Source organism: Argiope bruennichi, chromosome 10, assembly GCF_947563725.1.
Source record: "Argiope bruennichi chromosome 10, qqArgBrue1.1, whole genome shotgun sequence".
Lineage (NCBI taxonomy): Eukaryota > Metazoa > Arthropoda > Arachnida > Araneae > Araneidae > Argiope > Argiope bruennichi.
The window spans coordinates 66730940-66961293 of record NC_079160.1 but is presented as its reverse complement, the minus strand read 5'-3'; the positions used below and the strand labels follow the sequence as shown (position 1 = coordinate 66961293).

General features: G+C 28.5%; 1 protein-coding gene across 3 annotated transcripts; it reads right to left on the bottom strand.

Moving 5' to 3' along the window:
- Window positions 1–2413: 2413 nt before the first annotated feature.
- On the bottom strand, window positions 2414–211689 carry LOC129988203 (cadherin-23-like). 3 transcript variants are annotated; one of them, XM_056096361.1, is made up of 40 exons: window positions 211445–211689; window positions 39274–39377; window positions 36886–36969; window positions 35115–35266; window positions 32757–32819; window positions 30979–31068; window positions 29653–29736; window positions 29415–29540; window positions 29141–29272; window positions 28863–28941; window positions 28534–28646; window positions 28219–28416; window positions 27449–27601; window positions 26769–26933; window positions 26508–26584; window positions 25329–25581; window positions 24398–24643; window positions 23168–23548; window positions 21500–21797; window positions 20276–20485; window positions 18926–18961; window positions 17962–18080; window positions 17088–17282; window positions 16227–16352; window positions 15909–16095; window positions 14575–14798; window positions 13196–13384; window positions 12646–12759; window positions 12195–12315; window positions 11783–12075; window positions 10315–10548; window positions 9471–9559; window positions 9296–9382; window positions 8712–8780; window positions 8533–8599; window positions 7112–7239; window positions 6573–6613; window positions 6403–6466; window positions 5557–5619; window positions 2414–4372 (listed from the first exon to the last, which is right to left on the bottom strand). In XM_056096361.1, exons 2-40 carry the CDS (start codon window positions 39338–39340, stop codon window positions 3937–3939), a joined length of 5853 nt encoding a protein of 1950 aa, XP_055952336.1. In that variant the 5' UTR covers window positions 39341–39377; window positions 211445–211689; the 3' UTR covers window positions 2414–3936. The 3 variants fall into 3 exon arrangements, with proteins under 3 accessions (XP_055952336.1, XP_055952337.1, XP_055952338.1); XM_056096362.1 differs by lacking the exon at window positions 18926–18961; XM_056096363.1 differs by lacking the exons at window positions 32757–32819; window positions 35115–35266; window positions 36886–36969; window positions 39274–39377; window positions 211445–211689 and adding an exon at window positions 31230–31531.
- Window positions 211690–230354: the final 18665 nt, after the last annotated feature.

Genomic DNA, 230354 nt, shown 5'->3' with positions numbered 1-230354 from the left:
GATTACATTGTTGCCCCAAAATTCAAATCGTTTTCATTGTTTCATCAAATATTTTACAGCGTGATTTTCTATTATTGACAACTAATGAAGATGGATTCTTTTTAATACCTGTGTAATTTAATAAACAAATAAAAAAATGAATTTATAATACGAAGAAATTTAGAAAATAGACAAAACGGATATTTGCAACTTAATAGCGCTGTGATGTTAGGAGACTATATCCATTAGAAATGATTATGTACATAATAAACAGAATTTAAGTAGGACATTTAAAGTAACACTGCTTTAATGTCAGGCAATTTGATGGAATCATAGATATAAAGTTATTTATAAAACGATTTTTCAGAAATTAAATATAGCCTATATTCTGGCAAGCCAACTGGTCATCAGAGGCGACTAGAATATAATATTTATTTAACTTGTTTTTATCATCGCAACATGGTGCACAGAACAGATTATGCATTTTTCGGACTCTTCATTTCGACCGTATCGGCTCAAAATTTGATACTTGGTATAGAGTTTTCTAGTCTAGACCATATGCCAAAATTTGTTTATTTATCTCATCGCGTTCACATATAAGCGAATAGACAAATTGACAGTAAATTGTCGATCGATTTTTTCCAAAATCTTTCAAATCTATCATCCTGGTTCAATATTATACGATGTACAATAATTTATATCTTTGTCTTTTCGAATTAGTGCTGCAGGCGGAACAACAGACAAACTTCCTGTAGAGGATTTCGGATTAAGATCTGATACACAATTGATGCAAAGATCACATACCAAATTTGTCGCTAAGTCTATTCCGATTTTGAACTGTCGTGTTCTCTAAAGCCTAATTAGGCAGAGTAGGCAGCTGCTGGGGGCTGAAGAACATGGAGCAGCAACAGGTCAATTAAAGAATTAGTTACTAAATAAATAATTTTGTAAAAAATACAGCTTCTGTGAATGATAAAATATTAGGATAATATTAATATTTTATCAAATATAATTGGCCAGGTTCTCATATGTTTTATTAGGTCAAAATAATATTGATAAACATTAAGAACGTGGATGTCAGGTAGTCAAGAATCAAAATAAATTTATACAAATGTATTTTCTAAAAATTAATAATACAAAACTTAACCAAAAATAAAACATTAAGTTAAAAGTGCATTGACATATTAGGCTAAATTAACCAGTTTATTAAAGAAAGGACTCCAAAATATGCACAGCTTAGAGCTGGAAAATCCCTACTAGTGTTCATAGACAAACATACATAATTTAAAACTGAATTTTTTTCTGCATTCGGAACTAAATTAGGATTGAAAAAAACTTTCATTTTGTTATACCTTTTCTCTTCCTTTTCTTAATAAATAACTGTGGACTTTTGGTTAGGCCGTGAATGCAGTGAGTGCTCAGATTTTTATTTTTAGAGTTCCACTCATAAGCCTTTTGTGTTTCATAGTATAAAAAAAAAAAGTCTAAGTGGGCATTTTTATTTTTTTTTCTTCTATCGATTGAAATTAGAACTTCGCACATTTCAACAATTTTAGCAGCGAAATCACTTAATAAGTTTATTTATCTAAGTCATTGCTTTTTGAACTTTTGCGTTTACATATATGCAAAAGTACAAAACACCAAATGACCTTCAAACGGATTCGGTTTAAAATTTGATACGATTATCATCAATATTTTACATGATAAATTTGCATATTAAATTTTATCTTTATGTTATGTTATATAGTTCACTTGTGCTTGTATAGCCAGATAAGTAGATTTCCTCTGAAAGGATTTCTTTTAAAATTTGACAGAAATCTACCAATTTAGATTTTCATAAATGGTCTTGATTATTGAAATACTGATCAAAGTGATAAACAGTAAATTCATAAAGCAATTTAAAGCACTATCAACTCCAAATCATTACAGTGGTGTATAGAATTAGTTACTTTATTTACTAGATATTTAACAATATTATTTCTATTTATGGAGTCTTTTTTAAAGATTAAATTTATCAGAAGTTGAATGATTTTACTAGTCTCATTGATACCATGTTGAGACGTGTGTGTGTATATATATATATACATATAGATGTAATATAATATAAAAAATTAACCTTTAAATGTATATCTGTTGGTTTTTGAAAAAGTTGTGCTATTTATATTACATGTGATACTTTATTCATTAAATTCCCTTTTAATTTTTTTAATAAAATAAGTTTGTACTGTTATCTGTAAAGACTCAAATTAATCTATAATTTTTAACTTAACATTTAATAATTTCTTTGTAAATGTTATGTATTGTAAAAAAAACAAAACATTGACAATTATAAATGAAATATTTACTTCACAATATATTTACTACAAATTATTATGTAAAAACATCACATGATAAAAAGGCAGAGCTTATTATATATATATAATGATGAATGAAATTACAAGGAGTGTTTATTTCATTTATAAAACAGCAATTCGTAAAAAAAAAAATCGGCTTTTTTAGAACAATATTTAAAACAACCAGTATATTAAATAACTGCATTGATACTTATGAATATATGTATCATATAGATATAATAAAATATACACAGTACTTTTTTTTAAAGTTAAATACATTATATGAAATAGATTAATACAAAGAATGTTACAACTGCATTTATTAAAATGTTTATACCATAAGAAAGAGTAATAAAGATGAAAACCCCCTACAAGTCGCTGGAATGGCTTTATCAATAAATTTTCACAATGAACTCTGAAGCTGTTTTGCTAAAATATCCTTTTGTTCCATGGCATTGACAGATCAATTATCATTAAATGAAATTTAGCTATTATTTAAATTTTAATATTAATTTAAGAATTAAAATATGATAAGAAAACATCTTAATATTTATGTATTAATTTCTAATTCTTTAATTAATGTATAAATATATACATTAATTTCTATAAAAATGAAAAGATAAGGGGAATTTAGATTAAAAGAGTGAAAATATCAGCATTCAATAATAAAATTAAAAAAATAATAATAATTAAAATTTAACAAATTTTAAGTCAAAGCAAGATGACAGGAATTGAAATTTATAAATAGTGCATATTTATCATTCCTGATTCATTTATTTAAAATCTAATAGCAGTTAAAATTAATGTTAGAAATTGACCCAAAGAAAAATACTTGATATAATACTGATGTTTTCTTAATATAATACTATTCTTCATAAAAAGATAGATAAAAAGAGCAATTTCTTTCTAAAGAGTATGAAGTACAGGCATAAAAGTCATACAAAAAAATTCTGGAAATGAATACAATTAATTAATTTGGATTTGGCAATCAATAATGTATATTTATGAGATATATTTTTGCACTTCAGAATGCTAAATAAAATAATTTACTCTAATTTGACTTGAATTAGATTTTTAAATATATTTTATATTTACTCATATCAATCAACAAAACTGCATTTGCAAAAGAATTGAGCAGTATAGATTAATTTGATGTATAAATTCTGATTTAATATCAGATTTTCATTCCAAACTAATATAGAAAATTTTACAAAATTACAAGAGAGTTTTAAACTATTTCTACTAAAAATTACAGGAAAAGTAAAAACTTGCCAAATAAGTGTTTAACAAAAGTCATCTACATTAATTCTAATATTTGATACTACAAATAAAAGCTGAACTCATCAAAATATTTGCTGACATTAAATTACTGTACATGGAATAGAAAAAGTATGAAATGACAGATGACAGGATGATGCTTTAAAGAGGCACATAAAACATGTTCCATGCTTTCCAATACACAGGCACAGAACACATGATAAATAGAAAACACCAGTGGACTTTCATAATGCAAAAACTACTAATCCATCTAATCTTGAATGATATCCAAGACAATGTTCAGCTAAATGAATGATGCCAAAAAGTTTGTGACACAAACAGGATGAGTTTTGCACAAGAGACACACTCAAAGTTCTGATGTTTCCAAGTTTGTTATATGTGGCGGTGTGATCAGCTTTGGAATTTGCTCATAGCTGTACACTGCATTGCACTTGTTTAAGTCATTTTGTCGTTTGGTGTCAATAGAGTCATGAGACAAAAGTCCAGAGCTTGCATCGTCAGAATCCATGACATGGTTGCCATTTTTTAGTGGCTTATTGTTAGTATTCATTGGAGCAATTAGCTTGGCTGGTGGTATGTTGTTGCCACCATAATTTGGACGGCGTGGTGCTGGACCTCGCATGCCATTTTTGACATGCTGCACATAATTGTTTTCAGGGTGATGCCGTACCGGAGATAGTTGATCCTTACGAATTCCTGGTACAGATTTTGTATGTTCACTTGATGGGCTTATTTCTGAAATAGCATTCTCATCCAAGGAATTATTGTCAGCAGAATTATGGCTGAAAAGGAAGAAAAATGTATAAATTCCAGAAAAAAGGAATTCTTTTTTTTTTAAATATAATATATAACAGTTTTTATTGGCCATCCTAAAAAGAAGAGATGCGATATCTTTGAAGATTTGATAACATTAAACTTGTATAAGTAAATTTATTATTGACTGTCAGCATTAAAAAATCTTAAGAAATAAAAGAAAATGATTTTGTTGCTGTGTTAAAATAAATTTTATTTTATTCTACAAAAGAAAGTCTAAAATAATTATATAGAATAAATTATATGAATTATTTAAATTATGTAAATAATTATAGAAGAGAAATGCCCCCTACAAATTTTTAAAAATTTTGCTCGCTTTTTTTTTTTGCTCAAAAACTTTATGCCATATTGATACAAAGTTCTTTCTCATCATCAACATACCATTCTTTAGATAAAACAAAAATTAATACAACTATAGCATGATAAAAAATGATCAAATATCTTGTTAAATCTTTCTTGATTGAAAAAATTCTGAAGTACTAAACAGTTTTGTCATATTTTAAACTCTTTCCTTACAATGACGTGTCAGAAGCCGAGCTGAATAACTGAAGCTGAACTTCCGATAACTGAAATGCCGTTTATATTATTACAGGAATTAAAATAACAATAAAGACCCTAATAAGATATAATTAATTAGGAAATTAAGTAAATTCATAAGTCAAAGAATAAGATTCCTCCCCCTACTAATGTGAAGTAAAATATCCACTTCATGTTAAATAAAAGAAAAATGGAACAAATGAAAATTTTCCAATTCTTCTTTATATCTAACACAACAATCTCCCATTTAACATTTTGTACAAAAATCAATAGAATATGCATATATTCCTATCAATGCACTATAAATTAAATTTATAACTCAAGACGTAGTTTGACAATTTTTATGAGTATTTTGCTTACTTCAGTTTTATAGAAAATGATAAACAATTCCAAGCAAGTTCTATTGGGATGTTTCTAATAAGAGATGACTAATCTTAATAACATCAAGCATACTTTGTTTCACTTTAGCCAGAAATTTAAAAAAGTAACTTACTTGGATTATAATCCATTAGTTTATTTATTAAAAAAAAAAGAATAATTTGTTATAATTTTCTAACACTACACAAAGTTATTTTGCAAAAAGAATAATGTTTGTAATTTTTTCTTTTCAGCTTACCTTATTTGTTCATCTTCTTTGTACCATTCATTGTCATAAGAGTGCATCCATATTGGATTTGATCTATTTGGAAAGTAATTTCAAATGAGACTTGTTATAGATAATAACTCAGAGAAAATAATGATGCTTATTCTAATAGAAATTAGTGAATAAAAGAAGAAAAAAAATCCACACTATTTTATTAAAAAGTTATTTTAGCAATATACAAACAAATAATGTAAAACAATTTATTGCATTTTTTTTTCATTAATAGAGGATGTCCTTTAAATAATTTTATGCAAGCATGAATTAAAAATATGTTAAAAGAATTGCTTTGGAAAATTTATGAAAAAAAAAATTCCTGATGAATATAAAATGGTACAAAACATTGATATACTTGTAGAAAAAAAACTAAAAATATATAATTTTGATAATATAAAAAAAACCCACATTTGATATATCAAAAATGTAAATTTGCCTGACATAAAAATATTTTTCCATGCCTTTTTTTAAAATCTTATTTAATATTTAAAAACATTTAGTAGCATATATAACAATATTAAAGTATATTTTAAAGATTCTATTTGAGTATGGATGAATAATTTAGGAATTCTAGTAAAAGAACATTTTATATTTAAGATTTAAGTACAAACTGATTTAACAAAAATTGGCAAACGTGAAGAAATGGAAATTATATAAGACTAATGAAAACATTTATTAGTATAATAGTGATGGAATTATTAAAAAACTGGCAAGTTTTTAAAAGCTTGAATAGTATAAATATTAGAAATAAAAACCAAATTTTAATACATATCCAACTATTTAATAAAAATGTGATTAATTTTTAATCAAAGCATTTCAACTTACCCTTCAACAGAATGCTGATTAGTATTTGGTACATCCATTCTATTTAAAGCAGAGTCTTGAGAGCCTGTAAATATTTAGATTATTATTATTGTAGCTAAATATTTTGTGAATGAAATTAATAAACATAACTAAATACGAAATGGAGGTAAAAAACTTAAAATTTTTCTTACCAAAAGCTGTTGCTGTAGCAGCTTTTAATTTTCTTTCATATCTATAACAGAAATAAAATGTTGTATTAACATTTAAAATAGTCTTATTTTCACAATAAGTAGATGGATTTTACATTTAATTTGTTTGAAAAAATAAAATAAAAAAAATATCACCACATTGCTTTTTTCTATAGAATGAAATATTATTTAATATGTTTTGTTCAGTGATAAAATACATATTTGATAGCTTAGATTTGTATAAAGATTATTTAACATTCATATTAACAAAAATAAATTCAATAATGAAATTTCTTTAGGAGTCTTTATTTTCTTTTTTAAAAAGTAAAGGAAAAATAAAATCTAATGCCATAATTGCTTTTTATAATATCATAATTCTTGTATAAAATTTCTTGTTTGCGAGAGTATATTTCATATGAAAAACTAATCTACAAGTTTTTGCTTAAAGATGACAATCAATTAGATTAACAAAGAAAATAGGAAATTCTCTAAATATTGAATAGTTTTCATAATTTTGTCTTTGAATTTCTCGGGTAACTTACCTGCTTCTTTGGGTGAAACAGAGAGAGATGACTAAAACAAGCATGATGGCCAGGAAAATAGACAAGCCAATCAACCAAGCTCTCACTTGGGCTTCCATATTGGTATCAGCAATAGTTGTATCAGCAGGCTGAAAAAAGGTAAGAACTTTATAATGAATGTACATAAAGTTAATATTGACGCATAGTAAAATGAAAGCCTATTTTGGAAGTGCATCACATAAAAAAAAATATTCTTACATGATATGAAAATTCCATTTTTCTCCCCTTAAGCATATATTTTTACCAAAACATTCTTATTGTAAGTTTTCTTAAAATGAAAGGTTTAAATATCAGCAGTAGAATCTCTCTCTCTATATATATATGTAATGATAGTTTAATATTTAATTTAATCCTAGTTAATTTCTTAATTTTTTTAGTCTAATTCAGCCCATATCAAAGTCATTCTAAAATATTCTCTTATTCCCTGATCCCATTCCACTTCTTCTATTTAATTAATTCAACTGAAGCTTTGTAAAAATAATTGCGTTCAGCGGTTCCCACATGCCGAGTGAAGGGATAGAAAATCGCTGATGTAAACAGATTCTTCTAAAGGATCCCTCTGTTTCTCTTGTCAAGGTCAACACATGTATGAAATTCCAATCATAATCAACACGTATCAGAAATTTCATGTTATATAAGACCAGGTATAAAATGTTCAGTTGCCTTCATTTCTCCTTTCGCTCTGTGTTGTGTGTTTGTCTCTCCTGCTTGTAAGTAAAGCGTGCTTTTCCGAGATGAAATGAAATGACAAAAAAAATCAAAAGTCTCATCAACGTCTTCGAAACTACATTCTGATTAGAAAATTATATGCTTGCACATGCGCACACATACACATTTTAAAATCTAATTTAAATCTTAATTAATTTTCCAAAATTTTATCTTAAATTAGCCCAAGTTAATTTTATCCTAAAATAGTCTCTTATTTCCTAATCCCATTCCCACTTAATTAATTCTACATGCGCTCTATAAAACTGATGGTTTTAGCATTTTCTCACGCTCTGAATGAAGAGATAAAAATCCCTAATGCTTACAACATTCTTATCTCATAGCAAAATCACTGAAATGAATATTATATATATATATATATAAAATATTAAATACTGGGAAAAATGAATAAAATGTGATTATTTTAGTAAATATTAATCATAAATTGAACAGATTATTAAAATATCAAATTACTTAAAACTAGATGTAAATTATGACATAATATTAAAGTAAAATTTGTGCTGAATTTTAAATACACGTGGCATTAACAGCCAATTTCAATAACATTTGAGTTGATAAAACAAAAGGCAAATAAATGGATAATGTTAAAAGTAAACGGATATATCATTTATTTTTAACATGAAAATGCAGTACAAAATTGGAAAAGGCAGACTTACCTCACTATATAAGACATTAAATTCTTTAAATAACTCATCTAAGAATTCTATGTTTTTGTCGATCAACCTACAAATAAAATTTCCAAAAATTTAAATTAAAAAATCAAAACAAAACAAAAAGAAGCAGAACATTTTAGTTCCATCATTTTACTAAAATATATTTAATTATGAATACTTACGACAAAACTGTGGCAACCTCCATGATTGAGTTATCTTCTCTGTTTACAAAATGCAGATACAAGTCACTCCTGTACATTTGTAAAAATAGTTAATAAATATGAAGGTTAAAATTTAACAGAAAAATAAAATAAACAAACTAGTGTATTTCAAATAAAAGATAAAACTTTCTTACATTCATAATAATGTGCAAATAAAGGAAAACAAATAGTTTTATTGGCAATATACATAATATATGTATTTTTAAAACTAAAAATAATTGAATGTAAAATTATAAAGGGATTATTATACAAAAGATAATTATAAAAATTAGGTATCCACTTACAGAAAAATAAATCGTTGTTAATCAAACAATACTCTAATAATTGTAAAAAATAATGAATTTCGATAACAAATTATATCATTAAGTAATCAAAGTCATTTGAAGTGAAATTTTGAGAATAATTTGCTTTAATTTTAAATCATGATAAAATAGACTTCTAAAATTTTGTATTGAAATGTTACAAATACCCCACCTTTAAGATAGAAATTCTACTATAAAGAATTTTTGATACTTTGATTTTAATATAATTGTGAAAGAACTTACTTTTTCTTATCCACTGAGCCATCTCTGTTTTCATGATATTTTGTTTCATCAACATTAACAATTGCTCCAGTGATATTACTCAGAACTCTATACAAAATGATAAAAATTATACATATTTAAACAGGACTAAAAATTGTTTAAAAAATTGTGTGTGTATGTATTTCATTGAACTTACTCTCTGAACTTTTCCAATTTTTCTCTTATTTCTTCAGGTGTGAGCCTGAGCACAAAGCGAACTCTTTGATCCTCTCTCAGTAAATATATCTACAAAAAATAATTCAGATTTGAAAGAAAAAAAAAAACTTTTAATCAAAAATTCAACAAAAGTTCAAAGATTAAAAATGATTATTTTAATTATAGTAATCAAAATGAGTAAAAAAAAAAAAAAAACTTTTGTGCAGTTATATTTTTCTAATATGAAGGAAATAAATATTGTATTTATAATGCATGCTTTAATATTGTAAATGCAATTTTGATGAGTCAATATATATATAAAATTTAACACTTTATAAATACCCTGACTTCTGAAGATAAAATCTTAATTTAGTATTAATACAAATGTATAGTTTATAATGGATGAATAATGTGAATCTGATAGAAAATTTAGAGGAACTTTTCTGATAATACAAATGCATTACTAGGATAAATGTTCATATTGCCCTAAGTTCTTATAATTCAAAATTACGCTTTGGTTGAAATAAGACTATGACATACATTTGTCAGTTTTCATTGATATTACTTTTAGTAGATAGAATTATATTTAACAATATGTTTAAAGATATCAGCATTAAAAAAAAACTCATTTACAGTAAATGTACACAAGCAGTGTTCATAAATTTATAATAGTAATAATTGACAAAAAATTGTATTGATGAAATATACATTTTTTTTACTCATCATTTACAGAATTAAATAAAATAATAATGCAAAGTGTTATTTTTTTAAGATAAAGGAAATAACTCAGCATCAAAATATTAATATTTATAAATTCATAGCTAATGCATTTCCATTCAACTTACAAAAACTCTAGCAGTATCAAAAAGGCCATCTGTGTCATTAGCAATGACTTCAAAATCGAAATATCCTTTCATTCCTTTCTGTGGATCAAAGTTCAAACTGATGACACCAGTGTCTTTATTCACAATGAATGGTGCGGCTTTCAAAGATTCCAATCCTTCTGATAAAGTCATCTGTACACTGCCAGCAATGTAATATGACACAAGAGCGTTCTTCCCAGCATCACGGTCAATTGCCTAAAAGAAATAAAGTAAATGGGCAAAAAACATCTCAATTTAATAATTTTTTTTTATTTGATGGGTTATGATACTGAACAATGAAAATGAATCTATATATGTAAATATGATTTGAAGAAACAGTCATGGAGTTCTTTGTCCAAGCTGTGGCAAGCACGATACATAAACTGAATAAGAAGACCGAAAGCAGGAAAGAGAGAATATGAGAAAGTGTTTCAAACTTGTATAGTTTTTGAAAGGAATTTGCCAGCATGGTGTTTAGTAAAATAATAGCTCATACAACTCTGAAGTTAAAGTTATTAGTAAGCAGACTTTAATTGATTAGATAATACTTTTAGAATGTAGATTAATTAGAAATTATTACATATATGTAATAATTTCCTAATCTTTCAAACTCTGTCTTCACTGTAACTTTAACTTCATTGTGTGGACTATTAAATTTCGCACAAAATCAAAATGTTGAAATCTGCAGCATTGTTCTTTTAACCTTTCTGAAGAGATAGTGTTAAACTTTCCTTCACCTACTCAATTTGTTGCTCAGTAATCCCTATGGCTTGGTCAAAAGTTAAAAATTGGACTATATCCAAGAAATGTAAAGAATAAAAAGCATTATTAAAAACTCAATTATTACTTTTTCAAACTATGTTTTATATGTATATAACTAAATTAATATGAGTTGATAGCAGTAATGTATTTTAAGCTTGAAAATCATTAGATTAACTTCTTAAATGTAAAAAAAACAAAACAATGCTGATAAATTGAATTTTTATTTTTCAGAGATTGATTGCCTATCAAAGATAAAATGAAGCAATTTACTATAAGTTTTCAATTTAAATGAATGAAAATAAAATACAAATTTATATGTCCCATAATGTACATAGTATAACAAAAGAGGAATACATTTCTACATTTGCTATTCAAAAGATACAGAAATAATATCTTTCTTTACTCTCTAATAATTTCTGTATGATTTTTACATAAAATTGATTTCATTTACTTAAAATAATTATGAAAATATATATTTGCATTTTGAAACTTCTAAAAATAAAAATACAAAAACAAAATCTTTTATTTTAGCTTAAATTACATCACATCTTGCTAAAATAAATGACATATTATTAAATGGTATTAAAATTTCAATCCAGAAATAATAAATAATCAGGTAATTCCATCTTATCTTGCTTGGTTTTTAATAATTTTGCATTCAAGAATTAAAAAAAAAAAAAAAACATACCTTCACAATCATGAAAGCTGTTCCAAAATCTGTTTCAGATGTAATTCCACCAGTGAAAACTCTTTTGATAAATCGAGGAGGATTATCATTGATATCTCTGACTCCTATATGAACCTGCAGCAATGAATTGTCTCTTGGATCAAAATAATTGATTGGAGAAGGTTGATGAAAGCAATCATCAGAAGCTTGGACAATGAGAGTGTAATTTTGCTTCTCTTCTCTATCTAATACTTCAGTTGCATATAATTGGTGAGTAAATATATCCAATTTAAAACGGCCGAGATTATTCCCTCCTGTAAAAGCAAGTTACAATAAATTTTTAAAAGCAAAAAGTGCTTTTGTAAAGAAGTATTAATTTTTTTAATGTAAATCATTATAATCATGGAATTATTTCAAAAAATGTTTCACTTACCCACAATAAAGTAACAAGGTATGGGCTTTCTAGATCCAGTATCATCGTCTTTATCAACAGTTGCTATTAGTTTAAAACTCTCTTTTCCAGCCTCCAGATTTTCAGTAAAAATCACTTCATACTAGGAAATAACATATAGTATAAACATAACATACATAAACATGTTGACTAAAGTATGATATAGCAAAATAAATAAATAAAAATAATAAATAATATCTTTCAATTAAGAAAATACAAAAGTTCTAAAATTTTTTGACAGATTATTTAATGACTCAATAATCTGCCAATTTTGTATTAAAAATATGCACTTAAAATGACTTAAAAGGTAAATATTCAAAATTTAGACATAACGCCTAGGCAAAGAATTTGTTGAACTATATGTGAAAATGCAATTTTAAAGAAAAAAAATTAATACTTTGCCATTTAATGTAGATATGCATAAAGCACTTACATCATCTTCTGTAAATTCAGGGGCATTGTCATCAACATTTACTATGTATATAGTTAAATCTAAATCAGTAGATAGTGATGTAGGCTGTCCAAGATCGTAAGCTTCAACACGAACCTGTAATTTTAATTTTATTAATAAATAAAAAAAGATGTAAATGAATATCAAGACATTTAGTTTGAATATTATTATAGCAAATAAAAAGACGATTAAGTGCACATTATTCATCAACAATATTTTTGGTAAAATAATTTGGCTATAACAACAGAATTAACAATAGACAGAAATGCAACAATTTATTATGTAAAATTTTTTATTAGAAAGACTTAAGCTATAATTCATATGAGTAATTTAATTAATAATTTATTAAACATTTTTCATATGAAGATTTGGTTTTCCTTTGAAGAAAAGATTAACAAAAGGTCAAAGTTTCAATTATGCAATGCATATTAGAAAACATTTTAAACTTTACAAGGAAATAAAAATTTACTTGGATTTCATTAAAAAAAATACCAAAAAGAGTGATTAAATGAAATACAAACAAACATTCTACCTCATATACTTTTTGCCTTTCCCTATCTAAAGGTTCTCGAACAGTGATGACTCCTGTGATTTCATGGATATTGAAGGCCTTCCAGTGATTATTTGCAAGCTTCTTGAATCGGTATCTAACTTCACCATTTAAACCAATATCTGCATCTTGAGCATTCACTTCCACAACACTGCTACCAAGAGTAGCATTCTGAAAGGAATTTTAAACAAATATTCATATGGATATATAAATAGCTTGAAAAACAAACACTACTGTGGAAATAAAAATTAAATGCTCAAAAAATTGTAGTTTAACCATCAACCATATATGTGAAGACTAAGAAAATATTTTTTAAGATGCAATTCACATAAAGCCTTTTATTTCAACGATAACAGTACAAAATATCTACACTTTTCAAGAAATGACAATAGTGTTAAAGGAAAATGATTTATTTTTCATTCTAATTTTTAATAGATAAGAAAGTAACATTGTTAAACATGGAAAAATAAATAGACACTTAGATATAGTCATCTTATTCGATTCATACCATAACATTATAATTATTTTTATTTTATTAAATCCTTATTTTCAAATCACAAGAGCTATTTGAGGAAGGACTTTTCAATGTTGATGTCACCCAAAGTGGGTTGTATATTTTTCTCTCCAAACTTCCATACTACAACATAAGGACATATAAATCATAAAATTTTCAGATTCAAATATCATCTCAAAATGATGCCTTCAATTCCAAAGCCAAAGTTCAGCCTATAAATCACCCTAATTCATAGTGTTGAATTCATTTTTATGTATAAAATTTAACTTTACCCAAAGGACAAGTCTATAATACTCAAATTAAAATTAGTTCTATAAAAAATTTCTAGTCTTGAAATATATAATCACAAAATGCTTACAAACAGTACTATTTAAAATTAGCTCCCAAAAAGTAGTTATATAATAAATGTCAAAGTAGACATTAATTATTCAAACTCTAGTTATCCAGATAGCTTTAAGGGAAATAGAATGAGAAAAAACAGCCAAACAGGTGATTGACTAATATGTTTAAGCAGCAACATTTGAATACAGTATATAAGCATATAAAATGTAAACAATACTGCTTTTATAATCATTAAATTAATACATTATATTTCCTTTTCCCTGCCCTATAAAACAACTTTTTCTTGTTCAGTTATCTAGATGGGGTTTAGTTCCAATTAATTCCAATAATTAAAATTTTAATGCAAATCATATAAATAAATTCACATTTTATCTTTTTAACCCATTTACTGCCATTTACAAGATATCTCATAGGAAATTGATGCAAAATTAAGCATTTGTAAATTTCTCTGGCAGTGAATAGGTTAATATGAAATCATAGGTAATAAACATATAAAAGGAAATACCTCAAGAACTCTGATTGTATAATTTTGAGGTGGTTTCACAAAAACGGGGCTGTTATCATTTACATCTGTCACACACACTTGAAAACGAGAAGTTGTTTGCAAAGGAGGATTGCCCATGTCTTCAGCTTGCAAAACAAGGCTGTAATTTCCAAATCTTCCCCTTAGGGAGTATCTAGAAACAACTCTGGCTGTGTTTGAATCTTGATTTTCAATGCCAAATAATCCTGAAAAGGAATAAAAAAATGAGTTTAAAAAGTAATCTTACTCAGCCTATTAATGAAAATGCAAGCAAAGAATTGTATAACAATGGCTGGTAAGCATTCAATATTTTTATATTCAATTATTGTAAACAAAATGATTTTTTAAGTGTTACAAAAATCAAGAATTAGATAATGAAATAGATTGAAAAACTGGTACTTATCAGTTGTAATGGCAACCATAAAGGGCCAAGAAAAAATTTCTTGGCAACCATAAAGGGCCAATTTGGTGATTTCAAGTGGCAGCATGTGATTCACACATAATTTAATCTATATTTATACATATTTATTATATATATATATACACCCTTGAGTATAATTTTATAATCAGGCAAAAAATTTTCTTGGTGTTTTCTGATCTCCGTTAAAACCTACTAGTACTAAAAAACATTTTCATCAGAGCAACTATCTTTAAAACAGATCACTAAATTGGCAAATAATAAATGTCATGGAAAAGTATAAAATATTCATAGAATAGCAAGACAATCATCTTTTGTTCTTAAGTTGGAGAGAATAAAAGTTCTTATTAGTATTAAAACCTTTTTCAATCAAATTTACTTTTTGATGTGCCAATAAACAAAGAAAATTTACCAAATTCTTTAAATATAACAATGAAATTTAAAAGTATAACCTTTTTCAAAATATAAAGTTTAGGTTTTTATGAAATTTTTCATTCTTTTTAAAAAAGGTCCTTTTTATTATTTAATATCATTTAAATATTATTAGCTGTTTTAAAATAGCTAATAATAGGACAGTAATAAAAATTTCTCAACAATAATTTAAAATCATTCTTTTGCAAATGGTATTAATTAATATCATTTAAGATTGTGAATAGTTCATGTTTAACTTTCTTTTCCTAATAATCTTTCCCATGTTTTTTTCTAAAATAAGCAATTTGAAAAAAGTTCTAATTTTATTAAAATTACTTCACATGTTTTTAAAATGGTGAATGATATATTTAAAAAAAACATCAGAGTTATCTTAAATTCTCACCAACAAAAAGATAATAATAAAAATGACTATAAAAATTTTTCTATTTAACCATAACTATTTAAAAAGCAATAAAACCATTCAAACCTTCATCATTTCCACCAACAATTGAGAATTGGAGTTTTCCATTTGGTGTTAATGGATCATCAGCATCACTGGCAGATACCATGAATATAGTGTCTTTAATTCTATGGAATTCAGTTACAGTTGCACACACTTCTTGCTTAATAAAAATTGGAGCCTCGTCATTCACATCTGTGACTTTAACTGTTATCTGAAAATGAATGAGGTTTAATTAGAAATTACTTTTAGTAAAAATGAGCAAAACTAATAATAAGATTAGTTCTTAAATATATACAAGGGAAACAATTTAGAACAATTAATGATAATTAAAAAATTACTCACTTGTTTAAACGCTTTCCTGCTTTCACCAGTAGAAAATCCATAGTCATAATTATCCCAAGCTTGAACAACAAGTGTGTAAGAATCCTTTTCTTCACGATCTAAAGGAGAAGCTACAGTGATGGAACCCTGAAAGATGTGCAAATTATTTATATGTTATACTAAAAATAATAATTTTATTTTAAATTAAAACTTTTTGATGATAATTCAACTTAAAGAATATCTCAAATTCATGAATGATTGTATATTTAACGTGCATGTGATGAGACAAAAATGTGCTTGAAATTATAAATTCAGCAATGTTTATAAATTTACTGAAAATCATAATAGATTGTTGATAAATATCAATCCTTTCCACAAAATTTTCATTAACTTTAAAAATAATGGTAAAACCTTTAAAAAATGTTATTATTAAAGATTTTGCCTTAATATAATTTAAAATTAAATAATTATAAACTATTTTAAATAACCAAATTTAGTAAAATAAATTAGCTATAAATAAGAAATTAAATTATATTACTATTATTTTTAAAATTTTTAATATTCAGTATTATGTATGCAACAAATTATATGATGTCCTGAAAGCATTATCTGATATCCTCTTTTAGATGGATATAATACTATTTCAAAAGGAAAAACAGTGTATGAAAGATTCTTAAGTTAATAAATTCAAAATTCAAGAAAAAAATTACATGACAACAAAACTAGTACCACTAAAATAATTTTAAGACAGTGAAATATTAACAAAGATATGACTATTTATTACTTAAATATAATAATTACTCTAACAAATAGTAATTAAAGATAAATTATAAGTTGAAATGAATGAATATTTATTAGCAACAATAACAAAAATAGTCTCACTGTTTCTTTATTGATTCTGAATCGACCTTGAGTGGAAGAAGTATCTAATAGATATGTAATTTTGCCATATTCTCCAACATCTGCATCCGTAGCTTGAACTAATGCAACTTCAGTTCCAACAACAACATCTTCTGCTATTGAAAAATCTGAAGAACTGGTAATGAAAACTGGATTATTGTCATTCTCATCTAAAACCTAAAGAAAAACATTTCAATTAGGTAATATCTAAGGAAATTTATGTAATAAAGCAAGTTCATTTTGTCGGAAAAAAATATTGATACAAAATAATAATATACATTAATATTGTGGCTTATGTATTAGTATATACATAAAAAGAAAAGCTTTATATAAAAAAGGGTAATGTAAATTACTCTTTTTGAAAAGTCAGGTTACAGATACACTGTATATAATTATTATTATTTACATCTTATATTATTAGAATGTTGGTTTCATTTTTGAGATTTTTATTTTTATTTATATTACAATGATTCTCAAAAAACACAAAATGAGCATCTACTACTATTTCAACTTTATTAAAGATGATTATTTTTTGTTTGCAAATGCTTGGCATTCATTGAAAACAATTATGCAGCAGATTTTTATTACTTCGATTGGTCCACAATAATTTTTTGATAGATAAAATCCTTTAAGGTATTTCTGGAAAAAACATTCCAAAATTCAATTTTGTATATTGATAATCTAATTTTAATATCTATTAAATATAATTTTTAAATCAAATAATATAGTAATGGAGAATAAAAGGAACAAAATATTCAGAATCAAATTTTAAAAATAACAATTATACAAGATAAAAAATAAATTATTTTGCACATAAATATTAATAATTTTTTTTTTTTAAAAGAGTACAACATACTTGTATAAATATATCTGCAGCACCAGAAAGTGGGGGAATACCATTATCAGTGGCAATGACTGTAACATTTAACCATGAGAACATTTCTCTATCAATTTTGTTGCTGACACTCACTTCACCTAAACTCAGAATAATTTTTAAAAAAATTGAAAATAAAGTAATATACTTAATTTGAAAAAAAAAAGTCATTATAAAATAAATTTTAGCACACAAATATATTTAAAAATCTCTTTTAAGGGTAAATGATTGCATTCAAGAAGAGGTTATAAAAATTTTAATTCTTATTTGATAATTCAAAAAATAAAACAAAGTATCTGAGGAACTTTCAAGGATTTTCACCCAAAGAAGTAAAATAAAATAAATTCTTATTTTTAAATATCTTAATTTAAATCGATAAATATAAGAAAATAAATGAAACTATTTTACAATTTATTTTAATATCATTGTCAAGTATTTTTCATCTCCCAGATATCACTAATCCTATTTATGTCATAAAAACTTAATCTACTATAAATTAGTGATGAAACATTAAAGATAAAAAAAACAACTATATATCAAATTATCTCACAACAGAATAAAAATAAGAATAGGAAATTTCTATTTTGCAATATAATTAGTAAACTTTAATAGTAATACTATTAGTAGTAATTAGTAAACATTAGTAAAATTTTCATGGAATCAAATAATTGAGCTCCCACAAAAAGAAGGAACATAATAATTATAAAAACTCGCACATTAACTTATTTTAACCATATAAAATCTTATGCAATATGAGTACCAAAAAAAATTTTTTTATAAGAATTTCTACACATCAATCAATGAAATTTAAACCTTTGAATTGACAGCCTTATGCAAAATAATAACATTTTGAAGACATTTTTATTTAATAGTTACACATGAAATATAAAAGGAAAAAACGAATATCTGTTTGTTACATAATAAAGTTCCAAGTTTAAAAACCCACCTGTTACTGGATGAAGCCACAGCAAGCCAGTAGATTCTACATTGAGTGAGCATAGAATAATAGAAAAGCATTGTTAGCAAACAAGCCCTTTCACCAATTATAATTTTTTATTATTAGCATGTTAATAGCCACATTATAAAAATGCAAAGCTGCATTAGGATTTATTTTGCCACCAGTTGATGCATACTATATCATTTAAACATATTTAAAAAGAAAATTATCAGCAGTAAATTTCTAAACTAATGTGTTAATTAAGGTAAATGATTAATCTGATAGTGATGAGTTGTTTATTATATTAAATTTTAGTACAATCCTATTTAATCAATAAATAGGGGTTTTGAAATACAGGATTAACTTTTAATAAATAAATTTTGATACAAACATATAACTACAATGCTAAAATTTGTTACTATTGAACAACTATATATTAGTACTGATTAATACATTAAAATCTTAGATTTTATAATATAAAGATGTATACATATTTCCCAATATATATATTTCATAGCAATTATTGATATACTCTATCTAACATGAAAGCAGTAGCAAAGAATTCTGATGCAGATTTGCAATATTATTTTTTTAAAAATACAAAAAAAAAATTCACAAAATTTAATGACTGAAATTAATTGCATTAATGCAAAAAGCAAATTAGGGTAATTAGCAAGCATATTGTAATGAATGTTCTCAACTGTTGATAATAACAATAATCATATACTTTAAAAAAAGACTATATTCCAAATATATTTTAAGGAATTTTTTCTCTCTTTAACACAAATGAATTTTCTTTCACAGAATTGAATGATTGTATTTAAATAAAATTCTCTAACTTTTCTAAAAATATATGGTCCTTTTTTTAAAATTGTGCAAATTCAGTTTAAAAATAATTAAGTATTAAGTTTAAAGTATTTTTGTTCAATCCAAAAATTAAATTTTTCAAGTCAGTTTTTCTGTAATTTCCCAATTTTTTTTTCAATTTATTAAATCAAGATGAAAAAAAGATATGAAACAGTTTTTTAACAGGATGGAAAAGTTACCTCATTTACCATCCAAGAATGGTTTTATCAAAACATTTTTTTTTGTTACTAAACAAATCCTACTTTTAGAAGTTATATAAAAATCAAATTAGCATAATGAATAATTAATAGAACATAATTAAATTTTTATTGAAGAATTTGTCTTAGTGTTTAGTAATATAATTAATTATTCAACATTTGAAATTTCTATGCATAAAGCATATTTGGATATAAAGATATAGGGTTATAAATATGTAACAAAATTTTTGTACAGTTAATTGATTGCAATGATAACTGAAATAAATTGCATTGATTTTACCATGTTTAAAATTACCTGACTTTTTATCCATTCCTACAAGACCAATGATGTCAGAGTTTCCTTGAAGTGAATAAGTGAGTGATCTATTTTTGTCAGCATCTTCAGCTACTACTGTAACTATGGGAGAGCCAGGTTTTGTATTCTCAGTGACAGCCTGTCTATAGTATCGCTTCTGGAATCGTGGTCTGTTGTCATTCACATCTTCGATTTTAACAGTCAATGTTGCTTAAAAAAAAATTTTTTTTTTAAATGAGATTAAATAGCAGTTTTAGGAATTTTTTAAAACATGATTTCATGTTAGAAGATTAAATTAACAAATTACACTTCAAAAAATAAAGAGAGAAAAGTACATAGTTATATTCAATCACACAGAAATGCATTACTATATTGAAAGAATTTTTTTTTTTTGAATTTTGATTTTATCTAGATTTTGTAAATTTAAAAATGCCTTTTGTTTTACTAATTGGAAAAAAAAATACCAATACTGAATTCCGAAAAAAAAAAAAAAATCTGTTTATAAATAAATAATACATTTTCTTTCTTACTCAAATATACTTAATATTATTCATTCGTGTGACTTTTTAAATCTTCTGTTTAAGGTCAAAATCTAATGTATTTTTTTCATGGATTTACATAGTTCAATATCTCTTATACATGATTTTATTTGCAAGTAGTAAAAATTTTATATCGTAAAAAGTTGAAAATTTTTGTTTCATGATGAAAGTTATATCAAATCTTTTTCAAGGAAAAAAATACCCCAGGTAAAGCAGGAAAACATTTTAAAAATCCAATTTTTAATATTATTTATGAAACAGTGATTACAATTAAAATAATTATATAAATTTATAATAATATAATTATATAAATTTAAAATAATTTATATAAATTATCATGAAAGCAATCAGCATTATTTAGGATGATAGAAAGCATTTATCTAGATTTTTATCAGGGAAAACAATGACTAATTGAGTTTATTAATATTACAAAAAACTTTATCTAGCGACATAATAGAAAATTTAAAAGAATTAGATGCTGATTTTTCAAAATATTAAAAAATAAAAAAAGGATACAAAAGGAGAAAAAATCAACATGAAAAACTAACTAAAATTATCTTTAATTTGATATCTTACAATAAATTTCAAGAAAAAAAATTTTGAGTGAATTCAAAGCAAAGTACAAGAAAAGTTAATTAGTTCTAATTCTATACATTGTTTAAAATACAGAAACTTAAAAAAATACCTGTAGCTGTTTGGCCTTTTGTAGCAGCTGCTAAATCTTCCACTTTAATAACAAGGCGCATGATTTCCAATTTTTCACGGTCAAGAGCTTTACCAACAGCAATTGTACCATCCATGGCATTGATAGAAAAAATGTTATTATAATCATATTCTGTTGGTGAAACTAAAGCTCCCTCTTCTGTCCGTCCTTCACTGTTTCTGTAGTCAACAGAAAACCTCAAGACAGGTCGCTCATCAGCATCAGTGGCATACACTTTGGTGACAACTGTACCAACTGGTGCACTTTCAGATATTGTTGCCTGAGAAGACAATAAAGCAAATATGTTAGATATAGTAATTTAAGAGTTTAATTTATCATATGCTTAAAAATTCAGTCTCAATAAATAAAAATCATTAAAAAATCTAACAGTAACTAATCTTAATAATACATTTGTGCAGAAAAATAAAGCATTCATATGAATCAAAAATTAGTGCTTGATAAAAAATTAATACAGCATTATGATAAATTTCAAACCAAGCCTTAATGTAGAAAGTTCCAGAATTATCTTTTAATTAATAATTTTTCAAAATCAGATGAAAGCAGTTGTAAAATTCTAAAATGCATAATTTTTTATCAGTAATCTCAATGAAGAAGGTTTCATAATCATTTTTGATTAATAATCTTTCAAAACTGAAACACTTACTCAGAAATTATCCAAGACCACAAATTAATCTATTCAAAGCTATTTTGAAACACTCAACCTCATAGTTTAAAAAGTATTCAAATAAAAGAAATGACAACAAAATTTTTTCATAATCATTTTTGATTAATAATCTTTCAAAACTGAAAAACTTACTCAGAAATTATCCAAGACCACAAATTAATCTATTCAAAGCTATTTTGAAACACTCAACCTCATAGTTTAAAAAGTATTCAAATAAAAGAAATGACAACAAAATTTTTTCATAATCATTTTTGATTAATAATCTTTCAAAACTGAAAAACTTACTCAGAAATTATCCAAGACCACAAATTAATCTATTCAAAGCTATTTTGAAACACTCAACCTCATAGTTTAAAAAGTATTCAAATAAAAGAAATGACAACAAAATTTTTTCATAATCATTTTTGATTAATAATCTTTCAAAACTGAAAAACTTACTCAGAAATTATCCAAGACCACAAATTAATCTATTCAAAGCTATTTTGAAACACTCAACCTCATAGTTTAAAAAGTATTCAAATAAAAGAAATGACAACAAAATTTTTTCATAATCATTTTTGATTAATAATCTTTCAAAACTGAAAAACTTACTCAGAAATTATCCAAGACCACAAATTAATCTATTCAAAGCTATTTTGAAACACTCAACCTCATAGTTTAAAAAGTATTCAAATAAAAGAAATGACAACAAAATTTTTTCTTTAAATAATATCAATAATGCAACTGTTTAGAATATCTGCCTCATAACAAACAAGGGTAATGGAAATTATCTACAGCATTAAGAACAACTAAATTCAGAAATTATTCGTACAGAAATAAAGAAAACTAAATGCATGAAACAATAAAAATTCTTGAGATAAAATTTTTACAAAGGTTACTACAAAATATAGCAGTATATATATTTTAGAAATATAGAATAAAAATATCTAAATAAAGATGGATGAAAAAAGGAATTCATAACATACTGGTTTGGGATCCACAAATTTTGGTGCTTTGTTATTTACATCCATGATGGATATATTAACTGGAACTCTGTTTTGCTGCTGTTCAATGCCTATTCCTCCATCTAAAGCTACAACATCTAATAAGTAGTAGTTAGATTTAGGTATAGTTCTGTCTGGGTCTAAATTTGCTCCTCGGGCAACACTGATAACACCAGTATTGGCATCAATTACAAATTTATCTTGAGCACCAGATTGAATTCTATAAACAACTTGACTATTAGAAGATGAGTGATCACCATCTAATGCCTTTACTTGTACCACTGATGTACCAGGTTCGATATCTTCTGGAATAGATTTACTATAATATGGCTGCATAAATACTGGTGGAAAATCATTCACATCCTATAAATATATATAAAATAAAAAAAAATGATATCAATCAAATTGTGAAGTAATTTTTAGTACATAGATTAGAATTTTTTAAATGCCAAAATTCAATAAATATCAATAATTTTCTTTTGGTATAAATTAAATATTTTTAGTTAAAATAAATTTATTATTCTTAAATATGATGGGAATTTATCTCTTATTATCTATTTTAAGAATGTAGGAATTTTCTGTTTCAGGGAAATTTATCAAAACAATATTTTAAGCAAAGAATGACTTTTATTTTGTGACATTTTAAAAGGAAAAAATTTCAATTGAATTTAGATAACATTTTAAACAAATAATAGTAATAAATATTTCAAAGAATAAAATTCCACATGAAAATAATCTGCTTCCATTCAAGATTTTCATTGCAAGTTGAAAAGTTTTGGGGCTATACAAAGGTTGCCTTTGTACTTCTTTCACATATTTGGGCTGTGAACACATATCAAGAATGACATTTTAATAAGCAAGACTTTCACATACATGATGGGTATGTATTTAACCCTCCCCCCCCCCAATCTTAAATCTAAGACTCTTATCACCATGACTCTTATTTTAATCGCTAAATAAAACAGCTTATATACATATTAATTAATATATCTAATTTATTTTTCTCAGATTTTGGTCTTTGGATAGATTACATTGTAGTTAATTTGTTTATTCCAGGAGATATTAAATAAAAAAAAAAATTAATGGATTTGGTATGTTTCACAACATTTCATTCCATTCAATGTTTATTTATCTGACTTAAATTACAAGTAGAGAAATTACACAAAATTATTCAAAAGTTCATGAAATATCGAAAGAAACTTTATCACTTACCTGAACATAAATAATGACTGGAACATCACTGTAAAGGGATGGTGTTCCAAGGTCATAAGCTCTGACTTTAAGTCGGAATGTTCTAATATCACCTTTTTCATCAGACATTTTTTCAAAATCTACCACAGTTCTAGGCCTGATTTCCCCTGTTAGTTGATTAATGGTAAAATTTTTGTTTCGATCTCCATCAACTATTTGATATCTGACTTGACTATTGGACGATCCTCTCAAATCATCATCTTGAGCCTGCATAAAAATGAAATAAAAAATTATATAAAAATCCAAGCTATTTTTTAAAAATTAGTTATTTTCTTTTAACATACAAAGCAATCATAAATGTTTCTAGTAATATTTCCCACATTTATTTACGCTGCAAATTTATTATATGTTTAAATTCACTGTTTAAACAAAATATTATTTATATATATATGTGTATGAAATTATCTGAAAATTTATTTTAATGCACTTTAACTTAAACAATTTATATCTACTCTTAACTAAAGGCTTCCCATTATCAAATACAATTTTATACTATTTATGAAACTGTTTAGTATTTACTATAATGGGAATTTTATATATACAGGAATTCTTAAATAATTTTGATTCATAATCATTTTTCAGGTAAGAATTTTTTTTTCATAACCCCCATTTTTGCAAGCAGAACTTCAGCAGCAATCCCAAAGTTAGAAAATGAATATAAAATGAAGGTTAATAGCACCCCTTTCCCAGCTTTGCAATTTACACAGTTTTTTGTACTAATCCATGAAAATAAGCATTAAGAAATTTGTAGAAATGAAATAGGAAAATTTAGTTTCTTTTACACTAAAAACAAACTAGAAAGGCAAAATAGCAAAAATAATTAAAAACAATTTCCCTGATAGCAAATTAAATCGAAATATTAAGAATCTCTCTCTGTAACAGAAGAACTCACCTGCACAATAAGAGGGGTGAGAAAATTATCCTCATTTTCATTGAGTCTCGCTTCATACTTCTGTTGGAGGAATCGTGGTGTGTTGTCATTTACATCATCAACAGATATCACTAACTGCACAGTATTTCTATTACCCAGACCATTACTGTCTCTAGCTTCAACTGTTACAAAATATTGGGACGTAGTTTCCCGGTCCATACCATGATCAGCACTTTTAATTGAAATAACACCAGAAACCGGATCTAAATGAAGCCTAATTAAAATGATAATAACAAAAGGTTAGCAAAGCTAGCAAATATGAAACCTTAAATACTTGTCAAATTAAGAATTACTAATTAATTTTTTTAAATAAATGAAAATAAGAGCATATAGGTCTGCCAAATGGAAAATCTATTTTAGAATAAATACTTACACCAAAAATGAACTTGCATCATAATTTTATATTAAATACAATGCAATTAAAATGTAAAACTTTATATGCAAATAAAGCAATTTTTATTGATTGATTCATTAATAAATGAATATAATTTAAAGAAATTTAAAATTTGAAGTTTAATGATACATTTCAATAATTTAAAATGATGAAATATATACACAATAATAATATGAAGCACCAAATATTGAATTAAATTAATCTACTAATCATATTTGTATTAATATGGCATTCATAAATAATGAGCCCAGATATATTCAAAAACAACTCTAAAAGAAGAAACAATTTAATAGGTTTGAATCATTCCAGTTATTTAGTACAATATTTATGTTATATAAAACATATGATTACTGCAGGGTACAATACTGAAATATAATTAGTGTATACATGCAATTCTTGTCACATAATTAGGATTTAAAAATATGTATATTGAAATAAAATACTAATATGTAACTAATTTTTGGAAGTATTATATATATACTAATAATTATACTTTAAAATATGCACTAGCTATGTTGCCATTTAAATAGCATGTCATAGGTACATGTATAGATACAAAAATGTTTTAAATAATAGTTTTTATGTGATTATTATATATGCTCTTAAAAATATTTAAACTGGATTTTCAAATATTTTTATAACCTCAAGGTAGAAAACATATCCATGTTTTATAATATATTCTGCATTGCAATATAAAAATAGCTGACCATTTGAAAATTATTTTTTAAAAAAGTAAAGTTGCTTACTTATCAGCAATTTGACCTCTGAGATCTGTAAATCGAATTCCTTTTGTACCAAAATCACCAGAATCTCTATCATGTGCCTAAAAAGAATATTTATAATAATAATTAAGAATACTAAAGAATATTAAATGACAACATTAAAACAAAAATCTACATAACTTTTAAAGCATAATGAAAATAACATTTTTTTTCAATATAAGTACTTCACAAAGACACTAAAATCATAATTCACTGAATATTATATAAAATTGTCTTTTCATTTACCCTAATTGTTGTGAGAATAGTTCCAGCTGCAGCATTTTCTGGAACTGACACTCGATATACATCCTCAGAAAATTCAGGGAAATTGTCATTAACATCACGTACATATACAGTGACATCAGCTGTGCTAGATTTTGGCATAATTGGAACAGTTTCTTGAGCAACAATCTACAAATAAATTTAAAAAAATACCTCTGAATATATTTAATAATTAATTAAAAATATTTTTTTAAAAATCAAGCTTTTATCAATAAGTAATGATAAACCAGGAAAGAAATGGTTCATAATCAAGTGAGATTAGGAAATAATCATTAAAAAATATAGGATAAATTATATATTAACAGACAAGTATCCATACAGTACAAGACTGAAAATAATAATTTTAAATAAATAATGGTTTTATTAATTTATTTTTATGAAAATAATTAAATGCTCCAATGCTTATGCTTAAATGCTTTTCATTTTAAATAACAGGTCAGGTAGGTGCATCAGAGATAAAATGTAGTATAAGAACACCTTTAAATATTTGAATATTAATATAGAATATAACTAAGAATATTTTCTTTCTTATAATAAAAATTAAAAAAACAAAAAAAACACAGAACATAAATAAAACAGGAAACACAGAAACATATCATGAACAAAGATTTGATATAATTAATTAAGTACTAATTTATTCTTACTCTGAAATTAAATTCTTGTATCCTTTCATAATCTAAAGCCACAGAATTTTTCACACGAATGAGAAAAGAGGCTTCGTTTACACCCTCTGATGGAGTAACATCAAAAACTGAATCATCACCTTCCAAGAAGATCTTAAATGTTCCATTGTTTCCCTATAATCAAAGAATGAAAATGTGATGAATGCACCATATTGATAGTTACAAAAATATTCTACAAAATGATATAAATAAAGTGCATTACTCATATAAAAATAATAAAAAGAAAACAGGTATCTTAATCTCCTTTGATTGGCAATCTTATTTTTGTTTGAAAAATATATTTGTGATTCTGATATTAAATAAAAATAAGAGAGAAAAGCCTTAATTGCATTAAAATTATTTAAAAAAGATTTTTAAAAAGATTTTAAGATTTATTAAAAAATGGATTATGGTTATTTTTAATATTAAATAATTAATAGTTTTTATGATTATTTTTAATATTAAAAAATTCAATATCAAAAAAATTTAAGATCATCAAAATATTCTGAGTAAAATACACTTTAAGAAGTATTATATTAAAGGAATGCAATTAAAGGCATTATATTGTATTCATAATGGTACTGAATTCCATACATAGATCTTAATCTAAGGATATTAATGATACATAGATCTTAATTTAAGGATATATAAGAAATGCCACATTAGTAACACTTCAACATTATACTTGAATTGATAATTATAAAACAAAACAAAAAGACATTATCTTTTATTATAAAGATTACATAACGTACCTGATCATGATCAAACACTTCTGCAATACTTGAGCCCAACAAATTCACTGGGACATTCACTTCAGCATTTTCATTAATTTCTGCAATATACTGGCGGCTTAAAAATGTAGGTGTTTCATCATTAACATCTGTTACAATTATAGTGACTTCAGTAGTAACGCTAGGAGATGGGTACACTCCAAGAGCAACTTCTTGAGCCTAAACATAGATAAAAAGTAGTTGTTAATAATTTCTTTTTATGAAATTTTATATCAAATAAAAGTAATATTTAATATTTTTTTTCAAATGAAATATTTATTTATTTAATCATTTTACCTCTATTTCTAAGATGAATGCTCCATTTCTGTTGTCAGTGTTTTCCCGATCAAGTTTTCCACTAACTATGACTAAACCACTTGTGCGATCAATGGAAAATAAGCCTCTTGATCCTGTAAAGTGAAAAAACAACAGCTATAATTATATGCCTATTATAAGTATAACATCAGAAATAACTAAACAAATTAATGATAAGATAAATGACTTGATTAAAACTCCTATTTAAGGATGAAACCTATGGAATAGACCAATGTAACTCATAAATATTTTATAAAAAGTATCAGAAAATAGTATGCATATATATTAAAAAAATATGGGAAATCAAATACCTTTTGAGATGCGATAGGTAATAGCATTATTTACACCTCTATCACCATCCACTGCTTTGACTGAAAGTACTGCAGAATTCTGAAAAATTGAACACAATATGAAAACAACAAATAAAGAAATAAATGGTAATAAATATTTATTTTCAATAAAAATTCATCAGGTAAAAAAAGGAATATAATATATATACATTGATTTTTATTGATCTAACTTTCTACTTATATTGGCATATTTATAAAATTCTCTAGTGAACACAAAAGTGATATTTTTAAAAACTTACAATTGGCAAATCTTCAGGTATTCTGGTCACAGATGGAACTGAAATAAATACTGGAGGCTGATCTTCGACATCTTCCACTTTTATGACAATAGCTGCTGTTGCTGTATTACGCCGACCAGTATTTGCTCTGTCCTGTATATTTAATGGAATAATTAAAATTAAACAAAAGCAAATAAATGAATGAAAAAGTATTTTTTCTTTTAAATTTAATTGTCCTTTTAATCCATATGCTGAGTTAATTGATAGCTATAATTTTTTTTAATTGAATACTCACAATAGCCAGAACTCGAAGCTGGTAGAGGCTTTTCCTCTCATAATCAAGTGATCCAGTCAAACTTATGACTCCTTTACCTTGAGATGTTTGTACAGAAAATATTTCGGATGTGTCTTTATCAACATTCTGTTAAAATAGAGAATGCATACCATAATAAATATTAAAAGTGATGCAATGATTCAAATAAAGCAAAATAATTCATTTAAAAAATCTAGTTTATAAATATACAAATACTTACACCAAGTTGGTAGATGACTTGTCCAAAAGGTCCAGCATCACTATCTATTGCTTCAACTGTTTCTAAAATTTTAGGTGGAGAGTCCTTAGGGAGAAAAAAATTAGACATTGAAATTTTGTTAAAAATACAAATTTATTTATTTACATAACTGAAAGTATTTATATATAAAAATAAGGAAATAAACAAATGAAAAAACTTGATTATTAAAGCACCACATGAAATGTTCAGAAGTGGATTTAATCTATATTTAAGTTTTACTTTTTAATATTGTGCTTCAGTTTGATTGTGAGCAGAATGAAAAGATCAGATTTTACAGATCAAAGCATATATTTTATTTTTGTAATATGCTTTAGCAATGGTTTAGTCTAATATGATTTTAAATGAAAAGACTAGTTTTAAAAATGTAATTTTAATTTAAATACAAATGTATAAGTAAGTTATTTCAAGAAATAAATGATGAAACCAACTTCTATGTGTAATAAATATATAACTTCACACATTGACAAGTTATTTTGCAAATTAACTAATGAGAAACAGATTTTTAAATAAAGTATTTTAACTGGATAAACAAATATTTTTTTTTCTTTCATATCACATTTCCTAAGTACATTCCAACTTCTCTTCACATTTTTTTTTTGCTTACATTATTTTAAGAATTCAACATACAAGTCAATATTTTAAATGCTTTTAAATTAACATAAAATAAGGTACTTATATATTAATCATATGGCAAAGATATGCCATATTTATTGCAACCAATGATTAATTGTCAAAAATGACATGATAATTCATTGACTATATTCACCAAAGAGATGCAGTTAAGCCAAGTTTATTAATGGCATGCGATTAATACACAAGCATCTAAAATAATAACTAAAAATTAAAGTATCCACAAAACTTAATTAATACAAGGAATTGGTTTACTACTTCATCCAGTAAAGGTTGTTATAAATTGAAGTAACAAATGTTGTTTAGAATTTACATGTTTTTTTTATGTTGTAACAAATTTAATCTCTTATTTTTGAATGAAGTTAATAATCTTGCAAAATAATACATTTGTATAATTTGATGGTAATAAAGATATAATAATGATATTCATTTTTAAAAAGATAGTCTTATATAAGCACATTCAATAATACTCTAAGCAGTGTAATATAGATCTGTGAATTCTATTATATTGCTGTGAAGAATTCTACATTACCATACAAAAGCTGTGAGAATAAGTCAAATAACTTTAATAACACATGAAATTTATAATAATAAATATTTCACGACTAATTAAAACTAACGTGATTGAGTGAGTGTTCTGTAAAAGTTATAACTTACCTCTCTCACATTAATCGTTGATCTGAAAGACTTAAATACTGGCTCATTATCATTTACATCTTCAACTATAATAAGCATGGAATGTCTGATCTGTAACATCAGAAAAAAGTCATATTAATTAAGTGGTATGGCACAGTTAAGTTTCAACTATAGAATACCGCCTAATAATACAGTAATTATAAAATATAAAGAAAGCAATTTAAAATCTATTTATTAATTTCAACTTAACAAAAGTCGATTAATTCTTATACCTTTAATCGTGAACAATGAATCTCGAATCAAAAGTATATTCAACCATTTTATAAGTATCCAACCGCAAAGTAATCAGAAAAATCCTTGATTTTATTACATGTTCTTTCAATAAATTTTCTTCCTAAGATCTTAAGCTAAAAATATTCAGCAGTTGTAACGATCATTAATGAAATTTTTTTATATAAGTGTCCAGTATCGCTGAAAATTTTGAATTCATATTCTTTAAAAAACTTTAATTGTCGTTTTTCTTTTTTTACCCCATTACTGAATTTCATTATAATATGTGAATAAAGAAATAAACGAATTTCAAAAAAACCGCAAACCCAGTCTTCCGCTTGAATCGAAAACCGAAAACAAATATGAATAGCGGTCACAGTTAAATAATGACTTTTAAGATTTAAATTTAAATTTTTTTTTTCTCATTCAAGTGGCTAAGCGGTTAGAATACTGCATACTTGAGATAGTTCTGCTTGCCATGTTACGGAATATTTTATATGGAATAACTGTAAAGAGGTAATAACTGTAGCAGCTGTAATAAAGATTTAAATATAATTACATAGAAAATGAAATTGATTCTGTGTTTTCAAATGAGATAAGTATATGTAATAAATTCATTCAGTTTATAATTCAATAGTCTACTTTTATTCCTAATAATTTAAAGTCACATTTTCTAAAAAAATTTACGTTAACTCTTACATTGTGCGAAATTGTGGTTCTTCCTACACTTCTTAACATCCAATTACAGTAATTTTAACTGCGTAGAACTGAGAAGTCGTATCAAGTGAAAACCATTCTTTTATCTCTGTTTAGGGGAATATGTTTACCACCAAATTCATCAATCTTTGCATGATGTTATATAGATTGGGATAAGTTTTGACAAATTTTTCAGAAAGACAGAATCTTAAATGTTTCAGTTCCTTATCTCATACAAAATGGTGTGTCTTGAGTTGTTACATAGTTATGAATTAATCAAATTAATCAATCAATCAAAAATCAAATTAATTAATTAACCAAATTAATTAATTAATCAATGATTAATAGAATATGATTATCTATTAAAATGGATTGAAAAGAAAAATTTTTAGTCTAAAGGTAGAAATAAATAAGAATATTTTCAAAAGAAAATTATCTTCTATTTTTAGCAGCCATTTCTTGCATCCGAAAAATAGTTTTCTAAAGGTAGATAAAAAAAATCACAAATTTGTTGTTATATCTTCCATTATATTTTTAGAATTCATCCAAGGAATATATTGATGGACAACCTATCTTATTATTTTAATTGAACATTATTGATTCTCTTGTTTATTTATATTTGCGACATTATTGGTATTTTTCGCTGTAAAATTTCTTGACAATTTTGTTATTTTTCTTCATTTTTTTACTAGAAATAAATTTTTAGATAGATAGAGCATTAAAAGACACAATTTCAAAAGAAACCAATATGTAGGAATCAGGACCAATGTATTGATAATTTCCTATTATAAGGCATTCATCACACGTGGTAATTATTATAAATGAATTCTTACAAACTGTCCGTCTCCCAGTCTTCCATCTGTAAGTGTGAGCACCAAGGAATATGAATCAGCCATCTGAAATAAAATTCAAAATCAATAAGAAAACAAAGCGATTTCATAATTCGGTTACAAATTGTAAATATATTTCATTCATTTGAAATAATTTACTAACTAATTAATTTGGCAAGCGTATCTAATGAACGTTGGATGATTCTTTGTGCAGCCCTTAAAGCATATAAATTTCATGGGTCCCTTTCACCTTAATTTTCAAAACCAGGAGAAAAATTATTGATGTTGATGCTGTTATAATCTCTATATAAGCAGTTTTTAAATACTAATTGAACTAATAACTAATTGAAATTGAAAAACATTTAATTGAGGTCACTTTCAAGATACCCGGATTCAGTAACTCGTGAGAACACTATATGTGTGTGTGTGTTTATATAATATGAATTTTTTTGACATAATTCTAATACAAAGCTTTCCGGAGTTATTGATATGCGAATCAGTCAGCCAACTATGAAAAAGTAAGAACCACACTGATCAGTAGGCAAATTTTAAAAACATGAAAAATTTTTAAATTGTTATTTTGAAATTTAAACGATTTTTGACTGTAGTATAAAAAAATTCGAGTGATCCTTCTAAATCAAATAAAAGCACAAAATTTACCATGAAAGAAATTCCCCACCCCTCAGAATGACTAGAGGCTACATGTCTCTTCAAAGTCATAGAAGCCCTAGGCCATCGTCTATTTTTCCTATTTGATCATTGAGACATGTATTGAATATTTTAGGTACAAAAGGTAAAGCATTTAATTTTCAAATTATTGTCAAAAATCTTTCTTTAAAAAAACATTATCTATGAAAGAATATCTTCACAGCAAGATTCTGCCTTTTTCATAAACTACTGTAAAAAAAAATAATCTTTGTCATATGTTTTTTTTTTTGTACTCATATTGATTAAATAAAAGAAAACTACAAAAACAAATCCAATAAAAATGGGGGAAAAAAAATAAAAGCTGGAAATCTCGGAATTCAATTCTTGAAATATATTATTTTTATTTTTCAAATACTTCTAAATTCTTTTCATATGCTGTTTGAATTGACAGAATTTCACGTATTAGATCGATTTTATTAAAAACTTCATAATTTGCTTCGTTTTATAATTGCTTATTTTATTAAAAATAGTTGATATTAAAATTATATAATTTTTTTAACAGCTTATATTTTAATAAGCTGTCCCAAACAGCAAACAACGGAGTTTTTTTACAAGAAGATCTGATTGGCAATTCAACAATATTGTAAGCAAGTCTTTCAACGCATTTGATAATGATGGAATACAGAGAAACAATTTAAATACAGAAAGATGAATGGGAGAGAAATTTGAAGGAGAAAAATGCAACAAAATTTATTTTACGCATAAGTTTGCAATAACTATTGCAGTCAGCCCATTTTTGCTTCTTCTCGAATTACCGACCAGCCAGGAAAAATAAACTAAGATCGTTCTCGAGAAGAAGCAAAATGCAATGCTAATGCAGAAACTGAGAGTTTATTACAAATAAATTTAGCAACATTTTACACATTAGAACTTTTGATTCCGATGATTTAAACGCACCTAATGTATTAAAAGATAGATTTTTTTCCCTATTTTGTAAATAAAAAATAGAAGCATGAACGGAATTTGATTTGTCGTTTTGGGAAGGAATTATAAACTAGTAATAAAAGCGAGGATAATGAAGTAATTCAACCGTTTTAAGTATCCCACAAAAATCTACAAATCCCCTCCTAACCTTCTTATTAAATTACGTAATGATAATTCGAATTTCAACGATCTTTTGGTAAATTCTATTTTTTTGAGAAGGAGCTTTTAGAACAATTTTAGTAGAAGCTCATTTCTTTAAGCTCTAATACATGTTGAAATGTATACACATCAGATCCCACATCCCCATCTTTTTATAATGATACAGATCAGCGTATCTTTAGCTCAATATTAAAATCCTTCTGCTTTTCTCAATAAAACAATGAATTTTATTCTATGTACCGTATGAGACTGTTGGGTGAAGAATCCCCTTTTGAAAGACATTGTTACGAATAATCACTTGATTAATGCATCGTTATGATGTTTTTAAAACTCGTCACCGATTACCATCTTTTTTCTGTCCATCTCAGACAGGAAAACTATTGAATAGTTTCCTTGTTGTCTCATCTTCGTCATCAGATATATAGCAACAGCTTCGACAGGTGGAACAATGCATACCATCGCCCACCAAGTGTCCACCATTCCGATCCAGATTAGAGATATTATTCCTTTAATATATTATCTGTAAAGGAAGTGAGAATCCTTTTGTATGGGCAGCCATTATTTACTGACCTCTCTGTCCAGCTCTTTATTGAGATAGACATTGGCCTCGGTAGCTCCAAGCCGTTCGAAGCGCAGTATTTCCTGGCCCACGGGTCCGACGACACCAAAAGTGAGGCGATCGCCGTCAGCATCTTCGCCACGTAACCTGTACAAAAGCTTACCTAGAATAAAGATCAACAATAGTAAGTAAGAATAAGAATAAACTGATAGTTAGTGATATCTTAACCGTTAACGCTGATGATGACAGTATAGATTTATCTTATAGCTAAAATAAATGCCACCCCTAGACTAAAATAACTCAACCGTATTATCTAAATGAACGTATTTTATGATGTCATCTATAAGACAGTAACTATTATGAGTGAGCAAAGAATAGGCAATAGTTTCTTGATTAATAGGTATGGAAGAACCATAAAGCAGCCTTTAAATTTCGAATTTTAAAAGCAGAGGAAGCCGAAGTTTGGTAGACCACCAGTGGTTTTAGTGGTTTTGAAATTTAAGATAGCTATAAAAGTTATAAAATCACCGAGAAGGAGAAAAGCAGGGTGCAAAATTTGCAACTGTGTATATTTTGCTCTTTTTTTTTTTTTTTTTTTGACTAAGAATCGCGACTCATGGTGACTTAACGATAGTCTCGGTTTCGCAACCGATGGAACGAGTTTTTAAAGACAGATTTTCATAGAAGATTCGCAGTGTGTATTGGTTTACTGCCTGTTAAATAAGTCAAGGATCAGACGCCCGTCTGTTGGTGTGTTGGGAAATTTAAAGAAGGAGTGCCAGTTTAGAAGTATTCTTTGTCATATGACTATTGTTCAAGGCGGTAAAATCCACCACAATATAACCCTCGTAACCAAAAAGGGTTTTAGTTAATTAATCTAAAGAAAACAAATTAAAAAACACTCAGAACTTCTTATTTAATTCAGCCTTGACGAGAAGAAAAAAATTTATAATATGCTTAAAAGTGTTTGTAAAAAAATAAAGGTTATTAGTTGCCCATTTATTTTTTTCAAATAAAATGATTGACTTTTATGTTTCTTGACAGCCTCAAATAATTGTATTTATGCCCTCAAAGAAAAAATGGACCCGATACCGAAAATACCGAAAGGAAACCGAAATAAAAATACAAATTTGTCAAATCTTGTTTTAGAAAATTCACGATTTTAATAATCTATTCGAATTTATAAAAGAATTATATATTATAAATACACAGTTTAAAAAGGATATAAAAAGCATATTAATTAAGTAAATTCTGTCATTTTGTTAAAATGAAATTCAATAATAAAAAATACCATTCTCTTTAATGGACAATTTCAGAGTCAGCAAAAAGCAGAAATTCATGTCATAAAAAAACTTTTACCCGAGGTACCCAGAACTGCCCTGGGCATATTGACAAGAGTGATTATGGAGGATATTTATTGTCTTCCATACAATAATGGTAGACAGGCAGACATACCAATAATCAAACATTCAATAATCAAAACCAAATAAGACAAGATCGTTAAAAAATAACATCATGCTACTGATGATTAAGAGCGAAAATTTACATATGCTCAAACTACCAATTATCCACACTATTCCACTAAAAGTTTGCATAAAGTAAAAAACATACAAAAATATGAGTAATTAAAAGTTTATAAATTCGACGGATAAATTAATATGCTTAACTTAACTAGAATAAAAGAAATAAGTATGAAAAGCATAACTTTATTCTTAAATAAATTTAATTGAAAAACATTTATTTAATTAAGTTATTAGATTCATTTAAAGAAATGAATCTTACCTATGCTGTCCGGCCCCTCTCGGACTTTGACCACTATCTCGCCTGCCCCGTCTAGGGCAAACTTTGGTGGAGAATTGGCTTTCACTAGAAGATATAAGGACATTAAAAAAACAAGAAAGACAATATTAAAAAAGAGTAGCAATAGCAATAACAAATAATAATAAAAGCAATTGTGTGAAATTTTAAACATAGATCAATTAAGACATTTTTATCACAATTAAGTTCATGAAAATTTCATTTTTAAATTGATAATGCCAATATTTGAAATATGTAACTTTTTGAAATTAAATATCTGGATTTGCATAGATCGCAACATAGTTTAATCCTCAACCGTCATAAATTGTACAAGTGCTGAGTTACTGCATTTGTTAACCTAAAATTAATTAATTCATAGATGGATTTATAATGATATAAAATGTTATGGAATCCATCATTATCAGAAGCATTCCAGGGATTTTTGATCAATTCGATGTACGGCACATTCCACAAACTCCAACAAATTAACGATGACTAGATCCACAAATTTGATGGAGAAAACTAAACTGTTACGGAGTTAATAGTGAAGAAACTCTTATGCAAATGAGACTTTAGAAAAACTTGGATAGAACGTAACATTCCTCCGCAATCTTCCATATTGTTTTTCGTCTAGTTTAAGAAATATTTTAAAATGTCTTTATTAAATCAGTTTAGATTTATTATAACACAAGCAGCAACGTATTTAGAAAACAATATGTATTAATGAAATATGCTAAAAATATCAGTTAATTACTTTTGAATGTTTTCATTTCACACGTACCTTTAAATACATTTAAAGATAAGAGGGTAGCTTCATAGAGGAACAATAATTTAATTAGTCCTGAATATCATCCTAAATTATTTAAAAATAATCCAGTTGTTTGAAAAATTGTTGTTCTAAACATTTGTAATCGATATTTTAAATAATAAAACTATATTTAATTCACATTTTTTTACTATATCACGATCTTTTTTTATAATCTCAAGGAGAGAAACAAATACTGTGAGCAGTAACACAGTCACATATTTGGTCCAGTGACTCAGAATGTTTTTTCTCCAACTCTCTCATAAAATTTGTAATTGAAAAAAAGAAATCATACCAGCATTGTGTCTACTCAAAGCTGGTCCCCATTCCCTATTATTGATTATGTTATTCACACGTGGTACAGCTGCTTGAAACCTTCTCCATCTGTGACTATTTTTAGTCAGTGTTTCACAAAATCATTTACTATGGATTATAGATAGATAAATCAATGTAATGAACATAAAATTTCGATGCATAACATTAAATTCATTAATTAGAATTAACTTTAGAATGGAAACTTGGAATCACGGTGACTTCATTTTCTGTTATGGGATCTTGTCTCTTCAGGGTTAAGGTAAACCTTTCTCTTTTAGCAATTCTATTTGTTTGCCTTATAGAAGCTCCTTGCTTTGTTCAAATTCTAGAATCATCTATGTATAATCTACTTTCTTCATTTTAACAGGTAGTTTTCAAATTATTCGAGTTTAACTGATTCAATCTATCAAATTTAATCATAGAAAAAGATGCAGTATTTCAAGAGCCATCAGCAAAATCTTTTAGATAGGTTCTTATAGAAAAGCTACCTATTGCAATGGTTCTCATGAGAAGTCTTAAGGAAAATTTCTTCAGTTCATCTATCATGGTCCCTAGAAACCAAAACCACCCTTCGTTCAAAAGTTGAGGGGAGGGGGATTTTAATTTAATGAATGTAATGGGAAATGGTGGGGGTTGAAATTTTAATTTCGCTATAACTTTTTTAATATTAAAGATGGAAAAATAAATCTAATTAGTCAAATTAGCGCCTCATTAGGACGATCAACTTTTGCATTAAAAATTTTTCGGTAATAGCAATATCTTAGAAATCAAGGACTGAAAAGAGATTTTCACGGCCTAATTTTGAGCGTTTCTAACGTCAACAATTTATGTTGACAGATAATAATTCAAATGAAAAGGAATATACCTTTCTCTTCCAACTTGCCGTGAGGATTTTTTTTAACAATGTAAATGAAATAATAAAAGAATCAATCAGGATTGTTACATTTGACAATTGGTTCACGACATTCCCCCCGTGTCATAACTTCCGGATGATGGATTAACTATTAACATAATATTTTTTATAGAATCAAAAAATTCATATAAAAAGTAATTAAATGAAGATAAATTCTTTGGCTTCCGTATTCTCTAAATGTGTGAACATTTTCAAAATGATTTAATCTTAGGATAGAAATCAAACCTTACTCCATGATCTCAATGAAAGTCACAACAGCGATGTTGCCATTCCAAGATTAAAATGAATCGGTACTAAATTTATTTGAGAGATTCAAAGTAAAAGCAAAGCTCCTGTTTACCTGAAGGTATGCCGTAAAAGCAGAAGACCAGAAGAAGGGCCACCTTCATCACCCGTGCTCTCTGCATAGTACCATGGCAGGACCCAACTACAGGCCGCGCCTACCTGTTGAAGAAAAAATGAAAAGCATAAGTAGTTGATCAAAATAGTTAGGGAAATATTATGAGTTAGATGCTCTTTCTGCCATCAATCAGCCATGAATATAACAGGAATTTCAGCATAATTAAAATACAAGTAATAGTTAGCGTGACATCATAGTTAAGTTAGCGAAAATTATACAGGCAAGGTTGTTCACAGACAAGTTCATAGATACCATTACCTTTAAAAGGTACTAAATTAGCTCTTGAAGAGTATCCATTAATGTATATATAAAAATCATTAATTATTCTTATTAAAAGTCCGTCGCTCATTATTTGGAAAAAATAAAAATAAAAAATATATTTTAGTCAACGTCCTTGCAATAAAATATTTTTGCAACGTCTTTGCTTTTAAACTTTTGATAAGTTTCCAATTTCTTAAGATAAGCATAAATTTCGAATATTTTTTTAAGCCAATCCTTACTTAAAATAAACCTGTGTTTGTGTCGGTGCTGTACAAGCTAGAAAATTTGGCCTAGAGCTACCAAACTTGGCACATATGTGATTTTGAGAATGGGAATATGTATCTTGGAATAATTTAAAATTTAAAAAAAATTAATTTAAAGATAGGAGAAATTTTTGGCGTTATTCTGGCAAACTTCCGAAAATATTACAGCATAAAAATGATTTTTGCATTAGTTTAAACTTAAAAAAAAATCTTTTCCGTGATAATAACAATTTTGCGCATAATTTTTTTAAATCTTTAAAAAATATCTCTTTTATATCTCTTTGCTGAACCTGTTTTAATTTTCTTTCAGCAATAAAATCAGGAAAAAACTTCCACAACAAAATTCCATCTTATCACGAGTATAAGTAATCAGAGGTTCGACATGTACTAGTTATATGTTGCACGTGCCTATAAGATACGATTTTCTTTTTCAGCATTTCTTCGAATTATATGTGTTTTGTTCCCTTATAGTTTGTTATTTTTATAGCAAGTTTAAAAAAAGTACCAACATAATTCTCTACGACTAGCTCACATTCAACATTTCTTTTACAGTAGGTTACTTCATAAAACTGCATAGTTAGGACCGGTTTATAACGATTTTCACGTCGTCTTTAATCGAAGCAATCAATCATAATTTCATTTTCGTCATAGAAAGCTTATTATTTAGGACACACAGCACAAAATTCTCTTCGGTGCTTTCTAATTAAGGGCGGAAAATACATGGATTCAATCCTTTCTCTGTAATATGCGAAATACTTTATTTGCTTTAAGTTTGTATGCATTATAGGACCACCTCCATGAAAGGAGTCTGGTCTGACAGCTTATTAGTCAGTTTCTACTTTCTTGTATTCAAAGTATACAAAGGAAAAACATTTAATCGTTAAAGAATTCAGCCTCGATTGTTACATGAATCTCTACTTTAGAGGCAGCTTCAAGACAGAATTTTTAATAATAATTATGTTTATCAAAGCGTATAAATGAACACTGTAACTCAAACACATAATTAATACATTTTTTTAATTACAATGAATTATAGTTACTTTTCATTGTTAGTAAGAAAATCATTAACAGATAATTATGCTAAACTTTTCAAGAATTTTAATACTTTACTAATTTTTTTCTATGATTTGTATGTTAAAAAGTATATCATACACATTTTTATGAAATTAAATAAATACTTCATACCATGTTGGTTAAGTTAAAAATATGCTAAATGTATATTGTATGTATGTAATATGTAACAAAATAGACCAGTTATTAAAAAAGGGGCCCATATTGTGCACTGCTTTAAACTGCAAAATGCTTAAATCGGCCTCTGAGCTCATTTTCTTTGGTTTCCACTGCGGTTGAAGTTAATTCAATTCTTGCTTATCTTTCGAGTTTGACATGCTATTTTGAATAGTTTTTTGATTATAGCTAAAAAAATATGAGAAATTCCTTTTTACTTTTTCTTACAAGTAGAACAGAGAAAGTATAGTAATCGTAAAAAAATTCGAACCCGAGATTTTGACGAATCTCCTCGTTTTGGAACTCCCCGAATTCCAAAAACATATTTTTGGAAAATGTCCGTCTGTCTGTGACGAAGATAACTCAAAAACGCTTTGAGCTAGAGAAATAAAATTTGGTATATAGTCTGTGTACCAAATTTGAGGATTTCTGTCAAATTTTGAGTAAAACCTGTTTAAAGGAAATCTGTTTGTCCAGTTATTCGAATATAATTTAATTCGATAACTACAAAACGAAGAGAGCTAGATAGATAAAATTCGGCACACAGATTTAAAAATTATAGTGTGGACAACTGTCAAAACTTGTGAATCAAAACCAACTATGGGTTGAATTTCAATCGGTCTGTATTTTCAGAAACGTGACAAAGCGATAATTCAAAAACAATCATTTAAATATATCAAATGTGGTATGGGATTTCTGACTACAAGTGTAGTTTTCTGTCAGATTTTTATTTTAATCGATTGGGAAAAACGTGTCTAAAACACAGATTCGATTTTCGGATATTATTAGCTTTATGCCAGGATTAATCACCAAATAACTCGCCAAGGTTGACACGACAAATTCAATAAAAATGCTAAATTCTCGTCAAATGTTTGTGCATGTTTCAGGTTCGAACTCTCGACGTTAGGGTTCATAGCCGAGTAACATAGCCACTAGACAAAAGTGTACACTCCTGTCCGGAAGTTGTTATCTGGCTTATGATGTTACCACCACAATAGTCCCCCACCAGTGAGTCGGTAGAGTTTACCGCGCCAGTTATGGCGAGCGACGAACGTTGTTATCGCGCCAAGTGTTATGGCGGGCGACGGCGAGCGTGTGTGAGTGGTTGTTGCCGGTAGATGAAGCCACGACAGATGAATGAAGGATGCGGTTATTCAGAACCAGGGTCACCAATGTGCATGTTTCAGGTTCGAACTCGCAACGTTAGGGTTCATAGCCGAGTAACATAGCCACTAGACAAAAGTGTACACTCCTGTCCGGAAGTTGTTATCTGGCTTATGATGTTACCACCACAATAGTCCCCCACCAGTGAGTCGGTAGAGTTTATCGCGCCAGTTATGGCGAGCGACGAACGTTGTTATCGCGCCAAGTGTTATGGCGGGCGACGGCGAGCGTGTGTGAGTGGTTGTTGCCGGTAGATGAAGCCACGACAGCTGAATGAAGGATGCGGTTATTCAGAACCAGGGTCACCAATGTGCATGTTTCAGGTTCGAACTCGCAACGTTAGGGTTCATAGCCGAGTAACATAGCCACTAGACAAAAGTGTACACTCCTGTCCGGAAGTTGTTATCTGGCTTATGATGTTACCACCACATGTTAAAGTTTCGTAACTATTGTACACCATCGCCATATAAGATGTTCTCTGTCATGACAAATTTATTAGAGAGTATGCGAGAAAATTTCGGGGAGACCATTCCCGCTGGTCACCAAATAATCGCCAAGGTTGACACAACAAATTCAATAAAAATGTTAAATTCACGCCAAATGTTAAAGTTTCGTAACTATTGTACCCCATTGCCATGTAAGGTGTTCTCTGTCATGACAAATTAGAGAGTATGAGAGAAAGTTTTTTGGGAGACCACTTACGCTGGTTTTAATAGCAACAACAAAGTGTTTTCACAACATCAGGCTTTTATGCAATAGGAATTAAAACAGAGAGAACTGCAAGTACAAATTCCTGTCATATGTTCAAAAACATCACGACTGAATATCACAGACAAAAGAATCTTTCCATTTCAGTCAATAAACCTTGTGGTTTTGGAAGAAAATCTCACAGGCACTTGTAAGCATAGAAATAAATCTTTCTTTAGAACGTGCTCTGATTTTGTAAGCGTTCAAGTTCTTATGGTGAATTACGATTCGTAAGTTGAGAAGAAATCGTTAACGAATTGAATTAGTCAAAATCGTAAATATCCATAAGATCGAATTATTTTGTCACCGAGAATTTATTTATTTTCAAGTAAATGCGATGGATTTTTTTTTTAAAGTCGTCTTTCTTTCATTCTGAAATTTGATCGACTTATTGGACAGATACGAGGCAGTGAGAACAGATGTTTGCCTTGACTTCTGACCTTATCGTGATCTTTTCAGGAAAATCATAGCAATGTAAAAAGGGTAGTTTTGTTGTTATTGAATTCTTGTGGTTATTTTCTCAAGTATGAAGTATTAAGGCGCATAAAAAGAAAACGCATTACAATAAGGAAAACAACAACAAAAAGATCTTAAGGATAAGACGAATTTTCACATTTCACTCTTTCTTGAATCCGAAAAAACACATTGTTGAAATTATGTCAGTCTGTATGAGACCATAATTAAAAAAAATCTAGTATGTGGCGTTAATATTATTTATAAATTTGGTATTAGGTCTTTACACTTATAATTGAACGACTCTATCATATTCCAGACCAAATCTATCTAATGGAAGTTTTTCTGTCTATCTGTATAATGTGAAAGCAAAAATTCAAAAATGCAGTGACAAGATAATGAAATTTAGAATAATGGTATATTATTAGTATTTTAGATTTACTTCAAATTTTGGAAAATATCAATCAAAAGGGTGACTCTATAGATTTGATGAATATTATGCGAACATGGATTGATTATGTAAACAGAGGCAATTATAAGCTATTGAAACACATAGCTTAAAATCTAATGTATTGAAAGATGCAAAGAAAGAGAGTAAGAAATAAAGTAAAATATTTTTTTTACTTCATTAATTCGATCAATTTTCATTAATAATGTTAGGTTCTTTTTAGTTATTATATATGTACTCTCGCTTTCACAAGAATTTATTTTTAAAAATCGTTTCAAATTTACAATATATAGATATAGTTTTATTTGGTGTCTGATAATAGATTATTAAAAATATCACCAAAATATAATTATCACCAAAAAAGCACCACTTAACAGTTCAAAGACAATTTACTGTTAAATAAATATTAAAAAAAAACCAAACGAAAATTTTATAATTATAATCTTTTAGTAATTATTTTATTACTATATTTACAGAACTTATTAAAATACGAAATCAAAAGATTTGAATGCATTATAATTATAAAATTCCGTTGACAATGCTACGTTTTTTTAGTCATTATATCTGTCATCTTGCTTAAGCTAGAATTTATATTAAATTTACAAAAAATAGCGATGAAATAAATAGCCAGTTTTATTTGGTGTGTGATAATAGTAATAAATTTATAATTATCACCAAAGTAACCTCATTTAATTGTTCAAAGGCAATTTAAGGTTAAATAAATATTTATGAAAAAAACCAAGCGATTTTTTTAAAAATTATAATCTTTTGGTAATTATTTTATTATTAAAATTTAAAGAGATTATTATAATACGAAATCAAAAGATTTAAATGCTTTATAATTATAAATTCCGTTGATAATGCTACGTTCCTTTTAGTCATTATATCTGTAATCTTGCTTACGTTAGAATTTATTTAAAAAAAATAGTTACACATTTACAATAAATAACCATAAAATAAATAGCTATCTTTATTTGATGTTTGATATTAGTATTCAAATTTATAATTATCAAAAAAAAAAAAAAAAAAGCACCATTTAACAGTTCAAAGGCAATTTATTGTTAAATAAATATTTAAAAAAAAAAAAAACCAAACGAAAATTTTGTAACTTAATCTTTTGGTAATTATTTTATTACTATATTTACCAAGCTTATTATAATACGAAATCCAAAGATTTAAATGCATTATAAAATTCCGTTGATAATGTTATGTCTTTTTTAGTCATTATATCTGTAATTTTGCTTACGTTAGAATTTATTTTAAAAACATCATTACAAATGTACAATAAATAGCTATAAAATAAATTGCTAGCTTTATTTCGTATGTGATATTAGTTTTATATTAATAATTATTACCAAAGAAACATCATTTAATTATTCAAAGACAATTTAATGTTAAATAAGTATTAAAAAAAAAACCTAGCGAAAATTTTGTAATTATTGTCTTTTAGTATTATTTTTTTACCATAATTTAAAGAGCTTATTATACAAAAAATACAAAATCAAAAGATTTAAATGTATTATAATTATAAAATACCTTATCCACAATGATTGGGTTTGATTTGATTTTGTCAATGATATTACGGCACTTGAAACTAAAGAAAAATATAAAAGTCAACTACAATGAGATTTCTATCTTTCATCATTGATGGGCGTTGTACGCAGCCATAACGAACATCCTCAAATACTTACAATGACGTTCATCTAGCAGTTCTAAGCCATATAATGTCTATAATGGCCTGTCAATGAATGTTATTGAACCAGTGAGTTAGTAGTCAATCCATTTAACATTATAGGCAAACCCGATCATTGGCCATATTTTCCTTTCCATCAGCTGAGAAAATAGCTACTTTGGAGGTCTTTCTTGCATTTTAAAGAACTAAATGATGCAAGAAATAAGATATAAAAGTTTTTTTGAAGGAAAAGGAACTATCCAGACTTGCTGTAATAACGGAGTCAATTTATCATATTTTTAGTTGCATTTATATAACAGGTAATTTGAATACGAAAAACGTCTAGTAGTAACGCTTATCGTTTTCTAGTTATCTGATAATAAGGCATCTTTGGAATATTAATATGCTTTAAGGGATTTCAGTTATCTGCTCCATTGGAATTACACTTGTGTTATAGAAATATTGCCCAATGTCGTTAATGTAGTTATTTTCTAATTATGTTAGTTAATAAATCTCACTCGTTCTTAATAGGCTTATTATGTATATGATAGCTTATATTTAACTCTCCACAAAATTTGCAGTACAAAAAGAAAGGGGGGGGGCATTTGGATTCGACTGATTTATTTATCATAAATAAATTTCTCGGGATGGAGTTTGTTGATCTTTATTATTTATACAAAATTTAAAAAATGCATTTAAAAATTTAAGTATTTTGTTTTTGTTATCGAAATATCAAGCAAACAAACGATCTTTAAAAATTTTTTAGAAACTTTTGTCAATTTTTTTTTTTTTTTTGGAAAATTTGATTTTAGAAACATTTGAGTATTAGAAATGCGTTTTTCTTTCAACTAATCAAAATTTATTTTATGCAAAAGGTACTGATTCGACTATCTAATCAAAAATTTATTTGCTTTAATGTATACCATCAAGTATAAAAATAAGCATAAAATAATATTTACGTCCAACAACAAATCAACTTAATGAAAAATAGAGATAAAATAGTACAATTTAGTAGTTATAAGCGTTAAACAAATAATCTGTGAAAAACATAAATAATCAGTTATTAAGGCTATCTGTAATTACGACAGATATATAAAAAAAAGGAATAAATTGTCACATATATGTCAAAAAATGTGATTTGAGCAATACACAAATATATTAATGGCTTTTTTATTTGAATTTCAGCAATGCCTTTTCCTTTCCCAAATTTAATATACCATGCATATAAGAGATATCCATGGAATAACTGCATACCCCACTGATATCTTATTATAATTTAAGTACTACCGGATATCTTGTTATAATTTAAGTATCGAGTATTTTATTATCTTCATTTAAGAATTGGGTATTGCATATCCCCAAAGCGATTTTGAATCCTTATTACTCCTCTTGAGTAATCATGTTAATACCTACTAATTAATCAGCCTCTTTTACATCGTAATTTTAGCGTTATTGAAACAAAAACTATTTTGTTACGTATTTAGTGACTTAAATAGAATTTCCCATTTCGGATACCAACCTTCTCACTTCTTTAGCATGATTCTTACTCCATTTTTGATCTCATAGCACCTGTTTTCAATGTTACTTTGAAATCCTTGTAGTATTAGACCAAATAGCAATTATCATGATAAATTAATCCCTTTAAAACAGACGAAACTAATTGCAGAAGTGTAAACAGCAAATAGGAGGCCATGCCTATATGCCCCGAAGCACACACACAGTCAGTGACATCTCAGATGATTAAATGTAGCAATTTCGGCTTGAAGACTTCCGATGTTAATCTCGGCATGCCTTTTGTATGTGGTTGGCATTGGATCAAAGAGTGAGAAATCAGTTGGTGGGCTGAAGCTTCTTGGGCAACTTTTTTTCTGTGCCAATACATAATTACCAGCAGGTAGCTGACAGTAGTCCCTCCAGTGACATTATTTTCTGCTGAACAAGCTTTCGTCTTGAAATGGTAATTCACTTTTTTTTCTTCTCGTGATAAATAGTTTTCCCATAGAAGTTCAGCTCCCCTGGTAGAAGAATGTATTCATTCCCTGTGGGGCAGTTCAATTTATGCGCATATGAGGCTCTAGAAGGCCATGAAGAAGAAAGCACCTTTAATCAATGCCATTTTGTGTCTTTAATCAATGTCCTGGAGGTTGAGATATTAAGCTAAAAAGGAGTGGTTGCTAATTATAAAACATCTTATTTAAAAGACTGTCGAACACTAAAGAACAGATATTATTTCAAAAGACATAATAGATGTAATGGCATCATGTTTTTTAAAAGCTTTTCTTGATAAAGGGTTTCTATTTAAGTTAAATAGAGGAGTTTCAGTTATATGTTTTACTAAAAAATTAAAAGCTGAATGGAAAGTTGTAGCAATGTAAATTCGTTTTGTTTCTTTATCGTTCGATTTAAAATTGCAAAATAGATCTTTAACCTCAACATCAATGCATGCCTTGCACTTAGAATCGAGACAATTCCCAAACAGTGATGATGGACAAGCATACAAGCAAAAAGTAAGACGTATCTGTTTGAAAATATTAAAGGAAAAATAATTATAATAGAAGACTGAACCAAACATTAACAACAATATCAATAAAAAAATAGATGGCCGCATTGAAGTATAATAGTATATAAGGCATAAAAGCAAGTTTTATATCAATAATTTTTGAAAATTTTTCAGGAAATATTATTGACACCTCGTAAGTATTCAATTTATTTGAATGTACTATCAAATTTTATTAAATTATATTTTAAAGAAATCAAAGAAAACCATTGAAATGCTAATGTATTTCTATTAATTCAAATCGCTAATTTCAGTTAAGAAAAGTTTCAAGTGATATTTATATCGCAGATGAAAGATCTTGACTAATTTCTATGTTTTAGAAATTAATATGAGCTTATAAAAAACCCATAATTTTCAATCAAAACACGATAAACAGATGTCACAGTTTTTTATTTTCTAAAACAGTGTTTTTCAATCTGTGGTGCTTGAAATTGTCTCAAAGAGTACGTGGAAAAAAAAAGATGTAATGGCTAACCTTTATAGATAGAAAGAAAAGATAAACGGAGTTATAACAATTAATGTTTCCCATCCAAATTATATTTCATTATGAAATATCTAGAAAATTAAATTAAATCCGAAATAATTTTAATTTTAAAATATATGAAGTTTTAATAATAAATATAAGTATATTTTATCTGCAAGATCAGTATCTATCAAGAAGGAAATGACCACAGATCAAGACTTGACAATTATATTTCAATAATCTTTACACAAAGTGGCTAGATAATTCGCATTGTTTTCTGTAACAAAATTTTATTTCTGTGACTAGATTTTTTGATACAAGTTCGGTAAAGACTTTCTTGATCATCTTGCATTCGGATTTTAAGTTACTAAGTGGTTTGAGGATGCCAAACAACCCCAAAATTCCTATTAATTGTGCTTCTATAACGATTTCTAATTTAATTAATCAAATGTGCTTAATCCTCAATATGCCGAAATTTTGAATAAGTGGTAAAAATAAAAATACTTCTGTATTATAGTGTTATTATTGAACTTGAATGCAGACGTTAATAATTATTACTGATGTGGGTAGGGGGTGGGGTATGTGGAACACTGATGATAGACCAAGAGCTATACAAATAAAAAAGAAGTTGAGAAACGCTGCTGTAAAAGAAAATCTGCAAAACGAGATGATATTATAAAGTGTTAAAATACAATTAGTATTTTGATTTATGATTTATTTTGAATGAAGTAGAAAATGTAATTAATCAGTTTTTACACAGTCAAACGAATACATTTCCATTTCATACACGTTTTAATATCCACTTCAAAATAAACATGTTTTGGATGGCAGATACATAGAACAGTTCAAAGACACATGTTTCAAACACACGTATTTTGAAAAAATGAATCCAATTTCAAATGCAATTGTATTCGTGTAATATTTTTTTATCCCATAATAATAATAACAAAAAAAAAAAGCGATTTCCCACCACAAGTAAAAGGCATTTTTTTTATTGGCTTATTAAGGTAAAAAAGTGGGCGGGGAGTAAGAGATCAATTGTTAATATTGCCAAAAAAAAAAAAAAACCCTGAAGGGGGAAAAAAATGACGGCATTTCGCCTTTACAATTCATGGCATTTTTCGAAATCATAGTACTTGCCTTAGGATTATTTTCCTAAAGAATAGGGTAATAAACTGATTGATCTCAATTTTCTGAAAAATTATTGCTTGCAGCGTCCACGGAAATGTAAACATAGTATATCATGAAAAGAAGAGATATCTCGTAGAAAAAAAGGTGAAGAAAATTCCAGGTCAAGTTCTATTGGCGCGCTTGAAGGTCGCTGGGTCAATATCCAAAGCACACGACCGGTTGCCAGATTCTTAAAAAATTGTTCAGATTATTTTCTGATGATGAAAAAAAAGATAAGGGTAATAACAATTTCCTTTTCGTCAATAACACATAAATAAAAACGCTTCCAGTCGAGTGTCGCTGTCCTCAAGGCACTGTTGAGTTGTTTACTCTAATAGGATTCCAAATGCAAACGATAAATTTTTTCCTAGCTGATATTTAGTGATTGGTCAGCTGCGTGTGAAGTCGTTGAAAAGGAAGAGTGATTCATTTTCCAAGATAAAATCACTGAAAATAACATTTTGTTGCGGAAACCGTGACAAATTAATGCAAACGATTTGATTCTGGATTAGGTGTTGAATACAAAATTTATTTTATTGTGACATTAGAGTGAAAATTGTCATTGTAATTGCAAATGATGTTTTCCAGATATGCTTCTTTGATAATCTAAAAAAGCAGATGTAAATATCTTTCGGAAATGATGCTTTAGAAGGAAAAAAGTCATGCAAGGCTTAATCTTTATTAACTTCCTTTGAATAAAAAGGGCATAGATATTGTTTTTTAATTTATTATTTATTTAAATCCTAAATGTTCCAAAGATATCTATCTATCTAAAATAATCCTTTAAATTATTCTTAGAAAGTCCATTAAAAATTACAAAATAAAACAGCTGCATTATCTAGGACAATCATACGAAACGAGGCTTAACTAATTATAAACAATTCAAGTAATTGGTGATAAGTTAAATTGGACTATATACAAAACTGGAAAGAAAGAATTCAGAGAATATAGCTATCATAATAAGAAACGGAAGTTAATATCAAACAAATTTACTATGAATATAAATTAGCGAAACAGTTTATGCGGAGGCTAGTGAAAGTGAAAAAGAAAAGTTAAAAGATAAAAGTGTCAAATCATCCGAATATTGATGACTGGAATATAATTTTAAATGCAATAATATAAACAGAATATGATAATTAGACATTGAGAGATTATTGAGATTAAAACTGGTATTTAGATATCAAAGTAGTTCAGTTCTTGTTTGTTAATTCATTCCTGGTATGTAAAAATTAAACTGCATTTTTAAATGATAGGATGTGCTTGAATTTATTTATTTTAATGATGCATTGAAATTGAGAATATCGTTAAATCAAATATAAACCCTCAATCAAATCAAGAAATCAAGTATCTATTCTGTGACGGGATTCTTAAGTGTTAGACAATTAACTATTTATGCGATAATTGTACTTAAAAATGTTTCTTTATATATATGCAAATATAATTTGAAAGAAACACAGACAGTTTCGAAAAAAATGCATTAAAATAAACATAATTTGTGTTTTATATTCGAATTACTGCTCTATTTATAACTTTTTTTCTTGCAACAATTCGATTCTGATGAAGATTTAGTAACTGATACAATTAATTTTAACTATTCTCAGTATCTGGAACCGAAATTATAGAGATTCTCCCAAAATGTTGCGATTATTTTCTTTTATAAAAAAATTTATTAAGTCATACAATATCAATGCTTGTTCTAAACACAACTTTCTTTATTTTGTCACACGACATTTATAGATTGAAATTATTATAGCCGTAAAAGAATTTTACCTCGATCTTTTGAACTATGTTATTCCAATTTTTTTTTTTTTTAGATTTACATGTGCTTGTCTATCTATCTTTGTATATATAAAAGAGATTATGTTAAATTCAAAAGCAAGACAAAAGAAATTTGATATATGCGAGTTTTACACCAAAACTATACATTTTTAGAGCATAATAAAACTATAGAATAGATTTTTATGATTATCAAGAGTGTTCAGATAGCAAAAACGCTGTTTGAGCTTGATAAAGCAGCTCTAGTTTTTTTTCACATTTAAATTACATTCATAATAAGCTAAAAAATATCAAGAATGCAAAGAACTGATTTTTAAAATTAAAATGATCATTTTGTTGAGTACAATATGTAAGCGAAATATTCAGATTGAATGGTACATTAGCTTAAAAGGTTGGTTAAACGCAAATTGCAACTTACAATTCAGTCATTCGTGTATTATGTCTCTGCATTAACAATTACTTTCGAATATGAAAGCTTTTAAATTAATAAATATTTGTAATAGCCAGTGATGACTCATTTAATAGAGTTTCTGAGCTGCAATTCCCTCTTTATATTATTTTAACCCGCAACTGGAGACATGAATTTCCTCACGTGACCAGGAACAAGGAGTCAAAATGTCTCTATTGCTATTTTTCTTTTTTGTCTTTTGTAAGCAGCATTGGAATTTATTTTCGAAACGCAATAAATTCTGGAAATCATGTAGTTATAAAAAATATTAATATTAAAAATGTTAAATGTTATAATATTAAACGTTGCTAAGATGTTATAAGAAAAAGCTAAACAATTTTTTAATGAGTATTTACGTCGTTTAGATATTCCGGAATTACACTGATGTTAATAATAGTTAGAATTTAACAAACAAAAATGAAGAATACAATATTTTAAAATATTATTTTAAGAATACTTCTTTATTCTTTTTGCATTATTCAAATTAAAGGCAATTTCAAAGACGTGGAACCAATGACTCCATAAATAACAACAAAACTTTGAAAACGAATAACTCGGTTATATGCACATGTTCATATTTAGACTTTTGCCAACATGCTGCCGAAAGAACAACTTGAAGGTTTTGAGGTGACGATTCTATTCGACAAAATACCACGTGATAATCAGAGCTAATGAACAACGCGGAGTCATTTTGACTCCCGTCTCCAGTTCCGGTTTAAATTGTTCTCTTTCGTTTTGAATTTAATTTTAGTTATTTTTTCACACTGAAAGTTCGATGTATAAAGAAAATGATTAGAAAATAATAAATGATGTAGAAAGCACGCAGATAATGAAATCATATGAAAGAGATATATAGGCTGGGGCTGCACGACTATTTATTAACGAAAACAGTGAAAATTAGCGTTTTGTACATTGCTAAGGGACAGACTGGAAAGCACAAATTTTCTTTTTTCTCACGGAATTTAATAATGGCTTTGCAAGAATTTCTGGAGCACATGTTTGGTGCTCTGTCAGCGGTTTCTACAAATTCAAAATTAAATTCATTTTCTTGAGATTTTTTTTCGCTTTCTTTCTTCCACTATTTCGACTCATGTTTGATATTAATTCGAAGGACTCGCATCGGATAATATATACTGTCTTTTTTTTGTTCGAAGTTACTCATTGAAGAAAAAGATGCGCTTGTAAATTTCTTAAATAAAATGTTTATAATCAGAATTGAAATTTATGGATGACTCAGAGGTAAAGTTGTTTATTCTTTAAACTGCATTGCATTTGTATTCTATCGAGAAAACGGTTTTACAGTTTATTCATTTCTCAACTGATAAGCAGCCACTGATGATAATATCAGTAACTGTCAAATATATAATCTTATTACTATTAAAAAAGTAATTACTATTGCAATTATCATATGTATTCTTAATTTTGGTCTAGGATGATTTGGTTTTAATTATGCGTTTCAACTTAACTGAACTTATTAACAAATGTCTAAATATAATAAGAGGTACATTTATATAAATTAATCACGTAGTACTAAGTCATAAATCATCTTTGCATATAAATTAAATGAAAATTACGTCTCAATGCTTCAGTTAACTTATAATAAAGTAGAAGGGAATGAAATGTATCATATATTAGGTTAGATCAAAGTAAAAAAAAAAGATTCATTAAAGAATTTAATCATGTAATAACTGCATTTATAAATATTTCAATACAATTATTAATCTAGAATTAGCTTTTAATATGCGTTGAGTTCATAAAACCAAGCTTGTTAATTGAACATGACCTTTCTCTTTTTTCATGTCTTTGAATAACGTTTATTACATGACCGATGTGTTGAATCGAAAATATCAACATCTCACTCCAACAAAAACGATGAACACTAGCAACAGCACCGTCACAGATCAGTCCGAAACATTTCGAGATATTTATCCAATTAATAATACGTTGGATAAATCCAAACCTGTTTATCTTTGTACATGGTCTAAATTGGTAGAGTATCTATCTCGAACAAAATACCTCGAGATACGAGTTAGAAAACATTTAGCAAACCTCAATTCGATGACCAACCATTAACGAACGACATGCTGTCTGCTATTTAATAACAGTTCTTGGCTCGGATAATTTTTTTTAGCTTAATACTATGCTCTAATTAACTGTGACCGGATATTGATTACTTGGAGAAGAGTTGAGCGATCTTATTTCTGAGAATCATCGATTTGTTTTATTGGCCATTTTTTGAAGACGCGTGCCAGGAATGTTTGTAAGCTGTGATATGTAATTTAAGTAGTATTGCAAACTGTAATAATCACGATGGTTGCTCAAAGACAGCACCTTAGTGACACCCATGTGTCCGATCTGTCAAAATCTTTAGAAGTTTCTGTCAGTTGGTTTGATATTTTTATAATAAGGTTTAGATAACGTAAATGGGTTGCTGTAATTGAAGAAGTGAATCTGCAGATTCATAATTAAAGTGTTAAAAGGTTGAAAACCAGACCGACAAACCTTCAAATTATGATAAAGTTAATCGAGAAGACAGTTAAGATAAATCTTTCTTTTCTTTACTTTTAAGAGATGAAGGTATGAAAGGATAATTATACCTTAATGAAAGTTAAAGAAATACTAGTTATCCTTTTTTTGTTTTACTTTTTAGACTCAGAAATGCTAACAAAAATTAATTAGTTTCTGGACTTTTATTAGTCATGACAAGACTATGAAGAAATAAAGTGATAACAAGAGTTGTATAATAATTAGAATTTTTAAACGAGAGAGATATAATAAATAAATAAAAACTCTACCAGTTAAAATTAGTGAAGAATGTTTTTTATAAAAGAAATTAGAGAGATTTTAATTGTTAAAAAATTCTAAATATTAAAAAAATCATCTAATTAATTCCATAAAACGAAGTAACTTCAAATTTTAATTTTTTTATTTTGTATAAATGCCCTTACTTATCTTAATTTTGTATTTCTATCCAAAGAAAATTTTATTTCAAACTTTATAAACTTCATGTTATTATACATAAATGACTTGTATTGCAGGTACATTGAATTTCTATTCTAATAATAATTATTATTATATAAATAACATGATATACAATAAATTAAATTGTTATTAATAATATTAGATAACAAATTAAAATTCAAAAGTGGCCAAGCAACCGCTAGAATATGTATATATATATATATTCATAAAAAGAAACATTACTCCCAAAATGGAATTTTTATTTTATTCTTTTGAGAACATGCAATAGCTAGCTACATTTGACATTTTATATTCACAGAATTACTACGCTTTAGATGAGATTTATATGTTTATATGGCAGCTGCTTTCTAAGTCTTGACCACACGATTCTTCTGAAGTCATTTTACTAACTTTACATAATACTCCGAAAATTAAAGCCTGATTCAACATTAAAAAAAGAAATCGTGATATGCATTAAATGCAGTGCCGAGACTTTGTTATTTATTAAATTACCCAATGTAGAAAGGAACGGCAATGATTATACGTCATCCTCTCGTACCAATCATGAGAGTCCGATAAAACTGAACTCTACATTATAATCTTGTTACCACGAATCGGTTATCTACTCGGGATCTACATGTCAGTCAAACACAGGTTTGGAATCCTGTATGAAATGTTAGTTGGAATACCGTAATGTTTCAAATATTTGATAGTCTAAATTGTTGTAATCAATCATTCTTAAAAAATCTGAGCAATTGAGCCATGCAGTTAAGCCTTTTATTTTTATTAGTTGTTCGGAGATTCAAAAGTAGGCAGTTGTTATGAATAAAATTTTTTAGAGAGTGCGTTTAAAACAAATAAAAAAAAATCAAGCATAGCTTAAAGTAAAGTTTGTTTTTAGATGTGAAAATAATTCATGGTTTATTGCAGTTTAATTTTTTATATGAGTCATGATTAATATCGTGAACTTTTATAGGGAAAAAAAACCCCAAGTCACCTAATTTGTTAAATATGTGTCTCCTTTTGAAGATACCTGAGGCAATAGCGGTTCGTCGCTCAGAAAAGAATAATACAAATTAAATTTTCCCAATAGAATACGGATGAAGTAAAGTTAAAAAAATCTTTTTCTTTGAGTAATTAAATATTTTTAGTCGTGATCATCTAAAAAATATTTTTAAAAAATCACCACTGCATCTTTTTTTCAATGAATGGTTTCTAACAAAATAAAATGAGTATATATTCAATAAAGGTGATTTCAGCCAATGAAATGAAACCAGAACCGAAATTATAATAAAAGAAAGAGAAAGGGGAAAAAATGAAATCTGAAATTACAAAATAATCGTCTGAGAAAATTTTATTTTGAAATATAAATTGAGATTAACGAGAATTGGCTTTTTAAACCATAATTGGTCACATGAAATGCATTGATGAATTGCACCATCTGAAATATTTTGAAGAAAATATATTGGGTTTCCTGTAATAATTTCTCTGTAGAACTATTTTGAAAAACATTTTATTGTTCAGTTTATATAAATACATTACATACAATAAATGGTGGAATTTTCTCCAGTTATATTTTAAGCCTTCATTGATATTTCTATGAATATTTTTTATTTTATAAAGCATTTTTTGAATGGCGGAACATGAAATTTTTAAAGCATAATTGGTCATAACACAAACATCGAATAATTGGTCCGTCAGAAATATTTTGATCAAAATTAGATTGAACTTTATCCCATAATCTTTTTTTTTTTGAAAGAACTCATTAATTCTTTAAGACGTAGAAATTTAAGACTTTGCTTTAGAATCCAGACCTAAAAATTCCTGTATTTTTTTTAATTTTCTACGTTCCAGTTGTAAAGCCTGTTCATACTCATATTTGATTGGAAAACTTTATTTTCCGATCTTTTTTATTCTAATAATTTTTTGTTGCTTTTTCATTAACAGTCTCACTCAGTGGATTCAAATACCTGATGTTTTTTTAATATATTATAATATTTAAAAAAAATAAAAGGTATGAAAATTATTTTCAAATCAAATATTTTAGGTTCCTCATATCAAAATTTTTACTGTTTGATAAATATATACTTTGCATCTGAGGATCCAACATGCAACAAAGATTGGATAGATATTTAGTTCAATAACTGATATTCAAACGCTTAGTTCAAAATAAGAACCGGATTTCGCATTAACAACGCCGTGCGAAAACAAATGCTTCTGACAAAAGGATACAACACAGGAAAGTAACTTGACACTAGTAGGTCGCATTTACCTGTACTTACTAGTCAAATGAACACTCAACTATGTATACACACCTTTACATTGACAAAATAATCCAACCTCAAATTCATAACAAGGCAGTAATTGGACATCAGATGGAAACAGGATTATGATTTAGCAGTTTATCCTCATCAGGTGACAATTAATAGGCAGCAGAGGTCAAGGTCTGTGCAAAATGACCTTCCATTATCTTCAATGATTGTAATTAAAACATAATTAGATGTTACTTCAGGTCAAACTGATGAGTGTAACGCCGAAAACTTTGGCCAAACAATAGAGTGGCGATTTTTCCTGACCTAAAATAGTTTTGTAGTTGAACAGATAGATAGTCAAATATCCATTGTAATTAAAATCAGATCGATGCGTTATTTAAAATGATGAATTGTTGCAATCATTTAAAGAGGAAGCTTGTATCATGTTTATTAATGGATCCATTTGTTTGCGTTTAATTATCTTCTCGGCTGCTTTGAGATTGTGAGAAAATGCACTGCGGTTAAAGATAGTATGAAAGTTGTATTCTAAATAATCTGAACGAAATGTAACGAAGACCGTAACAAAGAGGTTCAATAAAATAAAATGTTAAAAAAAAATTGATGCTTGTTTAGTTAATTCTAATTGTTCATCTCGTATTTCTGGGGAAAATGTTTTAAGATGCATTTACATAAGTTCTATTGATACATGGAATTTTTACATCTAATTTTTTCATACAAATCAGTGCAGTGGTATTAATACTTTTGACGATGCAATGAGTTTAAGAACTTTAGGCTTTAACACTCTTTTTTCTGATTGCGAATTTGATAAATCTGATGCAAGAATCAAAGAAAATACACGGTTGCCTCCAAGAAAATGTCAAACGTTTTCTTTGTCTTAATTGGGATCCTAAATTAATATTTTTTTTTTTATTCATGTAAGCAATTTTTTTTATTTATAGTATTCTAATTTAGTAATATTTATTCATTATATTCTGATCCAATATTCAGATCGAAGCGTTATTTAAGATGATGGATTGTTGCGATTATTCGAAGAAGAAGTTTGTAATTTTTTTTGGATATGTTTGCTTGCCTTGTGATTGTGAGAAATAATTAATTACTTGGTTAAAGATTGTGCTAAAGATTATAAAAAAGTTGTAATTTAAAACAGTTATCAGAACTAAAATAAATGAAAATGTTTAGGCATAATGCAATAAAAACTTTCGAATTAGCTGGAAATTAGTATACTGGCAAGGAAAAAACAACAACTTATAAATGAATTAATGTTTATTAACTTTTTTAGTTAGTTCTAATTTTTCTTTTTTTGGGGGCAAAGTATATTAAAATGTATTTATTTGATTATAAATGTTTTCTCTATTTGAGCTTTTTTTTGGTTTTGATTTGTATTGAGATCGAATTTTCGCCTAGCGCTTCTTCCTTTGTAATTTTAATCAAAGCAAATTTCGGGTTCGCCTCCATGAAAAGCCCAAGTGTTTTTGTTTTGTTGCTTTAATTGTGATACTAAATTAATATTTTTAATTCGTGAAAGCAATATTCTTTATTTTTTTGATTCTATTTCTTAATAATATTTTTTCATTTATTTGAACCCAGTATTCTCTACGTGTTGATTATTATTCATTCTAGCACAATATTCTTTATTTATTGAAACTCTCAATTCTACTCCAGTATTTTTTATCCTCAGTGTGCTAATATTTTGATAAAAGCTATAAACTGCTCCCCACCCCCCACCCCAAACTCTCTTTCTTGCATGTTGTTCAGAGTAAAAAAATGGAATGGAATTTAAATTGAAATTTTCATTTGGAATAATTCAGCGGCATTAACTATAAATATAGACAATTATGGATGCAAACATCATTATTATTGGAGCTACGTCGGCAATAAAAAGTATAAAAATAATTTTTTTCTACCAGAATATTTTCTTTTATATCGATATTGGTGGGATATAAAAAAGTTTCGTTCATTATTTCCCTTGTGAATTTTTCATATAAAGTTAACGTGCCCTGTTATCTATAATAACATGCGATAAGTATATGACTTACATGTATAAGTATACGACATATCTTACATTCAATAAGTATATGACAGATGCACTGTTTCAGCTTAGGCAGCGAACGTGCTCAATTACTCTAAGTTTATTCTAGTTCAGTTCAGTTCAGTTATATTAACTTCCTGTTTTTAAAGCAACACTAGGGCTATTTTGGGACGGACTTAATTCTGATCCCCGGTCAGATGACGAGGACTATACTTGAGCTGGTACCCCCTTTCCAAACTTCCACACCAAACCAGCGGGGTGACGGTTCTTTGGCTTCTACTGGTTCCGAAGCCGAGATCTTACCACCAGACCACCGCGGCCTCTAAAGTTATACTAAATTCAATCATTAGTTATTGTTGGTGCATGCTCGGGACAAAGAATATTGAAATATGTAGAGGGCATCACATCTGTAACTAACTCTAAAGTGTTGTTTGTAGTTGATGAGTTGAGTGTGTAGCTTATGAACACTGAAGTGAAAATTAAAATGTGAAAAGAGAAATTGTGCATTTTTAAAAATGAGTTTTCATATTAAAACAGTTATTAAGAATAACTTATGGTTGTACTTCGGCAGGCTCGCCAATCCACCTTAAGCTATAAATGATTTACTAATAGTCATTCATTGATTAAAGGTTTTCAAAAAATATTTCAAGTATAAATTTTGTTTCTAAAAGAGCGTTAGAAACCTAGCGTAGTGGCAAATTTTACATCATACTATTTTTATTATTAAGATGAAAAGTGTGATCTTGATATAATGTTAAAAGCTTAAAATTAGGGGTTCTTCGTGAGAACGCCATCCTTAGTAATTATAAGCTTGAACATTAGATGCATTAAAGAAGCATCAAGTAGAACCTATTATTGAAATCAGTATATTGCGGACATATGAAAGGCAAAAATAACTGATAATCTAAAACAACAACAAAAAAAACACCTTTAGGTAGCAAGGAAGGTGTGAAATAAATCATATCGGAGGCTGTTTGAGTGATGAGTTTTAGTTTCTGAACATAATTGCTTAGAGTCTCCAGTCTTATGATGGATATCTCTATTAGAGATTCTACGTTTTACTTGAAATGATGATTTCAAAGATATTTATTAACTTTGATCGTAGTCATTATGAAATTGAATAATGAAAATATCGGGGAGAAAATTCCTTTTAAATTATCATCCTCGATGTATAATGTTAGAAATCAATACTTCATTAATGCAAATTATAAAATGAATGAATCATCATCTTGCTTTTATGGAATTCTTGCTTGTATAAAGCGATTGAAAACTGAAGAAAATAATTAATTCATATTGAAATATTTTGTGAATTAAACGTAGGATATTTTATGAATGAAACATAACATTTTTTTGAATGAATTGTGATGAATGAATATTACTCTATGCAAAGCATTCCATTCGATTCATTGAGAGAATTCTTAGTGAATTTTTGCTTAAATAGAATAAATTTCTCTGTAAAAATAATAAATGAAACGAGACGCATTTATTACTTTTGTCAAATTCATGCAACAGTTGAAAGTAATTTAAAATTGCAAAGAAAACGAAAAATGTTTTAGCAGTGCAAAAATGCCCAGTTTTTATATTGCCTTAATATTACAGACATTAAGGCAGGTAAAAGAAGCTGTTGATATGGTTTTGAAAACGATTACTGATCATTAACAATCATCATAACAAGAAATCATTTTTTAACAAATAAATCACGTTTCTGAATTGATTACATGATATTAATTTAGGAATTTTAAATTCGATTGCTAATAATAAATCAGACGGATTTTATATTTCTTGAATTGAAATTTTATTTACTACATGGATACAGTTGTAATAAGTATTTACTATAAGATATTTTCAAATAATTTTTTGAATCAAAGTAATATTAATAGCTGAGATGTTTTATCTGATTTTATGTTTGTTCTAGTATATTCCTTTTAATTAAATGTCAAATTCATAGCTTACTCTAACTTCATAGATTATTTAATAAATTCTACAATTAATACAATTATCATGCATAGAATGCATTAAAAATATTTTAAAATGTTAAGATTTGTTTAAACAAAATACACGAGAGAAATATTTGTCAAACGTGCTCTTATGACAGATGCTATTAATGTTTACTTTCACGAACTGCTAACGCCGACTAGATCTCACGGATATTTCGACAACAATGTCTTAGCAGCTGAATTCGTTTTGCTGTCTCTTTAGAACGAACTCGCACTTACAAAAAAGGAACATAGAAATGATGATTCGAATTGATTCCTTATGCTATGACAAACTTCTATGAATACAATTTCTGCAACGGCGAATTAAATGGGCTTGATTCTATATATAAATAATATCCAACATAAACTTTATATACATAACATTACTTTAAATTATCTCTTACATCTAAAACAACAACAACAACAACAACAAAAAAATACAAAAACCTACTCTGTTAATATTGAAAATATTCAAAGAATGAAAAATAATGATATTGGAAATACCATATTCAGTAAGTTTTCAGTATATCTACAAAAATTATTGAACGTAAATAAAATGTAGATTTCATCAATTTCTACAAATTTAAGCGTGCGTGTGTGTGTTTATCTAAGATGTTTTCACAAAATACTCTGTTATTCAACGTGACGCAGATGTTACATTTTAAACTCCAAAGAAAGCTCTTCTCTTTAAACCTTCCTATCTAAATCTTCCATCTAGATATTTTCCCGCAGGCTATAATTTATTTTGTGCTGGTTGATTAGTTACTGAGAACTCCCAGTAAACTAATTTTAATAAATGCATTTCGTAGAATGCAGATAAATCTATTCCGTGCACGGAAGAGGTCTTCGTAGAATATAAAGTGCTCTATTTGTGCATGCTAATTTAAATACTTCTCAAGAACATGAACTTAATGGTTTTTTTTAGAATTTTCAACGAGTTTGAAGGAAATGGAATTCAATTCCTTGACACTAAATAGTTAAAAGCAGATAACTAATTTCTAATTTTAGCTAGAGATGAAATATATTTCGTTTTTGCTCTTTCTTAATATCAGTAAAAGAAGACTTGGTACACATTTTAAAATTAAAGTACAATGTTTTTGTCGTGGTAATTTTACGAACATTCTAAGCTTTTCTGAATATAACTATATATGTAAAAGACGTATTTAAATTTATTTCTTACTTTGCTCATAATTAACTGAAACATTTAAAACTATATGAATTAAATATTTAAATCTATTATTAGTGTTTAGAGCTTTTTGAACGCTTTTAAAGTACAATGTTTTTGTCGTGGTAATTTTAGAAATATTCTAAGCTTTTCTGAATATAAATATACATGTAAAAGAAGTATTTAATTTATTTCTTATTTTGTTTATAATTAACTGAAACATTTTTAGTTAAACTATATGGATTAAAAATTTAAATCTATTATTAGTGCTTTTTAACATACAACATTGAAATTAATTATTTCATCTGCAAATGAAAGACTCTATACGTAAAGAAAATAACAGTTTGAATTAATATATAAATCTTCGGCAAAAATTATAAATTAATAAATTAAAAATAAATATAGGCAAACATTTTATTGGGTTTAAAAGTTTAAGTAAAATAAATCCAAACGATTTAACAATCCAATAACCTCCAAACGATTTAAATTCTACAGCATTTCATTTGATATTTTCATATAATCAATTTCGATGCTATTTTTCTTACTTGTTAGCATTAAAATGAGAAACAAAAATGAAACCGAAGAGGAAAATTAATTAATCACTATTTCTTAAGACGGTAAATTAAAAAATACAACATGAGTAACTCATTTTTTTGTCTTTATTCGTTATTCGTAAATTAATAAGTATATATATATATATTTACATTATAAATAATGAACAAAATTTGAATTAGTTTAAAATAGATAAAAATTATAAACACCATCTGTTTTTGATCTAAATCCAATAAATAGTTTTGGAATTTAAATTTTGTTTAGTTAATTTTAACAATTTTTCAAAAATTGATAATTGAATTTTAATTAATTATATCTAAAATAAATATTACTCCAAGTTAAAATTAATCAATTTTATTGTTAGAGCCATAATTAATCAATTCTAAACTATCAAAATTCACTTAAGTTAAAATACCATCATAATTATAGCTTTCAGTAGAAGAATTTTCTTTTTTTAATTTTCTTCTTAACTTTTAGATACATTAGCCATACATGAAAAATGTGTAGTCAGAACCTCTTTTAAGATGCATCGATTTATAAAGCGTTCATGACAAAACAAGTTTAAGGTATCACGAAGAAAAAAAACCTTTTTTAAAAGCGAACATAAATTATTAAGGATGCTTTAAACTTCTCATGAATAACAAAGCGAGGTCTTTGACTTTGATTTCCAAGATCTTTCTATAACAAAAAGTCAACTTGTGATATTGAGGAAGTCAGCTGAGATTTTATTCACCTGTAGTCAATCAACCGTCATTAAACAAGCGCATCCTTTGTTGATCGTATACTAATAATGATGCTTTAAAAATATTAAACAGGGAATGAAATTCGATGCGATGGCCCTTAAAACAAAGTAAGATCAAATGTCGAAAGGCGTGTTCCAAGTTAATCGATCAAATTTTTTTATCGCCATCAATCATTGAAGTATACTTCTTGGAGTAGTGGTCTGTAAAGCAACAGTAAGATTTTCCTTGCTTGTAACGCCTGATAGCTATCAAAAAGGCGCCAAATACTTTATAATTACAGGTTTTCTGCAATGGAATGACATTTGATGACATCTCCATTAATGCAACAAAAAAATAAAGATTGAGGTGAAGAAAATGGAATAAAAAGAATTCGGAACGTATCTAGTAGCGAGGCACGCGATAGTAGTTCATAATGGAGAATGGATTCTTCAAGTAATTCTTTATTTGTGCCGGCACCTGGGGTGTTATTATTTATCGTATCTATATATCAGCTGTAGGAAAGGGAGGTCAATGCATGAGGCACGCTTTTTGGCGATCATCGTTCTTTGTTGCCGAATATCAGCACGTTTCGACGTGTGCCATTGATCTGGAGATGGAATACAATAATTGTATTTACTACAATAGGTCGGTTGCCTAGGAGATGTATTTGTAAAGAAGCGTTAACCTTTGCAAAACTCTATGCTTGGATATGTTTTAAAATTCAGATGAGGTTTACAATGTTTTTAATTTTTAGCCTGAATTCTCGTGAAAAAAATTCTCATGAATAAAATGTAAATGAATTCAGAGTGATATTAGTCAGTTGAAACAGAACTGACACTCACTAGCTTTTTTAGTTTGTTGTAACACCTTAAAATCGATGACATTTGGTATTTCTTAAGAAGTTATTAAGTGGTATTGTTGCTATGCAAAGTAGTGGTTGTTTATTTGAATCTTGGAAATAGATTAAAATGCAGTTGACAGAAATTGATTAATCATAAGGTGAAAATGTTGAATAAATTACCGTAGAATATGCAAAATAAATGAATAAAAAAAAAAACCCCGCCCAGACGAACTGTTATTCCCTACCCCCTCCTATCACATTTAGTTTTAAAAAGTGAAATAAAACTATTACTACAAAAGATTTTAAGTAAGTTGGCAGATATCAAATCAGATAACTACCAGATTAGCGGAGAGTCGTGTGTAAAAAGCTTAATTTATTGTGCAAAATATGCAAAATTATAAAGAAAACAATCTTATTGATAATAAATATTACGAAATATAATATAAAATATGAGAAGATTTGTTGCTCATGTAACCCAAAAGAACGCAGTGATTTATTTTTCCAGGTGTCGTCCTCGTCATCTGACCTTGGTTCAAAATTACGAGGTCCGTCCCAAAATAGCCCTAGTGTTGCTTCAAACGGGACGTTAATATAACTAAAACTAAAACTAAAAACTAGATTTATTTTTCTTTTAATAACGTTTATTCGGTCTTCTGCAAACGACGAACTCTAAAAGGGGCCGAATTGCAGCAAATTATTGAGAGCAATGCATTTTGTCTTAGCAGCATTGGTAAGAATATCTATACATCCACCCCTACTCCTATCTCTACTCTATTGTTTATTGGTCAATAAGTTTAATATAAGGCAAAACATCAAAACTTTTTAAAATCAATTAATTTTATTAAATAATTTTTCTCCCATTACATATGAACCGTATAGTTTTAAATGTATAAATCACACAGAAAAATGTATAAATCTCTAATGTATAAATCTTAAATGTATAAATCTCTAAGAAGCATGTCATGCTAGAGAACGCCTTACAATGCTGTGAGAACGTTGCCGTATAATAGTTACGAAATATTAACTTTTGACGCGAATTTTGCATTTTTACTGAATCTATCGTGTCGTCCTTGGTGAGTTTTTTTGGCGATTATTCTCTGGCATGTGTTAATAATATGCAGAAAACGAATTTGTATTTCGGACATGTTTTTTCACAACTGATTGAAACAAAAATTCGATACAAAACTTGCCTTACAATCACAAAATCCTCTACCAAAATTAATATATTTACGTCATTACGTTTTTGAATTATCCCTTTTACTTGTTTGTGAAAGTACAAACCGACAGACCCTTCTTTGGATTTGGCTACAAATTTGATAGGTACTGTGTGTCCAGCACGATAACACTTCCAGACAAATGTCTATATTTACGGTGGTTGCTAAAGAAACAGGTTACTGTAAGAATTCATTTCGCATAGGTAGAAATTCATAGTTTCTACATCGGCACATTTAGCGCCAAATTGGCGATATTTGCTATTATAGCATTTAATTTTTTAAAAGAAATTCAAAAAATAATTTACTAAGCTGAAAATTATTTGAATATTCTGAATATTAAAAATATCTGATACTCCTGTCGTAGTAGGGGGGACTTCCTCTGAGCAGATTTTAGAATTTTTTGACAGATATCTGCAAATTTGGTGTAAAGACCGTATACCAAAATTCAACTGTCAACAAGAAAGTAAAAATTCATCAACCAATCAAAGATTTCGGCATGTCACAGGCACATCAAGAATAAATGATTCCAAACACTAAAGCATTTTCTTAGCCCTCTCTTGAAATTTATCTTACAAGAGTAAAATAAACTCATAAATATTTTGCCTTGATGGCACACTCCAAGGAGACATGGGACCTCTACACCGTTTTTCCTCTCTCCTGGATCAAAACACTATTAATCTGTTAATATCTCTTGTAGAATAGTCCATCGACCTTGGAATCAGTCTGAATTCAAGGTCTGAATACGGAAATTCTGCATTATTAAAGACCATTTCAACTTTCTAAAATGCTATATCATCTTTCAAAAATTGTTTTCTATTTCTTTTTTATACACCCCCCCCCCGAAAAAAAAGAAATTGTTTCTGAATTTATCTGGATAAAGATCATTTTGTGGCATCAGGAAGAATTTAGGCTAGTATGGTCAACGCCGTTTCAACTCCACAAAGGCTATGATCAGGGGGATGGAATAAAAAAAATAAGAAGTGTACCTGGCAACGAAAAAACACGATAGCAGCAGATGAATAATTAAGAATGGACTCTTCATTTTTTTCCCCTTCAGTTACGTCGTATCTGATTATTCATCATATCGACATACTAGCTGTGGAAATAAAAGGTCATTACATGCAGGCATGCTTTTTATCGATCATTGGCTTTGTTGCTGAATGCCAACACGTTTCAACGAGTGCCATTGATCTGGTATTGGAATTACAATTAGAATAAGTTGGCTGATAATGAAATGATAAACTCGCAAGGATATTTTTAGCTTTATAATCACTCTTCTTCGATGTATTTTAAAATTCAAATCAGCTTCACAAAATTAATTTTTTTTAAATGTCACTACTGATAGAGAAATCTATTAAAATGGATTTTAAAAAATATTGTACATAAAAACATAGCTGGTTAACATTTGATGAAATACTTTAAAACTATTGATTTTTGAACTTCTTCGTGGATTTATAATGATTGACAGATTGAAATAAAGAAATCCAATATTTCAATCATGAAAGCAGCAGAAATTTTGTTATTTAAATTGTTAAAGCGTCAAGGATATTTTACTAAATATGATTGATAAGATCGGTGGACTATATCAAAATACCGATTCAGAAAATTTTTCAATGATTAATTTATTGACTCAAAGTACACAGAATAATTATTCATATGTCATTTAAAATATTTTTTTTCAACTCACTAAAATGGGTGACAAATTATTAATATTCTCGTCAATATTAGCAATTTTTCTTGGTGGCTAACTTTATTATTAATGGGGGTAACGTTACTATTTTTTATTATATTTTTTAATATTTTTTACCATTCTTCATCAGGAAAGTATAAGATATCATTTATGGAAATTAAGATAAAAGTAATATAAGTATATATTCGTTTAAAGTGGAATAAAATAAAATCAGACTCATAGCCAATGTGGTTCAAGTATGTATTAAATGACATTGATTTGTCCGTTAAGATGTTAAGATAACGCAAACAAACGAATTTGAATTAAAGTTACATCTATTTTTATTAATACAGTTTGAAATGAAACAATTTTAGACAGTTTTAACCTTGAAAAAAAAAAGAAAGAAAAATTAGTGTAACCTTTTCTCTTAAAAAGTTTTTAAACATTAGGAACATAATTCTATTAACACAGTGACCAAATTATCATTCTTCGTAGACAATTTTTTATTTTAAAAATAAAAAAAATCTCAAAGAATATGAGATGCTTAGTTAAAGTCACGTCCATTTTGAAATGAAACAATTTTACACAGTTCTAACCTTATAAAAAAAAGAAAAAAAAAATCAGTGCAACCCTTTTCTTTAAATAATTTTTTTAACATTAGAAATATAATTCTATTAACGCAGTGAGTAAATTATCATTCTTAATAGACAATTTCTTATTTAAAAAATAAAATAAAAAAATCTTAAAGATTATCAGACGGTTGATTAAAGTCATATCTATTTTTATTAATAAAGTTTGAAATAATGCAATTTGACAGTTTTAACCTTGTAAAAAAATCAGTGTAACCCTTTTCTCTTCTCAATAATTTTTTTACACATTAGAAACATAATTCTATTAACACAGTGAGCAAATTATCATTTTTCGTAAACAATTTCTTATTTAATAAATTCTTAAAGAATATTCGATGTTTAATTAATTTTTTTTTTCATTTACTTTATTCGCTGAAAAAACAAATCACACTTGCATGAAACTGATATGCACATATCAAGTTAGCGAAGCATATAATTAATGACTCGATTGATTTAATGGTTAGTAACTTTCTCAGAATCGTTTTACTAAGCTGAAAAAATCGAGCATATCTAATTCCATTTTGATATTCTGATTAGCACAATATATGCCGGAAATTTATTTCGCAGTTTTCCTAGAAGGCCAGAAGCGATATAATTTCCTTTTTTTTTTCGTTCTTAAAGTGACATTAAACGGAGTGAAAGACTGTATGATTACTTTAGAGGTTGTATTTCACAGTTCATTGCCAGAACTAATCACAGAATTGATCTGAAAGATCGCTTGGTAGGTCAATGTCACGATGAAGGATTTCAATCATCAATTTTTTTCTTTCTTTATCGAAAGATTTGCAAAAGCAAGTGAATTATTTTAGACGGATATTCAGGCAATCAATGATGAAAAGATCATACATATTTTAAATTTTTTTTGTATGATTTAAAAAAATATATTAATTGTGGAACAAAAAAAAAGACTGAATAAATTTAAATTCCATCAAAGAGCAAACGATTTATTTTTGATCATTAATATTCTTTTTTTCCTTGATGGAGAAATTTTTTTATAAACTTGATTTAAAAGAAAAATGTCCATGTTTAAAAGGAACGCGGATGTATTTTTTTTCTAGAAATATCTGACTATCTAATTTTCCTTTTTTTTCTTTTCAAATTTAACACTCAATTTTTTTTTACTCAAACAAAGAAATTTTAGATTTGGACGAAAAAAAATTTTTTTTAATGAAATAAGTTTTAACTTTTTTTGAAACTTTATAACAGAGCATAAAAAATTTCAAATTTCAAATTAAAATTTATTTACTTCAAGGAACATGATGCATACATATTTTTTCATAAAATATTTATCTATCTAATTTTTTAAATTAAATACTCAGCTTTTTCAAACACCACAAAGACATTTTACATTTAACCTTAAAATTTGGATGAAAAAATTAATTTTTAATGGAATATGTTATACGTTTTTTGAAACATTATAACAGGGCATAAAAAACTTCAGATTTAGAATTAAAATTTATTTACTTCAAAAAACATGCTTCTCTTATTCAATTAACCAAAAAGACCAATCCGTTTAATTTTAGAAATGAATACTTTGATCGTGTAATCCGAGCAAATAAAAATCCAATTTCCCCTCAGACTAATTACTCAGAACAAAAGCTCTAGTAATTTAAAATGGCCACCAGATGTCTACAACTTACGGGGCAGAATTTTACGAGAAGTGAATATTTAATATTGCCATTTACAACCTACGATATTATCTCCGATCTATGCAAACATTCGTGACTGTGTGGTGCCTACTCATTTTGAATTATAGTTCATGATCTTAATGAATGGCTTGCTTCTTCCGATATACATCCGGTTATTTTGATAGGTATTCGAAAGGGTTAACCCGAGATTACATTATATGATCTAAATCTTTGCCAGAAGTTTTAGCAATAATTTGAAGACATTATGCACGAATTAGAAACATGATGTGGTTATTTTGATGATGAAAGTCATGTAGGTGTCGCCATGAGCTAAAAAGGTTGATGATCTTCTAATCAAAAATCAATAACAACTTTGTTTGTCTTATAAATATAGGCTGGTTAGACAAGAATTTTGTCGTAGATAATGGGTGTTAAATTTTAGGCTTATAATTTCACCAATTTCAATATATAATTAGGATAGTTCTATAAATGTCAGATTTTTGAAGTGCGTTTTGAATTCTGGTTTGGGTTTGAAATTCTACCCATCTTTTTGATGTCAAAAAAAATTTACAAGTTGATTTCTATGGTTAGCACACTTATGGCTTACATGAGTTCTTTAGTACAATAGTAAAATGAATTAAAATCAATGATTTTCAAACACTGAGATTTCTTCAGTATTTGAATTACCCAAGGGGAAAAAAGTCATGTGAATACAATGCTTCCAATCTTTTTTTTAATTAATTTTATTGTAAAAATATTACAAAACTTTTAAATATTATTTAAGTAAAAAAATATTTACCATGTTTTTGGACCAGAAAATTCTATTCGGTCCAGAAAAAAGGCATTCTGTTAATTCGACTTAACTGATAGCTGTGCTTTAATCTTCTTATACTTAGAGTTTGAACAAAATGTGTAGAAGAAAATTAGTTCGAATTCCAGGAATGGTTATGACCTAATATTTTATTTCCAAGATTTGAGCAAATTTAGATTCTATTTGCACATTTGACCTGGAATTTGAAAATTTAATTAGAGAAGAAAAAAAACTTTAAAAATTTTAAATATTGTGAGAAAGATTGTTTTCTTTCTTGATTACAGTCAAATTTCAAAAATTCCATCCATGTCGGTCGTTAAATCGATTGCGAGGAAGAAGCATCACTTTTATTTAATGCTATTTGTGTTAGAATCATGCTATCTATAGCAATTTAGTACAAGTAAACTTCTATTAAGTTTTGAAATGGTTTCCATAACAATGGTTCTATTTTATTAGTTATATAAAACTTTTATACCACTTTCAATTAACCAGTAATTCATGCTTTCGTACAATAGATGACAACATTCCCCAAATGCTTCTTTCTATAGACAATATATTCATCCATTTAATGATAAAGGCTTTGATAATATCACTGCACATGTAAAAAAAAAAAATCGATATTATCATATTCGATTGCTGATTCAAATTGATTTCTTTTGCAATGTTACCTAAACAAAATATTTGATTGTTCGATTAATGTTCTTGTCATTGATCGGATTTAAATCCTCACCAAGACAGTTCGATAGAGATAGGCATAGCGGGGAAACTACTTAATGGAGGTAAAGGAACGTAAAGATGATCATAGTTCTGAACTGCTACAATTCTTGCAAAATTATTTAGATTTTATCAATACTGACACGATTAGCCCAGGTAATATGTGCTACTATCCAAACAGGACAGTTTGATTTTACTCCAGATAAAATCTCTCAATGTATCATGTTTCCTATTATGACCGTTGGAAGAAATCATCAAGACAATACTTTCTAACAGCTGGCGGAGCAAAGTGTGAAAATTATGTAATGGAGTCACAGAGTTTCAGATAATATCAGATCTGTAACTGCCACGACTCACGTAAACTTATTTAAATAATATCAATGGAAGAACGGTTATTCAAAACAACAGCTCAATATACTGTTATTCAAACAGCAAAGTCTGATCTTATGCCAGATAGTATCATCTAATGGATATTGTACTCCTCCTATAACGGATAGAGGAAAGTGCTCTTATCGCAGAAAAATAGACGAATCTGATGATCCATAATCATCAGACCTGTAGCCATTGTCTTATTGCATCGTCATGAACATTCTGTTACGAAAAAAGGGGAAGTCAACATTTACTGAAATCCATGTAAGTTTAATGAGGGCCTCACCTTTTTGATCTTTGTCTTATCATGATAGGTGCAACAATTGGCACTTCTGGAAGGATGGGTTGAATGAGAGAGTAATAATCGAGGAACACTAGAGTGAATTTGTACCAATTGCTACGTGTGAAAATTGAGGGAATCACGATTGAGTTGTCAGGATTCTACTTATGATTGGCTACCGGATACAGCGAGTGAGTGTTGGAATTTTAATCAAAAGGCAGAGACTTACTATACAGTTCCAAAGCACGACTCAAGAACCGAGGTTCGTGGATTACTTTCCAGTGTATGATAGATTTATGCAGAAATGGATGTATCAATCAAGTGTTTGTATCTTTTGAATTGTAAATTAGAAGTTCCATAGGTGTAATAAATTGATATGAATGAAATATATAACAAAGAAAATAATATCAGTTATGACACATGTTCAAAAATTGTTACTTGGTATAGGATCTTGATTCGTTATTTACCACAAACAAATTTATTTCTTCAAGAAAGGTAGCTGCGTCATTTGAGGCTTCATTGGTAATTACATATTTAAAAAAAATTTCCAAGAAAGGCAGTTACAGCATTTGAGGTTTCATTGGTAATTAATCTCATTTTCATGATATTACATATTCTTAAATATCAGTGCTGATTCAATTTAATTAAAAAAATATTATAAAATGATTATTTGTTACATAATTATTCCGATTAGATTTGAAATGCTTATAAAGACAAGCAATCTTTTTACCTTTTTTGATAAGAATTATTTACATAGAATTTAAAAAAAAATTGAAAATATATAACCACCTACACTTACAAATTTAAAATTACAATCTATTACATAATTTTCAAGTGTCGGGGTAGTAAAAAGTATGTACTTTTTCTTCTAAGAGGCTACGTTTCAAAAAGTTATATAAAACAAAATGTTATATTATATTATATATCAGCAGCTATATTACAAAAGGATAAAAAGTAATCTAAATACATTAAAATTTTATATTTAAAATTACAACTAGAAATTTTTCAGACACTAATCTCACTTGAGAAATTGCATAGAAATATTGCAAAATAATTTCTGGCCAAACAAAATCAATTTGTTTTTCATAATACTAATTAATGATACAACACAATCACTCTAAAAAATCCATTTAATGCTCATTAAATCTTAATTATCCGCACCACCAATGAAAATTCTAATTAATTAAGGGATTAAAACTTCTGACAATGTGAGATATAAAAATAATTTATTGGATCAAAATTGGATTTTTAATGGAATAGTAGTAATCCTTTAAATGATTTTACAAAACGTTATAGACAGGAGATTAGAAGATTGGATCATTAAAAGTTCATCGAAAGTAATTAAAAAATCTGTTAAATGCATTAATGAAGAATATTACCTCACATACTTTATTATGTAGCAATATAGAAATCGCTAAAAGCTTAGTAGAATGACTTATTATAAAAATTTAATAGATACCCTCCTTGAAAAATATAATTCTACTTGTCCTTATTTTTCATTAATGCTGTTTATTATAGTACTTAAAATAGTCTAACATAAATTATATAAGTTCAATCCTATTACGTTTCGAGAAAAGACAGCAATAAATTTTATTGAATAATTATCATGCGTGACTACTAGAAAAAACAATACCAAAAACAATAACAACAAAGGTTTCTTCCAGTTACAGTTAAAGAAAAAGTGAAAGGCGAAAGATTATATATTGCCACAGATCTACAAAACCAAAAGCAAATTGATCATTACAAATTGCCCAATTTGTAACGTTCACTGAATATTAATCATGATTGAAAAATTGAAATGAATGTGAATCATAAGCTAAAAATGCAATATGAAAAGTAGAATCGCACAATATTAAAATCGTTTGCATCCGATGTTGTCCATATTTAAGATATAAATTTCATTCTTAATTTTATTCTTTTTATGTCTAATCTTTTTTAAATGCAGTTGAAAAATATAAACATATAATTACAACAATTTATATAAAAAGTCATGTAAATTAATTTATATATTTCGGATGGATGAAGTTGTTGAAAGTAATTTTTATCTTGCACCTGATAATAGTAAGGATTTCATTGCTGTATTTGAATTTGAAATTAATATCTTGAAAATGTTATTTGCAAAGATTATTAATTAAAAATAACCCCAATTATTAAAATTCAGCCAAAAACAATAATGCTGGACTGATTTTCCTTATTCAGAATTTTATATATTAAAAATATAATTATGAAAAAATTTGTATTCAGACAAAAAGACAAAATGTTTTTAATTTATAAAAATAAATATTTTTATTTTTGAATAAAACAAATGTCTGCAGATAAAATAAAAATAAATATTTTTATTTTTGAAGTATTAATTAGATTTAGCAATAACACAAAAATTCTAAAAATTAAAAAAAAAATCCTAAAGATATTTTATAGCATATATAGATTCGAAGTATAACCATTATGAATTAATGAAATAATATTTAAAATTTTAATCAATTTTATTAATTACATACAAGAGAATGTAGAAAATAAAATTTAAATGTAAAAACTGTTTAAGGAATTAGACAATTTCCCCATTTTCTAAGCTATACAATGAAAAACTAGTAATATCCACAGTTCATGCAATTTAATCAATTAATAAAATACAATATACAATAATCTGTAAGCACACGACAAGAATTTCTTAAAAATGTAGATCAATAAAAGTAATTAACCTTTTTCTTTGAATAAAATAAATTAAAGAACGTTTGCTTACTAAGTATAAAGGTAAAAATTCCTCTAAGCAAGTATAATAAACGACAAAACTTGATGACTATAAATACAGGGATTTGTAAAACATCTAAAATTACTAGGCATCGTTCAATGTCGGAATGTCTTCATTCAAGGAAGTGGTTTTTATGCCATCTAAAAAAAAGGAGCGAGTGATTTGACTCCTAACCTTGAAAATGCAAATAATTTCTTCTAGCTTTTTATAGACTCGATTTATTTCCTTTCTAATTTGCACTAAATTCGACGAGGTGATTTGCAACTAAAAAAATTACCAAGCAGAAAAACGAGAACTTCCCATAAAACAGATTGTTCGCGTTTGCAATGTGATCTGTGGTAATTTATTTTTTAAGAGCTTAAACATTAGTGTAAATGCTCCATTTATAAGTATTTCGAAAAAGTGAAGTTTATACTTGAGTAATTACGGTTCGACGACATGGTTTTCACGGTATTTTTTTTCTTATGCCTTTTTTTTGTTTTGTTTTTTTGTTGTCGCTTCCACTCTTATGCAAATGCAACTCATTGTCCTAGTCCATATAATGTTTCTTAACAGTCAGGACCTTTTCGTGCACTCTGCTATTAATGGGAGGAAGTTAATAATAGGTTTTTGTCTCGGGGGACAGCACAAGTTCATCAGGTATTCGAAGCCATAAAGCGGTCGATGGTTTGTAAAATCTCACACCATCGGAAGGAGGTTGAACTCTTTGATGATACTTCTTCCGTGCTTTGTCATGGTTGGAATAATTATATAATTTTAAACTTTACATTCTGCTTTATTTCCGAAGTTTTCTAATTAAAGATGCAATTCACTTGCTAAAAACAGTTTAAATATATCGTCTGCATTTGGCAAAATTGCCACAATTTAGGTTTGTTAAAAAATTGTTAAATTTTATTATTAGTAACATCACTTAATTATATTACTGGAGTCATAAATTTAATATTACTCATGTAACATTAACATTAGAATTGTTTTGACAAGATCGTCAAAATTAGAATTCTTTTACGTTAATAGGACTACTTAAAAAAATTAATGTTTATAGAATAACTAAGTGTTTCTATATCATTGAAAAATAGAATTCTATTGGTTTTTGTTTGTAATAGGTTTGTTAAATTTATCGTCTGCACATGGAAATTTCAACGAATTTTAGAAATGTTAAGTTAACATGTATATTTGACAAAGTTAGTGAATTTGTATTACTTTAGATTTCATTCAGACATGAAATTTAAAGTCATTGGCCAAGGTAAAAAGGATAGTTTTGAAATTTTACGGTAGGCGCAGAGTTTAATTCCAAAATGTGCTTGTTAAAAATAGAATATAACAAGATGGTCGCAATGCAGACGATAATTGCTTAATTATTTAAATAAATAATTGCCTAAATTCGGCAGACCAAAAGAATTATTTAAATTTTTCATTTCACATGGCAACATTTTGAAAGCGAAGGATTTCTGTTGTATCTACAATATCAATGAAATGAAATTTAGAATTATAATTTATTTTGTTAGGTTTACAAAATTTTCTCTCTTGCCCTTATTTGCTACAAATAAAATGATTTAGCACATAAAATATAATACAATATATTGAATATTTCTGTTAAAAATTTATATAGTTTTAATTAAATTTATTCTTCTGATTGTGTAGAATAGTGTGTAGTTATTCTGCTGATCTGTTTAAAATATTTTGAATACATCCATAAGTTTTAATTTTGTTTATTTTGCTGATCTGTTGATTGAGTAGACTGAAAATGCTGATTGTATAGAATATTATTTTGACGTTTTTTCTTTTTTTCATAAATTTATTGCATATATCTGCTGTTAAAGGAAAAAAGAAAGTGAAAATGAATAGAATATGTCATTCTCAACAGTTTTATAGTTTTGCAATTTTTTGAAGATTCGATCATTAATTTCTATAAAAACATAAGCCACTGAAAATAAAATAAAATCCCGTAGAAGAATAAAACTTATATATTCTTTTGGTTTATTTCTAATGAAAAATTTCAGTATCCACTTCGTTCTTTCTAATTATACAGGAAACTTATAAAGATAAAATATCTGTTTTATAAAAAAATTATCTCTTTTATTACTTGTGACAAATTCAACCACAGAAAGTTATTCAAAATATTCATACAGTAAAAAAAAAGAAAAAGAAAATGCTTTGCAATTTGGTTTATGAAACGAATTTAACATTTTTGTTCAGAAATATTTGGAAGTTAAGGCATTCATCTTAACAAGAGCGAAATGGCAAACTGAGATTAAAACATAAAATTAAAATCAAGACACTCCCAACAAGTCAAATGGTGATTGATTAATCGTGCTTGATAATTGATGAACGTTGGAGCGGAAACGTGTCAAAAATCAGAATTATTTATCGAGCCAATTTAGCTGTCAATAGTGAGTTTTCAAATGGCAAATTCGTCTCAATTTGCAAAGCATTGAAACTGAAACTCGCCTAAAATTAGAATTATTTATCGTGCCAATTGAGTTGTTAAAATTGGGCTTCAAATGGCAAATTCGTCTCAATTTATGCACTTTATTTATAACCAACACATTTTTTTAAAGATTACAAGAATTTTTTGAGTAAATTTTCATTTTAATCAGAGTGTTATTAACACCTACTATTAATAGAGAATTTTCGTTTAAACAGCTGCCTATGACTTTTGTATTCACGAGAACCGTGATTAAAATGATATTATTAGTCTTGTTGCCAAATAAATAAATTTTTAATACAAGACAAAGTTTCCCCAAATAATATTAAAATCTTAACAAGTATTATTGATTATATAATTTTTTTAATTTATCGTATGTGAAGCAAAAAAAAAAAAAAAGTATTATAATTGTCCAAAACTTCGAGCTCGAGATTTTAATGAATTTTCAAGAATTAGGTCTTCGAAAACATGTTTTTGGTTTTATGTCTTCTTGTCTGTCTGTATAAAAGATAATTAACAAAAAAGCATTGAGTTAGACGATTGAGGTTGGATACAAGGTCTTTACACCAAACTTATAAACTTTTATCCAATTATAAGCAAAATCCATTTAGAAGTATGTCCGGTTATTATAATATAAACTATAACAACATAAACGAACGTTAACAAAATAACTATAAAAGGAAGTGAACTTGATGGTACATAGATTCAACTGTACACCATTCGGTACACAGATTTAACATCTACAAAGTAAAAATCCATAAGCTTTTAATCCAAATCCAACAAGGGGTAAACTGTCACTGTAACACAATAACTTAAAATCACAGTGACTTAAATATATCAAATTTAGCATGTGATTCTGTGATTACAATTGTAGTTATGTGTCAAATTTTGGTTTTAATCAGTTGAAAAAAACGCGATTAAAAATGAAATTCGATTTTCGGATACTATTAATCGCATCCAGGGATTAATCACCAAAACACTCGCAAAGTATCACTCGATGCATTCAGTAAAAATTCTAAATTCACGCCAAAAGTTAACATTTTCTAACTATTGTACGTCAATACCATGTAAGGCGTTCTCTGCCTAACCCACAATTTGTTTGCGGGTGAGGAGGGGATAGCTCATTTATTAGAGAGTATGCGGGAAAGTTTTGGGGAAACCACTCGGACTGGTTATTACATTCATTTAGTAATTACTGTATTTATAAACACCGAACTTTTGCGTATACAAATGAGGATGCCACGAAATCATAAATCATTACAAATAAAAAATATATATACATACATTTTCACGAAGTAATTAAAATAAAAAATAACCTAAGATAAATCATTAATATGATATATTAAAGCATTGAAATATGAAACTAAATGTATCAGTATATTAAAGCTGGCCAGTTATTTTCCTAGTTACGCAACATATCAACATCTTATATCAACTTTAATATGAAATAAACATATTAAAAGTAGAAATAAATATTAGAAGAATTAAAAAAAATAAAAGACTATAAATAGAAGGTTGAAAAAAGAAAGACAAAAAGAAAAGAAAGTCTATAAATAGATTTTAATTTGTACAAAATGCAATCAAATTATAATTAGTTCTTTTCATGTAATACTGATAAAAAAGAATTCTAGTCTTGTATAATTTTTAAAAACCAACTTTATATTAGCTATATTAAGAAGCGGTAGCGTTTCTTCTCGTTAAATTTATATTCCCAATCAGTAAATGTGTCAAATGAAAGTTTTGTTTTCTACAAGAACCACACGAAAAAGTAATATCAACCTGATAATATGAATTCTATATAAGCAAGGACAATTTTGTTAATAAAATCTAAACAATCGCAAGAGAATAATTTATTTTAAGAGATAAAACATCAATTTTTCGTTACTATCTAATGATAAAAAATAAATTAGTCCTAGAATGTTACGAGTACCAGTTGATTGATCCAAACATAATTATAAATCTAAAATCTTCTAAAAACAAAATAAAATAAGTAGTTCCAAATTGTACGAAAGTAATTTTCTTTCTTACCATAAACAATTACATCCTGTAATCTACTCAAGTGAAATTCGATCAACACACGAAAACAAGATCAGTTTAATTACACGGTTTGGTGACGACTCCAAGTTCAATTTCTCTCCTAGTAAAGTATTTACCATCGCCACTTGGCCGACTTGGTGACTTAACAATTGCTCTCTGTTGATTTTTAAGAGCACGGGGTGAAGAAACCCTGTTTGATTTACAACCACCTGACCCCCTTGGACTGGTGCCCTTTCACAGGACCCCCGACTCTTAACAATGAAGCGAAAAGACTATGGAGTGCTGGATCGTCCGCGCATAAAAAACATGAAAGAAAAGCAATCCCACCGCGGTGTTAGTGGGTTAAAAACCTGATGGAGTCTTGATTATAAGTGGTGAAACGTGCCGGGATTTACTTTCTTTTATTAGTTGTTTCACTGCTGCTCTTCAGGTATTTCTAATGACGATGGCAATGAAGGTATCTGGAGCTTCTGTAGAGGAAAGTTTACATCGTTCGAATATTTCTTTTCATTTTCTTTTGCCGTGTCCTGCATTCCCATGCTGCTATTGGTTGGGACGTGGACGCGAACGATGGGTTATTAATGGAGAAAGTATCGTCGGAAAGATGTGCCCATGTTCGCAGATAGACAGGAATGAAAAATTAGCCATTCGTCTTTTCTAATATAGGAAAAATTTTCTTTCACAAGTATTCATTAGTGCTAAAAAAATTCCTGGATTTTTTTTTGTCTTAGAACTTTAAAGACAAATCTTTTATTGTGTTCCAAAATATAATTTATTAAACTGTTAGATAATATCTCAAATGTGATTCAATGTGATTCATAGAGCAATGTGATTCAATGTGATTCATAGCTCAAATGTGATTCATAGAGCAATACAATAATGTTTTCTTATAGACTCTAATATTTATAGTTTTTCAATTCTTATCGTTATTTTTTTAAGCACATTTTCAATTAACAATAAAATTTTTTTTTCCCAAAATGGAACCTGATTTGGGAAAGCGTAAAGAGCTTCATGTGAATATTTGTATACTCTATGCAACAGTGTTCAAACAAACCGAAATAAGGGAGCCAGATTTCATACCGATCGTCTATCATACCATAAAACGTGATGAGTTGACAAAAATAAATTTTGTTATAACATTATAGTTTGCATCCTCATGTTTTAAAGTAATTTCATTAGATTAAACTCAGATTTTTGAAGTTACAAGAGGGATATTTCTTTTGAATCACGGACGATGGACGACATATAAGTATTTTATTTCCAGACTGAACCATGATAGTCTCGATGCAGAATTTAGCCTTCATTGCCAGAATCTAAAAGATTCGAAACCAAATGTCTTGAAGATCCATCAGACGTATTGAACTCATGTAGGTCTTATCTTTTGAGGATCAAATATATGGTATTAGAAATGTGGCCAGATAACGAGGAAGATGTATAAGTGTGTTCTTTTTTTCTAAGCTTGGTCATAGTAATCTCACGGCAAAATCACAGCTTCAGGATTGGAGATTAAAGGATCCGGGACCAAATATACTGAAAATTCAGCATATGTACTAGATTAGCGTAGGTTTATTGATGGTCAAACATTCGATAGTCCAAGTGGATCATCTCAGGTATCGCCATCATCATTTGATTGCTGCACAAAATGCCCATATGGGACCAAAAATAGCACTCGCTTAATTTCAAAATGGTAGTTCGATTTAATTAAATGTAACTAAGCCCTCTCCAAACTTCCATACCGAAAAAAAGATGTTTCAAACGATTTTAAAATGCAAAAGTTCCTCATACAAGAAGGGATCCTTGGGTTCGAGACCATGATTCTTCGGTAACAATATCAAGCACATCATCTTTGTCATGATTAATGAGTTTTCATAAAAAGAAGAACAAATTACTAGGGACTTTTAATGATATTCCCAATGATGTGCCTATTTTTAATGATTAACATACGTTTTGAAAACAACAACAATATTTATTTAAATGACCCATGAAAATGGTTATTTAATTAGTTTTTAATTATTATTTGTATTTATTTATTTGAAAGTGATATCTTTTGAGCGTATGCAAGAATCAATGAATCTTAGAACTTGACAGAAAAGTGCCCTAAGCTCTAAAATCAGACTCTAATTAAAAACAATATCCAAGATGTAATAGAATAGGTAATAGAAAAAAATAACTTCTTTAATCCGAAACCTGGCCCCCGACATAAAAAGCAATGTTATCTTAATTGCAATTCGTGTAAACACTAACTTAATGATCCTCGCAGATTAGAAATGATTACCAAAGAGCACTTTCATCCCCACTTATTGATTCAGATTTTATCATTTACAGAAAGAAAGTAAGAGAAAAAAAAAAAAGGAAAGGCATTTACCATAGACAATTTAGCTAGTTTCCTGTGATATTATGTAAATTTTATGGCTGCACATTACCGAAATAGAGATTTGCTGATTTTTTTTTCTTTTAAAGGTGCCTTGAAATTATTGGGGAAATTCTGAATCATTGTATGCAGATTAGTACGAAAACACTGTTGAAAAGATCTAATGGTTCTCACTTCTAATCGCATTTGAATGTTTTAATAAAAATAAAATGTAACAACGAGCAGATGCACAAACAGGTTTTCAGTAAATTATTTTAGTTGGAAGTATATATATGTATTGTTCATTTTCGGATTCAGAAGTCCTCAGCGGTTTTGCACATAAGTTAGGAGGAGTTCATTTTGTCAAAAAGGGTGTGAGAGAAAAGATGAAAGGATGAGATGTTTATATTTAGCAACAGGATGAATTCAGATTATCCACGGAATTAGCTTGCTTAATTACCACTAATCTTTCTTTATACCACCCCGTAGTGAAATGGAAGCGTTGAAAAATGCTAGTATTGGGATCCTAAAACGAAAAATGCATGTATACATTTTAGAATTTTTCATTCGCGGCTATATCTTAACCGAAAACTGTTTTAAATCATTCTGTTTTTCAAACAAATAAATACACAAAAATCATTAAATATGATTTCAATAATAAACAAAATTATCTTCAGAAATAATAACAGATTTTAACATAAAAAGATGGAACTTATACGGATTGTTTCAAAGATATATATTAAAGAATTTTTGAAGCCAATGAACTAGAATAAATAATTAACCGATATAGTACAGTCACAACCGCATCGAAATTCTTTTAAGTTTTTAATTACCTGTGGTGTTACGACTCATAAGTAAAAAGGCCTGTAGGATTTTTTCTTTTGCATCACAGTGTAGCGTTTTTTAATACACATGTGCATTATCAAAAATCGAAGAATTCAAGAATACTCAGCAAGCAATATTTTTACATTTTAAAAAAAAATGTTGCGAATGTAATTATTAAATTTTAATTAACAATCTTTGAATGCTATCGCATAAAGCACTTACTTGGCAAGAGACTTAGCAATGAATTTGGCAGCAAAAATGAAAAACCTAGAATATCCGGGAATCTTGTCGATACTTCCATTAGGACTTGAGTTTCCCGTTTTTCACTAGATCATTAGTAGCCCTTTCAGAGAAACTATAAAAACGCGAGTAGTAGTGGTCTAAATACTAGTCGAGAGATATGAGTAGTTGAATTGAGCTCAAACAAGTAGTTGAGCGAAGTCTCTTTGGTGTAATGATCTTCTGTGAATTCTCTGTGGACGTTTTGTTTCTACAGTTTTTTTGTACAGAATTGCTGTTTGTGTACTGTTGTTTATAATGAAAATTGTATTGTGTCCGCTTCGCCTGTATTATGCAAATGTGTTTTCGTATTGAACAGGATGTTTTTGTCCAATATTGAGCCTGTTGGATGTTTTTCATCAAAACCCTCCTAACCAGAGTTCATTTCTTCAAAAAGATTTCTTTACTTAACAATATTTAATTTAATCTCAAAGCCCTTTCGAATTTCATTTCTTTCCATTCATTTTGTCAGTAACTGTATCAGAAGACTAGTGTTGGATTTAGGTGTAAGCTACGCAAGCTATAACTTAGCCCCCTTCCCTTAAAATAAGTCGCCCAAGAGTGTGAATATGATATAAATTAAAAAAAAAATACTTTAATATAGTTACAAAGAGCCCCATTATTTCTCATAGTTTAGGGTCTCATCAAGTCTGAATCAAGTCTACTTGAAAGTTCTTAATATGGGATTGAAGTTGAGGAAATCTGTTCACTTATCTATAAAATTAAAAGAAGTAAAGGAACAGTAATTCAATTCCTTTTCATTATTACAATGTAATACATTAAAGTAAATAATTTCAATCGCCTCCACATTATATTTTATACCCAAATTAAAACCGTCGTAAAGTTTTCAGTATATATTTAGAAGTAAAATTTTATGGTGACTTCACGGCCAAGAGCAACATTCGTTAAGTTTGACCTGTTGCGAATGCCAGATGTTTCTTCTTTTAACAGAAACCGTTTCTTCTTTATTTTTATTTGATGCTCTTGAAAAACAAAGGTCGAGACCATGAAGCGCAGCCACCGTGAAACAACGTTCTTTTAGACAGCGAATAATTTTTTTTTCTAGTTCGAAATATCTTTGAAAGGAATAAATAATAAAGACAACGGTGTGTCTCATCCTACGCCTTTAAAATAACAATGTAGGTTTGTGGGATGCACGAATTTTATTCATCTCTCTTTTCTTCTGTGCAATTTCTCACGGAGTCGTTCGAATCGGTGTTGTATGGATGAACATTTTCAATTATCTTTTCCTTTTCAACAGATAGCAACCATGGAATAAATAAATAAAATTAATTCATGCGGGATTCACAATCAGAGGTTTATTTTTACAGACATGCTTTTCAGACAATGTAAATGAATCCTATTCATACCATGGAAATTTTGTCGTAGTTTTGTAGTGATAGTGTTGCTGTAATTAACCTGGATTTAGTTGATTTAATTGATTTATTCTGCCATATCATCAACAATGCACGACTGAGCATGCGTGCCCCAGATGTATTTACAATATAAAACAGGATCTGATCGTGGGTTTTGTCTCTGTTTTTAACCTGATTTTGTAAAAATTATGCTTTTATTTTCAGATTTAGGGAAAATAACTTTGCACAAATGCAATTGTGATTGCTGTTATAATTAACCTGAATTTGTAATGACTCATTTGAATGAAAGTAACTGAAGAAACGTGATTTTCATTATACGAAATAACAGTTGAAACGATGGATTTATGTTTTCCTGCCAAATTTTATTAATGTGAAGGAAAATTAAATAAATAAATACTTGTTTTAAATGAATTATGTGTATTTAGCAATGTAAATTATACTTTTTAAATGAGAGAAAGCATTTTAACCTACTAAAATTAATGAAATAACGTAGCTAATAAAGAGATAAAATATAACAGATATATGGAAACATTTCGACATAAAAATTATAATTTCATGATTCATTTTTTAGATTGCAATATAGTTTTAATCCTGCTTCTGAATTCAATAAGTGTTATAAAATAAGAAAAGAAAACATGTTCTAAATCTATTTCAAAATATGTATGAACATGCTATTATCCATAATGTAATACCAATTAATAAAAATTATAAAAATAGGAAGTAAATATATTACTATTTTCTTATCAAAATGGAAAATATCTGATCGAAATTATAATTAAAAAACACACAGTTTTGAAAACAGTTTAAACAATAAGTTCTCATACAAAGAATCCCAAACAAAATTTTTTATTTTTCACTTTTGTTAAAAACTTGCACCACTGTTAAATGTAAAAAAGTAATAAAAATAGCATAATTAATAGAACATATTAACTATTGCATGACCCAGAAATATCGATATGTTTTAATTTTGTCTATAAACATACCATCAAAAATCGATTGATTAAAACTTACTTTACAAATTTTAATAACATAGTTAAAAAAAAAAAAACAAATTTTTGTATTGGATGTTTGTATTTATTTTATTTTTGTATTGAATCTCGTGGTGCAAGAACTAACATTGCACATATTGCATCAAGCATAAAATGTTCTGGTAAAATATTTAAAAGTAATGCCACTACTTTGAAGCTTAGAAATCTTATCAAATCAATCAAAGTTTATTTAAATCCACTTCTGGAATTTCTAACTAAATTGAGTTGACAGTGTTTTTTTGCATAATGCAGATTAAATGAATTAAAAAAATACATAAAAAAAGAATGTACATTAATGTTGCGGAATCCTAAGCTAAATTAAGAATTCTTTAAGAATCCAGAGGATCTAAGATTTAGAAATAAGCTTATTTGACAGATTTTATGGGCTGTCTTTTTTTCGAAGAAGATTGGCTCAACAGGTCGCCTAGCAGAAACGAAAAATCAACAGTACAGTTAAGGAAACATAACCACAGGAGGCTTTAATTTATTTCTCTGACTGCTGTAATTTATTTCAAGTGGTTGCTACGCATTAAAACCTTTACTTCAAAAGAAAAAAAATAGCTAAATAAAAGGAAGAATAGAAATATGTAAGTTTTTAAAATGTTTTTTTCAAAATGCGTTTTCTGATTATTTTATACATACTTAGAAAAGATGATAAAGACATCAGAATATCTAAAGAAGGTTAATAAAAGAAAGTATATTATTCTAATAATAAGAAATAAAGTTTACTGTATTTAGGTATTATTTCATTTAAGAAATTAAAAATATAAAATAAAAAATAAAAATTTTTTTATAAAATAAATAAATTTAAAAAAATAAATTCCATAAAATAAATTTAAAAAATTGAAAACTGTATCAATATGAAGAACATCTGATATGTGTTGCCAGTTGAAATTGTAGAAATATTATTGTTTGTTTTAAATGAAATTGTGGCGTTACAGAATTCCATCATTATTTTCTAAGTCATGCATTTATATATAAACAAACAAATAAACCAACAAAAAAACTGAAACACTCCTTGAGTTCATTTTTGGATTTTTTTTAGAAAACTGTAACGTTGCTTTAAATTTAATATTTCAATAAATAATATCGTCTGCTTATAAATTGCAGAAATCTCTTTTTTAATGTAATTTAGCTTCATTTCCTTTAACAATTAATTCTTATTACATTTTCCCTTTTGAAACCTCTAGCAAGTTTTAGAACAACAATTATTTTTTATTTATAGAAAAATAACAAAAATAACAATTTCACTAAAGCTCTTCATAATAGTTTCTGTTAGCTGTTCAACATAATGATTATTTTGGTGTTCAATTAAAGGATTTATATTCATTCAAGTTTTATTTTATTTGAATAGGGATAAAAAAAGAGAAAAAGAACTATTTTAAAAGGAGAGCATCTATATTTATATTTATAACAATCAAATAAATAAACTACTTCGAGTTGTAAATACTCAACAGAAGAAACAATTCACTTATTTAACATCCACGCAACTGTAAAGGTATTTCATGCTTTGTTGCATCCGAATCAAAATATATTCCATTTTTTTCAGCTCTACTTTTATCTTGGTTATCTAATATCCTATTTTATTCATGATAGAGTGTCCTTGTTTCCGGTGAGTTATGGAGTAAATAAAAAATCGCCCCTTAATTCTCTGTGTGCAGACTTTGAAAAAAAAAAAGAAAAAAAAGAACGAAATATCTATTATTCATTGTTTCGTGAGAATGTCAGCCTTTTGGAATTTAGTTTGTGGAAATTCTTTTTAAAAAAATGTAGTTATAACTGCTTAATATTAAATGCATGAAAATAATACGAAGAAAAACCGTGCATTGATTTATTTTTAATTTTTGCGCTTGATCTTTTTTAAAACAAATTAATATTAATGGCCAAATGCATAAAATCCTTTAAAGGTTATTGCTTTTGATTAAGATACACGGTTGCACTTTTGGTGTATAATTTACAGATAAATTTTCATCTTTCTTTTTATATTCACAGAGAATACATTGTAATCGCAAGAAGAATAACTTCAAGATTTTGAAAAATTTCTACATTTTATGTTTTATTGCAGTGGAAAAAAGGTGGAAGTATGTTTGTCCATGTAATACGATAAAAAAGTCGCACAAATTTAACTTATGGTTTCTATGTTTTAATCGTGAATAGTATTAAAGTTCGGAACGCTGGGAAAAAAAATTTAATTTCAATTTTTAATTACAGACAAACGAAATTTCAATGGGAACAGCCAAATTTTTAAATCTTCATTCTTTAAATATTTAATTATTTTTCATTGTGATATTCAGTTAAACAAAACAAAACACACACACACACACACACACACACACACACACACACACACACACACACACACACACACACACACACACACACACACACACACACACACACACACACACACACACACACACACACACACACACACACACACACACACACACACACACACACACACAATGTTCGGAAATTATTGTAACGCTAATTGTTATTTGCAACGGATGAATATAATAATTATTTATGTCTTTAGCCTTCCTTTGAGTGATGACATTAAAATTATTTAAGCGAAAATTATCATAGTGATAACTAAAAACAATTTTTTTTTTGAGATTTTACAAAAAATAAAATGGCAATAAAACTGAATCAATGAACAAATTTTTGAATTCTAAAGCACGGAAAAATTTAATTTCTTGACAATAGTTCCTAAAGTAATCGTTTCAAAAAAATCCAATTTGAAAAAAGTATGGTAAACCGTGGAAAGTCATTGCAAAGGAAATTTTGTAGGGTTTAGAATATTTTTATGCAAGAATACTTTAAAATTTTAGAATATTTTCCGTCGTTCGAGAACGTTTGGTTGCAAAATACAAAGCTACTATCATTTCTGATTTGGAAAAAAAAAGAAAGTATTACTCTTTCGTTTATTGATCAAAAGCTGAACGTTTGAATTTTTGCCTTTTTTTGCAACATATAAGAAAATAAACTCTTTTACTTTTTCGTCACATTTGCTTAAAACATTTTACCTTAGAAGCTATCATGTTATGAGCCAAAGTAATATTACACCATTCTGAAAGCGCAAGCACATAATATAGACCACTTTTTCATATCCGAAGCCATAGAAATTTGCAGATTCGAGGCTTCCGCCATCACAGATGACTGAATTACACCGAAGAACAAGCCCAGTAGACATCAATCCGAGCAATAACAGGCTATCGGGCTACTCAATGAAAATGGAAATTTGGCATGAATGCTAATGTTGTAAGATCAGCTGATGCAATTCGTGTGGCCTCTTTCACAAAAACAAGGAAAGAGAGCTTTAAGCATGGATCGAATGTCGAGCCGCGTTTGAATAGGCTTCGGCCTACAAAGTCTTGTTTCCGGAATTATAGGATTCTTTGCTGTGGACGTGATAGCATTTCTGCCATTTTTCAACAACGGTATCCAATTTTTTTTACCAATCCTTCCGCGGGCAAAGGACTCGCAGAGCGCCAAGGATATAGTACTATAATCCTCTAATAAGCAGGTCATAAGCTGATAAATATGCATTGGAAGTTATGAAACGTTGAACTGCGGAGGCTTCGATAAAAGACATGGAGATAGACAAATTTAGGGGAATTAACAATTTTTATATCTCGATAAATATTTAAATAAAGTTTAGTAAAAAGATAGCTCAAGTATCAGAAAAGATAAAAAAAAAGTGCAGTGCTAATTCATAGCGATATATGGTTAAAAATGCAATTAGCAGCTTTTAAATGAATCTCTAATTATTATTCAAGCTGTTCAAGTCGCATTATTTGTTCAAAAATAAAAATATAGGGCTATTCTAGTTTGAAACATCAGTATATGAATATGACTTGTTTCTTTTATTTTAAACAATGCTTTTTATCATATAATAATGACGATGTGCACACAAACAAGGCATGATATTATCAATTAAATATCGGTGCAATGCGCATGTTTATAAACGTCCGGAACTCTGTATATCAGGTTGTTTGAATGCAAATTAACATGGTTTTTATAGTTTTTAGTTTTAGTTATATTAACGTCCCGTTTTAAAGCAACACCAGGGCTATTTTGGGATGGAACTCGCAATTTTGAACCGCGGTCAGATGACGAGGATGACACCTGAGTTGGCACCCCCCTCTTCACACCACGCCACACCAGCGGGAGGACGTTTGGCCAGGATGTTTAACGTACACCAGAGCCACTTACACGCCGGTTTTTCAGTGGAATCTGGTCTTGAACCTTAAACCCTCCGGTTCCGAAACCGAGACCTTACCACCAGGCCTCCGCGGCCCCGCAAATTAACATGATAATTACAAAAAGAAAAGGGCTAGATACATAAAATTTGATACACAGATTTAATATTTATAGTATAGACATCTGTCAAATTTTGAGCCAAATCCAACAAAAGATTGAACGTCTGTCGGTCTGTGTGTTTTGACGCATGTAAACGCGATGGTGATTCTGAGACTGCAATTGTAGTGCAATGTCAAATTTTGGTTTTAATAGATTGGGAAAAAACGGATCTAATGCAGAAATTCACCTTTATTAAAGAATATGTGACAAATTTTGGTATACCACTCCTGATGAATCTACACGGCATGTTGTATCTGTAACCTTGTATTATTAGTATGAAACAATTAATATTTTTTTCAATACGATAAAAATAACAAATATAGCAGCAGCTGGTGGTTTCGTTCTTAACAACCAGATGGTTTTATGTCCAGAGAGCTTTACGCTTCGGTTCAGACAGTTGCGTGTGTTCTTCGTTCTTTTCGGAAGTTTTATTGCAAGTTACCAAACGAGCAAGGAAGGATTCCCCTCCGTTATTTAAATCTAGACACAAACCTTTTTTTTACGATTCAGCGTTGCTAAGGTGACGGTTATGTTTATTTCACTCGACTTGTGATGTCTATATAAAGCACGCTAAACACTCATTACGTAGTTTAAGGCTCTGATCAAAGCGGATTTTCTTTATGGTTTGGGAAGAGCTATTTATATAAATAATAATCTATGTTTCGAATGAATGGGTCATTATATTTTTTTAAAACATCCACATTGGTAGTAACATTGTTATGAGAAACAATGCACTTTCATGAGTAAGGCAGTTCACCAAGGCGAATTTGCATGTAATTGAAATCGCCTCAGTTGGTCGAGGTATATATTTAGAAAATGAAATTATGCATTTAATTATATGGCGGATGGATCGAAACAACAGCGTCTTGTAAAAAATAGATCAATCACCATTATGTTTTTCTAAGCATCGCTCTGAATAAGACATTATAGATTTCATGGGGGAAGAAGATTAACATAATTATTCCTAATTATTCTAACTAGCAGCATGTGCTGATATATATAATGCTACATGCATCGCATTTTTAAAAATAATTATTTGTCTGAATCGAATAAAAAAAATTCGAATGCGAAATTTAGATTATTTGTGAGGGCAATAATTACATGCATATTGAATAATAATAATAATAATAATAATAATAATAAAAACTTCTTAGCTATCAAATATTGGTTTTTAATTTTTTTTGCTTATTTGTAGAAAAAAAGCGAAAGTATTACAATCTCCATATAAATTTTCTTTTGTGGTTTTCATCTTAACGTTTTTGACCTTTCATAGAACAATTTTTTTTTGAATTATGATTTTCTGTCTATGAGCATGATAATTGTAAACTCAATGAGCGTGAACCACTGATATGCAAACTATGGCCCATTGTAGACTTTAAAATAATATTATAGAAATTTTGCAGATTTTAGAAATACTGTAATTAGGATAAAAACACATATTTACAAAAAAATATAACTTTAAGAAACACAGCCATAAAATCTTTCTTCGCGTTAGTATTAAAGAATTTTAAAAATAAAAAATTTTTAGTTTTTATTTAGTTTTATAAAATTTTTGTTGTTTTGCCAAAAATTTCCTTTTTTTTTTGCTTTACTTTCAATTTCGTTTCGTTTTATTACCTTTTAAAGGAAATTGCTTATTCCTGATACAGACGAGTGAAATTTGGTATTTGGTCTTTATACCAAGTTATATAGATTTCTGTTAAAGTTTAAACGATATCTATTAAAGGGAAAATCTATTTGAACATGTGAAGACGGTAAATCAAATCATTCCAAGTTGGCATTTGGCTCAACTAACAAAGTTATACCTCTGAGCAATGGTTAGATTAAATCTGTCCAAGGGTTAACTTCCTGTCTACTGGTGCGTCTGCGAAGACACTACTTAAAATGCCACAAATTAGATAAAGGAATTTGGTATGCGATTTTGACCCTTAAATAACAGATCTGCAAAGAATTTCGGACTGTATCGGTTAGTGGATATCGGTTCAATGTACATGCTAGTTTCGTTTCTCCATACCATGATGCATAAAATGCGCTGTATAAACAAGCGAAAATGGGGGGAAAAAACACTTCTGTTGACAGCTCAGCGAAGAAAAAAAAAAAAAAAAATCACCATTGAAAAACAAAGACACTTTTTACAAGTACTTTGATTGAAACTAATCTATTATTGACATGTAAGACATACAATGAACTTTTTAGCCACAATACATAACTAAATAATTTATACTTTGAATAGAGGGAAAAAAAACTAAATTCATAATGGACTATATGATGGAGAGAAAAGAGAGAAAAAAAACCCCATGGAGTAAAACTAAAATCATACTCTCTCTTTTTCTCAAAAAAAAAAAAAGAATGTCTGATTTGATTTATAAAAGATAATTTTTTTTAAATACAGAAATAATGAGATGTAACAATTTTTTAAATAAAGAAATAATTAGTCAACAATTATCTATTTAACTTATTAATGGTAATTTCCTTTCTCATGCTATATGAGAATAAAATTTTTTTCAAAAGCACAGCCAAGTGCTACTGTCTGCAGGTAAAAAAAATAAACCTTTTGTATTCAAAAATATAAAGGCAACTCTTCCTTTCACTCAGTAAATTAAGTCATTCCACCATGAATGACAGCCAATTTGCCTTTTCAGAAAACTTCTCACATTCAAAACTGAACCATAATCCTTTGTAATTGGGGATAAAGAAAACCAAGTGACACTTCACTTAAGGGTATCTTCCACCTTTCAAGAACTTTTCAAACTATAGGTGCCCGACAGACAAAGACCAAGATAGTTCTTTTTTCCACCTAGTAATCAAAGAGTTAGTGACCCACCACTTGAAACAGCCCCGAAAAAATAATTTAAAGACGGTGCAAATGTGACAGCAAATGCAAAGCGGTAATTGAATGGGCGAAATTGCTTTTTTAGGACATTGGTCTTCATGGAGTGTCATTGTGGTGGAACGCTGGCCATTGAAGTGAGTGGCTAGTTCTTTTGTGTGTTGGGGGAATCATCTGAGATCCGTTGCCAAACTTTTCTTTTAATGGAATAGAATCATTACCACGCTATTTTGGAAAGTAGATGCTGGTTATTATCTAACTGGCGAGTTCTGGTCATTAGAACGAACAAATCGTGAAATTCCACCCTCCCAGAACTTCCATGCCTTAATTTAGTGGTTTTCGTGGTCTATTAGAAATAGGTAGCTCTGGATTTTTTAAAGATTTTTGAACTCATATTTTCTTGCTAATGACCTTTAAAAGAAGGATTATAGTGTGCATAAAATGCACGATAAACTTTGTTACAAAGTAAAAAAATATTTCTACTTCACAACTTATGAAGAAAAATCAGCGATTTTTGTATTGTAAAATAGTAGAAATAATAAAACTGACATATATAAAATAGTTTTTATTTTAGAAAGAAACAATGAAAGTCAAAGGCATCATAGAAAGAAGAAATAAATAATATAATAAATTTAGAATAATGTATAATATTTCCATTAGTAGAATAATAAAAGCCAAACGATAACAAATCGAAGAGTTTGTTATTTAATTCAATTTGTTCACAAATAACTTACTATTAATTAAGAATTAGAGTTTATAAATGTAATAAAGATGTAATATTAAAATTCCAATTTGATTAGAATGTTTTTATTAACGCTTCACGCTTTTATGTATTTTTATCTTCAAAATTTTGATAAAAATTATTATTTTTAACATTTTTCTTGTACAAATTAAACTTTTTTAAAAACTCTTTTTTATTAATTATTATTTTTAGTTTTAAGAGATTTTTTCATGTTTAACAATTGTTATGAATTATTATAAAAGATATTTCAGACTTGATTTATACGAGTTGGGGAATTTTTCATTTAAATTTTAAAAAGAAAGTGAAATAAAGAATATATTTTAATGCGCTAGTTATAATAATATTTCATGCAAGTGAAGCAAATTATTTACTTACTTTATAGTCTTGAAAAATGTAATAATCCACAGTTTTAGATTGAAATTTTAATTCATCATATTGATTTTAACCATTATTTTGGCATAGTTCAAGACCAAATATAAACTTCAAAATAAGCTTAATAAATGGAACACAATTTTCGACCACCATTTACAATAAAAACTCTACCCAAAATAGTTGCACTATTGCTTTAGCTTAAAGGTGTGCGAAAGTCTGTTCTATTTTATAAACAAATGCTGTTTTGGCATGCGAACTTCATGTAGAAGTTACTGTTGTTTTCTTATTTTATTTATCTTCATTGCATGTTAGCTATTAGGATCACTGCCAGGCAAATTTGTGCACTTAACAAAGGTGACAGATTTTGGTCAAGGTTGAAGACAACTTGACAGATTTTTGTCCGTTGGAATTTCGAACGACATTGTTCAAAGAATATTTTCTTTTTATATGTATAAGGTAATGATGAGCTTAAGAGAAAAGTAAAACAAATAAAAGTTTTGATTTGTATGAAAAATGGAAGTACTTGCAAAATCGGAAATTTCTGATGGAATATGTCAGAAAACATAAAAGTCTAATGAAACACATTAAATTAAGAAGAATTTCAATGTTAACGAAAGGTTTTATTTTACATGTTTTTTAAGCCTAAAAGTAAAATATTTATATTTTTTGTTCTTTCTGCCAATAATATTCAATGCCAAAATATAATTATAACGGTCTAATGTAAAACAGATGTGTTAACGATAAACAATTAAAATTTCGTTTTGAAAAAAATTCAAAAATTGTTCAAAGAAATTAAAAGAACGGTATAAGAAAATCATGAAGAATAAATCTGATTTTATTGATTGGTATGATTGGTATTTTATTTTATTTTAATCTGTAAGTTGGTATGATTTTGCTTAATTTGATGACTAATAGAAGATGTTGCATTTATTAATAATGAGATTAGAGAAATTCATTATTTTGAAGTTTATTTTTAGTTCTAATTAAATTATTCTCTGCTTAATTCGTATGTTTTTATTATACTATAAATTCTCTTGTTAAAAACTGAAGTTGATCAAAGGAATAAAATATAATGAAATAAGAAAATTATGCAAAATAAATCTGTATTTTATTAGTTTTTTTGTCTGAAAATTTGTATGATTTTGCTTAGTTTGATGACTAACAGAAGATGTATTTACTGAGATTAGAGAAATCTGTGATTTTGGAGTTTATTTTTTGTTTTAATTAACTATTTCTCTATTTTAATTCGTATAGTTTTACCTGATAGTGTAAATTCTTTTATTAAAATTTTTTTTTATATGTTATTGATGGATACATTTTCTGATGGAACTAGCCCTTGAGATTTTTGAATTAAACATTCTGCTTAAGTAAGAATTTTTCTTATCGAATTCATTAAACTAAAAATATAATGTTTGTGTAGAATTTTAATTGAATTAATTCCTTTATCCTTAATCTTTCGAAGAATTAATTCCTTTATCCTTTAAATATCGTTTGCCACGAAAAATAAATAAATAATGATAAGCCAAACGATATTATATTTTTACATATTATACTTATTGAATTCTGAATTAATAGTCTTTCACAATTTTATTTGTTTTGAATTTTTAAACGCAACATCTTCGGGTTAGAAATGAATTGTTTTTGTCAATACAGCTCAGTTTTGATTTTTTAAAAGCTTTTATAAATCATCTTGTTTTCTTAGAAGAGAAATTTTGTGAGGTTGCTGCAGCTAAACAAATAGGTTTCGTCCTATTTGTTGAATTTGTGGAACCGTAAAAATGAAAGAGTGTGATTTGTAGGTCAATGGACGGTTAGTTGAACAATCAAATAAAGGTGAGAAATAGGTTCAGAGTTTTAGTGAATAAAAAAGAAAGAGAAAAAAAAATTCTCCATTTATATAGATAGAAGAGAGAATAAATGACGCAGAAAATCGTTTATTTGATGAACGCTCCGATGAAAACTTGTTGCAGTAGGTTATTAGTGATAAATGTTTTTTTTTTCGTTTACTTAAATAAAAGATGGATTTTTATTATTATGGGCTTCTTCTGTCAAGAAGAAAATGCATTTCGTTTGAATGTGGCGCATTAAAATAAAAAAAAAAACTTATTTTAAAGTATCAAGTAATTTGAATTTGAAATTTAATTTTAAAGAAATATCATTTAATAAATGGATATTACCAACTTTAAAAAATTTCCTCATAGAAACTTAGTTTCTTTATTTTGTCAGAACTATAAACAATTTGTAAAAAATTCAGCTTTGTAAAAGGATTATTTTTTAAAAATAAATTTTCAATAACTCAGTTGCAAAGTAATAAATATATTATTTAATACAAGTAGTTAACTTCCATGCTTGATAATTTATTAATAACAAACATTATTAATACCATTGCATTTGCTGAATTTTTATGGAATCACTACTTTTATCAAAATTTTATAAGGAAAAAAAAAGAATTAATCAGTCTTAAAACTTTTTAAAAGGTTTAATATTTTAAATAAATTAGAAAAATGTTGTCGTTTTATTTCACCCCAAATTTTGATGTAAAAAGCAATTAATTTTGAAATCTTGGAATTATTTTATGAAATTTTAAAAACTTGTTTCTTTTTAAAAATTAAAACGGTTACAGATTATGTTAATTAAAAATTAAAAGTGCTTTAAAACGTATGAAATATTTTCTGGAAGATCAATAAGAAAATATATTTTACTTTAAAAATATTTGTACACAAAAGATTCTTGAAACTTAGGAATATTTGGCATTTCTAAATAATTAATTTGGAGAAAGCGAAACGGTCTTTTTTTGTTAAAAATATTTAAAATTTTAAAAATGTATAGAAAAAAAGATGCTAAAACTGTTATTTTTTTCTTTAACATCATTTATTTAATTTAGTTTTCTGCTCAATTAAATGTCTCTACATAATATATGGATTTTTTTTATACATTTGGGAAATCTTTGTAATAAAGATTGACAAAGAAGCTATTTTTTAAAAGTTATTTGAGATTGTGTTATTTACAAATTGTAGGCAATCAATATATTTTTGAAGATATAATAAACAAAGCTAGATTATTGTTTTATAAAAACAACTAGTTTTTCAAATCCAGAAATAATAGCGACAAAGACTAACTTAAAAGTTATCAATAATACACGCTTATATTTAACAAAACGAACCACAAATTGTTATATTTACTGAATAAGTTTACTCAAAGGAACGTGTCAAATAAGATTATTATCTAAAATAATGCTTATTAATAAAATTAAATAATCTTTATTGCATTATTATTTCGCCATCCTTCATTGATAGGCAGCTGACTGAAATAAAAAATCATAATAAGCACGCATGCGCTGAAGAAAACGTGTCATAATGTCAGTGAAGCTATCTTTTAAATTCCAATTACTACGAAGAGGTAAGAGAATGCATTGCGACTATTGTCTTTCATTATTCAAGTACATTTACAACACTGGCTTTGAGTCTACTTGATTGATGGCTGACAAAGGCATAGGTAGTATTTTAAGTCGTATTCGTTTTACAGGTGTTGGATGTCCGCACGCTACGAACCGAAATGGGTTTTTTCGGTGCTGTGATTAGAGAGTCCTGGTGTGGAATTCCTTTCACCCTCCAACAAACAGGACACATTTCTTCTGTGATTATAAGGATAAGATTCGTTACTTCGAAATCATGACAAAACCTCACGCTGATTCATGTTGTTGCCATTTTGAAGATCTCATACCAGAGGAATATATCGTTTGAATTCGTGTTGAAGCACTTTTCATTTGTTGAGAAAATTTATGTTATTACGTGAAATAAAAGGTTGCAAGCATTGTTTTAGACTTATAAATACATCGGAATTTAATCTTCAATAAATACTTGAGTTATATTTATCAAGAAAATGCTACCATGTAGGTCTGTTTTATGATTTCACGAAAAGAGTTTGTTCAGAATTTTCACAAGACTTTACCCAAGAATAAAGATTTTTATTCTTTATCTTCTAGATAATTTCTTTTCTCTGTCAGAGGATCAGTGACTTTTTACATCTCCCTTGGAGAAATTTATTCCTTAAAAGTTTACTCTGACAATAAAAAATATTGCCATCAGAAGTATGGAAATTCAAAGGATAATGCGGTAAACCAAATATAGCGTGTTAGTAGAAAGAACGTTTTAGTTTCCTAAGGGTTCCAATTTCATTAAATTATATATTAAATTAGGAATAATTTATTCCTTTCAAGTCTATTCTAATAATAAAAAAATATTGACTTCAGAAGTGTGGGGATTCAAAGGATAATGCATTAAAGCCAAATACAAGATGACAGTAGAAGGAACGTTTTAATTCTTTATTAGTTTCAATTTAATTTAGTTATATTAACGGTTAGTTTTAAAACCACAAGAAAGTTATTTTGGTATGGAATTCATAATGTAATAGATAATCAGATGACGAAGATGGCACATACATAAAAAAAGTTTAAAAACAAATATCCAATGAAAAAGTTGAATTTGAGCTAAAATCAAAAACATATATAAAATAATAAATATATACATGCTTAATCCTTTATAAATCTATAGTAATGAATCTGTATTCTTAATATCATAAATGTAGCTCATTGTTCTTGCACATATAATAAAATACAATTTTGGTACATGACTAAATTTCCTTTTGGTTATTTTTTACTTATCTTGATCAGACATGTAAGCATTATCCCTGAAATGGTTTATTTGAACTCCGATATGTTTGAAACGATAAAGCTCTTCAAAATCACCAATTCAAATTGATTATAAATACTTAATATTATCAATGTAGCTCATTGCTTCTTGCACATACAACCGAATACAATTTTGGTACATGACTAAATTTCCTTTTGGTTTTTTTTTACTTATCTTGATCAGACATACAAGCATTATCCCAGAAACGGTTTATTTGAACTCAGATAGGTTTGAAACGATAAAGCTCTTCAAAATCACCAATTCAAATTGATTATAAATACTTAATATTATCAATGTAGCTCATTGCTTCTTGCACATACAACCGAATACAATTTTGGTACATGACAAAATTTCCTTTTGGTTATTTTTTACTTATCTTGATCAGACATACAAGCATTATCCCAGAAATGGTTTATTTGAACTCAGATAGGTTTGAAACGATAAAGCTCTTCAAAATCACCAATTCAAATTGATTATAAATGCTTAATATTATCAATATAGCTCATTGCTTCTTGCACATACAACCGAATACAATTTTGGTACATGACAAAATTTCCTTTTGGTTATTTTTTACTTATCTTGATCAGACATACAAGCATTATCCCAGAAATGGTTTATTTGAACTCAGATAGGTTTGAAACGATGAAGCTCTTCAAAATCACCAATTCAAATTGATTATAAATGCTTAATATTATCAATATAGCTCATTGCTTCTTGCACATACAACCGAATACAATTTTGGTACATGACAAAATTTCCTTTTGGTTATTTTTTACTTATCTTGATCAGACATACAAGCATTATCCCAGAAATGGTTTATTTGAACTCAGATAGGTTTGAAACGACAAAGCTCTTCAAAATCCCCAATTCAAATTTTTTAGAGATTACAATATTTTTTATATACTTTGAATACTAAAAAGTAAAAAAAAAAAAAAAAATGTTATAGTGATTCTTTAATGTTTTTATCGAATCTTAGTTTACATGAGTTTCCCATCATTCATGTTCTGCATCTCAGAGAGAACACTGGTACTTGAGATCAGATCTATTGGCTAAAAAGTCGATTTAAAATGCATACAACGTTTCTGCCTTCTATTTATGATCCGATCTTGCCATAAAACCTCGATTTGAAACTAGATTAGTGGGGAAATATTACATTATCATGATCCATTTCTGATAGTAAAAATTACTTAATTTACTGCCAGCAATTTTTTTATGACCATTTCCTTCAAGAGAAAAAAAAAGTGAAAGCAACTGATTCCTGCAGATGAGATTAAAATCATGGGTATAAAAACCACACTCTCTTCAAAAAGTATCAACTACAAGCCAGATGCGGATGTTTTCTATCAATAGGGTCGCTGCAGTCAGTGGCCTTAACACCATTTCCGCGAGAAACGACCGTGGAACTTTCCAAAAAATGCCAAAATCGTCTGCCGAAAAAAAGTAGAAGCAAAACAGTTCCAATTTGTCGTTTGGAGTGCAGTGAGAATATATATTCTAAGCAATAAAGATGTACACCAAATGATACGAGTTAGGTCGGAAATGGAACCAAATTGGTCAGTACTTTGACCGCCATTTTGAGATTCATTTGTAAGTCGACGAACGATTGAGAGGTTTGAGGTGTGAAAGAATTTTTTTTCCCGACACCTTTCAGTTCCGTCATCAGCGTTTGATCTTGGTGTGAAGCAATAAAAACACCATTAAGATGTGGCTTAACCCCTTGTTTATTTGGTGGTAAAATATTTCGATATTACATCCTACGCCCGTGGTGAACATCATTTATGATACACTAACCCTAATAAAATCACACGGAAGATATTTAGGAAAGTTTAGGACATAGTTTGTTGTGAAAAGATTGATTTTCAAGACAGGGATGATGGAAATAGAGTTGTTGAACTTCTTTTCGAATCGTTAAGGAATGTATAAAAAAGTGTTAAAGAAACAATGTATCATTCTGAATTAAGATATTATGCAGTATGTGCGAGCAATAAACTTGGAATCGAAAAACTTAAGATTAGGGATTCTAAAAATACTTTATTTGATATTTTTTGCTTTTCGAACTTTAACATTTTTAATTCTTAGTTAGATTTCTCTAAATCTAAATACGAAAATAAGTAAAGGAATAAAAAACTGTTATAAAAAGATGTATGGTCTTGTATGATACAATTAGAGAATTCGAATCATGCAAGATCATAAAAACAATCGCGCCGAAAAATTCTAATTAAAAATTGAATTTAAAAATGAATTCGTCCAGAGAAAATTTAAAAAGATTTAGTTTTTGATTTAAAAAATAATTTTTAAGATTTAAATCAAGTAGAAATTTATTATTATTATTTAACAGGAGTAATAAATAAACTAACAATAAGTGACTTTAATAAATATAATACAAATAATAATATGTTTAAAAAGTGTTAAAATAATAATTTAAATAAGTAATTAAGTATATGTCATAAATAAACAACTCATAACTCTTAGAATTCAAAGTTTGTGTCTTATAATTGTAAATAAAAAGTATAATTCATATTTAACGTGTTCAAAACTTGTCAAACAGTGAGAAATTTTTTAAAAATCATTTCGTTAGTTTAATGCATTATTATGTAACATAAAATAGAATCGTATTTAATTAAAAAGTAGTTATAAATACAATCGTTAGTTTTAAATCCATATTAATCAAAACAGAACTCGAATTACCGCAAATTTAAAAAAAAAATTAATATAAAACTTAAAAGACCAGGGAGAAATGTTAAATGCCGAATTCAACTAAATAGCTCAAATCAATTAAATGACTAATATTCAATTATTTATATTTTGATATTACAATGAATAATAATTTCTATTAGCATAAATATATAAAAGTTGAAACCTCTATATATTAAAAACTGAAAATCGTCTGAAAGATATTTGAATTGAATTTATCTTACAATATATTGTACAGAAATGTGAGATATTATCTTATATTCAATGAATCATAAAATAAATACAACGTAACATTGTACATTCTTATATAATATTGTACTTGTCATGATTGTTAATTGAGGAAATTTTTTATAATGTTCAGTGATATGACATTACCATTTTATACAATATCATGTCTTTATTTATGTGGTTTGAGCAATGAAAAAAAAAAGCCTATTAAAGTTGGCTTGATTCAAAGAAAAATATTTTAAAGTTAATTTTGATATGCAAATGTGTATTTGTAAAAGTTATCATAGGATAGAGCAAGAAATTAAGATAACAAAGAAAATTTTTTCCTTCTAATATATTGTATTAGTTGCATTGTATGCAAATAGAACATTGTATTCTTTGGTAATGATTCAATTTAATATTTTTATCTTTTGAATTTTTTTTTCTATTCTTATCGCTATTGCTTTTCGAAATTAAATGGCTCATGCCAAATAAAAGAACACTTTTAAAACAGGGTCTATGTAAACCTATCTATATCTGATCTGTAAGAAATAATGCATATATTCATCATTCCGTAAAAAATGTTCTCTGTTAATATTTGCTATAAATAATATTTTTATTCAAAATTTTCAATTTTGGAAGTTAAAATAGAAATCCTGTTTTAAAATAATTAACGAATATTTGAATTTCTAATCCAAAAAAAATAGTTGTATAATAACGATTTAGATTAGATTTGTCTATTTTATTTTTTAATTAATTATATAACAATAATAACGGGCACACAAAAATATACTAAATATTGTCGCAGATTATGTGAATATAAATCCAGCAATTTAAACAACGAGAAGCATTTTTGTAAAATATACTCAAAAACGTTAAAAAAATGTATTAATATTAAAAAAAACCGAAATAAAAGTGCTGTTACTGAAAATTTAATATTTCTAAATTTTAAAATGGTTTAAAAATGATTTTTGATTCGGTGATGTCCCCTCGAGGAAAAAAACAATGTAAAGTTCATTAGACTAACTCAATTGATTTTTAAAAATTAAAATTTTGAAATTTTAGCATTATTTTGAGCATTATCTATTTAAGAAGCAACTAAGTGCTAAATTTAGCAACTGTAGGTCTATTTTTCTACCCAGTAGAATGTTTGGAACTATTATTTCACCATATAAGTTGCATGTCGCAATATATAAATAATTTATCAGAAAATAAACATTATCATATGAAGAAACCCATTTTCTAAAAGTTATCTTCAATATTTTAATTTTAATTAAAATTTAAAAAACTTGCTTTTTTTTCATTTGAGACCCAAAGATTCGTCCGATAAATAATTCATCATTTTGAAAAAAGTCTGTGTTTTCATACATTGAAAGGATATTTATAATTTAAATTTTAATTTTAGTTTCTAAATGAATTAGAATAAGAACAATGTCGAATTTTTTAAGCATTGTGTCTCAATAATTAATAGCACACTTTTCCATACTGGGTTACTATTTCATTATCCACTACATAAAAGATACAGTAACAAATATCGGGATTTAAAAAATTCTTTGATATGAATTTGTTAGTTGATTAACAGCGCATTTTATCACAACAAAATTTCTAGTCTAATTTTTTGAAATATATAATTATTATCATTACTATTTTTTAATATATATTTACTAATATATAATGTTCACAATTTTTAATATATAATTGGTCTAATTTTTTAATGTATAATTGCTATCTCCAAACGACTCAAATAAATTTAAATAAACGTTCTAAAGTTCCAAAATTTTAATTTGATATTAATGAACAATATTAAATACTCCTGTCTATCCTATTTTAATTAAAGTAATTTAAAATATAATTACTTTTATAACTTATATATATTTTACTTTTTTTATAAATATAATTATTTAATTTCGCTGAAATTTGCGAAAATAATGGCGATGGATTAAATTCGATGAAGTCTGATAATAACAATGAAGTTGCATAAACATTTTATTTACAGATAATTTTCTACGTTCTTTACGTCATTAAATGACGTAACGAAGATAGATTTACTGAATGATTAATGCACTCTAACTATTATCGACGATTATGGAAGCAATCAGTTAAGAATATGCTATATAATCTAATTGCAGTAATCATCGTTCGAACCACAATAATTTGAGTTGAAAAATCCACCTTGGAAATATACCACGCCGCATATTTGATCTTATACGTGACACAGCAGAGAAATGACTCTTGAACGAATGGTAACTCTTGAACAGAGAGAAAGAGGACTGTCAAAAGCGAAGAAGAGTAAGCCATCGACATATTCATGAGTGCACAGACGACCTTGGACACAAAAACAAAGGTCCCGCCATAAATCGGACGACACCATATCAACCGAGGCACCGTCATTTCCCTTTCACTATTCTGCTGTTCTTTTGATTCTTTTTTTAATTCCTTATAATGCCGACCGCAGAATACTCGCGGTTCAATTATTGTGAGATTCAATTCGACAGATGTCAATGAATTCCTAAGCCTTTATGAAATTCAATTAGTGCGTGTGGTATGTTGTTCTCTATCTCAGCTAAGGTGTCTTGTTAAATTTGACCTTTGTTTTGAGGTTCAAGGATAAGTGATATTAATGTGAAGAAATAATGAGTTTTTCTAATTTCTGCTGATAAAAAAACACGACAAGAAAGAATTGCCAGTTTCTGGAGACTTAGAGATAAACGGATACACTTGCCAAAATGTAAATAATTGAATAGCTGTGTTTATAGGATTATAAATACTCCAAACCATGGTCTTCTTAAGATTAGGTGATTAGTATATACATGTTTTCCATTTTCCTTTTTTGTTTAAATACCAATGAAGCAGCTGCAAATTTTGATGACTCGTGAGTTAACCGGCACTGACACAATCCATTTAAATACAATGTTCACTATTCACATTGCTTGTTAAGCATTAAATGGAATTAATTTCATCTTTTATATTAAAACTTTTTTTTATTTATCTTCAGTTGCTTTCTGAATTTTATCTTGATATCTACAGGTATTTTGGGCTAACAAGGTTTAACAGGTATTTTGGTTAATCAAGGTAATGAGCAATTTTTTGCATCCTTTGACGTGGTTTAATTAATACCAAAATTTAAATTTTTATAACTGATAATTTTAATTACCAGAATTTAAATCATCAAAAATCTGCTGGAACATGAGCCCTACAGACATTAAATCTGTCTCGATCGGAAACGCATTTCGATTTGCATAGTTTGTAAGTTAATAGAGGAGATTTGATGGAGAGAATTGGATTTGTTTAAATTTTTTTTTGTGATGACAAATGATTTATCTTTATCTCAAATTTTTTCTTATGATAGGTATAGTACAGTGTAGGTTAATCAAAGTACATTGAATTTTTTTTATGTTAGATATTAATCTTTTGAAGTGGCACTAAAAACCCTTCGACCCTTCGAAAGATTTGGTTTAAAATCTGATTTATCTAGCTCTTTGTATTGTGGAATTTTTAAGTTTACTTATAATCGAAAAGTCAGACTGACAAACTACTTACTAATGAATTTCGTTCAAAATTTGGTTGATGTTCATGTATCAAATTTCATCCGTCCAGCTCAAAGTATTTTTAAATTATCGTCTTCACAGTCAGACAAATATAATTCGAATTTTTTTAATGGTTACTGTACTTCCTCTACACTTAGTTAAAAGGAAAGCAAACTGAATAAATAAATAAACTATTACCATAATATTAAGTTTAAAATATGTTGAAATTTGATACTAAATTGAACAGATTATTAAAATAGAGACCGCTTAATGTGCATACTGCCTGGGGCTACAAAATGCCAAAATCCTTCTGATAGCGCAACTACACTGAAATAAATTAAATGATTAGGTTGGCATATTTAACTTAATAAAACTATTATATTTACACTGACTGACTGAGATATTACAGCCAATGTCAGGTCGCATCTTCAAGGACATAGAAATTTTGACTATCTAATCAAAAAACGGTTATCTGCTTCAAAAGATTTTGATTGCTTAAGCTAGAACTGGTTCTGGACCAGTGATATTCAAACTCGAGAGTATTGCCCATTGACTCATAACTGTTCAACAGCTTTTTTCTTACGCATCACCAAGAAATGAGATAGCCCAAGTAAAAGTTTAATCGATATGATTGAGAACCTCTTCATGCGTAAGCAAGATATTACAGGTTGCTTGTGAAACAGTTAAGGTTGCCGAAACACTGGTCTCGCGAGAAAAATTCCAAGGAAGAGTGATTTGATTAGATCTTTTAACCACGGTAAAAACCATTCATGCCCATTTCTTACTGCTTTTTTTCAAAAAGAAGTGCTTATTTTGTATTCCATAATCAATTGAATCAGTAGAGGATGGCAATACGCCATTTCCTATTTTGATTTAAACATTTATTGAAGATGGTGAAATACTTATAAACAAGTTTTTAGATCATCGAAAAAGAATAAAAAACGAAAATTTATTTCGGCATGACTAGAAAGATGTGTGGTCAGTTATCTGAAGTATTAGTATTAAAAATATTCAGCACTTTTTTTTCTCTTTTTTGATGTATATGTTTGACACAAATGAAATCTATTCACAATTGCCAAGAATGCAAGGTTCAAGAAATACATATCTATATTTTATATTCGTATGTTACAGAATGCATTAAGTACCTTTTTAAAATAAAAGAAAAAAATAAAAGTATATCTTAAGATCAGTTCATAAAGACCAGAAAGGAGCTTCAATAACCGCACTATCTAGATCCATCCCAAATCAAGACTTGCATCTGAAATTCTAGACCATACATATGCCGACAGCTATACATTTTGATAAAAAAAGTTATAAAAAAGACTGTTATAAAAATAAAAATTGTTAAATAAATATTCTTGATGCTTTATTTTACATCTCCTAACGTGTGAAGAAAAAAAATATGAATATCCTGAAGAAATGTCTGTTATCACATTTGGGATTTTTTTCACAATCCATTTCCATCCCAAACGAGACCGATTTCTTAACTTTTAATCATGCATGTACCGGCAACTATACAGGTTACAATTTTGATTCGTTAGTTATGTTAAAAATTTTGTAAATTTATTAAAAAATATTCTTAAATAACATATTTTTAATTTAGATTAAAAATATTTTTCGAATTATATACCATCATATGTGAAGGAAAAAATATTAATATTGTTACGAAATTTCCGGGTTCGTTTGGATAGTGGAAGTTATATAGTGTGGAGAACACTCAATCAGCAGGCGGCAGTAGAAAATAAAACAACGACGTTTATTTACACGAACACACCCAGGACAGCACAAGGACGACAACTATATACAACATAGAGAAGAGAATTATCTTCAGCCGAGACGTGCACACAACAAGATTCTACTGCAGACAGTAGCGCACAGTTTAGTTCAGCACTAGCTTGACTCCGTCGCTGCTCTGCTAATCTCTGGAAGACTCGTTCTTCACCGTCGATTCCAATTACTACCGGCAGCTGCAGAATGCCTCCTTTTATAGGTCTCAGGAGGCGGGGCTAGAAGCCTCTCAACCAATCAGGAACGTTCGAGGCGTATTTCGGTTCCCAATGGACGGATCGGGAAAATTCTCGATGTTTCGGGTATAATCTATTTTGGCGCCAAAGTCGCCAAATTCCTTCGCCAAATCACCAAATGGTCGCCAAGCTCTGGGATCTCCGATGCGACACCCGAACTCCGTCCAATACAGATGACTGTAAAACAGTCTTTCTGATGATGGAACCAACTATGCTGGGGAGCAGCATCACAGATTCGTAACAATATATATACATTTATTTACCCTTTAAAAGATGTTTATTACATTCGCGTGTTTTTTATTTAAGAGTGAACAGAAGATAATTAGAACAATATTTTAACTATAAAAGATTCTTTATATTACACTGTTTCTTTACTTTCTCGTATACAATGTATAAATAAAGTATAAATATACAATGTATAAATATATATTCACACGAGAGAACGTGTGAATATGGACTATGACGTGAATCCAGCACGACTTTGGCTTGCTAAATTCACGCCAAATACCTATTACTTCATTACTATTATTCGCCAATACCATGCAAGGCGTTCGTGGTCTTATGCAAGGTCCACAATGCTATGCGAGGAGAAGGAGGGAGGGATAAGATCTTTATTAAAGAGTGTGCGGGAAAGTTTTGTGGAGACCACAACTACAGGCTTATTCATGAATTGAACCTAATTGTTATTTTTGAATATTTTCTGTTTAGATTTCTAAACATAAATTTAAAAATATACAAGCCCTAGCTTTTAATAATTAAGGCGAAACAGCATATATTGTACTAATAATTTTTAACCCTTTCGCCGTCCTCTCCTGTCAGTGAAAATTTCTATTTTTCCTCTGCTTTCCCCCGCATTGGAACAAACAAAAATAAAAGTTCAGACAAATAAATATTTAAAAATCGTTTTAAACTTTTAAAAGTTTTAAAATGTAGAAGAACCCTTGAAGCGCATTGCGACCGCCTTGAAGAAGTTTCACTTGAACGCGCTTGATGCGTTACGGACGACTAAGAGGTTAATGTGCTTAAATATTTATAAAAAATTAATTAGCTATAATTTCAATTAAAAATTGCTTCATGCTTCTGAACAAACTTTTAAAATTTCACATAAAATCTATGACAGAATCTAGTATGATAAAATACTCATTCCCCAAAGACCTACAAAGCTCTTCTAATAATCATAGGTAATCGGCCCATCAGAAAAAAAATAATAACAAAAATTTATATCACGATACATACGAGTGATGCATTAAAAACCATTTATCTTCGTAGTTCAGATTAACTTGTCTTAGAGCCTTGTAGCCATTCTGTGAGGTGATTTCACGCGTTTCACATCAGCTAGTATTAAAATTGTTCCACGTTCTGACAGTGTGCGGCTATTTTTTTTTCCTGAATATGTTCAGTTCCCTAACTGCACTGGCTACTACAGAAGCGTGTTAAATTGTTCGGTATTATTAATGGATTTCTGGACTGATCGAGGAGGGCAGCTTAAACAGTTTATTGGATCTGGATATTTAAATATCCATGATTGACATCAGGATATTAAATAGAAGATTCATCAATCTATCTTTTGCATAATTTTCGCTACAAACTGAACCATGGACGTGTAGAGAACCAGTATTCTTCGGGTTGTTAACTTTAGACACGGATTATTTTCCATACTCAAATTTATAGGGAAATGGAGAAGTAATTTTATAATGTCTCATTTAAGGATTAAACTGGAAGCGGTAGTTAATTTCAAGATAGAGTCACGCTTGGGATAGACGTTATAAATCACAGATTAACCCATCACCAGTTCAGAAACTGATGTCTAATTCTGGTTTGAGAAGTATATCGATTCTGAGTACTAAACATTTGTAAATAAAAGGGTTAACATGAATATGCTTTCATTTATACCAATACCGTAAAGAAAATAAAGAAAAAAATAAAGATTTTTCATAATTTGGGAAAAAAAATTGATTAGTGCAATTTTATTTAAGTTAAAAAATTTCATCTTCATTTCCGATCTAATGATTATTACTATTTCTTCCCAATTCAATTCAGCTTATATTGCTATTTCTTCCCAATTCAGATCAGCTTTTATTGCTATTTCTTCCCAATTCAGTTCAGCTTTTATTGCTATTTCTTCCCAATTCAGATCAGCTTTTATTGCTATTTCTTCCCAAATCAGTAGAGCTTTATTAACGCCAGTTTAAAATTAAATTAAGATTGTTGGGAGGTGCCTCTGTTATTTCAATTCGTAGTTATAAGATGAGAACGACAGCTGAGTTGTCTTCTCCATTTACACACTTCCATGCCATAACCATGGGAGTATCTTTTATCCTGGATGTCAGGCAGAACGATAGAACGAACAATTCCGCTAAAATGATAAATACTTTTGGAATCGAATTTCGTAGCTTGAGTTCACCGATTCCAAAATCATCATCCAATCATGGTCACAGATGCTTACACTTTACATGTTTTTGTCCTTGCCAGACAAGCAAGAAATATTCGTTAACTTGAAAACTTCCATTTTTTGATTTCGATATAAACGTAAGATAAGGAATGGAAGCTCGTTGGAAAATTTCCTCTGAAATATTTTTTTCCCTGTTGGTTTTAATTCTATAACAAATTTAACGCAATTTACTTTTTTATATCCTTTGTTACTATAACGCAACATTTTTCTGTTGAACACCAATTATAAAACATGGTTGTCCCATTATATGATATTGTAACTAATTCGCTTTGTATTCATGTATATTTCATGTATATTTTTCTCTTTTCATTAATATGTTACATAGCCATTTCTTTTCTTTTTTTTACTAATTAAAATCTACTTATATAATTAAATAAGGCGTATAAAAATTATCATTAAACATATTTTCAATAATTGAAAGCAAAATTTAATTAAAAAAATAAATATGCGTAGATAGTGAATAACCGGGTTAAGAATAAAAATAAAAGTCTACAGACAGCAAGAAATAAGTTTATGTTAGTATTAATTTGGAAGCACAGAAGTTGGTTTATGAATTGCCAAAAGTTTTATTATTCATTAAATTTATCTTTCGCTTCATTTTGGTGTACGAACGGAACAGTCTTTTGACAGAAAATATTTAAAAATACTAAATATGACCAGATTAAAAGTACTATTTAAACTCTATCGTGTATTAAAAAAAAATAGATTGTGTTAATAATAATGAAAAATAATTTCATTGCTGGAAACAAGTTATTTTATATATTTGTGTCAGCGCTGTTTTATATTTATTTACCTTAGAAAAAAATATCGTTTGGGATAATTTTTTTTTTAATGTATAAGCAAAATATTTTCATGCGGTTGAAATATCAAACGATAATTACATACCTCAATCAACAGGCAATTCTTAGTAAATAATCATGCAAGAATCAAAACCGTAGTATTAATACAATAGATGCATCCAAATTCATTTGTAAACTTGTCTTACCTACAAAGAAAGAATATGTTTTGTTAAGTATCAAAATTCATCAGAGGTCAATTTCTTAGAAAATATTCATATATATATTTAAAGACAAAGAAAATGATTGTTGTATTGAAAATTATCTATCAAATGCAATAAAATAAGACAAATGATCATTAGATTTTTATTTATAATTTATGTTAGCATTTTCAACTGATTATTGAAACAAATAAGTCAAATGTATATAAAGTATAGTGATTATTAAAATAAACTAATAATAAAATAATGGCCTTATTGATACTATATCAATTGTACTAAAGCAAAAGTTATTATGTTAATAAATATAATCATTTATAGTATAACTAATAATGTAATAATAACTTTAATTTCATTTATATATCTTTGAAGAAAAAAAAAACTCCAACAAGTATATTTCATGCTTCATTTCGATTAGAATATTTTTTTCCCAGAGTAATATTTTGCTAATTTGTCTTTCAATTGCAATTTGGATTTCTTTAAAATAGCAAAGTATTTAAAAACGCATTACTCGTATGAGAAACATAAAAAAGTTCAGTAAAAATATGTAGCATTGTACATCTTAAAAATGTCCATCGTTTCTTTTACGATCCACGAATTCGCTTTCTTTAAAGTTTATCAAAAAATAACATTACCATAAGAAAGAATTAAAGCGAAATTTTATGAGGTAGTGGCAATCTTATAAGGTAATAAACATGCTTTGCAGCACATAAAATCATCTTCTCTGATACTAAAAATCAAAGTGGTCTGAATTATTTCTTGTAGTCTTTTTGTCTAATAGACTTCTGGTTACATTAAAAACATATAATGCTTTTTTTTAAAAAATTCCTTTTAAAAAAATGTCCATTGATCCAGAGATATTTCGAATAAATACATCCAAACAAAGAAAATTCGTAAATAAAAATGTTTTTTGTCCTCTAAGAAACTGTTATCTCAGACTTTTGTCCATTTACAAACATAGATTGAAATTGGTTAGTCACGAAAAATCCTCCTGTCTAATGAAAATAGTGATGTTTACATGTCAGTTAAACAGAACAGCTGTACATTGACTTCTGATTGCAGATGTTTCTTTCAGAAAAGCAGAGATATAATTTTAGGCGGGAAAACTCGAAAAACAAAACAGTCACGATTATTACAAATCATTCTGCTAATTAAATAATGAGACACAAAAACTGAGTTTGTTTTTTGCGTATCGATGCAACAATACCAATGAAAGAGTAGGTTTTTAGGCTACTATAACTAATGTGCTTGTGTTACGCCTATAAATTACTACTGGGTGGTCGTTAAAAGTTTAAATATACCTTAAACGTAACAGGTTTACATATGTATGTTTCTAGGGATTATGTTTTGGATGATTAACAGTTTTTTTTATTAGGTGTTGAAACAAGAGGACACTAATACACTGTTGAAAATATATCAAAGCTCGGTTGCGGATAGGAATTATTACAATAAGATGTAAATGCCTGAAATATTATTGCTTAATTCAGCATATAAAGAAATAATTTTAATTTTACGAATTGTGCTTAATCTGCCAAACCCATTCGATATTATTAAATATGACATTAAATTTAACATCAGCACTGAAAAATCATAATAAAATCATGAAAATATTCATATAGATTGTTATATTACGATTATTTTTTCTAAAAGAATAATGTATAAAATAATCTGTGCAAAGAAACAATTTTTGTTAAGAAGAAAAGTTATAATTTTTCGATAATTTTATTAATTATTAATTATTATATGATTCTTTATTACTGATTTTTACTTTAGAGTAGAACTATCTTTTGGTAAGTATGATTTTATTTAAAATTCGAATTTATATTTTTTGGGGGAAATACTTAAGTGTTTTTTTTATTCTGAAATATTTTACAAATTTTTTTCGACAGATAGCTGTACATAGGTATGTGGTTTCTAGTAGTTGTTTTGTGTCATTAAGAGACTGCAATATTTAAAATCTCAGAGTGAATTATATTTGGGAAATATAAATATTATGATAGTTTTATTATAAAACTTAATGTTTATTTCATATATTACATTTATGTTTTTCTATAATTCCATTTCCGGTGATAAATATTTATTCAAAATGATGCCTTTGTTTTTTTTTATGCTGATGATATTGCCAAACTTATTTTTTCAACTTCGTATATTCACAATCACTTTTGATATATTTGGACAATAGCATGTGGCGTTGCACCAGAAATGATTAAAATTTTGAAATGAGGAAATGCTATCCAGCTTGGCGATCTTAAGAGCCGCTATGGAAAAATAACAACGTATTTTGCGTTACCTTTTGAACTCAAATGTGGTGAACGGACAAAAAGTAATATTTTGCTCCTTCCATTTGCTAGTGTACGAATGTCAGTTAGGGAGATGATGTGTCTTGTTATGCCTCTGTGTATCTCATTAAGCCATTGTATCACTCAAATGTCTATAATCTCACTGCTTAAAAGATGGAATTTATTATTTGATCAAATGCGAATTTACTTACCAGCAACATTTTTGAAGAGATTTATGATGAATGTAAAGTTAATAAACAAACAGTCCATAAGTTTTAGAAGATTACGAGGAGGGAATTTTATAAGAAAATAATTCTAGAAGAAAATCAAAATAACTTATACAATGTAGGAAAATTTATTTATTTTTAATCTTATCTCATCACACCTACATAAACTCTGGGATAATAAACACATAAGCAATAACAGCAGCAAAGGCAAAAAAAACGGTCCATTTCTTTTTTGACAACTGTAGCCAAGGAATTACTTATAGCATGACATATTTACTTGAGGATGTCATAGGTTGCATTCTACCATGCAGATATGACAAAACATAGAAGAACTTTTTCTAATCTTCTTCTCAACATAGCATGACAAGTTTTGTCAAGAGATGGGGAGATAGCGTTTGTCATTGAAGCAGCGATGGAAAAGATAATTTTTTTGGCATCTTAATATCACTTTTTCGATCTTACACGTGGACATTCCGGTTTATTGAAAATGTTTCGTTGCACAGAAATAGAAAGTGCTTGCTGAGATATATCAACTCATTAAAAATTTAATTACTATAAGTATTAAAACATCAATGACTTAATAAAAATGCATGCAAAAGAGAAATATAAGAGCTCAACTAATTAGAACACTGATAAAATGGAAATTTGATTGGCGTTATTATAAGCTTTGGCGATAAAGTCTTGGATTAGGGAGAAGAATGTCATTAGTTCTAGATTCCGTTCCAACGATGATCTGTCATATATATCGATTATTGCACTATAAATCTGCCATTATATCTGCCTCATGTTGATGTAATGTGCTTGAAGAATTTCGTATCGGTTCAGATGCTGCTTTTGCTGTCTCACCACAGTTCTGATTTACAAAATATGCTCCAAAATTGCCATAGTTTAGCTTCCAAGTGGAATTTTAATCCAACTATACAATCAAGCAAGAATTGAGAATCAATTCGAATGAAAAACTGCATTTATTACACAAATGATCATAAATCTTGATGCCCAACTTATATTACAAAAGAGAAGAAAAGACAAAATAAATATTTGAATTAACTGGATTTTAACTAATAGCATCGTTAAAACTACAGAAATTATTATGACAGAAAAATTAATATCTTTCCACATTTAACTCCACCGTCAACACTACGACCGCAAATGTAAAAAAATTCACAATTTGAACATTAAAAGCACGTTTTCGTTAATCAGGTACTGAATCTGTATAAAATCATATTTAGAAATATAAGTTCTCATTTTTCACTTATCAGGTACTAAATTGGTATAAAAAACGCATTTAGAATATAAAAGTTCAACCTTTCGTTTATCAGGTATTGGATTGGTATAACATTTCAATGGTTGGCTGCTGTTTTTCATTATATTTTGAGAAAATCTATTATCATATGATTTATATCTAGCTTTGAAGAAAATCGGAAGTCTTTTTGCTGGCCGTAGTATAAGGCATTTTTCTGTTATTAATAAAATTACATTTTCATTTAATTACCATTTCATCTAGTATGGAGAACTGTAAGATTATTATTTGTACCAAGCTTAGATTTTGAAAGTCATTTCATTGTAAAAGCATACAAGTTAACAATCATCAAATTAAAATAAATTGAGATATGGCGTTGAAAATCTAAATAAAACAATATTAAACAAAGGATATGGTATGTTTTGAAATTGACTGAAAATAATTGGATTTTCATTTCGAAAATGATACACTTTAAAGGGGTATATGATCATACAATGTACCAAAAACATTATTAGTACTTAGTTGCTTTTAATTATTTTGGCGATAAACTTTCATTGTAAAATAAAACAGGCTATAAAATATGAAAGCGCCTCCATGAAATTGTTGTTCTCACAACATAATAAAAAAGTGAACAAACCATGTAGGCGAGAATCATCGTTTTATACCACGCCAAGAATTTTTATGACTTAATCTTTGGAAGGTCACGTGAATGGAATATTAAATAAATTATTTTAAATTCAGTCGCACGTCAAAAGTAATTTTAATGCTTTTGACGTGCGACAATGGATAAGAAGTTAGCAGGATACATCTAAACTCTACATTACTTGATACTGATGCAACAGGATAGTTATGCCTGGATTTAAAAGCTATTTACAACTCCAAACACGTTCAGAATTTCATAAAACGAAAGTGACTTCCAAAAGTCTTTTTAAAAGTAACGAAATTTAAATTCATTTTCTTTTTATTGCCGCAAAAAGAAAGCTTAGATATGTATCATCATCACATACACATTTTTGAGATTAAAATTTATGGATGATATTTGAAAAAAGTATTTTTTGTACATACATGACAGATATTATTGAAGCATTTTTTAAAAACAAGAAAATCTTAAAAAAGCATTAAATTTTGTCTTTTTGAAAAAAGAAAAAAATTACTGTTCATTCAAATTCTGTCTTTTTACAAAAAAAACAAAAAAAAAAAAAAAACACCGGGTTTCAAGTTCTATTTTAAATTTTGCAAATTCAAATCGATGTCTTAACTTTAGTGAGTATTAATTATTTATTTCTTCAATAGAGTTTTAGTTTTTGATTTAAAAATCAATGCTAAATTCAATGCTTTATAAATGAAATAAATCCTGATAATGCTTGGATAATTTTAAGGAAAACACTTAAATGAAAACTGCCATGCACCAAACATTAAAAAAATTTTTTGTTAGGATATCTAGTCAAACATAAAGTTTATAATGTCTTATCATAATCATAACAATTTTTTTTTTTTGTAATTTCATTTATCCCACTTATCAAAAAATTGAAAATCAAGAAAGGGCATAAGCTGGTTTTTATCTCAAACATACGAACAACAAATTTTTCAAATTATCAAAAAATTACTTTTATTGTTTATTATTAGGAGACATCAATCAAAAATTGGAGACAAAAATGCAGAAAGGGCGTAAGCACGTTCTTATCTCAAGCATACCAAAAAGGGAAGTTTTCTTTTGTTGTAATTATATTTATCCCAATAAAAATAAAAAAGCATCTTCTTTGGTTATTATTAGGAGACATCAATCAAAAATTGGCGAGAAAACAACAGAAATGGTGTAAGTAGTATTCTTATCTCAAACATGCCAACATGAGAATTTTATGATATGAGATTTGAATTATATAGAATCAAAATACAAAAATAAAAATCGACAATAATAATTTGAATAACAAAGAACAGCGAAAGGAAAAGTCAGAACAGTAGCTTTTTTCAAAAATTCTTTATGTGCGCTGTTTTTCCTGAAGAAAATAGATAAAATTGATTTTAGCTATACTTTTTTTCAAGCAATCATTTCTTACAGAAAAAAAATACGAACGTAAACTATATTTTAATGCCAGAAGAATAAGATGATACCAAATATTTTGATTATATAACATATTTATATCATTAAATTAATGGTTGTTAAAAATATTCAGTTTAATAGCCGTCAGGAGAGAAAAATGTCGTTTACGTTATTTAACTAGGAAGATATGATTTGAATTTTAAACAAATTGTATTTTGTAAACTGATGTAGTATTTTCTAAATTTTCTTATCCTTTAAGTTATTTTTATTTGGACTTAGAATTTTTTGTTGCGTTTATATAAGATATCAATTCATTTCAGAATTATAAGCGATAATTTAAAATCATCAAATTGGATGAAGTTTATATTTGATTTCTTACTCTTTTTGTTAATTTATGATTTAAAATACAGAATAAATAACCTGAAGACATTATCAGTATTATAAATGACAGAAATTGCTTTAATAATTTAATATGTCTTCAAGCATATTGACATGTTGAAAAAATTGGATAGAATCGGAATACTTAGAATTACAAATCAATCAAAAATTAAAAACTTATAAATTCCTTTGTAAAAATTATGAATATTTTTCTTCTGTTGAATCACTTTTAGGATTGAGTATATATATATTGATTAGGATGTCAGACTGAGTATATTTACATCGTTGGACTTACAATAAAATAAAATTTCTGTCCGCGTTGTGTCAATGTGTTGGCTTTATTACAAATCAGGTTTTGGTTCCTAAAATAAAGTTGAAAGAAGGATAAAAAAAAGCTTTTAAGATTTCGTTAAGGAAATACAATTCTTGAAGGTTTTTATTGTCGTAAAACATAATCATAAACCAATATCATGTCTAATCAGAAATAAGAGAAAACCTTGAATTGCAAATATTAAAGACAGCTTAAGTAAGCAACTAAATAACATCTGAACAGCTAATTAATATTGCAAATGATTGATAAATATTAGACTTGGGCTGGTATAATTCCTTAACAATCCTTTCCATATGAATTTTAACTATTATACAACACACAATTTCCGATTCTAAAAATTTTAAATTCATTGATAGGGATTATGTAACTGACTTTTCACAATTCACTGATTTTCAAAATCAGTGATCGATTTTGGCATTTTATAGCCATAAGCAATGCACATTATTAATTTCCTCTTTTAAAACTGGTAAATTTAGTTTCAAATTTCTGTCCTTTTTTAATTAATGTAACTAATTTTTTTTACTTTTATTTTAGCAAATTTTTTATTTTAATGACTTTGCGAATGTATATATATTTTTAAATATGTGTACATAATGGAAAAAAGTAACTAAATTAATAACATTCTTTAAATGATTAATCATAATTATCAGTTAAGGATTTCTTGATTTCTTTTAAACACAAACATTAAATTGGCATGGAAATTTTTAAGAACAAAAGAATTTCAAACGAATGCAATGTAAAAATTATTTTACGGGATCTATTAACACATTGCCTATCATGTCGCGCTCTTGTACGTGAGAGTAACATTTCCCATAGGGTCGCACCACACGCATGTGTGCGGTAAGCAGTTTTTTTTTATCAACATAGGTACCTCACTTTATACTGAGAGGCCATTGCTTATCCACTATCCATTACAGAAAATTCATCATTATCAACATAAATAGAGGGCGGAAGAAACTTTCTTTGTTCTATTCATCAGCCAAAATAATGACAAATTTATATTAAAAAAACACAGATTAAAATGACCAGTAAGCACGAATTAAGGTTTCAAAGCCGATGATACCAATCCACTCTCTCTTTCTGTCAATGGGTGGTCACTTCCTCCAGGAACATCGATCTTGATGTAACCCATTTATCATTCTCGTTCATACCCAACTATCCGCGAGATGGCGGAACAAGACAAATTTCCATTCCCAGTGGGTTGTTGCTATCATTGTTCTTGTAGAGGATGGCGAACCGTCGATTATCCGAGTTATCAATTAATCAAGATAAGGGGGAAAGTGACGTCTTAGAAAAGGATGACCAGCATTTAACTGGTAGCCAGTCGACGTGCTTCGCTTTTATATCCTTTTTAAGTAGATGGTATCGAAATTTTATGAGGGCCTTCCTCTGCTCTGTCATCCTCTTGCGGTTTAGCTGCCTACGTCTTCATAATGTTTTCGGGATTCCTCTCGTTTCTGCGGAGTGAAATGTTTGATTTATGCACGTGTTTGGATAATGTCGATTTAATAGCATTGATAATGATGATGGTAATAACAAAAGGGTAGAGGTAGCATTTGTGTACTTTTCGTGGTATTTAATTAGAGTTAGGAAGGCAGTTCCGATATAAATCCTGGCGGCAAATTCCTTAAGACGCTGTCATTAAGTATTACTCAACTCTAATTAATGATCTTTTAGGGTGAACAGATATTAATAGTCTGAAAGTACTAGATTACAGGGAGAGTTTATTAGTCTTTTGATCATGAATATTTTATCTATTTAAAGTGTATTACTTTTTTTAAGGAATAGAAGCTTTTAGTCCTTTAAATAAGACTTTTTGTCAATCATTTTTTAATAAAATAAATGTTTTTTTGAACTTATATCCAATTTTCTTTACATGGAATCCAAAATAATTAATGGTAAATTGGAACTATTGTAGCCAGACTCTATGCATGGAAGTCAGTAGCATTATGAATAAAAATTGGAAAGATTTACTAAAGTAGGAGCAATATGCAAAATGAAATTTAGTTAAGAAAATTCTTTGAAAATTACAAATCAAATGTTTTTTCAAGACTTTTTTAATTAATAAAAATGCAAAATATTTCCAATTATTATAAGTATTTGAAAAGTTGCCCATTATTGTCCTGAAATGCTGATTACGGATGGAATATATATATTACTAAGTATAGTAGTTGGCGTTTGGATGGATTCTGTATTAATGCCTATTTTCAACTTATTGATTGAATCTGGTTTTAAGATATATCAGATGATACTCACACCTGGAAAACCAGCTGGAGTAGTTTCCCCAAAACTTTCTTGCATACTCTCTAATAAACTTGCCATGCCACAGAATTAACATTTTTACTGAATGTATAGTGTCATCCTTGGCGAGTTATTTGGCGATTAATCCCTATCATGCGTTAATAGAATCCAAAAATCGAATTTGTATTTTAGACATCTTTTCTTTCTCAATCGAATGAAATAAAAAATCGATGCAAAACTACACTTATAGTCAAAAAATCCCATACCAAATTTGAAGCATTTAAGTCATTGCGTTTTGGAATTGTTGAGTTGACATGTTTCTGAAAGTACAGACCAACAGACAGTCAACCCTTTGTTGCATTTGGCTCAAAGTTTGAAAGGCGTCTACACTATAAGTGTTAAATCCGTGTACCGAATTTTATCTACCGAGCTCTCTTCGTTTTGTAATTATCATGTAAACTTATATTCGAACATCCTGACAGACGGACTGAACAGATAATTGAATAGATTTTTCTCAAAATTCGATAGAAATCTGCAAATTTGTTGATATACCAAATTTCAACCGTCTAACTCAAAGAGTTTTTGAATTATCGGACATTTTCTAAAAAAAAAATATGTGTTTTTCGAACTCAGGGAGATTTGAACATACTCAGATTGTAAGAATTTCTTGAGAAATCTAATTTTCCAGGCGACAGAATTTAATATTGTGACAAATTCAATAAACTCACATCAGCAGCAAAAAACAGATGCCACCAGAAAAGCTGTCACCAACAATTTCACAATTAAACCAGATTTTTGCTTGTAGAAATTTGTTTCAACACATTATGATAGAAGATTGTATCTGTTTTCCAAGTAAAACATGATGATATACATTTTTTCCAGACGAACGGAAATTTCTCATCGTAATTTGAGTCACTCAAGCATAAAATGTCTAGTTCGGTTCGTTAAAGACTCAGGTCAAGGCAAGTCGAAATTGATTATCTTTCAAGGTTAAACAATCAATTTTTCAGCATAACAAAACCCTTATTCTTCTCTTTAACAAAGAACATATTTTTTTACTTATAATACCGGCAGCTTATCACTCAATCACAGCAAACAGATCCGTGCGAATCATGCAATGTTTTACTGCTCATTGACTTACGAATTGATGATCAACTTAGTGTTCTCTGAAGTTGGATGGCCTGTTTTTTATGGTTTGTTGTTAAAAATTCTCTTGTACATTTTACAAATTATTTATTCATGCGTTTAAACGTGAGGTTCATATTTTTAACAGCCCGAAGCTACACCAGAAAACATATCGAAAGGCATAAAATATTATTCAAAATGTAGATTCATTTTGGTCATTATCAATCATCTTGATGATCATCTGGTTCTTCAGGAATATTTATTGTGTATACCAGCCTTAAAAGTGGAGATCAGTTTTTTATGGAATTTTCCTAATGGAAACCAATTCATTACAACATTAAAAACCTTATTTTTCGTTTCATCTATCATCTAGTTTTCGCTGTACAGTAATTTCACTTTTTTTCGTCTTGTAAACTACGTTGATATTAAACTGTACTTCTCCATTAATTTTCAAAAATGGAAGGATTGCGCATTTAAATATTTGTTGAAAAAAGGAAAAATTTTTGAATTTCAGGGCAACAACATAATTTATTGCTGATAATTAAAAAAAATTAAATCACCAATATTTAGGGAAATTATAAGCAATTATTAAATTGAGATAATTTAAAAGACAATTTTTTAAATCTTGAAATGGCATAAAAATAAATTCCATGATGTTATATTTTAGGAGATTATCAGGTACAAACGCCATCAGGCACATGGTACTTGATTTTTAATTTTTAAAATTCTAACAAAATTTTTAAAAATAAAATTCGCTCTTAGGTGTATATTCCCATCTTTCAAGATATGTATGTGGCAACTTGAACACACACACACACACACACACACACACACACACACACACACACACACACACACACACACACACACACACACACACACACACACACATTTATATTATAATAGAAATTTTAAAATGTTTACTGATTTTTAAACCAGATTTGGAAATTGATTTTCTTTTTCCCAGGAATTAAGATTTATAAATCAGATCTTTAAGAAGACTTAAAATTTCATCCTGCGTTTGATCATTTGTGATGAATTATTGATAATTATTTTTAAATATTAGTTTGATTGATTATAAGAAGTTGTTATTTCAATCATTTAATAATGTGGATAAATCTTGATCATATAGTGCATGGATGCTTGATTTATTAATGCTCAAATAATGTATGTTGATAGGGAAAAATCAGATGTTCTTTGTATGTTATTCCTTATTTTCTGATTCATAAAAATCTATCTTTAGTGGCAGATTGACACTTTTTTGTTTCGACCAAAGGTAAATTTTATTTTCAATCATAGAGACCAATTTCATTTTCAATTGAAGAAAGAACTATACTTTAGCTTTTTTCCTTTTGTTAAGATAATTATCAAATATCAGGTCAGATAATGTCTGGCCATGATTGTCAGTATCTTAAGAGGCAAAGAGTGGAATTTTTTAAAAATTTTCTACTTAACAACTATACATGACGTTAGTATAACATGTATTTATTTCTTCGCAATAAATACGTTACAAGTATATAAGTAGTTTTATAGAATAACAACAATAAAAAAGGTGATTACACTCAAGCTAAAACTATACAGAATTGCTTGCTTACTTTTCGCAACAATACAATAAACAATACAAAAAAATTCTGAATATTTTTAGTGAAATCATAGCGATCGCGTAATTCATTAATTTTGAACAGAAGGGTGAAGCAAAAAATTGTAAATAATTTATAATAAAAATATTTCATTTTAAGCAGAATGAATAGAGTAAGAATTGATATTTCTGAAGTTCGAAGAAATAAGGAAGACACGACACCAATTTCAACAAAACATTTTGCAATCTTTTATAAAGTTATATAACAGTTATTAACTTTTGTCGTTTCTCAATTAAATTCGAAATTTAATCTTTTAATTTAATTTAATTCGTTAACTACCAGACATACAAGGTTTTTGAAAATACGATTCTTCAAGATAATAATATTCGGGTATTTCCCAATAGAGAAAAGCAAGAGAGGCATATATTACGCAAAATAAAATAAAAAAAACATTGGTTAAACCATCTCTCAGTATGTGAGTGACCTTGTTTAGTAATTATATTACCAGTTCTCCATATGTTTCCAAATAAAAATTCACTTCGAGTTTGTATTTTATTAGACATGCAAAATAGCCCATTTACGCCAGTAAATATCCAGACATATTCAAGACAACTAAGATTTTCTCGGAAATAATTGGTACGTACACCTGTTGCGAACTAAATATAAACAAATTTACACACTAGGCAGTCTTCCTAAACATTATAATAATATGATATATCAAATAAGTTTGCGCCAGCACTATCAATTCGATGCATAATTACGATCCGAGAATAGATAAAGGCCAATTAAAATTTGAAGTCTCATCAACAGAATTTTTACTTCGTATTGCTGTTTCTACCTCTGAATCATCTCGCATTAGCAAAGAATGTGGCGGTAATAAACTCTGACAGATAACTGAACCCGATGTCAAACGGATGTGATAATTACACACAACCCTGCCATTCCGAGAACTCAAGTTGATGGGCAAGCCAGCATCGAGGTTGGTTGGCTTTCATGTCCATCGGTCCGCCATTTTTGGTTGCCGGCAATCATTATTAAAATCATATTTCGATCGTGCCCTCGGGCTATTCCAATCACAGAAGCAGGTGCGTCGACTGCCTAATTACACTTTATGCGGCACGCGTGTTATTAGCAGGGCACGAGTCGACAAGATGGAACGCTTTAGTTTGTCCGACACAATCCATTCTCTTGCAGCAGTTCTTGCCCTTTTTCGTGTGGCGCGTGTGGATTGGATGGATTTGCCGGAGGTGGAGAATTGGAGTATCGCAAAAATGCTGTGCCTCCAGACATTTTGATTCCTAATGCCTTCAATTGCCGATCAAAATGAACCTTTTGTGGCGAGCAAATGTTGCGGAAAATACCGATGATGCCCTTGGCAAAAGGTTATGAGTGGCACAAAAGTAGTGGTGTTAACCACAGAACAGATGTCGGTTAAGAGGGAAGGTTTGGCGGTTACATCTCATTCGCATAAATTTCTTCATATGTAATTTTAATATACGTGCTGAGTATTAGAATATCCATCAATTCATGATAAAACCGTTACAGGAATCTAGAAAAAATATTTCATATATAAAAATACATTATTTAGTCAGAATTTTTATTGCTTTTTGTGAATTTCAAATATAAAAGCTCTGTTTTTACTAATAAAAATATCTTATAAGGTGCTCAACATTTCTCAAACAAAGCAGAGACGGAAATCTTCGATATTATTAATGAAAAATACTTAATTTCATTTGTTGATTTTTATAGAATTCAATATAAATGATGTTACAAAACTTTAATGATACTGTATATGATTTGTATATCTAGATGAAGCATTTCTGGCATTTTCTTATTGAAATTTATATGTGACAGACGGGATCCTGGCCTAAGGGTAGCGTGTCTTCCCAGTGATCTGGGAGTCCCGAGTTTGAGTCCTGGTTCGGACATGATTTTTCTTTACCCTGTTTTCTAACTGTGAAGTGTGTGAAAGAGCTCTCCTGTAAAAAAGGGGTTGTGCAAGCAAGTGTGTGAGTGCCATCTTCATATGAGCTAGAAGTCAGACTTCTGCCATCGGGTACTCAGGGGCGTTTACCCTTAGAAGCTACTGCACAAAATCGGCTTCAAATTGTTGACTTCGTTAGCGGGCTTGTCTATGACAAGTGCCCTAAGTAACAACAACAACAACATATGTGACATATTAAATATTCATTTGCCATATATAGCTATTCGGCAGCTTAGAGATTTAGTAATTGCAAAAGGATGAAGGTAATGTTCGAAATTCATTAAGATAGAAAAGTCAGCTAAATTTTATCAGGTTATAAGTTTTCATTCATCGATTCATTTACGTGATATTCACCTGATATTTTCAAACGGAAGTTGTCGGTTCGTGATCATTTTTTTCGCTCCAATTTGATTCTCAATACACGTTCAAACTAAAACTGCTGGTGTCTTCGTATGATTACAAACACAGATGTGACAAAAGAAGAATGGCAACAATTCATGACCTGCAAACGATTTCACCAATGCCATTCAGCCCTCCCATTTGTAGCACGTGATAGAGAAACTTTCATCGTGGTCGTGAGTGTTAATGGTTCCAGAACGAAATGCAACAGCGGACAATCTCCTAGAACACTTTGTAAAAATAATTTCCAAATCACGTACTTGTAGTAATTGCATTACAGCACACGAACGTCTTAGAAGTAGATCATTTAAAATAATTTTTAACTGATAACAAAGAGATAATTGTTTCGTTTCATCCCCTAGTAGATGATCCCTACTATTAAAGGATTCCGACAGGTGCAAATTTAAAGGTGTAAAAAAATTTGCAAAGGGTTTGTAGGAATGCCCCTGGTCTAATTATTTTTCGGTATGATCAAAGAAGATTTTTTTTGTGGCCGAAGCAATTCATGATGATATAAAATACTTAGGATTTCAGTATTGTATTTGAGACTTTGTAACTATTATTTAAGATTTGGAATAAATTGATTTTCAAGGATGTTAATGATAATCCTTTAGAATAATGTTGAAGCTATGCTTTTAATAGTCATAATAAAATGACTAAAAGATTGTGATAATGACTTTCAGTGTCTATTACTTAGGAGTTTATTTCCAGATAAAAAAATGTGCAAAATAAATGTCATCCAGCTTTTTTTAATTCTGTAGAGTATTTTATTAGCCATTTATTTAGTGATAGCATCGAAACTTTGAGCTTAAAGAACCAAAAAAGAATTCCATTTTAAGGAGGGGCAAAAATTAGTCAAAAAATAATAAGTAATCACATATTTTTTAATTAAATTTTTTTTATTTAATAAAAAATATTGGAAAGAAAGCAATTAATTAGATTGATTTGGAATTGTGATTCACTTGGTTGTAATACTGGTTAGTTGGAATTAAATGGAACTGACTATTTTTTAGTTGCATTATAAATAAACATTATATAAAATATATAGACGATTTGAGGCATTTGTATTAGAAAAAGTGCCATGCTGTTATTGCTTCTTAAAATAGAAAAGAATTGAACAGATGAGATTTTTTTTAAAGGACTCAGGCTAAATAATAAAATTGTTTTATTATGCTATTATTAAAATGCTAATGGTTATTTCTAATGTTATTGTTAAAATGCAAATGAACATTAGAGGACCAATAATTATGTACGAATGTAGAACAGCAAGAAATAGTCTTGGGCCTCTTAAAAAAAGGTAGGAGTTGAGGATGTGAGAGTGTGTTTAAAGAAGTGCAACTAAATTGATTGAAATATTATTAAATTGGTGCAGTCATTGAGGCTGAAATTCAGAATATTCTACAAGAATGTGCTTAACAACTTTAAAGCCCTTGCACTCATTTTAAACAGATGCTACAAATATGTGCTACAAATATACAACTTCTGCCCATAAAATGCAACTTTTCTATCAAATTGAATGTAATGTATGCGGTCAAACTTCATCGAATTTGTTACTGGTGAGATTCATTCATTTTTTTTTAGTATGAAGGATTGATAACATAATTTATTTATAATACAAAAAAAAAATGATGACAGATTAATGATTTTACAGGATAAATAATAAAGATATCCATCGTAACATGAATAAGAAATTTTCTTTTAATGTTAGCTATTGTACTTATCAGTTTTTTTTAAAGTTATGGTGTAAAAATATTGAATAAGCCATTCATTAACTGTTAGCCATCTTTGGAAATCTGATGGTTTGCGAGTACAGTTAGTTGCGTTAAATTTCAATTTAATATCTAACGCATAGATTGATGTTTATGATCTCACTAACAAAGTGTTTGTATTGAAATTCTAATAAATATTAAAGCCGTAATCTTTTAATAGCCTTATATTGTATTAACCCTTTCTAGAGCCGTGGGAAGTATGCTTCCCACCAAATTTATCAATCTTTGTATGAAATTATGTAGGTTGGCATCAGTTCTGACAAATTTTTTTAGTAAGTCAGAAGCTTAGATGCTTCAGTTCTTTATCTCAGACAAAATGATGTGTCTTGATTTGTTACTTAATTATTAATTAACCAAATTAATTAGTTAATCAAATTAAATTTATCTAATAAGCTAAAGGAATTTCTTTTCTTATTCTAATTTCAAGTCTAAAAATATTTTAACATAATATGACTAGAAAAAAATGGCCCTTTAAAGGGTTAAACGAATCTTTCTGTTTAATGATATCATAGTACCATTAGAAAGGTAATTCCTAGGGTAATTTACCAAATAACTGCAAAAAAAAAATGAAAATACTAACTAATATATAAATTTAATTTCTTGTTCTTCATGTAATCTGCGTGGATAATAAACAGCAATCTTTTTCTTAGCTTTCACCAATGAAATATAAATTATCTAATTAAAAATGGAAGGGTATTCATTTCTTATGTGGACAATAATTGAAAATTAAGCAAAATTTTTTTGTGAAAGTTATAAAAATTTAGAAAAAAATTTGAACGGCAACTAAATTTCTAGGATTTTAAATTTTTTGACGGTTTAAAATAATGTTATATTTGCGAAAGCCATTAAGAAAAATTGACTAAATCCTCAATTTTTATTTAATTTAAATTTTAATTCAGATAAAAAAACAGATTCGAGGTGCACATTTCCACCTGCAAAGTATATAGTACCGGATTTGGTAATTCTAAGTCGAATTATCGGTATAGCTCCAAAACGCTTAAACACGCACATACACTCCTTTATTATTTGTAAAGATAAAGATTGACATCATATGTTTTAGTTTAATGCAGAATTGCACAATAATCAAAAGAAATACATTTTTATCATATGTTACATAAAATCCGCATTTAAGATTCTCTTTCTTTTTTGAATAATCCTTCCAAAAACGTAAAAAAAAATTCATAGAAATTATTTCACATCTAAAGAGAAGAAATTGCTTTTCCAAGAAATAGCATTTCATACAATTCTTATGTAAATTAACTCCCAAGTCTCCCTTTTCCTTTTTGAAATTTATTGTCTAACAATGATTCTAATCTAGAATCTCCCTCCTGAATGGGCTTTAATCTGCTGGAGATCTTTTGCCTTGCCGACAGGAAATCTGTCCCCACCCTCATTTTTCTTGTGTCTCCGTGAGAAAATAAAAACAGAAAAAAAGTATACAATTGTGCCTTGCCGGAAGAGACGCTTCACAGAGGCAGCGTACCTTGACAAAGACCAATCTCTGCGTTGCAAAGAATAGAAACTACCCACATCGCGCAGGTCAGGATACGTAATCTTTTAGCAAGGTCATGCTACCAGTAGTTTTTTATAGCATTTTGGGAATCAAGACGTTAAAAAAGAGTTCAGACAAGAGAATTTTTTTTCTGATTGCGACGAAGCAAATTATTTGTAACCAATTAAAAAAATTAACTTTAGTAATAATATATTTTGATGCTACAGGAGTATGTGTTAAGAAGAATACGTTCTTTCAAAATGAGATCAAATTACAAGCACCGCATTTTCCTTAGCACCTACCTTCTGGATCGTCACATCCATATGAGCCTATTTGATACTTGATATCAAATTTAACATATGCCAATATATATAAACTGTTGTTATTTTGTCTAATTGAGTTTCAAATTCGGAAACCAAGACTTTACCACCAAGCCATCGCGACACATGTAACATGCTGTTATTTTCCTTAAGATGAAAAGAATCTTTCTTCAGTTTGGTACATTTCCTTATATCGAGTTCCGCTATATATATCTAAAATAGCTTAATGATTTCACAAATCAATTTCTTAGTTTTTGATTAGAAAGTTCAATCAGATCATCGCGTGCAAAATCATCAGATCAGGTCATCAGAAGCAAGAAATTTCCCATCAGATCATCGCGACCTCTTGATGCCGTTGGATCACGGCAAGTTGATGAGAAAGACATCTAATATTACAATAAGCTCTCACATTAATATAAAAATGTTTTGACTAACTCCTATCTCATTTCCTGCTGCGTAGCGCGGAATTTTTCAAGTATCGTCCTCTTCTAAAGCTGAATTAAAAGTAAGAAACTCTTTTCTTGAGCTAGCGCCCACATCGCTAGAAAACGGGACGTTAATATGACCAAACTTGGCTTTCTACAAGTCAGATTATTTGTGGAATCAGGTTTCAAAGTCACAAACACTGCTATTTGGTTACCTATTCCTATTCATTTAAATAGGAAATTTCAAAAATCAAAACTTTTTTGGTACTTCTGTATGTAATTTTTACTGAAAAAGTTTTTTTTTATGAGTTTATATTTTATGCCTATTTAAATCAAAATTACATGCAAAAATATCATTTAGTTTTCCTTAAATAAAAATTCCTTGTAATTAGAAAACTACCAAAAAATCTGAATGTTTTTTTATTATATATATATAGCAAAACACAGCAAAAATGAAGGAAAAAAATGAATATAAATTGAATTCATGAAAAAGAGCTTACCAAAAACAATTCAGTTATTTTTAATTTTTTGATTAAAATTATTAATTTTTATTAATATCAAAATGATTAATTTTTAACTTTTGTTACAAAATTACAAATTAAAAAATTTATATACAAATTTTTATACAATTTTTTTTAAATCTTATTTATCTACTTTTTATACAAATATTTCATAAAATTTTTTAGACAAAATTATTCTTAAGAAAGTGGGTAGAATTGTTTTTATAACCATAAAATGATTTATAGAATGGTTGTAAATTACTTATAAATTATGAAGAAATCTAAGAGAAGAATGCTTGCACTGAATTAATTTTTATTAATCAATTCTAAATCATTTGTCATTTAATTTTGAAATAGCTAATAAGATATAATGTAAGAATAACGCGTCAAATATATTAACATTTCAACCATAAATAATATTCAAAAAATAAAAAAAAAAAAATCTTCAAGTTTATTTTCATTATCGAATGAAAACTAAAGAAGAAAATAAAAATTTGAATTCGATACGTAAATAAAAACATAATTCAATGCCTTATAAAACTAAAAAAATTATTTAAAAAAATCTTAATATTATTTTATTTATAAATTAATAAACTGTTGAGCGGAACGATATTTCTAAATAAACACTCTACGAAAATGTGTTTTATTTATTAATCGTTTGCATGTTTAAGGCTATCGTTTGCGAATCGTCGTTTTAAAGAAGAAGTAACCCACAGCCACTTCCTTTCTCAAGGGAATTGGTGCATATTTATTCTCAGAATGATCGCCATGATTGAGATAAAGGTTTCGATAAAAATAGGATGCCCTCAAGCATTGAGTCGGAAATTTAAACTCTCGTATTTACTTTGAAATCTATGCCAAATGTCTGTAGTATTTTCATATCCGGGCGCTCAAATCACGTGAAGAATTCTTTTCTTTTTCTGACTTCGCAACTATTTTATCTTCTGTCTATCAGAGCATTAAATCAGCAGGAGTTGTCTCCCGAAACTTTCTCGCATATTCTCTTATATAGACGTTAGTCTTACATGGCATTTGTGTACAATAGTTAGGAAATATTAACCTTGGCGTGAATTTGCCATTTTTACTGTGATCCTTGGCGAGTGTTTTTTGGCGGTTAATCCTCGGCATGAGGTTAATAGACTCCGAGAATCGAATTTGTACTTTAGACTCGCCTTTCCTAATCCACAGAACACACAAATTTGATACACAACTAGAGTTGTAGTCACAAAATCACATACCAAATTGATATATTATATATATATATATATATATATATATATATATATATATATATGTGTGTGTGTGTGTGTGTGTGTGTGTGTGTGTGTGTTAGTACGTTTTGGAGTTATCGCGTTTTCATGCTTCTGATAGTGCAGATGGAAACATGGTTAATACTTTGTTGGATCTATAAAAAAATTTAATAGGTGTTCTGCACAATAAATGTTATATCTACGTAACGAATTTTATAGAGATATGTTTTTATTTTGTAGTTTTTAAACTTATATTCGAACAGCCTGACAGATAGACTTTTGCTGAACGGATTTTGCTCAAAACGTGGGCATTAAAATATTTTTTTACACAACATATGATCTGCAGAACCAAAAAGGTCGGAAACCGTTGATATATAATAACTGATTCCATCTCAGATTATCTGCAGTATGATAGAAAATTAAAGGAAAAATAACACAATATTTTAACTGTTGTTCTCCTAGGTAGTTGATAAATAGAATTACAAATGACCAGTATCAGCAATTAATTTATTTTGGATATTTACTTGAGCCAGGAACTGCTAGTAACAGCAAAATATCTTATGATATTAATAATATGCATTTTTTAAATGTTCACTTTTTTTCGCAGTTTTTCCTTTGAAAGTGGCAACCGCGGTTTACTTTCCCCCTTTTACATCACTTCTCTCAAGCCTCTTGAAAAGCATGTTAATATTATACATATGATTTCACCTTTACTGTTAATAATTCAAAATTTATATTTGTATATAATAGAATAAACAAACGTGACACTACAATTAAGTGACAAAATTAAGATACTTATATAAATGTATGAGAGCTAATGGCACAAACAGGAAATGAATGTTGCACACAGGATTTAAAAATTTAAAATGGAACAGCGAACTAAACATGTAGCATTTGAACATGAATCCACAAAACATTTTTCGAGTTTAAAATATATAGAATAAAAAGAAATTGTGGCTTGGAAAAACAAACAAACTTCAATTAAATGCATAAAAAATGAATTTAAGATCTTCAAAAATATAGAAAAAAACAACGAAACAGGAATAAAACTTTATTTGGGTTTTCTGAAGAGTGAAATGTTTGGATTTAAATCTAATACAAGGAAGCGAGCAATGTATTGTTCTTGTATGTAATGATTTTATTATTAATGTATATTATCTGAACATATATTGGTCGATAAATGCTTGAAGATATTTCTCCTCAAAGTGATTTAAAACTTTTAGTTATTTAATATCCGTTAAGATATCTTTTAAATAAAGAAGTTATTAGAAAAAAAGAGATTTTACTTGCAGTTCTATTCAAACTGCAGATATCAGATATTTATTTGCACAGGGAAGTATATTGGAATACATTACTTGATGAGGAATTATTTGCTAATAACATAAAAAGAAATGTAGTATAAAACGATTCGTAATTTGACACAGTGATGATTTCACTATTTTCTCAAATTTTGATGAAAATTATAAATATTCAATAACATACGATTAAGGTTATCTTTTTTAAAAAGTTCAAATATTCAGCTAAATGATATGTTTACATTCTTTTCAGATTCAAATAGGGTTAGATTTTCAACAATTCATTTCATTCAATTCCATGTTAATAGATGTAAAAAAGTTTGACACTGACTTTAATCAAATCACTAACCTTTCATTTTAATCCTCTTTGGTAACTTCAAACTTGATCTTTAGCCTTCAACTTTCACTATTTCCTTACGATTGAACAAAGTTTACACCATTCCAAAAAAGAATCAAAACATTTTCCAACAAGGATGGCAAGGGCACATATCTTGTAAGCACAACTCAAATCATATTCCTCGAACAGTATTCAGATCAGCTTTTGCGGAGGAAGACACCATCCAAAGAGAGAGAGAGAGAGCTGGTCGTCACACACGCATCAGGAAGCGTTTCTTTGCAGATTAATAAAAGCAACACAAGGACCTCTTCGAGTTCATTACCAAAGGGTATCAAAACGTGACGGCAGTCAATTTTTTCCCCTCAGCCAGAACCAGTGAACCAGAACCTGTCACGAAAGTCGAGAGACGCATCGGAAGAAGGAATTTTCCTTCATCGGAGATTTCGTGGGTGGTTGGGTTTCGCACGACCGACTGACTCTGCCGAATCATTCCCAAGTTGTTAGCTGCAGATACCAAGTTGTGGCCTCTAACGCGAGAGTCAAGATGGGACTCATTGCAGGCATTTGAATTAGATGGTCATTTTTGGGTATAATGGAGCAGGAAAGCATTTGTTGCAGAACGTTTTCAAAGCTGCGGTAATCAGTAGTCACATGAGAGCCTTTGCCATTGTCTTTTTTTACCATTTTGCAAAGCTTTCACGCTAGGGAAAAGGGCGGAGATGGAAGTTAAAAGTGTAAAATCTTTCACGTCTGGCGATTCATTTTTGCACGCATTCATGATAGGCAAGAAACAACAAAAACAACAAAAGGAATACTTGAAGAACTTCCTTCTAAGGATCATGAAACTTAATGTGTTCTATTATAAGCCACCCCTAGAACTTTCAGAAATTATTTTGAATGATATCAGCTAGATCTTTATGGTTGATTGACGGACCTGACTGATTAGTTAATGATCCTTTCTAAAACTTTTAGTTATAGATGTTGGAATTCACTTAAAAAACCTAAGCTTAAGAACCTAAGCTTGAAAAACTCGATTTTTAAGTAAAAATACCATAGTTTTTCTTTAGTTCCGGTTTTAACTATACCAGTTGACGCGCTATATGAGCAGTGGGGTTACAAGAATAAATAAGGATCTGGACATAATATTATTCTCTCTCTTCGTCAGGTATATCATAAGAAATAAAATAAATGCATTAATATTTTGTCTTCGCGGATTCATTCAAGACTGCAAATGGAATATCTTACCTCCTACACCATCATTATAAAATTCATTTCTTCTGTTCACCTATGACTCGTTGATTCAAAATGACTCTTTGATTTCTATTTTGAAAGCAGGTCTAACCTGAATCGGAAATGTCGTCAACTATTTCAAGAATAAGCATTCCTGTAGTTCTTGAATCTTACTTTTTTTTATTAATAATACCGTAAACCTCAATTTAAATTAAAAATTTTTTAAAACCATGCAATGTTTGAAGCCTCTGTTATACGGTCGACTTTGACCTGCCTACCCTTGAATGTAAGAAGATGTTGAAAGCAGGAGGTATTTCGAAATAATCACCCTCACAAGTATTGATTACATTGGATTCTAAACAGCAGCAATCAAAGCCTCAATTTTCACCATGATTTGACTTAACAGTTCTGTGAATTTTTACATATAATTTTTTTTTAACTTTATTTAAACAGTAAAACTTTTACCATAGTGCTTGTCCTAGGTTATGAAAATTTATTTTAGTACTCAAATATACATAGTTAATTCCTATACTGGTAGGAAATAAAGTCTCTATTGATAGTAAAAGGCCTCTTATTTATTAAGGGCCTCTTCCTATATGGAAGTGTAATCGATCAAGTCGAAGCGTTTTGTAACAATATTCATACTAAATTAAAAAAATTGCTATAAAACTTATGAACTAATCAACGTGACATTTAAAAAAAATCATATTTCCAAGAATTTGTATCAATGCGTAGTTGTCACGAAAGTATGAATTAAAAAAAATGTTTTCAGTCTTTGATTACTGATAATTCAAAAATATTTATTTAATTGTATAGTAAAAGTTTTCAAAGTTATTGAAAATATCGATGGAATTTTGACACATTTTAAATTTATTTTGTGATGATTCCAAAGAATATTGACTTAATTTAAACACGCACAAATAAATTTGTTCGTAATCTTGTCAATAAAATCGTACCCAAATATAGAAAGAAAAAAAAATTATTTATTTTTATGAAAGTAAAACACACGCAATAATTTAAGACTTGAAATCATTTCATATTATAAATCAGCATACTTAAAACCTAATAAATAAATAGTCAACATCTATGAATTAAATTTCTGAGAATAAAAAACATATTTTAATTTCCTAATATCACAAAGAAAATTATTTTACAGTAATTATTTTACGAAAAAAATACATTTAGAATGAGACGATGTCCGATGCCTCATTTTTTTTGAAATGACGACACTGTTGAGATAAAAAGCCTCAATTGTATTCCAAGTATAAACGAGAACGAATCACTATTAAGAATACAAGTTTCCATTCTGGGCTTAGTATCGCAAAGAATTGTCTTCCTGCTCTCCATTCCGATGAGGATCTGACTATATATCGAGAGGCCATTAAATAAAGTAGAAACTGTTACCTAATAAATAAATGTCAATAAAACTCAAATCCAATAAATAAAGTAGCACTGTTGAAATTCTAACATAAAAAAACCCAATTGTATTTCAATTGTAATGAGAATGGCTCACTGTTAAGATTTTCGTCTTCAGAGTACAAGTTTCCATTCTGGGCTTAGTATCGCAAAGAATTATCTTGCCTGCTCTCCATTCCGATGTGTATCTGACCACATATCGAGGACCCAATAAATAAAGTAGAAAAAACTGCATTAAAAAATCAGGTGTGAAAGAGCAGGAAGGAGCGTTGGTGTGGGTTGACCTTTGCAGTTGATAGGCCACGTGACCCAGACATTTGACGTGGACAATGGGATACACACACAGAGACCTAAATTCCCTTAACACAATACCCTCCGCCTTTCACCACTAAAGGTCACTTCGAACCCCAATGCTAAACACAACGACCTTCATACGGACTGTTTTATGGGGAAAAAATGAATTCCATATTTCAGAATTTCCTAGCCTGTCTTTCCTTATCATCGAAATCGTGCTATTCTGAGTTTAAAACGAATTAGGAGTTTTTTGAGTAAATATGAAAATGGTTTCTAGGAGTTTTCATTGCACTGATTATATCATTTATTATATCATCTTTATAATTTTAATTGTTATAAAAGTCTCATGATATGAAGTTTTATAGATTTTAATGGGTTGCATTCTACAGTTCTGATGACTTTTACTATTTAATTGGTCTGTACAATAAAAAAATTGCGTATAAAATAATTTTAACAATAAATTAATACCCCATCAGTGAACAATAACAATAACAGTAAAAATTAGCTTTTAGGTTCAAAAATAATTTAAAAAAATTCTGGTTGCAATATAATAATATTTTGAGGTGTCGAAAACAGCTTGAGGTTTGTAAAACAATTGAACTATTATAAACTTTGATAAAATATTTTTATGAATTTTCCGTTCATATCATGTTACAAAAGATGATTTTAAATACATTTATAAGCATTAATATCGGAAAAAATTATTAATTACAAAGAATAATAATAATAAAATATTTTTTTATGTTCAATTATGCGTTTCTTACTTCTATATCCTTAATGATTACAAATGTTACAGCAGCAAAATGTTTGTTTCTACTTCATCACCACATTAAACAACTTTTTTAATTAAATTTTGTCATATTCACACTTGAGTCAATTTTTGCTCTTATGTATTCTTCTCTTGAGATTGAACCACATATATTTTGAGCCGATTCGGCCACTAGTGTCACAGCTGTTTCCACTGCTTGCATGTGACAAGGAAGCCAGGGAAAGTCGATAACCGAGTCCCTTAAACTATTTGGGTTAGCTTCAGATGCTTTCTATATAAAGTTTTAACTTAATATTAAACCGCACAGGCACTTGGTAGTTTTATCGCTTCTTGTCTATTTAATGGATCTGGTTGGCTTGCTTCTTTTTGTAAAGAAAACTGTTGTTCTTTAGCGTTGTCATTGTCGCCAGTAATCGTTTCTGATGCACTAGTAGTTTTTGCCCGTTCTTGAATGAACTTAACTATTCGCTGTAATTCTTTACTCTTTCTTGCTTCTTTCTTCGTCAAAGCGCTTGTGGTAGCAATTTCGATATTACCTATAACCATTTTCCTGCTCTAGCATTGATTGTTTAGTACCTTTTATTCCATAACTGGCCCTTTTTTTATATGTAAGTCAGCAATATCAAATAAACGTCTGGCTTCTTCTCTAAACTCTATGAGATTGGAATTAAACATATCTGAACATTTCTGCTTTTAGACTTTAATAAATTTCTGTATTTAGCATGAAAAGCTTTTATCATTTGTGAAATTCTTTTTCTAGAAGCAACGGGAATATAAGCTCTTGACCATATTTGTTCTATTATGGGAACTAAAGTGTCACATATATCGCTTACAGAAGGACCCTTCTCTGAAACAATTTTGAGGTTATGTCTAATATAATATAGATTCGTCAGTAGTACGTCCAACTTGAAGCAAATCACTAAATTTCCCAAAAATAAAACACTCCGATATTTGTCTTGTCGTCACTAATTTAGACTGAGCCCTTTTTACTCACAGCAAATCATCCAAGCACAAACTAACAAATTAGTTACACCATAGGCAGAGGGGAGACACCAACTCAATTGAACTCGGCAAAGCTACTGATTTAAAACCAGCTCTGTCTTTGTCACTAGACGCAGACAAATCTCCACATTACCTCAATAACAACCGCTCCGGTGACGACTCAGTGCGATGCCAATGCAATAGTAAAACTGTTTTTATACTTTTATTCATATGAAAATGCCTAATGAAAATTTTATATTTCATAATCGAGGCACGCAAAAATCCTTAAAAAATTGGAAAAAATGTGTTTTTATGGAACTTTAACGTCCTTTCTCTCTAACGTTTTTTATAATTTTTATTTATCTTATCTATACCAAAAATCAATTTTTCCCTGCTATTACAAATTAAAAATCAAAATTTGATTATTTCGTAAAAAAACTTTAAAATGTAGCAAAAATTTCAATTTAATGAAGCTTGAACGTCCTTGCGGCACCTCAAGACCTATTCCAATATTTTTCATATTCATAATTTATTTTATCTACACTCAAAGGCAACTTATCCACGCTATTACAAATTAAAAATCAAAAGATTTTTTCGTTCCATCCTACTGTAGTCGCTTTAGCATGTGTTTCTCTAATTAAAATTGGAGTTAATTTAGGTTTCGGTTAGAGAACAATAAGGCTTCCAAAATGTATACACTTTTTTTTTCATTATACTTCCAAGCACAAAATACTCCTGTAAGTTTCTAATACTAAAGAAAATAAAAATAAAAAAATGTGCAAGGCATTCGCAACTTTGCTCAAGGATTCTAATAATAATGTGATAGTTTAAAAAAAGTATAAAAGAAAGTTTTGCAGGAACCATTCTCGCTAAATAGTCATGCATTTCAAAGTAAAACTATTGTAACTTTCACATAGAATCCTTTTTCATCGATTAATATCTCGAGTCTCTTTTAAACACTGAATCAGCAATCAATTTTTTAGTTTCATTTCTACCAACGATTAACCCCTTTCACAGTTATAAAAAATCTAGCCACTAATTTAAAGGCATTTTTTTTTGTATGTTTTGTATTTTAACGATGACATATCTTGCTTGTTCAATTCAGTATTTCAAAATGACTATGAACTGAAATTCACCAATTTTTCTTATTTTAAGGATGCCAGTCTAACATCAAATTAATCGTCTGTCTCTTACAACAGTTTTCAACTTTTAAAAATTATGCGATAAACTATAAAGGACTTTTGATGCTTTTTGGAATGATTGTTATATCTCTTAAAATATCGATAACCTTTTATTATATATACATATAAATAGTTTAAAAATATGAATATTTAAGTAAAAATGTCTTCATATTTTAAATACAAAACATTGTCATTTCCTACAATACAATACAAAACAATGTTGTTTCTTATTACTTGTCATATCTTGCTTAAATGTTTTCAAAGTTTGAAGTAGACTCTAATTTCACGATGTCAATTCACAACCCATATATCGAAAACTATTCTACCATGAGAACTAAATGTTTATAATTATAAAAAAAAAATGAACCATAAATTTTAGAACTCCAGTAATTTTTTAGAACTCATAAATTAAACGGGAAATTAATATGAAAGTGATAATTAAATTTAAGAAAAGTAATTTAATATCCTCTTATAAATCATCAATGGAACATTATTTCATTGCATTCGTATTTAATATTCAGACATGCCCAATTTTTAATGAAAGAGGGGCTAAATTCGATTTCTCTTTTAAGCATTAGTTCATTTAAATTAATTTCTGAGCAGGTGAAAATCGGAATTATTTTAATGAGTCAATTAGAATATTATTCAATTAAATAGGGCGTCTTCTTCAATTTGCACCGAAAGATTCCATTCTCGTTTGGAATAAAATCGATAAAACAAAAACCTGAGAAAAAAAAGTAACAAGATAAATGATGACATGAATCGTTGAAAAATGCGAACTCAGGAGCTGATTTCAGCATTCATCATGATTAAAATTCAGCATGACTAGATGTGACAGTGTCAACCGTCTATGTAGGCGATGATAAACGATGTTACCCATGAGAACATCATCCTTATAATTATTTTAATGGGAAGCCATTGACCATGGTGCATTAGTTATATATCTGCTATCACTTTCCAATGCTGGATGAATGGCCAGGCTAGTTTCTTTTTGTTTCATTCAATGAATGCTAATACATCATTTTAATGTTAACATTCAATAAGTACCTGCATAGATTCGTAGCTACTGGAATATGCTCTTAAAAGCAGAGATTCAATTAAGGATTGAAATAATGATACAGTTCGCATAAAATAAATGGTATTACTAGATAGTTGTAACAGATGAAATAAAAAAAAAATATCGGGTTTTCTCACTCTACTAAAAAGTTGTTCATGTCATTTATAAAATGCGGTAAAAAATAACATGCAAATTTCATAGATGAAACAATTTAAAAAAAGAAAGTTGCCTGGCGTCAACATAAATTTTCAGTGACTAATCAAATGAAGTTTCTCACTTAAGTGCTTTTTGAGTTTTTATTTTTTCGTTGTTATAATGTTTCTCAGTCATAACTTCAGAAATTATCACCTCAAGAAAAAGATTTTAAGCCAATTTTAATGCCAAATTGCACCATTAATTATCTCTTCAATGACACCTGTTTGGCTGGCAAGTTACTTTCTTTCTGATTTCTATAATTTTAAAATTGACATTTAAATATTAACTAAAATGTACTTTATTTCTTTCAAATATGCCCGAATTTCTAAGTACAGCAGTTTCGCATTTATATTAGTGCGGTCAAAAAATATGCTTAACTCATAGATGAAACAAATTTAAAAAAAATTTGACTGACATCAACATAACTTTTCAGTAACTAATCAAATTCTCACTTAAGAGTTTTTTCAGCCTTTATATTTTCTTTGTTTTGATGTTTCTCAGTCGTGGCTTCAGAAATTATCTTAAGAAAATGATTTTAATCCAGTTTTAACGCCAAATTACGCCAATTTAAAATAATTATCTGTTCAATGATACAAGTTTCGCTGGTAAGTTATCTTCTTTATATTTCTATAATTTTAAAATTGACTTTTAAATATAGCTAAAATGTTCTTTATTTTTTTCACATATACTCAAATTTCTAAGTACAGCAGTTTTGGATTCATATTAGTGCGGTCAAAAAGTACACCTAACTCATAGATGAAACAAATTTTAAAAAAAATTCGACTGGTGTCAACATAAATTTTCAGTAACTAATCAAATTCTCATTTAAGAGTTTTTTTAGTCTTTATATTTTCTTTGTTTTGATGTTTGTCTGTCGTAGCTTCAGAAATTGTTATCTTATGAAAACGATTTTTTAAGCCAATTTTTACGCCAATTTAAAATAATTATTTGTTCAATGATTCAATATCAATCTTCAATGACCAAACTGTTAAATAACTTGCCAGTTTTGTTGGCAAGTTATTTTCTTTCTAATTTATATAATTTTAAAATTCACTTTTAAGCATAGTTAAAAGATATTGTAATTGTTTCAAGTATTCCCGGATTTCTAAGTACAACAGTTTCACATTTATATTAGTGCAATTTTTAATAATATTTAGGCTTGAAGACTTTTATAACTGGTATTTCTAAAAATATATAAAGCAGTGGGAGGAATGACTCTATGTTTAAACGAAGGTGAATTAAGGCATTTTGCGATTCAAGGCATTAAACTTTTTGAGATCAATCTTTAAGTAACCTGATTAAGGAATTTTATGATCCTAGGCAGTGAACTTTTTGAGCCCTTTCTTTTTAATAAACTGATTAAGGCATTTTGCAATTCTAGGCAGTGAATATTTAGAGACCTATCTTTTAATAAACTGATTAAGGAATTTTGCAATCCTAGGCAGTGAACTTTTAGAGACTTATCGTTTAATAAATTTACTAAGACATTTTGCGATTCTATGCAGTAGACTTTTTGAGACCTATATTTAAATAAACTGATTAAGACATTTTGCAATTCTAGTCAGTGAATATGTAGAGACCTATCTTTTAATAAACAGGGCAATTAAATTTCACATTTCAATACATCTTTGACTTAATCGATATGATAATGATTTATTTTTGGTTAATTTTAGTTACTTTATGAATGTATGTTTTTATTTATTAATTTATAATGAACTTATTGCAATTATTTATCGTTGATGACTTCCAGTATTTATATTTGCACACAATTATATTTAAGTAGATTTAATTATAACATTATTAAATAAATATATGTAATAAATTAGTAGACGTAATGAAGCAGATATAAATCTAAACAATTATATCTGACAAAGTATTAAAATGATCTTAATATTTTATAATCCATAGAATTTGCATTTTTAAAAATCTATTTATTTGGCAATTAGGTTAATAATAGTTTTTTTAAAATCTATATTCCTGTACATTCATCAACCTAAAGGTCTTAATTGCATCTAAAATCAACTCACAAAATTTAACCACTTATATATATATATATATATACCAGATCAAGTTATTTCATGTTATATGGTCTAAGTTTGTATGATTAGAATGATTATGATTTTGATTTAATAACTATATGATTAACTATATGATTTTTGTCTTTAAAAATGCACTGAAGGAGCGAAAATAAATTAATGTAAATCTCAAAAAATTTTATAAGAATTATTGTAGTTTAATCTTTTTTTCATGTAATGCAGGTTAGTTATTCATGTAAGTTAATATGATCGAATTCGTGCATATTTCCGTAATACAGACCAAACAACCACGCCGATTTAACTTTGAATATCTCGTAAGAAAAAAATAAATAAATGAAGCCTCTCAGCTTATCTCGAGTTAAAATGCTTTAAAAAAAGCAAGCGATGTTACTATATAACTGTAATGGTACATAAATTCATTTCATTTCATATGCTTATGTTGATAAATTCTTAAAACATTTTGGTTGAAAAATTATACTGCAGATTCTTGATTCGAAACTGGAATTAAAATGTTACGAATGATATGCAATAAAACCTAGATAGCCAAAATGAGAGAAAAAGACGTATGTGTTAAAGAAGAGATCAGTTTCATACAGTGGAACTTCAGGAATTCAAGCTCACTGATAATTCGAAATTTTGTTCTGGTCCTTGGAAATTCGTAATAACGAAATACTAAAATATTATCCATAAATTTATGGAAGGTAACTCTTAGTTAAAACTAAAAACTTTTTTTTTCCTTTCTGGATTTTTTTTTAGTTAAATATATTTAATCTAGTGTCTTCAAAAACAAACCTTAAAGATCTGAGTCGCTGTATGAAACATTCAATCAAAAGAGAAATAAAAAAAAAAAGCGTGTATGCAAACATTTTGAAACACGTTCAATGTAATTTTATTGCTTATATTGAAATTTTGGAGCATAATTTCTGTTTTCAAAGTGCTCAGTATTATTTGTTTATTAAAATTCCTTGCTTTCGTATTGAAGTCCTTTTTACTTTCTCGTATACGTTGTATAGAGAAGATATAGTAATCTTCAGAAAATTCCAACTCGAGACTGACGAATCTCCACATTTTAGACCTCCCGAGTTCGATAAAAACATTTTTGGAAAATGTCTGTCTGTGACAGAGAAAACTCAAAAACGCTTTGAGCTAGATGGTTTAAATTTGGTATACGACATTTAAACTAAATTTACATTTTCTATCAGATTTTAAGTAAAATCTTTTCAGTGGAAGTCCATCAGTCTGGCTGTTCGAATACAACTTAACACGATAATTACAAAACGATAAGAGATAGATAGATAGATAAGATCTGTCACACATATTTAGCATCTATAGTGTAGACACCAGTTAAATTTTGAGATAAACCCAACTACGGATTGACTGTCTGTCGGTCTGTACTTTCAGAAACAAATAAACGTGATAATTCAAAAACGTCATTAATTAAATATATCAAATTTGGTATGAGATTTTGCGATTACAAGTGTAGTTTTGTGTCAAATTTTTCTTTCAATCGGTTGGGAAAAATATGTCTAAAACACGAATTCAATTTTTGAATGCTACTAATTACCAAATAACTCGCCAAGGATGGCACGATAATTTAGTACAAAGGCTAAATTCACGCCAAAAAGTAATATTTCGCAACTATTGTACGTCATTGCCCTGTAAGGCGTTCGTTTGCATGACAAGTTTATTAGAGAATATGTAAGAAAATTTTGGAGAAATCACTTCCATTCGTATAAAATTATGAATTCTATTGTTCTATTTTATTTATTGAAATTACTTAGTGGCTATTTATCAATAAAATATTAATAAAATTTTTTAAATATTAAACATGCATTTTTACACCCCTTTCTAGTTTTTTGTTTGAAAATTGGCGAGTCTTGTTTTATACTGATTTTTGTATCCATTTTGATTAAACTCAAATTTTTATTGTAGTCTCGTAAGAGTCAAATTAGCAAGGTTTTATGATGCTTAATAAATAAAACGTAAACGTCTTTGAAAAAAAAAATCTACAAAATCTGTGAACTGCGATGCATCAGACTTTTTATTACATCACTCGCCTAAACGTTTTTTAAGTAGAAAATCACCGAAAAATCAAGAGAAATTACTGGACAGAACTCCCCTTCAATTGCTACCCAACCGGAGCTACGCATGGACAAAAATGAGTAATCGAAGCTGTAGAACATGGCGTGTCGTCATCACATCCGTATCATTTGCATGGTGACAATAGGCGGAGCTTGTTTTTTTGCACCCACTGGTTCATCGTTTTACTCTTTTTAAGTTCCGATGCAAAAACCAGATTGTTTCCGCAAATTCATTCGCACGCTGTTCGATCTTTTTTGTGACGCCGAGACTGGATAGCAGCTGGTTTTCGTTGTTCCCACACACAAAGGGGTTCTATATTTAGCGCGCGATAGAACAAAAGATGTCGATGTTGTACATGGTCGGTTTTGTTTTTGGGTTAACTTTCCCTTTTTTGACTGTCCCTCTACCACCCATTGATATTTTGTAAAGTGTGTCACTTGATAAAATATTTGGTTTTTCTCTTCGGATCGGAAACTTTATTGTTTCGGAAATCTTGCGTAAAAAGTGGTTACCGCCGTGATATGGTTTGAACTTTTACAACACTTCATTGAATCATGCTGATCTTTTATGCATCTAATTTGGAATTCAGGTGACGAAAGAATTTAGTGGTAAATTGTGTAACGAAATTCATGCAAAACTTGCGCAATAGATTGTTTGCAGCCAGGACTTTCTAAGACTAGGAGAGCACGGGAAAAAAAGATAGTCAAGAAAAACTACTTTTATTTTTCCATGCAAAAATGAGTAATAATTTAAAATAATGATTTTAAAATAAAAAATAGTTATTTTGAAATATTTTTATAGTTAAAATTATATTTATAATTATTTTAACATTTAAAAATTAAATTATAGTTATAACTCAAGAATAAAATACATGAACATAATTATATATTTTTTTATAAAATAAGTTATAACTTATGCATTCAGAGCAAATACATTAATTTTTTTATACAAAAAAAATCAGTATTATGTTAATTGACACAATCTTTAAATTATTAATTTAATTTAAATAATTCTGAATATTTTTTTTAAAAATTAGAAATTTTATATTTATAATTATTTTTCTTTTAAAAATAAATTATAATCGAAGAATTAGTAGAGTAAATATTTATAATAATTAAAAAAAACAGTAAGTAAAACCTTTTCAGAGGTCCATCTGTCCGAATATAAGTTAACGAAGAGAGCTAGATAGATAAGATTCGGCACACAAATTTAATATCTATAATATATATACCTTTCAAATTCTTAGCAAATCCAATTGCAGGATGATTGGCAGTCGCTCTGTACTTTTAGAAACATGAAAACGTGATCTTTCAGAAACGCAAAGGCATCAAATTTGGTAGGGAATTTTATGTCAAATCTTTACTTCAATCGATTGAGAAAAAAGTGTATAAAGTGCAAATTCGATTATAGGATATTATAAACTTCATGCCAAGGATTAATCTGAAAAAACTCGTCAAAGATGATATGATAGATTACTAAAATTGCTAAAGTGACGCCAAAAGTTAAAATTTTGTAACTGTTGTACGCCAATGTCGTGCAAGGTGTTCTCTAGCATGACATGTTTATTAGGGAGTATGCGAGAAAGTTTTATGGAGACTACTCCCGCTGGTTATAGCAAAATATTTTCAGTATTAAAAAAGGGCAAAGAAAATCATTAAAGCTGCTGAGAATTATAAAACTGGTCATTTATCTGTTCTGTCATTTAATAATTAAACGTTTATATTCAGAAAGTAGACTAAACAATAAAAACAAACAAAAAAGTATTTCAGGTAGTAATTCTTAGTTCAGGAAACGCAGTTTGCTGGAATAGTCAAATAGGACACGCAATGTCATTTGAATAATATAATTTACTTGCGCTGTAAAAGTGAATTGTCATTTCTAGTGCTTACACAGCCGGTGAAATAGAGAGTTCTTCCTGGTAAATCCATGCTAATTCATATTTGCACAGCTTTGTGTAACCTGGATATACCGAATGCGCTGGCAAAAATGATACTTTCCTGCGTTGTCGGATGGCAGGTGTTCGTATGCCTATTGTATAGTTTAGAAATCACCTGCAAGGGACAATTTAAAAGATAGCAAAACAAGGATTGGTTGAAGAAATTGAAATATACGACTGATAAGAGATGAAATTTAAATAAAAGCGTATTGTTCGGTAACGGCAAAATAAAGACATTTCCTCCTTGACTTAACATTAAAGCGGGCAATTTCCAGGTAATCAAATGAATTCTTGGAGTGCCATAGGTAATTTGGGTAATTTACTCCTCTTGCAAAATTTGTCTGCGCACAATGCCATTCTTCTAATCGCAAGTACATCTAAGCAACATTGTCAAACCTTCTCGGTTCCATGCCCTTTCCACTAAGTGGTTTTGGGGAGACAATCGACAAGTGGTTGGGATTTCAAGGGGAAAGAAATTAAGAATTACTATCTGAGCAAATCAAATATTTCGTAAGGGACTTCGCAGTTCTTCTCTAGAATAAGAAAATCAGTATTTGCATCATGTAAACAATGGATTTGCAGTAAATTTGATTGGTTGTGACAAGATCATTGTTTGGGGAGTGTCTAGGAGAAAAACAATAAAGAAAAAAGTTTCACCAGCCCGGCATTTAACGAAGGTTTCAACTGAAATAACACAAAAGTACAATAAGAGGTAAACACAATTTCCTAGATAGATAGCCTGTTTGTTTACTTGGTTGAAACGCACGCAAGGAAGTAAAGAAGAACCTTTTCTTAGAAATATTTAAAAAAAGATATTCGGGCTTCTAGTCGGAAACATTATGGTATGATAATGTTTTAGGACTAATTTATCTGTTTCTATTTTATCCTTAAAATTTGCTCTTGAGTATATAGCAAAAATAACATGTACACACTAAAGAATGTATTTATTATTCTCGCATAGTGCATGAATATAAATCTAGTAACTAAAACAATAAAAAGTATTGTTGTAAAAATATATTTAAAAATATTTTTAAAACTTAATAAAATTAAAGAAAAAAATTGCTTTGAGACAAAATTAGTATAATAACGTATAATTATTATAATAATTAGTATAAATATATAAATTCTAATTTAACGAGGAAAAGCATTAAAATGTTCATTCATTTCTAACTAAAAATCTAGTAAAAGTTTTCAAGAATTCTTAGGGCATACACGAACATTTGCTACCCAAGAAGTAACTACGTGTCAAATTTGGCGATTCTGTATCTAAACGTTTGACCTGAAAAGCGTTTTAAATTATTTTTTCATAATATACGTTGTATCACGCAATTGATAAATAGTATATCAGTCCATGAATATTAACATGTTTCGTCTATATAAAATTTAACGAAAATTTCAATTCATATAATAGAAGAATACAATATGAGGTAAATGCAGTTTCTAATATTGTTTATTTGATTGAAATGCAGGAAAGAAAATAAACAATACTTTTTTTAGAAATATTTTTAAAAAGATAAATTTACACGAATCATGAAAAGTAGATTGTTTCATCTTTTACTTGGAAACTCGGATAAATAAGAGGTTCGTTCGTACCTTACTTGATGCTCCCATTCTACTTATTATAAGATAAGAACATTTAAATTTTCTGTATTCAGAGTAACAAATTCAACAAAACAGTATCAAGAATAAACATTTTTGATTATATGTTTTTGCTTGCATTCATTTTTATTTCCTTTAATAAGGAATGTATAAAACTCATATAAATTTAATTTTTTAGCTTGTTAATAATTAGGATTTTGATATCAATCATTTAATTGGCACGATTTTGATAGTCTTTTGAAGAGAAAACTCTGTTTGGAATCCTAAAAAAATTCTTTAATAGTTTTTTAAAATTTTATTTAACTTATTACCATTCTTCCAAGATGAGTTTGATTTCCTCTACATAAATATTAATATTTTAATAAAAGATGATATTTTTCAAAAATAAATCGCAAAGTTTATCAATTTTATTTGAATTTCTAAAATTTAAAAACAGACAAATCTATATATTTTGACGGAGAATTTCTGTTTTTAGAATTAAATAAAATAATCTAAAGTAACTGAAAGATTTATAATATATTATGTTTACAAAAAAAGGCAAAGGAAAATTTAACTCTTACGTAAATAGAACTTTCCAGAAAATATTTTCTTTCTTCATCCTTTAAAAAGGCATTTTTTTCCCCTAGTCATGGTATATCCTTTAAAAGGACATTTTTTTCTAGCCATGGTACATCCATTAAAAAGTCTTTTTTTTCCTAGCCGTGGTACATCCTTTAAAAGCATATTTTTTTCTAGACATGGTATATTAAAATATTTTTAGGATTGAGATTCGTTTAAGAAAAGTAATTCATTTAGCTTATTAAAAAAATTTAATTTGAATTATTAATTAATTTTATTAATTAATAACTAAATAACAAATCAAAATACATTATTTTGCGTAAGATAAGAAACTGAAATATTTTGTCTTATTGAAAAATTCGCGAGAATTTACTCCAACCTTCATAACTTTATTTAAAGATTGAGGAATTTCGTGGGAAGCCTACTTCTCATGGTCCTAGAAAGGGTTAAAAATTGCTACACACTTAGAAATATCATTTTAAATCAACGAAGAACAGGTGCTTTTGGGGGCTATCCCCAAAATATTGCATTATTTCACCATCAAAAAAATATCAAAACTGAAATAAAACTATTAAAGCATGACAGGCGAAATTGCAACGTGCATAAATTCAGAATAATTTCAACAATTTACGAGGATAGAGCTCAGTAGAAGCTTATAAGATATTCCACGACGTAAAAAGTGGAATAATGGCAAGAAAATTCACAAAATTATGCATTCTTATAATATCGCCATGATGAGGAAACTTATTCTACTGAAACCAGAACAAAAGACTTATTTTGCGCGGTACAGTTTCGTATTCATTTTCCTTGTCAAATAATGCGAGATGCGTGAAATGGTTCTAAGATTACGGGCATCGTAAGAGAAGATTACAATGGAAAAATGTTCGTTCTTTTGTTGTTCCATCTAACAATTAGAATGCTCATGTTTAGTAACTTTAAAATGAGGTGAAACAAAAATGAATGAACACATTTGACGTTAACTCTCATTTGAAACACACCTACGCATAGAATTATTAAAATATATTCAAAATATCATTTGATTTTGCACAAAAAAAGTGAAATAGATACATTTATGTTTCTTATTGCCACAGATTACAGTGACATTATATTATGTTTATGAGCTTTTCAAGTATAGAAACGATTATTCCGCAAACGATTTACTTGTTTATCCAGAATATGACTTTATTCGAATGTTATGTTTAATAAAAAAAATTCATTTTGAAAATACACTTTTTTTCTTGTATTAGAAAGTAGAGTTTCTTTATTTCAATTGTTTTTAATAGTCTTTGATTAAAAAAAAAATTTAGCATCTTGAGATCAGTTTTTTTTTTCTTTTATTAACTACCAGGTGGCATCATTCAGTAATAGTGTGGTTTTAACTATAGTAAATACCATTTATTTGCATCAGTTTTTACTTTTTTTCTTGTGAATATCGTAAAAGAAGATAACGCCGAGAAAAGTTTTTCTGCTGTTCTGAATTTGTTTCGTCAAGTAATTATAATTACGTTCAATAATTCTAAAATTATTTAAAGAGAAATCATTCAGATAATTCTAACTGAAATGAATTTTCGTAACAAAATTATTATTTTTTAAAAAGTTGTTAAGACTTTTTTCGTATTATTTTTTTGTGTTTGTGTATCTGGCAATTCAAAACATTGATGGATTTTTTTAGAAGTAAATAAGGTAAATAAGGATACTTGAAAAAAGAAAATTATTCGCGAAGATTGCGCTTTAATTTGCCAAAAATTATTAGTTAAATCGTTATATCCTTATGTTTCGTACGTTCAGAAATTTTTTCTTGATAATGATGCAGCTGCAACAACAGACGCAGAGTAATGATTTAATAAATGAGTTAGAATCTATCTAGATTTATATAAAAATTCTTAAGGGAAAGAAATGGATACAGATCTCCGTGTGTAACATCGACACAATTGTCACATTTTTAAAATTTTATTTGATAACTTGCATTTTTTTTTTTTTTTTTTGCAACGAAATTTTTTTTTCTACTTTATATTTTCTTGGCTGTTGCAAAAAATGCGATTCTCTGCAAAATGCTTTAATTAATTTTTTTTAAATATCACAAAGGCGCAATGAAAGAATGTGTTTATTGCTGGATTTTCATTTTAGTAAAATAATTTCACAATGACCAATTTTGAATTCGTTCATATAGTTTTTAAATTAAAAAGAAATATTTAATTATATATGTCATAAAATAAAAAAAAATGAGATTCGCTTTACGTTGTTTTCATTAAATCTGCGTTATATATTTTTAAAAATATAACAGTCGTGCATAACTGAGTTCTCATTTTAGCAAAAGAATTTTTTTGTTTAGAATTATTCCAGTTTAGAAGTATTTTTCCCATCTATTAAATTAAAAAAGAACGTTTAATTATATATGACATAAAATAAGGCATTGTTTGTCATGCTGCCTTCATGCAGTTTTTATTTCTTTAAATTTCCTTTCTAATTAGTTTTATCTGAGAAAAAAATAAACCATTTTAAATAAAATTCATCAAATTTAAATTGTTTTCACTCATTACTTGCAGAGTCATTTTCCACTTTTTGCCTTTTTCAAAACATTCGGAAATTGTTTTCCAAGAATCTATTCCCAGCTACCATTTCTTTTTTATTTTTTTTTTATTCACAATTTCTTTATTTTCAATTACTTCCTTATTTCATCAGGTACTAGAATTCTCCACAATTTTTTTTTTTGAACTCTGAATACTTTACACACATTCTTGAATCCATTGATAAGTTCAATCCTTCATTTTTTTACTACCTCTAGATAGAATTCCGGTTTGAACCTGCCATTTCTTTTATTTTTCAGTTTCTTTTTTTCTGTTTTTACCCGCTTTACCCGCTTAAGAATATTAAGTGATCGAAGATCATTTAATATTCTTAAACCTATCATTTTTGCTTAATATTTATATGTAATTGCCAGTTGGTTGTGCAGTTGTGTTTACAAAATTTATGTAGTTAATGATATTCCAATGATATATACCTTTTAGGTCAAAATTATATAAACTGAGAAGGAATGTAGTTATCAAAACAAGGGAGGATATGTGCATAGTTACTCTTCTTCAATAACTTGTACAGTTAAATGAAAGTCGAATTCGGAAATTTAATTAACCCTTTGTACTCGGAAACGTAATTCAGTGTATAATTATTCACCTAATTCAAAGATTTGTCTATTGCTCTGAAAAATAAATATACATAATTGTTTTAAATCGAATATCTTTGAAAAAGTAATCTACATCTTTTTACCATTCTGTAGGCATTTTTTAACAATCAAAATTGAAAAATAAATAAATAAAACGTCAAAATGATGCACCGTCTTGAATGGTGAAGGAGAGGCACCATTCGTTAGGTTAAAATCCAGTGCCATTTAACCCTTTAGATACATTTGACGTATCAGAACGTAATGCATGTTTTCAAATTATTTCAATTTTGTTTGTAATATTAAATACTCTAAGTTATCTCAATATCATGGATAATACGAAATAAATGAATTTTTGCATAAAATCTACATCTTTAAAATATCAAAAAAAAAAAAAAAAAAAAAAAAAATTGTGCTCCAAATGCAAAAGAAGAAAAATGTGTACCCAACGGGTTACTATTTGGAAACATATAATTTTCGTTTAATCTTTTGCAATCATATTAAATTTATATTTAGGTATACTTTACAATTATATTAAATTTATATTTAGGTATACTTTACAATTATATTAAATTTATATTTAGGTATACTTTACAATTATATCAAATTTATATTTAGGTACATATTGCAATCATAATAAGTATTTACTTAAAAAAATTATATGATCGGATTTTCATTATCATCATGTTTTTCTATTTCGCAATTGCAGGGAAGTTTTTTATTGTATATCTTGTCATTTCACCGGAACTACGTCATTACCAGAATCACTAGTATAAATATTTTCAATACAACTGTTATCACTTTCTGTATTAAAGAGTGAAAATCAAATTCGTCATCTCTATCTTCAATTTCAGGTAGATTATTTTTCGGTAACTTTATATGGCCTGTTTAGGGTATTATTTAAAAAAATATTTTGCAAGGCGAAGATTTTTAACTACACCTAAACCTAAACGCAAATTTCAAAATATTATTTCGAATTTTAAGTATCTTAGAAGTATCTTAAGTATCTTAGACTTAGCATAATATAAGATCAATATGGTTCTAAACTTGATAGTTGAGTTTAGATGTAGGGTCACAAAAAGTTAGTATTTAGATGCATTTAGCAGAGTGTGATAGATGTATGTTTATTTATGTATTCTAATGATATGCATAATTTAGTAAGGAATATAACTTGATTCTTTGCAGTATTCAAAATTACAGTCATTTATTGGATAATTGTTTTCGTAATAAAAAATCTTGATGTTAAAAAGTATCGACTGAAAAAAATATTATTTTTATTTAAACGTATAAAGTCAAATATTTTCATAACATTAAAATGCCAAACGATAATCACATACCTTAACCAATAGATTATTCTTAAATGACGTAAGAATCAACAAAATAGTGCTAGCAGAAGACGTATCAATATTCCTTTTTAAATAAATCTTACCTGGAAAGAAAGAATATGTTAGTTAAGTATCAAAATTCAACAGATATCATTTATATTTTTTAGAAAATCATATGCATATCAATAATGTAACAGATTTGAAATTATTCTTAGAAATTCAACATGTTTTTTATTATTATCATTTAATGAAAATAAAAATAAATTGACATTAAAGAACTAATCCTTAAAATAATTAAAAGCGATACTATCATACTATCCGAAACATCATAAGCATGATAATATTTTAGATTGTATTGGACTTTATTTTTCTGTGATTTATTTTTTTAAATTCACTCTTAGCTAATGTAGTTGTGAAAGCAAGAACACAGTGAAATGTTTTTAATATCATCGGAATACGCGTTTGAATAAAACTGGAACAATGGAATATTGTTCCAGGATACTTATATCTATATTTATATAGGAATATTTAAAAAAAATTATTTAAGAATATTGAAAAAAAAATATGGAACTGAAATCTCTGAAAAGCAAATTTCTGAATTTTAAAGAGGTGTAAAAATGAAATTTGTGTAATAATTTGTTTTGAAGTAATTAAAATAAAATTTTGATTAATTTTTAAATTAAAAATGTAATTAAAATAAAATAAATGGTTTCTTAGTAACCACCAAGAATCCAAAAAAAAAAAAAAAAAAAAAAAAAAGCCAAATTTATTAAATCCAACAATGTTCTAAAAACATTTTGGACTGTTTTTTCATTTATACATCGCTCAATTTACAAATGCTGGACTATATTATCATTCCAAATTTTATTTCTCTTAAAAAAATTAATTGCATCTTTTTTTACAGTTATAGTTAATATGATTTCAATAATTCATTAGTAAACAAAAGTATATTCTTTATTTGGCGTTGGTCCTAGCATTAAAAGCTTCATAAACCATCTTTACCTATATTTTGTTTAATTTTTAATGCAAATAATGTACATAAAAACTAATCTGCGTTTGTTTCATTGCTTTAGAAATTTACTTTCTGACTCTTATAAATCTTTTTTATAATGCAAATATCAACCAATAGCATAATTTAAATCATGTATAGCATGTAATCAAGTAAAAGATACATCAATCAATGGCGTAGTTTTTAGCCATTTTGTTCTAAAATCACAAAAAAATAAGGTTAAATAACAACTGAAATTTTTTTTTTCAGATAGGTTTCTGTAGTCATTATTATGATTTTTTTTAACAAATAAAATCTAAACCCAGAGTTTGAGGGTTTAATTATATTTTTCAAGAAACATTTTTCTACTAAAATGCTGTATTCGTTAATTAAACAAATTAAATTGAAAGAAAAATTAAAAGAGCATTGAACTTTTAATCATAAACGTAATATCATGATATTTTTTTTAAAGTTTGATGCCTTGTCTGTATATTGAAAAATTTATTTTTAATTATGGAAACGGTAACTTAAAGCTAGAAAACAAATTATTTGGAAATAAAAATTATATAATCGAAAAAGGTAATTTTTTAAATTTTGAAGAGGTGCAAAAACGATTGTTAATAATATGCTCTCAAAATATAAAGGAAAATTTTTTAATTTCAATAAATTTTAAAATCCAATTACAATTTTGAAAAACACACAAACCTTTTTTTAGCGATAACCAACTGAGAAATAACTACATCCAATTTTAGTAGCTTTTGTATCAAATTTTTATTTGGAAATAGTATTCATTTTCTAAACATTATCACATAGCACTGGGTAATGCAACATTATTAAGAATATATTACTCGTTAAAAAGAATTCGCTTTCCTATAAATTGAAACTCCTTTGGAAAATGCCATCAGAATTATTCATTGAAATATTTGCTCAAAAGCAAAACCGCAATTGTCTTTTAAAGTAATTTCTCCATTAAATTTCAAACTTACAATATTATTTCCAGTTTTCTATGCATTCTGTTTAATGCATCTTATTTGGATGTTCCTAATCGATCACACTATTAACAAAAACCCCATCGTTTACCCTATATTAACATCATTTATAATAAAAAAAAGTATCCTGTATCTTTGACCCAAGTTGCCAACCGAGCTATAAATTCAATCAAATAGAAAAAATAATAATCTGAAACGCATGAATTCTCAAGGACTATTATCAATTAAAATAAAACTTGTTTTTCATTAATCATAACATAAACACTATTATACAAAAAGTTGATGATTGCCACCTACAACCTGATTGCACTTCTTCTATATTCGCATTCCATGCAACCTCTGGACTATTCATCATATTAACTCGTTCACCATGCCTTGAAAAAGGGTAGGCCTACCTGACCTTTGACCATTCCGACCTAGTTTTGAGCATCTCGGAATATAATAAAATCTGGATAATTCACCCCGATAGTTAGAAATCTTATCCCTGAGCAAGTTTAATGAATAGACCGCGAGCCGGTAGGACAACTACACCTTGAATGTGACCCTTTTTCTCTCAATAATCATTTTCTGCAATAACAATGCCTAGCACCCCCATATGCAAAATAAGTCGTGGAGTTAACACCTGAATGAAGCTGGATGTTATTATCTCGAGTTTACATTATAAAGGAAACGATCTGGCAATACAAAAGAATATGTATCGTTATCGTTTGGCAATTTGAAATTCGTAATGGTTTTTTTTGGCCAAAAGATTAACTATTTTGATACATATACGCAGTTTTAAAGTTTAAACTTTTTTTCTTTTTCTTTTTTTTTACAGAAGGAAGAAACAAAAGTAAATAAGATTTTCGCTAATCGAATTTCCTGCTTAGAACTTAGAAGTCATACATTTCATAAATAAATAAGAAAATATGTCATAAATTATTCATGTTATAATGCGAAGATTTTCGGATTGCATTTTAAGAATAATTTGATGGCAGATTTGGAGCAACTGTTGCTGGATTTAATCTTTGTTTCAGATAATAAAAAGGAAATAAAGTTTGTACATACTTGTATAAGTAATCAAATAAGTGGATTCAAAATTTTCTTTAATGAGTTTTTTGGGAAATATAGTTTAAGTTCCTTTTAAATATAAAAACTGTTATTGTTTGTTTGATGTCGATAATCTGTGGTTGATCATAGGCTCCAAGAATTTGAGCCTTACTTTGCCATATTGTGATTAACTCTTCAGCTGTTTATCCCACGATTTCAGCGGGTTGGCAACCAATTCATTTTCTATTGCATCCTGCGTTTTTCGCAGTTTAAAGTATTTACTTTTATGACTACAGATTTTTATTATGTAATATATCATGTGACATATAGTATCAATTCATTTTGTTTGAAAAATATTTGAACTTATTTATAAACATCGCATCTAAATAGTGGCATCTAAATTGACAGTCAGAAGGTTAATTAAACTAATGAGTAAAAAATTTATAAATAATATAATTTTTCCTGAACATTTGATTTAGGATTAAAAGATTAAATAAAATGCGATTAGAAAAGAAATATCTATAAAATAAGATATTATTGGCAAAATTAGATTTATAGCATGAGAACGTATTTAATAATACTAAATACGTTCAAAACAAAAAAATATTGAAAAAAAAACTATCAATATTTTTTACTAATAAGCAGAAAAAAACAATGTATTCTTATTGTTGCTTATTCATAAAATAAATTGATTTCATCATTTTTATAATTAAAGTAGTCATTGTGTTTTGGATTGCATTAAATTTGAATTTGAACTATAACTTGGAACTATGAAAATTTTTAGCATTTTATAGAAGCATCGTTATTTTCATGAAAACCGTTAAAAAACGTCAAACATAAGAAAGAAAACTAATTCTTGATAATTTAGTAAAATTATTATTATTACTATTATTAGTATAAAGATTCTATGAATTGTGAAATATTGATATGTAAAGAAGATCCAAAAATCTTTAGAATTAGCCAATAAAATATTTGGTGCAATGAAGCTTTTTAATTCAAATCTGCGCCAAAAATCGCCAAAAGCAATATTCCCATTTCTGATTCAACGAAATATGAAAATACCCTTGTTAATAATATAACTCTACTAGTTAAGAGATTGAATTTAAAGTGGTTCTTATTTTCGCTTGAACGATGTTATTTTATGTACTCACATGTGCTTGTTAAAAGGATCTGAAGTATTTTGCCTATGGATAGTTCAAAGGATTTTAAATCCTTTCATTGAATATTTCAGAGCAGATTTATGCGCTAACTATCATAAAACGGTTAACAGTTATATACTCTTAAATTGGCTTTTAAAGTCTTAGTAAGAAAGAATAGTAATTTAAGATTTAAAGTAAATAGTGGATAACATTAAGAATTCGATGTTAAAACCTGCTCAATTGCCTTGCTAAATTCTTTGGCGATAAAAGTATTATAACTATGAGAGTTTTTAAAGGATAATTTTTGTTGATTCGTTTATCGTTTTACCTTTTATTGCCTCAATCTAATGCAACATAGAATACGTTGAATCAGCAAACGATAATTTTTTTTCGCGAGTTTTAAATGTTATATTCTATAGTACGAGTTTTATCAGTTATTATTTAATACACATCTTTAATTGTCTCAATAATTCAGAAGCGATTATAATATTAGAGAAAAAGTTTGAATTTTTCAATCATTAATCTTTGATTAGTCAATAACTAAATTTGTAATAAACTGTTTAATTTTCCATTGCTATATATTTTAGAAGCTTGTATTTGAAACCTTAATAAATTACTCTATCATTTGATGAATTCTTAATTAATTAGTTTCTCAAAATTTAGCGCCACTAATCATTAAATCAGAAAAGTAATAATATTCCGAGAGAAGTTTAATAGTATTTGTTTTGCAATTTTTTACATGTTCTATTATACTGTAAATTTACATGTTCTATTATACTGAGAATAATATAAACTTCGTCTTTCAACAAACTTCATATTGCCATTCATTTAAATGATAATGATATTAAAATATGTATTAAAATGATGAATGGTAGAAAATTTGCTCCACTTTTTTTAATCTAGATCAAACAAAGTGAAGAGAATAATTAGCTTCAATGTAAAACTTGTTCTGAAATCAAATTCAAAACCTTGTTAACAAGTAACAAAAGAAAGAACAAAAGCAAATTGTTCCGAAACTTCATTAAATTCAACAAACCCAGTTCTTGAAAGCTATAAATGAGAAAAAGATCATTGAGATAAAGAACTTTAATTATATGTGCTTATATTCTTTAATGTTTATCTTTATAATATGAAATTTGAAGAAAATAGTTTGAATTTAATGAAAATAATTTAATCAGCAAAACTATTTATGAACAAAATCGAATAATGTATCAACATGAATGCTTGAATTCTAATTTCAATATCCTGTCGAATTCGGAAGTTTTATTTTTTTCTACGTTGAATTTCTTTTGAAAATAATTTAAAATATTGTCTATAATTCAATTTCACTTTAATTTAATTTATTGGAAAACTATATTTAAAATTACAATTTAAAAAAAATATTGATTATTTGCATTAATTAATTAAATCCCTACCTTATGCCCTCAACTATCATATATGAATAATTTTACGGTCCTTTTTTTAAACATGATTGTACAATGTAATCAATTAAAAATGATTTAAAAATTCTTCATTAAAAAAAAACATGGATTACGTTAACATTAGATTGCAATGTTTTATTTTGCATTCAAAACATTATGTATTTTAATTACTTATTTATTATTTAAAAAATATTGTTTAATTAATATAAATTTTAATTTTGATTTATTTAACTGAAATGAAATTAATTATGTCTCATTTATTGAAACTATTAAACACTAAAAATGAATCAGTTCCCACACTTCCTAGTTAAAAATTTGTCATTTTTTTCGATGTAGATCTGTCGTAATTCGAAAATTTGGATAGAGGGAATTCTTAGGTCTGTCGCGCCATCTTCAAATTAACCAAATTATTTTCGAATTAACCATGCATATAATTTATTGTTAAAAACAATGGGAATTTTAATCATCTTTTCATTTATTGTATAAAAGCACTCAATTCGTTGCAAAAACTCACCCATTTCTGTCATTATTACAATTCTATTTGAAAAAATGGCCCTACTGTTCTCTGAAACAAATGGAAACGTTCCGCTTCTGTAATTACGATCAACCTTAAGCAGCTTGAGCACAATGTGACAGTAAATCCCAAGAGAACGTTTTGCTGTAGACAATAAATGTATCGTCTTAATATCAGTTATTTAACGAATGTGGAGCGATGCTGATGCAAATACAATACCAACCTTGATCACAAAGGTCATTATGTCAAGAATGCTTTCCCATAATTCCCAGTTAAAGCAAGGGTCATTAACTTTATAGGGCATAACAAACTGTATTTTGTCTATATCATAGTCGTGTCTTAAAAAATCGATTAAGATATTGGTTTGGGGACTTATTTGGTTTTAGAGGCAGCTCAAAGTACTATTTTGAGGTTAACCTTAAAATAGAGTTTGGGCTACTTTTAAATCTTTATGTTCTTGATGCAGATTAGGTTTGTTAGGCAGCCATTTGGGAGATGGTCAATGAAACAAATAAGGAGATTTATACCATTACTAGCTTGAATTTGGGTAGGATGAAATTAGAAGTAGAGATTCATAGTTCGAAAGGCTTTTAAATTTCTTATTGTTGGCCAGTATCTTGTGTTTGTTTTGCTTTCTATCAGAATTTTTATTATGTTTAAAGAATTTGATGCTTAATTTAGGAAATCAATGAGGGTGGTGTCACCAAAACTTTCTCGCATATTCTCAAATAAAGTTGGTGTAAAGACCATATACCAAATTTTATCTGCCTAGCTCAAAGCATTTTAGAATTATTGTGTTAACAGACAGATATATATTTCAAAAATGTTTTTTCGGACTTAGGCAGATTTAAAACTTGATGATTCCTCAAAATCTCAAGTTTGAGTATTTTAACGATTGAAATATTTTTTCTTTGTATATTTCGTACACAGAAAGTAAAAAAAAAAGTTTTATTTTTGTTACAATCCATTAGAAAAATGGAATAGTTCATTTAGTTTGAATTCATTAAAATAAGTTTAAAGAAAAATTCAAAAATTAAACATAGTAATTAAATAACATACATGAGAATGGAATTATTTAGCTAACTAATAAACTAAATTAATAAATTATTAAAATTATTTAGCTAACTAATAAACTAAATTAAAACTAATTACTAATAAACTAAAATTTTCAATAAATTGAAGAAATAATTAGTTTATTTTTAGCAAACGGATATTTTGATATGGATTTAAAAATCATACAAAGACTTTTCCTGTTTTTTGTGAGTAATGTGATTGTTTTTCATTTGTAAAACATTTAAAAATACAATAAAATGTGGAAATGAATTAGGTGTTCTTTTATTCAAAGCATTCTATTTTTAAAAAATATTTAATTCCTTCATTCTAAGTTGCTCTGAATTGGAACAATATCCATCATGCTACTTACTGTTATGTTATCACTCTTTAATCAAAAAAATTATTAGTTGTTTTAAAACAAAAAGATAAAATACTTATTAATAAGCAGCAGAGTACAGTCCATAATAACTTTCTAACTAACGTTAATGGTATGTGTTGTGATTTATGGCACTTTACAAGCTCGCTGACAGTTATCAGTTAGCGATTTAAGACGAGAGAGCGTCTCTTATTTTTCAGTAGCGCCATCTAGGACCAGGAGTACGTCTTAGCCACACAAGCGACACGCATTTCATTCACTCATCTACAGATCGTAATTTAGACCTGAATCAGAGAACGATCACCACCGAAACCAATACCCCCAGTGGTATTGGACTAGAGGACTTTGGACCACGACAGACTTATACGTACGCCAGCCACCACACACACGGAGTGTTTTCGGCCGGTGAGGTTCGAACTCACAGGCTATGATGGTATGACCAGGTTAATGATGCTAAATATATACAATTAAAACATAAAAACTTTTATACAATTAGATAAAGCTGTATTAAGTGTTCATTATTCTAATAAATAACACTTGCATTAATAAACTAATGCAAATTCTTATATTTATTTTTGGTATCTATTATTCTGAGTATATAAATATCAACTCTGAGATATCCGTCTTCCCATTAATTATATGATATTTAAATAATTATGTGAATACGTCAGACAATTGAAATATGTTTGTTGAGATACATGATAGAAAATAAATATCATCAGATATCCTAAATAATTTATGACAGCCATGACAGAAATTTTCATGAAGTTCAGTTTAGTTATATTAAAGTCCCGTTTCAAAGCAATATTAGGGCTATTTTGGGATAGGCATCGTAATTTTAAACTACGGTCAGATGACGAGTATGGCACCTGAACTGGCACCCCTCCTCTCCTCCAAACTTTCGCACTACGCCAGAGGAAGGAATTGAGGTCCCAACGGACTTAACGTGCACCAGACCCGCTTACACGACGATTCTTCGATGGAGCTGCGTCTCGAACAGAAATTTTCATGAAAACAATTTCAACATCTAACAGCAGAATTTTTAAATCAATATTTATACATAACATTTAGAAATAAGTTCAAAACTTGTTAAATGGAGCAAATATTTAGTAGTATATGCAATTCAACCCTATATCAGCAAACAGTTAAATCTACTAGACAGCCGAAATCTCTGGATGCAATAATAAATGTACTCCTAGCACGCATTAATCACTAAAAATACTACTGGAGGTTTAATAATTCTTTGAAGAGGGTTTAACTGGAACTGGCAGAAAATTAGAGAAAGAGATACATACCACAATGTACTGAATATCGTAAGATTTCCATAATAGTACGAACTATATGATTATCAAAATTTGAAGCTTAAAAATACTTTGCTGAAGAAGCTGTTAAGAGACACATATACATAAATATTTAATAGAAAATTTTAGAGAGCATTACTCCTGGCGAACCAGCTGGTCATCAAAAGCGACTGATCTCTGTAATAAATGAGTGAATGATCTTAGATTATCTAATATGTAAAAATGAATATTTGTTTGTTCGTACCTTATGCGATGCCATACTGTTCATCCGATGGCGATAAAAATTGGTCAACTTATTGCTTTGAACCTAGAAAGTCCACATGGCCACTTTCGTTTTTCGCATGGTCATTATTATGTTGGATGCTCACGGGTCGGACAGACAAGAAATTTGTTTTTACGGAAGACGAAAAATATTGTCTACCTTAACAATTTAAAGGGCCATTTTTTTCTAGTCATATTATGTTAAAATATTTTTAGGCTTGAAATTAGAATAAGAAAAGGGATTCATTTAGCTTATTAGATCAATTTAATTTGGTTAATTAATAATTAAGACACATCATTTTGTCTGAGATAAAGAATCGAAGCAACTAAGTTTCTGATTTACTAAAAAAATTTGTCAGAACTTATGCCAACCTACATAATTTCATACAAAGATTGACAAATTTGGTGGGAAGCATACTTCCCACTGCCCTAGAAAGGGTGAAAGTATACTTAAATAATAAAGTAAAAAAAAAGGAATAATTATTATTCGTAATTCTTTATATATCATTCAATTTCAGTGAATGTTTTCATTGTTGACAAGAAAATAAATATCATTTTTTTCTATCATTCCTAATTAAAGAAGAAAGCGATTTCAAATTTCAAACGATATTTCCAAAATTATTTCTTCTGCGGCAACGGGGTCCGGGTACGAGCCAGTATTGATATAAAATAAACGAAACCCTGGAATGCATGTATGATGGCAAATAAAAACAGATAGATTTTAAAACATAATATTTTACTGCCAATTTTATGTGGAAGAAATATCTTCATAGAACTGTCGCCAAGATCTCCAAAAATAGTTCTTCCATTGTTAGTAAAACTAACGTATTTATCAATATCATGGCTACTGAAACGCAGTAAATCTTTTCAGATTCAGAGACCGGAACCAATCATCTGCCTACTCGATCAGTCCTGCATTGTCTGAAACCTTGTTTGAGATACACAGAACAAAAATCAAGTTTTAAATTGAACAGGATATTCTTTTCTGTATTCAAATCTGCTTATCACTCGGAACAAAATTAGCCCGATTGGCATTTTTTTCACCCGATTTTACCCTGAACCACAACGACCCTCAAAACGATGTGGGCTCATTTGCCTGTCAGTATTGTTTTTCCGTATGGACCTTGAGGGATTCGAGATTATATGAAAAGATTAAGACTCTTTTTGCTTCTTGGAACTGGATCGGCTTGTTTCTGTGGCCAAAGAGATGGATTGGTTTCCAGCGTGCACAATTTTGGGCAATTAAGTAATACCGGATTTCAGACTTGAAGGAGAAAATCCCATAAGTAATAATAAAAAGCTGAAGTGAGTTTCTTTTATTCCCCAAATAAGCATGTTTGAGCTACTAAAGATGTAAGAACAGATTTTGTGGGAGATTAGTGTGTTCCTGCCAGTTTGTGGTACCATTTGGATTGTTTAGCATGATTTATTTTGAGCAGGTCTCCTTTGATCCTACCACTATTCAGAAAAACTGTTACGAATTATTATGAATGGAACATCAAAGAATGAGAAACATAAAAAAAATTGTGCGTGTTTAAGATATCAAAATTTTGTATTTAGCTCAAAACCTGTATTAAGAATTCCTTTTTTTTGGCTCTTATAACGATTTTATCATTGTCAATGTCGGATTTAGGTGTTTTGGGGTCTTAGAAAGTGCTTATTAATCTTTAAAAAAAAGGGTTTAATTTAGTTTTTGACATTTTAACACATTTTTAACATGTTAATGATTTTTTCAGATTAAAATTTTTATTTTATGAACTTCGTGAATAAGTATATAATTTTTATTTATATAATATGGTTCCAAACTGTCTGGCATCCATGTTTGCATGCAATATTATGAAAATATGTGCTTAGAAATATTCTAAGTGAATGTATTGAAACATACAGAAACCTCAGCAATTATACGTAACAAAGTATTTGCATTATCATAGTATTTCATCATTAATTTTTAAAAAATTGTTATTCAACCTGCTTGCGGCATTGTCTCAGTCTAGCGATTCTAGGCATTTACCTTATCTGCCTGTATGGAAAACGTTATTCATAAAAATTGATCTCAGCCTAGCTATTCTAGGCATTTACCTTATCTGCCTGTATGGAAATCTGTTACTGTATGGAAAACGTTATTCATAAAAATTGATCTCAGCCTAGCGATTCTAGGCATTTACCTTATCTGCCTGTATGGAAATCTGCTACTGTATGGAAAACGTTATTCATAAAAATTGATCTCAGCCTAGCGATTCTAGGCATTTACCTTATCTGCCTGTATGGAAATCTGTTACTGTATGGAAAACGTTATTCATAAAAATTGATCTCAGCCTAGCGATTCTAGGCATTTACCTTATCTGCCTGTATGGAAATCTGTTACTGTATGGAAAACGTTATTCATAAAAATTGATCTCAGGTACTTTGAAAGTACTTCCATTATAGCTCAATATTGTAACTATACATTTCATAAAAGTAAACATACGCATTCTATACTCTACACATTTCATAAATGTCCGTGTACTATATTTATATATTTCAGTGAACTATATATATGATAAAAGACATTTACGATCCTTTATATACATAAAGACGAATATTTGTATATTTTTAATACAAATTTACAATTCGATTTCAATGAAATTTGGAAAACGAAGGTTACTATTACCTTTACCAAATCCAAAGATTCATTAAAACATCAGTCAATTAAAAATTAAGGTAGTTTCTGGTGCTTTCCAATTTTATCTTCTAAAAATATTATCTCAAAATAATACATTTCAACCCACAAAAATATTTCATATGTATACTATCTTAAAATTTAAAAAGGTATCTTTTCAATGATAATAATTTCATTTCCGAACAATTTATTCTTTAAAGTTAATAATTTTAAATTGTGAAATTTAATTCGACACACAATTTATAATAATGTTTTTATTATTTTGGCAAAATTCAAACTAATTTCATTTTTTCATCGAAACATATGATTTCATCAAATCATATATGTTGCCAGTAATAAGGATAAAAAAATTGCTTTATTTAGACAATGAAATAAAATTTCCACTTCCGCTTTTATTAGCAGTATCCACATTTTTAATTAATTGGTGATAGACTGATTTTATTAAGTTCAATTTTCAATCATATAATAACGAAGTTAATTTTTTGCATAAATGCATTTCATATTAAATGTTTAACAGGCAAACAAGCCAATATTTTTTAGACAAGTGAGCTGATTATCAAAAAAGATATTTTTAAATAAAATACATTTTTTTTTTGCTTTTATGTTCTGTATTGTGGTAATGAAGAAGTCGTGCATCTTGCAATGGATCTCAGCCTATGTGGATATTCAGATAAGCGAACAGGCCGATACTCTTGCCAAGGAGGCTTGATCGGTGGACCACACCCCTCTATCTACTACTGCTCTGGTTGCTAATTCCGTGGCTCTGGATCATTCGAAAGAAATCCCCCCTGACAAATCTAAGTTATAAAAGGGACAACACCACCACAATTGCAGAACTCAGAACAGGAGACCTGAGGGACATGAGGATCATGCTTGATGGTTCCACATTCTATGAAGAATACAGACACTGTCCAGATGTGCAGCTGGATCCGGAGCATATTTTTTAGCTGCCGTTCTATTATTTCAGCCCTCTTCAAAATAGACATTGACTGCACCAGGGATGTTCTTTATTTCGATAAAGCTGAAGATGTGGCCAGGGGCTGTTCTGCATGCTTTCGGCCCAATCTAATTGTCACCCTCTCTCCCTTTTTTTTCTTATTTTTTACTGCACTTGTCACACGACAACAACAATATTAAAAGTTTTACTATCAAATTCGTAAAACCTGAGTTAAAATATCTTAGCAGCTTCCTGCCATTGTGTATGGAGACATCTTATTACAAAGATGCAATCTTATTTCGACTCCAAATACAGGTTCAAGGTTATTTCGGATATGCAAATGAATAAATAAAATCCTCATAACCATTTCAGTTACTGTTATTAGCGGTGGCTTCGTTTCAGTTGGGACGGTACATCCTTTGATGCATCGCTGCCCAAGCAAGTTACATGGTAGCCATGCGTAAAGGTCCGTCTTGAAATACTGCCTCATGCAAAATATTTGCAAAAACGGAAGATCTGAACCTATTTTAAGGATTTAGGTGATACATAAACCGTTCTTTTATATATAAAAAAAATAGGTAATCAATTACGATGCACATATAATTAGTGGACATTTCCCATGTTCAACTTAAAAAAAATACAGGAAATTTGTTGTTTACCAAGAGAATCCATTAACTAAATGTTGTTTATTGGTTATGTTAGGTTTGTTTGGCGTGATCTTTCTTCCCTTGCAGGTACATAGAAAAGTTTATCTAAACATTTGTGTGAAAAAGGCTTTTTCTTCAATTTGATTACAGGATAAACTCATTAGACTATTCACAACAAGATTCAGGTAATTAAGGTATTTGTTTACCTACGAAGACAAATTTTTGAAAAATCCCTCTAATGTGCCATTTCAGTTCATTTTCTGGAACAGTGTGATTGTAAATAACGAAAAATATTGATCAAAAAATTCTGCGCCAATTTAGATTCTGTAAAATGTGTCAATTTGGGTAAAAAAAATAGTGAAAATTGCAACAAAAAGCAAAACACTCCACAAAAAATTCTTTTGCACGTATTGCAATTATTTTTATACACAACATACTTACAAACTGTGGTGAAGGGAAGAAGTAGAATCTAAGAAATATATGCATTTTCAAAAAAAGTTATAGCTGGTGGATTTTTTCTGTTTTGAAATTTTCACAAAATTCGTTGTTGAAAATTACACTAGGCAGACAGCTCTAAAACAAAAACTACTCAGTACAAAGTTATATCCCTAGTTCATTGCCTTTGGAACACTTAAGGAAATATATATGCAAAATTTCAAGGAAATATATTAATAAGTTTTTAAGATATCATGTTTTGCGTATGAAATTTTTTACAAAATCCAAATTTTTCAAAAAATTTGTTTAAAGTTTTCATTTGTCTTGTACTAAAAATGCTTTGTAAACATAAACAATGTTCAAAATCAGATGTAACTGCCACTTTTTTACGCATAAAAACTATTCAAAATGTCTTCTAATACGCGGGACTTACTAATAAAACATATTATAAAATAAATTATAATTCAGAGAGGCGTGATGAAATGTTGAAAAACATTCAACCTCCTATTGGTACTTCCGGTTTCGTTTTCAGCTACAGTGATGTATAAAAAATCACATATCTCGGTTTCTATTTGTAGTAGAATTAAAACAAACACAGATTTGGAAACCCAAATAAATGGGTTTTAAAATAAAACAATAAAACATTAGTAAATTTTGACCACTTGTGATTAACGACATAATATTAAAATTAGCCTAATTAAGTAAAATTTTAAATAGCAAGGGGTTTGAGCAGCTAAACAGTTTTTTCATGATTTCAGTAATTTTTTTATTAAATTTATAACTAATTTTTAAAATTGTATGCTTCTTAAAAATTTTGTATAAATTGAAGTAGATTTTGGTTGAAATATTTCATATTTTAAAATTAAAATGAAAAATTAAACCAATTTCCGTTCCAATGGATTTTGTTGTATTTATCTATCAGTAAACGTTGTGTAAATCATGTGTTTCTAATTAAAAAGATCAAACATTATCAAAATAAGAATAAGCGAATATTTCTAATTCCAATTAATAAATTTTATAAGAACATTTTTGAAATTTTTATATATATATTCATTAAGAGTTACTGAAATTTCAATATAATGCAAGTCAATTATAATTCATCAAAACTATTTGAATAATAACTAAATAATTAACTATAAATTACTATTAACTAAATAATTAACTTTTTTTAAGAAATCATATTAGTTATAGTAATTATCACCAACCATGATCGTGCTCCCAAAGATCTTGAATGTGTCCCTTATTATTAACGATAACCAGGCGCTGTTATGCAATCCATAAACAAACTCTAAATTATACATTTGGATGTATAATAGTTTTTTAAAAGTTTAAAAGAAAACTAATAATGCTGCATGTTCAAAAAAAAAAATGATTATTGCTTTAAGTTGCTTGTTGTACAACATGAGCCCAAGAACAAGCAATTTGCAGTACAACGGTACAAAGTGAATCCGAAACCAGCGATTTGCTAATTGTTTCACAATTGTATAAATGTTACTACTTTTTTAGTATTTTGAAAACGTTAGCAATATCATATACATTTACCGAAATCAGTAACTAAAATGAACTTAAATACGATAACTTTCATTTTGACATCCTTTTTTTATATTTTAAATGAATAATAAATTTCTTTCCAGGACTCTCTTATAACTAAACGTACATTTGTAACACGCACACACACACACACACACACACACACACACACACACACACACACACACACACACACACACACACACACACACACACACACACTAAACACACACACACATAACATAACATAACACATCAGAGACACAATATGACTTTTTTTATTTTATTATTTTATAATCTAATTTGATTTTCATTAATGGTTAAGCGAGTTTAAATGGCTCACCCCCACTTTTTTTAAAATCAGAATTAATTTTAAAAAGTGACATATGCATATTAAGATATTTTCCCCATGGCGTTCCACAAGATTGACGTCTAGAGCATCTAAACACCATTTGTCTATCACCCATCACAGTATCATTGTCATATATATTCTACTCTTTAGATTAAAATTATGAAATCATCTTTCATTAGAAATAGATTTACGGCAATAATATTTCACTTTCATCTGATCAACTGCTTTTTAATTCAAAAAGCGATAAATATTTTGAAAGAGATTTAACAATAATTTATATTAAGTCTCTTCCATTAGTCTTCCATTAATTACTAGATACTATATTGCAAAACAAGGAAAAAAAATCAATACATATCTTTTTTTAAAAAAAAGGATTAAAAACTCGAAATAAATTTTTATATAAACACCATTTGATATTAATTATGAAATGACAAGAGAATTGGTTATTTCGCAATATAAAAAATACCGAATAATAAGTCTTGCCGTATAAGTGTCAAAGCAGATGCTGCAAATCAAAACGAACATGGAAAAAATATCGTTATTAAGTCTTAATCTTCATATGCAAGTCATTCTTCAAGGATATCAATAAATTAACCACTTGACCGAAACAAAATATGTTCCAATAAAATAAGGTAGAATAACGGCCAATGCACTCCAAAAAAATAAGAAATGGTGTTTTTAAATGTCTATTTAGTTCATTGCTTTTAAATAAATGTTAAAAATCTCTTTCATAATCTTTCTGATTACTAGGTACTACATTATCAAACATGAAAGTCATCTATTAATATCGTATTTCTTTAAGAGAAATTAGATTAAAAATCTGAAATAAATTTTAGTATCATTTGTTGTTGACTATGAAATGATGAAAAAATTTACCAACTTATAATATCAAAAACACCGAAAAATAAGTCATGACATATAGGTGCCAAAGCAGATGTTGCAAATCAAAACGAACATGGATAAAATACCGTTATTAAGTCTTAATCTTCATGTGCAAGTCATTCTTCAAGGATATCAATAAATAAACCACTTGACCGAAACAAAATATGTTCCAATAAAATAAGGTAGAATAACGACCAATGCACTCCAAAAAAATAAGAAATGGTGTTTTTAAATGTCTATTTAGTTCATTGCTTTTAAATAAATGTTAAAAATCTCTTTCATAATCTTTCTGATTACTAGGTACTACATTATCAAACATGAAAGTCATCTATTAATATCGTATTTCTTTAAGAGAAATTGGATTAAAAATCTGAAATAAATTTTAGTATCATTTGTTATTGACTGTGAAATGATGAAAAAATTTATCAACTTGTAATATCAAAAACACCGAAAAATAAGTCATGCCATATAGGTGCCAAAGCAGATGTTGCAAATCAAAACGAACATGGATAAAATATTATTATTAAGTCTTAATCTTTATGTGCAAGTCCTTCTTCAAGGATATAAATAAATAAACCACTTGATCGAAACAAAATATGATTGAATAGAGTAAGGTAACGTAATGGTATTCTCCAAAGAAAGAAGACAAGAATTTCTTTATCTTCATGTGATTAATTGCTTTAAAATAAATGTTAAATCTCTCTGATTACTAGGTAATGCATTACAAAACATAAAAGTCATCTATTAGTATCTGTTTTCTTTAAGAAAAATAAAATTAAAAATATGAAATAAATTTTATATATGTATCATTTGATATTGACTATGAAACGATAAAAATTTTTTATCAACTTATAATATCAAAAACACCTAATAATAAGCCTTGTCGTATAGGTGCCAAAGCAGATGTTGCAAGTCAAAACGAACATGTACAAAATATTGTTATTAAGCCGCAATCTTTTATGTGCTAGTCATTCCTCCAAAATAGCAATAAAACGAAAAGGCTTGACCAAAACGAAATATGTTCCAGTAGAGTAGGGTAGAGCAATGGGAAATTCACTCCAAAGAAATATCTGACTGGAAAAACGTCATAAAAAACAGAAGTCTCGTGTCTTCCAAATAGCATACATATTTATGAGAGCAGGTTTTAACGCCTTGGTCGTGAAGAAATGGCGAAAAAGCAAAGATGGATACGTATAATTAAGAAAAACTTATCGTGTCTGATCGGGATTGGCGATGTATTTTCAATGGCAAGGGTACTGGGAAGAAGCGGTAAAAATCATTTCGATATAGATGAAGCAGCATTTAAAGGTAATTAGAGAATCACAAGAAGGTTCTGATTGCTGCGGGATGGTTGGATATTCATGACTAGGGCACACCAAGCGTTAGGTTCGGAGATAAATAGGCAGCAATATTGAGCTAATCATTCTCCAGCCAATACTCATTTGCGGTTGGTCTATAATAAAACTGGTAAGGGACGGAAAAACATTTATCACGGCTTTCAACACTTATCGGTAGGTATTCTTAGGAGTGATTAAAATCGAGTCGCAAGTATTTCAAACTCCGTGTGACAGTTAAACAAGGTAAATGATTTAAGTTGTGTTCGTAATTTCAACTCTAAAAACCACTCTTAAGTTGTTTTCGTAATTGGACTCTGTATTCATTTGATAAACAGATTGAATGAACATTTTTGAACATTTCAATGCCTGTATTGGGCTTTGATAATAATAATAAAGTAGAAATTGATAAAATCTTGATCCAAACAACTCAGATGTTTTAATGGCACTTTAACAAGGCAGATGATTTAAGTTATGTTCGTAATTTCAACTCAGCTGCATTCTTTCTTTTTAACAAGGTAAATGATTGAAATTATGTTCGTAATGTCAACTCAGCTGCATTCGTTTGTTTGTTCAACTGATTGAAAGAACATGTTTAGAGCATTACAATACCTGCATTGGTCTTAATTGATAATGATGAAGAAGAAATTGATAAAATATGGATCCAAATAATACAGATTTTTTAATGATATTTTAACAAGGCAAATGATCAACTGCATTAGTTCGTTTTAACAAGGTAAATGATTTATGTTCGTAATTTCAACTCAACTGCATTCGTTCGTTTTAACAAGGTAAATGATTTATGTTCATAATTTCAACTCAACTGCATTCGTTCGTTTTCACAAGGTAAAAGATTTTAGTTATGTTCGTAATTCCAACTCAACTGCATTCGTTCGTTTTAACAAGGTAAATGATTGAAGCTATGTTCGTAATTTCAATTCAGTTGCAATCGCATTTGTTCAACAGATTGAAAGGAAATTTTTAAACATTCCAATGTCTGTATTGGGCTTTAATGATAACTATAAAGCAGAAATTAATAAAATCTGGATAAAAATAACCCAGATGCTTTAATTGTAGTTTAACAAGATAAACGATTTAAATTATGTTCGTAATTTCAACTCATTTGCATTCGTTTGATAAACAGATTGAACGAACATTTTTGGACATTCCAATGCCTTTATTGGGTTTTAAGTAATTGATAATAATAATTAAGTAATACCTAATCACTAAAAAGTCTTAAAGACATAAAGAAAATACAAAAAAATTATTAGTAATGTTTGTTTTGGAGAAATATGTGGATATTGATGAAAATCAATTTTCTCTCTCAAATGAATATATCAATCATAAATTCCCAGATTCATATATTTTTTTTTAAAACTTTAGATTAAAATTATTCTTTCTAAAAACCCTATTCCTTTTAATCTGCTTTTAACGTATTATGTTGAGAAATTTTTGAAGATACAATATTATTAATTTTTTTATAATGTATATTAATTTTTTTATAATATATATTAATTTTTTATACATATATTAATATATATACATTATGTATATTATATTTTTTATACATAATTACTACACATTAATTTTTTAATTGTAACATATGGCTTCATCTTTAGAATTCCTGTCTACTTTTCTAATATCATTAAAATCTTCGTCATTTCCAACCTTAGTTGACTGTTCATCTTAAAAATGTGAAGACAACAATTCAGAAACACCAAAATGTTAAATAAATGAGCTTTAACACATGGTTTGGTTATTAAAATTTTAGATTTGTTTAATTTAACTTTAAACAAAATAAATCAAAAGATTGTCTGTCTGTCGAATTGTATACGAATGTATACAATTCAGCAATGTCATGTGTCGGATTGTATACGGGTGTATACAATTCAGCCATGCCATGTGTCGGATTGTATACAATTCAGCCATGCCATGTGTCGGATTGTATACAATTCAGCAATGTCATGTGTAGGATTGTATATAGGTGTATACAATTCAGTAATGCCATGTGTCGGATTGTATACGTGTGTATACAATTCAGCAATCCCATGTGTCGGATTGTATACGGGTGTATACAATTCAGCAATGCCATGTGTTGAATTGTATACTGGTGTATACAATTCAGCAATGTCATGTGTAGGATTGTATATAGGTGTATACAATTCAGTAATGCCATGTGTCGGATTGTATACGTGTGTATACAATTCAGCAATCCCATGTGTCGGATTGTATACGGGTGTATACAATTCAGCAATGCCATGTGTTGAATTGTATACTGGTGTATACAATTCAGCAATGTCATGTGTAGGATTGTATATAGGTGTATACAATTCAGTAATGCCATGTGTCGGATTGTATACGTGTGTATACAATTCAGCAATCCCATGTGTCGGATTGTATACGGGTGTATACAATTCAGCAATGCCATGTGTTGAATTGTATACTGGTGTATATAACGCAGCAATGTCATGAGTTAAATACAAAAGATGAAATTTGATATGCAGCTTTCCCACAATAATTATAAACCAGAGTTGAATTTTAGAAGTTTTTTTTTCTCAAAGAAATTTATATTCGTTTTCATCATCATACTAAGCAGGACAAAATGTGTATCACTGGTATACTAGGAAGTTAAGAGAAGAACACTTCAGCTGGTTTTTTTCGGCAATTATTTAAAACAAACAAACTAATAAACAAAGTTCAACACATCTGATGCAATTCCAAAAATTGACCTTTAAAGGAATTTAAAAAATTTAAATTCAAAACAATCAGATTGTAATTCCGATTTTACATGTGTTGTGTACAATGTCCATGCATAGTAAACAGCGAAACAACTATTTTTTTCATTCCTACAGTCCATTATTTTCTTGAAAATATTTTTTTTATTGCAGATTTTTACTCAAAGTGTTCTATTTGTCTTTTATATGCTTTTGTTTTCGGTTTGGTGACGCCGTAGATTACTGTATCCAGTGATCCCCCCCTCCCCCTGAAGTCGTACAAGGAAGTAGATTCAGGAATTTGCATTTTTTTTTTCGAAGTGCCGAAACAAACGAAATGGAAGTTTCACACATTATACATTACACGGTTTATTTGTGAATCTTTTTTTCTTCTTTTTTTTTTAAAGAGGCAAAAAAAAAAAAAAAAAAAAAAAAGAACGGGTTGGAGAAAAAGTGCAATCCTACATTGGCGAAAACAGGGTCTTTCATTTTTTGAGGGTAAAATGTTTTCGGTCAAACAGATTTAGGAAAATATCATTTACTGAGGAAACAAGGAAGTATGGCATATGTAATTTCATTTTAATATGCTGGCGTACACTGTAGAAGAAAAGAAACGATTTGGTATGAAGCATTGTTACAAAAAAAAGTAAAAAAAGTAGTAAGAAATTCACTGACTTAAACATTCTAAACAACATCCGTTTTAAGCTAATCGTAATGAGAAAATTTATTTATATTTACATGGTCTGTATTTTTCATTCCTTCCGTAATTCTGATTATTTAGCTTTTTGGATTAAAAAAAACAATGTTGTTTTTTCAGCATTTTTTGTCAGGATAAAGAATCTCATTCCAGAAAGCAGAATATAATTATTAATTATATACGCAGTGATTTTTTAAAAAATATAATAGCAACTAAATTCATATGATTTACATTTACACTGTAAAAGAAAACAACTGATGACTTCCATTTCCCATACTCAAAGACAACGGATAAAAGTCCCTACTGTTAATGACATTCTTTTAAATATACCTAAATTTCCCTTTTCTAAATTTACATTTATCAAAGAAAGCTCTATCAAAATCTAACTGTGAAATCACTAAAGGGAAATATTTCTGCCTCTTTTGCTCTAGTGTCGTGATGTAGACTGACGTATTTCTTACCTCTTATTCTTTATACATAATATGCTTGCCGGGATAGAATAAATCAAAGTTTAAAATTTTCAAAAGTTTCTTTATTCGGCCGCGCAACATAATATATATATATATATATATATATATATATATATATATTAATGGAATGTGTTAGTGTTGAATTTTTCAATTAAGTATGATTAAGAATAATGCCGCACACGTGTCTTTAGATATATATAACGAAACCATTACAAATTCAGAAGTTTAAACACATAAAGCAACTTAAATGAAGAAAGAAACACAAATGTATAAATGTTTCACGAAGCAGATTATAATCTGATAAGTGAAAGAAAAAGAAATTATCTTCACATTCTGCGCTCTGTTTTATTTAAAGGCCACAGTAAAAATAAAGAATTAAAAGAAATATCTGACAAACCAGATTTCAACAATCTAATAAATAATGCATCGCAAGGCTTTATAATTCTATAATTAAACCTTAAAAAATAGATTAAAAAGTACAAAAGAAGCTAAACGAACAGACGAATACCAAGTCTATATATATATCTCAGTTAGAAGATCATTATCTGAGCACTAAAAGAAAAGGTAGTTTTTTTAAAAATATTTTGTGCTCTATTTTATGTAAAAACCGTAATAAAAGTGGTATCTGATCTTGGATATCTGATTTCAAAAGAAATAAGTAATATAAAGCAGTTTAAAATTCTGTCTCATTAAAATATGCATTCTATTTTGCTTATATAAGATGAGCAAAACGATAAAACGATCGCAACCATCCCTCAAAAGTACCACATATCCAGAAAGCATTTTAAAATCCGCACTTAGGTAAGAAGATTCTACTTTATTCTTCATCTTGCCCTAAATAAGACGAATAACCTTTCACCCTAATAATATTTCATACCAAAATATAAATAAAAAAAATATGAAATGAATATAAAACCCGCTGGAGAAGAAGAAAACAACCCAAACTAGTAAAACATGGGTTTGAGTAAATCAAATCAGATAATTCAACTCGTCTTCAACCTCAAAGTCGTGCTCCTTCCTCATGATTCTGACCCAGAATCATGAAGGAAAACACCAAAGAATAGGATGGCGTGGGAGGCTGGAGGTATAAAGAAGATATTTTTCGTCTAAGAACCGTTCTCTTCCTTTCCTATTAATTCAAAAGAAACCGGTAGAACTTGGAGCGATACGCAGGGGTTTTGAAGGCCTACCGGCTGCCCTTAATAGCCTACAAATTTAAGTGATTTGCTCGTTCCAGATTTTAGTTTATTTTCCCCTGATTGGTCAGTATGGATGTGAGAAAGGGGTGGTATATATGCATGTGAAAATAAGACAATGATTGATATATTTGGCCATGAGCAAATTGCCATTGTTTTAATAGTGATGACTGACTTGAATTTCCACGAGAGAGATTTGTTTACATGAAGTCCAACGTAAGAGCTATTAAGCTTGAATTTGAGTGAGATTTAAAGATAAATTAGAAACTGAGCTTCATAATTTATTTTCTTTTCTAATATTGCGGAACTAACATATAAATCCTAGAGTCTATATCTCAGAAATCTTGAAGCAAGGTTAGTCGAATATGATGCTGTACGTCCCTGACCGCTTTTTTTGAAATATTATAGTAAGCAATCATAAAAGAGAGGAGAGGCTATTATGAGAAATTACTTTCACAAAGAACAGTAACTAAAATTTTCCAGTAAAAGAATGATCCAATGGTAATGCATAGAAATTGTTATGGACTTGAAAATTGTGCATATTGCAGTTATTGGTGCATTTGGAATGGGTGAATCTTCTCATATATAGTTATTTAGAATATCATAGTCATTTCATTCAAACATTATCCAGAGGATATTTGAAAATCCATAAAACATCAATTTCAATGTAATAAAATTTAGATTTAAATAAATATTTCATGACAAATCTTGGGCAAATCTTATTTTGGCCTAAACAAATATTTATGTAACATATAAAAATTTTCTACTTAGAAAAATGTTTAAAGCTCAAGAAACAGCTCAACTCAGGGAGATAGCAATAAGCAGATTTTTTTGTTTTGACATACCATTGCATTCTGATTGGTTACTTATTTAGACTTGGTGATGCATTTTGATTGGTTACTTACTTAGACATTGATGAATTCTAATTGGTTACTTATTTAGACTTGTTGATGTATTCTGATTGATTACTTATTTAGACTTGCTTATACATTCTGATTGGTTACTTATTTAGACGTTGATGTATTCTAATTGGTTACTTATTTAGACTTGTTGATGTATTCTGATTAATTACTTATTTAGACTTGCTTATACATTCTGATTGGTTACTTATTTAGACTTGCTGATGTATTCTAATTGATTAACTATTTAGACTTGCTGATGAATTCTGATTGATTAATTATTTAGACTTGCTGATGAATTGTGTTTGGTTATGTATTTAGACTTGTTGATGTATTCTGATTGAATACTTGTTTAGACTTGTTGATGTATTCTGATTGATTACTTATTTAGACTTGGTGATGCATTTTGATTGGTTACTTACTTAGACATTGATGTATTCTAATTGGTTACTTATTTAGACTTGTTGATGTATTCTGATTGATTACTTATTTAGACTTGCTTATACATTCTGATTGGTTACTTATTTAGACGTTGATGTATTCTAATTGGTTACTTATTTAGACTTGTTGATGTATTCTGATCAATTACTTATTTAGACTTGCTTATACATTCTGATTGGTTACTTATTTAGACTTGCTGATGTATTCTAATTGATTAATTATTTAGACTTGCTGATGAATTCTGATTGATTAATTATTTAGACTTGCTGATGAATTGTGTTTGGTTATGTATTTAGACTTGTTGATGTATTCTGATTGAATACTTGTTTAGACTTGGTGATGTATTCTGATTGATTACTTATTTAGACTTAAAGTGCATTTTGATTGGTTACTTACTTAGACGTTGATGTATTCTAATTGGTTACTTATTTAGACTTATGATGTATTCTGATTGATTAATTATTTAGACTTGCTGATGCATTCTGATTGGTTACTTATTTAGACTTGCTGATGTATTCTAATTGATTAATTATTTAGACTTGCTGATGAATTCTGATTGATTAATTATTTAGACTTGATGATGAATTCTGATTGGTTATTTATTTAGACTTGTTGATGTATTCTGATTGAATACTTGTTTTACTTGCTGATGCATTGTGATTGGTTTAACTTTAATCTGAAAGAATATCTAAACTGCATCTGAGTTGTTGAATCTTTTTTATGTTTCATCAAATGAACATACTTATGCTCTAAAGACTTTCTCAATCACAGACTTTACGGAAAGTCAAATACTGGAACTTGGTAAAATCCATTTGTTCCGCCAAGTAGTACGTGATATATTTTGATATTATGTAACCAAATAGTTAGTCGTCTGGAACAATGAAATGTAACGAAATAAGTGATGAATTCTACAGGTTAAACTAATGCTCTACTGAAATGATTTGAATGCAACATTTGCTCGCTTCCTTTCCGTTTTTTAATGGCTAATTGCTGTTACTGAAAATTCTGCTTTTTCCGAGACTTTATTAACTATTTGGAATATCTGAATAGCAAATACAAATTATATAACCTCCTAGGAAGTTGAACAAATTCTTGTTTTCTTTTCTACTTCAGGTTCCAGTTTTCAGCGGAAGTAGAAAGAAACTGAATCCATTTCAAATGGATCGGATAATTTATATTTATTAAAATACATTTAATTTCTCGCCTACAATGTATACAAAGAAAAAGAAATGTCTATGTAAAAATTTCGAATTCGAGATGTTTTTGAATCTTCCTAAATTCGAAAAAAAACCCTCATTTTTAGAATCAGTCTGCCTGTGGATACGATAATTCAAAAAAGAATTGAGCTGAACAGATGAAATTTGGTACTTAATATTTATACTAACTTTGTAGATTTTTTTTTCAAAGTTTGAATAAGATCCATTCAGAGGAAGTCTGTCTATCTGGTTGACTGAGTACAAGAGAATTAATTACAAAAATAAAGCACTAGATGGATAAAATTTAGTAACTAGATTTAACATTTTAAATGTGTTTGGCAGGACTTTCGCATTCATGTATTTAACCCCTTGCGATTACAAAAATTCAAGGGCTGAAATAAATGAAATTTAGTGTGTAATATTGTTAGTAAAATTAAAGTTCTATGCCATTGATTTGAAAAATGTTCTAAAAGTTTTTTTTTCTCGTATTTGTAGTATAGAGAAAGTATAGTGATAGCCCAAAAATTCGAACCCGAAATCTTGTCGAATCTCCACGTTTTAGACCTCGCTAAGTTCGAAAAACACTTATTTTTTAGAGAATGTCCGTCTGTTACAAAGATAACTCAAAAATCCGTTGAGCTAGACCGTTGAAATCGAATGTACAGTCTTTACACCAAATTTTCAGATTTCTATTAGATTTTGAGTAACATCTGTTCAGATGAAGTCTATCTCGCTGATCGAATATAAGTTAACATGATAACTACAAAACGAAGAGAACTAGATAGATAAAAGTCGGCACACATATTTAACATCTATAGTACAGACAACTTTCAAATTTTGAGTCAAATCCAATGAGGAGATTGACCGTCTGTCGGTCTGTACTTTCAGAAACGTGTAAACACGATAACTCAAAAGCGTAATGTATTAAATACATTAAATTTGGTAATGGGATTTTGTATATACAAGTAGCTTTTTACACAATTTTTGTTTCAGTCGGTTGGGAAAAACGCATCTATAAAATAGATTCGATTATCGGATGTTATTAACCGCATCTCAAGGCTTAATCACCAAATAAGTCGCCAAGACAGATTCAGCAAAAATGGTAAATTCACACCAAAAGTTAATATTTCGTAGCTTTTATAAGCCAATGACATGTAAGGCATTCTCAGGGATAACATCTTTATAGGACAGTATGCAAAAAATTCTGGAAAGACCAATCCCACTGGTTTTGATTTTCTTTAGTATACTATGCTCTTATATAGGACTGATACTCGTAACCAATCTAAAGTAAGAAATATTTTGAAAACGAAACTAAAACTAAAACGAAACGAAATAGTTTCGGAATCGCAACTAAAAACCGCTTGGAGGTGTTAAAAAAGCGGGAATCAGAATCGATTCCCGCTGCTTGTATGTTCTTTCCTTTTTATTTCATTAATGGTTTGAGTGTTATTATATGGTATTTTTGTTATTGTATTTTTACTTATTAGTGGATTTATTCTTCCAATTTATTCTTTTGTATTTTCCTTCCCGTTAAAATGGTATATCTCTTGAGCCTAATTTCAGGGAATTATCGGGGCATTTGGAATCATTATTAGACTGTCTAGTCTTCATTCCTTCACAGAAAAAATCCCTTTTATTGAATCCCTGCCTGAGGGTAATCCTTGAAAAAATCTTCAGGCTGGATTCTTTTTTTTTGGTTTAATTTTTATTTGGTTAAATTTGATTTTCCTATTAACTTGATTTTATTACTGATATTCGTAATATGCGCGGCGTTGCCCAAGGCCCTGTAATTGTCCAAGGACTCTTATTATTTTATATGGAATTGAGAGATGGATAATATATTTATTAAATAGTACACGAAAAAAGTTTGTGGAGACCACTTCTGCTGGTTCGATATATTTTAAAACTAGGTAAATTATTAATATTTTTCTATGCACTTAAAAGTACTATGATCTTTGGGTTGCATTACTACAAAACAATGAACTCTGCATACATAGTTAGAAGTTGATCGTTAATCATAAATTTCCAAATTTAAGTTCACGATTTCAATACATGTTGTGCTGTCTTTACAAAATGCAGCCCCCGAAACGTGATCTAGCTTTCAATGTTAAGACTTCAATGCATTCGGGAAATCGATAATTTCTGGGCCGAAACTAATTGAAAAAAATAGAAGATTGTTTTAATTAACCTGGAAACAATAACTTTCTCAGTTCACGCATGTTTTTAAAAATGAATATTTAAAATTAGCACTGCTTCATCATAATTTTTTATCTTTTGATCTTATTTTAAAATTTGGAATTTTATTTTTATTTATAGCTTATTGAATGATAATTCTGATGATGATGATAATGCATATAAGAAATCCACGGAGAAACTTATCCACCATTGTCTGGTTTCTAATTAATTATTGTCGGTGGTTTAAATATGCAATTTCTTTTGTTGAAGATATGTAATCAATCTCAGTTTGTTTTCGTATCTTCTTAATTAATCTTTCATGCTTATCTAAATCTAATTATAGGCCAACTGATGCTCACTTACAGCTGATCCGCCAAAGGGTTTTAATTACATTTAAAAAGAAGTAGAGGGCATTTATTAATTGAAACAGACATATGTGACGATGATGAATAGTCCAACCTGCTGTTGAAATCTCATCTTGCGGCATTGAACAAAAAGACATTTGTGCACACATCGGCATGTATGTACCGTTACTACTGAAAGTCTTATCAAAGACCAATTAAGGACGTTCCTTTGTCTTCAGCGGCAATTACCGTTAAAGTTAAAATAAATTTAAATTAGATTGAAGGAATTTAAAATTAAAATCGGGGTATAGCTTTAATATATAATCTAATCTATTGCTTGAACTTGCAGTAAGGAATACAAATTTGAGTACGCACCAGAATTTAAATGCCATTTTTTGAAGCTCTTATGACCAAGCTAGCACGCGTCTTCTTTACAGTAATTATCAGAATGGCTGAGAAAGACTTTTAAATGCATTTTGACAAAATTTTCAAATTAAGGTTAATTATTGGAATTAATTGCATAATCTAGAGTGCTATTTGAGTATAAATAATGCAGCATGGCTGCATACACAGTTTCGTATCCATAATATTCAATGGTATTTCAATGCCTCTATTACAGACGATATTTATAAGACATATCGCCGGCGTCCTGGCATAGGGGTAGCGCGTCTTCCCCGTGATCTGGGCGTCCTGGGTTCGAGTCCCGGTTTAGGCATGCTTGTTCTTCCGTTGTTCTTTCTGTGAGATGTGTGAACGTGCCCTCTTGTAAAAAGGGATTGTGCAAGCGAATGAGTGATGCGTGTGTAGCAAAGTCGTTCTCTTGGCCCTAGTTGGCGCTACTAAACAAACAAGAAACGCTCCCCCACCGGCTTAAATCGCTGTCTTCGTAACAGCGGGCTTGCCCATAGCAAGTGCCATAAGAAACAACATAAGACATATTTGTGATACTTCTTCGATTTTAACAATTACAACAAAGATAACAATAAATACGATTAAAATTATTATATATTTAAATTAAGAAGATATATTTTCCGAATTAAAACTAAATGAGGTTTAATTGCATAATCATGATTACTGTTTAATGTAATTATGATTATACAATTATACTGTTAATCATAATTACTGTCGCTATGGCACCCATATAGGTATATTTCTCATTACAGAAGCTCGCATCAATTAAATTATTTCATTGATACTTTCAACAACGAGCTCAGAAATTTAATTAAATTTTTTGGAAAGAAGTATCTCAAATTAAAAATAAATAATTTGCCCTAAATGTATAATCTTAGCTATAGTCTGAATATATCTACGAGTCATGACTTATAAAGTAGTTTTACTTTATCGTATACGTGGTATAGTGAAAGTATAGTAAACGTCAAAAAATAGGAACTCGAGATTTTGTTGAATCTTCTCGTTTTAAACCTTCCTGAGTTAGAAAAACACATTTTTAGAAAATTTCAGTCTGTCTGTTTGTGAAAAAGATAACTCAAACACGCTTTGAGCTAAATAGTTGAAATTTGGTATATGGTCTTTACACTAAATTGTCAGATTTCTATCAAATTTTGAGTAAAATCCGTTCAAAGGAAGTCCGTCTATCCGCCTCTTCATATATAAGTTAAAACGGTTGTTACAAAACAAAGAGAGCTAGATAGATAACATTCAGTACATATATTTAACATCTGTAGTGTATATACCTGCCAAATTTTGAGTAAATTCCAACTACGGATTGACTGTCTGTCGGTCTGTACTTTTACAAACATGTAAAAGTGACAATTCAAAAAAAATGCAATGACTTAAATATATTAAGTTTATGTTTGGGATTTTGCGCAGTTTTGTGTCAATTTTTTTTTCAATCGATCGAGAAAAACGTGTCTAAAATTTAAATTCGATCTTTGGATAGATACTATTACATTCCAGGAATTAATCTGCAAATAACTCGCCAAGAATGACAGGATGGATTCAGTAAAAATGTTAAATTCATGTCGAAAAGTTAATATTCGTAACTATTGTACTCCAAAGCCATGTAAGGTTTCTATGGCATGACAAATTTATTAGAAAGTATGCGAGAAAGTTTTGAGGGAATCCATGGTATGTATCCGTTGGTTGTATCCATGATATTCAATGATATTTCATCATAACATTTGCAGGAGTTCTTATCAATGATTGATTGTTATATTTATTCTTTTTCAAAAATTATCACTAAGATAACTAATGATAATATTGAAATTACAAACAAAAAGAGGAATTACAAGAGAAATTTCCCAAGTTAATTAGAACGTGAGGCCTAATTGCATAATCATAATTATTATTTGAATGCCTTCAGTGTGCCATGGCACAGCAGACACTTTTGTACCCATCAGTATTCCAATCTCACTGCTGAAGTTCGTATCAAAAAATGCTTTCAGGCAATTAGCACAAAGATAGTAATCAATATTATTAAATTTATAAAAAATTTGGACAAAGAAGAGAAATTCTCCAAATTAAAAGGAATGTGAGGCCTAATTGCATAATCATAATTATCGTCCCAATGTCATCAGTGCAGCATGGCACAGAAGATACTTTTGTACCCGTCAGTATTTCAATCTCACTGCTGAAGTTCGTATCAAAAATTGCTTTCAGGCAATTATTAGCACAAAGATAGTAATCAATATTATTAAATTTATAAACAATTTGGACAAAGAAGAGAAATTCTCCAAATTAAAAGGAATGTGAGGCCTAAATGCATAATCATAATTATCGTCCCAATGTCATCAGTGCAGCATGGCACAGAAGATGCTTTTGTACCTGTCAGTACTTCAATCTCACTGTGTATGGTTGTATGACAAAAGGCTTTCAGGCAATTAGCACAAAGATAGCAATCAATATTATTAAATTTATAAACAATTTAGACAAAGAAGAGAAATTCTCCAAATTAAAAGGAATGTGAGGCCTAAATGCATAATCATAATCACTGTTTCAATGCCATCAGTACGCCATGGTACAGATGATAATTTTGTACCCATCAATACTTCAATCTCACTGCTGAAGTTAGTATTAAAGAATGCTTTCAGCAATTAGCACAAAGATAGTAATCCATATTATTAAATTTATAAATTATTTAGACAAAGAAAAGAAATTCTTTAAATTAGAAGGAACGTGAGGCCTGTTTGCATAATCATAATTACTACTTGAATGCCCTCTTTACGGCATGGCACACAAAACACTTCTATACCATTCAGTATTTAAATCTCTTTGCTGGAGCTCATATGAAAGATCAATTATCCGTGTTCCTTCGCTTTCAGCATCAGCAACAATGACAACAATCAATGTTTTTCCAAAAAGACAAAAGAACAATTAGTGAAGACACAAAAAGCAACAGAGACTGAATAGCATTGTTGACTTCCTAACTGAAAAACAAATGAAAGTAATTAAACAAAATGTTCATTATCAGCTAATCTTCTAAAGGATTATTTGGTCTTCAATGACACTTGAAATGTCATCTTACATTGATGAATGTGCACAACTGTGAAGAAAGACAAAATATAAAGAAACTGGACGGTAAAATCCGTTTTATCTTTGCATCGTGACAAAAGGCATTGTTTCCAGACATATTATGGGTAATTTACATCGTTTCGACATATACGGCGAAGTCACGTGTTTTCTTTGCATCTGTTTTTTTATTATTTTTTTACTAGATGTCAATGAACTCGCAGTTACGGTTAACTTATTGCTCCCATTTTCTTCCGATGGATACAATTTTTTTTTCTATTTTGTTTCGAAGGAGACAAGCTGAACAAATATATCGATTTCCGGGAAAGATGTCAGTAAGATGTGTATATAAAAAAAGAAGAAGTAATTGAATCTATGTTGGATTTAGTGCAATGATCCATGATCATAGAAGAAACGGTTGTAATCTAAAGTTTTTGATCAGGATCGAATTGCTTACATAATCACAAGCTTTACCGTATCATTTTAAGTTGAACGAAACTTCTCAATAAATGATATAGGAGTCGAATGAATTTCAATTGTTTTCAAATATGAGAAAAGTCATTTATTCGCAAATGAGAAAGGGCTAAAATCAATAAAATTTCACAATAATATTCTAATCACTCAATTTCGGCATAATATGGAAGAGAAATTATGATAACTTTTTTTGAGAGACTCAAAGAAAGATGTAATAAAGTTAGATTCATAACATAAATCTTTCGGTTATACGGAAAATAAATATAACTGGTATTAAATATAACTGGATTAATAATTTTATGAATGTTGAAGGCAACAAAATTTAAACGGCACGTTATATAAATTAACTTAAAATTGAGAATCCGATACTAAAAAGGAAAATTATTTTCGCATTTTTTTCATTAGGTTCAGGCATCACGCTTAAAGAAACATATTTCTGGTTATTCCGGCTATATTTATATCTTTGTTGTTTACCTTATACATCTTTTCTTTTTTTTCTTTATCCTGCTTAGTCTTTTAAAAATGGTTAGTTGTAATTCTCATTTTTAAATAAAAAAACGTTTTTTAGGGGATTTGAAATTAATTACTCTCCGAAAATATTTTTTCTGAATTTATATCCTTTAGAGCAATGAGTATTTTTCATATCGCCTTTATTTGTGTATAACAGAATTTCAAAATATTTTCCTTGAAAGAAATTTTAAAAAGTTATCTGTCATTTTTTTTTATCTAGGAAATATTTCATATTGTATGTAAATACATATTTCTGACAACGTATAATGCAAGAGGATGCTGTAATTTTCCGTTAAACCTTCCTTTTAAGGAAACCTTTTTGAGATTTCAACCTTCGAAAATTATAAATAAAATTATTTTTACTTATTTTTATTATTTCCATACATTATTATTTTAAATCTTATACGAATTTTTAAAATCCATTATGAATTTATTATTTTGAAATGAACTTCGAAATTTTAAACTGAGGATCATGACTAAGGCGGCATCCATCCACCAAATTTTTGCACTACATCAGGAAGGGCCATTTCACCCATAGGAGTTCAGCTTGTACCAAGTCCTCTAATAGGGTCGCTCTTATTACACTTATAATGGCGTCCATCTAAATCTGTAATTAGCCATTCATCCAATAAAGTTAAATAAGAATGGCAACATAAGAAATTTGAAATTCTCGCTAAATTCTAGAGAAAAATATTTCGATTGTATTTTTTTTTTGTCATATATATATATTCTTAAAAATAATTTCGCATATTGCATTTGTATACTTAACTAGTAACATCAATGTTAAATAAAAAAATAACAGCAAATATTAAATTGCCAAATAATAATTCCCTAGAGAAAAGTGTTTATATTATTTTAATTACACAAAAAAAGCTTATTCTGAACTTATTACATTTGTAAAGGCTTTCATCTAACCCTAATTGGTCTATTTGCCGAACATGGTTAGACAACAAAAGAAATTCCGAAATTCGAAATTTTCACCATATTCTCTCGAGAAATATTTCTATTTTGCTTTAATTTCTGTTATGCATCAGGTTGAAAATCAATTATAAATTCTAAAAAAAAATGATTTGTATAATACATTTTATACCTAACTATTAATATCTTTGGCAACTAAAAACAACGATGCAGTAAATGTTAAACTATCAAATAATAATTCCATTGAGAAAAATGTTCAACTTCAATACATTTATAAATTCATAATAATAATTTTTATAATTCATAATAATTTATTAATAATAATAAATTGAAATTCATAATATTTCAACTTCTAAAAAAGCTTATTCTGGACTTACTACACTGATAATGGCGTCCATTTAAACCTATATTTGGCAAATTTATCGAACAAAGTTAAATAACAAATTAAATTCACGAAATTCGAAATTTTCACCCATTTTCCCATAGAAATATTTTTATTCTGCTTGAATTTCTGTTATGCATCAAGTTGTAAATCAATTATAAATTCTAAAAAAAGGATTTTACATAATGCATTCGTTTACTTAACTATTAATATCATTGGTAACTAAAAACAATGATTCAGCAAATGTGAAATTACCGAATAATAATTCACACGAGAAAAATGTTTAACTACAAAACAGTAAAGCGGTTTCTGGACTGATTAAAGATTCTAAAAACATTGATCGAGTTTTATTCCAACCTTTCCCATAACGCAATCATATCAAGAGTTATCAGCCTTGACGATAACTAAAAAAGATAACAGAAGACACGCGAAATTCCCACCAAGTAATTCCCAAGCGAGAAAGCTAACGAAGCTCTCTAATGCATTGCGATTACCTCGCAGAAAAGAAAAAAAATCGAATAAGATTCCAGAAATAACACAATGACATATTTTACGATGCCACGGTAATACATTTAAGAAACAGATACAAAAAAGAAAGGATGCGCCTTAAACCAATGGTCTTGGCAATTAACTTTCCCAATCACGTTTAGCCCACGTCATTTAACAACCCACAAAGAGAAACAGACAGGCACGACAGCAACTGGCCAAAACGTGAGAAAGTCGGCTTAGCATCAGCATGCTCAGTTGCTATTTTGTTCTTTCTTCTCTCCAAGCTGTGTGTCCGAGAGTTTTCCAGAGGACATCTGCCTTCCTATAAGGGGGAAAAATACCTCCAGGCCAGGAGACATACAAAAAAATTTGCACGTGCCAAAAAGCGTCTCGATACCAGAGTGGCGATGGTCGATGTGCATTTTTGTTTAATTAATGGTATTCATATACACTTGGAGTGGCAATGGACATAAGTTTTTCCAATGGACTATGAAATTGATCTCTTGTTTATTCATTAATCTGGCCTGAGCTGAAATGGCTTTATATCTTCATTAGAAAGATATTGGATGATATAATAGATGCATACAAACGTTAAAGATGTATTCAGAATTTCGAATAGTACAATCCAAGAGTTATGATTAAAGTGGAGTTTTATCTCATCCATTTTAAGTGTGCAAATATTCTTTCTAAAAGTTTATGCTAAATTACTAAATTCCTGCATTTATATATCGTGGCTCGTTTGAGTGTTAACGGTATTCTACGTTCCACTTCAACTTTTCGTAAGTTACTATGCAAATGAATATTGCATTCGAGTGTTATTATCATTATTGTATTTGTATTTGAATTATCCGGTAATGTACTATATTTAAATGCCATTATTATTGTATATGAAATGCTATTGGGATATTTTTGTACTTAACCCTTTTAAAGGGCCATTTTTTTTCTAGTCATATTATGTTAAAATATTTTTAGGCTTGAAATTAGAATAAGAAAAGGGATTCATTTAGCTTATTAGATAAAATTAATTTGATTCATTAATTAATTTGGTCAATTAATAATTAAGTAACATATCAAGACACCTCATTTTGTCTGGGATAAAGAACTAAAGCATCTAAGTTTCTGACTTACTAAAAAAATTTGTCAGAACTTATGCCAACCTACATAATTTCATACAAAGATGGATAAATTTGGTGGGAATCATACTTCCTACGGCCCTAGAAAGGGTTAAAGAATGTTTAATAATAAATGTGATTGTAAGTTTGTAAAATAAATCAGAGCTAAAGAATTAAAAGTAAAAAGAAATCCTTTTATAAAAAAAAGGATTAAAAGTCTTAAAAGTAACATGAACGGATTTAAAGATTATTTAAAACAAACAATTTTTAGAACCAATGTATAAAACCACATAAAAACAATTTAAATAATATGTCAGTTTTTATTGCTACATCAAAATAATATATCAGTTTTGTTTAGATTGTAGCGGATTGGTATGAGCGAGGATAGAGCCTGGGACCTTGTGGTTCGTAGCCCAGTAACATGACCACGATACAAAAGCAATTGCTCGGGTAGCGTAGCTGTTAACTGGCTTATAAGCTATTCACTACAAGATAAAGTAAAAAACCGCAAACAAATATATGATTTATTTTTTAAACTTTCAAAAAAAAAGTGCACTTTTTAAATATAATTAGAAATTCAAAATAAATATATCCGATTAAAACAATCTTAAAATATAATTTTTCTTGCTTATTCTGTAGGTACAGTCAGTGAATGAAAATTCAATTTATTTTCAGATTTATACTAAAAATTCACCATGCAATGAAAAGTTTATAAAAATATAATAAGGATTATTTAAGTGATGTACACAATTCAATTTATTTTCAGATTTACACTAAAAAATTAACCCTGCATTGAAATAATCAAGAAAAAGTATTAATTTTTTTAGATAAAGAAAAACACTGTAAACAAATATTTGATTTATTCTTTAAAGTTTCAAAAATTGTGTTTGAACTTTTTAAAATATGATTAAAAATTCAAATTTAAAGACGTATATCCGATTAAAAAAACAATCTTAATATATAATTCTTTTTTTTATTATTCTATAGGTACAGTCAATGAATGAAAATTTAATTTATTTTCAGATTTACATTAAAAATTAACCATGCATTGAAAAGTTTATGATAATATAATAAGAAATAAAATAATAAGTTTCATATATAATCACAATAGTAGACAAAATATATATACTATGATTCAGGATAATTACAATCTTCGACAATTTTTTTCTGAGAATAAATTTCATTAATAAAATAAAATTACAATTGTTTATCACAAAAAATTACAGATCTGACGATTTTAAAGTCTTTACGAATATAATTATAAGCATCTGATTCAAAATATTCAACAGACGATTAAATTCGCCGCAATGTTTTATTTGTTTATTTTCAGTTTATACCAAACCCATTCATTTTACTCCATAACATTTTTTTTTAAAAAAAGTCTTATAACATTAATTATCACACTAAAAAGCGTGCAATGCAGCGCAAAGAAATTTCACTGAGGTTAAAAACATATTGGTCACTCCCCTCTAATGAGAGAGTTATCTTTTAAATTGATCTTTCCTGCCAAAAATTAAGTGAGGTGATCCATCATTGATGGAATGTATTGACCGATAGTGAAGAAATATCAGTGTTTCACACGAAAACCTGATAGCTGGTATCCTGCTTACTTTTTAAATTTCAGTTTCGTTGGTCAGATAATTTTGGAACTCAATAAGGCAGAAATTTCTTAGATATGCAAGATATCGTCTTTCTTATTGAAGAAAAAGTTGTTAATCGAAAGGAATTTTTTTTGTTGTTTCATAATAGAACGAGTATTTTTTTTACATGTTTATAGCATTCAGTTAGAAATTCAATCTAGTTTTAAATATCTCATTTGCAACATTGAAAATTTAATACTTTCATCATGAATATTTCATCCATTTTTTTAATGATATTTGGGATATTATGCTGTTTAATCTTATGATGTTAAAGATCTGCGTGTGAATTTTTAATATCAGGTCATACGTTGAATTCTAATAAGAATGTTGCTCTAATAAGGAATGACAGGAGGTTTATGATTCGTGGTTATAAGATCCGATCAAATGTAAAGGTTACGGAGTTCTCTCTATAAAAGAAAGCAAGAAATTAACATAAGCTTTAGATTTAATTTTATTGACTTTCATTATGCTATTTCGTAAGCAGTAAAACGTTTTCTTTTTTTTAACTGCATCCGACTACCCATTCTGCTTTCACTCAATTGCGGAACATTTCACCTAATCACTTCAGTTCAATTTATATTTCAGGGCAAAAAATTTGGTAGAAGTTTAATCGTTGAAATTATTAAATTTGTTAAAACTGTTTTTTTTTTCAGAATATTATGCTGAAAAAGGATGCGATTTTGAAGACATCATCGAATTGGAGCATACATCAACCTAACATTTCGCGTAAATAATGCGATACCTCCCTCCCAATACGTGCATATAAAGTAAAGAAATCGTATGGCAAAAAGCCCCCCCCCCCGCCCCGCAAAAACCTACGGAGAGGTGTTTTCGAAATTTTCTCGCATACTCTCCAACAAAGATCCTACCCTCAACCCCCAAAATAAAATTGTGCACCTTGAGAAAAGCCCTGAATGGCTTGCATGGCAATGGCGCACAGTAGTTACGAAATATTAACCTTTGGCTTGAATTTAAACATTTTACTGAAACAGTTACACAAATATATTTTGAACGCGCTTTTTTCCAATAGTTGTACCATACAAAGAATTATAGTTGAAATCATTCACAAGAATTTGTATCCAGAATTTCCTTGATTTAAGTCATTTCATTTACATGCGTGTGACAGTACAGACAGACAATCGGTGAAATTTTTGCAAGATTTGGTTCAAAATTTGAAAAGAATCTACATTTTAGATGCTAAACATATGTACTAGATGTATTTATAGCTAAAAAAATTCCTTTATTTATAACTAAACAGTTTATGATTTCCAATATTTTTCAGATTACTTATAACATTATAAAAGAAAGCATTTGAAACTATAGAAAAAAAAAATGTTTTTAGCTCTGTCTCAAAAAGTCATATACTAAGTTACAAAAATATCTCTACGATATTTTGGTACCATTATATGTGATAAAGTAATCACCAGTAATGTTATAACTATCTACTTGACTATTCAGATTTTGACTGGATCAATAAGATTAATACAATTCGAACTAAATACAATCTAATTATAATGTACTAAACATAATATGATCGTTCAAAATGATGCTTTTTAAATGGGAATTCCACTGTAACAGCAAAATGCTTAAGCGAAAACTGATAAAAAAAACCACTCCAAAAGTTCATTTCTAATTGTTTTCTTGACTCAAAAAAATCCCTCCTAATTATCTGGCTAAGAATTAGAAATTGGATACGCAAATACCAGAAAAGAAGGAAATTTCAATTAAAATAATTTCTATTTGCCAAAAATCTTCAGAAGGATACCAAATTGACTGCCGATACATTTTCACGGTCACTAATTTAGGTATTTATATCAGTGCCACTAAAGCGTAAAAACAAGATTACACGAGCGTTATTTTTTTTACGGACCTTTCAACGGTCCATTACAAATCGTAGATTATTTTTCAATCAAGATTTATTTTATTTTTTTAAAGGATGGAAGATAATTCCATTCCGTTTCTATGACAACCGTGAGAAGTTTCAACCGCTTGAGTACTGGTCTGTTTGATAATCAAGTTTTCGAAATAGGATTACTTTAAAATGGAATTATTACTATCAACATTTAGAGATTCTTTTTTCTGTTTTGATGTATTATTTGAACATCGAGATTTCGTTAAGAAGATTGAATGAATAAGCATCCGTTAAGTGATTTTAAACTAGATGCTCTTTGCTTGCAGAAACACTGTTTTGAAAATCAAATTTTACAAATGACGACATTCTGGTTAGCAAATGAATGCATTGAGAGAAATGTGCCTTGGTTTAGATAGATTAGTGCTAGTTTCAAACATCAAAGGGTTATTGCTTATTTGATGGGATTGATTTGTAATCGTGTTAAGATCCGATGAAAACTCTTAGCAACTGAACCTCAAATGTTTACATTATACTGGTAGCAGTTTCTGATGATATTTAATGAAACATGGTATAATGTAGAATTTTTACATTTAATATATTCAAGTGTTTTTAGGTAGATTCCCATAAGAAAACTACCTATCGTAATAGTTCTCTTGACAAGATTTCTGGAAAATTTCTGCAGTTTTTACCGGTCATGCTTCCTAGAACTCAACACCGCCCTTCGTTCAAAACTTATATATATAACATATTTTGTTTGAAGCAGAATGCATGTTTGACAAGCAGTGAAGAGACTTTGTATTTTTAATTTCATATTATTCTCTTCCCGGAGACACACGTGATTTATTTACAAGAAGGCTCAGCGAGGCACAAAAGCAGAAATACGAAAGAGCGGACGAAACAAATGAACACTAGTCTTATATAACATGGGATTTCCGGCCACGTGGCGACTGAATACATGAATTGACCTTTTACAAGGGCAATGAAAGTATCATTTTCACTTGATACGTAGACTGATTGTGCAGTAATTTTTACACGGCTTCATACGTGGAATGAGATCAGGAAATAAGAGAATATTTTACTATGGGCTAAATTAAGATAAAGTTTTGGAAAATAATTTGGATTAAATTAAGAGTTTAAAATATCATTACACACACACACACACACACACACACACACACACACACACACACACACACACACACACACACACACACACACACACACACACACATGCTTATAACATTTTATTCATGTTACTTTGTGAATAGGATAACCAGAGCAATTTTGTTTGGATTTTAACTGACATGGAATAGTTGTTAGAAATGTAAAAATCTTGGAGCAGTTCGTAAATGGCCCATCTAGCTCAATGGGGATGGAAATGGTGGGGCTTGAAATTTTCATTTCACTATAACTTTCTTAATATCGAAGATAGAAAAATAAATCCAAATAGCCAAATTAGCGCCTCATTTAGACGAACAACTTTTGCAATTAAAGTTTATCGATAACTACAATATCTTATTTACCATTTATACAATATTATATCTACAGTTAGTGCTGTAAAGTGATTTTCAAGCACTCATTTTGTCTGTTTCTAACATCAACAATTTATGTTGCCAGATAATAATTTAGATGTAAAAGAATCTACCTTTGCCTTCCAGCTTGCCAAAAGGAACTTTTTGCTTTGTTTTAGGGGGAAAGAATGCTAAGTCTACGCTGTGACCTAACTACTTGGGATAAGGGGGCATAGAGGTCTCGATTGCCAGTCTTAAGGAACATCCAAAGGCAAAATAAACATTATTTTATTTATAATATCAAAAATGGCATGGGAAGATGAGAAATTCTAGCTACTGGAAGCTATTAGACCGAGATATTCGCAATACCAAACATTGATAGAATTCACCACAAGACTTGTCCATACTGATGAAAAGTGTTAATATGTGTTTAATAAGTGTTAAAAGTGTTTCCTCCCCGCTGGCATAAGATATTCTACGATACTTCAACCATTTTCGATACTCTGAAGACTGGAAAATATTGCAAAGATATCTTAACAATATTGTTGGAGATTTTGTATTAATATTGCAGTATAGTATCGTACGCTACTTGCAGTGTCTGAACTGATTGGTCAATTCTGCATTCTTATTATTTTCATCCGGCAGTGTGAACGAGCTGTTGTATGTATAGGTGTACATATTTGCAGTTATACTTTGCAAACTATTAACAGAAATACATGATTCAATTTTTAAAAAAAACATCTTAATTAAATGATATTTATACCTGGATGATAATATAGAAATATTCCAACATTTTTTGAAATACATAGAACAGAAAAACAACACCCTAATTATTTTTCAACTTTATAATTAGAATTTGTAAAAAGAGTATTTTAAGAAATGGATGTAGAAATCAATCTGATAAATAAAATGTATTGCCTTGATTTATTTTAAGTCATAAAATAATATTCAAACGAAGCAAGTCATAAAAAAAATATAGCTGTTTTAAAACTGCTTATTTCTTGAAAAAAAAATCAAAAGATTTTTTAGTCTTGCAGTGACACATTCAAAATTTTTATTACAATGGATAGTCTCAGTTTTCATTTCATGGAAATGAAAAGAAAATCAAGAAAGAATTTGATTTTTGAGTGTAAAATCCAATCCCGAGATACGGCTAGAGAGTTGAGATTCCAAATCTGCTAAAAGACAATCTTTTTAGAAGCAATCTTTCGATGGAATACATAATTTTACTAAGCCTAATCTTTATTACGAATCTCACGAAGCGTCTTTCTTATCATAAAATTTTGTAAAAAAATATATACTCTTATGAAGAAAGGTATTTAATTTGTCTCATTTCAGACTAGTTTATAGATGTCTCGTTTGTCGCCAGAAAATATCCGAGAGAAAATTTTGCTGTTTTATTTTTGTTTCCAGTTCCTTAACCTTTCTGTTAGCCTTTGACGCTGGCATCACACGCTTTGTTGGGTCAGTGTTGGAGGAGGATTGGTATCTTCGAGGTGGTCCGGGGAATTTCATAAGGAGGCTGGATTCGTAATAAATCTTCGTGTGGCTAATGATGTTGTTAATCTTTGGGAAACAAGATTTATTGTTCATTTATTATCCATTATGACAAAAGACTTAAAAAAACTTAATGTACGATGTTGTATAACCACTTTTGGATGAATGGCCAAAAGTTTTGGGTGAAATACCTGTAATTTTAAGCTTTTCTTGTTCTAGAGATACTAATCCACAGATTTTTGCTTGACTGAAAAGTACACTAATAAAGGTTTTCGTGGAAGGTTAATGCAATGCTTAATTTTCCTCGTACAATCAGAATAATTCAGCTTTTGAGATATTTTTACAGGTAGTTAACAGATAGGAATTGTTAAATTTTATATATGGTTACAAAGAAGTATAATACTTTATTTAATGAATTATGTAAAGTTGAAATTAAGTAAATATAAACAATATGAAACATTTATTTAAATATGAGTTGTAATAAAGTATAATTTTTTTATTATTTTGTATTTGAAAATTCTTTCTAATAAAATTCTTCATAAAAATGTTTTATCTATTATAGTTTCTTAGCCCCAAATTTTGTTTTTGTTGTTAATACGACTTTCAAAGTTTCAGAGTCGAAAATAATTACAGTCCATCTATGCTGTTTTAATGCAAGCCGGATGCATGCTTCAGTATTATAAAGAGTTAATTGTTTACAACTATTAAGTAAATAAATAGAAATAATAAAAAGAAAAAGTATGAAATGATATTGCCCACATATTATATTCATTCAAAATTGTGTGATTATAATAATATTAATTGACTCTGACTCAGGTATTTAATCAGGAATCTGAGAATTACAACTTATTTTTCCGAATACTAACGTAATCGTAATCGTAATATCGTAATCGGCAAAAAATTGGAATTCGATATTAACAAATATTTCTCCGTTTTAAATCTTCCTTAGTACGAAAAATACATTTCTGAAATTATGACTGCCTATTTATGAACAGATGGTCAGACTCAGAAATGTTTTGATAAAACGGATGCAATTTGGAATGTGGTTTTTGCATCAAATTATAGATTTCAATTAAATATTATACAAAATTCATTCAAAAGAAGTTTTTCTATCTGTCTGTCCAGGTAAAATTAAAACTGCAACAACAAAACGTAAGAGGTAAAATGGATAAAATTTCGATCACATTTTTAGCTAGTTAGTTACTGATAGACACTACATTTTGAACCAAATCTACCTACGAATTGATCATCTGTGTGTTCTGTATATTCGAATGCATGTAAGCACGAAGTTAAAAAGTGCAAAGACTTAGATAAATGAAATTTTGTATGTAAACTTGTCACAAAAATTGTAATTCTATCTCGTATTTTAATTTTTTAATTGGTTAAAAAAAACCTTCTGCTTTTATTAAAGTAGCGTTTTAATTTTTATAGTATTTTTTTAATTTCTAGCGTATGTAGTATACCCTTGTAAAAAGGGGCTGTGCAAGTGAATGTGATGCATGAAGTAGTTAAGTCGTACTCTTGACCCGAGTTGGCGCTACTGAAAAAACAAGAGATGCTCACTTGGCTTAAATCGCTGACAGTTTTGTCAGCGAGCTTGTAAAATGCCATAAGTAACAGCAACAACATATTTCTCTAACCGGCGTCCTGGTATAGTGGTAGCGCATTGTGGTGAAAGCTTATAAGCCAGTTAACAGCTACGCTACCCAAGCAATTGCTTTTGTATTGTGATCATGTTGTTGGGCTGCAAACCACAAGGTCTCAGGTTCCATCCTCGCTCATCACAATTCTCCACAGCGTCTTCCCCGTGATCTGGGCGTCCCGTATTCGAATCATGGTTCGGGCATGGTTGTTGCTCTTCTGTGTTCTATCTTTGAGGTGTGTGAATGTGCCCCCATGTAAAAAGGGATTGTGCAGGCGAATGTGACGCATAAAGTAGCCAAGTTGTGCTCTTGGCCCTAGTTGGCGCTATTAAAAAAACAAGAGACGCTCACTTGGCTTAAATCGCTATCGGATAACTGTCAGCGGGCTTGTAAAATGCTATACGTCACAACACAACAACATGTAGCAACAACATGTACAGATTAAAGGTATTTAAATCGTCAAAAAGATTCGACATTGAACATTTGAAGATACTCTTTCTTAGACACTTTGCTGAGTATGAAAAATCATTTATTTCTAAGATAGCGAGCAAAAACAGTGAAAATATGCACCTTTTTTTTAATACTAAAACTGTAGATCTGCATCGTATTTTTGTATTGATATTGAACTCAAGAATTATAATCGAAGAGATCCAACATGCATCCGATTATCTTTAATAAAACGAAACATACTTTGGGTTTTCTTATATATTTGGAAAAGTCGAAACAGATGTTGTTGTGACTTACGGCACTTTACAAGCCCGCTGTCAGTTACCTCTCAGCGATCTAAGCCGAGTGAGCGTCTCTAGTTTTTTCAGTAGCGCTAACTAGGGTCAAGAGTACGACTTAGCTACTTCATACGTCACATTCCCTTGTTGCAGGAGGTACATTCACACACCGCACAGATAGAACACAGAAGAAGAACAACCATGCCCGAACCGGGACTTGAACCTGGGATGCCCAGGTGACGGGGAAGACGCGCTACCACTATGCCAGGACGCCGACAGTCGAAAGAGAACAACAATGTTTATTAAATTCTTGCAAGCAATTAAAAAAAATTGGAAAAGTCTGTTATTTGATCATTTACGTTTGTCCCATGGAGGTTTGAAATGAAATGAGCTTCAATATCCTATATTTGTACTGTAAATTTTTTTGCATCTTTCAAGTCGCAATTGGCAGGTAATATGACATCCTATTAACATAATCACATTAAAAATATTTCAAATTAAATGAACAAAAATAAGTCACGTCTTCATGAGGGAAAATTTTTTAAATGTAGCAACGTGACGCGCAACTTTTTTGTCGAAATGACAGAGATTACTTTCCAGTTTGTGAAAAAGAAAAAATATCACGAAATATGACTGTCCGGTTATTCAACTACATTTCTTTTAACTCCAAGGCAGAAGATATTTTCCGTGTGGGCTGCTCAGTTGAGAGGAATTTCAAAAAAGAAAATCATTCAAATTTTTCTAATTTTAGAATCTTTTTAATTAAAAAAAAGATTACATTTCAGCACGCACTCTAGGTGTTCTCAAGCTTAAGACGATTTAAGAAACGTGGGGAGCTGATAAAATAGATTTATGTGATGTTAAGTTTTAAGAGGAAAATTATTCAGCATTTTAATAAATTACTAATTTAGAAATGGAAATATTCTGTTTTGCTATATATATAAACTGCCAGCTGCAGATTCATTTAAACATATCTCAAAAAAGTAAAAGACATTTTTGATATTTTGAGAATACGATAAAGCAGTGTGTGTGAGGCTTAATTCTGTACTTTTATCTTTTTCTGCTTTGCTCTTAAGAATGATTTAACTATTGTGCGGATTAAGTTTAATGACAGGAAGTCATTATCATCACATTTTTCATATCTAAAAGAAGAAGAAAATAAAAAGGGGCTTATTTTTTCAGTTTTGATTAATAATTTGTTTATTTCAATTAAAAAAAACATTTTTCATGTTAATTTTTATGTATGTGGAGAATCGCAGAACACTTTTTATGATTTTGGAGGCAAAATACATCAATATTTTAAAAATTTAATATCTTAAATTTGATTTTAAAAATATTGAAGTTAAAACATTGCATTATTTTTTATCAACGAGTTTAAATTATTAATTTTTAACAGAATTAAAAAAATACTAAATTAAAAACTCACAATAAAATACTAAAGGAATTAATAATTCACGCAATCCATCATCCAAGGAACTATTTAATACCCTTTTCATCTATATTTTCAAGATTAGAATAAATAAATATCCTCTTGAAGATACTATGATGCTATAAATTGACCTGATACAGTCAATATATGATTATCCATTGTGTTGGAAATTTTGTATTTACATTCTAAATTCATATTTAATTTAATCTAATTCAAAATATCAATACTATTTTAGAGTCAATTAATAATTACTTGAATTAAATTATCTACCATTAATTAATCTGATAGAATTAATAAATGATGATCTGTAGCATTAGCAATTTCTCGTACTAAATTTATTCTTAATTCATTTCTACCTAGAATTTCAAGTCTTTATTTTTAGTCTCAAGGAATAAAGATTTGTTATATTAAAAATATGCTAAATTTCTTGGAAATTTTTAATTTTTTTTAACCCTGAATTTCAAAATTTGAATTTTAGAGTCAATAGATCATTATAATTTGCATTACTGCAATGAATTACATAATAATACAGTACTGTAATAAATTAATTTGAAAGAATCAGTAGCGATTATATTGACTAAAATAACTAGCGATTATACTGGCAGTTTTGCATTATTAGCTCATTTCTGCCCAAAATTTCAAATACTTTATTTTTGGTGTCAATAACTGATGTTCTATTACTGCAATGAAATAATTTTAACATAACTGTCAACTTGCTTTTTTTGGCACTTTTCTTTTATATTTTAAAGATGCTAATAAAATGATTTTTAGCAAACTAAAAATCATTTTATATTTAAAAATAAATTCTATAAGTATTACAGCATTTCTTTAAATACTATAGATGAAATTATTGAAAAAAAATTGTTATACATTTTTAAATAAGTTATTTTGCTTAACCCTTTCTAAGGCCGTGGGACGTATGCTTCCCACCAAATTTATCCATCTTTGTATGAAATTATGTAGGTTGGCATAAGTTCTGACACATTTTTTTAGAAAGACAGAAACTTAGATGCTTTAGCTCTTTATCTCACACAAAATGATGTGTCTTGGTTTGTCACTTAATTATTAATTAACCAAATTAATTCATTAATCAAATTAAATTTATCTAATAAGCTAAATGAATCCCTTTTCTTTTTCTAATTTCAAGCCTAAAAATATTTTAACATAATAGGACTAGGAAAAAAATGGCCCTGTAAAGGGTTAATTCATAATGCACAACAGCAAAAGTTGAAATATGAAACAGGCTACATGAATCTGAAGTCACGAATTACTCTTTAATTGAAGACTTATCCATAGTAAATAATCCATCTTGGTGTTCAAAATACTTATAGAGGCGAGATTTTACACCCTAAGCATCCAATAGCAGAACGTGTTGCTGACAGCTGTTAAATTCGTGTTTGATCACTGAAATACATGACTCCAAAAGTCAATTGTTCGAATGCTTTGTTTAGCAAATGATAAACATTACATAGCACTATATCATTAGTTATTTTGATTCAAACTCAATCAATCCAGCGACATCCATAATGCTTGTAACTTTGCTCACGATTCACTTTGCGTTTAATATAAATACAATTTCCTAACACCATAGTCTGTATCTGTTTATATAAGGGTGTTATTGCTGAAGTCGAAGATATCACAGATGAGTTATTTTATAAAATTAACTCATTAAATAAAAGTTCGCATATTCTTTATGAATATTGCATTCTGTGAGGTTCTATGTTCAAATCATTGTTGGGAAAAAAATAGTAGCTATGAGAGTACTAGTTATCGCGGAACGAGTTTTAAACCGTATGGAAAATGCATAACACACCTAAAAAAACTTTTACATCTAGAGAGAGAGAGTGGGTCCTTTCTTTCCGAATATTTTATTGGCATACGAGTTTCTTTAGTAATTATGTTTGAATACTATTATTAAAGTACATCGCAAAAATGACCGCGGAGGCCTGATGATAAGTTCTCGGCTTGTCAGCCGTAGGGTTTCAGGTTCGAGACCCCATTCCACCGAAGAACCGCAGTGTAAGGGGGCCTGTGGCACGATAAATCCGTCAGGGCCAAACGTCTTCTGTTGGCGTGGTGTGGAGAAGGGGATACCAGCTCAGGTGTCGTCCTCGTCATCTGACCGCGGTTCAAAATGACGAGGTCCGTCCCAAAATAGCCCTAGTGTCGCTTTAAACGGGACGTTAATATAACTAAACATCGCAAAAATGTCATAATTTTCGATTCCCTGATTCTGACCTGTCCACTGTTTAACAATCCTTTATTATTACATTACGTTAAAATTAAACACATTAGAGATAATTTAATAACCGATTTATTGAAAAATAATTTAATACAGTTATTTGACAATTTTTAATGACATATATATATCACCTGGATTCCTGTAATTATTTTTGACAACTAATGTACAAAAAAAAAAACTTAACAGAAGCAAGTCATATCAAAGGGACGTACCAAAATTTAACAATCATTCATTATTACAATATCTTAAAATTAAATTCGAAAAAAATAAATTAATACATGATTGAACAAAAAATTCTATGCAGTTACTTGATAATTTTTAATGGCAAAAAAATATCTTAATAATTTATTTTTTGAAATTATTTTAATAATTTATTATTCGTAAAATTTGTGAATAAGGAAAATGAAATTCTTAATTGATTTCTCTCAACCTAGCAGCCTCTAATCGAAAATCCGCCACTGGGCCAAGTTCAGCAAGAGGGAGAAAGTGAAATTTCTGTGCGAAGGAATGACGGAGAACACAAAATATGAGTGTCGAGTGACCCCTGTTTACCCTACATCTCTCCAGCCATCCATAAACCCACAAATACGCCGGACAAAAGAGAACTTCCGGGGCCCCTCCCCACAACATCCGCATCCGCACCTGCCACGCGGATTCGAACAACGCCTCCGAAGCCATTGGCTCCTGCCGTCATACACGTGCGTTTTTCACAAGGTGGCTTTAATCTTGGCGTGGGTGGAGGTTGCTTTTGATCGGTACAAAAAGGGGAAGATATTAACTCATTCAGGTTTTTATGACAACTGGTACAGGAGTGTAATGGTGATTCAACTCGTTAGCCCTAACTTTTATTACCTGTCTAGTCAATTGCCATTGAAAACCATGCTGATGCACTCTGGGATTTTCTGAATTTCAATTTGGAACTAAGGTCTAGGATTTCTTGAACTTGTAAGGTGTCACAATACACCTTGTGACCTCATACCCCGTGTGAGGTCACAGCGAAAAAAATTGGAAACAAAAAAATTTGTTGAGCACAATTATTTCAGTTTCCTCAACATTTATTAATTAAAAAAAGCTTGTAAATAATTTTGATTAAAAATGTGTTTAAAATAACCATTTTTAATTAAATTAGTCGTCTTTGGTGACCAGCTGTTTATTCACGATATTGAGAGCAATGATTTATTAATGTTAGCTTTCTTTGCTGGAACACATCTCACAACAAAAATGAAAATATTATTTTAAATTAGACTTACTTAATAAATAAGAACATTCTTATAGTTAACTGTTATTCTTATAGTTAACACACACACACACACACACACACACACACACACACACACACACACACACACACACACACACACACACACACACACACACACACACACACACACACACACACACACACACACACACACACAGTTTTTGAATGGAGGGCGGTTTTGGGTTCTAGAAATCATAATCGGTAAAATCAGCATAAATTTTCCTGAAGTCCTCTCTTGAGAACCATTGCCAGTAGGTAGTTTTCCTATAGGAATCTACCTGAAAACACTTGAATATATTAAATGTAAAAATTCTACATTATACCATGTTTCATTAAATATCATCAGAAACTGTTATCAATATAACAATATAATGTAAAGATTGGAGGTCAGTTGCTAAGAGTATATATATATATATATATATCATCACTATCCGGGTTTTTCCTCCTGAGTCTCGTCGCGAACAGACGTGTTCCAAGGCTATTTCCCGTTTATCAATTATGCTCTCCCATGAAAAAATAAATTGAAATTAAAATACCATTTTGTCTTCTTCTCATCCACTCATCTGCAACACACACACGCGCGCGTGCGCAAAGTCAGAGAATTTTAATAGTAGTCTTTTTTATATTGCATTCTTTAAATTTAGTTTTGGAATTTTATATTGAGTCACACTTTTTCTGAAGGAAATAGGTTGACGAAATTTTTGCAATGAAAAACGTGGTCATAAAAGAATCAAGTGTAAGAGGTCCTGCTCACATATTAGGTTGTTCAGAAATCAAGCTAGAAAAATAAACTAAAATCCGTCAAAAATTCAACTTTTCATTGACACTAATGTTTCTACAAATCTGTGTAAGGAATGTAATAATAATCAAAAGAACATCGCAAGAAAATAAATTGAAAATATTCGCTGTTATGAACTAGTTATGCCTAGAAATCAAAGAAACGGAATTCTTTAATTCTTAAAATGTAAATTAAATTATTTTTTTAAAAAAAAAAATAAACTCGAACTATATATTTAATAATAAAAAGTAAAAATAAAAAAATATAATAAAACAAACAATTCAGGTTTGATCCGGGATACTTTTTAAGTTTTGACGAAGAGTTTGAAATCAGGTCTGAATCTCTATTTTTCTGTTTCTTCTTTGTAAAATAAATTCCTAGTGGATGTTTATTAACTATCAATTTTGATTTTCTTTCTCAAAATCATACGCAAAATAATCAATATACCCTATAAAATAATTAGATGAAAAACTACATATTTATTTTTCATTATCTTTAAATTGAAAAAAAAAACATCTTATTAAATAAAGTTTGTTTAAATTATATCAATAGTACGTTTTCAGTCATTACCTATAAGGTTCACCTAACTATTTTCCACTTTTATTTCGATAGATTTACGTAAATAGTGTTGTGCTTTGTAAAAATCTTCAAAATAATGCAATCGGGGAAGTTTTCACTGGAGAGAAAAGTATTTCAAACCTCATTAGCATTGTTAAAAGCTAAATAAAAAAAAAATATACCATTTGTTTATTGTCTTAAATATACAATTGATTTGCTGCTTTCTGAAATATATCTATTATCTAAACCGTAACTTTCAAAACAATTTCTTCCTTTCAAAAAGTAAAGTTGCACAATCATTGAAAAAAAAAAGTGCACTACTCATCTTCCCCCTTTCACACTTTCTACGAATCCATTACCCTATTTTTCTCCATAAAAGATAAATTAAACTCAGTTTGAAGGAAAAGGCAATTTAGATCATGCTTTCATCATACAGCTATTAAATGCAACTGAATTCATAAAAAAATCTACTGTACTTAGCCAAATAATCAACTATTTAAAATTTAGAACTGATAAACAATGATTGGCATCAGACTAAAAATCGTTTGGAAAAATAATTGTTTTTGAAAACACAGCCAAACTATTATTTCAATTTTTTTTCACTCTCAGTATCGAAGAATAATTACCCTGCATTTTACGCACTTGGTTTTAAGAGGCTAAAAATGGTTTTGTTCCAAGCAAATCAATTCCAATTACATTTGATTACTAAGTTGTATTTTATGAAGGATTAAATTCCCTTTACAAGTTAAAGAAATTCGGAAATATTAATATTATATGTTTATATATATTGGCGAAAAAATAATAGATGAAAACTAATTCCATGCAAAGGTTTTAATAAAAAGTGGGCAAACAATATTTTACTGATAAATAAATAGAAATTATATTAAGGATGTAAAAAATTTTTTTTCTGTATAAAAGTTTTAAAACGAATACTTAATTAAAAAAAAAGAGGAATACTTTTAATTCTTTAAGTTTTCACTAGAGATTTAATTACCAATTCAAATTTGGAAAAAACATGTCCTGATTAAAGCATTAAATTTTCTATATTTACATCTTCCTTTATATGAATATTTATTGAATTCTTTTTTTTTTTGGTTCTTGTTTAAATTTAAAGATGTGTTGAAATACATTTATGTTTAGAATTTAGATGATTAATAATTAATGTGATATATTGCATGATTTAAATATACAAATTTTAACAAGCTTCTGAATAATAAAATCAGCGCCTCTCGGGATGTTAAAAAAAATCTCAGATAAAAAAAAAACTAGGCTTTAATTTTTCTAGTAAATAAAGAGCTGATTAATTGCTCTGGACCTCATACCTAGAAGAATATTTATTCGTTTTGATCATGGCACTAAGGCGATTTTTATAGAATGACAAAACTTAACTTTTTTTCTTCAAAATCATTTTATATACAAGTTCTAATTGATACATGATTAGTGACCAACTAAGGTATTTAAGAAAAACCACTATAAAAATTAATCGAATATGCATAGCATGTTACAGGAAAAAAATGACTTATTTATAGACCTTTTCGACTAAAAATAAGTAATAATCATGTAATAAACATGTAGCATCACTTATCTTTGCTTTAAAAGTTCGCATTTAATGAATCAAAAATGAAGCGGAGTTGTTATGCAAGAAAAACTTGAAACTTTACTTTTCTCAAACGATTTTTTTTTTATTTTCATTTAAGTTCAAATGTATTTATTTAACTCCTAAAAACATAAAAAAATGGGAATTCTTGACCAAATAATTTGCAATTTAACAGTACTTTATAATATTAATAATTCAACATTCATTTTAGAAACATCATTTGCCTGAAATTAAACAGCGTTATGAACTCATGCGCAATTAGTAATCAGACAGCGTATAAAGCATGAAGGTAGTTAATTAGGCAGATAATTTGTCTTGAAAGATGATTAATTTCATCGTAATAGCAGACTAAAAAGTAGAGTCAGTGGGTCTGATGTATGCACGCGTTTCTTCGATCAATTTTATTTGCCGCGTGCTTATTTATCAGCTTAATGTGAAGGATAATATCAGTGGAAGGGATTTTGAATTTGAAAGAGAATTTTCTAGGCATCTTTGTTAAAGCACAATTTTTGAAAGTTATATAAAACGAAAAGTTCTGTATAATTTCATATATTTATATATAAATAAAAATTTATTCATTTATTTAATTATACATAGGTAATTATTCACTTATCGATGTGAAAATATGGGTTATAAAGTTATTTTGATCTGATAAATAGTATATATAGAATAAAGTGGTGGCCAAATTTTCTAATCTGTTTGTTTCAGTTTAGAATTTTTTTTATTAACTTTTATAGTGAAATTTGAAACAAAATACAAAGGATAAATAATTGGAAGAAATGCCAAGAGAAATATTACTATCTTATTTTAAGAAATTGCAACTCATCAAAATCAGTGAAAATAATTTCTTTATGGAAAAAATCTAATTATTTAAATAAAAGGGGATGGAAATTTAAAATTTTATCTGCCTTCAAACTGGCATTCCAATATTACAATGCAATTCATTTCACATGTCCAGTAAAAATTCGAAATATAATTTATGATGCATTTTTTTCGATTATTGTCTGATAATTGGCACATTTCAAATAGAAATAATTATTGGATAAAAAAATATTTCTAAACAAAAGTTCTCATTTTTTTTGTAAGAAACCTAATTGAACCTATTTTACATCTCAATGAAATAAAATTAGGTGTGAAATTGAAATTCAATATTGAGTCTATACAATCGTTCTAGAAATATCATGATTAAATCATTTTTATATAAGAATGATTATTTTTAATTAATACTAAATTTATTATTAATACTAAATACTAAAATAATTTTTAATATTAAAATTATAAATACTAAAATTATTTTTGTATTATTATTTTTATATAGATAATATTATCGCTGCAATAATTAAAGAGAATGTTTATGTTTGCACTCAACAGGCAATTTAATCTGCAGATCAAACCAAGCTCTAACAACCAAATTTGGTACAGATATATATTTCAGAGAGCAAGAATATGTTTATCAGAAAGATTTGTTTGAAATTTTAATTAATTAATTAGACAGGATATTGGCATTTTTTTCGCAATAAGCTTAAAATATATTATTGCACAAAAATTATTTTTATACAATTTTAAAACTCGAGAATACATTTTTTAATGACACTAATTTAATTATTGTACAATTGTTTTCCAGAATTTTGGCATAATTTGGCATCTTTTAAGAGTATTTTTGGCATAAGTTTCAACAATATATTACATTGTTTCATTGGAATTCAAATATTTTCCATGGTTTTTATCAAATATTTAAATTCTAATTATTGAAAAATAAGGAAGATAGATTCTGTTTAAAACTTGTTTGAGGCATCGAAAAGTTAAATTATGTTATTATGGCAAATGATAATAAATTTAGACCAAACACCGGTTTCTGATGTTATGGGACTCGACTCCATTATGAATGATTCATGTACAGAATAAACAGAATAAATGTAAATTTATTAAAATAATATGTTTTTTAATAAATTTACATTTATTCTGTCATCAGTTAATATAATTTACATTTATCCGTCATCAGTTTAATATCTGTCATAATTTGATGCTTTAAAATATTTCATTGAAGAATCTCGTATATCAAGTTCAAACATAATCAAAATTCCCGACAAGCAAGTTGCTGCTAAAAAAAAAAAAAAAAAAAAAAAAACTGCTAGTTTAAAAATAAACAAGCTAACGAATTTGAATTTGCCCTAGCGTCTAAAACAATTTCAAATAAGTGAATTAAACATTATATAAAGTAACATTAGAACATATAACATTTCAAATTCTTTTAATTTCTTTCTCTTTACATTCCATGAAAGATACTTGAAGATTTATAGCTAATAAAGAAAATATTTATTAAAAGATTCTCTGCTTATTTTATATTCTCTCATAACTGATGACGGATTGCTAATTTCACACTTTTCGAAACACGGGAGTTTAGTTTCTGGTGATATATAGCAATTTCTGAACCTGTAACTGAATTTATTAACTCCTTATCAGTCACTGAACCATAGTAACTTCAAAATGAAGAACAGAGACACTCCTGGCTTATTTTTTGCAAAGATGTTGATGTTGCGTATGGAAATAGGATTTTTTCCAACCAGTTTTTGTTCATTTAATCCCACGTGCAAAATTCAAGATTGCCAGTGAATAATTATGTAAATATGTCGCTAAACTATAAACGACACTTGAATGGGTAAATGTGGTTAAAATGTCGCATTTAATGGAAGAATTTTAATTCTTGCGAGAGTAATAAAAAAGGTAATTATCTTTTACATGCAAACGTTCCGTGCATCTCGTATATTGAACTGATAAGGAAAACGCTGATGAAAAGAGAGAAAGTCGTTTGAAAGGAAAAAATTGCTAAGATTAATGATAAAATTTGAATGAAAAAATGTAATGAAAATTTTTGCAAATGATTTGAATTGGAAATAATATTATTTCTTTCTAATTTTTTTTATTATCAACAATGGGAATTCGTTTTCACCTTTTTTCATGAGTAATCTGATAATTTTTTATTATTAGTCAAAATTTGAAGTACGCTTTAAAAATAAGTAGTTTACAAGGAATAGAAATTTTTCGTTTTACAACTTCATAAAAATAGATGCAAGACAAAAAATAATAATACTAGTTTTCTTCTTTTTAAAATTCTGAAAGTGGCAACGTAGACTCTCAAAAATGGTTTCCAGGAAGTTACGGAAAAAAAAAAGACGAAATACTTTTATTCTATAATTTGAAAATCGAAATTATATATATATCTAATAAATATTTTACGGCTCCAATGGAATGATTCCAGAAAATATGAATTTAATCTCATTTTTATATACTATACATCTCATATTATGCTATTCTATTATTATTCATACAATCTCATATTTACATACTATTTTACATAATCTCATTTTTACATACTATTATCTCATATTATACTATTTTATTATTATTCATACAATCTCATATTTACATACTATTTTACATAATCTCATTTTTACATACTATTATCTCATATTATACTATTTTATTATTATTCATACAATCTCATATTTACATACTATTTTACATATTTAATCTCATATTATATTATTTTATTATTATTCATACAATCACATATTTACATACTATTTTAGATACTTAATCTCATTTTTACATACTATATATCTCATATTATACTGTTCTATTATTATTCATACAATCTCATATTTAGGTACTATTTTACATACTTAATCTCATTTTTACATACTTTACATATATGCATTGCCATTATGAATTAATAAAATTTATTAGAAAATATATTTATTTTAGAATGTGGGTACCAGAAAAAATTATTCAATCGTTGGGAAATTGTTAGTTTTATGTAACATATAATAATTGAAATAAAATGGATTATTGCTTCCATCTGCTGAGCATTTTCTTAAATATTTGAAAATATAGGAATTTCTAATTAAAAATTATGATATTACAATTGACAGATATTATTATACATATTATGCAGAATATTTTAATAGGAAAAAAAAAGTCCAAACGTAATATTTTACTTCCATTCGGTAGTGACATAAGTAAAATAAACATAAAATGTTCATGCAATAGGAATGCAATAGATAATAGATAATGATGTTTATTAAAATAAAAGATATTTTCAAGGTTATTAAATAAATTTCATTAATTCACTATGTTTTCATGGATATATTAGTACTTATAATTACTAGATAAGCCCTGTTAAAATTTCCAGCGATCGCTAGTCATAATCGAGATTTAAATAGAAATCATAACCCAAAGAAATCATAAAACAAACGCTTATGCTATTCGGAAGAAACTGGCAACGTCCTTCATCTGTGTAAATCCAAGAAGCACCAAGGCCGTTTCTGTTTACCTACAATATCCATTTGAACCCACAGCTGTAGTTTTATGCACAAGAGTTTTGATCTTTTGTTCCGTAAGGGCAAAAACTACGAAAAGGGCATTCATTCGGTGGCATAATCAAATGAAAAATGGACAGCGCAATTTTGAGTGTAGCGCACCAGCAACTATTTGATAGATTTATGTGCTATCCTAAACGGTCTTGTGCATTTTTATTGTTGCTGTTAGGGAAATTTTAATAAAATTGAGCCGCTCGGTTTTTGGATCAGCCCTTGAGATCATGCATGTGACCTACAGAAATGAATTTTCGTTCCAAATTAACTTCTTCTTTATGTGGAGTAGTAAATTTCACTTGGCTATGTATTATTCTTAACCCAATGTGGGGCGATTTCACTGACAAAAAAACAAACAAACTAGAACACAAAGCGGATATACTGAGGAAAAATGTATACATATATAAAATAAATATAAAAAAATGGTAGGTTTTTTTAAAAAAAAAATTCACTATAGCTAAATTTATTATGTTTAGTTATTTATCTGGTGTTAGAGATTTAAAGATCAAATTCTATATTCGCTGACCTGAAATTTTATTATCGCACAAAACCATGTTTTTTTCTTTGCAAATTAATTTTAGCTCGAAATAATAAATAAAAATAATCCTATTTGTTCAAAACAAAATACCTTCTGCTTATCTGGATCTTTACTTTTTGAACCCAGAATATATAAATAAATAAAATAGATTATCTTAAATTATATGCCCATAGTTTTGTTTAAGAGTCTGAAACAATATAAAAAGATTAAATAGAAAATAACAGGATGCTCTTAACTGGAAATAAATTTTAATATTATACAAGATTTGGAGATAATTAAGGTTTGTTTATATAAATGTATTTGTTCTTATTTGTTCGGTATAAAACACATTCCACTTATCGAGATCTTTACTTTTTGAAGCAAAACTATATAAAATAGAAAAAATAAACAAAAGCAAAATAAATAAAATAGATTAAATTTAAATTATAAATATAAAACTTTATTTCGAATTTGAAACAATAAAATAAGATTGAATAATAACAGGATGCTCTTAAATTGAAATAAAATTTAAAACAGGATTTGGGAATTGTTCAGGTTTGTTTATGCAAATGTATAAGCAAAATCTATTAAAATAAATGCATTTCTATAATGCTTGTTTACAGAATTTAAACGTATAATTTTTAAGTTTTTTATAATAACAATATATTTAATTTGCTTTTTATTGATTTTATTGATTGTAGTTATAAAATAGGAAACATCTGAAAAATATATATTCACAAAAAATAGGAGGAAATTCAATGTATGTAGACTCCTGTACATATCCAAAATTATTTACAGCATTATATTAGTATTTTGAAATGGATTGTTTTTGGTTCCATTTTGCTTGACCTAATTATGAACCAATTTTAACCGTGATACCTCGAAATTTTTAATATGGTGATTGGTCCTCATTTGTCTTATTGTTTCTTGTTTAAGCATTCATTACGATTTAACTAATTTACAAAATTTACTGTTGTATTTATATATAATTTATTTATTGGAATGTTTGATGCATATTTAAAGTGTTACTGTTAATTTCTCTTTTAGACAAACATTTTGACTTGATTAGACAATTAAATGTAATGAATTGATCTTTGCATAGCTCAGAGACGTATTTGCTTAAACATTGTCTGTTGGATCCATTTAAATGAATTCTAGTATGTGACGCAAAGATATCTAAGGAGTGCTTTATTTTAAAATTTAAAATGTAATTTATAATAAAAGTTTTATTATTAATAAAATTCTTGAGTAAGATTCTTAAGTCTTAATGTAAAATATATATGTTACAAAAAGAGTTTAATGAAATTTAAATAAGAAATTATCATTTTTATAGGTTTTCTATTTTTATGTGAAAAATATAATAAAGTGCCTTGCATCCAAAACCTTATTTGAATTTAATATTTTTTCCTAAATATTCACCCCGCAGACGATAGATATTATATTCCAGATGTCCGACACCAATAGAATAAAAATCAATATTTTTATGACATTGCCAGACATGAGTTTTGCACGCTATATCGATTAAATGCAAATGGCGTTCGGTTGCAATATACATAAAGAAAGTGGAGTTTAGATGTAGTGGCTTTGCATTAAAAATATTTTTTTCAATAAATTCTAAAATAGCTTTAGAAAAATTATTGTGAAATAGAAAAATTTAATGCAGCGATATATCACAGTCTGAAAACGTACAATACTATTATTTCAATTTTTATCGAATTTTTCACAATTAGTCTTGTGTTGTACTTTTTAGTACTTATTAATATACAAAACAAAAATAAAAAAGTAAGAATCACTTTTGAAATTTGGAAAATAAAGATTAATACGCACAGAATGTTCCATACTATTATTCAATGGCCTTTAATTATTTATTTAAATGAAAAAATATAAACTTATTACGTCAAGTTGAAACTTTACAAAAAAATATGAAGTTATTTTTCAACTACATATAACTAAGATATTTTTATTATATAAGAACAAAAATATGAGTTCAGAAACATGAAATTTCCAGAATATATTACTATTTTTTGACCAATTTTTACACAGTGAAACAATGGCTAATATTCACTAACAAATTGTCATACAAATTTTGTGGGATATTCAATTATTTTTATGAATAATCATAAAAAAATTTCTAATTTTCCATTTTAAATTATAAATGTTTTAGAATATTTGTAGCTTATTATATAATTCACAGAATGAAAAGAATTAGAGTTTTGGTGAAATTGGGCTAGTATTTTCCCCAATCAGTTAACTTAACATTCCTGAGCATTAAGTAATAAAAAAATTCTCATTTTTTTATGGAATATTTAATAACGTATTTTTAAGTAAAAATAAATTAAAAGTATGAAACTGCTATAATTATTTATGTAAATGAAAAGGAGAAACTTAAATTGAAAGGAACGAACTGTTATTAATTGAAAAGGAGAAACTTTAAAACATTTTCTATTTTCATACTAATTGTCTTAATAAATGAAAGAAGAACTAACAAGCGATGATATTCAATAATAATATATTAAATAATCATAATATTAAAAAATTTTAAATTAACTACAATAATTATAAAAATAGTAAATACAAATTACATTTAAAAAAATCGCATTTGAAATAATTCAATACGCAATTCATTAAATTCTATAAAATATAACAGAAAAAAGAAATCTAAAAATTCTGATAGTAAAATTCAAAGAACTAAAAGAAATGAGAAATTAAATGCTCATAATTTAGAGGTTTGATATATTACAAATTTATGCAAAAAACTATTACAACAATATTTTTTACTTTAGAATTTTGAAATAATTTTATTTTTAAAAGAGAAATGATGCTTTCGATATTTAACATTTTTTAAAATAAGACCATGGAGGTAAGAATACTATATTTAAAAATGATTTAAGTAACTTCATTGAAATTTTTAAATCTTTAAAACGAATAAAATTGAAAATTACTAGTATATGAATAAAAATTTTAGCAAGGAATTTTTACAAAATTTAGCATTATTTTTTTCAGGTATACTAAACAAGTATTATTTCTTCGGCTTTTCTAAATATGTAAATTCTTCAATTTCAAATGTTACTCTCATTTTCTTAAAAAATTCTTTTACGAATAACAAGGTTTTTTTTTTTTAGAAAATTCAGTAAATGTTTTTCGAGAATTTTTAAAAAAATTATTGTTTATTAAAATTATCAATATTAAGAAATTTTTTATGAAAAATAAAGTTGGCTATAAATTAATAAATCAGCAACAATAATGAAAGGACACCATAAAATATTTTTAGCAACAAAATTACCTGAAAGATAATTTTTTATTTTATTATTCATTTTTGAAGTTTATTATTATTATTATTGCAATTTTAGTTTTTGATTGTCGTATCATACTTTTTTTTTAATGCTAGCTCAAACGATTTTTTTAAAATATAAAATCAAACCATTTTACATATTAAATACTCTGAAATAAATCAATACATTTACAAACGATTCCAAAATATATTTATATTCACTTCATGACCATCTGACACGACGTTACAAAACACCTGCTCTACCCAACAGATATGAAACCTAACATCAAAAACCATCATTTTACAAAACATTAACTCATATCTCACAATCTGCATGAATAGGGCGCTAATTACTCAATTTTTATATGCTCAAAGAACAGCTAACTAGCATTTTGTGTGCGTCCACTTACCTGGTCATTGCTCGCTCCGTAGCAGCTACTGCCGTGTTATCCCGATACGGCCGTTGGTTCAATGCTCCTCAAATGTTGACGGTTCGCGAACAGAAGAAAAACCACTAGGAAAGAGACCTTCTTGACTCGGTGGGTTCTTAATAGCGACTAGTTCTTCATCCCCGATCGAGGAACTCATAGGTTTCTCTCATAGTATTATGCCCGTTGAGATCATAGAATGAGTGTTGTTTCGCTGCGAAGGGGAGGGGGGAAAGAGTAAAAAATAAACCCGCGTGAAACTTCCCTCCCTACCTGACATTGGGGTTGCCGGTTTTTTCGGCAAAACAGTTCCTGTCGGTGTGGCTTTGACGCCAAGAGCAAGCAGAGTGGGAAAAAAATGCTACCTGTTGGATTTAATTTTAGGGAGATGGTGGAATGGCGCGAGTTTTAAGCGAGAATCGTTTGGTGTTCATTTGAAAAAAATGAATGGAATAATATTTCGTTTTGCTTCTGAGAAATTAGTTACGTAAATTAACCATTCTTTGCATGATGATTGAAATTTCCATCATAACATGTGGTGAACAAAACATTGTACTTAAAACTGGTGTACTGTAAATTGGTTGTTGATCGCAACTTGTTTTACGACTTTTGCGTAATAAGGAACGTCGCTGTCAAATAAAATAAAATGTCATAATTATTATAGCGGGTTTGAAAATGTCATTCCGCTGTTTCTCCTAATTGGAAGAAACGTTTGATTTCTTGAATATTTTTTTATAACTAATTTGAGATTTTTTTTTTTTTTTTTGCTAATAATAGCGATAATGAGTGGAGAAATTTAGAAGAGAGAGATATTGAAGATTTTGTATTGAGTTTAACATGTAAATTTACACAATGATGGATATTTCCATAATACTATTTTTTAATTATTTTATATTATATATTTATACTAATATTTTTTAAAACATTTTTTCCTTTAATATAGAGCATGGATTATATCACCCTTATTTATTTCACACACACACACACACACACACACACACACACACACACACACACACACACACACACACACATACACACACACACACACACACACGCGCGCGCGCACACACACGCACACACACACACACACACACACATACACACACACACATCCAAAGAAGGGTTAAGGCAACACTAGATGTAAAAGTTCAATGTATGGGGTCTTAAACAAGAATTGGCAGGTATTTATTAAGAGAGGTATTTAATCAGGATAAGATTTTGTTTGGTTCTGAAAATCTGTTACATAAAATAAAGCAAAAATGAAAATGAAAATTTTAAATTTAATAATCAAGACAATAAGGATAAGACAAGGATTACCAGGTGTTTATGAAAAGTAGAACAATAAGGATAAGCTTTTCTTTCATTCAGAAAATTTATTACATAAAATAAAGCAAAAACGGAAGTTAAAATTTGAAATTTAATAATCAAAACAATAAGGATATTGAATTAGTTATTAAAAATGATAGAGTAAAGTTTTAAAATAACTCTGTAGATACAAGTATTTGAAATGTAGGAAATATTCAGATGCAACCCCAAATACCTTTACTAAGATGCGAATCTGTATTTATATGTATTACTGATATGGTAACTAAGTTCACAAAATTGTAAATTTCACATAATCAAGATGATATTCATCTGTTTCCTGAGATATGAGGGTCAAATGCTGGATTTGTTTTCATGTATAACGATCAAAAATATGCTTTTCTATCAACATTTAATTTTGTGATAAAAATGAATAATGAAAATTTGATTCTGTGTCTCAACAGAGAGGCGAAGTTAAAAATAACTTACGATAACCACTATATCTGCATTTGCTGAAGCAATAGACCCTAATGGCATTCATTTTAGATTTATAAATAAATATTCAAGGTTTTTTTCTTTCTTTCGTGAAATATTTATCTCATGTATTTTTTATTGACTAATATATATTTTTCATTGACTTTTTAATGAAAAAAGAACTGAGAATTACATTTATTCAGGATATAATTTTAAATGTTGGTGTTTAGGACTATTTAAAAGAATAATTTTTTAAAGCTAAGATAGTTTAGTTAAGAGGTTAATGAGATTTTTAAGTTTATTAGATTTTTAATGGCTGATCTCATATTTGTAAAATATCGACTGCATATCGACGAAATTCTCCTTCAATATGGAAACACGATTTTACACTCCACTATATTTCATTCAACTGTACAATAAAATTAATTATTCAAAATGATAGTGTAATATTTTAAAATAACACTATAGAAACAAATATTTGAAATAACAATAATTCTGCTCTTAAAAATACAAATAGAATTTGTATGACTTTTTGAATTAATTTAATATTAATTTATTTTAAGTTTTAATTTTATTTAAATCAAATTTCATTTATTTAATTCGGAAAGGTTATTTTTTCATTACGTTAACCTTAAAGCTATTTTAAATAAGTAATACTCTTGAAATCTCAATTAAAATTCAAGTAGTTATAAAATTTTAATTTTCCTGCATAAAAAAAAAAGCTTGAATATATAGAAAAAGAGAAATGCCTTTGTACTTTTATTTCTGGCAAGAAGGAATTTTTCTTTTATTTTCTGGGGAAATACTTTTTCTCTGAATAAAACAAAAATAATTATCCAAAAGGAAAAAACAAACTAATGAATCATTTTGTTTTGATACAAAAACAAAATAGCTGAATTTTTTCATATAAATTGGAAATGCAAACTTTTCAATAATTTTTCTGACTTTAAACAATTAGTTTCGAAATATTGTTTAAATATATTTTTTGTTTTTGTTATAAAAAAAGACATTTAATTTCGGTGATACCAGAATGAATTCTATCATATTTTGTTGTAAATAATTAAATCGACAAGAAAAAAAAACTACATCTGTAATTTGAAATTATCGTTTTCATAAATTTACTGTTCTTTCCATACAAATTCTATTTAAATCATACTTGAAATCAGTGTTTATAGAAACCGAACCAGATGCTTTCTAGCCAGAAAGGATAAATATCATTTTTAAATCACTAATGCCGTAACAAATTATTACTATTAATTAAATTACACTCTTTTCATGTAACTCAAGCCTTTTCGAATCTATATCATCCAAAATCAACGATTGAATATGCGAAATAAAATAAATAAATTTTTACTGATAATCTTTTGTTCTCCAATTTTATTATTCTTGATACACAAGGAAAACTACAATGCTCATGTTTCTGTCTGGCTTACAACGTCATAAAAAAAAATAGCGATTTGAAGAATGGAATCGGTGCGTTGATAAGATGAAAGAATAACTTTGGATTTTTTTTTATTTTTAAAATATGAATTTGAATGAAGCATTGTTTTCTCTTTGATCATATTATGCTATCATTTCGTCTCAACCTGTAATTCTTTTACTATCAGCATTGAATATTTTTATAGTCAACGTAACGACCTGTTTCTCAACTTGACTCGAATATTATGATATATGGAAGAAATATGTGAATATTAGTTTTTGAAGAAAAAAAAAGGATCTGCATGTGCTCATATTTATATTGGAGATATTTATGTTGGAAAATATCTAGAAAATTATATTGATTCGAAAACTACTTATGTTCTACACTAACATGATTTTAGGCCATTTGCTTCTGAGAAAATTTAAAGTAGATTTTAGAATCTTTTGTTTGAAACGTAGTAACCTAATAATGTTTCACGTTTGATTCGTCTATTTTTATTTTATTTTTGAATTCTATTCCTAATTTTATAAAAGTAGTAAAATAAACATAAAAATGGATTAATATCATTGCAAAGCAAGCGAATAAAAATCGAATAATAAAAAAATAATTTAAATTTAAAAAAATTAGGTTAGGTTCTCCAACACATCTAAAATTTATTTTACATTTTGAAATAATTCTTAAAATCATTGTCAAACTTTTTACAGAATATACCCATGCATTATGCTATTTAGTTTGGAGTTAATTGCGAATCTGGCGAGCAGAAAAGAAAACTTGATGTCATAGCTCGGTGACAGATTTAGGCACTTCATGGTCTTAGTAAGGGCATATTTTGAGGCCTTTCTTTAATTTCTCCTCAATTTACTTACAAATCTCAATATATTTTGAGCTTTATCAATATGTTTATAATTTATTTTAGTTTAATTTGTATTTTAATAACGATGTTAATTAATAACAATTTTAATAACAAGTTCTTATTTATTTATTTTTTATGGAAAAAATGACTAACATATATCACAAAAAATGATTAAAATAATAAACTTTTTCAAAAATGAACCTTACTTTTTAGTTAATAAATTATTTACTTGAAAATAAAGGCAAATAATTATTATTGGTTAAAAAGCACTTATTGTGTTAATAATAAGTTTCGAATAAATATGACATGAAAAAATTATGTTGTAAAATAGGTAAAATAGAATAAAATTTTAATGAATGATTAATGTTTCAATATATACATAATTAATAATCATTGCATAATTACATTATATAATAATAGTTATATTTAAATTAAAGATTTTAATCACACATGAATGCATATTGCAGTCTTAATATTTTATAATAAAAAAATTGTATATTTTATAAATTTATTTATTTGACAATCAAGTTCATCTTTCTTACCTAACAATCCTAGGTATTTGCTAACTCTGCCTAGTTTTAAACCTATCACTGTAGCAGCCCAGTGTAAAATAACATGATATTAAAAGCTTTTATCGTGTAATGGTAATTTCACAATAAAATCAGAATAACTAATGTTTAAGAGTGTAATAAGCCACTATCAGCGCTTTCTCGTGTATTGATATGTTGCAAAATTATTGTTTAATAAGTCGTATTTTGAAATTATATGTTATTATTTATTGTTTTATCCAAAATTGCTTCTCATTTTCAGTGTTATTTTATTTATTTATTTTTCTCAATGGTGAACTTGATTATAATTAATAAAACTAAACTACCAAGGGGGAACTGGTCTGAAAATGTTTACAGTTTAAAAAAAAAACTCTTGGGGAAAAGAAGAATCTAGGATATAAATGGGGAAAATTAAGAAAATAATAGATTAACTTACAATGAATACTTGAAAATTTTACAACGGATTTCTTGATGGCCAGTGAAGACATTTAAAATTCTTTTTAATAATTTTTGATGGCATACCTTCTGTCTTGTAGAAACTTCACAATCTTCATCATTCGTGCCATTGACTTTTAATTTGAGAAATATTTTGGCAACAGGCCAATAAGTTTCTTATGCTAGGTTTGTTGGAATTATATATTTTTGTTCTACAGCAGACAGTAAGTGGAGACAGTTGTCTAGATCACCTTCGCCTCCACAGTTGCAGCGTTCATGAGAACATAAGCTAAATATGTGGTTTGTACAGCGATTTTGATGCGATAAACGGTCTGTGATGAAATGATTAAATTTTGAATTTATAGAAACTCGATTAATATTCACTTGTGGTACGAATAGATTATTTTTATGTTCTGAATTCGGTAGAATTTAAAGAGAGAGTTCTTGATATTCAGATTACTATAAACATCAAGAACTATCTCTTTAAGTTGTTGCAGTGAGTGACTTGTCCAGTGAACAGATCAGCAATCTGGACCCATAGTACCATCAGGTATCTTTTAACTCAGGAGATTCGGAAGCTGTTAAGGAGCTCCTACTGTTAAACATTTTTGTTAAAGCTATTTAGAAAATTAACATTAGGAGAGAACATTTACATTAGAACATAACATTTAGAGAATCAGATATTTAATATAAATTGGAATTTTTTTAGTCAGAGAAACTAAATGCAAACTCATTTCAAAACCTTTTAAGGCAGGCTCAGGTTAATAATACACAGAAATTTACTGATTGCATATAAATGCGCCATGTTTTCTATTGTTTGGCATGGAGTTCTAGTCTTTTATAACATTTTTAAGCTTAAAAATATTATGAAGCATTTATAATATTTTTAAAATGATGTTTAAATGAAAGAAACGGCTAAGAACTTAAAATATGGATGTTTGCAGATGTCTCAGGTGCTAGAACAGGTGTCGTTCTCGTCATCTGCCTGGGGTTCAAAATGACGAAGTCCGTCCCAAAATAGCTCCCGTGTTCCTTTCAAACGGGACGTTAATGAAATTAAATTTAAAGTATGATAACTTGTTTGTTTTCTTATGGCACTTGCCACTGACAAGCCCGCTGCTACGAAGACAGCGATTTAAGCCTGAGGGTGACGTCTCTTATTTTTTATAGCAGCGCCAACTAGGGCCAAGAGTACGACTTTGCTACTCACGCATCACTCATTCGCTTGCACAACCACTTTTTACAGGAGGGCTCATTCACACATCTCACAGATAGAACAACAGAAGAACAACCATGCCCAAACCGGGACTCGAACCCGGGACGCCCAGATCACGGGGAAGACGCGCTACCCCTATGCCAGGACGCCGACACTAGTTTTTTCTACATAGTTATAATGAAGTTCGGAATGAGGAAAACTAATTTAAACCTTCTGATATAATATTTTCCAAAAATAATATTCTTATTACAAAAAAAAAAAAAAAAAAAAAAAAGGAAATCAACTATCTTGTTTTTTAAGCAATGTAAAGGGAAAAGTTTCAAAATAGCCTGTTTTTAGCGAAGTTAGAAATATTAATCATAAGAAAATATTAAATGCTCTTTTTGAAGAATGAAATATTAAAACCAGAAGTTCTCTAGGTCATTTTAAAACATCTTAAGGTATATTTTGAATCACGAAAGGTCAAATTTTTTCCATTCGCCTGAAGAGTAATTGAAAAATTGCGTGAAACCCAAACTGATAATTTGCTTCTCAGTTAATAGCTTCAAGCGCCAGGACCAATGAAACAGTTTTAAAGCTTCAAAACAAAACCATTTATTAAAATTCACTTTATAAGTTTTATTTTTTTAATAATCAAATTATTGCATGTAAACGAGTTTGACTAATGTTTAGTGGATTAAAAAAACACGCTTTTGAATAACGATAACAATAATGAAAGAAAATGCAAGCTAATTGTTACTTCGTGAAATTTTTTCGCTAATAATATTTTTTTTTGATATTGAGGAATTTTCAGTGATATAAATCAATCTATATTAGCCATATTTGGTGACCACCTGTCCGATAATCGTATTAACAAGTTAACTGCTTCGACCTCTTCCGAAAATGCGTATCTAAATTGTTATAAACACACACACACACACACACACACACACACACACACACACACACACACACACACACACACACACACACACACTCATGCTGCTTTGTATTACGCTTTGTAACACACACACACACACACACACACACACACACACACACACACACACACACACACACACACACACACACACACACACACACACACACATATATATAGTATAAATATTGTAATTATCATAGAATAAACTCGTCATAACGCAAAACGTTGTACTTTTTCCATGACGAGTATATTCGTTAAAAACAGTTAAGTGGTTAATAGCATTGACTTAATAATTTTTATTTAATTGGATGAACTACAAGATACCAAAAAATATGGTATTATTTTATATTATAATGCTCAATAAATATGGAATATCTTAATTGGTTAGCCATGCCTACAAAATTCGAATTAATTTCAGTAATCAGTCCAATTGTTGAAACTGGAGGATTTTGTCAAATTCTTAATAGAGAATATACTGTGAGGGGATATAAAGATTTCACTTGAGTACTGTGATAAGCAACCATTGGTGACATATGTAGAGATCGTAACTTTCATGTAAAATAAAAGTTCATAAAATTAGGCAAATGACTGGGGATAAGGGGCTGGTTCTTCGGTTTTGCTGATTGTTTAAAACTATAAATAAGAAAATTAATGAAATTTTCCTTTTTTGGAAGTGAAAGAAACTGTGAAAGATAATTCAAGAAATATTGGCTGAGAGTTTCAATGAAGTTATTTTTTGTTGAAGTAGAATTGCCTGGCAAAAGAAGTTCGAAAGAAATATTTGTACATATTGAATGAATTTTACATAATTAGTTATAAATTTCAATTGTTATAAAAATAAAAAGAAATTTCTTTGTAGAGTAGTGAAATAACGTAAGAGTATCAAGTGTTGTTTTATAAACGTTCAAAAATATCACTATATTAGATAGCTTGTAGTTTATAGAATTAAATTAGCCGTAAACACTTTTTGATGTAATCGAAACTGCGAATATTTGGCTGATGTACAACCATTTTGATGAGATTCCACGCAAAGGCCTAATAGAGTTAAGTTGGGAGATCTAGGAGGCCAAGGAATGGAGTTTCCTCTTCCAACCCAATTCCCAATAGCTTCTCAAATGCTTCAAAATTAAGATATATGTATTGCCTTTCGGGTATTTGCAGAGTCACTAATAATGCTCACATTGAACTTCATGGTTGAGAATTATCGCCATCTCCAATGTGATCAAATTACATAACTAATCATGTGTCATTTGCCATTATATTTGTATACATATAGTAAGGCACTCTGTATATTTCAATTATTTTTGAAAATTTAAAAGAAAACCTTTTTTTAATAAAATAAATTATAGGAAAAAAGTGATTTTAATACAGGGTTGAATTTTATGTTCGACGCCTTTTTATTTTCAGAAAGCAATTCCAGTGGTTCATTGAAAATAAATATCTTAAAGAACATTATCTGTAAATTTTTGATTACTGTTTGTTTTCAACAAAGAACTTCGATAATAACTATATTTTTAAAACCTTCAACTCATTCTTTTACATGCAGAGCAGTCTATTTTTTTGTAAATTTTATTCTATATCAAATAAATTTCTCATTAGAGGAAGCTTCGAAGATTATACGACTAAGAAACAAAAATGTCAAAGATAGGTAAAATTTTTTAAAATACAATAAGCAATATTTGTGATAGGGGCAGCACTTGCCTGGTATATAGTCTAGAGAGATTAGAGGGCCACAGATTTGAGTAGCTGTTTCTCAGAAATTCCACCATGTATTTCCACCAAGGTTTGACTTACATTAATTTTGATATTGGATCGAATGCCTGATTTTGGCGACACGTGGAAGTTTTAAATATATACTGCTTTATGTAGATGCTCTGTGATCAGACTACGGTTCAAATTACGACTTCTAAACCAAATCAGGAAATCCTCATGTGGCTGTAAGACGGGATGTTAATACAACAAATCACTGCTTCTCATTAAAAATCAAAACAATATATGTTACTGATTAAAGTTATTAATTAGTTTGTTTTTAAAACTAATTTATTCTTGAAAAGAAACTGGCGAAACATTCTTAATTTTGTTACTTTAAAGCTGGGGATAAATTTTCGCTCGTTTTTCTAAGAAAGCGGTTATTCTTTCTGAAATGTATAATTAAGACTGTTTGTTTGTTTGTTTCTTATGGCACTTGCCACTGACAAGCCCGCTGTTACGAAGACAGCGATTTAAGCCTGAGAGGGATGTCTCTTATTTTTTATAGCAGCGCCAACTAGGGCCAAGAGTACGACTTTGCTACTCACGCATCACTCATTCGCTTAAACAACCCCTTTTTACAGGAGGGCACATTCACACATCTCACAGATAGAACAACAGAAGAACAACCATGCCCAAACCGGGACTCGAACTCGGGACGCCCAGATCACGGGGAAGACGCGCTACCCCTATGCCAGGACGCCGGCATAATTAAGACTAATACAACTTTCCGCTTTAAGGCAATATTAGGGGTATTTTGGAGAGGACCTCTTAATTTTCAGACTCAGTTATATCATGAGGATTGCCATTTACGCATGCAACCGTTTCTCAGAACTTCCACACCACACTACCGGGAGAGCATAGAGCGGACAGCAAACAATTTCGGCGGAATCAATTTTCAAACTTGGAGTCAGAGAGCTCAGTACCAGATTATCGCGGCTTGTTCGTAATGAAGGATAAGGAATATTATTAAACGCTATTAATTTATATTCTAAATTTTTTTCATTCCACGTGAATCGAACAAATTCTTAATAAACGTGATAGTTCAAATATTCTGAATTAGTATTTTCTCTTATTCCTGTCACGCTTTCATAAATTTATTCATTTTCAGCATGAAAATAAATTTATTCATTTTCAGTAATTTATTCAATTTCATAAATTTATTCATTTTCAGCATGTTCCTATAAAAATGAACCGACTCATTTTTCCTTCAACAAGTTATAAATTTGAGAAATTTTTGACTGATTGTTCTTTAGTGAAATATTTGTTTATTTTAATTAATTAATTAATTTCCATCATAAACTATAGAAACAGTTAACGTAAATATTGCCTTTTTGCTCATATTTTCAAAAATATATACAATGTTGAATTGAAGAGATTTTCTGCTGTCAAAAAAAATAAATGTTCAAATAAATTTCTAAAATTTTTTGTTAAATGCTTTAAAATTATAATATATTAATTGATAACATTATTAGAATTTACTACTTCAAATTTTGTTTTTATGAAAACTACTGAAATTGTAATATCTATAAGCTTGATTAAATTTTTTACCACATTCTCCATGAAAACAATTCAGCAAGGCTAATTTAAGCATTTGTAATTCAAATTTTTCTAGATAACAAATTTATTATTTAAAAAATGTTAAAATATTCCATGTAATTCGAGTTTAATTTAATTGATTCGAATTTTATTTAGTTAGCCACTTAATTTACTAGAGAAATTTACTGAGATTTTGCATAAAGCATTCGATAAGATCGAGAAATAAAAAGTAAATATATTTCTCTTTAAAAACTTTGAAAACGTTATTTGTGAATTATAATATTTTTTTTGAAGTTATGTTGTACAAATTGCTTGCACTGAAAATTCTGCATATTGTTTGTTAATTAAAATAAATAAATTATTTATTGGAATTATTTTTTACCTATGTAAAATTTTAAAATTCTAATTGTACTCCTTACTATTTACTCAGTTTATTAAAATTATTTATTATTTATTAATTAATTAAGTATAATTATTGCAAATTTTGCATTTAAAAAAATAAATCTTTATTGCTTCAAAATCCATGCTTTTCCTGTTGTTCTATATTTTGGATCCAGTTTTATTTAATTTAAATTTTTGGAAAAATCAAATTTATACTGTGACAAAATGCGTTTTTACTGATTTAAATTATCCAAGATTCAGTTTTTAAATTAAATGTAATGCTTTAAGGTTGCCAATAATTAACGTATTTACCTTATCATAATAATAAAAAAATTCATTTAAAAGCAATAATTTGCGAACACAACAGTATTTACTTTCGAATACCCCGCTATTTACAAAACCAACTGAAATGACACAAAAAAGGTGCTGCTGTCATTTTTTCTGGCAAACCTCCCTCTTTTTTCAGTCGCCAAATGCACTCAGTAGCGCGCAGGCGCATATTCTATTCATAGAGCGTCATCACACCTGTTGTCTACGTCAGAATGGGAGAGCCCTTGTTAGACATAAACACCTGGCAGATTTTGGAATGATGAGAGGGACAGCAGGTTAGCGTAAGGCTGGTGTTGCTTGGGTATCGGGTTTAGGGTACTGCGTTTCTGAAGATCGAGGAAATTAAAGTGAAAAAGGTTTTGTGCGACTGTCACTTATTGTATAGCAATGTGGTTTAATTTTTTAATAGATATTTCTTTTTTTAAATATTTGGGGAAGGGCAATTCATGATGATATAGCATTTTAATAAATTACTCTTTGAAAATTATTTAAAAACCAGAGATCATTTATCTTTTCTATTGTATGATATGGTTATAATCATTCAGACTTAGATGCTAACCACGCTTTTTGTAAAAACCAATCATTTTAATACTAAGCTATATACTTAAAAAAAGTGTTTACAAAAATTATTCAAGATTTCACATATATTGTCAAAAAATTATTCAAATTTGGTAGATTATACAGAACAAAGGATCTTACATTTATATGTTCATTAAAAAAATAACCATGTTTAACCCGTAACTGGAGACATGAATTTCATCATGCCCAGAGACATGGAGTCAAAATGACTTAGTTATTGCGAAGAACATGGTTAACATTTAAGTTTAAATAAAACTAACCGTACAAATGCTGCTATGCTATTTCCAATGCTGTTTATAAAAGACAAAAATAACAATGAATTTATTTTGGAAACACAATACATTCTGGAAATCATGTAGTTACCTAAAATATTAAAAATATTAAATGTTAGATAAATATTATAAGAAAAACTTAAACAATATTTTAATGAGTATTTACTTCTCTTAGATATCAACGAATTTCACTTATGTTAATAACTTTGTTTAAACAAACAAAAATGAAGGATACAATATTTTAAAATATTATTTTAAGAATATTTCTTTATTCTTTTTGCATTATTCAAATTAAAAGCAATTTCAGAGACGTGGAACCAATGACTCTATAAACAACAACAATTTTGAAATATATAAACGCACTTGAATATATGCTCGGTTATACGCACGTGTTTAGATTTCTGACCAAATACTGCTGAAAGAACAACTTGAAGGTGCTGTGGAGATGATTGTATTCAAGGGCAAAATACCATGTGACAATCAAAGCTAATAAACAACGCGGAGTCATTTTTGACTCCCGTCTCCAGTTACGGGTTAAAGGAAAAAAAAGTATATTTGCCAAATTATAAATTACAGCTTCTGAAAGTTGGAATAATCTCCTCTGCACTTAAAAAAAATAAAGTGAATTAAAATTAAAGTAATCAATAAGGTTTATAAGAATTTGATGGTTTTCATTTTAAGGTTTAATAGAAGAAATAAATCTCCAACAAGGAAGAAACAAGGAATATTTGTGGAAACACTTCAATTCACTTGATGTCACAGTCACATGACAACCATAACTGCTTGTGTGCTTATGTCATTTAACATCAAATTATACATATCTTATGTGTTGTGTTTTGACATCACAATATTTCGTAGCCTTGTAGATGCATAATAGATCCCAAAATTAAATTTGTATGACTCATTTGAAGTGTATAATATGGATATGATTTCATTCCATTTATTTTCATTCGACAACATCAACGGGTAACCATGGGTAACCCAAAAGAATTTATTGTGCACGAAGTTATTTTGTGAAATTAGATCGAAGACTTTAGCACCAGAACCACACAAATTAAAGAAATTCTTCAAAATCGACTAGGAATAAAAATGTGTACTATTTAAGCCGGTTGTTTTGTGTTAAAGAAGATAAGATCTATAATAATAAAGATGTATAGACATGTACATATTAATTTCTAAAAAGTCATCTTTGAAACATATCAACTAATCTATCATTTTTCAGTTATCTTGAAATCCAGAATTTCTTACCAATTTCTACCCAATTTCACCATCAAAATCAACTAATCTATCATTTTTCAGTCATCGTGAAATCCATGATTTTGTAGCATCTGGCAACCCCAGTGTGAGCGAGCAATCTTTTTTATGTGAATATCATCTGGCAACAGGGAAAAATGAAGCGAATGAAGTGAGCGGTGAATAAAATTTCATCAAACAAAATTTCATGGATAAAGGATGAAAAATGAAATAAGGAAATGGAACATTAATTATTTATAAATAAAAACATAATATAATTCCAATGATGGTCTTCTTTTAATAATTTATTGATAGAAGACGAAAAAATATGTAGGGTTCAGGTCAATTTTTTTTATAAATATATAATAATATCGTGCAGAGCATTCAAGCGAAATATATTTCAAGCTCGACCTGATCTGCAACAAAGGATGATTTTTCTTCTTTGGGTCAAATTAGGCTTCAAACTTCGACCCAATTGATCTTGGTTAAAAGTTATTTGTTCATATTTTGGCTTTTTCTTATATTATAATTCAAATTACAATATGCGAATTTTAACAGAACAGTGTTAATTTAATCCACAATTATAAGTAATTTTAAGAAAAGTTAATTATATAAGAAGTTAATTTTTATAAGAATTTCTTGACTTTAGAAAAATTTGACTCTAATATGAATTTTATTTTTTTCATTCTCAGAGAAAAATATATTTAATTTGTGACTTATAAGAATCGATGGAAGTCTGTCTATAATTCATTCATTTTAATTCGACCAAAATTTAATTATCAGTTTATTCAAGATGATTTAAATAATAATTTATCCATAAAGGCTTGTTGTATTTTTTTTTCTTCAAAATATGACTAGGATATATTTTAAATTTTCAAAGGAATTACCTTTTCAAAATGCAACTATGTCATATGTCTGAATGAAATTTAATTCTCCAATTCTCTCTTTTGGAAAGATATTCGCTTGCAGGGAAAAACATAATAAAACATTTAGTCTTCTTAAAAACGTTAGAACATTAAAACTTTTCAGCAAAATTAAAAGAGGGACATATGTGAAATTCGAATGACTAAAGTCTCCGAATAAGTAAAATATTCCCAAATTTCGACAGTTTATCTCAAACTGAAAAAGGGTTTTGTACTGAAATTAAATTAAATGCCCGGAATTAACGTTAAATTTAATGTTTTGAGAACTTTGCAGTTTATAGAAAGTTACCAGACAACTTAGATTAACTGGAATAGTTTAAATGTTATGTCCGTTGACAACCAAAGGAAGCCACTAAGGCCACAGGTACAGGGCAACCAACTGCGTGTTCATTAAAGAAACATGCCGGTTGTTTTTCTTATTTTAACTTTAAAAAATTATCTTTCAATATTCATAAATTACATTCTTAATTGAAGCAATAAAACTACATTTTTTATGCGAATAAAAAGAAATATCTTTATTACATAAATAAATTAGCATGATAATAATGTAAAATAAAAAATAAATAAAATAAATTAGCATGATAATAATGTAAAATAAAAAATAAATAAAATAAATTAGCATGATAATAATGTAAAATAAAAAATAAATTAGCATGATTATAATGTAGCATTTTGAGTAGAAATGCATATTTAGTCAAATAATTTTGTAAATAATGTGTTGCGGCATAAATCGTAAATATTTTATTTAAAAGTAGCTAACGATTATTTTAATAATTATAAATTTTATTTTGTAAATAGTTGTAAAATTCAGATTGGCAACAGTGATACTTTTGGAACTTGTTGTTTAAAATACGATGCTAGAATGTTGAATGAAAATAAGTTGATATAAATTTGAAAATATTATCTATATGTAATATTTAGTTTTATAGTACGTTGTCTGCATTTTATTTTTTGTTGATGCACGAACACAACAATTGGTGACCCTGGTTTTACGATGACAACGGATAGCGAACATTCTACGACTGAAACAACTACTGTTATGGATGCCGAAGCAAATAAAGTAAGCATAAAAATTCCACCATTTTGGTGTGAAAAACCAGACATTTGGTTTTATCAAATTGAAGCTCAGTTTGAAATAAATAAAATTTCTACTGAAGAAACTAAATTCAACTATTTGGTTTCCCAGCTTGAACCGAAATATGTTGAGCATATATGGGATATTATTAAGGACACTAAGCCTAATAAATATGCCCTGGCGAAAGAAAGACTTTTAAATATGTTCAAAGAAAGTGAAAACAAGAGAATTCAGCGCATAGTTACTGGAATAGACCTTGGCGATAACAAGCCAAGTCAGCTTTTGCAGAAGATGAAAAATTTAGGAGCGGATGATTTTTCAGAAAAAGTGTTGAAATCTTTATGGCTGGATAAAATGCCTGATTTTATTCGAAATATTCTTCTTGTAAGTGAAGAAGGCTTAGACAAACTGGCTACGATGGCTGATAAAATTCATGAGATGAAATCGGAAAAGGAAGTTTGTGCTGTTTCGCCAAATGTTAACTATACTGATGCTTTATTTGCAAGAATAGCTGCTTTAGAACAAAAAATTGATTCACTGCAAATAAATGACCGTTCTAGATCCAAATTTATAAATCATCGCCGGAATATATCTCGAAGCCGCAGTCGTTCAACTAAGCGATTTAACCAGAAAGGTAAATATTGTTTTTATCATTTTAAATTTGGCGATCGTTGCCGACCTGATAAATGTTACTCGCCATGTGCTTGGAGCGAAAAGGCGGGAAACTCCAAGATGCAACAGGATTAGCGGCTACCGCTGTTGCTGATATTAATGAAAGCCGCAAGTTTCGTTTATTTGTAAAGGACAAAAACACAGGACTGCGGTTCTTAGTGGATTCAGGAGCTGATGTTAGTCTTATTCCTGCAACTCATCGAAATAAAACAACAGATGATTTTAAACTATATGCAGCGAATGGAACAGAAATTCCTACTTATGGAATTAAAATTTTGAACTTAAATTTAGGACTTAGAAGAGAATTTAAATTTCCTTTTATATTAGCTAAAGTTGATAAAGCAATAATAGGAGCTGACTTTTTGAATAAATTTAAGCTTTTAATAGATATTCATAACAAACAACTTATTGATGGAATAACTAATCTGTCCGTTCGACACCACGTAACAACAATATCTGTTGATGATGTTATTAGTACTTTGGATAAAACTTCTAAATATGCTAATTTGTTACAACAATATCCAAATTTAACTAAACCTAATTTAACAGTATCTAAATTTGAACATGATGTTGAGCATTTTATCACAACAAAAGGACAACCTACTTATTCCAAAGCTAGACAACTGGATTCCAAGCGATTACATATAGCAAAACAGGAATTTCAATACATGTTAGAAAATGATATTATTCGACCATCTAAATCACAATGGTCCAGCCCTCTTCACATGGTGCCTAAGAAAGATGGTTCCTTCCGACCATGTGGGGATTATCGACGTTTGAACGCTCAAACCATACCAGATCGTTACCCTATACCTCGATTAGAAGATTTCAACCACATTTTAAAGAATACTCGAATATTTTCTAAAATTGATTTGCATAAAGCATATTTCCAAATTCCGATTAATGAAGCTGATAAGAAAAAAACTGCTATTATAACACCCTTCGGCTTGTATGAATTTAATGTAATGAGTTTTGGTTTGCGTAATGCTCCTTCCACCTTTCAAAGATTTATCAATGAGGTATTTAAAGGACTAAATTTTGTTTTCCTATATTTAGACGATGTTTTAATTGCGTCGACTACAGAAGAAGAACACGTAAAACACTTAAAATTAGTTTTTGATAGATTGCAAAAATATGGATTGAGACTTAATATTTCTAAATCTATTTTTGGAGTTAAAGAACTGGAATTTTTAGGATTTTTAATTACAAGTGAAGGATCAAAACCTCTTCCTGAAAAAGTTAAAGCAATTCTCAATATTAAACTGCCAGAAACTATTCATCAACTACGGACTTTCCTTGGAATGGTTAATTTCTACCGTCGTTTTTTGAAGAACGCCGCTAGTACTCAAGCCATTTTACACGAATACTTAAAAGGAGCAAAGAAAAAAGATAATCGGAAAATAACTTGGAACAAGGAAACCATTGAGCAGTTTGAAAAATGTAAAAAAGATTTGACAAATGTTGCTGTGCTATCTCACCCAAATCCTGAATTACCTCTTTCATTGTGCACAGATGCTTCCAATACAGCAGTGGGTGCAGTTCTACAACAACTTGAAAATGGTAGATGGAAACCAATTGGATTTTTTTCCAAGAAGCTTAACCACGCACAACAAAATTACAGTGCATACGATCGGGAACTTCTCGGAATTTATTTATCCATTAAATATTTCAAACATATTCTAGAAGGAAGAAAATTCACAGTGTATACTGACCACAAACCATTAATCTACGCATTTTTGCAAAAATCCGATAAAGCATCTCCACGCCAAATTAGACAGCTTCAATATATTTCAGAATTCACAACGGAAATTAAATACATTACAGGAGAAAGTAACGTGGTAGCGGATACTTTATCAAGAATTGAGGAAATTGCCTTAATAGATTATGAACTAATTGCCAAGGAACAAGTACAAGATGATGAATTTCGAACCTGTCAAAAATCTACAAGTTTGTCATTTAAAAAATATTCCCTTCCATCTGGAAAATATTTATGGTGTGATACTTCAACACAGCATATTAGACCTTATACACCAAAACATTTTCGCATGAAGATATTTCATCAATTTCACGGATTGTCCCATCCGGGAATTAAATCAACAGTAAAATTAATTTCTTCAAAATTTATATGGCCAAATATTAAGAAAGATGTCCAGCAGTGGGCGAAGTCGTGTATTCCATGCCAAAAGTCTAAAATAACCCGCCATACAAAATCAGTATTGGGTGAATTTCAAAAACCATCAGGAAGATTTCGAGAAATACATATCGATATTGTAGGTCCACTACCACCTTCAAATGGTAACACCTACTGTCTAACATGTATAGATAGATACACGAATTGGATGGAAGCTATTCCGCTGGAAAACATCTCTGCGGAAACAATATCAAAAGCTTTTTATAACAACTGGATAGCAAGATTTGGAGTACCTTGGAAGCTTATTACTGATCGTGGAACCCAATTTTCATCCGAGATATTTCAAAATCTGTCAAGAATCTGCGGCTTTAAGCTTTCACATACTACAGCCTATCACCCGCAGTGTAACGGAAAGGTAGAAAGACTACATAGATCGATAAAGGCTGCTTTAAAAGCCCACAATAATGTATCTTGGAGTGAAACGTTACCAACAGTACTTTTGGGTTTACGAACTGCGATCCACGACGATACTAATTATACAATAGCAGAAATGGTGTATGGAGAGAATATCAAACTTCCTGGAGAATTCTTTGATGCAAATATACCACATATGTCACCAGGAACATTTGTAAATGATTTACAAAATGTTATGGAATTGATGAGACCAAAAGAAACTCAACAAAAAAGTCATCCAAAAATATTTGTGCACAAAGATTTAGAATCAACTTCTCACGTTTTTCTTCGCATTGATAGAGTACGAAAGCCACTTGAACCCCCTTATGAAGGTCCATATTTTGTTATCAGCCGTACACCAAAATATTTTACTCTGAGGATA

Coding starts and splice junctions, on each gene's coding strand:
- LOC129988203 (XM_056096361.1), bottom strand. CDS start 39,340: ATGCAGAGAGCACGGGTGATGAAGGTGGCCCTTCTTCTGGTCTTCTGC. Junction 36,970..39,273: donor CTTTTACGGCATACCTTCAG/GTAAACAGGAGC, acceptor TATATCTTCTAG/TGAAAGCCAATTCTCCACCA. Junction 18,962..20,275: donor AGGAATGGATAAAAAGTCAG/GTAATTTTAAAC, acceptor CACTCAATGTAG/AATCTACTGGCTTGCTGTGG.